We start from the raw sequence: 286,769 nt of genomic DNA, 5'->3' as shown, positions 1-286,769 counted from the left end.
ATTATACACTAACATTACTTTATCATTTCCATCAAGGGACACAATCATTCTTTAAAGCCATATTTTGAGGATAATTCCAGAATTGCTGAAACCTTTTTTTCATACATTAGATCTAAACCACAGTTTGGTCTCATGACATTTCCTAAATTATAGCTCCTTGGATTTGCTTGATATAAGCATCAACTTAGTTCTTGTTTGTTTGTTTTGTTTTTAATCTGCTTGGAGGAAAGACAGTTTAGCTTAATTCATGCCTGTATAATTAATTTTTTTACACAGTAACACCTTCATTCTCTGACGTGTTTGAGGTCAGTTATTCTCAAATATAGTGTGCATCAGAATCACCTGGAGGGCTTGTTAAAACACAGATTGCTGCACCCCACCACAGAGGTTTCTGATTCAGTTGGCCTAAGGTGGTGCTATATGATCTGAATGTTTGTGTCCCCAAAATTCATATGTTGAAATCCTAATCCCCAAGGAGATGATATTAGGAGGTGGGACACTTGGGGGTGATTAGGTCATGAGGATGGAGCTCTCATGAATAAGATTAGTGCCCTTATAAAAGAGGCCCAAGAAAACTCCCTTTCCTCCTCCACCATGTGAGATCACAGCTACAAGGTGCAATCTGTAAGCTAGGAAGTGGCCTCCCACCAGATGCTGAATCAGCTGGCACCTTGATCTTAGACTTCCACCCTCCAGAACTGTAAGAAATAAATTTGTTCTTAATAAGGTACCCAGTTTGTGGTATTTTGTTATAGTAGCCCCAAAGTAGTAAGTCAGGTAGGGCCCCCGAATTTGCATTCTAACCAGTTCTCAGATAATGCTGATGATGTTCCTGCAGGGACTGTACTTGAGAAAAGTGGCTCTAATGGATGGGAAGAGACTATCTGGAATCCTGGCCTCTAGAGGGTGCTCCATTCCTGACAGCACTTATCCCACCAGGACAGGCTAGAGGGTCCCTATATTGGGAACTGAATTTTACGGAGTCCTTTCTTTGTCTCTTAGGGAGCGTGCTTCAACGGAACTTGCAAGGAACAAAGAATAGATAAGGTGATTTTTAACCAAGAACAGATAAGGTAATTTTTAACCAGACACTAATACAGCTCACTTGCATTGTGTTTTCTGAATAGGTGGTATGGGTCATTTAAGTATTTTGAACTTGTACACTAGACTGGGCTTAGACCTGTTTCTTTTCAGTTCAGAGATGGAAAAAGAGTGAAATCATTTGAGATCAAATTGACTTTTGTAAAATTACTTTGCCTAAAAGAAAATAGATATATTCAGTGATGTGTGTGGTTTTTAAAACTTCATTTTCCACTTTATTACTTTTGTTTGGCTCCAAAAATCCTTAGTCTTCTCCCTCTATTAGGGAGCAGTTAAGGATCAGCTCTGGTTCACAGATCACCTATTTCTCTCTTCTGCCTTCCCTTTCTCCTTCCCCCAACTAGACCTTTCTAATTTAAATCAGTAAAATTGTTGCCTGTGCAGAAAAAGAGGAAGTGCTTTTGAACTTCATTACATTCTTTTTTTTTTTTTTATAAATTTATTTATTTATTTATTTATTTATTTATTTTTGGCTGTGTTGGGTCTTCGTTTCTGTGCGAGGGCTTTCTCTAGTTGCGGCAAGCGGGGGCCACTCTTCATTGCGGTGCGCGGGCCTCTCACTATCGCGGCCTCTCTTGTTGCGGAGCCCAGGCTCCAGACACGCAGGCTCAGTAGTTGTGGCTCACGGGCCCAGTTGCTCCGCGGCATGTGGGATCTTCCCAGACCAGGGCTCGAACCCGTGTTCCCTGCATTGGCAGGCAGATTCTCAACCACTGTGCCACCAGGGAAGCCCCAAACTTCATTACATTCTTGAATTGATCTTTATTTCACAGTACTGTATCAGTACAAATACATTTTTACATTCAAAGTTAAAAAGGACATTAAGATATAGAAAAGTCTTGAAAACTCTTTCCTTTTACCTTTCCTCCCATGAGAGAGATTTTAAAATTCCGAATGAATGTGAGAGTTAAAGACTTTTTCTCTTAAGATTTTGAGTCATTGTAGTGTAATTAAAGGGTAGTTTTTTTTTTTTGCAAAGAGATTAAGATAGTATTGATATTGGCTCTGCTTTCAAAGCAATGCTTTCTGTACTTTTAAATCTAACCCAAAATTCTAATTAAGTAATGAGTTGTCAAAATGACTTTCAAATAAATGGTAGCACTATCGAGTATTCTGTTTATGCAGCATGTGCATTTAAATTCAGCATAATATAATTTCATTGATTTTTTAAAAGTAGCTGGACTTTTTTTCCCTGTATGCAGATTTAATACCTTGAAAGAAAGTTGAATGTAGCAGAATTATGCTCATTCAGTTGTTATGCTGATTGCTTTTAAAGCTTTAGTACTTACCCATTTCTAAAAACATAGAAAGAAGTGAAAATAAAAAATGACCATTTCTGAGAAGATTTGGCATCAGGCCATGAAAACTGATTTTTTAAAAATGGTGCCTGAAGGCCAGCTCTTTAGCTCAGCTTTATGGACACAGCTAACATCTCTGGTTCTGCCCCCCTGGGTGATGATGCCCCCTCTGGTCTTCACTCTTGGTATCTGCTTATTAACCAGAGTCCAGATTCAGAGGCCTCCCTCTTGCCCTAGAACATCCTCTTCCTAGGAAGTGCAATTTGGTTATTCACTCCAAATCTATCATGAATTTGGCTTTTTCTAACAAAGACTGTTTATGGCAGTCGTCCTCAAACTTGTCTGTACATCGTAAATAATTTGCGAAGCTTTGAAAATACTGAAGCCTTTCCCTCACCTCCACAGATTGAGATTTAATCAGTCTGGGGTGTGTCCTAAGATTTGGAACTTTAAAAAAAGGCCCAAGTGATATTTTAGAACCAGACCTCTCTGCCTTACGTCTGTATGTCCACCCTTCCCATGTCTCTGCCCAATCGAATTAGAAACGGTAAGCAAGTTTCTCTCACACAGTCTCCTTTATTAATAATGATTGACTCTTTCTACTTTATGAATAATGGAATGTAGTGTTGAGTAGACTCTCTAAGGAAAGAATTCTGTGTTTGGTTAGAGATGAGTGCCATGGTGGCTGTGGGCGGCAGGAGAGTGGCAGCATAGGTATGTATATATATAAACCCTGATTTGAGTGCCAGTGAGAAATGGGGATATAGCAGCCAACAAACAAAAAACAAAAAGGAATAAAAAGAGACTAATTTAAAAATCACTTTGACATTTTAATATTAGTTGTGGAGAATCAGGTTTTTTTCTTTTTCGTGGAATATGCTTTCTTGATCAGTTTTCATTTCAAGATACAACTCAACTCAAGTGTTACCTCCTCTGTGAAGCCTTCCCTGACTGCCTATCCTTTGGCTGAGTGAACTGCCCCTACTGTCCACAATCCTATAACCCCTAAATTCCACACATTTAACATGACTTTTTCTACTGCATTGTGTCCTGTCAGACGGGACCTATGTCTTATTCCATTCCGAATCCACAGTGCCTCCTAGCACCATGCCTAGCAAGTGGTAACACTTAATGATTTTTTAAATAAACCATACTTTATTCAACAATGCAGTCAATTCCATTGTAGATGGCACTAAAATTTATTTTTTTAAACTAAAAGAAATGGAAGATTATGTATTCCAACTGTGGAGATGAAATAATAGGGAAACGCAGTATCTCCAGATTAGATTAATATCATATATAGGAGAAAAATGTCCTTGATAAACAGCTAAACAAAAATGAACCTCACAACATATCCTAGCTAGCTACCTTGATACATTCAGAAATGGCTGGTAACCAAATAACTACTGGGAAGCAATATGGCAAAGATGGATATGTCTGTGTCCAAAGGAAGGATTCTCTTTGGCCTATTTTGGATTGTGTGGCCCAGGATACTATGATGGGTGGTCCTGGGCACATTCACTGCTGGTCAGGAAGCAGGGAACTCTGATTAGGAATTTAGTTCAAGTCTGGGACGAGGGGATTCCCAAAGGATGGGGAGAGACTCACGTTGTCACTAGATGAGGATGTTAGACAAAACAGATGACAGCAGTCATACAATTAATATTACCATAATTGAGACAACTAAATTAGAATCCTGGATCCATTCTTTACAAACTTTTTAAGGTAAGACATGTTTATTTATTTGAGAATCAGTCTTCTTACTTTTGAAAAGGATATGCCTCCAAGGGTGGTAATTAAAAACAAGAGAAGTAAACAAATTCACAAACACAGCAGGAAATTTTAACATACCTGTCTTAGAAATTGAGGTAATAAACAGGCAAAAAGGTCAGTAAGGATATACATGATTTGAGTAATAAAGTAATCTTGATGTAATGGTCATATATAGAACAACTACACTGAACAAATGAAAAATACACATTCTATTCTAACATGTGGGACGTTTTCAAGAACTGACAAAGCATGAACTCCAGGGAGGCATAAATTTTTTATCTATTTTTTTCACTGATGTAACCTAGAACAGTACCTGGCATATATGTGTGCTCAATATTTGTTGAGTGAAAAAAATTGATGCTACGTGGGGCCAAATAGTGATTCTTAAAAAAAATTAATGATTAAAACCCCTTAATGTGAGAAATCAATAAAAAATTTAAAAAACAGTTTTAAATACTCCATGAATCAAAGAAGAATCTTATGATGAAAATTTGAGGAAAAAAATAGAACAATGATATACTACAAACTACTTGAGGGATATAATTAAAGCAAATCTAGAAATTTGCTTTTTTCCTATTTAGTCTAAAATGCACATATTAAACTAAAAATGAATTCAAATGTCAATGTCAGGAATATAGACAAAGAACAACAGAATACTCCCTCCCCAAACTGAAGGAAATAACGAGCAGAACTTGATGAAATAGAAAACAACGATATCAAAGCCAAAGTTGGTTATTTGAAATAATTCATAATTGAGAGAAAATAAGAAGGCATAAAAATTAGGAATGACAAATTACGGAAGCTGCAGAGAGTAAATGGAGGAGATGTTATGAAAAACTTTGTCAATAAATTTGAACACTTAGATAAATGGTTAAATTCCTAGAAAAATACAACTAATCCAAAAAGAAATCAAAATTAGGAATAATCTTATCCCTAGCAAATAAATTGAATTAATAATATTTTAAGATCGCCCCTCAAAGAAAACAACAAATCCAGAGAGTTTTGCAGACCTCTTCTGCTAAACATTCAAGATACCGATTATATCAATTTTGTACAAACACCCAGAGAATAGTAGATAAGAGAACTCCAGTTTTTTGGCAACTGTAACATTAAACAACAAGAGCAGAGTAGGATTAATGCAGTATAGGAAAATTACAGGTCTATTACATTCATGAACAAAGATGTAAACAAGAACCAAGAATGAATTGAACATAAGTTGTAAAAATACTAGTTTACCTCAAATTGACCTATATTTTAATCAACATACCAATAGGGCTTTTTACAGAGCTTGACAAGCTGAATGTAAAATTTTTATGGATGAATAATCAAGACAAATCTGAAGAAGAACATGAAAGGACATTTTTTCCTACCATCTAGAAAGATTTATCACAACAGCAGTAAAAGTATCAGCACAGGGATATGGAAATTGACTAATAGAATAATAGATAGCTCAAAATAAACATGCATATATTTAATAAATGAAGCTGACAATTGGTTATCTATATGAAAAACAATAAATTGTTTCCCTACCTCACATCATACATAAAAATAAAATTCCAGATAGATGAAGACCTAAGTATGAGAGATAATACTATAAAATCTAGAATACAATATAGGATAATATCTTTATGTCCTCAAGGAGAATTTCCTCAAAGAAGGACTTCCTAAAATCCCAAAACAATAACTTTTTTTAAAAATTTTATTTATTTTTGGTTGCATTGGGTCTTCATTGCCGTGTGCGGGCTTTCTCTAGTTGCGGCGAGCGGGGACTACTCTTCGTTGCGATGCACGGTCTTCTCATTGCGGTGGCTTCTCTTGTTGCAGAGCATGGGCTCTAGGCGTGTGGGCTTCAGTAGTTGCAGCGTGCGGGCTCTAGGGTGCGTGTGCTTCAGTAGTTGTGGAACACGAGCTTAGTTGCTCCACGGCATGTGGGATCTTCCTGGACCAGGGCTTGAACCCATGTCCCCTGCATTGGCAGGTGAATTCTTAACCACTGTGCCAACAGGGAAGTCCAAAACACTGACTTTAAAGGAAAGGAGTGATCAATTCACTATGTTATGGTTAATAAATTCTATTCACTAAAAGACATGAAGAGAGTGAAGCAAGCCATGATATGTAGAAGATATATGCAACTTGTCTACCTGACAAAAGATTAGTATACAGAATAAAGAACTCCTACAGAGAGTAAAAATAATGAAAAGAAAAATTGGCCAAAAACCTGGCATTTCCTGAAAAAGAAATGCAAATGGCGCATAATCTTTAAAAAAATCCAACCTATTCATAATCAGGGAAATGCAAAATGCAACCACAATTACAACATTTATAACTTGCAACATTGGTTAAAATTTTAAAGTACTAGGAAAAGGGTGGGACAACACGAAGTCTTCTTCCTTCCCAGTAGAGGGTAATTATTTTGGAAATACATGGCATTTCCTGATAAATCTGAGATTATACATACTAAGACCCAACTTCTCCATGCCTTAGATTTATACCCCAGAAAAATTCCTACACGTGCATCAGGATACATGCCTAAGAAGTTTACTGCCAAGTGTTCATAACAGCAGAAAATCAGGAAATCACTTGCACATGTGTCTGGAGTAAATAGAATGGATAAAGACATTGAGGTATAGTCATCCAGCAGTGTCCTATTGAATATGTAAAACTAAAACAGCTGTAGGCAACAACATGGATGACTCCTGGGGAAATATTGTTAAGCCAAAAAAAAAAAATTAATTTGCAGAAGAATGCATGTGATGTGAGTTCATTTAGCAAAAGTTCAATAACATGTAAAGTTAAACAACACATTTTTAAGGGATTAAAACATTGTAAAATATGAAGAAAAACAAGTAAATTATAAGTAAAATTAGATTAGTGACTGTCTCTCAGAGAATGGAAGGCACAAAGGGGTCTTCAAAGTTGAAGTGTATGTGTTCTTCTTTGAAATTGGGTAGTGGGTACATGGATGTGATTTTACTATAATTATTTATACTTTATGCATATTTTATAATTATTCTTCAACAAATATTCAATATTGAAAAAACAAATAGACACTCTCAGATACTAATACACATGAAAAGAAGAGCCCATCATAGGTGTGGCAGGTGGTTGAGAGAAAATCCTCAATTTCTCTGGCAATCACAATTTGTAAATAGTATTTCCCTTGGTGCCTGGCACACCATTGGCCCTCAGTTCAATATGAAGGGAACAGAGGGAGGAGGGAAACAGGTGTCTCATTTAAAAGGCCAGCAGCGGGCTTCCCTGGTGGCGCAGTGGTTGGGAGTCTGCCTGCCAATGCAGGGGACACGGGTTCGCGCCCTGGTCTGGGAGGATCCCATATGCCGCGGAGCAACTGGGCCCGTGAGCCACAATTACTGAGCCTGCGCGTCTGGAGCCTGTGCTCCGCAACAAGAGAGGCCGCGACGGTGAAAGGCCTGCGCACCGCGATGAAGAGTGGCCCCACTTGCCGCAACTGGAGAAAGCCCTCGCACAGAAACGAAGACCCAACACAGCCAAAAATAAATAAATAAATAAATAAATAAAATGCTGGCTTAACTCCAAAAAAAAAAAAAAAAAAGTTAAAAGGCCAGCAGCAACCATTTAGGATGATAAAATCTGTTACTGAACTCAGGTCCAGCTGCTCACCACTTAAAAATCAATACCCCAGAGGCAGTTGGTGGTGGAAAGGAAAGTTGCTTTTAATCATAAAGCCAGCGATCTGGGAAGAAGGCAGACCTGTGTCCCCCAAAACCAACTCTGAAGATTCTGCTCGGCCATGAAAGTTTTAAAGGGAAAAGGGGAAGGAATCTCAGTTAATCATTGAGATATGGGGTCAGAGGAGTCGCCACCCCACCCCCACCCGTTGTGTGCAGGCTCCTCGACTTGTGATCTTCCTCTAGATGTTATCTTGTTCAAACAGTTTGTTCACACAGTTTGTTCGCAATATTACTGAAGGTGAAGCTAGGGAAGAGATCTGGTCATCTGTTAATTACTTATTCTTCATTTCTACTTCTTTGATCTATGGAAAGAACCAACAGGCTAGGCAACGTATTGTGTGATCAGAAGATTTGAAAAGTGTGCTAGGGCCGGAGATGAGCAGAGCACAGGAGTGCCTGAAACCAAGTTTAGTTACAATATAGCTTTGCTAAAGGGACAAGGCAGACAGTAACACAATCATAGTAGGGGACTTTAACACCCCACATTCACCTATAGACAGATCATCCAAAATGAAAATAAATAAACACAAGCTTTAAATGACACATTAAACAAGGTGGACTTAATTGATATTTATAGGACATTCCATCCAAAAACAACAGGATACATTTTCTTCTCAAGTGCTCATGAACATTCTCCAGGGTAGATCAATCTTGGGTCACAAATCAAGCCTTGGTAAATTTAAGAAAATTGAAATCATATCAAGTATCTTTTCTGACCACAATGCTATGAGATTAGATATCAATTACAGGAAAAAACTGTAAAAAATACAAACACATGGAGGCTAAACAATACGCTGCTAAATAACCAAGAGAGCACTGAAGACATCAGAGGAAATCAAAAAATGCCTATAAACAAATGACAATGAAAACACGATGACCCAAAACCTATGGGATGCAGCAAAAGCAGTTCTAAGAGGGAAGTTTATACCAATACAATCCTACCTCAAGAAACAAGAAACATCTCAAATAAACAACCTAACCTTACACCTAAAGCAATTAGAAAAAAAAGAACAAAAAAAACCCCCAAAGTTAGCAGAAGGAAAGAAATAATAAAGATCAGATCAGAAATAAATGAAAAAGAAATGAAGGAAACAGTAGCAAAGATCAATAAAGCTAAAAGCTGGTTCTTTGAGAAGCTAAACAAAATTGATAAACCACTAGCCAGACTCATCAAGAAAAAAAGGGAGAAGACTCAAGTCACCAGAATTAGAAATGAAAAAGGAGAAGTAACAACTGACCCTGCAGAAATACAAAGAATCATGAAGGATTACTACAAGCAACTATATGCCAAATGGACAAATTCTTAGAAAAGCACAACCTTCTGAGACTAAACCAGGAAGAAATAGAACATATAAACAGACCAATCATAAGCACTGAAATTGAAACTGTGATTAGAAATCTTCCAACAAACAAAAGCGCAGGACAGATGGATTCACAGGTGAATTCTATCAAACATTTAGAGGAGAGCTAACGCCGATCCTTCTCAAACTCTTCCAAAATATAGCAGAGGGAGGAACACTCCCAAACTCGTTCTACGAGGCCACCATCACCCTGATACCAAAACCAGAAAAAGATGTCACAAAAAAAACTATAGACCAATATCACTGATGAACATAGATGCAAAAATCCTCAACAAAATACTAGCAAACAGAATCCAACAGCATATTAAAAGGATCATACTCCATGATCAAGTGGGGTTTATCCCAGGAATGCAAGGATTCTTCAATATACACAAATCAAACAATGTGATACACCACATTAACAAATTGAAGGATAAAAACCATATGATAATTTTAATAGATGCAGAAAAAGCTTTTGACAGAATTCAACACCGATATATGATAAAGGCTCTCCAGAAAGTAGGCATAGAGGGAACTTACCTCAACATGATAAAGGCCATATATGACAAACCCACAGCCAACATCGTTCTCAATGTTGAAAAACTGAAACCATTTCCTCTAAAATCAGGAACAAGACAAGGATGCCCACTCTCACCAGTTATTCAACATAGTTTTGGAAGTTTTAGCCACAGCAATCAGAGAAGAAAAAGAAATAGAAGGAATCCAAATCGGAAAAGAAGAAGTAAAGCTGTCACTGTTTGGAGATGACATGATACTGTACATAGAGAATCCTAAAGATGCCATCAGAAAACTACTAGAGCTAATCAATGAACTTGGTAAAGTAGCAGGATACAAAATTAATGCACAGAAATCTCTTGCATTCCTATACACTAATGATGAAAAATCTGAAAGAGAAATGAAGGAAACACCCCCATTTACCACTGCAACAGAAAGAATAAAATACCTAGGAATAAACCTACCTAAGGAGACAAAAGACCTGTATGCAGAAAACTGTAAGACCCTGATGAAAGAAATTAAAGATGATACAAATAGATGGAGAGATATACCATGTTCTTGGATTGAAAGAATCAATATTGTGAAAATGACTATACTACCCAAAGCAATCTACAGATTCAGTGCAATCCCTATCAAACTACCAATGGCATTTTTCACAGAACTAGAACAAAAAATTTTACAATTTGTATGGAAACACAAAAGACCCTGAATAGCCAAAGTAATTTTGAGAAAGAAAAACGGAGCTGGAGTAATCAGGCTCCCTGACTTCAGACTATACGACAAAGCTACAGTAATCAAGACAGTATGGTACTGGCACAAAAACAGAAATATAGATCAATGGAACAGGATAGAAAGCCCAGAGATAAACCCACACACATCTGGTCACCTTATCTTTGATAAAGGAGGCAGGAATATACAATGGAGAAAAGACAGCCTCTTCAATAAGTGGTGCTGGGAAAACTGGACAGCTACATGTAAAAGAATGAAATTAGAACACTTCCTAGCACCCACCATACACAAAAATAAGTTTAAAATGGATTACAGACTTAAATGTAAGGCCAGACACTATAAAACTCTTAGAGGTAAACATAGGAAGAACACTCTTTGACATAAATTACAGCAAGATCCTTTTTGACCCACCTCCTAGAGAAATGGAAATAAAAAGAAAAATAAACAAATGGAACCTAATGAAACTTAAAAGCTTTTGCACAGCAAAGGAAACAGATGAAACAGACAACCCTCAGAATGGGAGAAAATATTTGCAAACGAAGCTAATGACAAAGGATTAATCTCCAAAATTTACAAGCAGCTCATGCAGCTCAATATCAAAAATACAAACACCCCAATCCAAAAATGGGCAGAAGATCTAAATAGACATTTCTCCAAAGAAGATATACAGATTGCCAACAAACACATGAAAGGATGCTCAACATCACTAATCATTAGAGAAATGCAAATCAAAATTACAATGAGGTATCACCTCACACCGGTCAGAATGGCCATTATCAAAAAATCTACAAACAATAAATGCTGGAGAGGGTGTGGAGAAAAGGGACCCCTCTTGCACTGTTGGTGGGAATGTAAATTGATACAGCCACTATGGAGGACAGCATGGAGGTTCCTTAAAAACCTAAAAGTAGAACTACCATATATACATATAGCTGATTCACTTTGTTATAAAGCAGAAACTAACACAACATTGTAAAGCAGTTATACTCCAATAAGGATGTTAAAAAAAAAGTGACAAAGCAAAAGGGGTTTCCTGCTGAGGGTGGTTACAGTATCTGTAAAACAACTGCATCAGACAGTGGGTCTGTGACTCTACTGTCCTAATCCTTAACTGCTTAAGCCTACTTTTTTTTGACTCAGGGAGGCGTGGGAGATTTCAGCTTATCTACAAACAAGAGACAGGAGACATGGAGTGGTCTTTGTATTATACTTGAGGTGGCTGGGGGCGCAGGGTTCTGCTGGGTTCCAAAACCACAGGCTGTTAGAAGAAAGTGTTTGCTTGCAAGGTTGAAGTCAACATCTTTTTATAAATGGAGAAGCTGAGGCTGTGAGAGGGAAAGTGACCTGCCCAAGTTCGGGCTAGTACTCAGTAGTAAAGCTGAAATTAGAAAGTTGCTCCCCGGGGCCTAGCCCAAGGCACCCCATTCATCTTGGTGTGGTAGGAAGAACACGGCCTTGGCCTTGGGAACACAGTTAATGGGGCTGGAATCCAGACTCTGACACTCAGCTCTACAAGTACCGAGTCAGTTACATCTGGAAAGCCCAATTTCCCCCTGGGTAAAATGAGGATAAGAAATAATGCCAGTCTCACATGGCTGTTATGTAGATTACATGAGGTATCGTATGTAAAAGTTTTGTAGTCAGAGTGTAATAAATGCCAGTTCCCTCCTTTACCTCCTACCCATGATGGCAGTGGATGAGGAGGCTGAAATGATGTGGCCTCCTCAGCCCCCCACACCCAGGCAGGAAGGCACCACACTGGAGAGTGAAAGAGACTCCTGTGTGCACTGGCACACACAAGGGCACATCGGGGTTTCTAGTTAAGTGTGTCTTGGTGCCCCTTGCTTCGTGTTTTTGATACTCATACAGAATTTATTTCTGGTTCCAGGTGACTAAACATTCACTTTGCATTTGTGCAAATGATTATTGTGGTTCCCTGTTTACTCCAGACACAAAGACCTTCTGTTATCACCAAAAGATCCCTATGGTAACCGAAGAATCATGCTGAGCAAAGATTTCTGCCAAGAATCAATTTCCTGAAGTCAGGAGGCCTTATCATTCATAGTCTGTGTGCAAAGCTTTTTTTCTAAATGAATGATAGCCTCCTTTATTGATTTCTCTCTTCACCCAGCCTCCCATCGCTTGCTGTTTCCCCCTGACTTTTGGAATCTTACCCTGGGTGGTAAAGAATTGGCGAGACATTCCCTACCCAAGGAGGTGCTGTGCAAAGCCAACTCACCCCAGCACTGGGACCTTTTAGCTTGGCTGGGAGCAGAGGTGTGGCAGGCTGGGGGGCTTTGTGGTGCCCCCAAAGGGCCACTGGGAGGTTGGCTGAAGGTCCTCAGTAAATGTTTACTTGAGGCAGGTCTGGGTCACATTTTAGCTATGTGATCTCAGGCAAACTAATTAACTTCTGAGTATCTGGAGAATATTCTACATGACAGAAATTGTAGGATTTAGTTTCATTCTTTGTTGCAGTTTAACGTACATATATTCAGTACCTGCGGTATGCCAGGCACTGGGAAATCATCATAGAATAAATAAGTCACGCTCCCTGCTATCAAGCAGAGCCAGAATTAAGTTCAGGGACGTGCAAGTTTTATCCCAAGCACACTGGTTAGGAGCACACGTGCTGCTGAGTGTCAGAGCAGGGCATGCAGCCTGGCTTTGCCATTCTCTGGAAAAGGCTGAGGGATCTTAGGGAACACATTAACCTTTGTAAATTTCTGTTTTCAGGTCCGTAAAATAGGAATAATGATTCTTCATAGCCTGGGTGTGAGGTTTAAATGAGATCTAATTTTTGTGACCAAGTTACTGCCAGCTCTCTGTGCTCAATCTTCCATTTCGCATAAGAATAAATTGATCTAGGGATCTCGCCCCACCTGCTGTTGTTTTACCTCGCTGGCCTGTCAATCACACCAGCATCTTCTTTCATCTTCTTTCCTATCGCTGTTCTCTCCTCCTCACCCTGAACTCAGCAGGCAGCTCTTTTCCTTTAAGCCCCCTGGACACGGCTGGCCAGACACCAGAGCCACCACGTCACACACTTCCCCTGAGGTCTGGGGTGAAAGGAGGGCCTGGGTGGTGGTGCTGCCATTGTGCTCCCATTAAGACCTCGGGAAATGTTTCACTGGCTAGGCTTCCTCCCTTGGCCCTGCCCTCTGCCGGGCTGCTGGACGCTGTCCTTGCTCTGTTTCACTCTCCTTCCTCCTCTGGTCAACAGCCCCCCACTTCCAGCCACTAGTGAGCCCCCTCTGGTCAAGTCCTAAGTTCCCCTTCATTACACAGAGCAATTTATCTCCTCATTGCCTAACCCTTTTTTAAAAAAATTGCGGTAAGAACACTTAACATGAGATCTGCCTTCCTAACAAATTTTAAGAGTACAATAGAGTATTGTTAACAGTAGGCACAATGTTGTACAGCAGATCTCTAGAACTTTTTCATCTTGCTTAAGTGAAACTTTATACCTGTTGGTTAGTAATTCCCTATCTCCCCCTCCCACAAGCCCGTGGCAACCACCATTCTATTCTTTGCTTCTAAGAGTTTGACTATTTTAGATACCTGATATAAGTGGAATCATGCAATATTGGGCCTGTGACTGATTTATTTCACTTAGCATAATGTCTTCAAGGTCCATCCATGTTGTCACATATAGCAGGATTTCCTCCTATTTAAAAAGGCCGAATAATATTCCGTGGAATGTATATACCACATTTTCTAAATCCATTCATTTGTCGATAGACATTTAGGTTGTTTCCACAAGTTGGTTATTATGAATGCAGTGAACATGGCAGTGCTAATATCTCTTTGAGATCCTGATTTCAATTCTTTTCTCTAACCTTCTTATCTAGGTTATCTATTCCCAGGGGGCTTCTCATTCATAACCAAACATTTCTGTTAGGTTATTTTTCCCAACCAGAGGATCAGGAATCTCTTTGAAAAGAATTCCCTATCAAGCTTAAATAGCAGACACCTTAAAAACATTCTCCCTCTGGGACTTCCTTGGTGGCGCAGTGGTTAAGAATCCGCCTGCCAGTGCGGGGACACGGGTTCGATCCCTGGTCCGGGAAGATCCCACATGCCGCAGAACAACTAAGCCCGTGCACCACAACTACTGAGCCCACGTGCCACAACTACTGAAGCCTACATGCCCTAGAGCCCATGCTCTGAAACGAGAGAAGCCACCACAATGAGAAGCCCGCACAGTGCAACGAAGAGTAGCCCCCGCTCGCCGCAACTAGAGAAAGCCCATGAGCAGCAACAAAGACCCGACGCAGCCAAAAATAAATAAATAAAATAAAATAAATAAATTTATTAAAAAAAAATTATCCCTCCATTTCCCTTCCCTTAATCATAGTGCCGAGCATAGATGAGCAAATCAGGGTGGAACTGATCACTAACCATTCTTAATACTGAAAACCTCTGAGGTTTTCTTTTTGTGCTTTTCCTCCCAGATATCTCCCCGACCCCTCCAGAATAATTTTTTGCTGTTCCTCTTTGCTGTTCATTGAGAGTAGGAATAATTCATCCAAACGTAAGGAGAGGGAAAAAAAGCTTTGGTGGGGGAAGGGAGGAGAAAATCAATCTCTTGTCAAAATAGTCTGGCTCTCACATCTGCCCCTTTCACTCAGCCTTTGCTTAAAGTGGGCCCGGCTGGTTGAGATGGGATGGGCCAGGAGCTCTGCTCAGCACAGCATCTGTCACTCCCTGCAGAGCTAGGAATGCCTTCTGAGCTGAACAGGAAAATGACTAAGTGATGACAGAGAAATGGCTGCCAATTCCAAGTAGAATTGCCACCTCCGAGAACGCACAGCATTGTCTTTTCACATGGTGTTTTCACAATGACCTTGCACTCCCTGCAGAGGCTTATGATCTGAAGATTTGATTCCTGTCCAAATGCCCAGGCATCCACTGACTCCTAGAGTTGTAGAGTTTTATGCTGGGAAAAATCCTTTTGAGTGAAAGGCAAAGTTATAAGCTGTGAAATTGGTTTTGGAAGTGTTACCGAACCAAACCTGGGTCCACTTGCTGGCATAATACAGCCAATCTACTGACACTGGGTTGTGGTGAAAGAAAGTGCAGCATTTATCATAAGGTGCCAGATGAGAAGTCCAGGACAACTCATGCTCAAAAGACCCGAACTCCTCGAGGGGTTTCAGGGAGGTATTTTTAAAGGCAAAGTGAGGGAGGGGAGTTGCAGGGTATGTGATCAGCTTGTGCACAGTTTTCTAATTGGTTGGTGGTGAGGTAACAGGGTGGTGTCACAGGGGTTAGGTTCTCAGTACTCAGGTAGCAGTAGGCCTGGGGGCTATGTGCTCCATGATTTTCAAGTGGTTTACTTCTTCCATTTGGCAGAGGTTTTAGCATCTGTAAAACAACTCAGGAAATGCGCATCAGATACTGTTATCTAGGTACTTCAGAGAGGAACTAAAGCAGAGGATATGGGGGAGGGGTCTGTCCCAGGAAGGCCCCATAGGATCCTGCTTCGTTATAGTAGAAGGATAGGAAATTCCTTAGGAAAGTTTCAAGAATTCCAAGGTTTCTGAGTGAATGCTGAGGAAAGAACACTGGACTTATTCTGGAAGACTTAAGTGTTAGTTCCACTTTGACACTAACATTTTGTGTGTTATTGGGCAAATTACTTCTCTGAACTTCTTCTCACCTATAAAATGAGGATGTTGAATGGGAACAATAATTTTCAAATTGGGTTCCTAGGGTCCTATGTGTCAATAAGTTGGGGAAATGCTGGAATAAATGACTTAGAATACTTTAGTAATGACCTTCTCAGAACCTTAAATATGCCAATATGCACCATGACTTTCCAGGACAAGGATAACCTGCAAGTTCTCATAAGCAATTAAAAGCCATTTAGTGGAGGAGGTGGCAGTCAAGCCACTTATGACTTTATTGATACTAAATGAAACTTGTTCTGGACATTTAGCTACACAGTTCAAGAAGGTGGAGAGAAGCTAGAGGAGTGTAAAGAAGAGCAGCACAAGTCCTGAAGGTAAAGAAAGTGAGTCCCATGAGAGTAAAAATCAATAGAAATGAGGATGTGAAGTTAGAAGGAGAGATGGATAAAAGGCAATTTGACTGATATTCACTTATATGAAGGGCTTTAATGAAGAGTTGGTGGTCATGGAGGGCTAATTAAAGGTAGAATGACTTGAAATTTAAATAATAAGAAAAAAATCTTACATGTTTGCTCAGTTCCATGTTTGCTCTTCATGCCTTTGTGTAGCTCATGATTTCCACCTGGTATCATTTTCCTTCTACAGGAAGGACTTCCTTCACATTTCCTGTGGTGCAGGTCTGCTAGTGATGTATTCTTTCAGCTTTTGTATGACCGAAATGGTCTTTATTTTGCCTTTGTTTTGAAATATAGTTTTACAGAGTGAAGAATTCTAGGTAGACAGTTTTTTCTTTCAGTACTTTAAAGATGTTGATCCACCGTCTTCCTGCTTTCACCATCTCCAAGAAGAAATCTGCTGTAATTCTTATTTTTGTTCCTCCATATGTAATATGTCAGTATTCTCTGGATGCTTTTAAAATTTGCCCTTTCTCACTTGCTTCTTAGCAATTTGATTGGGATGGGTCTTGGTATAGTTTTCTTCATGTTTCTTGACCTTGGGCTTCATTGAGCTTTCTTTGATCCATGGGTTTATAGTAGTCATCAAATTTGGAAAATTTTAAGCCATTAGTTCTTCAAATAAATTTTCTGTCCATACCCCTTTCTCTGTTGTCTCTTTTGGAGACTCCAGCTACTTACATTTTAGGCTGCCTGTAATTGTCCTGCAGCTTACTGATTTTTTTTGGGGGGTGTGGGGCAGGAGGGAGGGATTCTTTTTACTCTCTGTGTTTCATTTCGGGTGGTTTCTATTGCTGTGCCTTTAAGTTCACTAATCTTCCCCCCCCCTGAAATGTCTAATCTACTGTGAATACCATTCAGTGTACTTTACATCTTAGACATTATAGTTTTCATGCCCTGAATTTCTATGTGGATCTTTAAAAAATATTTCCATGTCTCTCCAGAACTTTTGAGCATATTGGGTAAAATACATTTTAATAAATGATTTAATGTCCTTCTCTGCTTGTTCTACTATCTATGTTAGTTTGGGGTCAGTTTCTATCGATAGATCAATCTTCTCATGATTTCTTGCTTCTTTGCATATCTGAAAATCTTTGATTATGCCAAACATTGTGAATTTTATCCTGTTTGGTGCTGATTATTTTTATATTCCTATAAATATCCTTGAACTTTGTTCTGTGATACAATTAAGTTACTTTGAAACAGATCTTATATGTCTTGCTTTTATGGTTTTTTTAGGTGGGTTCAGAGCTGTGCTCAGTCTAGGACCATTTATTCTCCACTACACGATTTTCCTGGGTACTCTACCCAATGTGTATGAATTATGTGTTTTTCTCTCTGGCTCATAGAAACAGTCACTATTCACAGTCCTGTGTGAGCACTGGGCGCTGTTCTCTAATCCTTCAAGATGGTTTGCCCCCAGCACTGGGTACTTTCCTTAAGTGCATGTGCTGATCAGTACTGTGCTGAATACCCAGGGAACCTCTGCAGATCACCCTCTGGGCAATTCTCTCCTTTTTGGTACTCTGTCTTGCAAACTCAAGCCCCCTTCACCTCCCCAGACTCTCAATTCAGGGAGTCCATGATCCTCTTTCTGGCTTCCCCCTTCATAGGCTGCAGACTGTAAACTCTCTCAAGGCTGTAATCTGAGGCAATTCTAGGGCTCACCTCATTAGTTAGCTATCTCTGGGATCACTGTCCTTCGTTGCCTAATATCCAGTGACTTAAAAATCTTTTTTTCATATATTTTGTCTTTGTTGTTATTTCAGTAGGAGGGTAAATCCAGTTCCTTTTACTCTATCTCAGGTAGAAGCAAAAGTCTTTAACTTAAAATTGTAGCAGAAAATTGTAGCAGAACATAAGCAAGTGTTTTTTTCTATCACTATTAGGGAAAAAATCATAGAGATAGGAGACTCAGGGATATTTTGGAGTCCTCGTCTTGGAGGCCTTAATAAAGGGGACAGAATGTGAGGGCAATCTGACTGTGACATCTGTCACCCCATTGATCACGAGGGTTGATTTGGCTGATCTGTCTGGCTAGGCAGGTGTCCCCTTCCTCACTCAGTGCTCCACAGGCATCCCTCCCAAAGCTGCACACTTAGTTGAAGAGGACAACCTTCACTTATAGAGGAGAACCAGCCTTTAGTCAAGGCTACATGAGTAGCTGCACTCCCCTGCTAGAACCTCCAATCAAGCTCTCCAGGTCCATTTGCAGGAAAACGTAGGGTAGTCAAACTTCCAAGATTGCAGACACATCCAAATGTGGTGCTGCATGTGGCAGTCTGCCTTTCTTTAAAAAATAAAATAAAAAAGTGGACAAATGGCATTAGTAATGGGTGGTTATTTATTAAGATTTCTCTCTGATGTATGTGACAGAAAATAAATTCCAACCTTCAGCAAAAAGAGTCATTTATTGGCTTAATACTTTTCCGGGAAGTCCAAGGAGTTGGGCCAAGCACATCTGTCATTCAAGATATGAATGGCCATTCTAGATCCACATCTTTCCTTAACTCGAGGGCCAACACAGAGAGAATAATGCTCTCCCCAGCAGAAGTAATCTGAATGGCCATTTAAGTCATGTGAACACTGCCAGATTAATTATTGTTTCTAGAGAAATGATTTAAATTACTCTCTGGTTGTTTAGTTTAGATCTTGTTTCTCAGCATCTCCACACTCCCCTCCAACCCTACCCATCCCCATGATTGACAGTTTTATTAGAATTACATGCAGTGGGGGAGGGAGGGAGTGGGTAGTCAAAATTTTACCCATGAAACATGAGAGAGCTATATGAGATGATCTTACAAGATTTCCACTTACTCTAAAAATTCATGGTTGTAAGGATCAAAATGAGTATAGAAAGGATTTGAAAAATATCAATTATAGGGCTTCAGACAACACACGGTAAATTGATTCCCTTCTTAGGAAGCATTTCTTAAGGTTTTATTTTTCTGAATTTTTTTAATTGACGTGTAGTTGATTTACAATGTTGTGTTGATTTCTGCTGTACAGCAAAGTGACTCAGTTATACATATATATACCTTCTTTTTTATATTCTTTTCCACTGTGGTTTATCACAGGATATTGAATATAGTTCCCTGTGCCATACAGTAGGACCTTGTTGTTTATCCTGTTTTTCTGATTTTTTTAAGTAATGCGTGCTTATAACTGAAAATTTGCAAAATTGAGAAAATCTCACTGCCCAAAGAAGACCCCTGATAACATTTCAGCGTATATCCAAATTGTTAAAGAACTTGATCGATTTGAATTAAAAGAAGGCATACCTGAATAAAGTCTGTTGCTAAGTCTCTGGATATTTCATGCTTACAGAACAAGTTGAATACCAAATCTTGGCATTTATGCTCTTAGTAACAGTGAGCAGATTTTTTCAATTAATTATGGCATGTATGCACTTTTGAAAGTCTTATTCCTTTAATCACTTACTAGTTGCTGCTCTACATTGTGCGGATATTCAATAAAAATGCACATCATTAATGTCCAGTCACTGCTGCTCTATCCTGCATTACACAACTTCACTGTAATACACAGCTTATCTTGACGTATTTGTGAAAGGTCTTTATATAAATAGGAGTGGTGAGGTATGGGTTGAATGGAACCCAGGGTTAATTTTGTGCTCCTTCTACTCATTCATTCCTGCATTCATCATTCATTTACTCATTTATTCAACAACTTTTTATTGAATTCCTACTATATTCCAGGCGCTTACAGGGTAGTAGAGAAATAAATGTGAACAAAACACACATGGTTCCTTTCCTCTCACAGTTGGAAGTTTAATGGGAGATACAGAAAAAAATAAACAAGTCAATGAAATAATTACAAACTGTGATAAGCGCTATAGAGGAAGCAAACAGTGTTGAGATTTATAAAATTTAGACCAGACAAGGTTCTTCTCTCTTCAAACCATCCATAGCTCTGCATTGCTTTTATAATGCAGCCCAACTCCTCAACATGACATTCCAGGTTCTTTATAATATGGCCCCTACCTGATATTCCCAGCTTCCATTGCCCCCAACACGCAGACACATGTAAATATTCAGCACTCCCTGGACATGTATGTAATGCCAAGGAGCTCAGATTTTGACTTGCTAATACTGATAAAGAACCTTCGAGTAGTTCCAAGTGAGGCAGTGACACAAGCTCATACAATGTATACTTTGGATGGTAACTTTGCAGAGTGGAGTGTGCAGGAGGACCTGGTCAGGTGGATGCGTGGGGATCTGTTAGGAAACATCAGCAGGGCTTCAGCAACAGGATGGCATAACCTGAAGTGTCAGTGGGAGTGACAGATCTACAAGATACTGAAGTGGTCCATTCTCCAGGACCTGGCTGTGAGGGCCAGGAGAAGGAGATAGCAAATGACTCCCAGCCTCCTGGCCTTGAAGAGGTTGACGAGCTGCCAGCTGAGGCAGTAAAAGTAGCAGTAAAATGGTGTTAAGGTAGTAATACTACTTTAACCAATATGTAGATTCTTCCAGAGAAACTCAGAAATAATTTCTTCCTCTGGGGCTCATCAGAGTCTTACAAAAAAAGTACCCAGACTTCTTGCTGGTGGTGTTCTGACATCAAGAGACATGGCAAGAAACGTTATTTCATAAGCCTCTAACCTGGGGTCTCACGAGGGTGGTCTATAGGCGGAATCTGTCTTACAGACCAATGAGCTGTCTTTTTAAAACATAGGAAGTTCCCCCCTGAAATTTCTGATTTCCAGCTTCTCTTAATGCAAAATGAGATCTGCTAAAATGTTCATGACACCAATTGGCTGGAACTGAGGGGTGACTCTCCTTCCAAAGACGTCTGCCCCTCAAGTTCACCAGGGGCCCCACCACTACCTAATGTCCATCTGGACAGCAGATTGAGAAGTCCTCCGTGACTGTTCTGTATAAGGGCTCTTGTGCAGTGCTTGCAGGGACACGTGTGAGACCATGGGGCACACAGGTGAGGTCATAAACACAGTCAGCCTTCTCTGGTTCAGAAGGCTTGGATCTTCCCCCACACCGCTCCTCCAGGTGCCTGGCCCTGGAGTGCCCCGCGCCGTGGCTGCTCTCCCCACTCCTGAGTCTCTCCCCCAGCAGCGCGTGCCTTGGTGGGGTCAAACCCAACACTCTGCCCTGTAGCAAGGAATCCTGCAGGTGAACTGCAGCCTATCTGTTATTTAAGCACTGTTGGTAATAACACTTTCAGTGATATTAATAGGAACAATTATAAAGCACTTAGTCTAGATATACGACTCCTTCAACGCACCTCAGGGTAGACATTATTATTCCCAGGCTACAGGTGTGGAAACAGAGGTACAGAGAAGTACCTCGCACAGGGTTACACCATGGGTGATTAGGGAGAGAGGAGAATCTAGGTTAAATCCTTAGCACCTACCCTTGAAAAATTTCTTGAAAGATTATATATTTTTAAATAAAAATTATTCCTCTTACATCTATTTTTTTAAACCTTAGTATTATGCATGTTTGGAATTATCTTTAAACAGCCACATCTATCTGGAATTGCTGATTAACTCGAGATAGTGGGCCATATGCTTTCCTGTCCTGCCTCTTTGTGCACGTGTCTCTCCTGCTTGGGTTGTGGTCCCCTCCTCCTCCTCTTCTTCGCCCATGTGAATCTCTACTCTGGAAGCTTCCAGTAGCAATTTGCATATGCCTCTTTTAAAAATTTTTTAAATTAATTTTATTTTTTTACTGAAGTATAGTTGATTCACAATGTTGTGTTCTTTCAGGTGTACAGCAAAGTGATTCAGATATATATATACATATATGATCTCTCTTTCTCTCTCTCTCTCTCTCTCTCTATGTATATATGTATATGTTCTTTTTCAGATTCTTTTCCCTTGTAGGTTATTACAAAATATTGGGTATAGTTCCCTGTGCTGTATAGTAGGTCCTTATTGGTTCTCTATTTTATATGCAGTAGTGTGTATATGTTAATCCCAACCTCATAATTTATCCCTCCCTCCCCCCACCACCTTTCCCCTTTGGTAACCATGAGTTTGTTTTCTATGTCTGTGGGTCTATTTCTGTTTTGCATATAAGTTAATTTGTATCATTTTTTTAGATTCCACATATAAGCAGTATCATATGATATTTGTCTTTCTCTGTCTGACTTACTTCACTTAGTATGATAATCTCCAGGTCCATCCATGTTGCTGCATATGCCTCTTATAGGTGGCATGAACACATTTTCTGAGGCAGTCTTGATTTCAAATATTTGGTCCTATTGTTATACTTTCTCACAGCTTGTGTCCAGACCATGGATTCTAGATTCAAAATATATGACCATGGTGTGTGTACAGTCCTTTTAATCTCTACTGAGAGTTTGGTTTTTTTTAACTGCACATGAGTCTCCCTTATGAGACAATGAGGTCCTAAGAGCAGAAATCACATCTTACTCATGTTCATGCTGCAGGCCAGCTTAAATGATAAAGAGCATTGCATGGAGTGGGCAGAGTTTGTCTTGCATCCATTTAGATATCAGTTCTCTTTACTTAATAGCATGTTCAGATTCCTTTTTCTCTCTCACCATCAAACCAGCTTGGTTGAAATGATAGAAACTCACTCTGAGGCATCAGAGACTAATGCCGATTTTGTGTGGTACTTAATTTTCAATTGGCATCAAAGACCTCATCCAGAAGCATCCACATAGAAAAGGTCAGTGACTAGAATCCCATGTGTGTGAGGGCAAGTGCATATTAAAATGGACAACCATGGTGAGTTCAGAGCAGAGGTACTGAACCAGGGGTGATTTTCCCCCTTTCTTTCCCCGCAAAGCAATGTCTGAAGACATTCTTGGTTGTTGTAACTTGGGGAGGGACCTTCTACTGACATCTAGTGGGTAGAGGTGAGGGATCCTACAAAATATCCCACAGTTCACAAGACAGCCCCACAACAAAGAATTTTCCAGCCCAAAATATCAATAGTTCTGAACTTGAGAAACTCAGGTTGAGAGGGTTTCCTATTGCTACTGTAACAAATTTCCACAAACACAGCGGCTTAAAACAACACACATCTATTATATTATAGTTCTGGAGGTCAGAAATCTGAATGGGTCTCACTGGGCTAAAATCAAGGTGTCAGCAGGGCTACGTTCCTTCTGGAGGTTCTAAGGGAGAAAACATGTCCTTGCTTTTTGCAGCTTCTATAGGCCACTCACAATTCTTGTCTTGTTCCTCCTGCTCTCTTTCTTCAGCAATGTCAGGCCAAGTTCTCAGGTGCCATGCCTCGGGTTCTCCCTCTGCTGCCTCCCTCTTTCACTTAAGGACCCCTGTGATTATGATGGGTCTATCCAGATAAACCGCGATAATCTCCCTATTTTCAGGTCATCTGATTAGCAACCTTAATTCCACCTGCAACCTTAATTCCTCTTTGCCCTGGAGCCTTCCATACTCATAGGTTTGGAAATTAGGATGTGGGTATCTTTGGGGGCCATTATTCTGCCTACCACAGAGGTCTGTCCATGTCCTACAAGTATTGGCCACAACACAATCCTAAATCAAATGCATTTACTGGCTTTATCAAGACCCATTTTCAAGTCATTTAAGTAATGCCCAAATACCACGATATGATTTTAAAATAATTATGTGTGGACGGCTCAATATATATAATTGATTTCATTCCCCTTCAATTATAGTTACTTACTGATCAAGGCCTACCATATGACCTCCTATGGCATTATTTCCTGAGCTGTAGGACTTGTTAAGGGCTCTGGGCTCAACTACACTGGCCTCCCAGTGTCAATACCTGGTAAGAGGTTTACACACAAGGATCAATAGCCAAACGGAAATCAAGGTGCCTTTTCATTAAGTGCCAGATGCCACAACTCTCAGTGTAAAGATAGGAATCCAAGAGAGGCTTCACTCCCCTTCCCTGAAAATGTAAGACCTCAGCCTAAATTTCCTACCCAGTTACAGGCAGAGTGGAGGTGGAAGAGAAAGAACCCTGGCTGGGCCTGCCGAGAGACTGAGGCCCCGCCCAGGTCTGCCTGCCAAAGGACCCATCATTGTCTGCTCCCTTAGATCAACTTAGAAAATTAGGTTTAAAAAAAAGCTAACATGAGCTTAGGTGGATATTGGAGAGTTAGATTACCCTTAGGAGGCATGTTGGAATTTGGGGGCCTTCAGCAAAAGGATTGAGGTTACCAGTGGCGGTACAGAATGGGCGGTGGAGAGAGTACTGGTATTGGAATCAGAAGGTTCTGTGTTCTGGTGCTGGCTCACCTCCGCCTGGGAAGCCTGCCTTATATAGCTTTCCAGGATCTAAGCCACTGTCCTGCCCCCTGCTGTCCTACAGCGTGGTGTTCCAGCCCCCTTCAAGCAGGGCAGGTGCATGAAAATTACTATTCCCTACAGAAAACGCACCTGCGGATCGGTGGTCATTATTTTAGGAACACAGTAGGAGCATTGCTCTGACTCCAGGCACTCTCCAGCTTTTGATAGTAAGGCCTGAGTACCTGGCATGTCACAGAGGCTGTGGTGCTGTTGTTTCCTGGGTTCCCATGTGAGCCCAGAGAAATATTCTCCTTTGGAGCCAGCAGTATGATTTATTTGAAAGAAAGTCTATAATGAACATGTGCTTCAAATGAAAGAATCAGGATGGTACTGCCAGAGTTCAGCCTGTTACTCTAATGCTCTGCAGGGTGGTAGCTTGAAATTGCTTTTATTAAGGGAATGGAACACAGAGTGGAGAAATGGAGCCTGCTGGCAGCCAGAGGTCTCCTGTCTCTTCACTTTCGATTTGCAAGCATCTGGGATGCCAGCTGCGGTTGGCAGGGTGGTTTGCTGGTGCTGGCCTGGCAGGCTGACTGGGCCTGGAGAAGTGCCTTCCTTGCATCCCACGGTCTGCCCGAACTTGCTTTCCCCAGCTCTCTTTCCTCTCTCTGGATTAGAGTCAGGAAAGAAGAACAGACCCTATTGTCCCCACAGTGCCAGGGTGAGGCAGGTCACGCTTTAGTTAAGAGACCTGGTGACAGGTGGAATGGCTGTGTCCCACTGGCGCTAACATACACAATGCCGTCAACCTGGAGGATTCCAACAGGCTCTGGGTGGACACTGGCCTCACCACCTAGGTGGATGACCTTGTTGGCAACATAAAAAGCATTTTACCAAGTGAGTGAGTGACCCAGAGATGGTCTGGGGACCTCAGAAGGTGCGGATATTGCCATTTGCAGCATATCTTGGCCCATGAAGTCCCAAGCCCCCATGTGCTCCCATCAACCCTCCCTGCACTATATGGAAGTGTGTTCATCTCCTACAGCTACTGCAACAAATTAAATCAAATTTAGTGGCTTAAAACAACACACATCTATTATTTTACAGTTCTGAAAGTCAGAAAGCTAAAACCAAGATCTTAACAGGGCTGTGTTCCTTCTGGAGGCTTCAGAGGAGAACCTATTACCTTCTCTTTTTCAAAATCTAGAAGCCACCTGTACTCCAGTCCACTCCAGCTTCTTGCTTCTGTCATCACATCTCCTGCTACAGACTCTGAGCCTCCTGCATCTCTCTTGTCAGGACCCTTGTGATTACATTGGGCATAATCTCCCCATCCAGAGATCCTTAACTTAATCATATCTGCAAAGTTCCCTATACTGCAAGGTAAAAGGTTCCAGGACTGAGAGCTGAACATCTTTGGAGGGCTATTTCTCAACCTACTGCAGGGGGACCACAGCTGGTGGTGGTGTGGGATGGGGAGACCACATCAAACCTTGCCCCATCCAGCCCAGCAATGCCTCCTTCAGTGTGGCGGCGCCAGACACCATGTCAAAGGGCAGCTCTGGACCCCACTTGCTAGGATAGGCCTCCCCTAGCCCCTTTCCATGACCTCTCTCCTGAACCTGATGCTGCTCATCTTCACTCTGCTGGCAAGTGACCTTGCAGCTCCTTCTCTCCTTTCGGACTTTTTCTTCATCACTAGAGTGATCAGGTTGTGCCATTTCCTTTGTTCTATCCTTGGATTCTCTTATCCACGTCCCACTTATCCTCCTTGTGACCCTACTCAATTGAACATTTTCCCCAGAAAGCTTACCATGGCCCAAGAAGTTCTGTGAAGTTTGAGAACATTAACGTTACAACAGAAATGCAGAAATATACCATCTCTTGAAGCCAAAGATAAAATCTGAGGGTAGCATGTGGGAACAGGGATGAGGTCTCAGTGCTTCGGGCATGATGACCAAGGGCAGAGAAGAAGTAGAACCAGGGGGACAACTTGGGGGCAGGAAGCAGAGATTTGTCATAGGTGAGGGTGCCTCAAGGTGAGACCTGCTTAAGAAAGATCTGAAAATGAATGAGAAACCCCCAGGGGATGCTGATGAGACCTCTGCTCAGGAAGTGTTGTCTCTGGGACAGAGGAGACAGTCACTGCTTAGGGCAGCTGGCGGGGGTAGGGGTGGGGTCCCAGGAGGACAGACTATGAACCCAAGACAAGACCTGGACCAACCAGAGAAGATCAGGAACGTGGGAGGGTGAGTTTTCTCACTTATTAGTGGAATCCATCTTTTACCACGTGTGTTAGTTTCCTGAGGCTGCTGTAACAAATTCCCCAAAACTTAGTGGCTTAAAAGAACAGAAATTTATTCTCTCACAGTTCTGGAGACCAGAAATCTGAAATCAGTATCAGTGGGCTGATATCAAGGCATAGGACTGTGCTCTCTCTGGGCGCTTTGGGGAGAATCTGTTCCTTGACTCTTCCAGCTTCTGGTGGCAGCCGGCTTTCCTTGACTTGTGGCTACTTCAATCTCTGTCTCTGTTTGAGTTGTGGCTACTTCAATCTCTGCCTCTGACTTGTAGCTACGTCAGTCTCTGCCTCTGTGGTCACATTGCCTCTCCTTTGCGTGTGATCTCTCACTGTGCTCTTTTATAAGGGCACTTGTAATCACATTTAGAGCCCATCCTGATAATCCAGGATAATCTTCCTATGTCAAAATCCTTACTTTAGTCATACCTACAATGATTCTTTTTCCTTATAACATTTACAAGTTTCAGTAGTTAGAACCTGATATATTTGGGTGACCATTTTTCAACACATGACACCACCTTTACACCAGCCTTGTCAATGGCCATCAGCAAGGAAGGAAGATAAGTGACTGCATTTCCAGCCTCTCATCATAGCTGTGACCTTTGTAAAATCAATCACGAGGTGAGTGCCAATGATGATGACCCTGACATTCTTAGAGAAAAATGCACAGAACTTTCCCAGGCAAAGAAGACAGAGGATGTGTCTATGGACCTATGGCCTGGGCTCCTTGTTAAGTGCACCATGAAACCCTCAGTGTACCAACTTCTTGACAGATGATGGAAGACAGATGACCTGTTCTAAGAATTCCTTTTCTTTGGTTCTTTTCTCTTCTGGTCACTGTTTTCAGAGATAGTATCATGGGAGGAAAAACTGTGGAAGCAACTGAAGACCCAGTGCCATAGGCAAATCTTCTGTTGTAAACACAGGGTCCTCAGATCCAGATGCTACCAACTCCCAAGGCTTTTTTCCTCTCTCTTTCTCTTACTCTTTCCCCCTCTCCCTGCACATGGCTGAGTGGTAAGATTTTTAATAAGAATTTGTAATTGAAATACATTAATTCAAAGTCTCAGTATCAAAATTTGTTGCCCTTTTCCCCTCTATTTGACATTGGGAGAATCACTACCCCTTTCTAGACCTCAATTTGCTCCCTTGTAATTTGAAGGGAATGAACAGAGAGGGCAGAGGCAGGAAGGGATGTCTAATGTGAAAAAGACTGTATAAGGTAGTGGAGAAGCTCAAGCTTGAGAACCAGGCAGCCCTGAGTTTGAAACCTGCCTCTGACACTCTGCTACTCAGGTGCTCTTGAGCAAGTTGCTTTCCCTTTCTGAGTCCCTGGCTCCTCATCTGTAAAATGGGAACGACAATTGGTGTGAGGATTGCTTATGGGTTGAATTGTACCACACAAAAAGAGATACTAAGTCCTAATCCCCGGTACCTGTGAAGGTGACCTTATTTGGGAATGGGGTTGGTGCTGCTGTAAGGTGTTAAGACGAAGTCATACTGGAGTAGGGGGGCCCCTAATCCAACATGACTGGTGTCCTTATAAGAAGAGGAGAAGACACACAGGGAGAAGATAGTCATGTGACGACGGGGGCAGAGATTGGGGTGGAGCACCTACAACCCAAGGAATGCCTGGGACTACCAGAAGCTGGAAGAGGTAAGGGAGGATCCTCCCCTGGAGGCTTCAGAGGGAACATGGCCCTGCCAACACCTTGATTTCAGACCTCTGGACTCCAAAACTGTAAGAGAATAAACCTCTGCTGTGTTAAGCCACTCATTTTGTGGTGGTTTGTTATAGCAGGCCTAGGAAACTAATACAGTTGTCATGTCTACTCAGGCTCCTCTTGGCTGTGACAGTTTCTCAGACGTTCCTTGTTTTTGATAAACTTGGATTTTGTAGAGTGTCCTTCTAGTGGAATTCGTCTGATGACTTTCTCATGATTGCGCTGGGGTTATGTATTTTGGGGAGGAAGACCAGAGGTAAAGTGACGTTCTAATCACATCATATCAAGGGTGCATACTATCAATATGATTTATGACTACTGGTGCTGACCTTCATCACCTGGCTGAGGTAGTGTTTGTCAGCTTTCTCTACCACAGAGAAAAAAGCTTATTCTCCCTTTTCCTACTGTGCTCTTTGGAAGGAAGTCACTATCTGCAGCCCACGCTTGAAGAGATGGGATGTTATAATCCACATCCTTGAGGGTGAAATATCTACCAACCTTATTTAGAATTTTTCTGTATGGAAGATTTGTCTCTTCTTCTCTATTTATTAATTTATTTAATTATTTTATTATGAATATGGACTCATGGATATTTATTCTACACTGTGGATTATGATCCAACATTACTTTATTTTGTTGTTCAAGTTGTTCCAGCTTGGCCATGGGGGCTCTTTCAGTTGGCTCCTGAGTCCTTTTGAGATACCCCCATCACTGTGGGGTTTTTTCCTTCGCAAGAACTCCCTTATTTCTGGCACTACAAGATGCTCCAGGCTCATCTTGTATATTTCCTGCCCCAGCCGTAGAATCAGCTCTGGATAAACCCTGGCTTTTTGAATTAGAGAATGGTATTAGAAATCACTGTGTGCTCATTGCTACTGGAGTGTCACAGCTTTTAGTTCCTCTTAGCTGACAGAGCAAGAAAATATATGTGTGTTTACTAACCAGCGTTTTTCTAAGTTGCTGTTGACCTTAGATTTGGTACTTCTTGGATTCCTCCTCTTTATATTCCTAATAGGAATAGAAATTGTTGGGTCCAGACAAAAGGGTCCATCAGCAGGACAAGTCTATTAAAATGCACATAATGAATGAGTCTGAATGGGCTTTCTTTCTTTATCCTAATTATCCATGTTTGTCAAGTCTGTACCCTTATAGCCTCCCTGGTGTACCTCATAAGGTCCTACCTTGGGACTTAGACTTAACGTTGTTCGTTTTACCTGCCATGCCTGGCTGGCCCTTTACCTTCTACTTATCCAAATTTTCCCCATTTTTCTAGGTCCAACCTGGGTGGTTGCATGGGTGTGTTCTCATTATCATGATTCATCAAACTGTACATCTAGGATTTGCACAAATTTTAAAATGTTGGCTATACGTCAATAAAATGTTTACTTAAAAAGATACCTTTGATCTAGGTAGAAGGCATCAATGACTTTGCTCCCATGAGGTTGTAAGTAAACTTCATGATACTAAAAATAAAACTTATTCTTATGCATCAGTTAAAATATATTTGTCTTTAAGAAACCCCATCTCAAGCTGGTTTAAACAAGGACTTTATTATCTCAGGTTACAGGAAGTTCTGAGGTAGGTGGACTTAAGGCACAGCTAATTTGGTGGCCCAGTGATGGCATTGAGGACCTAGGTCTGACTGTCTGCTCAGGCCCCCTGGGCGCTGACTGTGTCCTCAGTGCCAGCAGCCACATTGAAGCATCACTCCCAGACCTTTCAATACTCAGAGTGTCTCTTCCTGTGGCTCCCCCTAAAGAGCAAGGGAACCTTCTCAGCAGCTTCCCCCTCTCAAAAAAGTCTTCCCTTCACACCCCCTGAGTCAGAATTGAAAAAGGGAAGGGAAGAATCTTGGTATCTTTGTGTCAGTAACAAATGCTGTCACTCCTCCTAAGGAAGGAAAACTCTTTCGGGCAGGTGAACATATGAGGCTCACATTCCAGGGATTTTCCTCCTAACCGCCCTCAACAATTTATTTGTTGGATCTTCTCTGCCATGTCTTCTGATATTGCTGGAATCTGGTTTGAGTGGCCATCATCTTCTGGACCTGCCGGAGGAGGTGGGCAGTGAAGGGTCAAGCAGTACCTGTTATGAAGGAGGTTGCACGCCCCTGGTGCCCTGGTGGTTATTATGGACCAGGAAACAGCTTCAGCGCCCTGACTAGGGCTGCATTGTTGGTAAAATAGACCCTAGACCTGGGCTCCTGGCCCAGGATTTTAGAGGTGGGCTCCGGGCCACAGAAGTGTTCCTTCAAAGTATTTAGCACAGTTCTAATTTTATATTTTTTGATGATTAATTGATTAATATCTTCCCCCCTACTATTCTGTAAATTCCCCAAGACTAAGGAACATGCCATCTATTTTGCTCAGCTTTGTACATCCAGCATCCAGAATAGCATCTGGAACACACGGGGGTTCACCAGTATTGCTTGAATCAGTGAATATAGTGGAAAGGGTATAGGTTTTGAGATCAAACCAATATGGGTTCAGTGCCTAACCCAGGAGGACCTTTCAGTTTCCCGCTTTGACCAGGGCCATTTAACTTCTCTGAGCCTCCAAATCTCCATCTGTAAAATGAGGAGAACATTACCTACCCTTTAGGAGAGCTATGTGTTAAGCTCTCACACATGTTAGTGTGTCCCTTATTTTTCAATCCCCTGACCCCAAACACCCCACCAGACTGTTTCTTTATAAATCAAATGGGGACCAAAGGCTTATCTCATAGAATGGTTATGGAAATTAAATAAAATAAAATTTGTGAAAGAAGGTGCTATGTAAAAGTTGGTGCTAAAATTACGAGGGCCATCATTTAAAGAGGCAGGTAGAAGAGTCCTGAAGTCTGTGTCTACCTCACAAGATTTTCCAAAATACACAAACCTTCTTACCCTGCAATTGATTTTGCTCTGTGTCATTTAAAGACCTCAGTGGCATTTTTGAGGGTAGATTATGCAAAGCTGCATTGACTATTTAAAAAAAATTTTTTTATTAGTTATCTATTTTATACATATTAGTGTATACATGTCAATCCCAATCTCCCAATTCATCACACCACCACCACCCCCGCCCCCCTGCTTTCCCCCCTTGGTGTCCATATGTTTGTTCTCTACATCTGTGTCTCTATTTCTGCCTTGCAAACTGGTTCATCTGTACCATTTTTCTAGATTCCACATATATGCGTTAACATACAATATTTGTTTTTCTCTTTCTGACTTACTTCACTCTGTATGACAGTCTCTAGGTTCGTCCACATCTCTACAAGTGACCCAATTTCGTTCCTTTTTATGGCTGAGTAATATACCACTGTATATATGTACCACATCTTCTTTATCCATTCGTCTGTTGATGGGCATTTAGGTTGCTTCCATGACCTGGCTATTGTAAATAGTGCTGCAATGAACATTGGGGTGCATGTGTCTTTTTGAATTATGGTTTTCTCAGGGTGTATGCCCAGTAGTGGGATTGCTGGGTCATATGGTAGTTCTATTTTTAGTTTTTTAAGGAACCTCCATACTGTTCTCCATAGAGGCTGTATCAGTTTACATTCTCACCAACAGTGCAAGAGGGTTCCCTTTTCTCCACACCCTCTCCAGCATTTGTTGTTTGTAGATTTTTTGATGATGCCCATTTTAACTGGTGTGAGGAGATACCTCATTGTAGTTTTGAAATTAGTGATGTTGAGCAGCTTTTCATGTGCCTCTTGGCCATCCGTATGTCTTCTTTAGAGAAATGTCTATTTAGGTCTTTTGCCCATTTTTTGATTGGGTTGTTTGTTTTTGTATTGACTATATTTAAAAAAATTTTTGTATCCTTAATACTCTGGCATTTGGTGCCTTGATCTTGGAGAGACTGCCCCTCCCAGGGCCAGCTAATTCCTAAAAATAGCAAATGATTTCCCCAAGAGTGCACCTGTCATATACAAACCAACCAACCCAGAGCCCACACGTACGTCATCTCCTTTACCAAACTTGCACACAACAAGTCAGTATTCCTCCTGCCCTTAATCACCCTAGAGCCAGGTGCCAGACACCTAGAGACCACCCACACAGCTCAGAGCCTGCTGAAATTCTTCAAACTTTCCCATCCTAAGTTTACTCATTGTACCTACCCTGCCTGGCCCATCCTCTCTGGGGAAAGCCCTAATAAACGCTCTGGGCCATGTTCTCTTCTCTTGCCTCTTCTGCCTTCTAACCTACCCTGGTGCTTCTCATGTGGCCCTGCATGGCATGGCATGGTGTACTTCTTGTTTCTAGGGATCTGTGAGTATGAATTTCTTCTTCTGTGACAGTCTTGTCTGTGTCATACCTGACTGAAGCAAACCTGGGTACATTTTAACACAGAAACGGACCCCAGGACCGAAAGCTCTGGGTGGGGGAGGGTGGGAGGGTGTGCGTATGTTGGAGGGAGGATAACAACGAACCCCCTTCTCATCTTCTGAGAGGACATTCAGTGGCAGAGGCTACGTGGACAGTGGCCTCAGACCCTGGGAAGGGTTCATGAATTTCATGCCGATGCACAGAAGACCATCTGTACTGCTCAGAAATAAGTGGAAAAAATATTATTTAATACCCTGGAGACTTAACTGGAATCAAATTTGCAGGAATTTCCAGTAAAAGGGTCAGAAAAGAAAACATTCCGTTGAGTATCTACATTGTGCTTGTGTCAGGGACACAACAGCCTCCCAAAGAAGGTACTATTTAGCCTCTTGTTACAAATGGTGAAACTGGGGCATGGAAGTCCGTTGCCCAGCTTGTAAGTGGTGAGGCTGGGACTGGGGCACATGTGTGTTGTTCCAAGGGCTCCCTGACCCCATCCGCCTGTTGTCTCTAGACCAGAGTGACGTCATCAGACATGCACACAGGGACAAGGGAGCCTGAGGTCACCCCCGTCCTTTGGGCAGTGGGGGTGGAGAACAGAAGTAAAGAAGAGAAAGGACTAAAGAAGAGAAAACCCTATAATCCTATCATCCTACCACCCAGATATCTATGCATCTATATATCTAATGTGTGTGTATTTGTAAAATTGGAAGTATACTGTTTATTATATACTACAAAACATATACATGCACACACACACAAAAACAATTGGAGTTACACTATAATATTGGCATTTAACTACCTTTTGTTAACAGCATTTTGCACAGTTGGATGGTAGTATTATTTTGCATAAATCAATACTTTTCAAGTTTGGCCGTGCTTCATAACAGCCTGAGGAGCTTAAACCTCTTTGTAAATTCCTGGGCTCTTTCCCACATGCTACTGTGTCAGAATTTCTAGGTTTGAACGCTGCAATTTCACAAGCCTCCTGGGGGTTCTGACATAGCCCAGACTGCTGTGACCCATTTGCAGAACCACTGGTGTCCGTGTGCCGTCGTGAGCAGTAGGAAGTAGCAGAGGGCCCAGGACCGCCGGCAGCACGTGGTGAGAGCAGAGGAGCCAGGAAGGCCCCGCTGGCTGAGCTTCTGCCTTCCTCCTTGAGGGCATCACGCAGTCAGCCTCCTGGAGCTGACGTGGAAGAGAGGACTCGGGGAAAGAGGAAAGGCTTATCGAAATGAATAAGTGCCGGGGTCTTCCTCTGTGTGACCTCATTTTGATAACGCCCCACAGGACATATAGTCCACCCCCCACCCTGTTTCTCACCTTCCAACTAATGCCACCACAGGTGTCCTTCCCCCCACCCCTTTTTATTCTTTGAGCATCTCTGATCATTTCTTTCATCCTCTTCAACTCTTTCCCAAGGGCTGGACCCTGCTGCTGTGTCTGGATCTGCTGAGGGGACAATGGCATCATGGCCGACTCCAGCTGAGTGGCTTCCTCACAGCCTCACAGATACCCCTCAGGTGTCAGCTCTAATCCTGTCCCTGGAGACTGAGCAAATCTCTAAGCCCTTGTGAGTAAACACATAGTCCCAGACCAGCAACAGTAATCTCACCTGGAAGTTTGTTAGAAATGCAGAATCTCAGGCTGAAACCAAACCCGCATTTTCACAAGATCACAAGGGATTCCTATACACACTGAAGCTCTGTTCTAAGGGGTAACATCTTCTAAAGAGCATAGCTGCTTCCGGTGCCCTACACTCAAGGGCCTGATTTGAGGGGTGAGATCAGAGGCTGCAAGTTCAGGCAAGCCACTGAGAGGCCCAGTAAGGGCACCGGGACGTGCAGCTCCATCACTGGATTGGCCTGGAGATCCCTAAGTTTAAGGTGAGGAATCAAGCCATTCTCCAAGAGGGTGTCAAGCCCCAGCACTTCCTGGAGGCCTCCAGCTGTGCTGGCTCATGCTCTTGGTGACACCTGGCTGCTATTGTTAGGGGAGAATAAGGACCAGCAGGGACAGTGGCACTGCAGATACTGACTAAAGAGGTGAGGGTCCTATCTGTATTTGGAATGACAGGCCAGATTCTGTTTCGGAAAGAAACAATGGCTCTTTTTTCGCTGGATGTTACAGGATTTCAATGGCAGGAACCAGCCAGAGAGGCAAGGGGATGATTAAGAGACAAAATGCAAGGCATTGTGTGCACACCACACTTAGTCCAGCCCTGAAAGCATTATTGTAACAGCCTTTGTTCACATAACCCCTGCCTGGGCCCTACCACCTTCCTCAGAGATACTGTAGGGCTTGGACATGCCGAGGTCTATTCAGCTCTTCTCTAGAAAATGGGGGTGAAGCTACAGCAAACTCTGATGGAGTCTTGGGAGGGGGAGTGGGGAGGGGGAGATGAAAGGGCAAAGGACATGTGGACAGAAGAAGGTGACAGTGAGGGTTGGTTAGGTCATAGACCACAGCAGATCAAGGAAGAGATGTTGGGAGCCAGATCGGTAAATGTTGTACTGGGGCTTTGAGGAGAAGAGAGAAAGAAGAGGGCAGATGAGGGCAGGGAAATGTCACCACTGGTTCACACCATGAGACAGGATATCAGAAAACCCGAGTTCAAACCCCACACCCCTTAGGGCTATGTGGCTTGGACATTTTGCGTGCCCTTTTTGAGTCTCATTTTCCTCATGTCTAAAGTGCAGATACTGACATGTGCCTCTTGAGGGGATGTGACAATGAAATTAAATGAAATGGAGCATGAGAAAGTAGCATACTTGGCACAAAAATCATGAGTTCTAGTTCAGAAAGATGTCGCTTTCTGTTGCCTGTCGACTAATACACACCACCACCCCCAGCCCTGCCAGTTTCACCCTCTAAGAAAGGTTCAAGATGTGATTCCCAAAAGCAGTGTGTGGGGAGGGCACCAGGCAAGTCTGGTGGTAGTTAGAAGACTATGGCAATTATCCTAGTGGTAGTTAATTATGGTCTGAGCTAAGGCGGGGCGTGTTGGAATGGAGAAAAGGCAGCGATTTTAAACAGGATCTGATGTCACCAAATTTGCATTTTAGAATAATCACTTTCAAGCACTCTGAATGACTGGGCCTGTGTTTTCTCCCCTTGAATTGTTTTATTGTTTCACTTGAATTGTTTTACTGTCCAATCCCTGTTTCACTGATTCTTGCCCTCACCTGGTAATGAAGGACAATTCCTTCCTCGCAGTTTCCAGACAGTGTTGTTCAGGAACAGTTCTGTCCGCTCTCATACTGGGTCCTGGGTCAGCCCTGTCTTGGAGGGTGGCAAGGTGGACAGTCTTCTTTCCGTGGTCATTATGGGACTCGCTTCCTCAGACCCCTGGCCCGAAATGCGACGCAGAGTGAGCTTTCCTGTGAGGTCTTCCCAGTTCCTCACGAGAGGTTCGTCTCAGCTCCACCTGGAGCCACTGCTTCCTTCCAACAGGCTTGGTGTTGCAGCCGGGGCCCCTCGTCGTCTGGCCGTCCCCACCCAGGCCTTTGGCAATGTGAGGACTGGCGGTACCTCTTTCCCCATCTGTATTCTATTTTGACGGGGGTGGCGGACAAAGCAGCCCTGATGGGTTTAAACTGGAGTTGCTAAGGTGGCAAACACAGTGACGGATACCACAGGACTCCCAAGTTGCTCTCCTCTGAAGAACCAGGCCTGTGTTACCAGGCCGTGCTGGGCACCCAGCTCTTCCCTTTAGTGGGAGTTCACTCTCTCTCATGCCAAGAGCAGGCTCACCGCCACCCACCTCCTAGACAAGTGCAGATGCTGCTGTGTCCCAGAGGTGGGCCATGCTAGGGTTGACGCTGGGTGTCTAGTGCAGCTGTATGTTCAGATCTCATCCCTTCCTTTGACTTGGGGGATTAGTCTCTGCTGAGGGACCTTCAACTCTCATTGGTCAGGGATGCTGAAATTCCCAGTCTCAGTGTTCTCCGCAGCTAGGTCAGAGCTACTCAGAGATGGATGAGCCAGGCAGGCATAAGGGAGTGCGGGGAGGTGCTGGCTGGGGGATGCTGAGGGGAGGTGCCGAGGGGTACTGCCGCCTCATCTCTCCCTAGCTTTCTAGTGGAGGATGATGAGGGGTTCCAGACTCCAGCTCGCTTTTACTTCTGGCATACCCCCTGAAACCTGCCTTTCTGCTGCCGACTTCTTGCTCTTTAATAAAGGAAATTCACCAGAGGTTTATCTAATAGTATTCTAATGTACACCAGATTATTTGGCTACTTGGTTAGTTTGAACTGTCAGTCAAATTCATCTCATTTGATGGCCTCACTAACTTCTTTATTTTGGGGGCAGAAGATTGAGATAATTCAATATATTATAGCTTCCCATATTATAAATTTTAAAGATTGGGAATTTTTTTTTTTTTTTTGGCTGCACCGCACGGCATGAGGGATCTTAGTTCCCTGGCCAGGGATCGAATCAGCGCCCCCTGCAATGGAATCGCAGAGTATTAACCACTGGACCACCAGGGAAGTCCCAAGATTGGAAACTTTTAATAAAACTGACGGGCTTTCTCCATCTGGGGTAGACGTGCCTCATTAGTTTATTCATTCCACAGATTTCAAAGTGCCTCCTTTTCATATCTGAACTCCCTTATTGAATGTGAGACTATGCACACGCACAATGTCCAGCACCACGGTGTCCTTGAAGAAACCTCCTTTGTTTCCCCATGTGGCCTGGAGAATTCTTCTTGCTGTGATGTCTTCTCCTTTACCCTAAACCCTGAGCCTCATAATAACCTAAAGAATAAAGCAAAGATTCACCTACTTATTCTTCTTTCTTCCCAAAGTGCCGATCTTGCCAAACTCTCTATTATTTATTCACAACTTCTTCCCAAAGCTAGTTGCTCAAGCCACCTGACAGGTAGGTAGGAAGAAGCTCTCATGTTCATGGTCTTCTAGGGGATCACTCATCACAGTCTGATAACATTTATGGAAATGAATTGTTCTAGTCAGACAAGGCACAGTGATGCACTCAAGTTAAGTCAAGGAAAAAGAGGGTTATTATAAGGACAGATGTAGAAGGAACTGAACAACTGTCGGATCCAAGATACCGCCGTGGATGGGTTCCTCCAAACTGTGTCCTCTCCCTCTCTTTCTTTCTCTCGGGCCTCCCTGCCCCCTCCTCTCTCCATTTGCATTTCTCTGTACAACTACCCCATTGTCCTTTCTCTATCAGTCAACTTCCTCTGCTTACTCATGGGTCCTGCTATCTTATGGACTTGAAAGTGTCCATTGTGACCTCTCCCATTTGAATCATATGAAATTTAGGTTTCAATTCCCACTAAATGACTCAGTCTCTTGTCCATAGTATGCTGACCAGTCTGTGGATGAGCCCCCATGGATTGGGGGTCTACCTTGGTCTAATCCGCTTTGACCAGGAGGTGCTAGGCCACATGAGACCAAACGTTGGCCTGAGTATTTAAGGCTGTGCAGGACAGTGTCCTTCAGAAAAGACTGTGGGTGTGGTAGGCACACTAAAGGGAGCCCAGGCCGGCATTATTCCTGCTATGGTGAGGATCTGAGCTTTTCTCTCTCCATTTCAAGCAAAGGAAGGTGGTCTCCAGGGCAGGTGGACTCTGAGGAGGGAGTTGCTGAGGGCACAAACTTCCCTCAGAAAAAGCCTGGTGATTTGTAAGTAAATGCCACTATTCTTTAAAAAGAAAACATTAAAAGAATGTGCTAAGGATCTCCTGTTATTGTCTACTAAGAATGACCCTTTGTGGACTCTGAAATTGGGAGCAGGTAGAGAGGCAGGTCAAGAAGGGTTGTTTCTCCTTTAACTTTCACCCAACTTTGTCCAACGAGGACTATTTGGCTGGCTTTCCATGGGCTAGTCACAAGAGAGAAGCAAATGTAGTTCTCCTAAGGAAGTTAGGAGGGGATGTGTCTTGAGAAAGAGCTAATTGAATCTGGATGGGAAGCAAAGGAAAGATTGTTGGAGGTCAAAACAGGGGGTGCACAAAAAGAAAACACTCTTTTGGTGGGGAGATAGATCCTTCCCTGGGAAGGTGTGATCATCTTAGTCTCTGGAAAGAGGATCCTTCTGTCCTACCTGGTGGGGCTTAATCTGATTGGTTTGAATGTGGGAAGATGATACTGAGCATGCTCAGCTCAGCTCCACTCTCTTCCTCCTGGGCTTGGGCTGTCCACAGGGTACAGAAGTTTTCTTCTGCTCCTTTATGTCTCCCCTGCGCAGCTAACTCCCTGCTGTAGGAAAACCTGTCCTGGGTCAGTGCTTCCAGGAACCTGGTGGGTATATCAGGCAGGGTAACCTAAGTGCTGCAAGAAACAACTTCTGGAAATTTCTTAGCTTCACCCTTTTCTAAGTTCTCAGAGTTCTTTCCATTCAGCTTGCAGATGGAGTTGGGGAGAGCATGAGAAATACTCATGGGAAGTTTTTATGGATCATGCTAAAAGGGAGCACATAAGGGTGTTGTTTTAATTTCCCTTCTGTCATCCTTTGTTTTATTTTATAATCTGTTCAAAGCTCTCATGGGAAGAGAGAGGCTATTTTTGGACCCCTCAACTCCAACATTTGGTGCAGGTCCTTGGAACATTGAGGAATAAAACATAGGAGTTGAATAACAAATTGGGAGGGAATTGGACTCTAATTTTCCTCGAACCTTAAATCACAAGGGGAAGAGAATATGATTTGGGACCTTAAACCCTTTGGACTTTAATATCTTTGGACTTTAACTTAATCATTGACTTTAATCATTGAAATTTAATTTCTTCCCAGAAAATTCATGGTGAGAAGGGGTTGATACTCAAACTTGGAACATCTTGTAATTGGTATTTTATTGCTGGAGTATATTACCGTCATTTAATTTCTTTGTAGAACATATAATGATCTATATTTAGAGTGACAATATAATTTATCACCCAAACTAGGATAGTTTTGAGAGAGAAAGGAGGCTCTATTAATAATTATGCTGGGACAACAGGCATAAACCTATACTGTTTGGATCGAACTGGGCTGTACAGTCACTCTAGCTATATTGGACAACGTGGAGAGACATCATTAGGAAAGAGAAATGGAATAGGGAATTAATTTCCAGCAATGTAAAGATTTAATTAATGGAGATTTTCTGACTCATGTAGGAACCCTCTGGGGATCAATTCTAACTTGTCCACCAGTGGTCCCAGGAGGATCCACAAAGGAGCTGTACCAGTCAGGGGCCATCCAAGGGAAAGAGCAGCTACCATCCCTCAGACTGGGGGAACAAAAGGAAAGTCGTGGAGTTACCCTACGAGTTCAGAGGAGGGCCCCCAGGGCAGATGCTGGGATTCTTGGAGCAAGCTCTATGCACCCGAGGAGAAGTGTGGTCTGAATCCTGCTAGTAACTCTGAGGAGATGATGAAGCTGATGATTGGAATACAAGAAAGAAGCCCCTCATACTCCCCAAAATGTGTTCTTTTTTTACAATATCCTGCCCATCTCCCTTTGGCGGACCCTACCTAACAAGAAACAACTGTCAAAGGAATTGGGAAATGTGGTTTGCAGAGTCCCCGCCCCAGCTTCAGCATCAAAAGTGGAGTGGAGGGTGGGCTTGGAGCTGAGAAACAGTAGGGACATAAAGGGCCCAGATGCTGTGGATGGCATTGGGGGAGTGTCTAATGAAAGAGGAGTAGAAAGGTCTTGACAGAACTTCAGGTCTCCTCATCTGAGGATCACCACACCCTTGGTTGACCATAGGCTAAATAGTTAAAGCACAAAGGGGTTGAGAACAAACAATTGGGGAAAGTCGATGGTGGGTGATGCTTCTTCATTTCTGATGTTTCCTTTCATTTGGAGATGCCACATTTTCAACTTTTATTTGCTCTTCAATCGCCCAAAGGGGAAGGAATGGCCTAATCTGTGTCAGGAATTTGGAGAGAATAAACTGGGCATGCTCAGCTCAGCCCTCCTCCTCTCTTGGGTGCAGGCTGCTTGCAGGATGCTGATGTTCTTCTCTGCCCCTTCTTCTGTAAATCTTACTAGTTCACTAATATTTATTGACACCTACTCTATCCCAGGCACTGTTCTGGTCCTGAGGATATAGCAGTGAACAAAATAGACAAAGATACTTTTCTCATGGGAGATGCAGGCAATAAGCAATAAACATAATCAATAAGTACATTATATAGTGTATTGGGAGGTGATAAATGCTGGTGCAAAGAAAAACACAGAACGGTGTGAGAGATCTGGATTGCGGGTTTGGCAGCTGCAGTATTAAAGAATGTGGTCTGGGTAGGCTCACCTAGCAAGTGCATTGAGCAAATGAGGAGAGCCATTTGTCTGCCCACACTCAGAACCCTGTAAACACCACAGCTTTTGAGGTGAATACTGGCCAGTCTGTTTCTCAGTCCAAGCACCACTTGTCCCCAGTCCTGGACATGCCCTGAGTATCTTGTTTGAGTAGGACTATGGGCTGTGGCTCCCAGCAGAGACAGGTTTAATCACTAGGTTTACCTGTTGAGGTGTCGTCCTGGAGCAAAGCCTCAATCATAATTGCCTATAATTAGTGCTTTACCCAGCTTTGCAAACAGAGGCATGTGGTCCATTAGCCTACCCACCTCACCCTGCCTCAGTTTTGCAGCCAAGACAGCAGTATTAAAGCAATAGCTATTGCTATTGGCAAACAAATGTGCACACTGTTTTTCTTTAAGGCAGCAGTCTTCAAAGTGTGGTCCAGATCCTGGTGGGTGGAGAGAACCTTTCAGGGAGGGTCTGTGAGATCAAAACTATTTTCATAGTAGCACTAGAATGTTTTTTGCCTTTTTCATTTTCATTCTCTCATGTGTACAGTGGAATTTTCCAGAGGTTACATGGCATGGAATAGCACAACAGATTGAGTGCAGAAGCAGATTAAAATACTTCTTTTTTCCCTAACTACATATTTGTGTGAAGCCTGATTTTCTTGATATATTTCTATCAAAACAACATATTGCCACAGATTGAATGCAGATCTGAAAATCCAGCTGTCTTCTATCAAGCCAAACTTAAAGAGATTTGCAAAAAGTTAAAACAAGTCACTCTTCTCGCTAAATTTTTTTTGAAGGGGGAAATATAGTTACTTTCCGTATAGGAGATATTTATGTTAATATGTAATGAGTTTATTATTGTTATTTATAAATGAATTCATAAGTAAATATTAAACATTTTCTCACTTTTAATTTTTAATGCAGTAAATATCTGTGGGTATAATCCACATAAACAAGCATAAAGGGGTCCTGAGATCAAAAAGTTAAGAAAGGCTGCTGTCAAGGGCTTCAATGTGATACCCCATTTGCATGTTGTTACGGCCCCCAAAACATCCCTTCAGAGGCATCCTTCCTTGTTCCCAGACATCACATAAACTTGTGGCCATACTTCCCCACTTGACTTTCTTTTGGGTATCTACCTGCATGCAGAACTACTTTATACTAAGGTCTGTCTTCTTGGGTTGGGGGGGAACAGCATTTAGTTCAGAGTGGAGGGAAGAAATTAGAGTTGTCCTGGGTTTACCTAACAGATATCTGGAGAGTTGCAAGGTGATCAAGTTGGACTCTTAGAAGAACATTGGTCCTCAGGTTGGACCCAGGGCAACTGGACAGAGGTAAGGAAAGGTGGCCCACACATTTCGTGGCCATGAGGAACTTGGGCTGTAATGACCCGGCATGCTTTTGAGTGCTGGCTCCTCAGTACTGGCCCATTGAAGAGCTGCACCAGAACCCCCTGCACCAGAATCATCTGAGTTGCTTGCTGTACATACGGATTTCCAGGCTCTACCCAGAAACCAGTGAATCAGAATGGGGTTGGGGATCTCAAAATCTGTACTTATTTTCTAACCCCTTGGGTGATTCTGTGATGCAGCCAGATTTGGGACCATTTGATCAGCCTTCTTAAACCCTGTCAAATCGTTATAGAGATGAATTACATGATTTTGGCCCCAAATATTTCTTCTAGCCCCCTCCTGCAGGCCCAAAGTACCTACTTTTTAGCAATTAGTTCTTTGGGGATAGGTAACACCACCTCAAATGTTCCCTATTTACATGAAATCCTATCTGGAGGAATGCTGATTCAGCTGTGATCTGGGAGTAACATAGCAGGTGTATTATCTCTCTTCTATACATGAGGGATGAGAAAGGGCAGAAGGGATGGAGACAAGGAGGAGGAGACTCTTTGTAAGTACATGGGAGGCTAGGAGTAAAAACTTCAGGACTCAAGGACCCCTCAATAGGCAACAAGAGAACAGAAGGTAGTTATTGATTTCTGCTGAACTGACACCCAAGGCTCTGCAGAGGAGCCAAGATATATTTCTGCAGATTTTGAAAAATGTTGGCATCAAATATTCCTATTACTGGATGCTAATGATATATGCTGGCTCGGATGCAGAGAAGGAACCCAGAAGGATCTTTCAGCCATCTCATCTCTGCTGTTTCTTGTATGTAACTGAGACCCAATTGATCACCTCTCTGTTTCCAGTCTGGCTCCCTTCTCTGCACAGCTTCCAGAATACTGGTCCTAAAAGGCTTTTAAAAAATACAGTCTTAGAAACTCTTTTTATTGTGCAATGTAACACACATTCATAAAAGTGCACAAAACGTAAACATATCGCTTAATGAGTAATTAGAAAGTGAACACCCAGAGCAAGAAGTAGAACCCTGCCAGCCTCTTCTCTGCAGGCTCCCTCCTAAGCACAGCTCTTCCCTCCCCACAAAGGTGCCCCAATCTTGGCTTTTATAAAAAGTAGTTTCCTTGCTTCGCTTTAGAATTTTATCGTCCGTGGGTGCATTCCCAAATACAATAGTGTAATTTGGCTGTTTTTGAATTTTACATAAATGAAATCATATAGTATCTTTTGGTATCTATCTTCTTTACTTTTATATTATGTTTTTAAAGAATTTTTCATGTTGTGGCAGGCAGCTAACGTGGGAGTTTTGGTCATTTTTGCTGCTGCAAAGTAGTCTATTGTATGAAATATACCACAATCTATTTATCTGTTGTACTGGTGGGCATTTGTTTTCCTCCAGTTGGGGTTCTTATAATCAATGCTATTATGAGTATTCTTTCACAGTTATCAAGGTACACATAATTACACTCTTCTGTAGTATCTGTACTCAGGAATGGAATTTCAAGGCTACAGGGTACATGCATCCTTAATTTTTATTAGTTAAAGGCTAGAATGGTTGTACTAATTATTTACCCACAAGCACAGAACGAGAATTTCTGATACTTCACATCCTCACCAACACTTGATATTGTCAAAGTTTTTTAATTTTTGTCAATCTGGTGGGTGCATTTAGTATTTCATTGTGATTTAATTTACTTTTCCCTGACTTTTAATGAGATTTAACACCTTTTCATGTGTTTATTGGCCATTTGGAAAATCTCTTTTCTGAAGTCAAGCCTTGCCCATTTTTCTTTCTGCCTTCTATTGTCTTTTCTTAGTGATTTGTATGAGTTTTTATATATTCTAAACACTACATCTTGGTCATTTGCAAATATCATTTCTCATTCTATAGCTTGCCTTTTCACCCTTTTTTTGATGTCTTTTGGTGAACAGAGTTTCTAATTTTAGGTAGTCAAATTTATCAATCTTTTCCTTTTAGAGCAGCAGTTTTTGTGTTTTGTTTAAAGAGCTCTTTCCCTATTCAGAGATCTTAAAGATATTCTTCTACATTGTTTCTTCAAGGTATTTTGTCTCATGCAGTTAGATCCAGAATCCACCTGGAACCACTCTTGCATATAATCCACCAGGCTTTCATTTTCAATTTTTCCCACGTAAATGCACAATTGTCCTCACATCATGTATTGAAAGGAACACCCTTTTCCCATTCCTCTGCAATGCTATCTGTGAAATAAATCAAGTTTTCCTATATTTGGTCATCTTTTTCTGGACTCTTTTTTCTGTTGCGTTTGTTAATTTGTCTACTCTGACACAATACCACAACTTTTATTATTATGGCTTTGTGATAAGTTTTGGTATGTGGTCAATCAAACATTCCCATTTTTTTCTTCTTAATCAAGAGTATCTCGGCTAATTTTGGCCCTCTGCTTTTCTATATAAATTTTTAGAGGCACCTTGTACAGTTCTATAAAATTCCTGCTGGAGCTTTGTCATTGTATTAATTTTATGGATTGATTGGAGAAAAATGGATGATTTTATGATATTCAGTCCTCCAAATAATAATCGTGATATATTTATTTCTACATTTAGTTCTTCTTTAATACCTCTTAATAGTATTATGATTTCTCCATAGAGATTTATACACCATTTATGAACTTCATCTTTTAAGGATTGTAAATAATAATTAAAAAAATAAATTTCTATTTGTTGCTGTCATGTGGAGATGATGTAGGTTTTTGTATATTGATTTTGTATTCTGCAACCTTACTAAACCTCATGATTACTTCTAATAATTTATCTCATTTAGAATTATAATAGAATTAATAATTCTAATAATTGTATATTATTTTTGATATTCCACTATACATTTATATCAGTAATACTGATTTTTATTATTCATTACCAGTTCTTACACCTTTCTTCTTCTTTTTTTGCTTGCTCCACTGTATTGGCTAGGATCTCAATATGATATTGAATAAAAGTGATGATGCTGGCATTCTTTACTCATTCATTCTTTATTTCAAAGGGACCACCTCAAAGTTTTATCATTAGGTTTTTTGGTACATAGCCTTTAGAGTTAGGAATTTCTTTTTATCTCAAGTTTTTGAAAATCTTTTATCATGCCTGAATGCCCAATAATTTTATCAAACATTTTCCTGTATCTATTACACTGATTTTTTTTTAATCTTGTAATCTATCAGTGTAATGAGTTATTTGAGTGATTTTCTAATATGAAGCCAGCTTTGCATTCCTGGAATGAATACAACTTGGTCACATGCTTTAGTCCTTTTATATTTTGCTGGATTTGGTTTGCTAACATTTTATTTGGAACTTTTTATTTTCATGACAGAAGTTCACTTGTAATTTTCCTTTTGGTAATATCTTTGTAGGGTTTTGGCATTAAGTCTTTTTTAGTCTCATAAATATTTTAAAAATCACTCTTTTTGTAGTCTCCTGAAGACTGTATAAAATTGGAGCTTCTTTGTACTTCATTGGTGTTAGAACTCACCAATGAAGGCATATTCTTTCTTTAGTAGTTATGATACTTACTACTCATATTTTCTGTTTCTTCTTCTGTCATAGTAAGTTGTCCTGTTCATTTATATTTTCAGTTTGTTTTAGTATAAGCTTGATCATAATATCTTTTTATTATCTCTTTATTGACTTTAGGACCTACAGTGATATCCTTAAAATAAATGATACTGCTTATTTGTGCCTTCCCTCTTTTTTTCTCCTTTGCCAGTCTCACAGGAGGTTTATAATTTTATTATTTTTTCAAAAAACAGAATTTTATCTTTTGAGATTTTAAAATTATATGTTTGTTTTCTTTTTTCTTTTTTTTTTTTTTTTGCCATGCTATGCACAGCTTGCCGGATCTTAGTTCCCAGACCAGGGATTGAACCCGCACCCTTGGCAGTGAAAGCTCGGAGTCCTAACCACTGGACCACCAGGGAATTCCCATATGTTTGTTTTCTATTTCATTAATTTTACTCCTACTCTTATTATTTTCTTCCTTATATTTCCTCTGGGTCTACTTTGGTGAATTTTCCTAAGTTCATAAAATAGATGATTTATTCATTGACTTAAAGGAAAAGAAGAAAAATTCTTCTTTTTAGTGTTAGTTTGTCTGTATCCCGCACATTTGATATAATTTCATTATCATTCAGTACAATTATTTTCTACTTTCCATGTATTTTCTTCTTTGACCATAAGTTATTAAGAAATATATTTCCTAATTTCCAAACATATGGTAATTTTCTAGTTACACTTTTGCTCTTGAGTTCTAGCATAATTGCATTGTGATCAGAGAAAGCAGACTATATGAGCTCAATCTTTTGAAAGCTTTTTATTTTTTAATTAAAAAAAATTTTTTTTTGGCTGTGTTGGTTTTTTGTTGCTGCACGTGGGCTTTCTCTAATTGTGGCGAGCGGGGGCTACTCTTCGTTGCGGTGCGCGGGCTTCTCATTGCGGTGGCTTCTCCTGTTGTGGAGCACGGGCTCTAGAGCGCAGGCTAAGTAGTTGTGGCGCATGGGCTTAGTTGCCCCGCGGCATGTGGGATCTTCCCAGACCAGGGCTTGAACCTGCGTCCCCTACACTGGCAGGCGGATTCTTAACCTCTGTGCCACCAGGGAAGCCTCCTCAATCTTTTGACAGTTTTGAAGCCTGTTTTATGGCCTGGCGTATGGTCAACTTTTATAACTGCTTCACATGTGCTTGAAAAGACTGTTTACTCTGGGGTGGCAGGATAAAGTGACCTACCTGTGTTACTCATGTTGTTCCAGTTATGCAGATCATTTCTTACTTTTGCCTGCTTCAATTACTGGAATTAAGAGTGATAAAATTCCCCACTACGGCTGTGGATTTGTCTATTTGTTTTGTAGTTCTGGCAACTTTTTGGAATACATACGTTGAGGCCATATTGTAAATGCATAGAAATTTAGAATTATTATATCATCTTACTGAACTAAAACATTTATCACTTGAAATGTCCCTGTTTAACTCTACTAGTGCTTTTTGCCTTAAAGTTTATTTAGTCTTTATTAATATAGTCTCACCAGCTTTCTTTTAGTACTGTTTCCATGGAATGCCTTTGTCCACTCTTTTACTTCCAAACTTTCTGTGTTGTTGTGTTTTAGGCATGTCTTTTGCAAACAAAAGTCTAGTCTGACGATCTTTGATTATTAACTGGAGCATTTAATCTGCTTACATTATTACAGTTACTGATATATTTGGACAAAAAAAAATCCACCATTTTCCTATGTGCTTTCTATTTGTCCCAGCTGTTCATGTTCCTATATCTCTTTTTTCTTGCTTTCTTTTGGACTGCTAGAGTGATTTTATCATTTGTTTTTCTTCTCTTTTCCTTTCAAAGTTATATACTTTACTTCTATTATTTTAGTGATTACAACATGGATTCTTGAAATTAAAACATGCATTCTTGGTGTATCAATGTCTAATGGTAATCTATATTCTACCCTCATTCCAGGTAATTGAAGGATTTTAAGCAATTTAACTATCTTTAGTTTCTTCTAGACTTACACATATACTATTGTTGTGTGTATGAATATGAATACTGAGTCACCTCTTTGGGACTTCTCAGGGGGTCCCTGAGCAGACTGAAAACCATGAGACTACATGACCTCTGTCCACCTTAACATTCTATATGCATGGAATTGCACTTTAAAAATGTTAACCAAACCAGCCCTGTTGAGGATAATGCATTCTTAAAATGCAACTGCAGAGAAATGAAGCATGTGTTTTTCAGGTTTCCAAAAGCGAGGAGGTTGGCCCCTAAACAGGACCATCTCCTTTCAATCAAATACAATTGAAAAGCTGCAGAAAACACTGGTAGATCTGCATATAAAATGAGGTATATTCAGATGATGATAAAAGAACTGTAGTTGCCAGTAGCCCTGTAGTTCACCTAAGATGATCCTAGAAGAGCAGAACTGCTTTATTTCCTGCCAAAAATATTTTTGTTTTCCTGTTTCCCCAGCAGACCCAGGCTTGTGGTCCCTTTTGACACTGTGGATGCAGAAGGAAGAGTCAAAGTCCTTTCTGTATATGGATGTACAGATTTGTCCAAATGAAATGAGGAAGCAAATTTAAGCTGCATGTTTGTTTGGTTGAGAAGGAATACTTTTTTTCTCATCATTAATCACAAATTAAAGCCATTAAAAAGGTATTACCAGTTTCTGGGGGGAAAAAGTGGGAGATGTTGCTTGGCAAAATTAAACTTCCATTAAATTATGCTCAACACAAGCCCTGAAAGTAGAGAAGTTTTTACCATTTATATTTTAGTTCAGTAAAGCGGAGACACATTTTCTCTAGCATGGCTAAATATATTAAACACATTTATTCTCGTTATCCTAAATTTTCACCTGTGCCTAAAGCTATGCGATAATGCAACCATAGGTTTCTTTGACATCTTGGTGTGGGAAGTAAGCACCTTTATTTTATACAGCACCCTGCTGGCTTCTCTGCCCCAACTTGGGCATCCAAGGCTACAAACGGTGACATCACAACACTAAGCTGCTCACTTTCTCCAAGAGCTCAAACTGTATTTCCCAATTAGGAAATGATGTTTCTCTCACTTCATGGTGATAGAGGGGGAAGTTACAGCTTCTAAAGAGCAAATAACTCAGCTTTGAGTCATACAGTCATTGGTCCCCTGGGGAAGAAATTCCAGAAGCTCTGACTCTCTGGATGTAATTTAAGTCTTTACAATCTCAGAACCTGTATCTCTAAAGAACCCACAAGACCCTCTGCTCCAGACTTATTTTGTTCCCATCCTACAGATGAGATAGTTGATGCTCAGAGACATTAAATAATTTGTCCAAGGTCATAAGACTATGGAACAATTACCAGTGTTCCTCAATGTTTAAATCATGTTTCCTCAAGCTCAGAAAATACATGAGAATGGAGATTCTAGAATCCACACCAATATGAAGCAAGTTTCATTTTAATGGCAGCTTACCCTGCAGCAGCCTGTACCATCATCTTACTGATCTCCAGTCTTCACTGGGAATGGGAGACACAGCACCACAACAACTACAAAATCACATTCACAGTTTTTAAGGAGCACAAAGCCCCTCACTCAACTCTCTCCTTAACTTTCAGGGCCTATTGATAGGTGAGGTAGGCTTGTAATGTCTTTTGCAGACCAGAGCTTGACAGAGATTGAAAGCATCTGTCAAAAGAACCCAGGCCTCCCATTTTGCCATTTAGGACAGCCACCAGATTTTGCTCTGTTAATAGGCTCCCATGCAGGCAGTTATTTTAGCAGTGATTCTGTGGGTCTTCTGTGGCACATCTTGATTTAAAGTGAAATGTCAAAAAGCACTTCTCAACCACTCAAAGCTTCCAGGGTTTCTCACTTTTAACTGATTGGACAGAAAGGAAGGCAGCCTTCAAAACTGTTCTGTAGACATACAACTAGATTATTCAGTCTCTTCAAATTCAGAAAATAATTCGGAGAGACGGTGACTGAGGAATCTGATTTCTGCCTAAGAAATACTTTCCCTAAGGTCAGATGGAATTGGAAAGAGAGTTTACGGGAAAAATGCCACTGTGACCTTAAATGTGAAATCTTTGGGTTGACACCATAATGAGGAATAGAGTGCTATTAAAATATATTGTGGATTTTAATAACCCCACTAGCAATAGACCAAAAAAAAAAGGCTTAAGCTCAGAACAATTCTGGGAAGGAGGGTTTTGCCAAGGAGATTTTAATGTCAAGAATGTATGTGAGGCTAAAAATAAGGAGCTCACGCGCATCCCAGAGCCGTGGGTGTGGATGTATATATAATCAAATTAAATTATTCTACTTCCACTTATGGAAAAATCTGATGATAAAAGTTGACTAGAAAACATTTAGTCATATTTCACTTGGATTATGCTTATATATACCAAACTCTGGACTTGTCAAAATAAGCCTCACCAGCGCTTCCCAGCCAAGGTGTTAGATAGACAATGGGTGCAACATGCAAAAATGATAAAGATCTTACAGCAACATCATGCCGGAAAAGCCACAGGAATTCAGCTCCCAACTAAAGAGAGAGAAGTGTCCCTGAGGTATGAGGAATGGAGCCCAGAGTGGCCTAAATGTAGAATGCAAAGGGAGGAGCTTTCAGAGAGCCGAAAAGCCATGTGTTGAGACCCAGGTCCCAACTCTCAGAGCCTGGAAGTCAGGAACCCATGACTTTTTGCACTATTTCTTTTCCTACCAGAGAAAGTACCCCTCAATTTCAACCTTGCTCTGGAGGGCCAGCATTTGTGTTCTTTCTACAAATCATTTGTTGATACAATGAGACTGTGAGGTTGGCTGCTGCCAACACATCCATCTGCCAACCAAGGCCATCTGCAGAGGAGACGCAAAGCTTCAATGCCTGGAAGTGAATTTGTTGGCATTTCAAGACAAACATCTCTTTGGCTACAACTACTGAAACTTAAATCCAAAAATGGGAGGAAAATCTAGGCCCAGGTAAGACTTTTATTTACTTCTTAAACTGTAATTATAAGACACATGTACCATGCTTCTTTAGTTCCCTCTGCTTGCCCAAGCCTAGGCCCTGGGCCAGTGAAGTCTCTGTCCATTGATTCTGGTGCTGACCAGTGGGACGGACAGCTGGGAGTGGTGGGGAAAGAAGGGGCATATTTCCTGGCTGGTGTGAATAGTATGTGACTTCATATTGGCTAAAACTTGCCAATGCAGGTGACACACACTCATTAGGATGTTTTCCTTGTGCATCCCCCAAGTGATGAAAAGTGCAGGGTGGAGAAGTTGGCTCAGGCTTCGTGCACATGCCCAGGATGCTGATGGGGACCCAGGAGAGCTGATGGGGCTCAGCCTAGCAATACCACTGCCTCAGGGTCTACATGAATTCTGGCTTGGACAGAATCTGCATCTCATGCCTCTCAGTTCTCTCCCGACATGTCATTCTGGAATCCCGTGATCTTTGCTCCCTAGAGAAAGAACAGAGCAGAGAGGAAAAATAATTTGACCTGATGAAAAGGGAAGTAGGGATGTTAAGAGCTAACAGTTATGGAGAATGTATTAAGAATCAGACATTATGCTAAGCACTTTATATGTAATACCCCTCACCTTCCTTCCCCACCACTCACAGCCCTCCTTCCTACTGGTCAGCACCAGAGCCCAATGGACAGAGACATCACTGGCCAAGAGGTAGGCACTGCTATTAGCCCCTTTTTACAGGTGAGGAAACAGAGGTTTATGGAAGTTAAATAACTTTCCCTAGGTCACGTGTAGCTATGAATCAGCAATGACAACATCAAACCCAAGCCTGAAACCATTCTATGATTCTATCACGGAGACAAGAGGAAAGGGGAGGGGAGGGGAGGGGAGTGCGGCAACGAGCGAGAGGCCAGAGGCAAGGGGGGGCAGGGGATGGTAGCCATTCTAGTACTTATCAGTGATTTTTAGGATCATTGAGAAATGCTACCATCCATAATTCTAGAAGGACTTGAAAGATCTTGTCAATTGATGGAGGAGAGATCCAGTGGAGGGCATCAAACCCAAACCTGAAACCATTCTGCGATTCTATATCCTATGGATTTTTCCACCTACTCCCTGTAGCTGTGCAGTAAAACAGCTGAAAAACAGCAGACTGAGTAGATGTGGGAGGGATCTAATTTCAGCTCTGCAACTAATTATTCATATAATCTCAAATGTCATGTAACCTTGTGAGCCTGAATTTATCTGTAAAATGATAATAATGCTTCATGTTCTGCTATCACCAAGGCATTTTATTGTGACAACTCATGTAGAGAAGCTTTGAACTGAAAAAAAAAAAGGTCTTCTATATGTGACCTGATTAGGATGGTTGCTATAGGAGGTGATGTGATATAGGAGAAAGCATGAGCCATGGATGAGGCTGGATTTGAATTTGTCATACTAGCAGAACATTTTTGACCCTCCAGTGTCTCATCTATAATCTGCCAGGGAGCTCTGGCGTGAGGAAGACACAGGTTGGAGGTGACTGCAGTGGGCATCCCCATGTCTGACCCAGGCAGGAATGCCCCTTACCCACAGGGGAAGCAGATGGAGCTGCTGAAAACACAGTAGATGAGGGGGTTGATGGCGCTATTCAAGGCCGGCAGGTTCTGAATGATCACAGAGGCATAGAAACGCTCCTTAGTGTTTGGAAGGAGGCTGAAATTGTCCAAGATATCGAAGAGGAAGTACGGACTCCAACAGCAGATGAAGGCTGGGGAGAAAAGAGCCGTTAGCACCATAGCAGCCCACAGCCCAGGGGGCCCTCTGTGTTGGCCCTGATTGCAGCTTCAACTAGGAGCTTCCTTAGCACCTGGAATCTCTCAGAAATATTTAGAACAGTTGTGTGTGTGTTAACATTAATGTCATATTTACTTAAACACACACATCTACACATACATACATTACATCCCACAGATGCATTTCTAAAATTGAGTAAATTTGCTGGAGCTTCTCTATTCGTAAAGGGAGGCTCCAATTTGACCACTGTAGGGATTACTGAAAGGCTGGGAACTGTTCAGCACGGCCTTAGCCTCTCATTCTACACAGTGTGAAAGAAAACCCAGCAAAGCCCTTTGGAGACTCTATGGGAAAAGACAGAAAAGGGAGCACTTTGCCCAGATAGTGACTCCTGATTTGGGGTAGACGAGGGGAAGGATGGTACCTAATGTTTCGAAACACAGCCTGGCTAAGTCACAAGATTCTCAATTTTCTTTTCCATTTCTAAGTCAGCCACTCCAGAAAACACCCACCCTATACCTCTTACAAATCAGGTGGTGTGGGTAAGACTCTGTCCGATTTCTGTTTGGATCCAAATCCTCAGAGGAAGGGGATGAGAAATGGAGATCCAGAGTGTAATGGCCAGTTTTATGTGTCACTTTGACTGGGTCCTGGGGTGCCCAGATATTTGGTTAAACGTTATGTCTGGTTGTTTCTGTGAGACTGTTTCTGGATGAGATTAACATTTGAATTTGTAGACTAAGAAAAGCAGATTGTCTTCTCCACTACGAGTGGGCATTATTCTATCCACTGAAGTCTTGAATACAATAAAAAGGCTGAGTGGGACTTCCCTGGTGGCTAGTGGTTAAGAATCCACCTGCCAATGCAGGGGACATGAGTTTGAGCCCTGGTCCAGGAAGATCCCCCATGCCACGGACAACTAAGCCTGCGTGCCGCAACTACTGAGCCTGTGCTCTAGAGCCCACGAGACGCAACTACTGAACCTGCACTCTAGAGCCCACGAGACACAACTACTGAGCCCACGTGCCACAACTACTGAAGCCCGCACACCTAGAGCCCATGCTCCACAACAAGAGAAGCCACTGCAATGAGAAGTCTGCACACCACAACGAAGAGTAGCCCCCGCTCGCTGCAACTAGAGAAAGCCCGGGCTCAGCAATGGAGACCCAACACAGCCAAAAATAAATTAATTAATTAATTAATTTTTTTTAAAAAAGAAAATATCTTCCTAACACTGGGTTAGGGGAAAAAATTTAAATAAATAAATAAATAAATAATGCTGAGTGAGAGACGAGTCACTCTGTCTGCTTGACTGTCTTCTAGCTAAGACTTTGATCTTCTTTTGCCTTCTCACTTTGACTCAGACTGAAACTATACCTTTAGCTCTCCTGGGTCTATAGATCTGGGGACTTCTCAGCCTCACAATCATGTGAGCCAATTGCTTATAATAATCTCTTTACATATATATCTATCTTTTATTTCTCTGGAGAACCCAGATTATTACCACAGAGATAAACCTTCTTGGGGTTGACTGGACACACACATGTGCTCTCCTACTTTCTTGCAACATCCTCTCCACCCTTTTTCTCCCCCTTTCTCACGCATAGGATTTTTCCGCAGAGAAGTCAGGCTTCCTTTGCCATCTGGCTGCAGGAACCAACTTTCCTCCGTAACGCTTTGACTGACACATTTTTTACCCCAGACCTTGGCAATCTATTAAAATGGAGCAATTCAAACACAAAGACCACCAAACATTCTGGGCTCAGGTGGTGAAGCCTGGCATTGGCCCAGAATAGTGGTTCTGGGGCATGGAGGGGCAAAGCTTCCATTTGGGGGAATTTTTTAAATGCATGTTTATGTATTTGTGTGTGTTAGGGGAGGGTTCCGGTTTTCCTAGGGATACCGGTCCTCCTGCACGATGCGAGCAGTCCCACCCATGTCCCATACATCCTTCAAATGTTATGTAGCAGAGAACCCTGTTTATAATGACCCCAATCTAGAAACCTAACTCTGTTTTATATATGAACACAATATTTTAAATAAATACTGAGTCTTCCGGAAGTGTAATTCCCTTGTAAATAGAGGAAAGATTACTTTGTTTAATTTGGAACTTTAGCAGGATTTGCTCACCTGCTGGGAAAATAAAGTCACTGGGAGCAATACTGCTTTATTTTTCACGTCTCCATGAAAACACACCTGCATTGGTTTTCATTTGGAGCTATTACTACTTCATTGGGCTGTGCCCAAGTATTTCTATATTGAAATCTATGTTATTTTATTATAAATTATTTTCTTTCTATTCCTCCTTTATATTATTGTATATTGATCCTTTAAGAATTACGTTAACTAGATAGTTTTATGTATACGTTTCATTTCAGGGTGTAAAGGGGCATTACAAAATATTTGTTATAGGAAGGAGCGTTTTGGTCTGATTGGGCTGTTGACACTGGCTGACCTCCTTGTGGGCAGCACTGCTCTCTGACTAAAGGGAACCCAGTGCCTGGGAATATAGTCCCTGATTACGAAAGGCTATATTGGCTCTGAAACACATGTATAAGATATGTTTCCTAACTCAACATCCAGGGAATGTGTATCTGTGCTTCTGATTATCTGGGAAGGCAAGATAATCTTTGATCTACTTCAGAAGCTTCTGGGAAAGGATTTTGAGCCCTGGTGGGTGGTATATGCTCTATTCCCAGGTCTGCCTGCAGTGTTGTTTTGTGACTATGTTCTGCTCGCTGAGTCACACTGTTTGTGGTCTGTTTGGCATTTTGCAGTTGCATTTTAGAAAGGTGAGACGGACGGTTCTGGTGATTTGATACACTAGAAGAGCTAACATGAGAGCTATGCTCCCAGAGCTCCCAAGAGCTGCAAGAAGGGTAGGGAGGGGTAGTATTTGAGCTAAATAAAAAGGAAATGGTACACATCCCTTTCCTTCTTGCATAACCTCATTCATTCATTCAACTAAAATTAATTAAGCACCTAGTGTGCGTGGACCCCCTAAGGCCTTGGTGATAATAATGTAAGGAACACAAAAGCAAACCTCATTGCTCTCATGGATTTCTTATGCCAGCAGGAGAGACAGACAATAGGCAGATCAATATATATCCTATACTGTCAGGTAGAAGTAGAAATATGAAGAAAAATAAGGTAGGGTAAAGATTACAGGAGAGCTATTTAAGACTTATCAAGGAGGTCTTTCTGAAGAGGTGGTATTGTTGGAAAACAAGATGATGTGAGGGATAAGCCATGCCACCATCTGAAGGCAGAACATTTCAGGTGGGGGAAACAGTGCAAGGTATGAACAAGTTGACATTTTGAAGAAATAGCAAGAAAACCAGTGTGACTGTTATAGAATAGGAAAGGGGGAGAGCAGGGGAATGGGGCTGGAGACTTAGCTGGGGGATAGACCACAGAGGCCATGTAAGACATGGGAAAAAGTAGGACTTCATTCCAATGTAATGGGAAGCTATATGTGGGTTTGCAGGGTAGTGATAGTGTCTGATTTACATTTTTAAAAAGATCACATTGGCTGCTTTGCAGGGAAGGAATAAGAGAAGATCAGTTGCAGTGTTCCAGGGAGAAGTTGGTGGAAGCTTAGACCAAGGAAATAATTGTATAGATGCTGAGAAATGGTTGGATTCGAGATCTCTTTTGTAGGTAAAGCCTCTAGGCCTTACTGATGGACTAGATATGTGAGGTGGGAGAGAAATAGAATCATGACAGACAGATGACTCTTAGGTTTTTGGTGTGGACACTGGGTGAAAGATGCGGTCATTTACTGAACTGGGGACAACGGGAGGAAGAGTTATCTTGCAGGAGGTAGGAGAGCATGCTGAGACTTCTGGGTTTTCATGTCGACTCTGATAAGCTTATTAGAAATTATACACAGAGATTTCAAGTAGAAATCATAGCTATAATTTCCAAGCAAAGGAAGCGTTCCAAAGAAGGACGAATCAAATGTTGCTTAGAAGTCAAGTAAGGTAAAGATTGAGAATTGATATTTGGCATTTTGTTGGTTGTGGTGGCCTTGATAAGGATGCCTTTACTAGAGTAATAGGAAAGAAAGCTAAGAGAAATAGACTCCAGAGAATGAGAGGTGAAAAGTGGAGGAGTTCTGCTAGAAAAGAGAGTGTGAAAGAGGATCTGTTATGGGAGAGTTTATCGAGGGAGCTATTACAGTATGCTTGTGTGCATACGATCCAGGCAAGGGGGACATCTGTGGGGGAGAGGAGATGATTGGAGAAGCAAATCTTGAGTTGGCAGGAAGGAATGGGATACAGGGCTCAAGTGAGCATTTTGGATTTAGAAAGAAGCAGAGACAGTTTATCCATAGTAATAGGAGAAAAGACAGATAGAGATGCAGGTAGGTCCATGGATGTGAAGGCAGGAGAATGAGGAAGTTCTATTCTGATACAGTATTTTCTCAGTGAAATAAGAATCAGGGTCATTAACTGAGAGGGTGGAAGGGAGAGAAAATTTTGAAGGTTTGAGAATAACAAAGAATGTACACCAATCTGACATATATTAGGTACTCTAGAAATACCTTTTTTTTTTTTTTTCTGAGATGAGGTGACTTTATGGGTGTTAAGAGTAGAGAGAAAGGAAAAGGAAAGGGAAGACGACAGTAGGGCGGACAGAAGATAAGGCATCCATTAGGGAAGGATTTATAGTGACCTTGACATTAAACATCCAGAAGAAATGGAATGCCACTTTTGTCTTCCTCTGGTTGATGGACTTCAGCCCTGGGGAGAGTACGCCTTCAGGAAAGCAACTGGGTCAACTGGATGATGGTGAGCATCAGCTTCAGCCAGTTATGTCCTAATTAGATTTTCTCCACATTATCCACCCCAGGGCTGTGGTGGACAACAATATTCATAAAGAGAGTGATTAGAAACCAAATGTCAGCCCTTGAAGGAGGCCTAGATGGACTGATTAGCTCCACATATTCTTATCTAATCAGACAAAGGTAGAAGTGCCTGTAGACAAATTTTTTAATTGTATGGGCTCTCCAGCTACCAGGTTCTAGGTACAAATTTGCTTTTGGAATGTCCACACAGTTCTGCAACAAAAGGAGGGACGTTGCTTACCAAGAATGATGACAATGCTATACTTGATGGCCTTGATTTTTGCCTTTGAGATGAGGCCTCGGTTGGAAATGGTGCACCGCTTTCCATCTGCAGGCACAAAAGGAGAATGGTAAAATAAATGCTGCTTCTGCCAATAGGAGCATCATAGGTTAGACCCACAGTTGTCATGGGACCACTTCCATCTTCCTCACCTATGCCCAGGAAGACCCCCCTTGGACATTTTCCTAAAGATGGCTCTGGGCTGGGTGCTGGAAACTGCTCAGTTTGCAGCTTAATATAAAATGCAAATGCATTGGGACATCCAGACTCTCTCAAGAGGCTTGGCTGGATGCCCTGAATCAACTGAAGCTGGAATTAGCCATGTGACCACAGGGGGCGATGCTGAGACACCCGTCTTGTCCCTTCAGCAACCTAGGGCAAAGCGGTTTGCCTAGAATTGTTACCCCAGACTAGTGTGCTCATTTAACTCAGAAACCCTACTCTCAACAAAAGCTCAAGCCAGGGCTATAATAAAAAGCTGTCCCAAATAGGAGCCTGGTTATAACTTTAAGCCTATGTGGGTTGTTTGATAGTAAAACGTGTGAGGGTTAAATATAAGAATCCACTAGAATGTAAGCTTAATGGAGACAGAGACTTTGTGTTGTTTCTGCATCCTCTAAACTTAGTGAATGATTAACAAATATTTGTTGAACGAGTTAATATAAACCTCTCTGTAGTCAAGAAGTAGTGGTAAAACAAATATTGATTAGGATGGGCAGAATTCAGTGCAATAGTTCTTAGTAGAAGGAGTAGTTAGATGACAGATTTGGGGATGGAGATGTTGTACACAGGGTGCCTTGATGTTGTGGGAGAGTTTTTACTGTCAGGGCTTCTACCAGCCCGTATGGTGCCTTTGTGAAAATTGTGTAAAGGTGCCCTCCCTCCGGATATATGCAGACCTGCCCCAGGGCATACCCTCAATGAGGGAGTCATGGATAGAATGCTAGCCCCACACACCCTCAGCTGGGTGCCATTGATTAAGGTTCAAGGGGCACAACTCTAGTGGTGGCCCAAGTCAGAGGCCCACCCAGGGCGCCTAAGTCATATGGGGCAGGGCGGTTATACCCTAGAGGCCAACTACTGTGCTCGCTGGTCCTCACTACATCGTTCAGATTTCACGTTTGAAGCGTATTTAAATCCTCATGGAAACTGGTGTGATATTTACCTTTGCACTATTTATTCTACCCCCTCTCCAATCCAGTCCAGTCCAACCCACCAAGCATAGCACATCTGCTAAGAGATAAGGACCGAACAAAATAGGCTAAAATAGAGTTCCTCTTCTCTAGGAACTTTCAATCCAGCAGGAAAGATCACACACTCCGCACACGGCTGGGTGAGATGAGAGCGAGGAAAACCAAAAACCGACTATGAACGAAGAAGGAAGCCATCCCCCTACCATTAGGCAGAGGAGGCCGTGTGGCAGAGGCAGAGATTCCCAAGGCAGAGCTGGGGGTAGGGGCGTGGGATTGGGAAAGACGTGTGAAGCAGAGGGAACGTCCTCAGCCAAGACACGGAAACAAGAAAATGTAGGAAGCGTTTGGACCTCGGTGAGTCATCTCGCTTGGCTGGAGCCTGAAAGGACGCTGGCTTTGAGAGTGGGGAGAAGAACTGAGGCCAAAGTGGGAAGACCTTAAATGTCTCCCTGAGGAGTTTGGGCTGAATTTCTGAGGCAGCTGCAAGCCATCGAAGCTTCTGAGTGTTCTCACAGCGGGAACACTTACTCACTGGAGGGGACAAACGGTTAGCAGGAATCATAGGAATAAGGGGCTTTTTATGTGCAATGAACTGAAATGCTAATTAGAATTGATTTTTATTTCTTAATGTCTCCCCTGGAAGGCCACTCTTAGGCACTATTAGGGCCTTCAAATCATTCTGTGCATTTCACAGCACCACAAAACTTCAGTGGTGTAAGGAAGCAAATGCTTCAGAAGCATTTACAGCCGTGGTTCTCAAGTGAGGGCAATATTGCCCCCTGGGTTATATTTGGAAATGTCTGGACACATTTTTGATTGTCACAAATGGTTGGGGGTGGGTGCTACTGGCATCTAGTGGGCAGAGGCCAGGATGCTGCTAAACATCCTTCAGTACACAGAACAGCCCCTCGCAAAAAAGAATTATCTGGTTCAAAACACTGATAGTACCAAGGCTGAAAAGCCTTGATTTTCAAGGTGATATCTTGGGAAGGATAGAGACTTTAGGGTCAAACCTGAATACACCCTCCAGCTCCACAACTTACTAGCGGTGTCACCTCATGCAAATTGCCTACTGTTTCTAGCCTCAGTTTCCCACTTTCAAAAATGAAGCATAGGGCTTCCCTGGTGGCGCAGTGGTTAAGAATCCGCCTGCCAATGCAGGGGACATGGGGTCAATCCTTGGTCCAGGAAGATCCCACATGCCGCGGAGCAACTAAGCCCGTGCGCTACAACTACTGAGCCTGCGCTCTAGAGCCCGTGAGCCACAACTACTGAGCCCTCGTGCCACAACTACTGAAGCCCACGTGCGTAGAACCTGTGCTCCGCAACAAGAGAAGCCACCGCAATGAGAAGCCCGCGCACCACAACAGAGCAGCCCCCGCTCGCCGCAACTAGAGAAAGCCCAAGCACAGCAACAAAGACCCAATGCAGCCAAAAATAAATAAATAAAATAAAATAAATTATAAAAAAAAAAAATGAAGCATAAAACACCAAACTCACAGAGTTATTTTGATAATTAACATAAAATAATGTATTCAAGATGCCAAGCCCCACACTGAGAATGTCAATTCCCTTATTAGTTGGGATGAATGGGTTTTAACGGTATTTCAGGAGGTATGAGCTGCCTTTATGGAAGTGAACAGAAGGTATTACCATATACATTTAGATAGGCTATTATACAGTGTTATCTGTATATAGGAATTGTATACATCAACTAATTATCAGGGTGGGATTATAGCCAGGGGAGGCAAGTAAAAGACAGCAGATCAAATTGTATCTTTTTGGGTTTCCCTGGTGGCGCATTGGTTAAGAATCCACCTGCCAATGCAGGGGACACAGGTTCGAGCCCTGGTCTGGGAAGATCCCACATGCCGCGGAGCAACTAAGCCCGTGCACTACAACTACTGAGCCTGTGCTCTAGAGCCCATGAGCCACAACTACTGAGCCCGAGTGCCACAACTACTGAAGCCCGCACGCCTAGAGCCTGTGCTCCGCAACAAGAGAAGCCACCTGATGAGAAGCCCGCGCACCGCAACGAAGAGTAGCCCCCGCTCGCCACAACTAGAGAAAGCCCATGTGCAGCAACAAAGACCCAATGCAGCCAAAAATTAAAAAATTAATAAAATTAATAACTTTATTTTTAAAAAATTGTATCTTTTCGAAGTATCTCCATTTGCTGGACTAACAGCTGGCTCCTAAACAGTATGGCTCTGAAGACTTAGTTGGTTTTTCAGAAAACTTCTCGAGAATGACATTTGTGCTCTGAAATCTGCTTAAAATGGAAACTTGCAGTACTTTCCACAGAGCAAATGGGTGACAATATAATCAACTCCTGCCCTTTGATCTCCCAATGAAATCAGTGATAAGCATATTTAATCTAACCACTCTAGGAAATGCAAAGCCTCCAGCTCCTAAAGATGGCTCTTCAAAGTGAGCTGAGCTACAAAATCCCAGTATTCTCCTTTATTGGGAGATAAAAGGATTATTTCTACTCAGGCCTTGGGGCTGAGCTGGAGCCAGAAAAGCAGTGAAATTCAGCTGTCACTGTGCATTAATAGGGGGCAGCCTAGAGGCGGTGGGTCAATTAGATTCAGGACTGGAAGCAGCATGCTGCCTTAGGCTGTCTTAGTTCAAGGATGCGTCCCTAGTGGCGGCCCACGCTGGAGGTTTAGTCTCCAAGTGGCCAGTTCCTGCTCCTTACCTTCCCCATGCTTCATGCCCCTTGCAGAGTCACTGGGAACCTATTTTTCTTGTGCGCTGAGCCCATGAAGGGGGAGCAGTTGGTATCTAGGGATTTTAAGTGAACCAGAATTTATTCCTGGTGGGTGGAGGGGCCATCGGTGGACCTACAATGAGTCCAGGTGATTTGTTCGTTAACAAGGAAGCCTACCTGGTTAATATTTTAAAATATATATTTTTTCATATGTTGGGAACTTTATGTACTTCAGGTTTATTTTAAAAATTAAACATTTTAACAGTTATGCCTGATTGCCTGATTTCTAAAATTTTTAAACTTAAAATTCACTTTCAATTTCTGATCATTGATGACCTCTTTATCTACGAATAGAACCTGAATGTTAACTATTTTTAGCATGTTATGTCTCATCTGCTTAGCTGCAGGACTTTGGCCACTTCCTTTTGTTTTTTATAAGAGGTCATAGCTAGATATGAGGAGGTATGACCTAACTTACCTAACTCACAGCCTTTTCTGTTCCTCAGCTCCTCAGCTCAGGCAGAACCAGGAACCCTGACAGACCTAAAATAATTGTGGCAGAGACAGGTTAGCTATCCACCAAATCCTTTCTTTGCCCCCAGGGCACACAGAGAGACTACACTTCCCAGTCTCCCTTTCAGCAGGGGGTAGTCATGTGACTAAGTTCTGCATCTAGGAACATGGGAAGAATCCATATGTACCATTCCCAGGCCTGGCTCAGATAAACCCCATGAGTAATCCTTCACTCTCTCTTCCCCCCTCCCCAGACTGCTGAATGCTGATGCTAAGCAATACCTTAGCAGCCATCTGTTAAGAGTGGCAGAATCTCCCATCTGCTTGAGTTTCTGAATGACTGTATCCATCCCTTTGACCTTTACTGTTAACTGGACTTTAATTGAACAAGAAACAAACTTCTATTTTAAGGCTGCTGTATTTGGGGGTTTCTCTGGTATAGCTGCTAGAGTTTCCTTAACTAAAGCAGAGGTTGGTGCTTCATATGCAGCGCTATCATAACACAAACCTAAAACATGTGGCATTGGCCTAGTGAGCAGGCAGCAGGTAATAAGGAAACTGATAGCGAAAGCTGGGACACTAGAGATGCATTGGATAGAACCGTTATATATGATGCTTGGGAAGGCAGATTGTGTGCCTACTGAGACTGGACCCCCAGGGAGGGTACAAGGGTGGTGTGGAGTTAGGACTCTCCAGAGAAACAGAACCAATAGGATATATATATGTGGAAATTTGTAATAGAAATTGACTCATGCAGTTATGGAGGCTGAGAATTCCCATAATCTGCTGTCTGCAAGCTGGAGAACCAGGAAAGCTGGTGGTATAATTCAGCCCAAATCCAAAGGCATTTTCATGGGAGAAACACCAGGGGAGATGATGGTATAAGTCTAAGTCCAAATGCTGGAGAAACAGGCAACCAATGGTGTAAATCTCTAAATCCTAGTCTGAAGTCCCAAGAACCAGAAATGCTGATGCGCGAGAGCACGACAAGATGGATGTCCCAGCTCGAGCAAATTTACGCTTCCTTTGCCTCTTTATTCTGTTCAAGCCTTCAGTGGATTGGATGATTCTCACTGGCATTGGTAAGGACGATCTTCTTTACTTAGTCTACAGATTCAAATGCTTCCAGGAATGCACTCCAGACACACCTAGAAATAATGTTTGGCCAGCTATCTGTCTAGGGCAATCAAGTTGACACAGAAAATTAACTACCACAGTTGACAAACAGAATGTTAATAGTGTGTGTTGATTGCCACCAGCTGTGTTTAGCAAAGTATTAGAAAAAAGAGATGAACTCAGACAAGAGTTGGTTGGTTTATGAACAAAAATGAAAGGAAGTTAAAAGAATGTCCTAAAATGTGGGATCTTGTAGAGTTGCAAGGGTCAGTTGCTCCTAGCCCCTCGTAGCACCAGCTATATACTTTGCGTGGCCAGGTACAGAATGAAAATGCGAATGTGTATACCTTCTGAGTGTGCAGGTCTTGTGCCGATGAAGCCTGAACCCAAATTCAGTTATTACAGTGAGGTGTTTAAACCAGCAATGAGGGGAAGATCAGACTAAGGATATGGCCTCCCACCTATGGTTTCAGGTGGCCTCAAGCTAGCTTCTATTCAGTTAGGGGAAAGGGATTGGATGAGGAAGCAAAGAAACAAGTCAGACCTGAGAATTATTTTCAGAAAGACTTTTTGAATATGATTGCTGGCATGTGAAACTGACTGGAAGCAAATAAATCAGAAGTCTACTAAGTGTTTTAGGAATGATATTGCCAGATGAACCATGAGGTTTTTATCTTTGTCAATACTTAGAAATAACAGACTTCAAAATTTTTACCAGTCCTGTGAGTGGAAAATTGTATCTAATTGAAGTTTAAATGGGCACTTTCCTGATTTATCAATGAGATTGAGAATCTTATTTTTGGCTATTTCTCTTTTCCCTCCTGTGAAATGTCTGTTTGTGCCTTGCTCATTTTTCTTCTATTTATCTTTTTAAAAAATATATTTGATTGATTTTTAGGAGTTCTTCATACATTCTTCATACATTTTCCCAGATTATGTGTTGCAAATAGCTTCTCCCACTTTTTGGCTTGACGTTTAAATATAAATAGAGTCAAATTTATCCATCAGTTTTTTGGTTTAATGTACCTTGTATCTTGTATCTCGTTTAAGAATTCCTTTATTCTAATGTCATAAAAATAACACCCTACATTTTCTTTAATAATTTTTTAAAGTCTTACATTTCACATTTAAGTCTATAATTTCCTGGAATGTAATTTTGCCTAAGAATTGAGGTGAAGTTCCAATTTCATTTCTTTCCCTGTGATCTTCTGACATGTATCAAGTTCTCATATATGTGTAGGTCTATTTGGGGGCTGTTTTATTTTCCATTTTTCTATTGAATTGTGTCAATACCACACTCTATTAATCATTCTAACTTTATGATAAATCAATATTTGGTACAGTAAACCTCTACTACCTTGTTCTACTTCTCCAGAACCGTCTTCGTGGCTTTTTCTTGGCTCTTGAAATTTCCATGTATGTTTTTAAATTGGCTTGTCAAGCTCAATAAAATGTCCCGTTTCAATTTTGATTGGAACTGCATTAATCTGTAGATCATTTGAGGAGAATTGACATCTTTATGGTACTGAATCTTACTATCCACGAACATGCTATAAGTGTCATTTATTTATATATGTATATATATATTTTTTTTTTTTTAAACTTTGGGTTTATTTATTTATTTATGTTTGGCTGTGTTGGGTCTTCGTTTCTGTGCGAGGGCTTTCTCTAGTTGCGGCAAGCGGCGGCCACTCTTCATCGCGGTGCGCGGGCCTCTCACTGTCGCGGCCTCTCTTGTTGCGGAGCACAGGCTCCAGACACGCAGGCTCAGTAGTTGTGGCTCACGGGCCTAGTTGCTCCGCGGCATGTGGGATCTTCCCAGACCAGGGCTCGAGCCCGTGTCCCCTGCATTGGCAGGCAGATTCTCAACCACTGCGCCACCAGGGAAGCCCTGTATATATTTTTCATAAAGTTCTTTATGTCTTTTGCTGAAGGTGTTGTTTGCAGAGAAGCCATTATACTCTCATGTACTGATGAAGAAAGGTACTTAATGGGCTTATTTCAAGTTCGTTTAGTTAGAGGTGAACAGGACTCTAACCCAGTTCCTAATCCGAAGATTTTTCTTCACCTCGTTCTGCCCCATTTAATTGGAAACATGTACTTTGGATATACCTATACTTTGGACAGACTCAGTTATATCAGATATGTTATACTTCATCTATTTCATGGGTGCACCTCCCCCATCTCCTGCCCCCATGCGATAAATGTTCTGTTTTAAAGGAGTAAACACCCCTGGGCATCAAGAGCAAGCTCATTTATGAAAGATAACCTACGGGATTGGAAACCTCATATTCTCTACCTCTCACCTTCCACGCACTTGTTTTTGGGAAAGTCTGTAGATCATTTATTAAATAGTTCTTTCTTTTCCTTTCTGTCAGCCTTTGAGGGGGAGAAATAGACATAATTGCCAGAAAGAAGAGTGATTCTTAAACTTGAATTTTGCAGCCCCTGTTTACAAAGTGAGCTTCTGTTCACACTAATCATTGCTTATGTCCCCTCGTTGAGGAGCAGTAACCCTGGGGTACTAACACCACTGGAGATCCTACTTACCAGCCAACTCCAGAGCTACTTGGCTGTAATGACAGATAGAAAACCAAGTGGGTTCTGCTTATGAATAAGATATAGAGAGTATACCGGCTTTTGAAACCACCATCTGCCTGCTCCTCATTCCAGAAAGGGGTCAGTGATGCTGATATAAAGATATAGACAACTAAAAAATAGGTGTGATGGACATATAAACTTGTATTAAAGAATAAAAACTGACTGTAGCCATTTCCACCTTCGGGGAGGAGTAATGGCGTACTGTGTATCAGTGGGAAAATGGATCTCTCTGTGGCTTTGTAATATCTCAGGGACTAGAGGATGGGGGAAACCCAAGAGTGCAGGGACTGGAAAATCGAGTAGCAGGGAGATACGGGGCACTCTGGGGAGAGACAGGGGCCCAACCACAGTGGTGAGAGGTCTGCTGAGAAAAAAGGGGTGGGAGACACCCTGGGTGGTGGGGTAGCTGACAGAATGTGGAAACTTTTCATCACCTCAAACCTAAGGAAAATAAGGTGAATTCCATGGTTCATTGGACCAGGAGCAGAGGGGACAGAAGAGCTGTTGGAGGTGAGACAGTGGGGTAAGAACCCAGAGGGACAGGGAGAGAGGACACAGCAGTCTCCTGGAACTGGCAGAAACCACAGGACAAGGGTTTAAAGCAATCTGATTTAAATCTGAAAGTACAGGAAGACCTCAGCCTACTTAAACAAAATTAGGTCACCTTTTAGATTTTTAAATATATCAAAACAAAACACTTCGGGAGATGACTGGAATACTGCTCTGAAGGCCAAGCACAGCAGGGAGGCTGGTGAAAGACAGCCATGCCAACAATCCTGTTTGGGTTTTTTAATTAAAAAAATGGTTGGTTTGTTTTTTTTTAGTTTGAGCTCTTTTTTCAGTCATTCATCACCTTCCTTTCTGTCATGTCCTTCTTTCTGAGAGGGAGCTTGATGTAGAGGAGAAAACATAGGCTTTCTAGCCAATCATATGTGCATTTGAATCCTGTTGTGTCATGCGCTACCTATGAAAACAAGCAAATTGCTTTACCCTCAAGCCTGTCTTCCATGTGCAAAAGATAGACGATAATATCACCTTTCAGGGTTCCGTAAGGATTCAGGGAGGTAAAATATGGAAAGGACCCAAAAGTGGCTGACAGTAAGTGCTCTGTCTGTCCCTCTGTCTTGTCAGTCTGTGTTGACAGACGGAACAAACAAATGGATGGTGGCCAGATCATATTTAAGATGGAACTCTGACTCACACTCTGCAGCAACCAGCCCAGGAAACCAACCCATTATCTACAGTAACCAGATCAGGAAGCCAACCTGCTATGTGCAACTCAGACTTGGAGGAAGTCAGACCACTGTCTCTATCTCACAGTCCATAAGCCAAATAAGAATACCTGTAACAGTCTACCCCAAATAGCCAAGACTTGATAAATGACTGACAGCTTCTTTAATATTTGCCCCTATTTTTTACTTAAAGCCATCCTGAGAAAGCCAAATATACACCCGTAACCCATCACACAGGATGCCATGCTTCTAGTCAGCACACTTACAGCTGCCACATGCCAACAGCCACCAATCAGGACGTACTGGAGGCTTTCTCACTCCACTGCCTGCTTTTGTATTTCTGCCAAGAGACAAGTGATGGTGGCTGAGTCCCTTGCTATAGCAAGCTTTGAAAAAATAGCCTTTGTCTATTCTCATTTGGTTGGTCTTTGTTTATTTCCACCATCTCTTTTTTTTTTCCCTGACTCTTCCCCTGTTATGGACTGAATGTTTGTGTCCCCACAAAATTCATAGGTTGAAGCCCTAACCCCCAATGTGATGGTATTTGGAGATGGGGCCTTTGGGAAATAGAGTTAGATGAGATCACGAGAGCAGGAACCCTATGATGGGATTAGTGCCCTTATAAGAAAAGACATTAGAAAGATTTCTCTGTCTCTCTCCTCTCTGCCATGTGAGGAGATAGCAAGAAGGCAGCAGCGGACATCTGCAATCCAAGAAGAGAGCTCTTACCAGGAACAGAACTGACTGGTACCTTGATCTTGGGTTTCGAGTCTCTAGAACTGTGATAAAATAAATTTGTTGTTTAAGCCACTCACTGTGGTATATTGCTGTGGCGCCTGAGCATACTAAAACATCCTCCTTTTCCCTTTGCATCCTTCCAACCCAAAGCTCTGGACCTTCCAAAGCCCTCTGGTCGCACTACACTTGATCTGTTCACCATCACACTAGGGTCATGCACTCTGTTAAGTGACAACTCACTTGAAAAGCTCCCCAAGCAATGCAATGATATATCTATATATCTTTACAGATATGTATAATTTAAAAATTAATATGATTTCCATTTGTAAAAGATAGATGATAATTTTTACAAAATGAATATATGTATACAGTCTCAGCGTTAGACCTCTCAGTGTCCAAGCACAAAAAAAAAAAAAAAAAGAGGAGGAAAATAAAAATCAACTAAGATTCTACCACTCAGAGATAATCACTATAACATTTAGTATTTGTCCTCCCTGACATTTTCTATCTGTCTATCCATCCAGCTATCATCTATCTGTACATGCACTTATATATTCTATTGTATATTATATATTCACACATTTATAAAGGCAACACCATACAGCTTTCTCCTTCTTAATCTAATACACCGTAAACATCTTTCTAAGGCAATAAGTATACTATACAATAATCTTTAGAGCTGTAGTATTTCATTGTATGGCTGTATAATTAATGTACTTAATCCCTCATTGTAGGATGTTCATACCTTTTTCAATTTTTCCTGATTATAAACAATAATTCATATATTTTCTTTTCTTTCCCTTAATCAGTAGTTTATTTCCTTATAGCATATAAGGTAGCAATCATGTGTATTTATTTTTTTATTTATTTACCTACCCATCTATTTCCAAATAGTTGGTTAGTTTTCTCAACAACACTAATTTTCAAACAATCTCTATTTCCCTATCAGTCTGAACTACTTCATCATACCCTAAATACCTTAGGTTTCCTTTAGAGTTTCTGTCCTGTTCTATTCCCCCTTTCATGTAATTCTATGATTGTTCAACAACTATTTGGTGTATTTCTTTGATATCTGATATAGGAAGGATGCCTTCATCCATCTTTTTTTTTCAGACAAATATTCTGATCTTTGACCATCGCCAGCCACCCACAAAGAATAAAATGAATGTATCCCCTCTGATTACTCTTGTTCTTCTAGAAGAACCAGAGTGCAAAGACTAGACCAGCATGAGGGAGGCACAAGGATCTGTGCTGAGCCACAAGCAAATGATAGATTCTTCATGGGTGGAAAATTTCCCAGCAGCCTGTGAACACCTCTGGGTTATATTCGTCACTCAGAGTGGAAGTCAGCTGCCTGTGACAGTGTCTCCTACTAGACCAGAGGCTGTCAAACATGGATCCACATTAAGATCATCCAAAGAGCTTTTCCAAAGTAATGATGCCCAGACCCCACCCCAGATGAAGTAAATCAGAATCTCTTAGGCAGCAGTTTCTGGGTACTGGTGCATTTGAAAAGCTCCCTGGGAAACACTCTTGTGCAGCTAGGGCTGGGCTGAGACTCAGTGCACGAGACTGTAGGCTTCCTATAGTCAAGATCCATGCTATTTACTCCTTAGCATTCTTGGTCCTTTGGACCACTCCTGACACGTGTTGGAACACAGCAGAATTGAACTGAATTCAGATGAAGACACCAAGACTTACACATCTCTACTAATTCTCCTAGGGAAAGGGATACAGATTATTAGTGCCCAGTAATGAATCCTCTTAACTTTCTCTCAGTTACACTAAAAGAAGTAGCTTTGATGTGGAGGAAAACGAGCTCTGTCTTGGTCCAATAAAGGTAACAGCTGAAAGTCTGAAAAGAGGAAGACTTAGAGAGAATCTAATCTGTCCCCTCATTTTAACCCCTTGGAGTCCAGAGAGGTTAAATGACTTTGCAAGGTGGCACAGCTCTTAGTGGCACATCTGGAACAGAAACGAGCTCTTCTTACTCCAGGGATCGGTGTTATACCTTGCTGCCCTTGTGTGAGCCTATGTGGGTGAGTATGTATATGTGTGTGCATATGGGCGTGTAAGTGTGTGTGTGTGTATGTGAGACTGGGTGTTTCAATGTGTGCATTTGTGTGTGTACATGGAATGGGAGGAGGTGTGGAAGCTCCATGGGAGCAGAGCTGGTCCCCTCCTTCAGAACTAGTCGCATTAAAGTAACTAGACACCCAGGAACACTTTCTCTTTTCTTTCGGGCACGTTGGTTTGCTGTGTTCTCTCCAGGTTGTCCTCAGAGGCCCAGCAATGTCTGCCTGGGAAGCAGGGTAGGGTTCCAAGTCTCAGCACCTATTGTGTAGGCGGTGCTCTGCATTAAGGTTTTCTGAAGCGGGATTTGGGGACGGGTTGTAGCTGGCAGCCTCAGGCTCATTCTGGTGTGTGGTGGTGTGCTGGGACAGTGGGGAAGGCGTGAACCATGCCTTGACTGTCCTAGGGTCCAAGACTGTTCTGTGGATAGATGGCAGTTTTCTTGTGAATGTAAGCCAAGTAGAAATGTTTGTCCTCATGTTTTGATGAATGTGCGGCCTCCTCCCTGCACTGTCCTCTCTTTTCATCCCAGAGTCCTCCAGGGGCCCTCTCTCCCAGACCTGCCAGACTAGGGTGACCCTCAGATCCTGGCTCAAAGGCTGCTTCGAAGGACTCTGCTGGCACAACTTGGCCAGGCCCAAAGTCCTCCTTCCTCACTTTTTAGGGAAGCCACATGGAGAAAGCAGAGCCTGCCCGGGACAGCCTTTGGGGGTCTGACCTGCCAGCTGGGCCCTGATATAACAGAGCAGGCTTATTATAACCAGAAAACCTAAGCTCATATTTGCTAGAGGAAAACCTGTACAGAAGCAAAATTAGCTAAGAGTTGGGTAATGCAGATGAGAGACTTACCTGAGCAGCTGGAAATCACCGTCTCATGGGCTTTACTTTTGACCCAAATAGTTCTGATCACAATGGCATAGATGACACTGCGGAAAGGACCAAAGATACTATTAAAATGTCTGGTGGGTCCATACTGTGAAGACCGCTCCCGGTTCCCTGAGTGTGAGGTGTGGAGTCAGAGGTCTCTCAACCACGGTCTGCCCACCTCTGTAGAATCACAGTAGATGGCAGCTACTTCTTTTTTTTTAAGCCAGGAGGCTTGGACCTGGTGAAGTTAACTGATTTCTCCAAGATAACTCATGTGGTCAGAGGTATAGCTGAGGTTGGAATCCAAACACAGGGTTTGGGGTCAGATTTAGATTTGTAACCAGCTCTACTACTTGCTGGTTATATGACCTTGATTTTAGACAGGCTTTCATGTGCCTCCATGATTCCCGCCTCGAGTGTTCACATCACTGTGTCATCCTCTCCCCTTGAGTGTGGCTGGACCTGTGACTTGCTTCTAATCAATGCATTGGGGTGAAAGTGATGGGATGTCTGTGATTACACAAGTGTGTAGCACCTGTCTTGCTAGTGTCTCTCTGTATTCCTAGCTTTGAAAAAGCAGGTTGCTGTGAGTCCTACAGCCCCAGGAAATCAATTCTGCCAGGAGCCCAGGGGAGCTTGGAGGAAGATCCTTCCTCACTTGAGCCTCTGATGACACCCCAGCCTTGGCAGACACCTTGATGGCTGCCTTGCCTAAGCAGAGGACCCAGTTAACCCATGTCCAGACTCCTGACCCACAGAAACTGTGAGATAATAAGTGTATGTTTTAAGTCACTAGGTTCATGATAATATGTTACCCAACAATACATAACTAATACACTGAGCGAAATAGGAGGAATGTTTGTGTCCCTCTCCTCCCCCAATTTACATGTTGAAATCCTAATGCCCAATGTGATGGTATAAGGAGGTGAGGCCTTTGGGAGGTGCTTAGATCATAAGGAGGATGAAGTCCTCATGAATGGGATTAGTGCCTTTATAAGAGGAGACCCCACAGAACTTTCTTGACCCTTCTGCCATGTGAGGCTACAAGGAGAAGTCTGCAACCTGGAGGACAGCCCTCACCCGAATGTACTGGCAACCTGATCTCAGACTTCCAGCCTCCAGAACTGTGAGAAATACAGTTGTGTTGTTTAGAAGTCACCTACTCTGTGATATTTTGTTATAGCAGCCCGAACCCACTAAGACACTGGGCCTCAGTTGAGACTGTCAAATCGAGGTAGTAATACAAACCTCTTAAGAGGTTTATAGGGATCAAATGTGACAACATTTAAAGTGCTATGCACAGGGCTTGAAAATTAGCAGAGGCTCAATAAATGCCATTTTCTTTCCTCTCTTTCTTCCCCAATTTTCACATAATATCACACCTACTTTTACATGATATAATCTGTACCTAAAAGGAAAAAAAGTGTTAATGACTCAAAAGCATTAGCAAATTTTGTATCCTTTGTTCCCTTTGATACATATAAACATGCATGCCTTTCTTTAATTAGTTATTTGACATTTCTAATTTATTAAGAACCTTGACTAAAAACTTTGAGACAAAGCACTTCTTCATTTTAAAACTGTACTAACTTCCCTCTTGAGAATCACTTGGTTGGAAAAAAAATCAGAGTTCTAGTTTACAGTAGCTGACAAAGCACTAATTGCTTTTAATGATCTTTAGAATATACCTTAATTAATGGCTGTGGAAAAACCCTCCTTATTGATTTTCCCCTGCTCAGAGGAGCGCTCTGAGTGTTCCAGGAAAGCTCGGGGCCTTTTTGGAGCATCCTCACTCCTTCTCATATACCTGCCCAGGGACTTTTCTGGAAATTGTTTGTCTGCATTAAAGAAAAAATGAGAAAGAAAACTGCTAATGAGTCTATTCTTTACCCTAAGTTGAATATTTGTTAGAGCAGGGAAACTTTTTCCCAGGTAAATGAAATACAAGGAAAGGTTACAACCACCATCAAGCATTAATTGTGTACTACAATTGCAACCCCAGGGCTTAATTGATCAATAATTCAAATATTTGTTGACCATCAACCATATGTACAATGGAAAATTAAGAAAGATTTTATGTGTTAGGGGTTTGGGCTTTAGTCACCCCCACCTCGTCTCCTTAGGATCAATCAGGCAGGTGGAAAGCCAGTACCAGCTTTACTGTTAGCCAGGAAAACTAATAAGTAAGATGCCTGTTTAGTTTATTCCCCAAATCCAGCCACTTCTCAGGGTGTAACAGTCATGCGTCAGAGAGGACTCTGAATACATTGATTTCCTTCTTCTTGCTGATTTCTTTCATCTAATTAATCAACAAGTTCTGTGGACTGTCCTTCAAAATGCCTCCATCACCTGCACCTTCCTCTCCATTCCTGATCTTCACTATCACTTCGGACCCTTATGATCTGTTTTTGTTTAATATTGATATTTCGATGATTTTTTTATTGTGGTAAAATAAACATAACATAAAATTTACCATTTTATCCATTTTTAAGTGTATAGTTCGGTGGCATTAAGTACACTGACATTGCTATGCAACTATCACCATCATCCATCTCCAGAACTTTCTCATCTTCCGCAACTGAAACTCTGTACCCATTAAACACAGAAGTATGCATTACTTCACAAATTAATGCGTCATCCTTATGCAGGGGCCATACTAATCTTCTCTGTATCATTCTAATTTTAGTATACATGCTGCCAAAGCAAGCACCCCTTATAATCTCTTGCCTGATTATTTGCCATAGTCTTCTAAACACCTCCATTCAGCTAGCATCTTGAATGCCCACACCTCCCGCCGTCAGAACTGGAGCTCTGGGACAGAGCAGCATTCCCTGGCTTAAAAATCCTCCAGTGCCTCCACTTTCCTACAAGATGATATCCAGTCTCTCAAGCAGGGCATCCAAAGCCTCCCACAATCTGTCTCTGCTTTCTTCATCTCTATCATTATCATCCTGCCTCCCTCCCTGCCCACTGTCTCTCAACACATTTTTTCTGTGTGGGCAACAGGAGAAACCAATTAAACTAACCCCGATTCCATGCTTAGTATGTGGTTGACTTTGGGTGAATGTGAGATCCAAGGTCTTCCATTTCTCTGTGTCTGCTTTCGTTTCTTCCTGAAAATATTTTTTTTAGCCCATTCTCCGTATATCACTTTGCTGTGGAACCTTTCTGAGCTGCCTCTGTTCCTCAGTGACAGTTAGCTCCCCCTTCCTTGGGGCTTCCATGCTGGTGTAACACTAGGCACGCTGACTTTTGTCTATGGCAGTTGTATCTTAAAGATCAAGCAGACCTAGAAATAGCCCATTCTCAGAAACAGAGCTGAGGAATAGCACCTCCATTCTTTTGGGTCAACTTCTTCCATGTCTTTTCTTTATCTCCACTCCCTCAGCAGGTGTAGCTTTTCTTCAAGTTTCTTAAAAATCTGAAAACCTAAGGGTCACTAAGATTGAGTAAAATACCTCTTCCCTGCAACTGGCTGGTTTATTTCTTGATTTTATGGAAGACAGTCCAGACACAGACCCGTTTTCCTTCATTACCTTCATGAAAGCAGCTCCTGGCGGTGGGAGAGTGGGGGAGTCCAAGCCAGAGGAAGACCTTTCAAGTGGCATTAAGTACTTAAGACGATGCCTGAGGCCAGTTCCTGAGTCTTGCTTCTGGATTGTGTATGAGGAGTGTCAGGAAACAGAACAAAAATTCTCTCTGTCCTCAAGACACATGGAGAGCATTCCACTCAGACCAAAAGTGCCCCTTTCACAAACGCTGCAGGACTCAGCACAGGCCTGGGGACTTGAAGGATGCCCATCACAGTCTTGGAGCCACAGGCTCCATCTCTGCCTCCACCTTTGCCTCATTTTGGGGCCTGAGGATGATGTCCAGTTGTGCTCTGAAGTTCTCATTAGAGGCCAAGCATAGGGAGGGGGAGTAGGGGGAGCTGATGCTTCACTTAGCACGGTCCTTTTTACTCTTCTCCTAGCAGGGGCTGAAGGATGCTCCCTGACCAAAAGTGTTTCTCCCCTTTATTAGTTAATTTCACTAATACTAATGCTATGAAGATAAAATATAGGGAGATACAAGAGTATATAATAGAAGGCTTGGCTTGTTCTGGGGGTCATGGAAGCCTTCCCAGAGGAGGTGAAATTTCAGCTAAGATCTGAAGGATATAATTGATTTTTTAAATGCAAAAGAGGATGATCATTCAGGCAGAGGGAACAGCATGTGCAAAGTCGCTGAAACAGGATGGATCATGCGCATTTGAAGAACTTAGAGAAGGCCAGCATGGCTGAAGCATGGTGAGTAAGGTAGCTTGTGTGCCTTAAGATAAGGATGGAGAGTGAGGCAAGAACCACATCACACATGGCCTTTAGTGCAGGGTTAGAGGTCTTGGACTTTATCCTGAAACAATGGAAATCCACTGAATGGCTCTAAACAGGAAAGTAAAATGATTGATTAACATGTTTTTTCAAAGATCAGACATTGTTCAGTGTGTATAATTTGTTTCTATACATGTGTATATGCTGGTATATGAATTGAACAGTCCTGGAAGGGTATATAGCAGGGGTCCCCAACCCCTGGGCCGCGGACCGGTAGTAGTGCATGGCCTGTTAGGAGCCAGGCCGCACAGTAGGAGGTGAGCGGCCGGTGAGGGAGTGAAGCTTCATCTGTCACTCCCCATCGCTCGCAATTCCGCCCAAACCAGCCCCTCCCTCCCCATCCCCCCATCCCCCCCACCCCCGCCTGTGGAAAAATTGCCTTCCACGAAACTGGTGCCTGGTGCCAAAAAGATTGGGGACCACTGGTACATAAGAAATTCTTAATAGTGCTACTTCTGAGGAGGGGGACAGGGCAGAAGTGGAAGGAAGATTTTTATTTTTCATTTCATACTCTTTTGTTGCTTAGAATGGGGAAATCTTTCTAAAAGCTCTTCAGAGAGCTCACATTTCATTGGCTAGAACTGGATGACGTGGCCGTTCCTGAACCATTCACATGCCGAGGGGAGGGGTTGCCATGAGTGGCTTAGAGTGGAATGGATATGGGAAATTCAAACGCAAGCATCCACCATAACCTGGCAGGCTAGTGATAATGGCTTTTTCAAAAGACCTAACTCTTGCCACCCCTCAGGTAAAAATATATAGGATGTCACTTCCTTCACTGATGCCATGGGTCATCTGACCTTGGCCTTGGACTTCATGTCATGGACAGTGCTGGCTAGGATCTTGGGCCCTTTTCCCCACCATGGCCTTGTAGGCCATAGAACTGTACTGACCTCAGCCTGGGGCTTTCCCACAGTCTGTTCCCCTTTCCCCAAGCAAAATAAGATGGATTTTTCTTTTCGTGTAACATAAATCAGTGGTCCATGACAAACGTCCTTTCTTCCACTTATTCCTTTGCAATTGTCGGCTCTGGATCTTTTAAGCCTCTACCTTTGTCTCACAGAGTAAAAATGATAGGAGAATGAGAAATCAATTAGGTAGCAAGAAAATAACCATAGCTAAAGTAAAGCAATGACACCAGGGCTAAAAACCTTTCCCAGCAACAGTTAGACAGTTGTGTCAAATAAATTTTGAAACAACAGGAGTTGTGTTGACCCAGAAAAACAGTGTATTGCCTTTATTGTCAGTCACTGTGGTTTCAAGTCTTGGGAGCCTGATTTAATTAATGACAGAACAGCTAAATCTTTATCCATACACAGCTCTCATGACAGTTTGCCACTGACAATACAACTCCTTCCTTACTCTCTTTCCCTCCCTCTCTGCCTTTCTTCCTTCCTTCTTTCCTTTCACATATATTTATGGAGTATCTACCATATGCCAGAAACTGATCTAGGCACTAAATAACCAGAAATTTCCATACTAGGGGTGTGTGTGTCTCTGTGTGTGAGAGAGAGAGAGAGAGACAGAGATGGAGTGACATGACACTTCTGTCTGATTGATGAAGTTCATCAGTCAGGTCTGCATTGTTTATTTAATCAAACATTTATGAAGTGTGCATTATGTGCTGGGTTTGGAGTCTAGAGATTAAGAGACAAGAGTCCATGTACTCAAGAAATGTAGCCACACTAGCAGGCAATGACTCTCCCATGAAGCCTTAATGGCAACATGGACAAGCTGAGGCGGGATGCGGCCTAGGATTGGCAGGGGCAGCTCCGTGTGGGGTTGGTATTTGAAATGAGACAGAAAGAATGTGAATCATTTTGCCAGAAGCAAGGCAGGGTGAGTCTGGAGGAGGAGTGCTCGGGCATAAGGAGTGATGTGCACAAAAGCCCAGGGGTGAGAGGAGTGTGGGGTGTTACGGAAACAAGAGCTGGCTTGTTCTGGCTGCAGAAGTGGGTGCAAGGAGAGTGCGTGAGCAGCTTCTCCAGGAATAGCCACGCAATCTGAAAAGGACCAGCGATCTGTCTTACCAGATATTAAATGTATATAAAGCTACAGTAATGAAAACAATGTGGTGTTAGAGGCAGAAAAACCACTAATTTAGTTATTTGTGTGTTTTCTCCTTTTCTTAATTATGTCAATCACTACTAACTGGAAACAAAATGAAACCATATTCAAAGTGAAGAAAAATGACAAACTAGGGAAATTTTTGCAACATATTAAAAAAGAAAAAGGTTATTGCACAAAGAATTCTCTAAAGATAGAGAATAGAGAAAATAAAAACAGAATAAAGTGAAGGGAATAGAAAGCTCAGAAACAATAAGAGCATTTATAATATAAATATGCATATGATAAAATTACCATTTCATACCATAGAGAAAAGATAAACCATTCAGTAAGTGATATTGGGACAAATGACCCAGCCTTAAAAAAAAACCAAACAAATTTAACTTAGATCTCTAATTCATATTACATAAAAATCAAATTAAACATCAAAATCAAATAAAAAATATTTTAAGGTGATATTTTTAACATGCTCTCAACACTGAAATTATTTTCAAATAATTAAAATTATAAATCATTAAAAAGTTAAAGTATAGATAAGTTTGTGAAAGGGACAATTTCCTAAGAAAGAAAAGAAATGAAAAAATGTAAAGAAAATTGTGTGTAGATGTGAATACATTAAAATATAAAATGCTTATATATTACAGAAAAGCCATATACATTTCATTCATATTTTCACATGCATTTATATAAAGTTTTACAAAGTGCTTTCCTATGATTCTTTTTTTAAATTGAGTCATTTGACTTTCTAATTTAGGTATTCATGATTTCTCTCCTTGATTATGTCAGTCTTATTAACTGAAAGCAAAATAAAATCACACTCAAAATGAAAAGGCAAACTAGGGACAAACTAGGGAAATATCCTAATCATATAAAAATAGGAAAAGTTTTTATATAAAAAATATCTCTAAAGAGAGAGAATAGAGAAAATAAAATAAAATGGAGAAAAACGGGTAAAAGAATACGAATAGGTAATTTACTTAAAAAACAAAAATAATAACGAACATATAAAATGTGTTCAACCTCATCTGTGATGAAAGAAATGCGAATTAAAACAACAATAGTATATATGTATTTTTGCCTATGAATTTGGTAAGAATATACATATATATATGTACATATATATCTGTATATAAATGTATCACGCATGAGCAACAATAAAGCATGAGGCATGGTTAATAAAGGGCATGAACACCTTATTTGTGTTGTTTCTTTTGTCTACTCAATCTTGGAATTAAGAATTTAACCTTATCTGAAAGAGTCACTAGCAACAGAATCAAGCTCAGGGTACCAAAGTGTGATTAAGAAAAACAACAACAACAAAAAGAGTTGAGCTTTAGCTCTGAGATGAAATTATAGCAACTTATCCCTCAACTAGCTGGCAAACAAATCCTTCACAAAACTCCATCTGGGCCTGGTCTTGGTTCAAGAAGCGGGGGGGTTGCTATGCTGCATCCCCCAGAGAGAAGCTTTCTCTCCCGCAGAAGCCTGGCCATGGAAGAGGAAGAGGGAAGGTGATGACTGAGTAGGTAGGAAATGCTTCAGGGAAGCTCAAGGACGGACAGAGCAAGGTCACTGAATTTTCATGGTTCTACCCCAGCTGGAAGCAAGGAGCAAGGAGCAGGATTTACTGAGGCCTTTGTCTGACAAGGGCTGAGTGATTTTGAAATCATCCCCTTTAATCATTAAATTAGACTTTGCGTTTTCCAAGGACACTACAAAAATGCACAAGTTGGGCCGTAGGCAAGTTGGAGGAGAAGAAGAGGCAGCTCGAATTAATGGGGGAAATTTCAGACAGTGAAAGCCCCGCATGAGGGATCTGGCCAGGCAGCACGTTGTGAGCCTGTGGTTCACGGCTGCATCCGCCCTGCTGAGCAGGGGTTTTGACTGATTTCAGGAGCTGATGGGAAATTAATCAGGAGAGAAGCAGGGACATTTGCTGCCACCGAAATCGTTATGTCAGTTGCCTTTGACGGCCTGAGTCACTTCCTTGCAAATACTGTCTTACCGCTGCAACTGGCCTCTTTCCTCTTCCATGGGCTTCTTTTAATGTGCCTGTTACTTACCTTTGATTGATTGTCTAAATAACCTTCATCTTCCCTTCAGGTTTCCCCCCAGATTCAGCTTGGTGGAGAGGAGAGCAGTAAGTTGAAATACAATATAGATGTTAACTTGTAGATTCAGCAGAGATGACTGGACAATATCTAATCTCAGTAAGGCTGAGGGCCTAACTGTGGGAATCACTCTGCTGTCCAGCTCGACCTCTGATGCTGATGGAGAGCAAGTCATTTTGCGTCTTTTAGCCCTAAGTCTACTCGTGAAAAGTTTAGGGGCTGGACTATGTGGTGGATAACATTTTTCCAGCTTTAGTATCTTAAGGGACTAAAGACGAACAAAGAGCAAGAACAAGAGATTCCTATAATGTCAGAAAACACTTGAAAAATACCCAACCACTTAATCTAAGAAATGCATATTGAAACAATGAGATACTTTTTTAAACCTCTGTGGTCAGCAAAGACTTAATAAAGAAGTGATACCACCTTCCTCTGGATCAGGGGAGGAAAAATGAGAGCTCTTGTTTGCTGTTGGCAGGAATACACATTTTTTAATAGGGCAGTTTATGCGTATGGTCAAAAGTCTTAAAATGAGCATCATCTGTGATCTAGCAATTCCATTAGAATGAGTTCTGAGGAAATAATCAGAGACTCATGAATAATTTTAAGTACAAAGATTTTTATCACAGCATTATTTATACTATTGAAACCCAAAGGCTGATCTTCCTTTGCCCAGGACGAATTACGTGACACTCGATGGCAGGCTTGGGGACACTGAGAAGGTGCAGGATGAGCAAGGCCCATGTACATACTCAACATGCCAGGTATCTCCCTGCAATTCCTGATCCCATCCACCCGTGCAGAGCCACTCTTTCAGAGATGATCCTGCCATGTGACCAAGGGAGACCCTGCCTTGTCCCGGTGGTTGTGGTCTTCTCTGTTGAAAGACCATCTTTGGCCCACCATTGGCTGCAGGGCAAAGGGAACATACTATGGCTTGGTTCCTAAGGCCCTTCACAATTGAGTCTCACCCCATCCAGAAAGAGCTTATTGCCAACTTCTCTTCCATTGACACTGCCTGCCTGTCCTTTCCTGTCACAATACGCACTCTGACCCCTGGTTACCAGGGAAACTACTTTCTCTCCACCGTCCCCTTCTCCTGTCTGAAGCCTTCCTTCCTTCAAAGGATGCCTCCAAGAAGTGTTCCCTGCCATTATTTGACCTCATCGCATACATTGTCTAGCATATTTTTGTGTGTTCTTCATTTTTTTTGCTCAGTTTTGTTTCAAGTTTGTCTTTTCGATTATAAGATCTCTGAAACTGGTACTACTACGTCTTATATTTGAAAGGTTGCATGATATAGGAGAAAGAACAGGGTATGGAATCAGACAAACCTGGGGTTAAATCCTGTGTCATGTTGGGTAAGTTACTTAACCTCTGTGAGTTTGAGTTTGATCACTTATAAGATGGGGATAATAGTTATTTCATAGAGTTGTAGTGTGGTTGATGAGATCAATGTTAACCACTTGGTACAATGCCTGCTCCACAGCACATACTCAGAAAATGTCAGTTCCCTCCTCTTTATCCCACTTTGGAGGAGTTGAGCTTAGCACAGAGCAGCTTTAGATAAAATCTTGTCACCTAGCCCGTTCCCCAAAGGACACTAGGAGCAGTGAGTGACCTGTAAGGGAGGAGAGCGGCAGTTGGTGAACCGGGAAAGGCCCTGTATGGGTCTGGCCTGCTGGCCTCTTACCTGATGATTGTCAGGGGGATGAAGTACACCAGGAAGGCCACGATGGTCATGTATGGGGTCCAGTAGGAGTCGTCGGGCCACAGGGCCCAGCACTGCACTTCACCATTGGAGAGTTTCCTTTTCCCAAATATGATAAGGGTGGGAATGGAGAACAGGAAAGAGAGGCTCCAGGCAATCACGCTGAGGACCTTGGCCTGCTTTTCTGCTCAGAGAAAAGAGAGGGATGCTTGGGCATCTGGAAACATCCTTTGGGAGCACACTTGGTGTCTAGTGTGGAAAAAGATCATGGTGGAAGAGGGATTCTGGAACTCTCAGAGCCTCAGTTTCCTCGTGCATAAAATGGGGATAATAGGACCAGCATCTAAGGCTGATGCAGGGATTAAAAAGAGTATGCTTACAAAGAAGCTAGAACACTGCCTGGCATAAGGTCAGTGTTCCCCAGTTTCTCCTCTTTTTCTTCCCCGATTTACCTGCTTGACTTGAGATGCTGATGCATCCATTCCTAAGGTACTACGGAGCTCAGTTTGTACCGCATACATTTGATAGGTTGCTGTGCGAATGCTTGTCTCTTGTACCTTGCCCATCCTCAAAGGCAGGGATGGGACCTTTGGTCTGTCTGTCATCCTTCTCTCGTACCTAGCACTGTGAAGCACTGTGACAGTGTTTGAAAGCTGTTTGCCAAACGTTAAGTAGCCTTCTTTCATTTGAAGGAACAAGGGAGGAATTGTAAGGCAGAGAAAGAACACTGGACTTGGTTCTGGAGAGCAGGGTTCATTCAAACCGAGCCCCGAAGCCTGGTAGATATGACCCTACACACTGGATTTGGGCTCTTTCGGATGTGATATTTTGACCTTGGGCAAATCACTCAGTCTCAGCCTGAGTTCTTCTCTTAAGTGGGATTAAAAAAAAATACACACTCTGCTCACCTAACCAAGTCATGATGGGGCTAGAGAGAGACAATTAGTATATATGAGAGTGCTTTTTGAAAACAGTTGTTTTGATGTGATGCTTTCTGTTAAGCTGTTGTTGAAGGTCTTCATCTTCATCCCCATGGTAGCTGTGCTGTCTGTGCTGACTGGTCCTGGCGGCCCTTCTTCATCCAGGGACAGGAGACCTCCCTCCACCTTCCAACTTTCAAATTGGAAAGCAGGTGCATGTTTCTGGGTGGGGAGGGAAATGTAGAGTCTGGTGGTATCGTAGAGAGGTGTGTAGGGTGTGGTCAAGGAGCTATAAGAAGTGAGAACAATTCTAGAAGAAACTAGGGACTCTAGTAGAATCTTGAATCTCAAATACTTGGGAGAATAATATCTGGGGTTCTGTTCTTGCTGAATTGTCACTCTGAAAAGAGTTATTAGAAAGATTTAGAAAACAGATATAACTGGCACACTGAACAAGCAGGAACCTTGGGGTGGAATTATAATACAGTCTTTTTAGGTCTTTCTATCGTCCCCATACGTGGATCCAGTGATCCAGTGGAGTGGGAGCTCTTCTGCTTCTGTTTGAAAACTCAGCCCCTTGGTGTCAGTGATAATTAGGCAGTTAAAAAGCCCCTGTAGTCACCTTAAGTGGTAAACAGTGCTTCAATGTAGTAATGAACTTAAAAATTAATAAGTAGAATCCCAGATAATAATAAAGATTCAAACTTCCTAAGATGACTTCAAGTTAAGTCTTCTCTCCTCAGATGGGCCTGCATCAGGCATGAACCTGGAGTCTGGGAAGGGGGCCGAGCCCTCTGCTTGCTTTTCTCATCTGCTGTTCCTACTCCTCCTCCAGGTTGCCAACAAGTTTGGGGCCTCTCTAAGCTGGGGTGCAGGGGGCAAGGAGGGGAGAGGGGACAGGCGAGTTCTTACTTGACTAGTAGTGTCACAAGATGGCTCATGCTTTTTGTGCCTGGCTCCTGTTTAAGGCTGATGCTTCATCTCCTGAGGAACTTTCCCGTGTTCTTTGGAAACTCCTCTCCAGTTTCCATTTGCCTTACTTGGTTGGCCTCTTTCCACTGGCTGGCTGCTCCCATTCCTCCCTGGTAACCTCCAGCCTCTTTCCTTTTCATGTTCTGGTAGCTCAGGCTGAGGCTGGGTGACAGCCAGGATCTTCCAGACCTGTCCTGGAGCAGGTCCACAAAATAAACCCTCCAAGGGCCAGTGTGTGAAGTGCAAGTTAAAAAACACGGACAAAATAACATTTTTCCATGGTTAAACTAAACTCCAATTTTTCAAAGTATTAAGTATTTAAATTGTTTCCAATTATTTTGTATTATAAACAATTCATATGCATCTCTTTGCACTGCTCTGGTTATTTCCTTAGGATGAACTCTTAGAAACTGAAGATTTGGGCATATATAGCTAAGTTTCCCCCAAAGTGTCTATAATTTATGGCTCCCACTGGAAGTGTACAGAAGTGTCCTTTTCCTTATAGTCGCCCAACACTGAGGATTCTTCCTCTTAGTCTAGTTATCTTGTTGGTAAGATTTCCTATCCAAATGTTTAATCTTGCAGTTCTTCAATTAGCAGAAACAATAAGGGAAATAAAAATAGTTTTTACTAAATAAAAATTTTAAAATTATTTATAAATAGTAAACATTGTAAACATACTTAAAAAGCAAAATGACAAATAGGAAATATTTGTATATGACAAGCAAAGGGCTAATATCCTTCTTATAAAGAACACTGGCAAAGAAATAAGATCACACCAATTGAAAAAGTGGGCAAAGGACATGAAAAAATTATGAGAAAATTTTAAGAAACAAAGCGACAAATAAATGAACGATATATAGAAATGATCTTTTTGACTACTAAAGAACTGCAAGATTTCTTTCCTAGAAAGATATTTTCCTCACCAAAATGATGAAAGTTTTACCCATACCCATACCCTCTCATGTTTAAAATTTTTGCTTTTTCAATCCAATTGGAATTTACTTTGTAATTAACTGTGACATGTAGTGATCTATTTTTTTTAAATGGCTAGACAGCTATTCTAACACCATATACTGGCAAATTCATTCTTTTCTAACTGATTTGGTATTCTGTATGCTTTAGATAGGTTCCAGTATCATATTGTTATAATTATCAAAGTTTTATATTATATTTTCATACCTGGCACAATATATCTCTCTTCATTATGGGTTGATGTTTTTCTAATTATTCTCACAGTTATTTTTACTGAAGAGCTTTAAAACTGACAACTCCTCTGGAGTTGCTGGCTAAGGAAATTACCACTTTAGTAAAAAGCAATAAAACATCAGTAAAAATGTGCCCCCCCCATTTCTGCTCTCCTTCCCTTGGTTTTGTTACCATTGCCATGTGCTTGCTCCCCCACGGGAGGGTTCCTTCTGGCTTCCACTGGCTCCATTTTCTTTGCTGCTCTGTGGGGAATCTCTTTCTCCCGCCTTCTCTCAGCTCCGTCACATAAACCCCCAACCCTGCCCCTCACAGCTGCCCTTACATTCCAACGTGCTGGAGCACCAAGGTGACTCTAGCCCAGGGTTCCCTGGACCTTCTTACACCCTGTTCCACCAGCTACCACATGCTATAACCGTGCAGATCTTTTCAACTTCCTGCAAGACCATGCAACTTTCCTAGGGGGCTTGGCATCCTTGTTAATATTTAATCTGCTCCCTGTGTGCTGGGAATTCCTTGAGGTTTCTGGTCTTTGGATGGCGTCTTTCCTTGGCTCCCATCCCAGCTGCAGGTCTCCTCCTATTTGTATGCTTCTTCCATGACTTCAGTTGGGATTGGGCAGAGGAAGGGAAAATGGCTAATTTCTGTTTCCAAGCTTGCATCTTTCCCTGAAGCTATTAGAGATGATTATTTTCCAAGTGCCCTAAATGAAGCATCTATTAATTTTATAGTGAGGAAGTAAATTGCTTTACATCTTTTAAAGAACATTATAATATTAATTCCTGCCTTTCCTGTAATTTAGGACATGATTTATAATATTGCGCAGTATCTCCCAGAACCAGTCATATTTCCCATAAGCTAAACAGTTGATTACTTTTTATCTAATGAATACGGTGGTGAGACATGTAACTGACCATGTTTCCCTCTTGACTGTGGATCCCAAAGCCTCAACCTCCAGCAAGTGTCCTGGGACACCTCTCACATGTTTTCTTATACTTATGTTCACTTTACTCCTATTTCTTCGCCTTGAAATACTCTGGTGTGGGTGTCTTTTTGTACACCAAATGCAATCCTTCCCAGAGCCTGCAGGACGTAAATAAGTGGTTGGCTGAGTAAGAGTATCACACTTTTGCATACATATATCATAAAATGTCTCTCCCATTTACCCTCGTCCCCTCCCCTGCATCCTTCTCTGCCGGGGAAGATGCTAGAGCATGGCACTGTCTGGAAAGCTTGGTGCGAATTGCACACCTTCCTACACTCACACAACCTACAAAAAGCCTGAGAAACAGGTATAAATTCGATCTGAAAATTACTTTCAATTGCACACAACACACTGATATGTTTCTGGTATAAAAATTCCCTAAATGCGTGTAAGTCCCTGTGTTCTCTATGGAGAGTCCAGCTCCCATCCCCAGAGGTGAGGACTAGTTGGTGTGCATTTTTGCGGGCAGTTGTTTATTATTCTGAGACCTCACTTTTTCTTGCATTCTCTCACACTCCTCTCTCTCTGTCTGTACACAATATCTAGCATTGTTTTGAGTTTTTCTTTACAATAATGTTATCATACAGTATGCATACTGCATGTATGTTGTTTTTATTACTCAATATATGATGTAGATATTTTCACGTCAATGCATATTACTCTCCATGGCTCTACCACCTCCTCACTGAGAGACAGTAATCAAGGACACCTAAACTGAACCCAGACCATCTGGGTTCAAATCCTGCCTCTGCACCTACTAGCTGTGTGACCTTGGGCAAACTACTTTAACTCTTTGAATTGTAATTGCCCAGATTAAGATGCAAATAATAATAGAATTTACATCACAGAGCTGTTGTGAGGATTAAAGTATTTAACATATGTAAAGAATTTAGAACCATGAATAGCACATAGTATGCAATTAATGAACCTAAGCTACTGAAACTTCTACATAGGATGATAGCCTTTCCTCCATTGAGGGACACCAAGGTTAGCATTGAATTCCTGCTATTCTAAGCAATGCTGCAACACACAACACATGCGTGTGCATGCACAGATGTGAGTGTTTGTCCAGAGAAGATACCAGGAAGTAGAATTTCTATGTCAAAAGGCTGCGCATTTTGTATTTTATTAGATATTATTAAGTTGCCATTCAAAGTATCTGTGTCAGTACTGCCTGATGTATTTAGTAGTATCTGATGACATTAATTCTACTTATTCTAAACTTATGCTTGCTCTATTAATTTTGCTTCCTTAGCTGTAAATTCTGCAGAATGGTATTTTAAACGTATTTTCTATTTTCCACAGTTTGGCTTTTGTCACATTTTTTGTGATATTTGATTGCGTCTCATTTTTATAGGCAAGGTTTCCTATTAGGTTCTTCATTTTATCAGTTTCACAGCCTGCTTGGGAAAGTGTAGTATGTTGGCTTCTTATTTGCTTTTGGGGGTCAAAGAGGTAAGTGGGCTCTGCCTGTGGGCGGAGTAATGGACAATTAGTCCTGTGACTAGGTACCCACCATCCCTCTAAGCTGTCATTGCTTCCCAGGGCCCCACCCTGTTTCTCCAAATCCAATATCTCCACGACTTGGAAGCAGAGACCTCCATCCCTCCTGCACGCCTGGGAAGGGGAAGAGCAGTGGGAAGGGAGATGTGCTGTGATTAAATGTCCTCATTGTACTCCAGGAATCATCCTGCCAGTTTCCTTGAATCCTTCTTGCTCTGGACATTTACACGATCTATTTAGGAAGACCTCTGCCATATTGCTGCATCATCATCTGTGTGTATTGTGGGTTGTGTGGTTTCAGCCTTCCCTCTGACCCATCTGCTTCCTTCTTTCAGGGATTCTTTGCTATCTCTGGATCAAAGAGGGTTTTCCTTGTTTCTATTATAATTATAAATTAAAGCATCTTTCCAATTATTTCCATGGTTTTAGAGTACGGAGGGCAAGCTGCTTGTTTCTGGAAAATAAGCAAGTAGAAGTGGGATTGTTCATTAGTTTGGATAGGTAGGCGTGTTGACACTGCTCTTAAAAAAAAAAACAAAAAACCTGGCAGCGTCAGCGTCAAGGTAAATGGTCACAAAGTAGGCCCAGCAAAGCACCTTTCCTAGTGGCTCTTGGCCATCCATAGAAGCCATCAGCATTTTCCCAGGCACCCAAACTTTCTTTTCTACATCTTTTTGGACAATCAGACTCATGAAGTGGGGGAGGAAGTGGAGGAGGAAAAGACCATTACTAAGAGGATAATATTAGTGAAAACCCTCACCCAAGGATAGTACTTGTTTGAGCCAGCTCACCTCCTTGCAGGAACTTCATGGGGTAGACGATGGCATGGTACCTGTCTATACTGAGGGACACCAGGACATAGGTAGAGGCATAGAGCAGCACAACCTGAAGACAGAAATGAGAGGAGGTGAGTGGCCTCACAGAGGTGAGGAAATGCACATGATGGAGAGAAGAGCATTTTGTGCTATTTAGAAACCTTGGCACTGAAGCAAGGCATGGATGACGTTTGGAGTATGGACAGGAATGACTGACTCCCATGTCAGGAAGCAGATTGCTGTTCTTCGTGCTGGGATTTGCACTGCTGGCTGTGACAGGTGAGAGTGCTTCCAGCTCTTGCTTGCTCACTCATTCACTTGGCTTTTCGGAGAGGCCGCATTTCTCCAAGGATTAGTCCCTCTTGACATTTGCGTGGTACATTTGTTTGTAATTGACTTTTAAAGCTAAACTAATTTTCTCTGCCACAATTGACATTCCAGAATAATTAGAAACAAACGTTCATTTGCCTTTTATCAGTGTGAGCTGTTGAGAGATGATAGAAGGGATCTGGCTTCAGGGAGCCCATGTGCTGTTTTGAATCATTTATCACCATCTGTGCTGACACTCTCAGAGCTCCCCTTCCTCATCCACTTCTGCAGCAGAGCTGTTCACCAGGGTCAGCCCTTGGGTCCCCTCTTCTGCCTTCCCACCCTCTCTTTTATTAAGCTTACCCATGCCCTTTAGTGATATTTGCATACTTTGCAGAGAAGGAAATTGGGATATAAGAGGTTAATATCTCTTCTGTGAAGAGCATACTCAAAATGTAATTAAATGAAATACCCCTGAAAGGATGATCAGGGTGGAAAATTTTCAAATAACTTTGAGCCTCATTTCTACCAGGAGTCTAGCCATATCACCGCTTTGTAACCTTTGGGTCAAATTCAGAGTGGTAGAAAAGTAACTCGAAGAGTGAAATCTAAGGGTGAGTGTCTGAATTTCTTCTAAGATGAAATAGAAATAACATGACTTTGGTAGTAACCTTTGTCTGAATTTGTATCTTTTTGTTCATTCCCTGGCTCAGACAAACAATGATCAACTACATCGTTGTTCTTTATTATTTTTATCTCTGTAACACTACCACAAATGCATCCCAGCATCAGTGTTGTAGAAGGTGCCATAGGGAGGGCATTCTGAAGACTGATCAGAGATTGAAGGCTCCCCTGAGGGATATAAGAAGAAATTCTCGTCTTGCCAAAAAGGTGATGAACGGTCAGAGAGATAAATGATGGCCAAATTTTACAACAACAAAAATAGGATGACTGTCTCCTTAGAGAAAACTGGGATTTTTATATGGGATCCATGAATTCAGAATTGTTAAGGCTGGCCACACTCAGTTGAGGAGATGGCATCAGAGAAGGATGGGAAAGGGAGCTCCCAAGGGCAGAACCCCATCGGGTAGAATGTTGTGATGAGACAGTCATAAGAATGGCGGCATCCGCGGCTGTGTTGAGTGAGATGGCTCACACAAGTTCAGAATCTGAAGCAGGAGGAAAGGTCACAGTAGAGTGCCCAGAGGAGCAGGCAAAGTCGATAAAAAGAGATCTACTTTGAGACACAGTCAAAAAGAATATTTAACTTCAGGAGTCTTCAAACATCTAGGCAGGGTGGGAGGGAGACGCAAGAGGGAGGGGATATGGGGATATATATATATGTATAGCTGATTCACTTTGTTATACAGCAGCAACTAACACAACAATGTAAAGCAATTATACCTCAATAAAGATGTTAAAAAAAAAAATAGAGTGATGGCCAAAGGTATACTGAGCAACTGAAAACTAAAAGAAGGCATTCATTACAGTACTACTGTTAGACAAATTAAATTCAAAGCAAATAGCACTACATGGAATAAAGGGATTATTTATATTGATAATAGATACAAGACACAATGGCAATAGAATATTAATAAACCTAAATGTAACAAGTAACATAACACTAAATATACAGCTAAGATGTTCAAAGTTCTACAGAGGAAAAAAACACAATAATACATAGGTAGAAATAATTAAACAAACTCTAAGAATAATACACATTATTGTAAAATATCTAGGCAGTATTTCAAAAATTAGTCATAAACTAAACTACCAAGAAGAAAAACCCTCAATAGATTCCAAAAAGTGGAATTTATACAATTCACATATCTAAAACAACAAGCAATAAAAGCTGAAATTAGTATCTTCTTTTTTTAAAAATACCACTTGGAAATTTAAACACCCTTATAATTAACTTGAGTCAAGAAGGAAATTAAAGTATAATTATAGTCAATTCATAAATGTCAACAATGAAAATTCTACACGTCAACAACATATGGGATACCATTTGTAGAACAGATGGCAGCTTGAGGACATATGTCTAAATTCTCACTACCCCACCCTCAGTTCTGACAAAAATGACCTAGGAAATATGAAACCAAAAAAAAAAAAAAAATCCTTGTAGAAAAGTGAGACTTAAATGCAGAAAACTTAAAAATTTTTATTTAGAAAAATGCCAGATTGGATTCATTTAAAGTAGAATCTCTGGACTGACTTTAAAAAAAAGTCAATATACTTTATTTTTTAGAACAATTTTACTTTTACAGAAAAAATTGAGCAGATAAGACAGAGAGTTTCCATATTAGCCCCCCTTCCCCACACTTTCTCCTCTTATTAACATCTTACATTAGTGTGGTCAATTTTTTAAAATTGATGATCCAATATTGATACATTATTATTAACTAAAGTCCAAGGTTTATATTGAGATTCGCTCTTTGTGTTGTACAGTTCCATGGGTTTTGACAAATGCATAATGTCATTTATCCATTATTACAGTATCATGCAGAAGAGTTTCACTGTCCTAAAAATCCCTTGTGCTTTATCTATTCAATCCCTCCAAATCCCTGGCAACCACTGATCTTTTTACTGTCTCCATGGTTTTTCCTTTTCCAATGTCATGTAGTTATAATCATACAAAAGTAGCCTTTTTAGACTGGCTTCTTTCACCTAGCAATGTGCATTTAAGATTCCTCCATGACTTTTCATGTCTTGATAGCTCATTTTGGTTTATTTATCCATTCAGCTTTTGAGGGGTATCTTACTTTTAGTTTCTGGCAATTGTGAATAAAACTGCTATAAACATTCTTGTGCAGGCTTTCATGGGGATATAAGTTGTCAACTCAATTAGGTAAATACCTAGGAGCACAATTGCTAGATCGTATGGTAAGAGTATATTCAATTTTATAAGAAACTACGAAACTGTCTTCTAAAGTGTACCATTTTGCATTCCCACAAGAAATGAATGAGACCTCCTGTAGCTACACATTCTCAGTACCATTTCATATCGTCAATTAAAAAAAATTTTTTAGCCATTCTAATAGGTGTGTAGTGGTATCTCATTGTTGTTTTTCTTTGTAATTCCCTAATGCCATGTAATGTTGAACTTCTTTCCATATGCTTGTTTGTTATCTGTGTATCTTCTTTGGTGAAGTGTCTGTTCAGTTCTTTTGCCCATTTTGAAGAGGGTTGTTTGTATTCTTATTGTTGAGTTTTAGGATTTTGTTATATATTTTGGATATAAATTCTTTATCAAATATATGTTTTGCATATTTTTTCCCATTCTGTGCCTTGTTTTTCCAGTCTCTTGACAGTGTCTTTTGCAGAGAATAAATTTTAAATTTTCATAAAACCCCAACATTCAATTTTTTCTTTTATGGATTGTGCTTTTGATGTTGTATCTAAAAAAATCATTGAAAGACCCAAAGTCCCCTAGATTTTCTCCTATGTTATCTTCTAGTAGTTTTATAGTACGGCATATTTCATTCCAGTCTGTGATCCTTATTTAGTTAGTTTTTGTGAAAGGTGTAAAGTTGGTTGGATTCTTATTTATTTATTTTTGCAAGTGGATGTCCAATGACTCCAGCAGCATTTCTTAAACAGGCTATCCTTTCTCCATTGAATTGTCTTTGCTCCTTTGTCAAAGATCAGTTAGACTTTTTGTGTGTATCTGTTTCTGGGCTCTCTATTCTGTTCTATTGATCTGTTTGTTGATTCTTTTCCAATATCATGCTGTCTTGATTTCTGTAGCCTTATAGTAATTCTTGAAATCAGATAGTGTCAATCTTCCAACCATGTTCTTCTTTTTCAATATTGTATCTGCTATTCTGTGTCTTTTGCCTTAAACTTCAGCGTTTGTCCATATCTATAAAATAACTTGGTAGGATTTGATTGGGATTGCATTGAATTTATAACTCACATTGGGAAGAATTAACATCTTAACAATAGTGAGCCTTCCTATCTATGAACATGGAATATCTATACATTTTAAGATATTGTTTGATTTTTTTAAACAGAGTTTTTCCAGTTTTCTTCATATTGATCTTGGATATATTTTGTTAGATTTATACCTAAATATTTCATATATCTGGTGCTAACATAAATGGTACTGTGTTTTTAACTTTAACTTCAAATTGTTTATTGCTGGTATATGAAAAAACAACTGGCTTCTGTATATTAACCTTGTACTCTGCAACCTTGCTAGTTTTCACTTAATTGTCTACATAGACAAACTTGTCATCTGTGAACAAAGATGTTTTTATTTCATCTTTCTCAATCTGTGTACCTTTTATTTCTTTTTCTAGTTCTTTTGAATTAGTTGGAACTTCCAGTATGATGCTGGATAGGAGTGTTGAGAGGAGACATCCTTGCCTTGTTTCCAATCTTAAGAGGAAACCTTCTAGTTTCTCACCATTAAGTATGAGATTAATTGTAGGTTTTTTGTAAATGTTTGTTAGCAAGTTGACGAAGCTTTTCTCTATGCATAGTTTTCTGAGAGTTTTTATCATGAGTGGGTATTGGATTTTGTCAAATGCTTTTTCTGTATCTATTGATATGATCATATAATCTTTTCTTACCTTTTGTTGTTATGAATTACATCAATTGAATTTTGAATGTTGAACTGGCCTTGCATACCTGGAATAAACCCCAATTGGTCATGGTGTATGAGGAAATAATGAGAAATCTGCAGTCTGGAAGGCGGCCCTCACCTGACCATGCTGGCACACTGATCTTGGATTTCCAGCTGCCAGAACTGTGAGAAATAAATGTTTATATTTTATAAGCCACCTACTCTGTGGTATTTTTGTTATAGCAGCCTGAATGGACTAAGACAGCCAGAATACGTCAAAAGGAATAGTAACCCAGAAATTTTACCTAATGCTTGAAATATGAATGTTTATGTTCTTATTGTTTCTTATTTGTATTTTCTTTATATAGGTATTATTTTTAACTACCAAAAAAAAAAAAAAAACATGAAAAAAATCTTAGAAATTTTGCTTCTCGTTTCAACTAGGAAGAAGTGAGCAGTTTGTTGCATCAGAGTGCAGGGTTTTATATTATCTTCCTTATGAAGAGTCCAAGAGCTAATTTTGGTGTCAGTTTGTCTCATCACATTTGGAAGGTGCTACATACCTGCAAATAGCGGACTACTCGGCAAACCAGATCAGGTGCCATGAAGTCTCCAGTGAATCTCCAAATGATATCTGTCAAGATGTTAACCAGTCCTGTGAAAGAGTCTAACAAAAACACACAAGTGGTTGATTTCAGTCTCTTTCAAATTTGCAGCTATGCTACAGTAGAAATGAATTCCTGGGGAGATTTTTTTTTTTTCTGATTTGTTAGGTGGCCATTGAGGGAATGTAAGACAAGGCAGGAGTCACTTGACTTTATTACTAGAGCCTGTCACCACTCAGATGTAGCTACTTAGGAAGGAGTTTTGCAATGACTGAAGAGGAATTATATTAATCACAGAGTTGACCTTATAAGTCAGAGAAGAGGAGTTGTAAAGGTGTTTAGACCTGTACTAAAACAAGGACTGTGTGAGGATCAATAAAGGGCAAAATTGAGAAAGGGAAAATATTTATTCTCATGAAGCCCCTCAAAATTTCCCTTTCTGCACCCATCATTTTACAACTTGGACCTCTCGTTACCTCCCTATATCCAGGTATGGCCCCCTTCCCCAGGTTCCTCTGCTTTCTTCTTCTTTCCCCTTTCAAATCCACCTTTGGAAAAAGTCAAGTGCATGATTTATCAATTTCATTGACTTAGTTGGTTAAACTACAGAGGAATTGAGGCCAAGATATGAGACCAAGGTTAGAGATTTTGTGCTCATTTCTATAGTTACAGACTATATAAGTTGTACGGATGTCTCCAGAAGCTATGGTAAAATATGCTATACGTCTAGAAGTTCCTTCTCCCCCCACCCCCATGACAAATAACTTTAATTGATTATGTGATCCAGAATCTTTCTCAAAACAGTGCTTCAGGGATTCTCTGCTGATTGATGAATAGGACTGGAATTTAAGACTGATTCACTGACTTAAGGTCACTTTCTTGGGAGATGAGTTATAACACTTTGTCAAGGACCTGAGAGGCAGGAGGGTAAATCTTCCCTTTCTGGATCTTCACCATTAATAGGGTAAAGTCTGAGCCCCTAGTTTAGCATCAAAGCCTTCCACGATCTGGTGTTGCCTGCCTCTTGCCAAGTCCCCAGCTGGCATTTTATATTGAACACCAGTGTTCTGCCTGTCTCTTCCTTTTTGTTTCTCTATAAGTAACAACAATTAGAAGCATTGGCAAGCACACGGAAACTACCAGAAAATTGTCAGAAAAATTGGAGGAGAGAAATCTCATGGCAGTTCTGGGTAGTCAGAGAAGTTCTAACTGAGAAGGTCAGATGAGAGCAGGGTCTTCAGAGTTGTGGGCTTGTGATTTGATCAAATAGGAATTTTACGGAGCTTTTCATGGCAGATGTGGACTCATTGAAGGAGTGGAATGGACATTGGAGTTACTTGGATATGCTCTTTTGGTTTACTTATTCCTTAATTTAAAAATAATGAGGAAAAATACCCCAAGCTTATGTTTCTCTAGATCTAAGTGGCTCTATGAACAATTATAATGTACTCCAGTAAAAAAACTTTCCCCCTGGAGCTCAAGCTTAAATAAGCCCATCTCCGGGAGGAGACTATCAATAGACTGTGCCACTGCATTTGTTATTTGTTATTAAGCAAATGCTGCTCAATCTGATTGGTAAAAGCTATTTAGTTGCCTAAGTAATTGAGGACATTGCAAATAAGCCTTTCCTAAATGGTAATTAACAGGACCTTAGGAACAAAGGGTACACTTTAAAGGCTTAATCACTTCCATGTATTACTCTTGCTTTTTAAAATTTCTTCTGTGAACGATTCTAGGAAACTGTTACACTCAGAAAAGCCAAAACCAGCTCCTGGCAGGCTTCAGTGTTCCTTTGACAGGTTCTTGTGGGTTCCCAGTCCGAGCCTGAATATGGGTGGTGTGGGGAGAAATCAAAATGAGATGACACCTGAGCTGAACCCTGAAGGGTCAGTAAGGATAGGTCAGGGGAAAAGGGAGGGAAGGACATTGATTCTGGCATAGATGACAGCATGAACAAAGTTAGGGGGGTGAGACAAAGTGAGATGAGAAATTAAATGGCTTGTGCATATGAAACAACAACAATTTGTTGAAGCATAAAATAGGTGCTTGAAAGTGGCAAGAAATGGGCGTTGAGAGACAAGAATCCAGGGATTTTAGGGTCTTATGTGCCAATTAAAGGAGCTTTTGTTTTTTTCATATACTGAGGGAACAATTAAATGTTTATGTACTCAGATATGTTTTAAATAGATTTCTTTAGTTACTGTAGTGGTTGTGGCGGGGAGGGAGGGGGAGATCAGTTTGGTAGGTCCAGTACTGGAATTACCATTTAGATTTGTTAGGGAACTGTGCAGAAGTTCAAGAAAGAGATCATAACAATGAAAACACGATGACCCAAAACCTATGGGATGCAGCAAAAACAGTTCTAAGAGGGAAGTTTATACCAATACAATCCTACCTTAAGAAACAAGAAACATCTCAAATAAACAACCTAACCTTACACTAAAGCAATTAGAGAAAGAAGAACAAACAAACTCCAAAGTTAGCAGAAGGAAAGAAATCATAAAGATCAGATGAGAAATAAATGAAAAAGAAATGAAGGAAACTATAGCAAAGATCAATAAAACTAAAAGCTGGTTCTTTGAGAAGATAAACAAAATTGATAAACCATTAGCCAGACTCATGAAGAAAAAAAGGGAGAAGACGCAGATCAATAGAATTAGAAATGGAAAATGAGAAGTAACAACTGACACTGCAGAAATACAAAGGATCATGAGAGATTACTACAAGCAACTCTATGCCAATAAAATGGACAACCTGGAAGAAATGGACAAATTCTTAGAAATGCACAAGCTTCCGAGACTGAACCAGGAAGAAATAGAAAATATGAACAGACCAATCACAAGCACTGAAATTGAAACTGTGATTAAAAATCTTCCAGCAAACAAAAGCCCAGGACCAGATGGCTTCACAGGCGAATTCTATCAAACATTTAGAGAAGCGCTAACACCCATCCTTCTCAAACTCTTCCAAAATATAGCAGAGGGAGGACACACCCAAGCTCATTCTATGAGGCCACCATCACCCTGATAGCAAAACCAGACAAAAATGTCACAAAGAAAGAAAACTACAGGCCAATATCACTGATGAACATAGATGCAAAAATCCTCAACAAAATACTGGCAAACAGAATCCAACAGCATATTAAAAGGATCATACACCATTATCAAGTGGGGTTTATCCCAGGAATGCAAGGATTCTTCAATATATGCAAATCAATCAATGTGATGCACCATATTAACAAATTGAAGGAGAAAAACCATATGATCATCTCAACAGATGCAGAGAAAGCTTTCGACAAAATTCAACACCCATTTATGATAAAAACCCTCCAGAAAGTAAGCATAGAGGGAACTTACCTCAACATGATAAAGGCCATATATGACAAACCCACAGCCAACATCGTCCTCAATGGTGAAAAACTGAAACCATTTCCTCTAAAATCTGGAACAAGACAAGGTTGCCCACTCTCACCACTATTATTCAACATAGTTTTGGAAGTTTTAGCCACGGCAATCAGAGAAGAAAAAGAAATAAAAGGAATCCAAATCGGAAAAGAGGAAGTAAAGCTGTCACTGTTTGCAGATGACATGATACTATACATAGAGAATCCTAAAGATGCTACCAGAAAACTACTAGAGCTAATCAATGAATTTGGTAAAGTAGAAAGATACAAAATTAATACACAGAAATCTCTTGCATTCCTATACACTAATGGTGAAAAATCTGAAAGTGAAATTAAGAAAACACTCCCATTTACCACTGCAACAAAAAGAATAAAATATCTAGGAACAAACCTACCTAAGGAGACAAAAGACCTGTATGCAGAAAATTATGACACTGATGAAAGAAATTAAAGATGATAGAAATAGATGGAGAGATATACCATGTTCTTGGATTGGAAGAATCAACATTGTGAAAATGACTCTACTACCCAAAGCAATCTACAGATTCAATGCAATCCCTATCAAACTACCAATGGCATTTTTCACAGAACTAGAACAAAAAATCTCACAATTTGTATGGAAACACAAAAGACCCCGAATAGCCAAAGCAATCTTGAGAAAGAAAGACGGAGCTGGATGAATCAGGCTCCCTGACTTCAGACTATACGACAAAGCTACAGTAATCAAGACAGTATGGTACTGGCACAAAAACAGAAATATAGATCAATGGAACAGGATAGAAAGCCCAGAGATAAACCCATGCACATATGGTCACCTTATCTTTGATAAAGGAGGCAAGAATATACAGTGGAGAAAAGACAGCCTCTTCAATAAGTGGTGCTGGGAAAACTGGACAGCTACATGTAAAAGAATGAAATTAGAACACTCCCTAACACCATACGCAAAAATAAACTCAAAATGGATTAAAGACCTAAATGTAAGTCCAGACACTATAAAACTCTTAGAGGAAAACATAGGCAGAACACTCCATGACATAAATCACAGCAAAATCCTTTTTGACCCACCTCCTAGAGAAATGGAAATAAAAAGAAAAATAAACAAATGGGACCTAATGAAACTTAAAAGTTTTTGCACAGCAAGGGAAACCATAAACAAGACGAAAAGACAACCCTCAGAATGGGAGAAAATATTTGCAAATGAAGCAACTGACAAAGGATTAATCTCCAAAATTTACAAGCAGCTCATGCAGCTCAATATCAAAAAAACAAACAACCCAGTCCAAAAATGGGCAGAAGACCTAAATAGACATTTCTCCAAAGAAGATGCACAGATTGCCAACAAACACGTGAAAGAATGCTCAACATCATTAATCATTAGAGAAATGCAAACCAAAACTACAATGAGGTATCACCTCACGCCAGTCAGAATGGCCATCATCAAAAAATCTACAAACAATAAATGCTGGAGAGGGTGTGGAGAAAAGGGACCCCTCTTGCACTGTTGGTGGGAATGTAAATTGATACAACCACTATGGAGAACATTATGGAGGTTCCTTACAAAACTAAAAATAGAACTACCATACGACCCAGCAATCCCACTACTGGGCATATACCCTGAGAAAACCATAATTCAAAAAGAGTCATGTACCACAATGTTCATTGCAGCTCTATTTACAATAGCTAGGACATGGAAGCAACCTAAGTGTCCGTCGACAGATGAATGGATAAAGAAGATGTGGCACGTATACACAATGGAATATTACTCAGCCATAAAAAGAATGAAATTGAGTTTTTTGTAGTGAGGTGGATGGACCTAGAGTCTGTCATACTGAGTGAAGTAAGTCAGAAAGAGAAAAACAGATACCATATGCTAACATATATATATGGAATCTAAGAAAAAAAAAAAGGTCATGAAGAACCTAGGGGCAAGACGGGAATAAAGATGCAGACCTACTAGAGAATGGCCTTGAGGATATGGGGAGGGGGAAGGGTAAGCTGGGACAAAGTGAGAGAGTGGCATGGACATATATACATTACCAAATGTAAAATAGATAGCTAGTGGGAAGCAGCTGCAGAGCACAGGGAGATCAGCTCTGTGCTTTGTGACCACCTAGAGAGTTGGGATAGGGAGGGTGAGAGGGAGGGAGACCCAAGAGGGAAGAGATATGGGGATATATATATATATATGTATAACTGATTCACTTTGTTATAAAGCAGAAACTGACACACCATTGTAAAGCAATTATACTCCAATAAAGATGTTAAAAAAAAAAAAAGGAAAGATCACTGGTACCTAGTATATGTCAAATTGGAGTAAAAATATAGAGAAAGATGCAAAATTGACATATGTTTTATAAGGTAAAATAAGAAGGATTTGGTGACTATTAGATGTTTTAAAGGTGAGGTAGAGGGAGAAGTTGACAACGTATTGAGTTGGCCAAAAATTTCGTTCAGGTTTTATGTGACATCTTACGGAAAAACCCAATCGAACTTGCAGGCCAACCCAATGTTAAGGTGCTGGCTTGTGCGGCCCTGGTAGATGGTGGCGCCTCCTGCAAATACAGGAGGATAAGCTCTCTGTTTGGATTGCTTCCAGGCTTCCTAAGATTTTGTGTGAACATAAGTTTTCATGTCCTCAGGGTAAAAGCTCAGGAGTAGACTGTTGGGCCATAGGGCAAGTATGGCCTTTCATAAGAAACTGCTCAACAGTTTTCCGGAGTTGCTGCACCACAGTGATGCTCACCGAAAAAGTATGATTCAGTGCTTCTGCATCCTTATCAGCACTTGGTATTGTCTGTATGTTTTCTTTCAGTCATTTGACAGTGTATGTAATGGCCTCTCATTATGGCTTCAATGTGCATTTCCCTAATGGTTAATGACGTTGTTGCTGTGGTCGTCCTCACCCTGTACAGGCTTCAAATTCCTCTTTGGATGCTCTGTTATGGTGGGAGCTGGGGTGCTGGAGGGTTTTAATGCTGCACTCCTGGCTTTCAGATGCATCTGTATTCCTGTAGCACTGTTACTATTTACCACGCAATGCTTGCTAAACTGGTGGTTGTAATGCTCTGTTTTGTCCTGGCTCAGCCTCAGTCTCACATAGACCTGTGCACCTGGGCCTTGGGGCTGGGACATTTTCAGTGTTCCAATTCCTCCCTCCCATGGCAATCAAACTCCTGCCTTGTATCTGTGGTGGGTCGTGTGTGGGAGAGAGTTTCAATCTCTTCCCCTAGTGGTAGGAGACTTCTAATGGCATTGGTATAGTATCCTGGACCAGCTGCTTTATACCTCCATCCCAAAGACTGAGGGTTTTTTAATGTTTCTGTGCCCTTCGCTGTGCTGTGGGGGCAATAGAATTTGGTCCCACAGTGGCCTAGGGTTTTTATTGAGAGAAGTGACTGGCAGGAGGGCAGCATTTCATGCCTTTCCTGCAGGCATGGCCTAAACCTGCCTGTATACCTGCACACCGTCTCTGTAACAACTCCTCAATTCTGCCATTGTAGAGTGGAAGCAGCCATGGGCACTCCTCTAACTGAATGGGCATGGCTGTGTCCCAATAAAACTATTTATAAAAATGGGCTTTGGGCTGAAATTGGCCTGTGGGCTGTAGTTTGCCAATTCCTGGTCTACAGAATAAACTCCAAATGCCCTGTTGTGACTTTTGGATCCTTCCTGCCTTTCTCTTCAGTGTGATCTTTTCTCATCCTATCCTAAATTCATACTTCAAGAGAAACCCTTTCAACCAGCACATTAATAGTGACATCCAGTTAGTTGGTCAAAACATTGGTTAAAGAAAGGGAGCACACCCACAAACTCATCTTAAAATATGTTAAAGTAAAACATTCACGGACATTTATTTGTCTTTTCTTTAACACAGGGCCAAGACTTTTATTTGATTTTATGCCTCATCTTTTTTTGTGTGCATAAAATACCTCCATAATGCATTTTTTATGATTTCCAGTTCTGGTTTCTTTAGATTAGAATGAGAACTTGAGATATCAGCAAAGCAATTTGAAACAGAATCTCACTGTAGGGATTTTTTATAATCCTCCTTCATTCTTTTATATTTCCATTCTCTGGGCTTAATTCTATTGCAACTTCTTTTACTGACTCAGTAAAAATAAAAAAGTCAAGTCTTTTCAAAGTATCCAACTTAATTTTCACAGAAACAACAACTTTTCAATGTTGTTTATGTTAATTATATAATTTCAGTATTGAGTACAACTGGCATAAACTGACTGGGAACAAACATCTGTGACTCAAATAACCCAAGAGGTGGAAGCAGAAATGGACAGGCTCATTAGGGTCCATCTATCTTGTCATGGATGCTAGTTAGTCAGGGTGTTTTCTGCTAGTTTGCAGAAAGAGTGGAAGTGTTCGTTAATCCAGTGAGGCACTTAAGATGTAGCTGGGAGAGCTTCTACTGGGAAGCCCTTACTCCCTTGACCATCCCCAGCTGTTCCCTCTGCCAGCCCCTTTCTTTATGTTGGTCCCTTGACTTAGGAGGTTCTTTATGCACCTCTACCTGAAGGATATCTCCTGACTTTTTTTAGGTTTAGTTCAATGTTACCTCCTTTGTGATGTCTTTTCTTTTCTTCTTCCTAAAGACTACTGAGATGGGCTGATTCCCTCTTCTGGGCTCCTCCCTACCCTACTATCGAAGTACCTATAACACATTAACATTTTAAAAATTTCTTTCTAATTCCACTATACTATGGGAGGATAGAGATTTTTTAATTCACCTTCACGTCTCCGGACCCTAACATTGTCTTATTTAGTGGTAAGAGCTTGGTAACTTTCCACTCAGTGAATGACTACATTATTACTGCTGTTGCTTGATTGGCTGGCTGCAGCAGAGGTGGTGCCACAGAGCAGACTGAGCCACATTAACGATCTCCTTCAATGTAGATTAAGATAATGATTACAGAATCCAGATGCTGGAAGGAAGAACATGATTGGAAATTTTGATCCCTCAGCAGATTTCTAAAAGAGCTCTCTCGATTCTAAGATCTCTGCTAGGTTGCAAGACCACAGTGGCTGTGCCTTACTCATGTTTATAGTCTCATCCCTTTTTATAGTGTCTTGCAAGATACTCAGTGCTTGCTAGATAAAGAAGGAAATGTTGGCTTATAAAACAGATTTGCAAACGTCTTGAAAATGCAAGGCCACCAGTGTAGGATTCACTCTGCATAGAGAGCAAGTTGAAGCTTCATTTCTTAGATTTCTACTTGCTCTGAGTTGATGTTTGAACTTTCCCATGCAAAGCAGAACTATTGGAACAATGAACACCTAGCAAGCTGAGTAACTCTTTTTCTTGGTAGGTGAGTAGTACATGAACATTTGTTGCACTGGATAAGGGGCTATTGAATACAAACACAATTTTTATAACATCAACATTTCTGATAATGTAAGATCCTTTTAGCTCCAACTATGGGTTACGGATGAGAGGTGCTCTGGTTTTACTGTAGGGACACTCTGGGTAACAATTTCAACTGTGAATCTCCAGGGTTTATGATGCTTCTAGCTCAATTCAATGTCTTTAGTGTTGTTTGTTTTGTTTTTAAAGCAGGGGAGGTGATAATAGTTTATTTGCTTGCAGTTGCACAAGAAACTATTTTTGATATTACTAAGGATCCCACTTTCTCCCACTTTTCTTTTTTAGCAACCATATGCTTGAGAGCACTCTAAATGAAACAAGATTTCAAGACATTATGTGAAAGATTTTTAATGATAGAACTTGCATTGCCCAAACTGATGTCAGGTGCTTAACTGCCAATTAAAATTATTTCTCAAAAAAGTAAGTTCTTGTGTCTCTAAGTTTTGGGCTCATTTTACAATACTAATATGATTCTGGCACTGTGCCCTTCGCCAAGGTTAAGCACTAGCTGAGCTTAATGGCCTAAACTGTCAACTCCCCAGCTCTTTATTAATCCCGGGAAAGTGGCCTGCACCTCAGTCATTACTGCTCAATTAGGTAAATAATCATCACATCCATTCTCATTAGAGCACTCTTCACAGAAAGCTTTGTTCCTGAGATTTTTCAATTAGTCTTAACAAGTCATAAAATGCCACTAATGTCTTCCTTTCTCCATTGGTCCACCAAACAAATAAAAATCATGTGTCTAATTAAAGAAACCCAAGTCCTCCTAAAACCTATTCCCTTTGCTTCTGTTGTGCTCAAAAGCCAAGAATCTCATTGAATGAGGCCAACTGGCCAGCCTCGGTCACTGATCATTGCTGAGTGGTGAAGAAGTCTTACACTGGTACGTGCAAACATCAGGTTCAGCAAGAGAAAATGTTTGCTTGAGATGAGGGAAGATAAGGCACTGAGTCACTGCTATTTCTCCTCTTCACTTTAAGGGGAAATTTCTTGAGGCAGGGTCGTACTCAGTCATCATTGCACAACACAGGACTCAAATTGACTCAGTATAAATATAAGAAATGGACAACTTGTTTCCTCTTTTAATGAGATTGTGTTTTCCTAGTAAGAAGAATTGACATCAATGACCTGGGATGGTTAGAAATCTAAGTGTAGGGGTGGGGAGTTCCATTTGCAGTTATCCAAGAGACAGTTCTTTGAATGTCTTTTTTTTTTCCCCTTTGCACTCTTGCCCAAGGACAGCTGAGTTGTAGCAGGTTGGGACGGAAGTGGTCAATAATAACAAGAAATATTTGGTTCTCATCTCATCCTGCTGAAACCAGGTATAAATTTGTACATAGGGACATGAGGCAGACATGGTGATACACTGCTCAGATCCCTCTTCAGGAAAGAAATTGCTGTCGAGCTGCAAGGAGTGTGGTTCACTGGCATCCTCCAGCTGTTAGATTCTCAAGGTTTGCCTCAGCTTGAGATCATGTTATTCTTAATCCAAGCTCTGCCAGTGCCTGAGGTGCAGGTAGAACGGTCTAGTCCTTTAATGAATCCTTTAATGAGCTGGCAGAATCTTGTAGGTTGCCATCATGCTCTGATGGGTCCTCCTGACCATTCCTATTTCTTTCCTTTTCTTTTCATAGGTGTTACTTCCCCCAAAACCTTTGCATGCCTAATTCTATTCTAACATCTGTTTCCCAAAGAATCCAACTTGCAACAGGAAGTAAGGCAGGAAGGGACACAAGATCATTCATTGTCTTGGGATGGTCTTTATGGCTGCCCTTTTGCATAATCTAAGATCTTAGCAAATATCCTATTTCACTGACCCTACCCAGGACTGTACTGTGCACTTCTCTGTCATCAAGGGCTTTGTAGTTAATATATATTGTTTAATAATCATAGAGGACCAGGTAGCCTCTATGCTCTGTTCATCCCCAAACAATGAAAACCTTCGCTGATATATTCCTGACGCCCATGAGACTAGTTACCCATCCATAAATCTTAAGTTAGGAATGCATGTCCTGTTGCCAAGCACCTACCCCCATACCCTAGATTAACTATAAAATTGTCTCAGTGGCCCCTCATCAGTGTGGACTACAGCTGTGAATGTTTCTGGATCGTTGTCTGCCTGAACCTGATCCCATCCTGTGAGTAAGTTACCCTATAATTAACTGATCCATTGAGTATATGGAGCTTCCTGCCTCATTTTTTTGGTCTCAAGATGCCTTCTCAGTTCAATGGGCACTTTTCATTCCCTCTGTCCTCCAACAGGCTTCATGCTTTCAGATCCTATTGAAGGTCTGTGAGAATCACTGATTCACTTACTGTAAAGATGTTGTTGAGAACATTCTACTGAAGTTTTATCCAAGTCCTGTATATGAGGCTCCACAGAATCAGTGTTCATGCTCAGGAAACATCTTATGGTGCATTTCCCTCAAGGCTGGAAGGAATCATATCTGAGGACTTTTTACCCTTAGTTTTGGCTACTAGGAAGCACAGAATGAAATATGCTCAGTCGCAGTAACTTCGTAGAACCTCAAAGCTTAAATTTGTTTTTGATTTTGTTGTCTCCGTAGTTATAGTTTAATATTTTCCATGACTCTCGTGTTTTATTTTGTATTTTTCATTTTATTGGGTACGTCTTACATGTCATAGGCAGTGGATGCAGCGTGGATCCTGGAGCCTGACTGTAGGGATTTGAATGCTGGTTCTGCCACATAATAGCTGTGCCATCTCAGGCATGTCACTAACCATGCTGAACATCAGGTTCTTTGTAAAAATATGATAATAAGAGTACGTGATTTATAGGGCTATTGTGAAGGTTAAATGAGATAATGCATGTAAACTGCTTGGTAAAATGCTTGGTGTAAACCCTGAGTACCTCTGATGGGGGGTGATGCGATGAACAGGGCTGAATGACTAGACGGAGTGCTGCATGGTCTGGAAATGAAAGGGGCTTCATTGTAAGGTAAGTTCTGAGCTCATAACCAATTTCTGGAAGATAGTTTTCTGAAAAGAATTGATAAATAAGTGGTTGAGGCTCTGATTAAACTAGATCAACAGTAAAGACTGGCTGTTTTATCTGCTATAAGGCGTGGTAGTTAATTTAATACATTTGGCATCCACTAAGAAGAGGGTGGTGATTAAGTTAACTGAGTGCCTGACAAGGCGAATAGAACCAAGCCAATACTTGAGGGAACAGAACTCAAGATAGACGAGCTGTGATGAGTGGCTCAGGGATTGGATAGATATTTGTTAGCATGGTTGCTGTTTGAGGGGCCGTGCTTTGTTACGCTAGACTGCTCTGTGCATTACAGGAAATTTCGCATCCCTGGACTCTGTGATAACTCCAAATGCCCCACCATTTCTAAATGCCCAAGGACTGCTTCTAGTTGAGAATCACTGAAGTATGAAAGGATATTTGGGCTTAGATTGAGAATATAAGCTGATGTCCCTAGAACATTCACAGTTCCTGTAGCCCTTTCACTCAAATGTATCCTAGTCTACGTGGCTCCTTGGAGTTGGTTGATTTCAGGCCTGGGGCTGGGAAGAGTACAAGATGAGCCTGGAAGTAAAGAAGTGCCTTGGCCTCATCTTTCCAGGTGATGCCTTTCCCAAGAAATAGCCCTCTGAGTCTGATCCTTGTCTTTAAGCACGATGAGGACAAATATTGGCAGACTATCCTTGTGCCAGGCATTGTGCTAGGCAATTCACAGACATTCTCTTATTTAATGCCGTATTTTGTATGAACGTATCTGAGCCAAACTCTACTTTGCACATAAATAGAATTAGTGACCACTCAGAGTGTGCATTCAACTTTGGTTCAGTGAAATTTGGAGTATAAATTGGACTTTTATGTACTTCTAATTGAATAGAATAATTCTAACCAGATGAAACAAGACAAGACTTTAGATTCACTCTAAAGTGCAGTACAACTACAGATACTCAAAAAAAAAAAAAAAAAATCACAGAATCTTAGAAGAAGCAGGAACACTATCATTGAACCAACATAGAGACTTCTGCATATGATGAGGATGAACCTCAAAAAACAATGAAGGCCAAGGTAGACAAAATTATGTACATAATCTCTTTCTAACAAACACCATAACTGTCCAAAGAAAGGCAGTAATATAATTTCTGCTTCTTGTGGTCATTATGAGGATTAAATTAAGTAAAGCACATGTCTCAGTGCTAACCACAGAGGAGGACCTGAATGCATGGTACCTGCTCTGCTCATTTCCCCAGAGAGAAAGGAAGCTAGGAGAATTTAAGTAATGTTTTGAAAGCCACAGAAAAAATAAATGGTAGAGCCAGGCTTCAAACCCAGATCTCTAGACTCTGCCACCTGTTTTTGTACAGTTGTCAGACTAAGAATCTTTTTTTTTCCCAAGAATTTTGAAAACATTTTTTTTCTACTCAGTAATTTCATATCAAGGATTCTCTAATAAAAAAAGATAAAATATAAAAACTTACATCTATCTCAGATGAAGAATCTTTAAAAATGTTTTAATTTTTGAAAAAATCAAGAGAAGAAAAATTTTCTGTGGCACATGAAAATTATATGAATTTCAAATTTCAGTATCCACAGGTAAAGTTCTATTGGAACACAGCCATGCCCATTCAGTCACATATTGTCCGTGACTGCTTTCGTGCTACAAAGGCAGAGGTGGTTGGTTGAGACAGAGACCATATGACCCCCAAAGCCTAAAATGTTTAATATCTGGCCCTTAACAGAAAAAGCTGGCTGACCTCTGCTCTAGAACTTAAGACTCTGCTCTTTTCATTATGCCCAAGTGCTGGTGGATCCAGATTGCTTGTGACTTTACCAAATCTGCTGGCATTCTTGGGGAATTATTAAATTGCCATGCAGGTTGCACTGAAGTGCTTCCTGCTGGTTTACATTGGAGAGGTTTGAAGGTATCAGATGGGACAGATTCCTTTCTTTCACCTTAGTAAAAATCCAATCTCACTCTCTTTCATGTTCAAAACGATCTGATTAACTAGGACATGAAGGGGGAAAAGAACAATCCATGCTGTTGGGCTGGGCTGAGCGGGCGTTTGGAGCTGCTGTATTTCAGCTCCTCCTCCTCACTTCTGACCGGCTCCCTGGACGCCCAGCCCTGTCTAATGGAGACTGCGCACCAGAGGTTAAAGTACAAGAGTCAAGGGACTCTGTGTTTGAACTCCGCTTGCTAACTATGACTCTGGGCAAGTTATTGAAACTCCCTCAGTCTCAGTTTCCATAGGTCAAAAATGAGAGTAATAAGAGTATCTATAACTCAGATAATTTGGAGAATTAAATGAGAAAATAAAAAGGTTTTTTGTTGTTTTGCAAAGAGTTGGTTCAGTAAGCATTCAGTAAATATTAGCTATTGTTATTAATTTTTCTGCTTACTTGTCAGCAGGGAAGGAGTGAAGTCTCTGATCCAAGTTAAAATGCCCTAGAAGGTGTTTTTAAAACATGTTTTCTGTGTTTTTTAAAAAAAGTAATGCAAACACACAATACAAAATTCAAACAGTACAAATAATAAAAATAAATGTCTCACCAAACAATGAGTCTGAGATGTTCAAGGCAGTAATAGTCATAATAGCTCTAAACTGGAAATTACCCAAATGCCCATCACTAGTAGAACAGAGAAATCGACTGTGGTATATTTATACAATGGAATGCTGTTCAACAGAGTGAATGGTCTATAACTACAGGCAACAATGATGACGAATCTCTAGAACAAATGCTGAGCAAAAGAAGCCAGACAGCAAAGCACACACCTAGATTCCATCTAGATAAGGTACAGAATCAGGAGAAATCTCACCTTTGCCTCAGGGATTACCCTGGGTGCGGGTGAGGGGTGATGATGGGAAGCTGATGGGAGGAGGCTTGGGGGGGCAGCTAGTAATGCTCTGTTTCTTGATTTGGGTGCTGGTTACACAGGTGTGTTCAGTTTGTGAAAATTCATCAGCTGATTCTTGTAAATGTTTGCACAGGATTAGACTTCATATTTTGACAAAATAATAAAACCTAAAAATAAAAAGGCACCCTCCTCCTGCTCTTGACTCCTAGTCACTAAGTCCCCTCTTCAGAAGCAGCCACTGTTACCATCAAACAGAATATCCAGAGACAGTCATTGAGCGTATAAGAACGTGTCCGCCTGTATGTAATATGTGCATTATTATTGTTATTCTTCTTCTTCTTTCTTGGGGGCAAATTTTTGTTTTATTTTATAAGGACTTTATTTTTTAGAGCGGTTTTAGGGTCACAGCAAAATCGAGTGGAAGTACAGAGCGTCCTCATATACGAGGGTTCACTCCTGGTGGTGTACATCCTAGAGGTTTGCACCAAAGTATAGTAACAAGTATCCATCATTATAGTATCCTTCACTGCCCTGAAAATCCTCTGTCTGAGAGCAAGTTTTGATGTACCTAGTCTTATGTCCAGTCAACCACCAGCTGCAAAGGGGATAGTAGATCTCAGGAGAAGGTCAGGTAGAGCAGAGGAGATGAGAAGGGGTCCTGATGCTGGGTGACCCTCTTGTACCTGGCAAGGTTTCCACAAATGTTTGTTGAACTGTCAAAGGGAATTTAAGTGCTTCAGGATGGCTGGGCCTTCTTCCTAGTGTTGGGCTGGGCCCCAGATAAAGTCATCCTATGCTTTCTTCGTGTTTAAAACTCTAGGTATCCCATTGGGCAGTCCTGCTCCCCAGGCCTTCTGTTCATGATGAGCATTCAGCTCGGGCTGTGATTCAGAATAACACCCTCTTCTCTGTGCAACAATGTTCCTCATTCTGAAGCTGGCAATGTCTGACAATAGGGTGAGATACTTGAAACCAGGACCACCATGAAACGTCTGGGAAGACATTCGTGTATATTTCTGGTCTTTTATTCTGTCTTACCCTTGTAGCTGGTAACTTTCTCCTATACTTTTGGCAGCATCAACAACCCCAAATGTTATTCATCCTCTAAGACCCAATGCAAGCTCCACCCCCTCCATGAAGTTTCCATCAGGTTTCCCTGGAGGTCTCTGATTTGCATCACTTTATTTAGCACTTATTTACATAATCATCAGTCTATAATTATTGATTTCTGTCTACTAGGCTTCAAATACCATGCCATATGCTGGGAATTCAAGAAAGAAAACTCTATTTCTGTCCTCAAGTAGCTCACATTCCAGTGTCAAAGGGAGGCGTGTAAAATATCAAAGAGTATTACATGATATCGGTATAAAAGATGCAGTAATTGATTAAATCTGCTACAGTAGGAACCAAGAGTACAAGGCAAGCTTCACAGAGGTACCTCTTGAGCTCTGCACCTTGAAGAATGAGCCGGGCTTTGTTAGACAGACCAGAGTGAGAGAAGGGCACTCAGGTAGTAAGAGCAGCACATGTGAAGGTATGGAAGTATAAAGCACATATTGTCACTCACCATCTAATATATCTATGTCATTAAATTTACTAGTCTTTCCAACCAGATTGTGAGAGACTCATGGATAAGACTCATAACTTAGGCTTCTTTATCCCCCATTTCCCCAAAAACCTAGTAAAATCCTGGTTATTAAATTAGATAGACAAAAGAGTAAGGGCAAACACAGGAAGAGTCTCTTAAAAGATATAACCAAAGACCTGAATTTTAAATATTCTAACAGATTTGCATTTTTAGAATGTGAACTTCTCATCAGATTTGGAATATAAAGGAAACCTTCTAAAGAGATAAAATTGAACTTTAATTGGAGCAGTTGTTATAATCAGGGCCAAACTGAGATGAGCAGCTGGTGTCCTCCTCCCTTTCTGCCCTATTCAACGCCCCACCCTTGAGTCCCCGGGACTTGGCTCTCAGGTTCTCAGGAGAATAGGAATTATTATTATTATTATTTTTTTAACATCTTTATTGGAGTATAATTGCTTTACAATGGTGTGTTAGTTTCTGCTGTATAACAAAGTGAATCAGTTATACATATACATATGTTCCCATATCTCTTCCCTCTTGCATCTCCCTCCCTCCCACCCTCCCTATCCCACCCCTCTAGGTGATGTTCATTGCAGCTCTATTTACAATAGCCACGACATGGAAGCAACCTAAGTGTCCATCATCGAATGAATGGATAAAGAAGATGTGGCACTTATATACAATGGAATATTACTCAGCCATAAAAAGAAACGAAATGGAGTTATTTGTAGTGAGGTGGATGGAGTTAGAGTCTGTCATATAGAGTGAAGTAAGTCAGAAAGAGAAAAACAAATACAGTATGCTAACACATATATATGGAATCTAAGGGAAAAAAAAAAACCATAGGAATTATTTTGATTGTAATTGGGCCTGGCCTGTGACACAGTCACTATCTGAATCCATTGTTGGCCACTGAATTGCTCTGTGACCTTGGGCAGCTTACTTAGACATCTTGGGTCTCAGTGGCTACCTTATAAAACTGAAGTAAGTATACTTACTTCATCAAGATTAAATGGTATAAGTGTTTGAAACATAATAGACTCTCAATAATGTAAGCTTCCCTTCCTTCCTTCTCCTCACTTCCTTTTCTACCCTCTTCCCTTTTTCCTTGGAATGTTCAGGAGGAAATTTGGGGGAAGAGGGAGGCTAGAAGACAGTGAATGAAGAGATTCTGAGCAGCTTATGGAGACCCTGGGAGAGGTAAATGGATGGACCCAGAGGCAGTTTAAGACATTTTGCCGTGTTTCGTGCAATTTACTGCCGCAGGTAAATGCCGTTGCCTCTGAGAGGTTTCCTTGAGACCGAAGGTGGAGGTTTCTTTGGAAGAAACATCAGGCCGGGACCAGCCACAAAGGGGGCTCGGAGTTGTTAGGGCTGCAGGGAAGGGATAGGGCATGATTTATCCGGAAGAAGGGGAGATTCAAGGTCACACTCTTGACTTCAGCGTGTGCCTGTCATGCCTTCCCTTCAAGGCTGTCACCTGGGAGGGGCATTAGACTTCAGGCTAATATAGGGCTAGGCTCAGGGTCTTCTCTCTGCATTATCTTGGCGCTCCCAAGTTGCTTGCCTTAGGAGGAGGTGATTAACCCCGGATCCTCAGCCCACTTGTCAAGAATTCAGGCACTGCGGGGAGAGTGATGCACCTGCGTCTATGGTTCTATAATGACTCACTAGGATCCTTCCCTGTGTCACCCATCCCACTCCCAGGCAGGAGATTCCCAACGCTCCACTTAGCCTTCTCCCACCTGCTCCCACCCCCATGCCAGCCCACCAAAGCCAAAGAGCTCTCAGCTGTAAACAAATCAAACTGACAAACTAATTCTCAGGAGCTAATGGCTAAAGGCATTTAATTCTCTCAACAGCATTTTCGTTTTAATGGGGGCATCAAACCTTGCCTGGCCCAGGAGGGACTCTCTAACGGAGGGATTCCAGGTGGTGTGGAATGCAGAGAGGAACAGAATGTGCTGGCAGCTTGCCCAAGGTCACACAGCGAGGTGGTGGCAGAGCTGTGAGTAAAACCCAGCCACCTCGACTTCCAATCTCACACTGATGGAGGCTGCCTCTTGTTTGGTCACACTGGGACTCCCTGCCCCAGTCTTGAGCTGCGTCAGTGACTGTGGCCCAGCTTGAGTGTGCAGAGGCTGTGATGTGAGCCTAAACCATCCACCTGCACTGCCAGAACCTCTCAGGAAGAACAGTAGCATTGAGGAGGCTTGATCAATAAATATGATGCAAATGCCTAGAGCGATAACATTCCCTGCCATTACCAAGCTAACAGTTCTCGTCGAGAGCCTGCCTGCTTTCTGACGGTTTTATTTTTCCTGGTTTGTCAGCCTGAAATCAGGGTCTGACTGATGCCCGTATGAAACATAAAAGGTACACATGACTGGCAGAGGCCCAGTTCCTTTTTCTCTGAATTAGAGGCCCTTGCTCCATGAGCTGGCAAGAGGCCCGGCTTTGTGCACATCAGTTATGTTCTCTGACTGAGAGCCTTGCTGAGCAGAGCCAGACGGTAAACATTCCTGGAGCCATGATGAGCCTCATTTGTGATGCGGTCTCCATAGAAAGAAAGCAGCGAGGCAGCAGTACCCAGATCCCGTCCCTCCATCCCCTCTTCATCTCTTCCCACCTGTCACCCAGCTAAGGGATCCTGGAATCCGAGCATTCGTTACACTTCTGTTTGTAGTTGTACAAGAAAAATAACATTCTTCATCTTCTAAAACTGAAATTAATTGCTACTATGAACTCTTACTCTGCTGGATGTCAAAACTTAATTGCAGTCAATTAAGTGTTTACCCTTCTCTTGTCTCTGTAGTCCTCTTAAAGTTCTAGAAAGCTTATTCAGTATCAAGTCCTGTGTGTGTGGGGGGGGTGTCTGGTCACTGGCGTCATTCCTTACCCTCATTGACATCTACTGAGGATGTCCCCAACTCCATCTTGCATTTGGCTGTCAGTAGATCAAAGTGGTGCCTCCCTTTTTTCTAACTGCAGGACCCCTTTAAGGCACCAGCTCTCTCTGCTCTTGGTTGCTCAGAATCCATTCTCTGTCCCCACAACAGAATGCAGGGTCCAGAGATCATATGTGGCTGTTTCAGGCTCTCTGCCTAGATACCCACATACACATTTCTTCTCACTTTCAGCGCTACATGGAGGGGGAACCCAGTGCCTCACTCATTCCCTGGACTGTCTCTTGAGAAAGTGGGTAGAGTGAGTCACAGATCTTCTTCCTCTTGAATTTCTCCAGCTTGTATCTCCCCTCCCATATCCTCTGCAATGTTTGTCCTGTGGTGGCTCAGGGCTCAAGGTCTCCTTCCCAGCAATGTCCTGATGTTCAAGCTCCTGTCTCCTGCACATGCTCTCCGCATCCCTTCCCATTCTTAGATCCACATAGCCTGGCTTTTCATTTTTTCTTCCAAATCATTTGAAACTCAAAAGTCAAGAAGTAAACTATTTTGTTTTCATGTTCCTTTAATAAACCTTCATTGTAGCAGCAAAAACCTCATGATATAGCTGTCTAAGTGGAGGATTATGTAGTGATAGAAATTCTAAAGAGGAGAAGGGGAAAACACATTGGTTAAGAATCAAAAATATTATGTAGCTATATGATGTATTTTTTAATTGCTTGCAGTCTATCTCAACCAGAGTTCCAGAGAAAATGATTGGAGCTTTCATTTTCTCAATGTTCCCAGCGTTGGCATCTTCCTAAAAGTGCCAAGGGCAACTCCCAAGGGTAATTCTCGATGCATAGGAGAGAAAGAATTCATTTAAATCAATGGATGCTTTAGGGAGGTGATTCTCAGTGTGATCTGAGGATCCCTAAGGGTCCCTGAGACCCTCAGTCTATCAGGTCAAAATTATTTTCATAATAATACTAAGACTTTATTTGCCTTTTTTACTTTCATCTCTCATGAATGTACTATGACCTTTGAAAAACTCCACTGTGCAAACATGAACATCTGTGTACACACAGAAATCAAGGGTTCAGAGATTTCATATATTGGAAATATCAGAAAAACAATATTATATAGCATTTAAAAATACATTAAAAGAAATAAAGCAGGGGATTATAAATTTGATGATATTAAAAAGTGACTCTCGGGGCTTCCCTGGTGGCGCAGTGGTTGAGAATCTGCCTGACAATGCAGGGGACACGGGTTTGAGCCCTGGTCTGGGAAGATCCCACATGCCGTGGAGCAACTGGGCCCGTGAGCCACAACTACTGAGCCAGCGGGTCTGGAGCCTGTGATCCGCAACAAGAGAGGCCGCGATAGTGAGAGGCCCACGCACCGCGATGAAGACTGGCCCCCACTTGCCGCAACTAGAGAAAGCCCTCGCACAGAAACGAAGACCCAACACAGCCATAAATAAATAAATAAATAAATAAATAAATAAATAAATAGATAGATAGATAGATAGATAGATAGATAGATAGATAGATAGTGACTCTTTAATTGACCAGGTATATTAAAACAAGAACAAAGTAAAACTTTTAGAAATGATAAAAAATTACATAATAATTAAAATTAGTATCTCAATAAACATGATAAAGAGAAGACTGGAAACAGATGAAAAGAGAATCAGTAAGCTTGAAGAGAGATCTGAAAAAATCAAATTGAAGGCAATAGAGAGAGACAAAGAGGTAGATCAAAGAGAACTTAAGAGACATAGTGAACAGAATGAGAAAGTCTAATAAAAATCTCATTGGAGTTCCAGGAGGAGATGATAAAGAGAATGGAAAAGAGGCATTATGCAAAAAGATAGTGCCTAGGAATTTCATACAATCAATGTAGGATGTCAGTCTCGGGTACAGGAAACCTGAAAAAGTCCCCGTTTAAAATATCTCATACTATTTTCAGACAACGTCACAGCTTTTGGAAGAGGAAATGGTTTCACAGAGATAATGGATGTTGTTTTGAATCACAAACCAAATGGAGTGTTTATCGTGAACAGAACACTTGGGGATCAGGGCTTCTTCATTGGACACCTAGAGTTTCAAACACAAAGAGGTCATGGGGAAACTTTATCTGAGTCCAAGGCCAACACTGGAGAGAAGGCCTGGTCATTTAATTCACTTTGATGCCAGATGAAGGATCAGGGCTTCTTCGCATCTCCTCTGCTCTCCCTGTTCCTCTTATCCTGAGGTCTACACCCCACCCCTTGGGAGCAGGTGGTCAAACCGGACACAGGGCTAGACACATGAGTACTTGTTCTCAGGAAAGCAGAAAAAGGAAGCACCTAAAACATAAAAGCTAAAAATATTAAAATAAAAATGACATATGAGGCAAATATTAAGTAAAAGAAAGACACTGTAGCTACACCAATATAAGATAAAGTCCTTAAAGTTAAAAGCATTACTAGAGACAAAGAGAGTTACTGAATAGTGACTGAAAGTTCAATTCACCAGGAAGATGTATCGATTCTAAACCTGTTAGAATAAATAAAGTAAAAACTTAATAAAACTGCAGGGATGGGCTTCCCTGGTGGTGCAGTGGTTAAGAATCTGCCTGCCAATGCAGGGGACACGGGTTCAAGCCCTGGTCTAGGAAGATCCCCCACGCAACGGAGCAAACTAAGCCCCTGCGCCACAACTACTGTCTGTGGTCTAGAGCCAGCGAACCACAACTATTGAGCCTGCGTGCTGCAACTACTGAAGCCCGTGCACCTGGAGCCCGTGCTCCGCAACAAGAGAAGCCACTGCAATGAGAAGCCCACGCACTGCAACAAAGAGTAGCCCCCGCTCGCCACAACTAGAGGAAGCCCATGCGCAGCAACGAAGACCCAACGCAGCCAAAAATAAATAAATCAATAAAATAAATAAATTAAAAATCTGCAGGGAGAAATTGACAAATCCACCACCATAACTGCAGATTTTAGCAACCTCTTTTAGTTATTTATAGATCAAGTAGATAATAAATCACTAAGGATAGAGGAAATTTGAATCATGCAGGAAACAACCTTGATCTGATGTAAATAATTAATAATACTTTGCAAATCTGGAGCACACATATTTTCAAAGGCACATGGCACATTATAAAAGTGTTATGCATTACACCGTATGTCAAGTTTCATCTAATTTCATAAAACCTAAAACATAGAAGAAGTTAATAATAACAAAGAGAATAATAACAAAGACAAGCCTGGTACTTTTGAAAATTAAAGTTCTAAATAAAAATTTGTCAAAATTGTCAAGAAAGAAATCAAAATAGAAATTATAGATTAATTAATCATAATGAGATAGAATGAAATAATAACTATCAGGACTTGTGAGATGAGATTAAAGCATTTTTGACAAATACTTATGGTGCCTAAATGCCTATAATAGAAAAGAGGAAAGTGTGAAGCCAAATTATCCAAGTATCTAACTTAAGAACATAGAAAGGTGAGGATGTTGCTGAACATGACAGAGTAGGGAACTCCAGTGCTCCATCATTCCAGCAGCTAATGCGCTAGTGAAAACTGTCAGGATCAACTTCCACAGAACTCTGGAATATGTTGGGCTGGCCAAAAAGTTCGTTCGGGTTTTTCCATACCATCTTACGGAAAAACTCAAACGAACTTTTTGGCCAACCCAATAGTAAATAACTTACAACAACCAGGAGAAAGCTTAGTGAAGAAAGAAGTTGGTGCACTGTAGTAAGAGAGCACTACAAAATTTTAAATTGCCCACTTGCCATCCTCCACTCCCCAGGTCAACAGTGGCCACAAAGACACTGCGCACCTGGTGCAGGTTGCTAGTGCCACAGGGAGCAATACAAATGTTATTCTCAAAGAGCTGTGGTTGTTTGTTTTGACCTGTCTGTCTACTTTTAGGGGACACCTCTGCATGATGGAGAAGAATCTAGGAACCATATTTTCTAGATTCTCTTTCCCCATGTGGTACCAGGTTAGAGTTTTTCAATGTGAAATTTGAAAAGGAAAAGTGAGGAGAAGCCATTATTGTCAGTAGCCATAGAAGGCAGATGTATGAGCAACTGCAAGGTGTATAGCTTCACAGGCTTCTGGAAGAGCCTGCTTTGCTTCTGCAGTTGAGACAGTTGACAGGAGCTTTGGCATAGACCTTGAGAAAAGCTGCAGTTCCCCAAAGAACATTTAAGAGCCACAAGCTTTGGAGGTATTTCTTTGATCTTCTGGCTTCAGTCTTCTTGATCTTCACTCTTGTAACTCTGCTCACACTTAGGAAAGCACCAATTTATCTACTCAATCCCTTGATTCCTATAATGATTAGAGTAACTCTGATTTCCAGACCAAATCTTGACTGGTACAGATGAGAAAGAACCCAAATGGAATAGGTTTGGGGAGGGAAGATCAGGAATTAGTTTGGGACATGAATTGTTTGAGATATCTTTTTGCAGCCATGTATACTAGGGTTGCATATTCAAGTCTAGAGTTCAGGAGCAAGGACTAGTATGGAGATATAAGTGGGAGGCTTGTTGGCATATAGATGGTATGTAAAGTCATGCTGCTGTGTGAGGCCATTAAGGAAGTGTGGATAGATAAGAGTAAAGATCTGTGGACCAAGTTCTGGGACACCCAACACTAAGAGATAAGGGAGAAGATGAGGAGCAAGGAAAGGAGATGGAAGGAGGGACCAATGGGTGAGTGAAAAACCAGCAGGGTATGGTGTTCTAGAAGGCAAGTTTGGAAAGCTTTTTGGGGAGGAGGGAGTAATCAACTGTGTCAAGTTCTGCTGACAGCTCAATCAAGATGATTGAGAACTGAACATCGGTTATGCTTACCAAAAATATGGAAACTAAAGAAAAGTAGAAATTTGAAAGAGAAGGATCATACGTTGTATCATCACCAAAAACAACAGTTATTTGAGTTCATTTTTCCATGTAAGTCTTTACTTTTTTATATAGCTGGAGTTCACTGTGCATATATAATTTTCTATCTTGCTTTTCACTTATTTAGGAGAGTTTTTCTATATTATTATAAATTTATTACTAAAATTATTTTTAATGGTAAACTATATTCTTTGAGTGGATGTAGCATATGTTATTTAACTGTTCTTTCAAAGTTGGACATTTAATTTGTTTACAATTTTCTACTTTATAAATAGCTTTGCAAAATTTCTTTGCAAAAAGCTTTATCAGCAGTTTTATATGACTTCCTCAGGGTAGATTATCAAAACCTTAACCACTATTTAAAAGAAATGAACATTTTTAAAGCTCTGTTTTAGGCTTTTGGAAATTAACTCATTAAGCATTACTTTTCACAAGCCCCATTCTTTTTTCTCTGGGTCTGGAGTTGAGACCTCTCACTTTTCCAGCTCTTTTATTCCAATAATCACTCAGTTCATCTTTTGGAAGAAAGAAGGAAGGCTGGCATGGGGTTTGTAGGAACCATATGTGTGGCACCCAAATATACATTCATTTATTCATTCATTCAGTTATCAAAGTCAGCAAAAAAGAGGAGAGGAACAGGGCTCTGGGATAAGAAACAAGAGGTATGGGCTGCCATGAATGGCACAACAAGTTGGCCTTCATTTTAGCTTTAACCTCCAGGGTAGTCTTTTCTCCGAAACTTCCAGGGCCTTCCCATGAAGCACGACCATCTCTGCCTCCACACATGGGTATGCATGGAGACTGGGGAGGGAACACAGTAAACCATGGATTATTCCTGTGAATCACCCAGCCATGGTGAGGCTCAGGGAAATGGAAAATCAGAGACTCACTGAGGTTTTACTGGTCATCTGTTGGTTTTGCTTACCCTACATATATTTCTTCTCCTGATGACAGTATCTCAATTACCTTTCCCAGAGAAGGCCTTAATCCAGGTGATTTAGGTGGTGTTGACTCCATGCCCCCCACCTAGTGTGGACTCATGACCCAATCAGAGTTGTCTACTCCATTGTCATAGTTATTGTTTATTAGCATTAAGGATAATGTAAGCCTAATGCTGCTGGGGTTCCTTGTGGAGAGATCCTGCCTGAGAGAAATACCTTCGCAGGGAAAAATACAACCATTAAATGAGAGAACAAGCAAGAGAAAAACAGGTAAGACCAGTAGGAGTTGACAGAGAACACATTTGCAGGTGGACGTGGGTTTTCAAGAAGACTGAAATCTAAGAATTGCTATGAAACTTCATAGCCATATAGACCAGTTTGCTGAGAAGTAGTGTCCTCTGATGAGATACTCCAACTCAGTCTTAAAGAAAAGGAATGATAAATCTAATCTCACATAGGAGCAAAATCTTCACAATGAGATGTTGCTATTTCAATATCCAGATCTCCACTGAGAACAGGCATCTATAATCAAGCCATATTTTTCTTGTAACTTTTGAAAGAATATAATTTTCCTGACATTAGCAAAGAATTATTTTTCAAATTATATAAGCTTTCTTTGCTGATTGCCACTCCAAGTTTGTAGATTTGTAGGGCAGGTTAGGTTTTGAAGAGACTACACGTGTATTCAAAGCTTGAAATATATTCAAGAAGTTCTCCATATTTTCCATCTTAATAAGTGCCACCCGATCCTCCAAGCTGTCCAAGACCTACACCATGAAGTTAGACACTTCCTTTTCCTCCATTTCCATCAGTCAGCCATCATGAAGGTCTATCTCCTAAATGTTTTTGAATATATCCACATCTATTGCCATCGTGTAGTTCAGAGCAGCATTCTCACTTCTCATCTTGCACCAGAATCATCTGGGGAACTTAAAAAAATAGTGATGTCCCAGAGATTCTGATTTGTTTGATCTGGAATGGTATTCAGGAATCCATAGTTTCCAAAGCTCCCCAGCTGACTCTATGATCCAACCAGGGTTGAGGACCACTGGATTTGAGATCCTTATCATCTTTTTAGGACAATGAAAATAGTCTCCTAAGCTGTTACCTTGACTCCTCCAGTCTGGTTTCTTACCAGTCTGTCTTCCACCAATCTGTCTGTCCATTTCCAGGGGAATCTTTCAGTGAAATTGGTTTCCAGGAGAACCAATCTGATTCCATCACTCTTGTGGTTGTGAGCCTTCCGACTTAATCCCTACGCATGGCTTGAAACTCAACTCATGGTCGGCTTCCCGTCTCCCATCTCCTCAGTATCATCTCCCGTGACTTCCCCCTCCCAGTTTGTTCTATAACGGTACCAACGTAGTCTTTGATATTCTAAGACGGAAATATCTCAAGACAGTTGTGAAACTCCGTTTTCTTGAATGTCACATAATTTCTTTCTATAACTGAAAAATTTGTGACTTCCATGACTCTATAAATGCAGGACTAAGGTGATTTAAATAGCAATCACAGTATATTTGTCATGAAAATAATCTCCACACAATATTACATTATATCTCTACAGTAACACTAACCAAGAATCATGAATGATGTTAACTATTCTTATAGAATCCACATTTGTACAGAGGTGTGTGATTAAGGTACCTCACTTCACAAAGGCCTATTATCCACATTCTGCAAGGAAAAAATATATTTTTAAAATTTCCAACCAACTTTTATTTTTCAACATATACTATTTAAAGCCTTTATGGCACTTTTGCTGGGCCGGGGTTCCTGTACAGTCAAACACCTACTAACACTCTAAGTTAATCACCATTTTATCATTATTTTATCTCTAACTGGATGAGCAGTTTTTGAATTAGTGAGGCAATCATTAAAACAGTTTCATGGATCCCCTTTACCTCTTTCTAAATGTTGCCCTTGTTATCACTCAAACTTTAACCGATAACATGGGTTAATATTTCTCTTCTTTGTCATTTACCTAGAGCTTCTCTTTTCTGTTCAAGAACTGTTAACCCTTCTCTCTCTGTCACCTAGCATTGGCAGTTAGTACAAAAAAGTAGTTTTGTGGCTACTTTTCACAAAAGAACAGCCTTGTATCATAAGCGTGTATGTGTATGTGCTGACAAATACACAAAAAGACGTCTAATAGAGACGTGACTGCTGGGCATGTAGTTAACCTCAGGCACTAGTTTTGTGATGTATTCTGCACACTACCCTTAAAGCATGGATGAGTCAAATCCAGCCTCATTGAAATTAAAATCAATGAAATATATGGACACCAGAATAGTCCAAAAGTGACCCTAAGATTCTGTTACGGATAAATAGAATAGTCCAAAAGCAACTTGGGAATTCTCACCGAGTGGCCTAGGTGATGAGCCAGTGGGGACAGTGGGTTTTCCCCAGGTCAAGAGGTGGGACTGCACCTGAACTCAACTCCCATGGGTCTCAAGCTGGCAGCTGGCTTTCCTAAACAACTGCGGTAAACAACTGACCTCTACACCAGACTGCCTAGTGGTCAAGAGGCCCTTTTTCTGCCACCACCACACCCTTCCCCCCATTGATAAACTTGTTCTATCCCTTGATAAATAAGAAAGGTGAGCAACTGGGGAAGCTGGGTCCCTCCCCTGGAAGGTACACTCTGGCCAGTCCCAGCACTCCCCGGGGTAAGACATTAGGGAAATGTGCTCTTTTTATTAACCCTCGCTTTGCAAATTTCATTAAAAAATCTGTCTTTTACCTATAACCAGTGAGGTGAACTCCAACCTGAGCCCTATTACCTGATAGACATTCAGTGTCAAGTGTGAATTCTGGAAACTGAGAATTCAAGTTATTACTGCGCCCCATGCCGTCCTGTGCCCATCTCCTTCTTGCACATTCTATTCTGCCTACAATCCATTTCTCCTTTGGGCACCTGGAAAACCTCTGCTGAGACGTCAAGATCCATCTGTGCAGAATTAACTCTTGTCCCCTGGCCTTCATCTAAAGCAGAGAAAATCATCACCCTCTCCTCTGTGCTACCAAAATTGCAACAGACCTAGGCTGTTCTCAGTATTGGGACATTGTTTTCCATGATTGGCCCACCCTAGGAGCCACGGATTTACCCTAACTATCCATTTTTAAAGTACAATTACTTTTTTATTGCATAAGTAATATATAATGATGAAAAATTAAGAAGTATCGAAAAGCAAAACATGACCCATAGATAAACACTTTCTAATGCTTTGTTGATACCTTTTCAGATTGTATTTAATAGAAATGGCCTGATGCAGTACCAGTTTCCTGAAACCTACTTTCTTTTCTTAGTAGGCAGACATGGCATCTCATTGTTATTGTTTTTTGCATTTATTTAGTTCATGACATTAAACATTTAAAATAGTGATGAATTGCATTTCCTTTTTGTGTTTTCCTATTCACATATTTGTGTTTGTTTTTCTATTAGGTATTTTTCTTTTTATTATTGATTTGTAGGAAGTCCTTATTTGGTGAGTATATCAGCTCTCTATCAGCTATGCAAATACTACTTATACTGTAAATATTTAAATTAGTTTATAATTTTATTTTTAAAAATTTTAACTTCATAATTTAAATTTTACGTTTTATATTTTTGAATTCAAATCTGTTAGTCTTCCTTAATAATTTCTACCTTCATGTCCCACTTAGAAAAATTCTTCCCCACCCTAATTATTGAAATATTTTTCCTAAAAACAATTTCATGTTTACATTGGAATTTTAACTCTATTTTGATGCTTATCTTAGTATGGCTTCCTCCTTTCTTCCTTTCCTTTCTTCATTCCTCCAGCAAATGTTTTTTAAGTACCCATTCTGTTCAGACACTAAATTTTTTGGCACTGAGGAAACATCGATGTATAAGGATGACACAGTTCTATCTTCATAGAGTTAACATTGTAATGAGAAAAACAGATAAAAACACAAAAACCAAATAATATAGATTATAATGGCACAGAGAGATAAGTGCTATAACAAAATATCAAGCGGGGTATTGACATTGAATCGGGTGGAAGTGTGTTATATAAATAAGCCAAAGATGGTCTTTGTATATTAGCTCCTAGGTTGCTTGTTTCTTCATTGCAGACTGAGATCCATTAGCTCAAAGGCCCACTGGCACCAACTCAAGTTTTTACATCTAATTATTTTATATATAGCCCATATAAGCAGATTTTTAGCCACTGACAGCCTTCCTGTTTTGTATACCCTGAAAAACTGTGCCCAACATCTGTTAGCTTTATAGCCATAGCTATAGCCATAGACTATAAAGACCTCAAGCAGATGCTGTCAACTTTGGAACTCCCTGACCTAGACCCCCTGCTGTGCTGCTGAGTGACATCACCTAGACACATAAACCCCTCTCTGATCTCACTCCCACCTTACCTTCCTTCCCTTCTGAACGGTGACCCCTGCACCGTAGCCACTTGACGGTCTGGCTGTGAGGGACTTCCTCACACGCAAACTTGTCAAAGTGGCACCTAAATAAAGCGTGTGTGTGTTACTGGTACCTTGTGGTCACATCTTTTTCATTGATCAACCCCCAAATCCCTTAAACCCTCTACAGGGTGCTGTTTTAGTTAGGAAGACCAAGGAAGACCTCGCTGTGGAGGGACCACTGAGCAGAGACCAGGAATAGCTTTGGGGGAAGACTTCAAGTCAGAGGGCCAAGCCAGCACAGAGGGCTGCAGGCAGCACAGAGTCAAGTATGTGCAGGGAAGCAGGAGGGCTAATCTGCTGGAGCACACATCCTGCTCTGAGTACTCAACCACCTTTCTTTCCCCTTGTTCATTTCCAAAGCCTTTTTCTTATTTCCTGAAGTCCTATGTATATTTGATTTTTCCCGGCTTTTCATTCTGTTCCTTCATTTTTGAGTCTTAAGCCAACATAGCCTTGTTTCAAGATGAGCAGTTACATTTTACTTATTGTTTCCCTTGTTATAAATTTCTTGGGAAAATATCAAGAATATGTGTTTCCAGATGTGCTTTAAAATAGTATCTGCTAGTTTTAAAATTAAAAATCCAATTGGAGTCTTCATCTGAATTGCATGGAACCACAATTTTAATTGCAGTCTTTACAATGTGGACTTTTCTGACCAGAAACATTGAATGGATTTTCAATTATTAAATTTAAAAAATGTCACTAAGTTAACTTCTATTGATATAATTTTCTTCATATAAGTCACTACATTTATTTTAAAGTGTATTCATATGCATTTTGTGTTGTTGAAAATGCAGTCTTTAGTTTTTTATTATGTTTTCTAATAGGTTATTGCTAGTATATAGAAAAGCTAATTGCTTTTTATATTTGTTGGTTTTATAATCAGCTACTTTAATTAAATCTCTTATTAGGACCAATGGGATTTCCAAACAAGCTTGTGTTTCCTTCTAAAATAGTCACATCATTTGCAAACTAATAATTTCACTCATTTTTTTTCACTTACACCATTTATTCTGTTGTCTTCTTATTGGGTTGTATTAGCTAAATTCCTTAGAGAGTTTCCTTTTGAACTAAAGAAACTTTGTATGTGTTCATTGATTTTTCTATCAGAGGTTGTTCTATTTTTTCAAGATGTTTAAATCTTGTAAAGTTTAGGGATATAGCTCTTCACTGGGATTGAACATACTTTGATTCTTTTATTCACAAGGAGATGGAAATTTTAGGACACAGAGAGGCAAGTAGAGATCAGTCAATGGGCTTTGCTCCTCCTCTATTCCCTCTCAAGTGGAAGTCTCCAGAGATAACCGCACTGCTACAACTCCAGGGCAGGTAGGATGCTTGCATAGACTGGATCCTGGGGCTGACAAGGCTCCTTGGGAGAGGATGATGTGCTCAGGAGTGTTTTACTCAGAACTGAACCTCCGACGGGGGAAATAGGTGATGGTTCTTGCAAAGGGTAGGTGAGAGGGGTTAAGACACCCTGATTAATATCCTTAGGTCAGAAACTGTGGGCACACTCTGAAATCGAATCTAACTTTCAGTTTTCTCTTGGGAGGCAGAGGAGCAAGTTTCTCTACTCTCCTTAAAAAAGCAAGCAAAAATGCGTTCTAAACAAAGAGCTGTAATGAGAAATTTTACGTTCTCTCTCTGCTCCTATTTGCAGCTTATCTGAGAAGTGACCCACAGAAAGCGTGGTTAAGTGCCACAGTCTTCAGGCCGATGGGCTTCCTGTGAGAAGAAAAACAGTGGATATAGTTGTCAGGGATCTCAAGCCCAGCAGAGGGGTTTTTCCTGAGGGTCTTTCATAACATCAAATTTGGAGCTGAGAGTATTTCTTCAGAGATGCTGTTCAGATACTTATGTTCAAATACTTGGACGGTTTCTGAAAAACCTTAGATGAGCAGACAAGAGTTGAGGGAGAATTTTGGCCAGATCAAAGTCCAGTTATTTTTGGAGACTAAGGCCAGAGCACTAGCTCCACCTAGAGCTTTTGAACTTTGTCAGGGGCTGAGACACTGCCCCATCTCTTGGTTTTCTGAGTTCTGGGATGGAGAATGGATTCTTGACGGGTATCCCTTCCACTTACTACAAAGGAGGTTTTTGTTTTTCTTCCCACAAGCTGCTCTGAATCTGGTAAGAAAGTCTCAATTTTTTCTTTTTTCTTTTTGCCACATTGATAGCACTCTTTCCTATCATCAAGGATACATATATATATGTACACATTTCCCCCTATATTTATGTTATATTATTTCAATAACAATGCTTTGGGGGAGGGCAACTAAACCCATGTAGGCTCAATTAGCCAAGTTGAAATGGCTCTTAATAGTGTGGTGGTGTGCTTCCAATCCATGCATTCATAAACAACTCTCAGATCAAGACTTTATAAAAATAAAAATGATTTGTGAGATTGACTGACCCTATATTCAAATAAAATCTATGTGCCATTTATTTATGTCATGCATTCAGTCATCCACTCAGCCACTTGCTTATTTGTTCATTCAATGAGTCTTTAATAGTATCTTTATTATCTTAGTCGGCACTTGAACAAGATATTGTGGTGGTGGTTATACGAATCTACATATGTGGCAAAATGGCACAGAGCTATACCCACACATTTTACCTATGTCAGTTTCCTGATTTTGATATTGTATCAGAGTTATGCAAAATGTTGTACAAACATCATTGGGGAAACTAGATAAAAGGTATGAGGACCTCACCCTACTGTTTTTGTAACTTCCTTTGAATTTATTATTATTTCAAAATAAATTTTTATAAAGCTAACAAGATGAACATGAGTCTTTCCGCACTTGGAGATCATTGTTTATAAATGAATTATAAAAAGCTGCACGTGTTGAAGATTAGCATCCACTTCTTTTTTTAAAAAAAATAGATTTAACTTTTTAGAGCAGTTTTAGGTTCACAATAAAATGGAGAGGAAGGTACAGAGTTCCCATATACCCCCCAACCCCGACATGCACAACCTCTCCCCCTATCAACATCCCCCGCCAGAGTGGTGCATTTGTTACAATCAATGAACCTCCAAAGTCCATGGTTTACATTAGGGTTCACGCTTGATGTTGTACATTCTATGGGTTTTGATAAATGTATATAATGACATGTATCTACCATTGTAGTATCACACAGAATAGTTTCACTGCCCTAAAAACCCTCTGCACTCTGCCTATTCATCCCTCCCTCTCTTCTAACCCCTGGCAACCACTGATCGTTTTACTCTTTCCAGTTTAATTTTAGAATAGAATGGTTTTAGAATAGTTTTATCTTTTCCAAAGTGTCATATAGTTGAATTCATACAATATGTAACCTTTTCAGATTGGCTTCTTTCACTTAGTAATATGCATTTAAGTTTTCTTCCGTGTCTTTTTATGGCTTGATAGCTCATTTCTTTTTAGCGCTGAATAAAATGCTATTGTATAGATGTTCCACAGTTTATTTATCCATTCATCTACTGAGGGACATCTTGGTTGCTTTCAAGTTTTGGCAATTATGAATAAAGCTGTTATAAAAATCCATGTGCAGGTTTTTGTGCGGATATAAATTTTCAGCTCTTTGGGTAAATACCAAGGAGTGTGATTGCTGGATTGTGTGGTAAGAGTATGTTTAGTTTTGTAAGAAACTACCACACTGTCATCAAAAGTGGCTGTACCATTTTGCATTCCCACCAGCAATGAATGAGAGTTGCTGTTATTCCACATCCTCACTAGCATTTGATATTTTCTGTGTTCTGGATTTTGGCCATCCTAATAGGTGTGTAGCAGTATCTTGTTTTAATTTGCAATTCCATAATGACATATGTGGAGTGTTTTTTCATATGCTTATTTGCCATCTGTATATCTTCCTTGGTGAGGTGGCTATTCAGGTCTTTTGCCCATTTTTTAAATTGGGTTTTTTTTTTTTTCTAACTATTGAGTTTTAAGAGTTCATTGTGTGTTTTGGTTAACAGTCTTTTATCAGATGTGTCTTTTGCAAATATTTTTTCCTAGTCTGTGGCTTGTCTTCTCATTATCTTGACCCACTTCCTTTTCATTAACAAGCTGGTGACAACAATTAGCTTGCATAGTGCACTAAACAGCCTCTCCACTGGGTTTTGCCCACATTCTGGGGACACTACTGTTCTCTTGACTACATGAGCAGTTCTGTGTGCGGGTTCTGATTAGGAGCACAGGCTTTGGGATGTGTTATCCTGGATTTAATCTGGTTCTACTGTCCATGAGGTGTGCATAAACACTGACTTAATCTCTCTGTCCTCAGTACCCTCAGTCGCAAATGGAGATCAAACCAACACTCATCCTAGGGTGACTGTCAGAATGAGCTAATTCCAGTAGGGGATTTGGCATGGCACAGTTGATGGGACATAGTCAATTCTCTAAAAGTGTTATTATGGGTGTTATGATATGTATTGTGATGTCTTTTTTTGGCTGAGTGTCTTAATTACTAAGTTTTACTCTAAGAAATATGTTCTCTTTTTGGAATATGAGTGATTTCAGGAATGGTTATGAAAGCTGTATCTACAGTCACCTTGGTGACAGTCAGCAGTCTACTGTTCTGAGAGCTTGTGCTGAGAAGGGGTTTAGAGGTCCCCTCCCTTTTTTGTTCCTGTTTAAAGTGGAATTTAATTGGATTATTAATTTGGGTAGCTTGATAACACGTATTGTGTGTTACCATTAGACATTTCTCTCATCTAACTCCATGGGCAACAGACATATGGGGATTTGTGCTTAGTTAGTTCTGTCCAAGAAAATGAGGGCTTCACTGCATACTATATTACTATCTAACTTTTCATATAATATAATGATAATAATAATTACTTCCATTTATTGATTACCTACTGTAATCCTGACGCTGGGCTAAGCACTTTGCATATATACATTAGCTCATTAATTTACATATATTATTATCACACCCACTTGATAAATGGGAAAACTGAGACTTAGTTAATTGGCTTGCCACCTTCACCTAGTTGGTGACACAAAGAGCTGGGATTTGACTCTGGACCCTGTGATGCCATGTTCCTAACCACTATGTGCATACCACCACCAAATACCTGACTTGAGATTCTCAAAACATTGTTCCAAAACCACCTGGGTAAGGAAAACTTTGAGGGGGTTGTTTAAAGAAATCCAGCTTCCTGGGGTCCCCCGCCCCCCAACACCTATTGAATCAGGCTGTCTGCTTTCTGTCCCTTTCTGAACACATCTTATCCCCACAAATGTTTTACACTTATCAGAAGAAAGAAAACTTCCAGATCATGGGAGGAGAGAACAGATGTCAGGAAGTAAAGTTGTGTGGGCTTATTGGTAGAACTAAATGAGTTTATAGCCAACTATGAACAAAGGCTGCCAAACTCTAAGGGAAAACTTACATAATATGTTTCCTTTCTCTAGCATTCTCAGGTTTGTTTTTCTGAATCTGTTTCTGTGGCAATATGGCTATACTATTTTAGAGGTTTTCCTTTATACTAGTTATGCTGAAGGTGGTGAAAAGAAACATCAACATTAATTACACTTTTCGAGAAACCAGCCGGTAACTCAGGTTTGGATGACTTTGAGGGCAAAGGTCAAAGCAAATGTTTAATAGGTCTTTCTTGATAACAGCATATTCTTTAAAATAAAAGCCTAACTCCTCAGTGTGGGAGGTAGATGGGTTTTGGTTCAATCAAATGGACAAATTTTCTCCCTGACATCTGTAGAAATTGTTACCTTCTTCATGTTGATTGTTATAAAGATAAAATGAGATAGGTTTGTAATAGGGTCTGGCAAACTAAGAAATATTATTTCATTATGATTATCATTATTATTGTTAGAAATTATATCTGGTAAGAAATGTTGAATAGGTCAAATGAAAAACAGTCTTTTTTTGATAAAGAACTTCAGTGAAGATTTGGAATGGAAATCCCATTGACCTGTCCTATTGACTTAAAAAGTCTGCTAAAAATAGATAATTACAGGCTACTGTATGGTGTGCCATTTAGAAATTTGTGCCTCCTTCATCCTGCATATAAAAGGATGCTTTGTTCAAATCCTCTGGCACTTGGGGTCTTCAGGGAGAACCTGTCAGTGTGATGGATCTTCATGTTCTGACAGGAGCTCCCATCTGCTGGATGGTATTTTGGATCAGGTCCTTGTGGGAAAGGACCCTTCATTCCCAGTGAAGGTCACAGTGATTATTACTGGGTAATGGGACATTGTTCTGTTATTGTAAGTCATTGGGGTCAAATGAAAATTTTCTGGAAATAGTAACTGTGCTGTGCTTGGCTGGTCCAGGATTCCCAGGAGTTCTCCATTCAGGTGTAAATGAGGTGCTCAGCACAGAATAAGCCTTTTCTGCAAAGCAGCCTTGGGCAGCCTGTCTGGAAACTGCTATAGCCAGGATGGATGGATTCACTTTGACATAATGTGCTCAGAGTTTCCAGAGGGAAGTATGCTTTCCTCTCCCTTTGAAAATGTTAATTCAACTTTGGTGGGTGTGTTTGCAATTTGGCTGGGAAAGGCCACTGTAAGACAGGTCAAATAATGGGACACACACTTCTGGCTGACATGGCCTTCCCTCCCTCTCCATCTGGCTGACTCGTCCTTATTTTAAACTCCAAGGAAGCATGATTTCTTACTGCACTGTAGGTATCTGCAGCCTCACTCCCATAAGTAACCAATCTTCAAGCTCATCAGTTCTTGTCTTTGGAATCACTCAAGTCTGCCCACTTTTGCCCATTCCCACTGCCACTTCCTGGCTTCTGGCTGCCATCATCTCTCATCTGATTTGCTTCAATTACTTTGTCTCTTATATTGGCCCTGCAATCCTGTTTCTACCCTTGAAAATCTAATTATGTCACAGCCTTATTTAAATCGCTTACATGCAACTTGCAGAAAAACTGGAAAATCCAGATGAGCCAAACAAACTAGGATAAAATAGAAAATAACACGCATGCAAAATCTTGCCATCTAGATATAACAACTATTAACATTCAACTGCAGAAATTTTTAGAATTTATTTTCTATTTACATGCATATATTTTTTTCTAAAGTAGAATTATACTGTAAATATTGGGGTTTAAGTTGCTTTTTTCTTTTTAACATGACAACATATTGTAAACAAACAGGACAGGGGATCCCTGGAGAAAGAGAACCAGGCATGGCTTTCTTGACCTAAGAGAAGCCATTTTTGGCCTAAACCATTTTGTGATCTAAGCCTGGCCACAATGCTTGCCCTTGAACACATCTCAGTAATTAATGATCTTAAAGGAACAAAAGGACAAACAGCTATTATCAGGCAAAAGAAGAAGCAATAGCAAAGATTATATATCAGTTGTTAAAGACTCCCAGTTTTGTTTCCATGGTAAAGATTATCCTAAAGCGTTCAACCACCAGATCAACTGGAACCCAACGGATGATGATGTCGATGTTTTCTGACCCTTGTGACTTCTATCAACTAAAGCTTAGACTCAGTGGACCACTCAAGCCCCTTCATGAATATGCATGAACGCTTAGCTTAAAACTTCCCCAGTTTTGCTGTTGGGGAGACACTACTTTGGGAAAGAGTCTCTGTGTTCTCCTTATTTGCTGCAAGTAAAAGAAATCCTTCCTTCTCCCAATCTTTGACTTGGTTATGTCTTTTGGCTTGACACCTACCAAGAAGTGAACCCATATTTTGGGTAACAATATCACAGCTTATTACCCTATAAATGGACATTATCTACATTGTTCTATTTTATTTCATCGTAGATATAAATTATTGTTTATATAACTAAGGCCACTACTGTTTTATTCTTATTCTATTTTTTTTTTCATTTTGTAACTAACATTGTAAATTATATCCTTGTTTAGAAACCATTATACCATCCTTAAATAATGGCTTGGGGGAAATTTTTCTACTCATAGAATTGTTGCGCTAAGGGTATGTACATTTATATACATCCTTTTTCTAGTATAATATTTGATACATGTTTTCAGTTTACAACCACATGTACCAATTATTTATGATTATCTGTGTTTTAATAATTTTAGGACTTCTGTACATGAATGACTTCTTCAGTTTTAGGCCTTTAATTCTGCTCCAATTCTCCACTAGTTGTGGAAAACATTTACATATATTTTTAAATATACAATACTAATGCCATGTTTTTTACACCACTGTGAAACCAAGCAGGAACCTATGGGGCCATCCCGGGTACAAAAGCCCCTCATGTCCCCCATTTCTTGTTTGTAGAAAAAAGGCTTTAGTCTCCCAGCCCTTCCCTGAGTTCCAAAGACCAGACTCAACCAGTTACTAATTAGGGAAGTGAGGGAATGCAGAAACAAAGGAAAAGCAGTCAAGATCAACAGTTCAGCAATAGTTCCTCCTCAAGGGATATATATATATAACAATCTGACATGTGTCTTTAAGTTGTTCTGCAGGAACAAAGACCGCCCCCCACCACTGCCCAGGTGGAGGATGGTGGTATACCCCAGACTGGTTGGAACCAGAAGGTTGATGTTTAAGATTCCTGAAACACCACCCTGTTACCTCACCATGAACCAGTCAGAAGAAGGTCCATGAGATGGCCATGCTCCTATGATCCCCTCCCCTAACACTGTCTTTAAAAACCCTTGCCTGAAAGCCATGGGGTGTTTGGGTCTTTTGAGCATGAGCTGCTCATTCTCCTTGCTTGGCCCCTGAAATAAATGCTGTAGTTTCCTCCACCACAACCTGGTGTAAGTAGATTGGCTTGGCTGTGAGGCAGGCAAGTGGATCCAAGTTTGGTTTGGTAACAACTGTATACCTGCATTTGTCATTTTGTTATGTTCATACAGGAAAGGTAGCTTGGAAGCCTAAGAAATCCCTGAGCCCCCAAACTATCCCTTAAGATGATAGATGTCTTCTTCTAATGATCTGATATTTGGTTTATGGTGGGTATTGTAAGTAAACGATTTTGTTCTGCCTAAATCTTTGAGGACTTTTCCTTCGATCATTATAATTGCAGTGCCTGGCACATAAAATAAGTATTTGTTGAGTGAATGAATAAAAATGCTTTGCTAAGACATGACTAGATGATGGTGGAGGTGGGGATACCCCAGGTATATTTTCAGTTACTGTGCCTAAGTATGGTAAGCTTTTGGAATCTGCTTCCACAAGCCTCTTTCTCCCCTTTTTTGCAAGCTCAGGAAAGATTTCTTATGTTATAGGTTTGATTCTGCTCTTCTCTATTTTTGTTTCTCTTCCAGGAACACTCTTTGCTGACTTTATTCCTATCTCGTCTTACTTTGTTTTGACTTCCTTATCCTTTCACTTGGCATTCTGGAAAGGCTTCTCAAACCTGCCCTTCCAGTAATTGATGGGATTTTCTGTACCGCAAATTGACCTTTTTTGGTTGTCATTGCCTCAAGCATTGTTTTAGTGGCTCCTTTCCCCACAATGGCACCTTTCGTGCCATCCTCTTCCTTTCCTCTCCCTGCCTTTTTGCTTACAACACTGTTCCTGCTTATGCCTTCTTACATCTCTGCATGACACTAAAACATTTCCTTGAAATATCTTTTTTTCTAGTCATTGAGGTATATTTTTTTAGAGATGTCTTTTTCTTCTGAGCCTTCCAGATGTTATTTCTTTTTTCTTGGTATAAATTATGCTTCTATAGTTACAGATTATTTGATGGATTTCTTCTTTTTCTCAAAAAATAACCAGATTTCTTTTCAGATTTGATGCTTAGAAGCAGATAGGGTAAATGAATGACTCTTATTCCCACTCTCTGTTCAGCATATGGTGAACCAATAATAACCACCCTTTATTGCATTCGGAGGCCAGGTCAACGTGCACAAACAGCTCCAGGCCAACTCCAAGTTTCTGATGGGTCTTTATCCAAGGGAACTCATCCCTCTCTTTCAATTGCCTTATTCTTTAGGAGTCTTAATTATAGTAGTTAGGTATATACACACACACCCCACACATACCACATCCACATACATATATACACCAAACACATACCACACACACACACACATACAAGTATCACATACACACACTGCATACTCACACATACATATTCACTCAGTACATCATACACACACACACCACACAATACAATGCAACACATACCACACATTACACATGCTACATGCACACACAGGCATACACACATATACTACATGCCCCACGTGCCACACCCACACACGTACCACACCACACAAAACCACACAACTCCCAGTGTGGCCCGTTACCAGGGGACTTCTCTCTGCTCATACACCCGGCTCCTCACTTGTGGGACTACACATCACATTATATCCTGAGTCTGCTCCTACATCCTGACCATTTTTCCCCTGGGACTTGTATTCTTTCTAGAAAGTAGTTAATGAGGTAGAGTCCATCCTCTGCTTGCCTCAGAGCCTGGCAGCATCTAAGGATGAGCTTCTCCTCGATGGGTGGGTCAGATCAGGCTGCAGACGATGCCTCTGTCTCACATCTGTTGACAGTCTGTGTTTTGCATGGCGCAGAGGGCTCCTTGGCTTAGTGTTTCTCAGTGCGGCTCCATCTGCTTTATAAGTAGTGTCTATTCCTCTCTGATTCAGACGTTAGATGGTCTGTCAATGATGGTTTTCAACAGTAATGAGAGTTTTCATTTTTTCCCATATTTTTAAAGTGAGATAATGGGACAGGTTGTATTGAGGGCTGTTAGCCAGGCACAGTCGTGAGCTGGAAGTCTATCTAGATTTTTTGCATAAGAAAAGGAAAACAATCTGTCTGGCAGAAGTATGGGAATGCATTTGGAATCCTAGTTAAAGAATCAGGTATGAAATATACATTTATTTAGTCAGGTGCCAGCTGTATGAAAAATCCCTTTCTTGTTTCCCATAATATTTCTGAAACTTCTTAACAGTGCATAGAGGCAAAATATCATCATTATGCAGGGACAGCGTGTTATCGCTTTTTTCTTAGGGCAGATCTTTTCTAGGTCACCTGCTACTTCAACATAGCTCTGAACAGTCTAGCGTGCTAACCATCTGACTCCATTCTCCTAAGTCGTGAGAGAGAAAACGGCTTTGCAGCAAATTATGCCAGGCATCAGCATTTAAATGAAAGGAGGGACAGGCTTCCCTCCCACCCTTCCCTTGAGAGGTGCAGGGATGGGAGGGTGTTTGCATACCCAGCACACGTGCTCTGAGGGCCTTTCTCCTCACTCTAGCCCTCTGACAACCAGTGAGGTTACCATTTCATTTCCCACTCATTGTATATACCCCTCCAGTGCCGTTATTAGGTACTGAGTATTCATTCACTCCTGGCATAGTCACCATACGCCATGAGCTCTGGATAAACTTACAGAACAAACCCCATCTTCCACCATTCTCTGCTCCGTGCTGTCTCTGGACACAAACTCCAAGGACTCCTTGGAGTCTTCATCTTAAATCTTAATTATGAAAAAGTGATTTTTAACCTTTTTTGGACCTTTGAGACTTGTATGATGTATTCTGGAGCTAAGGAATGGATAGTTTCAGAACGGTCCAATCACAGAAAACAATCCTCTAACACAGAGGTCTTCAGGGGGGGTCTAGGGACTCCTGGGGTCCCTTGAGACCCTTTCTGGGGAGGGGGTGGTGGTCTGCAAAGTCAAAACTATTTTTACAACAATGCTAAGATGTTACTGCTTTTTCTCTCATTCTTTCATATGGTGTTTTCCAGAGGCTACATGATATGCCTCTTTTTCTCTGACACCAACTGGGTATTCAACGGTCCAACTCAATCCTGACACTGACTGTCAGAGTTGGTATGGACTTCATGGGTTAAGAGTTCAGTCCCACAAGAATGCCCACTTCAGACACCTGCCACAAATGGGGAGCCCAGGGGACCCACACTTCTGCCTGGCTGACTGCAGATTTGGGAGTTCCCACAACCTTCCCTGCCCCTGTTTGATAATTCATTAGAACAACTCACAAATCTCAAGAAAACCCTTTACTTATGTTCACCAGTTTATTATAGACGATACAACTCAGGAAACAGAAGAGAAGCAAGCACAGGGCAACGTGTAGGGGTGCGCACATGGCTTCCATACCCTCTACAGGAGCACCGCCCTTCACCACTTTGATGTGTTCACCAACCAGGAAGGTTCTCAAACCCTGTTTAGGGGATTTTATGGAGGTTTCATTACATTCATTACGTTACATTAAATCATTGGTCATTGTTGATTGAACTCAATCTCCAGTCCCTCCAGAAGGGGTGGAGCTGAAATTTCCAACCCTCTAATCACAGGGTTGGTTCCTCTGTGTACCAGCTCTCACCCTGAAACTATCTGGGGGCCCTCCAAGAGTCACCTCATTAGTATAAAGGCAGGTACAGTTGAAAAGGGCTTCTTAGGAATAACAAAAAGTGCTTCTCTCACCCCCATCGCTCAGGAAATTCCAGGGATTTTAGGAGCTCTGAGCCAAGGATGGGACAAAGATTAAATATAGGTATTTCCTACTATATCACACATATAATATCATAGCTGACTGATGAAGAAACAAAGCAATCTTTTTTTTTTGGGAAAAAAGTTACTTTTCATAATGTATGTTATTTCTGTTAATATTTTATTACTGTTATTTAAAATAAATTAATAAAAAATATTTTTAATTTCTCAATTTTACTTTCCAAAATGGTAAATAATTCTAGAGATAAGTTAATCCACATAAACAAGAGTTCTTTGGGAGCCTCAATATTATTTTACAGTGTGTAAACTAAAAAATTTAAAACTTCTGCTCTAAAATATGATGCCCAAATAAATCCCAGCTAGATTTGCTCATCCATTGTGTTTATTCCTATGTTTATACTCCCCCAAAGGGCCACAGTGGCACATTTAGAGGTCCAGGGGATCTCAAATCCTTTAACTGAGTGGGCAGGGTGGGCATTTGACATATTTATTGGCCCTCAAAATCCCCCACGCAGGACGTGTCCTAATAAAAATGCCTTTGGTTCCAAAGCCCACACTTGCTGGATGTGCACTCTGATTACTTCCTGTTCGCGGATGAATAGCTCCTCAGATTACTGTTCTACACTCTGCAATCCCAGGATTTGAAAGCAGCCTCCTCCTCGGGTGAGACCCTGAGAACCCTATGGGGCCTCTGGGGGTACGACTCATTTGGGGACATGGCCCATTCAGAGCAGCCTTTCTCCAAATGGTACCTCCACAGTGACCATCTCTGGAGTTCCCAGGGTTCTCATTTGGATCCTTTTCCTTCTCAGCTGCTTCTCAAATCCTCAGGCTTTTCATCCTCTCTTATATCTCCCCCTCGTCTAACCTGCTTTCAGAAAAGAAATCTGAGAAATTCATTTGTACTGAGGTAAATGTGACCGATAACTCTTGCTATATATCTTCTCCCTGGAATTTTTATATTTTAGCTAAACAAATGTGCCCTGCCTTACAGAATTTTAGACATTAGAATGTGAATGGTGGTAAAATGTTATTGGTAGTGGGAATTTTCTGGTATCCAGTAAAGCGCACCAAGAAGGGAATTGTCTGACTTCTCTCCCTCTAAGAGAAGCCCTCGTTCACAAAGCAGCAGCTGCAGGGCTCCGTGTAATCTGCTCCTGAACACCCCGGTCTAGGCGTGAAGCAGACAAGAATAGTGGCAAGTTAGAGACAGAAGGGAATTAGGATCCTCAAGCTGTGATGCCCTCATCCCAGAGCGAGACCCCACAGTGCAGTTCTGTGCTCCCAGGAACTGTGTGGCAGGTGTGGAGAGGGGAGAAGTGACCTGTCTTAGGCATTTAGATGGGAAAAGGGGAGGAAAGGGAGTGGGTAGGGATACCTGTTCAGTACTTTAAAGGATCCTGGTTAAATCATGATATCTAGCATTATTTAGGACTCATGTATCAGACACGGTACTTAGCACTTTTCTTCCTGATCCAGTATAATTCTCGTAATGACCTCATGAAAAAAGAAATACTTTCATCTCCATTTGACAGATGAGGAAATTGAAGCAGAAAGAAGTCAAATAACCACCTTGCAAGATCTCCCAATAGAAAGTGGGAGAGCAAGGATTTGAAGCAGAAACACTGTCTCTGCAACCTGCTGCCTGTATGTATGCTCTCCACTCTTCTCAGGTCAGGGTTAATGTAGGAAGACAGCGTTTTTGTGACAATGCTCAACTTTTCCAAGGTACCAGCTAAAGTGCCCAGAGGGGTGTGATGTTTGCCATCATTTTATACGTTGGTAAATACCATACATGGGCTCATTTCCTCTGTGGTGGATGGATGACGATGCCTTTGTTATAATCATCTCACGCTTCAAGTAACAAGACTCTCCATTGATAGAATTTAGAGCACAACCTTCATCTGAAGTACGTTCTCTGCTGAATGGGCACTGAAGCATGTCTTACCTGTTTGTAAGCTGAGACCTGAACAGCTCAATCCCGAGCACAATTTATACCATGTCCTGGCACCTCAACTCTGGGGGCCACCATGTCATCACTCCTTCTCCAGGTTTTCTATGCTTCCTTCTTTGAGTTTAACCAATACTATTTCCCTCATTCTGACTGTGGCTTCACTCAACTTTCTTCTCTTGGAGGCACATCCTAGGATTGCTTCCGCTAACACCTCTCCAAGCTGAACAACAAGCTTTCCCACCCCTGTGCTGCCCCCACCAATAGCTCTCCCGTGAGAGGGCTCCAGCATCAGGGCACCCCTAGGGCTACAAAATGAGCCCACCAGGTCTCCAGAGTAACAGCGTAGATGAGGCTTATGCTGCCTGCAGTAGCAGACGACCTCCAAATGCAGAGTGAGTCAGGCTGCTTTGCTCTAAAGACCCTGATGTGTCAACACAGCCTCCATACTCATTACTGCAAGTGGAGAGACAGACAAGGTATTTTTTTTTTTTAAACATCTTTATTGGAGTATAATTGCTTTACAATGGTGTGTTAGTTTCTGCTTTATAACAGTGAATCAGCTATACATATACATATATCCCCATATCTCCTCCCTCTTGTGTCTCCCTCCCACCCTCCTTATCCCACCCCTCTAGGTGGTCACAAAGCACCGAGCTGATCTCCCTGTGCTATGTGGCTGCTTCCCACTAGCTATCTATTTTACATTTGGTAGTGTATATATGTCCATGCCACTCACTCATTTCGTCCCAGCTTACCCTTCCCCCTCCCCATGTCCTCAAGTCCATTCTGTATGTCTGTGTCTTTATTCCCGTCCTGCCCCTAGGTTCTTCAGAACCAGTTTTTTCTTTTTATTTTAGATTCCATATATATGTGTTAGCATACGATATTTGTTTTTGTCTTTCTGACTTACTTCACTCTGTATGACAGACTCTAGGTCCATCCACCTCACTACAAGTAACTCAATTTCGTTTCTTTTTATGGCTGAGTAATATTCCGTTGTATATATGTGCCACATCTTCTTTACCCATTCATCTGTCTATGGACCCTTAGGTTGCTTCCATGTCCTGGCTATTGTAAATAGAGCTGCAATGAACATTGTGGTACATGACTCTTCTTGAATTATGGTTTTCTCAGGGTATATGCCCAGTAGTGGGATTGCTGGGTCGTATGGTAGTTCTAATTTTAGTTTTTCAAGGAACCTCCATACTGTTCTCCATAGTGGCTGTATCAATTTACATTCCCACCAACAGTGCAAGAGGGTTCCCTTTTCTCCACACCTTCTCCAGCATTTATTGTTTGTAGCTTTTTGATGATGGCCATTCCAGACACGGTCATCTTAAAGGGACTTTTTCATGCCTTCAGCCTGGAGGTGACACAATCACTTCTGCTCACATTTCATTGGCTTGAACAAATTATATGACCCAATCCAGAAGGGAAAAAATATTTCTGCCAAGCATTTAAGGTAAGGTCACACAGAATATTCTGTACGGCTGACTGACAGTTCCTTGGTAGAGGCTCCAATGATATGATTTTCTGAAGCATTTCTAAATGTTTCATTGCATGAGCTACTTTATAATCCACTTGTGCTGGATTGGCTGTCAAAAAGGGGATTTCCTTGGGAGAAGGACTTTCTGAATTCACATTCCCATGTGCTTATTCCAACAGGAATGCTGGCTTGGGATAGCATTGCCTTTACATGCTTGAGCTTCTTGATTTATTAAATTAGGTATTCTTTCTTTGTTGCCTTTCAAGCAGTCCGAATTGTGAGGCAGTCATAGATCTCCACTCTATTCTGAAGCATCAGCAGGGCAGAAGGGAACCTGCCACAACCTTGACAGCTATGCCCCTCTCACTGTCTTCCCCACATAGGCTGTCCTCAGTTAATCTTCTTCCAGACAGAGGAAACACAGTAGGACTTGTCATTTGTGCTAATCTGAGCACACATCTCCACTGTGAATTGTGCTACCCTGGGGCTTCTGTTCAGAGATCAATGCTGGGCTGACTTGGGAGGTTTGTGATCCTAGTAAAATTTCTTATAAACGTGCATGTCGTCTTAGGTCCTTCAAAATAATGGCACATCTTCATTCATTTGACTCCTGGTCTCTGTGGCACTCCTTGATGCATAGTTAAAGTCACTTGGTAGCCCATCTACCCATCTAGCCCCGACCCCAGCTCTGCTTTACTCCTGAGGGTAATCAGGAACTGGGTCTGGGTCTTCGATGGGGAACAACCCTGCGGACCCCCACTTAGTCAGCCTTGGAGCTCACATCCCAGCTAAATGGCACCTACCTTCTACCTGACTTCATCTTCCAGGGGACCTTTGGGAATTCCGAGGCAGTTCTGCAGGTGCTCTAATGAGAAGAGGTCCTTCTATGGGAGGAGTTTTATGATCATTTCTGAAGGGCGCCATTGGATTGTCTTATTCTGAATCCATGTTTCTATTTGGCTTTTACACGGGAATTCCCACAACTGCAGCCAAGGACTGACACATTGCCTGATTCCAGTAGCGTGGTCACTAGTCTCTAAAAATCCACTCCCGGCCTGCCTCCCACGGCAAGAACCATGTTTCCTGTTATTCACACCCTTGTGTGGTCTCGTCTTGAATCCTGGCTGGTGGGTGGCTCATGCCTGGTCAATGAAATGTGGCAGAAGTGACACGTCATGACTTCTAAGCCTGGTCCATAGGTATCCTTTCAGCTTCTACTCCGTGCTCTTGGAACCCAGCTGCCACCCTCCAAGGAAGCTCTGGAGACACCCATGTGAAGAGGAGCTGAGGAAGCTGTCTTCTAGTCCTTGCTAAGCTCCCGTGGTCAGTCAGCGTCACCATGCCAGCCACGCCATTCAAGCTATTCCTAGACACGCCCCAGACATCATGGACCTTGCTGTGTCCTGCTTGATTTCCTGACCCTCAGAAACATGAGGGGCAGTAAACTGATATTTTAAGCCACTATCTTTTGGGATTATTTGTCACATAGCAATCAATGACCAGAACAGGTGATCCTTGTTTATGTGAAAGATGTCCTCCAGAGGTGTCCAGTGGACTTGGTGCCTGGTGTGTGGTGCACAGTGGGTTTGAGATCCTATTTCCTGAGGCTCTCATATCTGCAGGGACCTGAAACAAGACCTAGGACAAATGGTTGGCTTCCCAGTCAGTGGGGAGGTTTTCCATTTCTCAGTCACAGATGATGCAGTTTCCCCAATTCCAGGCTTCATTCAGGCAGTCCAGTTCTGTGCTCGAGTCCTGAAGCCTTGACCATCTCAGAGATGTGACAACACGGCACTTAAAATATCACATCTTTATTCCCACTATATTATGCAGGGCTTCACCTCCCATAGCCTTCCAGCCGAAGGATTTGCTCTTTGTTTCTGGCACGTGAAGATTTCGCCTTCTGCCTTTAAGATAAGTTATTAAGTTTTAAAAATATATGTTTTTTCTTCTAGAAGTTTTAATTTGGGGTGGGGGTGAAGGTGGGCTGCAAAGGAGGAGTTCCAGAGGCTGCTCCATCTGATATTTTAACCTCATTACCTTATCTTCTTTCTAGAATATTTTTGGGTATTTGCCCCCTACATCACAAGACTCTGCTAGCAAAGCCATGAATGTGCTAACTCTTTTAAAAGATGCAAATTCTTTCAGAAAAATGAAACTATGTCGTTGGTTTCTAGATGATTAAATTCATAGTTGTAGTCTGTTGTTCCAGGATGGCTCTGACAATTGAAATGCTATTAGCTGTGGGGACCAGCAATGGCAGTTACAGATCAGGGAGGCACCATCTCTGCCCAGTCTGGTCTTCTTTTTAACAAAGAGCTGTGTCCTTAAGATCATGACCGCTCGTAATCCATATCCACTGTAGACAGCAGCTAATGGAGCCAGGCTGCTCACATGGATCTCCTAGATAATGTAGAGGGTTTTTCCCCCATTTATATTTAAATAAAACTAGCAGATGGGAATTCATCTGTAACATTCAGCAAGAGAATTAATATACTGAAATGTGGCCCTTTGACAGTTGCTCAAATGAGTATAAGGCTATCAGGGCAAGTGAATGGAGGAAAAAATAATTATAGAAGGAAGGAAACTGGAAACAGAACTGAGATGATTATGTAAGTCCTTTGAGAAATGAATAAAGGACCCTCTCAGAAGTAATTAAATCTCTCTCTTATATCCACATGCTGCATTCTGGCTTATACACTTAAACACGTCTCCGGTTCCACTGCATCTCTGCTCAAAGACATCAGTGATGACCCAGTGCCCGCATTTATTACACTCCAACTCCTAGAGTTGGTCTTGGGTCTCGGATGCTTCTGCAATCTGGCCTCAATCTACCCCTAGAATAGTGATTCTTAACCTTGGGTGCATTTTTGAATCACTGGGGACATTTGTAAATTGTGGGTGCCTTCTCACATACACAAAAATAGACCAAATATTATAACTCACATGCATGCTAATTATATCATTGTCTATATAGTATCATACCCACCAACAGACTTCAATGATAGAGTTGAATTTTGAAAAGATCATTTTGGCTACAGTGTGAAAAAAGACATTATAAAACAACAACAGAAGAAAGTACAGCTGGGAATGTAAGTGAAAAAGTAGATTGGAGAAGTGGGAGAGCTTCAGATGGGTATCTGCAGCATTAGACAATTAATTAAATTAATATTACTTAAATATATACAAAATGTTAGAACTGTGGTGGGTTCTGAGTGTAAGGGGAAAGAGAATGTATAAAAACAATATGAAACAAAACATCCACCTTGACATCAGGTGGTTCACAGTACAGTGAGAGAGATAATATAAACAAGCAGCTGTAACTGAAGTGGCATAAAGAACTACAAATAAATTATAATGGGGGAATAGAGATCAGATCATGTGGCGATGTTTGTGGAATAATTAATAATAATACTGATGCGTGGGTCCCACCCCAGTGGCGCTGATTTAATTGGTCAGGATAGGACCAGGCATCAGTACTTTTGCAAAGTCTCCATTGACTGGAATGTTCAGTCAGTGCCAAGGAGTGTGTTGTATGGCCTTATCCACGCTTCCGGGCTGCTGTGGGGAAATGGAAGGGACACTCCTCCAAGAAGCCTGGGCTCAAGTCTCAGATTTCCCAACAATGATAGCAGAGGACAAGAGCTAACATTTCTTGAGCAGGATCTGTGCTGAGCATTTCATGGACATCTTCTTAGTGTTTCTCAACCCTGGCTGCATATTAAAATAATCTGAGAACTTTGAAAAACTACTAATGTCTTGGTTTGGCCCCAGATCAATTAAATCAAATCTTTGGTATGAGTCTGGACATATTTTTTTTTTTTTGTAACTGCTCTTGCAGTTGATAATCTGCAGGATGTTGAGAACCACCAGCTTTGGGGTCCACTAGGTGATCATATTTTTATAAACCTACTCACTCCTTTATGGAGTCCCTGTTCCCTAGCCAAGCAAGCCTGTTTGCCATATCCTGAAAACATCACTAAGAAGACCCACAGGCCAAGGAGAGCTTCTCAATTATCCAATATTAGGCCAGGTAAAAAGGTCTTTCTCTTATTGGCTAAAGGACTTCTTTTCAAGCTTCTGATTAGTCTGTGAGGCTCCAGTATAGGAAGTACAAAGAGCACATTAGTCACTAACAGTGGAATCTAGAAATAGGTAATTTACGTTTCCTCCCTCTGTTTTCTCTCCTCTACCTGAAGGGAGGCCATTGTATATTTAGTTTAAGGATCTTGGGGAGAGGGCCAAAATAACTGGGGATAGTCCTTCCCATACAAACTTACTGAAGTTTGGTCAGAAAGTAGCCTTTCTATGTATTCCAAGTAGGAAAGGTTTTAGATACAGGTAATGAGACTTAAGAGGGCTTAGGGAAGCTTTGGCTTGAGTTCATAAAATCAGAAAGCACCTGAGTGGCTACAAAGCACCTGCAGATGACCTTAGTTTGCCCATGGCACAAAAGCAGGTGGTTTACAGGAGCTCACCAGGAGCCTGCAAACTTCAAGAATCTTTGGAAGCACCAGGAAATCAGGTAACTTCCAAGAACTTGCTGCTGATAATCGCATGTTTGCCATCTGCTCGTGTTCTGGCAGAACTGCCACTGGAGAAAGTGGTTTCTCCTTCTCAGCTATCTTCCAGATCTCATGTCTGTACCCCTCAGTGGCAGAATGTGACCTGGAAGTAAATGGGAAAAACAATTCTGGGAAATGCAGCCTTCTCACCTGTGATGCAAAGCAAAACCTGGAGAGAGGCAGTGATGACATGGAATTAAGAACAGACCATCTGGCAAAATGAACTCAAGGTAAGTCAAGACAAGCTTATTTGGGGGAAGACTTAGAGGCAGAAAAAAAGAAGAGGTGAGAAAAAATGTAAATGGGAAAAAGAAAGAAAGCTCAAGAAAAAATTTCTCTTGAAAGCAGAGTATGTAGCCAGCAGGAAGGTGCCTCTGTGTACTTGTCCCCATGAGGCTCACAGAGTGACTTTCCTGTGGTGATTTGAAATCTATGGTTTAGTCCTCAGCACGGCATCTCCAGAAATTAGGTGTTCAATCTGTAGCCACCTCCCCCAAACCTCACAGTTTCCTGATAACAATCTATACGAGAGACTTAAGTAGTCATCAGAAGGTGGTTTCATGATCGTATAATCAGAGAAAGAATTGGCGGCTGGTCTTGGAGACCCCTTCAAACTGTCCTAGACCAGTGTGTGCTTAATATCTGCACCCACACGAGACTTCTGTTCCTCAGGGCTTGGCACACTGTCTGTTTTGCTCACCACTCAGTCCCTGGCACTTAGCATAAGCCTGGTGCATGGTAGATGCTCCATGAGCTTTGATTAATTGAATGGATACATAATCATCGTGAGGCCTGATGACATATCCTTGATTCAAAGGACAAAACACTACACTAGTGACCTGATTTAGTACTTCTCTCTCTTGGTCAGTAGTAGATACTTAGTTCCATAGTTTCTCTCCTTTTATTAAAAAATTTCATATTGTCAGTCTTTTTGAATCTATAGATCTATATGGATATATATGATATGTGATATATAGACATATAGGTATAATATATATCTGTATATATAATATATGATATAATGTATCTGCATGTATTATAAACTGTATCTCTGTATATTATATATAATATATTTCTCTAGGTATTATATATACAGTTACAGAAAGTTATAGATATATATTACATAATGTATATGTCTAATGTATATACATGTATTATTACATATTATGTTATCATATTACTATTTAGAGGATTGCATATTACTGAATAATCTATAGCAAAGTAACTATTTCAGTGGATCTAGAAGACTCTGCCTTTTCCCATCATGGATCGGTTTAATAAATTTAACTATTAAATGGAAACCTTCTTTCCCTTTCTTTTACGTCCAGGGCTTGGAGCTTTGTGAATGTCCATCAGGATTTCCTACATGCAGGTGCCAAGATGCTCTACTAAAGGGATACCCCTCACCTGTGCTCTTCCAGCACTACCTGGCCAGGTGTCTTCCAGAGGGCTCCATGTTCCCTTCTATAGCCTGTTTTCTCTGCACTGACTCTCTAGGTGGATTAGACCAAGCTCCTCAATGTCCCATTGATTAATTGATTGATTGATGATTGATGGAGGAAGATCAAAACTTCAACACTAGATTGTTAAGCTAGGGCTGACTAATAATTTGCTGAGCAACAGGTGTGGTAAAGGTTGTTCTTCCGCGCTTCCCTGGCTTTGCTTATGCTGTGCCCTTCATATGCAACACTGTGAGTTCCTCCTGCCACCCACTGTTTAATTCAGTTTAATTCTCTCTACTTTTCTGGGAGTGGTTCATGGTGTTCCAAGGAGCCTTCCCAAACAACTCTGTCCTACTTTGTTCTCTTTTATTCTAATCTACTCTGTACATTTGGCTATACTAGTCATTTTAGTGCTAATTATATTCCATTATACTTTTCCTAAATTCCTTCAACTTTGTGTGTGATAATAAATTCTTGAGATAAAGGAACATGTCACATATTGGGGAGTGTGTGTGTGTGTGTGTGTGTGTGTGTGTGTGTACTCCCCCATAGTGCTTAGCAGAATGTTAGGACCTGTAAATATTTTATATTCATTTTTCATTTATTCATTTGTTCATTCATTCTCTCAACAAATATTTATTGAATGACTACTATGTGTCCAGGCCCTTTTCTAAGTGGTTATAGAACAAAAATTCCTCCCCTATATTTTAGGGAGTGTAGGCAAACAATAAACAATAAACTCAATGCATAAGTAAATTATAGTATAGTAGAATGCAACAACTGCTGTGAAAAAAAAGGGAAAAACAGAACAGTGTGAAGGAAGTCTCAGGAATTCTGGGGTCTAGGGCTGGTGGGTTGTATTAATTAGAAACCCATAAGAAACTGATATTTGAGCAAAGATTTGAAGAACACGAGAGAGTGAGCCATGCAGACATCTGGGGAAAGAGCTCTCTAAGCTGAAGATATAACATGTGCAAAGGTTCTGAGGTAGGATTGTGCCTGGCATGTTGGAAGAACAGCAAGGGGTCCTTTGGGCTGGAGCAGAGTGAATGAGGGAGATAGCAGTAGAAGAAATCAGAGAGGTAATGGAAAAGCCAGATCATGTAACCTTAAAAGGTCTTTGTAAAGCTTTTTGGATTTTACTCATGGTAAACTGGGGAGTCATAGGAGGGATGTAAGCAGTGGCATCACCTGATCTGATTTTTATTTCAAAAGGACCTTTCAGATTGCCAAGTTGAGAGTATTCCAGAGACCTAAAGAGAAGAAAACCTTCTCTTTAAAGGGTCAGATAGTAAATATTTTAGGCTTTGTGGGCCATATGATCTCTGTCAAATCTGTTCATTTTTGTGCCATTTTAGCACATAAATAGCCATGGACAATATGTAGACAAATGGGCCTGTCTGTGTTGTAATAAAACTTTATTTACAAAAACAGGCAGTTGACAGAGTTTGACTTATGGACTATAGTTTGCCACCCTTGGCATAGACTATAAAGAGGCAACTATAGAAACAGGAAGACCTATCAGGAGGCTATTGAAGTAATCCATGCAGGAGATGTTGAAAGCTCAGAACTGAGTGGAAGCAATAGAGATGGCAAGAAGTGGTTGAATTTTTTTTTAAGGCAGATGATTTTCTGATGAATTGCATGTGTGGTGTGAGAGAAAGAGATGAGTCTAGGATGACTTCTTGCTTGTTCTAAGCAATGACAAAGATGTGCTGGCAGCAACTGAGGTGTGGAAAGCTGTGCATGAAGAAGGGCATTTTTAGACGTGTCAAGTAAGCGGTTGGCAACACAAGTCAGAGCATCGTGAATTGGATTAGCCTAAAAAGTGTGCTACAAGGACACGTTTTAAACTCAAGTGTTGATTGCTCAAATTTTGAGACAATGACCCAATTGTACAAAAAGCTGGGGAATTCAGAAGCATGCAATGATACTACCATGGAGGAAGAAGTTGGTCATAGATCATGTCCAGCCTCTGTTTGTATAATAGTGATCACACTGTTACTGCCCAAGAAACAGTAAGCCAAAGAAAACTGAGTTAAAAGTCACTGAGAGTTGTAAAACTTCCATTAATTATTAAAATTAGAAACAGGCAACAATTCTTAATGTTAAAATTTTTGGCAGAGTTCATCTAGAATTGAGCCAATAATTTCTGAGCCAAGGACAGAGTTGCACAGAACAGAGTTGTGGTGCCTGTTTGTATACTAAGTTGCTCTACTCTGAGAATCCTCAAGGTGTGACCACAAGGACCCCTTGAACAGGTGCTGGTGGCTCTCAAACCCCTTTAGGGGAAAAGGACCACCTGCAACTCCAGGTTCCTCCTTCTTGCGTCCTCATGCTGCAGAGGGGCTATGCGGCAGGGCAAAAGGCACTCGAAGACTTTTGCCAGGCCACTTACCCTCTCTGAGCCTTGTTATCCTCATCTGGAAAACGGGAATATTTATCTCACAAGGCTGGTGTAAAGTTGAAAGTGATGATATTTGTAAACATCCTGAAGGTTTGTGCTCACCAATCACCCTTCTATCTGAATATCAGGGAGAAAAACACAATTGCAATTCATTTGATCTGTGTGAGTTCCCGAGTTGAATCGAATAGGCTAACTTTATAACTTCATAAATTTTACTTTTCTCAGGCAGAGTTTTAATGTTTTTAATCTTCAAAGATATTTGGAAGGCTCCCAACTCTTGGGTAGAGATATATTCTGCCCTGCTCTGGATTCCAGGCATTAACTGCCCAGCTGCCCCAGTCCTGAAGCCCTGGGAAAAATTTCCCCCCTACCCCTCCCCTGAATAGAAGCTCCTGAGGATTAAGCACTCTGTCTTTTCCCCCCTACCATTTGTAATGAGGTTATCTCTCCAACATCTACTTCTTCTTTTAGTAAGAACCCAACTTTTAGTTCAAATATCTCATCCCAGCCAGTGTGCTCTGGGGAAAGCTAGATCCCTAGGAGTGGGGCGTTTGACTTCAATCTGAGCTCATCAGTAATTGCGTATCTTGTTCACACTGATTAGTTCACATATGAGCATATAGCTCAAGTTAGGTTGGTGAGGTGCATGTACGTGTTTGCTAAGCACTGCCGGGAAGGGTGGCTTCCTACATTTCTAAGAAAATTTCTAAAAGTCACAGTCTTTCTCTGTGCATGTGGACAAGAGTTCCCCAGGAGTCATTAGTAAGCATCCTTTATGGGTTCACTTGTGTCCCCCTACACCCCCGACAAAATGTTGTTCAAGTCCTAATTCCCAGTACTTCAGAATGTGAAAGTATTTGGAGATAGGGCCTTTACAAAGGTAATTAAGGTAAAATGAGGTCATATGGGTTGGACTTAATCCACCTGACTAATGTCTTTATAAGAAGAGGAGACTAGGACACAGACATTCACACACTCGAAGAAAGACCATGTGAAGTGTAAAAATTGATAAACAGAAACCTCAATTAAAATAGAGTCAGGAAGCCAGAAGGGGGAGCTCTCCTGTCCTATGAAGACAGCAGAGCCCAACAGGAAGAAGAAAGACTTTCTCTTCTTGCCTGTCAAGAGCTCAGCCAATGAGAAAACGTCAGCACAACTCAGCCAATGAAAAGCCATTATCGTTTGAACTCTCAAGTCCTCCAGTGGACCCTTTGTTTCCTATAGCCCTCCCAGCTTCCCTTTCCCCTCTTTAAAAGAGTTCTCCTCTCCTTCCTGTGAGAGGACTTGCACATGGCTTGCCATACTTGCACACCCTGAATGGCGATTCTTTACTGATCCTGAATAAAACCTTTTTTTTCTGGAGAAATAATTGGCAGTCTATTTGTTATAGGTCAACAGAAGACAAAAGAAGAAGATGGCCACCAATTCAAGGAGAGAGGCCTCAGAAGAAACCAAACTTGCCAACATCATCATCCTGGACCTCTAGCCTCCAGATCTGTGAGAAAAAATTTCTGTTGTTTAAGCCACCCAGTCTGTGGTAATTGTTATGGCAGCCCTAGCAAATGAATACAGCATCCTACAACCAGGATGAGGAACAAGGCTGAGGGGGATGCCTTCTACCATGTCAGAGACAGGGTCCTTGGTGGCATCCCTGAATTGCTAAGCAAATCAAGCCCGAAGCTTATTCTGTCACTGAACTTTGCCTGACAAAAGCAAAATTGTCCCCCTTTTTGCTTTATTGTTTCAACTGTAACTAATAACCAAGTACACCACTGTGTCCTTAGTACCGAGAACCAAGCCTCATCGTGGTAAGTGCTTAATAGTATTTGTTGAATGACTAGAGGAAGGAATGAAAGAATAAGCCACAAAAAGAATTGTAGTGTGTTGATCTGGGAAGCCCAGTGAGGTAGCAAGCAACAGAGGAGTGAGTCAATCTTATTATTATTACTATTATTACTACATTCCATTGGACACGTTCTATGTGGACCAGGAGACAGATATTACCATTATTAAGCAACAGAGCTAATTCATAAAGGTGACCTGTACTCATTATAACAAAAGTTGTTTAATTGGCAGACATCTGAAAATGTAAAAATACCCCTCAATTTCTACAACTGGAAATTTCTAATTAGAAGCACAGGACTACTAGAGCCAGATCACTTCTGGTCTCTTAAGATCATCCATATAACTCCTTCATTTTAGAGATGAGAAAACGAAGGCTTAGTGAGGTTAACTGCCCTTTCCAGGTCACACAGTGTGCTAATGGTGGAGCAAAGGGAGGGAACAAAAAAGAAACCCAATTTCTCTAAAGAAGAAAAAGTTTTCCTGGGATAAGAGTTCATTCCTTTTAGTTAAATTATTCCCATAGTGATAGGACAATACCTTCTTTTTCTGCTCAAGAGAAACTGATTTTTTTTACAAACATAGACCATCTCTTCTCAGAGTGGGAAACAATGATGGTATTGTATAGCCACTGTATGAGTAATCTAAATGAAAAGCATGCACATTTATTCAGATGTTAGCCAATCAAGCAACTTTTAGTGGAATGAGTGAGTCATATGGTAGAGAAATTTTGTAATATTAAGTAGAAAAGAATACACAAATGTCAGAAAAAAAAATCCTTTAAAAAAACCCTTTTAGTTCAGGAAACATACTTAAATCTTAAGCAGTGTGTTTTGTGTTCTTTTTACACTTTAGAAAAACTTTGACATTGTGGCATAAAAGGTGAAAAATGAGATAATAAGACATTAGGTAAGTTGTAAAAAGAGAAATACTGAGAATTTGACAGCAATAAAAAGGTACTGGATAATATAAGGAATGAATGTTTTGAAACTGCTCAAAGGAAAAGCAACTCTTAAGATACTTTAGAAACAATAAAAAGTAGAGTTAACACTGCTAATCAAAATCAAATCAATAATTAGAAAAAATTTTAATAGTTAGAAGAATAAGACCAAGATATCTAAATGGTGAGAGAGAAGGACCATAGTTACTGACGTATGAATAGTTAGTGCTCCTGAACATAAGATAAGAACAAATGGAAGATAATCAATATTCAGACATAAATAAAATGAGCTAAGAAATCACTTTAATCTGCAGATCCAAAGAGCTTACTTGGCAAAAAGCAGAACTGATATAGTGGATCAATAAATAGATATAACCAGGTAAAAGTATGAATCCTCAAAAAAAAAAAAAAAAACTAGGGGACTTCCCTGGAGGTCCAGTGGTTAAGACTCTGAGCTCCCATTGCAGGGGGTGCGGGTTTGTTCCCTGGTAAGGGAACTAAGATCCCGTACCCAGCTCAGCGCAGCAAAAAAAAGGAAAAGAAAATCTGGAAATAAAAGAAAAAATCTGGTAAGCTATAAAGGAAGAAATTCCAGGCTGACTTTAGACTTCTCTGTAACGTGGGGTGCCAGAAGTCAGTGAAGCAACATCTATGGTGATCTGAGCTGTGAATTCAAGATTTCCTCATCTATACTGCCATTGTTGTGGAGGCAAGAGAAAGTCTTTTTCATTGATGCCCGTTGCTTGAGAATCCTATCCAGGCTGAAAGAGGAAAAATATTAGCACTCAGAGTACTCCAGAAAATTGGAAGCTCTATCAAAATAAAGGAACCAAGAATGGGGAAGCCAACTATTGGTGAGCACTGAAACATTCAAATATAGAAATACTTACTGATAATTATTGCAAGCATAGTCACAAAGCAGAAGACAAATGCGATAAATATATTTTTTAAATGAGATTTTATTAAAATGCTTAGTCCCATGCTTGGAAAACAAATGCAATAAAAATTAAATAGATGCATTTAATATTAATATCACATAAATAAAATTTAAGCAAGCTAATAAATGAAACTAGAAGGATTGTGTGTGTGTGTGTGTGTGTGTGTGTTTGTTAGTAACATTAAGCACTCAGACCTATATTAAAGATATATTAGTCAGGAGCCTTTAGGAGCCAAATAACAAAATGTTAAAATTTATAAAATAAATATTGATAAAAAATACTGGGAGAAAATGAGACAAAGTATGAAACTTTTTAACTGCACTTTTAGTCACTCATGATATGTCAAACAGGCAAGAAGTACATGTATGGAAATAGAGAAAATCTGAAGACTGTAAATAAGGGCAAATTCAGAAAGATAAGCACAAAGAATACATTGAGAGACAGAATATACATATGGACAATGACCAGACTGTATATAAAAATGGAACTCTGAACCACAACCTGAAGTAACCAGCTCAGGAAGCCAACCTACTATCTGTAGCAACCAGTCCAGAGAGCCAAACAATAACTGCTGTAGTGATCTGCCCCAAATAGGCAGCACTTGATTAATAACTGACAGCTTCCCTTATTAATAACTGACTCTGCTTCCAACTTAGGACCAAACAGAGAAAGACAAATATGCAATGCTAACCAATCACATAGGATGCTGTACTTCTGGATAGTCTGCCTACTGCTTCCCATGCCAACAGTTTCCAATCAGGGCACACCTGCAGTCTTTTCTTTCTTTTTTTTTTTTTTTTTGCATTACAAAACTTTCCCACTCCTCTGCCTACCTTTGAGTCCTGCCAACACAAATGATACTGACTGACTTCCTTGCTGTAGTAGGCTCTAAATAAACAACCATTGCTTTTTTTCATTTAGGTGATTTTTTTTTTAATTTCCACAATTTTAATTATTATGTCCTAATTTTTAGTAAATGTTAAATATTTTTCAAAATAAATAATTACTTGTTATACCTCAAAGGTACTTTTAGTAAATTCCAAAGAGCAGGAATCCTTCTAAAAATATTCTCTGACTGCAAGGCAATAAAATTAAAAGTGAATTACAAAATGTTAAAGAAAAATAAAGTCACCTGGAAATTAAAGATAAAAATAACCAAAAACTACTAAATAGTTATTTAGTAGTGAAAGAGGAAATTAAAAATTCAACACTAAAATATTTGGAAAATAAAAACAATAAGAATTATCTCATAAAATTTATGAATTCAGAAAAAAATCCATAGTCTTAAGCATTTTCATTATGAAAGGGAAGAATTACAAGTAATGTCATCAAGATGGCAACATAGATCATTCCTGACTTCAGTCCCCCTCACAAGAAGACCGACTAGCAAGTGTCCATAGACAAAACATGATTGTGAAAATGCTAGAACACAGGGGTGAGGTGAAACAACCCCCTGGACCATAGAGACCAAGAAGGACCACGTTAGAAGGGTAATTTGAAGAACTACACTCTGACAGCATCATCCTTCCCCCAGGCAGGCACAAGGCCACACTGAGAGGGCCCTACTGGGCCTACAGTTTCTCCAGTGGGGAAAAAATATCCCAAAGTGAGCATCCACTTCCCCCAGTGTTGCAGGATGCTTCCCAGGATGCCCTCTCTGGTCTCAACTCACAAGAATCACTGGGGAAATCTGCAGGGCTTGACCACTGTGGATCAGAAACAAGCAGAGAAGAAGGGTGGAGCTTATAGCAACCAGTGCTCAGATCTTGGCAGATGACATTTCTCTTCACACATGCACCAGAGCAAAGATCACAGATGGTGACCCCATTTGGCTAGGGAGCTTAGTTGGTATTTTTGCCTGATTTGGGTTGCAGGATATAAAATCAACATACAAAAGTCAGCTGCATTTCTATGCACTAACAATTACCTGAAAAAGAAATAAAGGAAATGATCCCATTTTCAATAGCATCCAAAACAATAAAATACTTATTAATAAATTTAATGAAGGAGGTGAAAGATCTGCACACAGAAAGTTGTAAGATAATGATTAAAGAAATTGAAGAAGACACAAATAAATGGAAAGATACCCCCTGTTCATGGATTGGAAGATTTAATATGTCCATAATACCCAAAACAATCTATAGATTCAATGCAATCCCTGTCAAGATTTCAATGGCATTTTTCCACAGAAATAGAAAAAAATTCCTAAAATTCATATCAAACCACAAAAGACCTCAAATACCCAAAGAAATTCTGAGAAAGAAGAACAAAACTGGAAGCATTACACGTTCTGATTTCAAAATATACTACAAAGCTGTAATAGTCAAAACAGTATGGTACTGGCATAAATATAGACACATAGACCAATGAAACAGAATTGAGAGACCAGAAATAAACCCATGCATATACAGTCAACTAATAGTTGACTGTAGGGAGCCAAGAATACTCAATGGATAAAAGATAATTTCTTCAATAAGTGTGCTGGGAAAACTGCATATTCACATGCAAAAGAATGAAACTGGACCCCCTATCTTACACTGCTCACAAAGATTAATTTGAAGTGGATTAAAGAAAAATGTAAGACCTTGAAACCATCAAACTCCTAGAAGAATACATAGGGGAAAACTCTTCGATATTGTTCTTCGCAATGATTTTATGGATATGACACCCAAAGCATAGGTAACAAAAGCAAAATAACCAGGCAGGAATATGTCAAACTAAAATGCTTATGCATAAAAAAAGAAATGATCAACAAAATGGAAAGGCAACATATGGAATGGGAGAAAATATTTGCAAACAATATATCTGATAAGGGGTTAATATCCAAAATATATAAGAAACTCATACAACTCAATAGCCAAAATAGAAATAATCCATTTAAATTATGGGCATAGAACATAAATAGACATTTTTCCAAAGAAAATATTCAAATGGCCAACAGGTACAAGAAAAGATACTCAACATCACTAATCCTCAGGGAAATGCAAATCAAAACCACAAAGAGTTATCACCACAAATGTTAGAATGGCTATTATCAGAAAGACAAGAGGTAGGTGTTGGTGAGGATGTGGAGAAAAGGGGACTTTTGTACATTTTTGGTGGGAATGTAAATTGGTGTAGCCACTATGGAAAACAGTATGGAGTTTCCTTAAGAAATTAAAAACTCACATATGATCCAGCAATTTCACTCCTGTGTATATATATCCGAAGGAAATAAAATCTCTATCTTCAAAGTATCTGCACCTCCATGTTTACGGCAGCATTATATACAGTAACCAAAACATGGAAACAACCTAAGTTTTCATCAGTGGATGAATGGATAAAGAATACATGGTATAGGGCTTCTCTGGTGGCGCAGTGGTTAAGAATCTGTCTGCCAATGCAGGGGACACGGGTTCAAGCCCTGGTCTAGGAAGATCCCCCACGCCACGGAGCAACTAAACCCGAGCGTCACAGCTACTGAAGCCCGCGCGCCTAGAGCCCATGCTCCGCAACAAGAGAAGCCACCTCAGTGAGAATCCTGCGCACTGCAACAAAAGGTAGCCCCCGCTCGCCGCAACTAGAGAAAGCCCACACGCAGCAACAAAGACCCAATGCAGGCAAAAATAAATAAATTTATTAAAAAAAAGAATACATAGTACACATACACAATGGAATATTATTCAACCATGAAGAGATCCTCCCATTTGTGACAACATAAATGAATCTTAAGGGCATTATAAAATGTCAGAGAAAGACAAATGCTATATGTGGAATCTAAAAAAAAAAAAATGAACTCATAGAAACAGAGGACAGATTGGTGGTTGCCAGAGGTGGGGATTGGGGGAAATGGGTGAAGATGATCGAAGGGAACAAATTTCTCGTTATAAGAAGAATAAGTTCTGGGGAAGTAATGTACAACATGGTGACTGTCATTAACAATACTGTATTGTATATTTGAAAGTTGCTTAGAGAGTAGATTTTAAAAGTTCTTAACATACTCCTCTCCCCCGCCAAACACAAATTGTAACTATGTGAGGTGATGGATGCTAACTGAACTTATTGCAATAGGTACATACAGCATATCATTACTTTGTACATATTAAGCTTATACATAGTCTATGTCAACTTTATCTCAATAAAGCTGAAAAAATATTTTAAAAATGAATGAGCAGAATTAAAATAAATAAATGAACTGAGTATGCAACTCAAAACCCCAGGGAAAAAGTGAGTGAAATTAGCATTGGAAGTGGTAGTGAACTCCATGGATGGCCTTGAATACCTCAGTCTTCCTGGTCTCACCTCCCTTGCTGAACCTCTCAATTTTCTCTGCTGTCAGATAATTAACAGGAAGGCTTTGAGGGTGGCACATACTTTCGTTTATTAGTAAATTGCTCTCCAGAAAGTGCTTTGAGGCACAGCTAATTTCCACCAATGTGAGAAGATTTGGTCCTATCAGAAGAAGGACGTTATTTGAATATGTGCCAAAAAAATATATTTTCTGTCTTTCCTTGGTTGAACACTCAATGGGAGTTACTCTCACTAGCTCCCCTTCTTTATGGCATTTGAAAAAAACAGACAAGTCAGTCTTGAAGATGATAAATGACTAATAAATTTTAATTTGCACTTTAGCTCATAAAATATAAACAGTCATTAAATTCATCCAGTAGATTGTTAAAATGGAAGTGCTAAAAATGGCAGAATATGCCAAAATAGCAGCTTTAAGAACTTCTGGTTTCCTTCCGTTCTCAAGGCTAATCCTACAGTCAAAATTCCTATGGAAGATATAGAGAAGAATTAGGGATCAGAAATGTGGAGAAGAGGGAAGTGAATTAAAATATACAGATGCAAAATAAAAACAATTCTTCAAATGTCTGGTAAATGATGTGTTCTTTGTTTTCACAAATACTAGTGCTGCTATAGTTACTGTGGGGGAAAGAAAGGCCAAATTAGGTGTGGCTTCTTCTCTGATACACTAGCTAGGGTGGAAGAAAATGCTCCTTTTTAAAATAAGCAAATTAGACTTGAGTAGGTACAGATAGAACATTTACAGGTGAACAAAGAGAATCCGTGTCCTCAAGGAACTGGTCATGATTCTATAACTATTGCAAGCCAATAGGGCTTTTGTTTTCAGGGTCCTTTTTAAACAAGACTCAGTGTGGATCTGTGTTGGTAGCTTGTAGAGCATTTGTCCCATGACATTTTTTATCATCTTTTAATCCTGGGTGAGCTAACAGGACATTGGCCAGTTTGAAGCTCACAAAAGTGTCTTCTTTTGATGCAGTAAGTTCATGTCTATAAATTTTCTTAAATAAATAATAAAGAATGCTCACAAGATTTAATTGTGAGAATATTCATTGCAGAATTGCTAATAATAGCCAAAAACTGGGTGGGGGGGAGGTTATGTGAATAGTCAACAATAGGAGTTTATCTACTTAATGGGGCAGTCATCCAATGGGTCACTGCAGTGTTTGGACAATATGCGAAGTGCTGGCCTTCCAAGACATGAGGTCTGAAGAAGAAAGCATGGCACTCTGGAGGAAGCACCTTCAAAGCAGTCAAATGGGTAGTCAAACAGAGATTCATTGTCTAAACTTCTCAGTTCTCAATGGAAACTGAAATACGGAAAAGAAGCTTGATTTTATTCTGGCCAATGGGTTAAAAATGAACAAACAAAAACATTTACCAGCTTTTCTTCAGTTAGAGATAACAAATGAGATGCAAGCAAAAATTAATGGGTGGGAGTTCTAGGAATGCCAGTTAAGAGGACACATAGCTGGCATGAGTCCCTCTTGTCCTTCCTCCTGTCGTCCTTTCTGTTAGACTAGAATCTGGGGATGATGGTAGGAGTTCTAGCAGCCATCTTGAACCAAGAGCCATCCATACCATGAGGTGACCTTGAGTATGAAAGTCCTTTAATGGAGTAAAAATATACAGGAGGCTGAGACCCCAGTGATAAGAAAATAAAATATGAGCCCTGGACCATCTACCTCCAGAATTCTTTACATAGATGAAAATAAATCCTTGTAAACTTAAGCCACCATTATCTGGATTTTATAGATGTGCAGCTGAATCTAACTCCAATGGATTCACCTACTAAATGGAAATCAAAATGTTCCTTAAAGAATCACTCAAGGATACCGGCCTGTAAGTAGGAAGCTGCTCTTAGGAGGTGAGTCATGATGGAAAATATTATTTAATGAAGGGCATTAATATTGCCTTACCCAGTAATAACTGTTAACGCTTATTTTTCTCTATCAGAAGAGCCGAGAATAATGTCTCTGAATTTAATTTTCCAAATATGTGTGTCACTGATGATGTCAGTTGAATCTGATGATTCAAGAATATGTTTATGTGAAAATATTTGGTCATCCTATAAAACAACATTGGAGAGTCAAAGACGCAACTGGTTGTAGCTGAAAGTTTTAAAAATATATAATATTCAATTTTAATATATTTGCTTTGCTATAATGCAATCTCCCTCTGTTGCCAGAAACATTTGACAAAGTCTTTTAAACATAGAAAGTTATGTTTCTGTGGATGATTTTAAAGAATATAAAAGAAAGGGGAGCTGAGTGCCCTGTTAGGGTCAGTATGGCTTAAAAAAAAAAAAGACTAGGGAAGGTGAGATGCCTGTAAAAGAGAGCAAAGGTTCAGCAGAGTTAGCAAGTAAGAACCAGAAGTGATGACCAAAAATATAAAGTCCAGAAAATTTGAAGAAATCTTGGGGAGGCCATTAGCATAGGATAGGGGGCTCAAATCAAATTTATGTAAATCTGAAAGAATAGGATCCTTCAGCTGATACCAGAGTAACCTTTTTATACATACTGAAGACTCAGATATGTATTCTCAAATCCCTTACTACAGGATCTGAGATCATGGTGAAATGTGTATGAAGGAAATTTTAACACCTTAAATAAGAAGTTAGCCTAATCTCAGACTCTAGGCAAACCTTCTCTCTCCAAGAATTCTTTAGTTGAAATGCTCCTGATCTGACCCCTTGAGTTTTTCCAGAGGGAATTAACAAATTAATTTATCTAGACTATCTAGACTATCCAGAACATTCATGAGAAATTAAGCCCAGGTTAACACAGCAGACTATGGATTTGACTAGAACACGCAACTCTTCTTTTTGACAATAGATGGTGAAATTTCAGTTGTTCATTTATTATTATTCTTGACAGTGCTTTAAATTCTAAGCTGATATTCTTACCACCTCTAAATTCTTACACTCTAGAAGAACACATAGTTTTGTAGAATGTGGGTTACAACACTGTAATTGAAAAAATATGGTGAAAGAAAGTTATTATACCCTCATCCAAGAATTTTGCATTTACTCGATAATCCTAATTACCCTTTACTCTATTTTCTGGGATATATTCTTTAAGCTCATAAGACAGTATGATATGGTAATATCACCTTAGTGAACCATGGAGGCTGCTGTGTATAGGGAAAGTAGAACCCTTTAGAACGCTTTGGTAGCACTGATAATGATATTTTCAAGTTTGTTGTATAAGGAGTTATTTTTATAATGGAATCTTATAAATATTTAAATATGTTAAATTTGCTGGAAGAAAAATTCAAATTTGAGTTTTATATCCCTATAGACATTTCTCCCAAATTTGCGGTTGCATTTTGGACTGATAATACACCAATTCTATTGGTAAAATAATTGAAAGTAAGGAGCCATTGGAATTCTGCACACACTGCAGTTATGTACCTGTGATGGCCAGCTGAGTCACAAAGAAGGTCATTCTCGACTTCCTCTTCCTTCTCCGTGTAGAGAACAGCACGATGGCATTTCCAACAATGGTGAAAACAAAGAGGACCCACAGAGTTATCAACTGCTCAGTCTGTGAGAAACAAAGCAACACAAAACTGGTGTATCAGTGAGGACCAGGGTACTTTACAGAATGCAAGGCTCAGGCTTTGGTGTTGAAATGTCTTCCTCTTGGTCTCCTATCCCCACCTGTCAAAGCTCTACTCTCAAGAGAACAAAGACACAGTGGTCCTTATTTATACTGGCAGCAGTGTAAATTGATGCAACCTTTAAAAAGATCCATTTGGAAATATATGTCAAGAGACAAAAATGTATACACAGTATTCTTGCCAAGCAATTTTAAGCCTATGTGAAAGAATTCTAAGTTTGAAAAAGAACACTACAATCACAAAGATGTGCATATTTATTGTAAGAAGAAATTGGAAATTGTTGAAAGATAATAGGATAGTTAAGTAAATAAAACACTTCAATTCAGTGAACTATTATGTAGCTATTAACAATGACAGGCATGAAGATTATGTGGCAACATTAAAAATGCTTATAATATAATGGTAAATTGAAAAACATAATAAAATTGTATGTTGGGTGTGATTACAACTCTGCAAAATTGTACATGTAGGGAAAAGACTGAAGTATACTAAAATGTTAAGAGTGGTTATTTTAGGGTAGTGTGATTATGGGTTATCTTACTATTTCTCCTTTGACAGAATTGTATAATATAGTAATATTAAAGTTCCACTGAATAATGTATAATTAGTAAAGATGAAAAAAGCAGGAATGCTACTCATTTAAAACGTCAAGTTCTTCATAAAAAGTTTTCCACTCTTCCTTCAAATGGAACTTTCCATCTACCTAAAGTCCATAGCCCAGAATAAGCAGAACCCCGGGGCAACGGGATGGGTTGGACATAAGGACGGGGTGGGCTGAGCTGTGGGTGAGGAACAGGGAGCCAAGGGGATCCAGAGGCAAGTCGGAGATCAGAAGCCAAGAGACTTCAGCCCAAAAGGTCTGGGCAGAGTCCTGGTAAGAATGCACACGTCTAAGACTGGGATGAGAAGTGCTTCTCCTGTTTGGAGAAGATGGTAAGAAGAGCCTGAAGAAACCCCTTGTGATGGTAAAATTGTATGTGTCAACCTGGCCAGGCTAGAGGACCCAGCTGTTTGGTCAAACCCTAGTGTAAGGTGGTTGTTGTGAAGGTATTTTATAGATGTGATCGACATCTACAATCACTCGACTTTAAATAAAGCAGATTACCCTCCCTAATATGGGTGAACTTCAACCAATGAGTTGAAAGCCTTGAGAGCAAAAGCCAAGGTTTCCCAGAGAAGACGGAATGCTTCCTCAAGAATTCCTTGTGGAACATAGAAATCAAGCCTAAGTTTCCAGCCTGCTGTATCCTTTAAGAATTTCAGACTTGCCAGTCCCCACAATCACGTGTACAAATTCCTTAAAATAAGTCTCTCTCTCTCTCTCTCAATAAAATATATTATCTATCTATCTATCATCTATCTATCTATCTATCTATCTATCTATCTATCTATCTATCTATCTATCTATCTATCTATCATCTATCTTCCTATTGGTCCTGTTTTCTGTGGAGAACCCTGCCTGACACACTCCCTGAGAATCTGAGGCATCACGGCAGCACTTCTTATATACTATATAAATTTTAAATTATACAATAACAGCCAAATAAATTCTTCTATAATAATTCAGATAAAGCTCAAATCCCCTTTGCCCACCACTTTCCATCTTGATCAACTCCCATCTCGCAGAAGGTAAATATCCCTTTGATTACATTGTATATCCTTTCTATCCTTTGAAAAATACTTCATAAGCATGCACACACACACACATCCATAGCAAATAAATATCAAGCTGATATTAAAGTTCTCCATCTCACATTTACAGATGGGTCCTGAGGCCCTGGTGGAGGTCAGGGCCTTGGAGCCACAGAATGGTGGAAGTTAGGGAGGGTGGGCCTTGTGGTGGTGCCGGGGGACGGGTGGGTGCACAGCTGGAGTGGGAGGACCGCAGGGTGGATGACCTCTGCTGCTTTGAAGGGCACAGGTGGCGGATACTTCACCTCCAGCACGCTTACATCATCTCCCATTTGGAGAGCAGAGTCTTTGCTCAGTGCCAGGCCTCCTGCCTTTTCTCTGGTCCTTTTCTAACCAGAAGGGTCACATTTTTCTGGATGATTCAATTCTCTAGCAGCCTACATATGGGTGGCACTGAGAAAGCATCAGGAATGGAAACTAATTATTTTGAAAAGGGTTATTCTGAGTGGAGTGAGGGAAAGAGTTTTTGTAGGAGAATTCTATTCTTTGAGATCGATGGACGACTGTGCTGTCAGGAGAAAATACAGCAGGGGAAGCCTTGATGTACCAGACTGATGTTCTCCATTCAGGATCTTGTGTGTAGGTGGTGGGACATAAATAAGTGGTTTGAACTTGGAGGACCTAGTTTATAAAACTGTAGAGCAACTTGGGGACCAATGCAAGAAAATAGGTGGCTTGGAAATCTCTCTCAGCAGAAGGTCTCACGGACACTATGATACTGATAGATGATACAGGGGATACATAAGGCATCTATGTCCCCAATATGGTCGTACTGTAGTGTGCTGCCAGGGAAGATGATGGCACCCTGGGGGTGTTCATGGTTCAGAAAAGATCAAGGAGCCCTTGGAGCAGGTGATGTGACAGGTAGGGGCCTGTGAAGTCCTTTCCAGCCCTGCTGAGAATGCAAATGAGGGATTTTCCACGAATTTCACCTATTTCTCTTAGGAAACCTTTTTCATCTGGAGAAGCGTTTTGATGCCTTAAAGTAATTTCTTGTTTTGAATTACAAAGCACTGTATCACATTCAGCAAATTTTCTCTGCTTGGGTAGTAGTATTTTTCTCTGCTTGGAGGGTAGTTTATTTCCACAGTTGTCCAGTACTACGTCGATCTCTGTTGAACTCCTTCAGCCTCAGATGAAGAAGGAAGGGAAAAGTTAGAATGCTTGTGATGTCTCTTTGTCAGATCAGAAATCCAGGTCTCCATGGTGAATAGGGAGAGAGCAGTGTTGGGAAGCAGACAAAGGAGGAGGCCTGGCACTCTGCAGGGGATGGTAGAGTGTCGGGAAGGCAGTGAATACAGACTGTTTTCCTCACTGAGTCGCTTGTCTTCACCAACACCATCCCCAGGCCTGCCCAGCTCCCGCATCCCTTTAGCTGGGAGAAAGCAGCTGGCGTGTGCGGCATTCAGTGAACTTCCCACAGAAATCTGCCCCAGACTCAGCCTCTGATATGAGCCTTCCTGTGGTGGGATTCCCTGGGGGCCGGCCCCCCCTCCCTGATTCTCCAGGGTGACTCTTACTGCACGGGAGAGAGAGAGAGAGTGAATGAGTCTGCTGCCCTGTGCTCGGGCGTCTTACCTCCTCTACACCTTATAGAGATAACCTCCAATTTTCCAGCAGGTGGGCATCAACCTTCCCTATTTTCTACTTCTGACGCTGAATTTTTTCCAACTAAATTTTTTCCAACTAATTTTTTCCAACTAATTTTTTCCAATTTTTTGGCTGAGAATTAGAAAGAGTAGGAGAGTTAATCAAGTGAAGCCAGGGTAATTGTGAACTAGAAGTCAATGCCTTTTCTAGACTACACCTCTCTTCATGCACCCCTTTCCTGACATAACTAGTGCCTTTGGTAAGCACAGTTAGGCCACAGTTCCAGAGACGCAACACTGAACTGTGTAAATGATTTGCTTTTCACAAAGTGTGTTGGTGATTATGCTGCTGGCACCAAGAGTCAGATTTCCAGAAATCAAGTTTCTCTAATGGAGGAGCCCCCTGGCCTCCCAGTGGGCATGGAACGGCTGCTTTCTTCATCTTTGGACTGCATGATCCCGACCCAGGCATCCAATCTCTTCAAAGTAGGCTTGGGGATCAGAACCGCTCTGCTGGGAGCACAGAGTGACAAACACTGCAAACCAAATTATCCCGCTTAGATGTATCAGTGAATTGGAGGTCAAGTCTCAGGAGGGCTGGAGCAGTCAGTGCTGGCTCGGCTGAGCCTTTTCTTAGGAGCTTGCAGTAACTGTGCTTTGGGCTGGCCGTCCCAGGCTGCTCTGTGAACAGGTCAGGGTCTGTTCTCCTTGGGATTAGATGATGTGTATGGAGCAGGTTGAACAAATCCTGTGAAATCACGTCCACTCCTTCTGCTTTGGAGTTTTCTATTGAAAGACAATCTCAACCTTAATTCACTGGCTCCAGGAAATTTCCAGGTGAAAGAAGTTCCCTACTGTTGCTTTCCAAGAGCCATGTTTATTTATTTGTTAATTCATTCAGTATCAGTGAATTGTCTCTAGTATAAAGTGTTGGCACTACAAAGGGGACTAAAACATGTAGATTGTATAAATTACACCCAGCCAAGATTAAATCCTGTTTCATCAAGTTGTACAAAGGTCATTAAGTATGAAAACAATTACATAGTTGTAGGATCATTTATTCATAGTATACTTAAACCCATGCTTGCACATATACTTAAACACACATGCATCCCAGGGTAATACGAGGATTTGGAGAATTATGACAATAGGAATTGGGGAAACAAGTTTAGAGGCATTTAAGCAACACAGTCAAGTGAGCCATTTAGTACAAATGTGAGTAGGCATTCAAACCAGCCTGATTTGGAATCAGGTTCTTTACTACTTGCTAGATGTGTGACACATCAGTAAGTGATAACATCTCTGAGCCTGTTTTCTCATTTATAAAATGAAGACAAAAATAAAATCTGTCTCAGGATACTTGTGATGGATAGATATGATTGCAAAAATGGAGATTTCTAGCTCAGTGACTGATGCATAGTATATACAAAATAAAAATTGGTTTATCTCCTTTCTTAGTTTCATGGACTACATTTAGGTTTGAGCAGTGATTTATAAATAACTCACTACTTTTTAAGAATGATGCTTGCATTTACCCTCTTCGTCCTATTTTCAGTTCCAGTCTGCTGAAATTTCACTTGAGCCTAACAGGCCTTCCACCTGCGCCTCTTCCCCACAGGTACGGATGGTATACCAACACCATTCTCAGAACCAGTATTTAAGAATATAGTTGGGGATTAAATGCCCCCTAGTGGTCATGAGAGGCAAAAATTCAAGCCAGATGCTCAATAGTGAGTAGAGGGAATAGGTGAATTTGGAATTTTTCAGTGACTAGAGACTGTTTTAAACTCAGTTAAATAGTTGTGGGATTATGACTAATTGGTTTTTAACCTCAAGTTACTGAGGTCACGCAGTGACGCCAGCTTCCTGCAGATCAGAAAATTACAACCTTGGTTTGAGAGGGATGAATTGCAGTGTTCTCTTGACGATGCTGGTGCTGCCATGGGGCTGATACCTGGGATTTGACTCCATGGGATATGCTTCCGGAGCCAAAAAGATTTCCATGAGGCCAGGCATTAAGTCTGAGTCACCATTTTGGACTGGCATTTTATCTTCCCCATAGAAAGTGATTAATAAATATCTGATGGATGAATATATGGTTGAGGACAAGGACAAGGGTACTTATAAGTATCATAAGAGGTTACTTGAAATGAAAATTATCTCAGGAAATACAGGACATTTAGCTGTATGACTTGTTGAAACTAGATATGTCAGATTTGTCTGGAGAGGAAGACATGATTTACTCAAATCCAAGGAATGATAATCCTCTCTTCCTTTGCAGTCCCGGAAACTGAAAACAAACAAAACAAAACAAAAAAGAAACAAAAAAACTCTAAGGTATCTTTAACAATCACAGAGTGAATAGGAACTAACTTTATCTGAGCGAATCACATTTTAATCTAGCACCTGACTGACTTAGTTTGTAATGCATAATAGGTACTCAGTAAATAGGTACTCATTGGTCAGGCTGCTAATCGTCACAGCCTGACTGATGAGATGACACTATCCTCAATCTTATGGGTAAGGACGTAGGGCCCAGAGAAGTTGCCATCTAGGATACCTTGCTTCTAAGCGATGCAGCTGGAGTTTGAACATGGCTTTGCTTGCCTGAAAGTCCATGCCTTGCTTACTGTAGTGGCTTTCTGCTTGAATTTTAGGCCAGAGACGGTTAAGCTGCCTCATTTCTTTTCAATTTTCAAGTGGGAAACAGATCTTCATTTTCCTTCTGACCCAAACTTGTCTGAAGCTGGGTTTCTGGAGCTGAGTCGGTTTCGTGACTGTCTTCCCCAGGACTGAGAGTAAGGTCAATGCTTAGTTTGTGTTTGGATGGATGGACTCTGGAGTAATGTGTGGCTTCCACACAACAGAAGTCATAAATATCACACAAGATGCAGCTGCATCGTCTGCCCCAGGGTTCACAGGGCTTTCTCTACCCTTTACATTTTCATGTTTCATTTTATGGTTCTTGTTATTTCTGTGCTGTTGAAGATGAATATCTCAAACACAGGAAGGAGAGAATATATCATACTTCCCAAGAGAGGAAATGAAGTCTCAAAAGGTTATGATGCAGCCTCAGTTCTCAGCCAGCAGGCCAAGAAGCTCTGCTGTCCTGTCACTGAGACCAGTGTACCACCTGTCATTCACAGCATCAGGCTCTGAGGTCTGCTCCAAGCCTCAGTAATTGGCTTAGGTGGGTTGGAAATATCAAAAGCAGAGCTCTGAAATCATCTAATTCCATTGAGGCTGAATCACTGTGTAACACAGGGAGCACACAATTTAAAGTGAGATAGGCAGGAGCAGACTGCAAAGCTTTGGATTCCCAAAGCTGCTTCATTAGACTTGGGGAATGAGATGCATTAAGAGGATCTGTAGACCCTTGGGCAGTGACCATTTCTGAACCATTGGAAACCTGTCATTCAGGAGTTTGTCCCAATTTTTCCCTGTGTCTCGCCCTATCTGCTGCTTCAGAAGCATTGCCAGGTGGTCAACAATCACTAAGGAGGTCAAGCAGGAGGCATGGGGGGTAGGACCAGGCTTGCTCATGAGTGCCTGCCTTGGCTACTTCCCCACGACCCCCTCCTCCTGCCGATGCCCCTTTGGAAAATCTGCATTTTCACCACCCTCCCAGTAACCCAGCTTGGAGACATCCTTGCAAATACCGTGGAATTATTGTCATCACAACCACCTATCTGCACTCACATTTTCTAGCTGTTTTACCTGGACCTCTGGGAATTCCATCTTGGATTACTTCCAGGATAGCCTTCATTGCTAATACTCAATTATGAAAAAATATGTAACGAGACTTTTTAATTAGTTACTATTACAAAAAAATTAGAGAATTACATAAAGCTACATGTAAGTGTGGATGTTAATTCCAGTCTTATATTTTTGTAAGGCTCTTAATATCATTTTAACAGGGGTCTTGAACAGAAATGTAGGTTGCACCCTCTGACTAGGGGCTGGTAGGACCAGATGGCAGGAGGCCTCCTGCATGTAGAAGAGAGAACATGAATGGAATGGGAGGTATTATCGCAGCCTGGGTCTGTTGAGGTTGACTGTAGGGCTGTGGACCAAGATGGTCCCAAATATCAATAGTTGGGCACTAAGTGTCATCCTGTGATCTCTCAGATCACAGATCTGAGTGTACCAGAGGGGGAAGGCATTTACGCTGAGGGGAGAGCCTTGGCATATACCTATATGTTGGTGTAGAAATGATACTCAGGCCCGAAGTAGGAAGCTGTCCTTGAAGTCATGTTGCTGTGACAATGATTATACTGGTTTGCAGTCTGTATAATCAAGCTCAACAAACATTTATTGAGAATCTAGCAGCACAGTTCAACATACATTGGGAACTTTACCATAGTTCCACAGAAGTTCCATAGTACCATAGAAGGAAGGCTAGGACAGGGAGCTCCTAGTCTGGTGATAGAGGCATATATGTAAACAAATATTTTCAGTGTGAGCTACTGTAATGGGGATGCTGTAGGATCCCCAATAAGGGACATGTAGTAGAACTTGAGGAGAGACTGGTCATGGTTGGTCAAAAGGTATATTCTGGAGAAATTAATATGTGAGTTGAGTCTGAGAAATGAGTAGAAGTAGCCAAACAAACAAGTAGGTTGCTTGGCAAGAGTATGCATGAAGGCAGACTGAAAACTTTCAGGTTAGTGATGACAGACAAGGACCATCCATGAACATTAAGTGTGGTCACAGATCAGAGAAAGGCTTATAATGAGAGACTGGACTTCTGTCCTAAAAACTATTTCAAAAGTGGAGAAAGGTCCACCCTGAGTCTTTGTCCTTAGTTAAAAGAACTTGCTACCAAGAGAAAATATTCCTCCCCATCCGGAATCTTCCCCAATTGTCTTCATTACAGGTACTACCTTTGCCCTACTTCTCAACACCATCATCATAGGTGACAGAATACAACTTTAGCTCCCTCAAACTGGGACTGAACAAGAAAGCAATTCACTGTCTAACATTTATTTCTTAGTTTAGCCTCCAGGACATATTGAATAACTGTATTATTCAATACAGCTCTTTCTACTCTGACCAGAAAGGGTTAGTTACTAGTCTGGAGTATTTGATCATTACTGCCATGGGTCATATTTAGAGTTTAATTAGCAGTGTTAACTTCCCACTGCCTAATTGTTCTCATTCATATCAGGCTTTGGTGCAAATCAGGGACTGCCTTTGCATGACTGGCTGATTCAGCTTTCTGGTTACTAGTGAATCCTTGAATTTCACCAGAAACAGAAATGCACATGTCCCACATTCATTTTAATGTGAGTCCCTTCTTGTGATTCGTTCTTGAATCACAAAATGACCTCCAGATTAATCACAAATAGGGTATATTGGAAGCTTTGAGGCAAATAAATTCTGGGATTCCATCTGAATTCCCATAGTATATCAGACCACAGATGCTAGAAATCATCTTAAAACCCACTGGGCTCCAGTCTAGGTAGAAATTAATATTTGTTGAACAAATGAATGAAGTGTCTGCTGTGTACCAAGAACTGAGATTAACATTTAAATTGCTATTTGAGCTCTAGATCCTTGAAATATAGAACACTAACATTTGGATAAATTAGGACCAAATCTCTACAATGTAGTAGAAACCAAAGTAATTCTATGTAATAAAAATACCAAGAAACTATTCTTCCTCATGATCCACATAATTAAAAAAATAACACTGTGGGAATTTGTTTTCTGTTTTGGAGGTGCTACTAAACAGGGAAAGTGTCCAAGGAAACTTCCCCCTGAGGGCTTATCTCAGCTCAGACCATGATACAATCAATCTGTCATTTCCAGTCCGTCCAGGAGGCTCAAAGTCAGGTAGCTATAGGAGAAATCTGGGGGAGCGAGCAAATGCAAGAGCAGAAGCAGATGCGAGGCCAGGGCATGGAGCCGAACATCCTGGTAGATGAGAACGGGTGGGGGAAAGGGGCGTGAGAAGGGCTCCGTATGAGGATTCCAGGGAGATGCTTCTAGTCCTATATTGCTACTCTTGGCGGCTTCATTTTCTGCGCATCTAAGTTGGGTGGCTGGTCAACAGAGTTTAAAAAGCTAATGAGTTAGTGTACATCCAATGACCGCTGGTCATCTGCCTTGGTTTCCACCGTCCTCTCATTCTCTTGCCTGCGTTTCTAGTCCCCTACATGCTATCTGATCCCCTACATGCAAGCCTCCCCAGCCCAGGGTTGAACACTAATCCTTCCACCTCTCATTAGTCCCTTCATAGGCTCCCTGGGAGCCTATCCAAAGTCGACACATGCAGGCACCTGCCTGACTCCAAGCATCACTCCCACTCCACCCGAGCCTCTTGGATGTCGATGGAGTTAGCCACATCACCTTGGGCCACATCACCTGGTTCCTAGCAGAGGCCAGTGCCCTGGGCCAGGTTGATCCTCTAAGCCTGATGCCTGCCTCTGTCTAATCCACCTGCCTACTATTCTCAACTTAACATGGAAGCCCGAGTGCACTTTATGGTTCAGCCCATCCCAATGATAATAGAAAAATGACACAATTGGAAAACGGAGTTTTAAAGGAATAGGTAATTCACAGGTTGCATGCTTAATCCAGAAATCACTATTAAGATACTAATTGGGGGTCAGAGTGGGGAAAAAATTCTAAGAGGAGCAATATGAGAGAGGGGAGAAAGAAATGAATTAGGAGAATCACTGCATTCATCACTAAATTCCTGAATTCTGCTTTGGCTCTGAAAGTGTGTAATCTTCATTATTTAAAGACTGCATCCCTCTCGCACCCACACAGTTCATTACTAGGGAGACGCTGGCAGGTCTTCAGACCCTTCGATGTGTGATTCTTGGGGGCCAGTGCATTATCTGGAACCCTTTCTTCTTCCATTTGGCCTGCTTTACCATCACAAAGGTGTCTGCTTTCAGATGGCTCTTAGAGCCTCCCTTATGATTTGTCTGCAGAGGAAATAGATCCTTTCATTTGCTCTCATGGAACTGCAACTTGCAAAATATTTTTGAGACATTGCATAGTGTATTTTACATGATTATTTTCTTGATTCTGATAATAAAAGTAATAGGTGCTCACTGTCAAAAATTTAGTAAAATATTTTAAAAGTACAAGGACAAAACCCCATCTGCCAGAGAGAATTTCTCACTTTTCCATTTTTGGTATATTCCTTTTTATATTTTCTGGCTACATATCTATATATCTGGATATGAGTAGGTATTTATATATCTGTAAAACTTGGAATATATTATATATGCAGTTTATTTTGCTTTTAAAAAAGTTTAACATTCAATAAGGAACAATGATTATTATAGGTGCATAATATTTCTTAATATTCCATCCTGTGGCTGTGTCACAATTTTACTTTTCTACTGTCAGATATGTACTCAATGAAATAATCTAACACAAATGAGTATGTCTAAAGTTTCCTTGAATATTTCTTTACTATTCTTAAGTTTTAATCCTGCAAGTAGACCTACTAAGTCCAAGTGTAAATGTATTGTCCATGCTTGCTGTATATTACCAAATTGCTCTCTAGGAAAGTTGGGTTAGTTGTCCCGATTTACTTTCCCACCAACAGTCTACAAGACTGTCACATGCTTTTGTAACATTTGTCTTTAATCCTTACTAATTTGATATGTCTCATATTATGCTTCATGGTTAAGTTTGAATTGTTCAGACCACTAGCAAATAACATTTTTTTATACATTAAGTCAGCATTTAAACTAAAATTGTTTTTATTTCCTTTGCCTGTTTTTTCTGTTAGAAATATCTTTTTTCTTCTAAGAGCTTTTATATATTAAGGACTTTAGTCATGTTATATTTATAGTACAACTATTTCATATTATAATATGTAATATTATATTTATGTACATATAAATATTATATATTTATTTTTATTGAAAATACTTTTCTTAGTTTTTTTGTTTCTCCTTACATTTTTATTGTTAGGCTTAGAAAGTTCTTGCTCATCCCAAAATTACTCTGCTAATTATGCTTTTTGCTGTCTATTTTGTAAAAACTTAGTTATGAAATCCAACAGAAATTGATCTTACAACTTTACATGAGGTGAGAATCATCACTCATCCACTCACTACTCTTATTGCCAAAATATTCATTTCTTCTTACTAATTTTTGTAGTGTCTTTGTAGTAGTAAGTTCATATATGTACTAGGATTTTATTTTCAGAGCAAACTATTTGTTATTATTAATCTGTCAATTACTGTGCTAATTCTAAAATGTTTTGCTTAATGCAGGTTTATATTTATTAATAACTGATAGAGAAAAATCCCTCTTCCTCATTAGCATTTGTATTCAAATCTCTTAGCTTTTCTTACCTTTTTTAAAAGAGCTTTTAAGTTATTTTGTCAAATTAAAACAATCACATTGAAGATTTGATTAAATTTTCTAACATTATTAAGAAATTTGCAGAGAATTGACATCTTCACAAAATTTAGTCTTCCTATCCTGGAGCACCACATACCTTTTCATTTATTCAAATATTTTATATACTTCAGTAATGCTTAGCATTTTGAGTTATTGCTCTCTTAAATTTGACTAGTGCTTTCTAGTTTATAAAGTACCCTCCTATTTTCATGATCCTCTCAACAAGCCGACCAGGAGTTCTGACTTTTATCTAGAGACTACGGTTCTTGTCCTGACTACCATTTAATTGCTGTGTGACCTTGGTAAGATCACTTTACCTCTCTGGGCCTCTCAACACGATGTTGCAGAGCCTTTTCTGCAGTATGTTCCAGGGGACATTGTCTTCATGGTGCGCATAATTAGAGGTAACACTGTAATATTATGTGGTCAAATAAATTTAGGAAATTCAGGTTAAGCAGAATTAAACAGGTTTCTTTACTGTAAGCCTTCTCAGAAACTTAAATAGGCTAATACATCTTCTAAGTATATGATGATACATAATATGTGTTATTTCCCAAACTTTTTTGGCTATAGTCCCTTTTTACCTGCTTAGCAGCTCACATAATTAGGCTTCTGTGGAGCATCCTTTGAAGAATTCGGACATGGTAGAAAATGCACATGCTTGGGAACCATATCTGGGTTCGAAGTTTTGGACTATGAACTATTGTGTGGACTTATCTTCTCTGAGCCTCATTTTTTTCCCCTGTAAATCGAGGATAATAAAGCCCAGCTCAGAGTTTTAGTAGTTGCAGACTGTTCTGATCACTGTAGGGGAGCAAAATTTGCCACCCCCAAATGTATCTCTTTGGCATGAGGATTAATGCAGGTTGATTATTTTTAAGAAACAGAAGATGGGGGGGGGTGGAGTCAAGATGGCAGTGTGGGAAGATGCAGAGTTCATGTCTCCCCACAACTAGGGCACCTGCCGGCTGCAGGTGGGGGACCCCGATGCCCAAGGAGATGGGAAGAACCCCCAAGTGAACTGGTAGGATGTGGGGGGAGGACAAGTGGAGGCCGGACAGGACTGGCTCCCCTGAGGCGTGGCTGAGCGGGGGGAGGGGTTCTCATGCTTGGAAGGACCCTCGGGGGCTTGGATCAGGGGGGAGGGGGCCTGGCGTTTCCCCTACCCAATTGGCCGGGGAAGTCTGCCTGGCTCTTGGCCAGGTCCTACGCCCTCAGAGGTCCCCCCTGGGCAGGGTTAGTCCTGGGGGGGTAGGATGGAGGCCGGGAGAGAACAGAAGAGGCAGGTGAGAGGGGACCTTCAGGACCAGAGGAGTGGAAAAGGCCAGAGGGAGTTTGCCCCACCCACTTGAGCCCAGAAAGCCTGCTGGGCTCCCAGGTGGGGTCCCCCACCCTCTGAGACCAGAGGCGGGAGGCATGCCTGGGCCCCTTCTGTTCTGTTGAGCCTAACCGCCCCCCACCCGCCCACCCCCCAGCCTTTTCCATCCCTGTGGGTCCTAAACAAAGGCCCTGCACACCGCCCAAACCTCACCCCTGCTTAGGCCCTGGCCTCCACAGCCAAGACTTTTTCCATCTTTTTTTTTTTTCTCCTCCTGTTTTTTACTATTGTGGTTCTGTTCACCTTCTGGTTGTTGTTTCATCTATATTTTTATTTTTATATTTTTTCTAACATAGCTGTTAATTTCCTGGTCTAATTTTAGTTTTTACTTTGTTATTCTCCTTTTTTTTTTTGCCACCCCGTGCGGCTTGCGGGATCTTGGTTCACGAGCTGGGGATTGGGCCGAAGTTCCTGTTGTGGGAGCTCCGAGTCTGAAACACTGGACTAACAGAGAAACTCAGACCCCAGGGAATATTCATTGGAGTGAGGTCTCCTGGAGGTCCTCATCTCAGCACCAAGACCCAGCTCTACCCAACAGCCTACAAACTCCAGTGTTGGAAGCCTCAGGCCAAACAACCAGTAAGACAGGAGCACAGTCCCACTCATAAAAAAAAAAAAAAAATGAGATGGCAAAAAATATTTCACAGATGAAGGAGCAAGGTAAAAACCTACAAGACCAAATAAATGAAGAGGAAATGGGCAATCTACCTGAAAAAGAATTCAGAGTAATGACAGTAAAGATGTTCCAGAATCTCGGAAATAGAAGGGAGGTACAGATTGAGAAAATACAAGAAATGTTTAACAAAGATCTAGAAGAACTAAAGAACAAACAGAGATGAACAACACAATAACTGAAATGAAAAGTACACTGGAAGGAATCAATAACAGAATAACTGAGGCAGAAGAATGAATAAGTGAGCTGGAAGACAAAATGGTGGAAATAACTGCCAAGGAGTAGAATAAAGAAAAAAGAATGAAAAGAATTGAAGAGAATCTCAGAGACCTCTGGGACAACACTAAATGCACCAACATTCAAATTATAGGAGTCCCAGAAGAAGAAGAGAAAAAGAAAGGGTCTGAGAAAATATTTGAAGAGATTATAGTGGAAACCTTCCCTAACATGGGAAAGGAAATAGTCACCCAAGTCCAGGAAGCACAGAGAGTCCCATACAGGATAAACCCTAGGAGAAACACACCAAGACACATATTAATCAAACTAACAAAAATTAAATTCAAAGAAAATATATTAAAAGCAGCAAGGGAAAAACAAAAAATAACATACAAAGGAATCCCCATAAGCTTATCAGCTGATTTTTCAGCAGAAACTCTGCAGGCCAGAAGGGAGTGGCAGGATATACTTAAAGTGATGAAAGAGAAAAACCTACAACCAAGATTACTCTACCCAGCAAGGATCTCATTCAGAATCGATGGAGAAATCAAAAGCTTTTCAGACAAGAAAAAGCTAAGAGAATTCACCACCACCAAACCAGCTTTACAACAAATGCTAAAGAAACTTCTCTAGGTGGGAAACACAAGAGAAGAAAAAGACCCACAAAAAAAACCCCAGAACAATTAAGAAAATGGTAATAGGAACATACATATCAATAATAACCTTGAATGTAAATGGATTAAATGCCCCAACCAAAAGACACAGACTGGCTGAATGGATACAAAAACAAGACCCATATATATGCTGTCTATAAGAGACCCACTTCAGACCTAGGGACACATACAGACTGAAAGTGAAGGGATGGAAAAAGATATACCATGCAAATGGAAATCAAAAGAAATCTGGAGTAGCAATACTCATATCAGATAAAATAGACTTTAAAATAAAGACTGTTACAAGAGATAAGGAAGGACACTACATAATGATCAATGAATCAATCCAAGAAAAAGATATAACAATTATAAATGTTTATGCACCCAACATAAGAACACCTCAATACATAAGGAAAATGCTAACAACCATGAAAGGGGAAATAGACAGTAACACAATAATAGTAGGGGACTTTAACACCCCACTTACACCAATGGACAGATCATCCAAACAGAAAATAAATAAGGAAACACAATCTTTAAATGACACAATAGATCAGATAGATTTAATTGATATTTATAGAACATTCCACCTGAAAGTGGCAGAATACACTTTCTTCTCAAGTGCGCACGGAATATTCTCCAGGATAGATCACATATTGGGTCACAAATCAAGTCTTGGAAAATTTAAGAAAATTGAAATTGTATCAAGCATCTTTTCTGATCACAATGCTATGAGACTGGAAATCAATTACAGGGAAAAACACTGTAAAAACCACAAATACATGGAGGTTAAACAGTGTGCTACTAAATAACCAAGAGATCACTGAAGAATTCAAAGAAGAAACTTAAAAAATACATAAAAACAAATGACAATGAAAACATAAAGACCCAAAACCTATGGGATGCAGCAAAAGCAATTTTAAGAGGGAAGTTTATGGCAATTCAATCTCACCTCGAGAAACGAGAAAAATCTCAAATAAACAATCTAACCCTACACCTAAAGCAACTAGTGAAAGAAGAACAAAGAAAACCCAAAGTCAGTAGAAGGAAAGAAATCATAAAGATCAGAGCAGAAATAAATGAAATAGAATCGAAGAAAACAATAACAAAGATCAATAAAACTAAAATCTTGTTCTTTGAGAAGATAAACAAAATTGATAAACCCTTAGCCAGACTCATCAAGAAAAAAAGGGAGAGGACACAAATCAATAAAATTAGAAATGAAAAAGGAGAAGTAAAAACGGACACCACAGAAATACAAAAGATTATAAGAGACTACTACAAACAACTATATGCCAATAAAATGGATAACCACGAAGAAATGGACAAATTCTTGGAAAGGTACAATTTTCCAAGACTGAACCAGGAAGAATTAGAAAATATAAACAGACCTATCACAAGTAATGAAACTGAAACTGTAATTAAAAATCTTCTAACAAACAAAAGTCCAGGACCAGATGGCTTCACAGGCGAATTCTATCAAACATTTAGAGAAGAGCTAACACGCATCTTTCTCAAACTCTTCCAAAAAATTGCAGAGGGAGGAACACTCCCAAATTCATTCTACGAAGCCACCATCACCCTGATACCAAAACCAGAAAAAGATATCACACAAAAAAAGAAAATTATAGACCAATATCACTGATGAACATAGATCCAAAAAAAAAAGGTACTGATGAACCTATTGGCAGGGCAGGAATAAAGATGTAGACATAGAGAATGGACTTGAGGACATGGGACAGGAGAGGGAAGCTGGGGTGAAGTGAGCAACATCGACATATATACACTACTGAATGTAAAATAGTTAGCTAGTGGGAAGCAGCAGCATAGCACAGGGAGATCAGCTTGGTGCTTTGCGATGACCTAGAGGGGTGGGATAGGGAGGATTGGAGGGAGGCTCAAGAGGGAGGGGATATGGGGATATATGTATGCATATAGCTGATTCACTTTGTGGTCCAACAGAAGCCAACACAGTATTGTGAAGCAATTATACTCCAAGAAAGATCTAATAAAAAAAAAAAAAGAAAAAAAAAGATCAGGAAGTCTTTCTTTTTACCTCCCCCATAGCTGCCTAGAGATCAGTGTTCACTCTGTTTCCCATTGTCTCTGTGTGGCCCAGCAAACCTTTATTTATCAAACATTTGCTTTTCCATCTCCTTGTGAATTGCCTTCCCCCACTTTGAGGTCCCAAACCACTACCCCCAACATTCTCTTTCATCTTTAGCTGAAGATGGTATTTAAGGTGAGAGTTTCGACCACTTTGGTGAGTTACTCAGTTTTCCTGAGTCTCTCCCACGGATACATGTTATTAAACCTTTGTTTTGATTTTCTACTGTTAATCTGTCTCATGTTAATCTAATTCTTAGAACAGCCAGAAGAACCCAGAATGGTAGAGGAAAATTTCTTCCTCTCCAAAGTCACCAATACCCCCTGCCTTTCCCAGAGGGAGGATTGTATTTCTCTACTCCATCTACTCTACATCAGATCTGACCATGAACTTACTCCAGAGCAGAAGTGATATGTGCCTTTTCTGGGCAGAAGCTGCAAGAGCCAGTGCAGGGTTCCCTATTCTTTCTGTCTCTCTGTCCATCTGTCTGTCTTCTGACTCTGGTATTATGCAAGCCTGTGTTGTGTTCAACAATAATCAGTATCGAGGGTGCAAAGAACAAAAGAACTTTATTTGGGGGTCTTAAGAATTGCAATTTGGGAGACACAGATTGGGATAAAACCAAAAGATTCTTCCAGGGAAGAGAAAGAGTCAGGGGCTTTTAAAGACAAAAAGCCACAAGGTTGTTAAAGTTGCCTAGCGACAATTGTGATTGACTCTGATGCAAGTCAGGAAATGTTTGCCCTTGAAGAATTACAAGTTGTTTTAGAATACGGATAGGGGTCTGATAAGTAGATTGGCTGTCATGAGTTATTTTAGGGTAAGGGTTTCATAATTATCTTGAGTTTCTGGCAGATGTTCTGATGCCTTTGTTAGGACAGTAAGTGGTCAAAATGTCAGAGTCCATCAAAGATGACACAGGCATAAGTCACACTTTCTCCATGGCCTCCTGGCTCCAATTTAGAGAACTCTCTTAGCCATACCTGCTCCATTTTGGTTTTCCTTCCATGGCTGAGATGGAGCTTCCATCAGTCTGGGTCCCTAAGTGACTACAATAAGCAGAGGCCCCTTGCTAACCTGTAATAAACATGTGGCACGAATAGAAACTAAACATTATGGTTTTAACTCTCTGATAATACCTGGTTATTAGTTACCATAGCATAGCCTAGTTTAACCTGAGTTAATGAAAGAGTAAATAAGCTAATCAATGGAAAAGACTAAGTGCTTGGCAGAGTTAGCTTTCAATCAATTAGTTTAAGTTTTCTTTTGGGTTAATAGTTTCTTTATTCTTGAATACCTTTTGCATTTTTATCCCAACCTAGAAAAAAAAATTCTCAAAAGGGACTAAATACATTGGAAAGATAATCAAATTTATTCTTAACCAAAAAAAAAAGCTTCTATTGGCATGGATTGCTGTGTGTTGCCAAGGGCAATGGTCCACAATACTAGATGAAAGAAAGGAAACTTGTACTTGGGCACTAACAATATTCCCTTTCATTTTTATTAAATTAGGAGTTGTGAATAATCGTTCTTGAGCAAACACTTGTGTTCAATACCTGTATGTGAATGGAATTCTCAGTGCTGTGGGGAAATCGCTTGTCCAGTGCAGAGCCTGGAACACTGCAGGCCAGGGTGAATCACAGCTCCAGCCCAGCAGAGGAGCAAGGCAAGGAGACTTCAAGAGCTGGAAGAAGAATAAATAAGGGGTACCTTCTTCCCTGTTGCTGCTGCTTTTTCAAGAAACTCCAACAATCCTCTAGATCCCATATAACCTTCACTATCTCATGCGCAGGGAGCTCAGGAGAGTAGGGGTTTATTTACATGAAGCAAAGTTCTTTTAGAAATGCCTTGGAAGATTAAGAAGGCTGTGGGAGAGACACCTGAGGGAAGGAATTTGTTTACTCAGAATGGCTTTTATGCAAATACTTGGAATCAGTTTATTGAGGAAAAAAATTGGGGGATGACAGGAGGACTAGACAAAAGAAGGGGAAAAAGAATTTTTTTAAGCAGAACATGCAAGGTCCAAGCTGAATGCCCTGGTAAGGATGAAGGCAGGCAGAGGAGGCTGGGCAAGGAGAAATATGGTTTGTGAGAGGGTGGGAAATATTAATCTGGATTCCTGTGTATCACGTCAAGGTTATGCTTGCTTCTTATTTCTCTCCAACCACCTACTTCTATCTGTAGGAGAACTATCAATGGAACTAAAAAGAGGAGGAGTTGGGGGACGTTTCTGCTCTATATACCTTTAAGAACGGGTAATAGTCTGGATGGGTGGAGAGTGTGGGAGGATGAAGAGTCTGTGAGGCTGGTCTTTGAGGAGAAGGGCATTAGCCCACCCTCACCCCTAACCCCTTCTGGGTTGGGGGGACCCTCCCAAGAGACTAGGGAGGAGAACTTCTCCATGATCATCCTCCTTCTCTCCCTGCAAACTTCACCTTTCACATGAGATGTGGCTCCTTCCGTTCTTCACCATCCTGCAGGGACATCATTATTGTTTTGCTCCCAGAGCTGAGCTGCCTGGGTCCGGAGAAACTGTGTGGTGTGGTCAGGGTAGCACGATATAGGATTGGTTTAGGGTCCAAAGCCCATTTCTCACACTTTTCTTGGTTGTTTTAAACTGTCAGGAAGGGTTGTGATTCCTTGTGCTTCAGGGAGGAGAATAAAAATCCTCTTATTGAGCCATCATGAAAAAATGAGCCGTTGTTTTGGGTAGTTTTTTGAACTAGTGTTTTTAAAAGTACTTTTAGTATTTTTTTTTTCATAGCATTACCTAAGTGAATCACACGGTCATTATCTGAAATGTGAAGAATAATTCTGAAAAATGTAGGGCTCTTTTCTTTGGGAAGGGGGAGAAACTTTCTGTTTCTTGGTTACTCGGAAACATACAATCCATTCTGAATCACTGTTAATAAAACTCTGTTCAATCCCTTTGTAATCTAGATAATAGCAGGATGAGAAACATGAGAAGAGCCGGCCCCTGCACCACCCAAAGGTAGAATATATGAAATGTCTATTTGACTCTCACTTTCAACGGCTTGGCTTCAGTACTCTAAATGTGTAGTTCTGCACTTGGTATTTGTATCACTTGGGAAAGTGTTCAGCTCAAAAATAAAAGTAAGCCCACTTAACCATGGCTTAAACAAATAAAATTATTTTTTTCACATAATAAGAAATCTGAAGATAGGTAGCTGCTATCCTAACTCATTGAAATTGCCTTAGCTTTTCTTTTGTGTTTGCAAATGGCTGCTGCAGCTCCATGCATTGTGTCTGAATTCAAGGGAGGAAGTAAAATTCCAGCCATGTCTTTCTCTTTTTATCAAAAAACAAACAAAAAAAAAGAGAGAAACCTTTATCAGAAATCTCATAGACTTCCAATTAGTTTCTCAAACTGTGCTACCTTTTACTACAAGGGAGTATTCAGCTGGGAAAGTGAGAAGGAGGTTGAGATTAACTATGGGGTCAACCAAACAGCATTGCTATCTACAGGAGTCTATTCAGGACCTGTTCCTGAACACACTTTCCCCTTCTCCAGGCTCATGTAGTTCCTCCTTTCACCAATGCTGTTGATGTTTTCCAAAATTTGGTAGCATCATCAATATTCCTCACTAGTACTAAATATTATATAGTAAAGATTCATGCTAAATGGCTAATGGTTGATGGCTACTTGTAAAGAATGTTGGAAAACATTCATAGAGCTATATCCTGAATTCTTTGTCAATATTTATGCTTAGCACAGTGCTAAGTCTATGATAGGGTTCATTGACTCTTCAAGACTCTCTGAGGGTCTTATCAAGGCTGGGCATGACTGGTGGCAGTGGAGGCAAGTGATAAAACAAGATACAGCTCCTGTCCTCATGGAGCATAGTTTGTAGACACCATGAGATAGATAACAAATGCATAGACATATAATGTCATTAAGTCAAAGACTCTTGCGGAGGTGACGTTTAAGCAAAACCTATGTGAAGTGAGAATTTCATTATTCTGTCTATTTTGATCCATACTTTGTGCTTTTGGAGGTTCCTCCATCTTGAATTCCGTACTAATCTTCTAAATCTGTGTCCCGTTTCAGGTCCTCTGGGGGTTTTAGCATTACCTCCACTATGCTGTCACTTGGGGGTTTATAACTTTTAAATGAAACATGCTTTGAGGAAACATACATCGCTACAGAATAATTATTAAGTAATACTTTATACAGAAGAAAATTCATCCTTTGAATGCTTAGTTTTGTGAATTTTGACAAACTTAACCATCATTGCAATCAAGATGTAGAATAGTTCGATAATCCAAAGACAGTCGCCTGTGCCCTTTTGTAGTCAACCTCTTCACAACAACCACTGATTTGTTTTCTGTTCTTAGAGTTTTGTTTTCTCAGCAACATCATGTAAATGAAATCATTATAGCATTTTGAGTCTGGCTCCTTTCACTTAGCATAATGCATTTGAAATTCATCCACGTTGTTTTGTGTATCTGTAAGTTTATTCTTTTTATTGCCAAGTAATATTCCATTGTATAGATGTACTACAGTTTATCCATTCTCTAACTGCTGGACATTTGAGTTGTTTCCAGTTTCTGGCAATTTCAAATGAAGCCAGTGTAAGTATTGACATATAGGCTTTTATGTAGATATAAGTTTTATTTTTCTTGGGCAAATACCCAGCAGTAGGATTTTGGGGTTGTATAATAAATGTATGTTTAACTTTATAAGAAAATGGCAAAAAGTTTCCAAACTGTCTTTACCATTTTGCTTTGCCATCAGTAATGTATGATGGTTCTAGTTGCTTCATGCCCTTGCCAGTTCTTGATATCATCAGTATATTTTTATTTCAGCCATTCTAATAAGTGTGTGGTGGTATTTCATTGAAGTTTTATTTTGCATTTCACCAGTGATCAAGGATGTTAAGCATTTTTTCATGTGCTTAGTCACCATTTGGTGATATATCTGTTTGAAAGTTTCCTATTGTTTTAAGTTGGGATTTTTGTTTCTTTGTACTGAGCTTTAAGAATTATTTATGTCTTCTGGATAAAAATTATTTATTAGATTTGTGATTTATAGATATTTCCTCCTAGTATGTGGTTAGCTTTTTTATTCTCTTAATAGCATCTTTTAAACTATAGAAGTTCTTAATTTTAACAAAGTCCAATTTAATAAAGTTTTCCTTTATGGATTGTGCCATTAGTGTTGTATGTAAGAAATTTTTGCCTAATCCAAGGTCACAAAGTTTATCTCCTATATTGTCTTTTTATTTTATTTTAGGTTTGTTTTATTTTAGGGTTTACACTTAGGTATGTGATCCATTTGGGGTTAATTTTTATGAGGTGTAAGGTTTGGGCAGGGGTTCCCTTCTTACATATGGCTATCCATTTATTCCAGCAACAATTTTGTTTCTCTCCATTGAATTGCCTTTTTATTTTTGTCAAAAATTAAGTGACCGTATATGATTGAGTCGATTTCTGGACTCCCTATTTGTTCCATTTCTGGTTGTCTATCCTTTCCTCAATACCACACTGTAGCTTTATAGTAAGTCGTAACAAGCTAGTGTGAGTTCCCCAACTTTATTCTTTTTGAGAATTGTTGTGGCTGTTCAATTTCCTTTGCCTTTCCGCATACCTTTTAGAATCATCTTATCAATTTGAGCCCCCATGTCATCTTCCTTCCCTGCTTCTGCCAATCTTCTCTGATTCCCCAAACCTGCATGTGATTGGACAGGAAGTCTCACGGCTTTTTCCTGTCCACTCTCAGGCAGTCCTTGTCTGAGCACTGACACCACTCACTGGGTGACTCTCCTTCCTCAGTGTCGCCTCCCTACATCCCATCCAGCACTCTGCAGCCTGATTAATCTCTCTCAGTCACAGTTTTCACTGCTAACACTTTTGCTAATAAAACTTCAAAGATTTCTTCTTGCCTATAAGGAAAAAAATCCATATTGTTTAGTCTAATGGTCCACTTGGGTCTTTTTATCTCTCTCTTTTATCTAAACTCAAAGCTTCTGTTTACCTGTCTTCAATGAAGATCGATTTGATTTTCTATGTAGAAATCCTCCTTTTTTTTTTGTAATTCCCACTTCATTTTTATTTTTTTTTTAACGTCTTTATTGGAGTATAATTGCTTTACAATGGTGTTAGTTTCTGCTTTATAACAAAGTGAATCAGCTATACATATACATATATCCCCATATCTCCTTCTTCTTGCGTCTCCCTCCCACCCTCCATATCCCACCCTCTAGGTGGACACAAAGCACTGAGCTGATCTCCCTGTGCCATACGGCTGCTTCCCACTAGCTACCTGTTTTACATTTGGTAGTGTATATATATCCATGCCACTCTCTCACTTCAACCCAACTTACCCTTCCCACTCCCTGTGTCCTCAAGTCCATTCTCTACGTCTGCGTCTTTATTCCTTTCCTGCCCCTAAGTTCTTCAGAACCATTTTTTTTTTTTTTTAGATTCCATATACATGTGTTAGCATATGGTATTTGTTTTCCTCTTTCTGACTTACTTCACTCTGTATGACAGACTCTAGGTCCATCTACCTCACTACAAATAACTCAATTTTGTTTCTTTTTATGGCTGAGTAATATTCCATTGTATATATGTGCCACATCTTCTTTATTCATTCATCTGTCGATGGACACTTAGGTTGCTTCCATGTCCTGGCTATTGTAAATAGTGCTGCAATGAACATTGTGGTACATGACTCTTCTTGAATTATGGTTTTCTCAGGGTGTATGCCCAGTAGTGGGATTGCTGGGTCATATGGTAGTTCTACTTTTAGTTTTTTAAGGAACCTCCATACTGTTCTCCATAGTGGCTGTATCAATTTACATTCCCACCAACAGTGCAAGAGAGTTCCCTTTTCTCCACACCCTCTCTAGCGTTTATTGTTTGTAGATTTTTTGATGATGGCCAGTCTGACTGGTGTGAGGTGATACCTCATTGTAGTTTTGATTTGCATTTCTCTAATGATTAATGATGTTGAGCATTCTTTCATGTGTTTGTTGGCAATCTGTATATCTTCTTTGGAGAAATGTCTATTTAGGTCTTCTGCCCATTTTTGGATTGGGTTGTTTGTGTTTTTGATATTGAGCTGCATGAGCTGCTTGTAAATTTTGGAGATTAATCCTTTGTCAGTTGCTTCATTTGCAAATATTTTCTGCCATTCTGAGGGTTGTGTTTTCATCTTGTTTATGTTTTGCTTTGCTGTGCAAAAGCTTTTAAGTTTCATTAGGTCCCATTTGTTTATTTTTGTTTTTATTTCCATTTCTCTAGGAGGTGGGTCAAAAAGGATCTTGCTGTGATTTATGTCATAGAATGTTTTGCCTATGTTCTCCTTTAAGAGTTTAATAGTGTCTGGCCTTACATTTAGGTCTTTAATCCATTTTGAGTTTACTTTTGTGTATGGTGTTAGGGAGTGTTCTAATTTCATTCTTTTACATGTAGCTGTCCAGTTTTCCCAGCACCACTTATTGAAGAGGCTCTCTTTTCTCCATTGTATATTCTTGCCTCCTTTATCAAAAATAAGGTGACCATATGTGTGTGGCTTTATCTCTGGGCTTTCTATCCTATTCCATTGATCTATATTTCTGTTTTTGTGCCAGTACCATACTGTCTTGATTACTGTAGCTTTGTAGTAGTCTGAAGTCAGGGAGTCTGATTCCTCGAGCTCCGTTTTTCTTTCTCAAGATTGCTCTGGCTATTCGGGGTCTTTTGTGTTTCCATACAAATTATGAAATTTTTTGTTCTAGTTCTGTGGAAATCCTCCTTTTTAACTTGCTTATGTCTCGTTCTGTCACTTCCCCCTCACCCCTGTCTTTTCTCCCCTTATCTAAGTGACTGCATTCTCTTCCCTTGTATCATAATTATTGACTATCTCTTTCCCCCATTAGACAGAATTGTCTGAGAATGACATACCTGTTTTGTTCATCTTTGAAACCCCAGTGCCTAAAGTAATAGTCAAGCCCATCTGTGATTCTCAACTGGGTAAGGTAAAGGGGTACATGACATATGGGGAAGAAAAGAATACAGTTTAAAAGATTGTATTCTGCATGTTTATACTTTGACTTATTTTTAGATATGATATTTAATTTATTTTGAAATTTAAATTGAGAGAGAAATATTTATGTTTATCTATAGTGTTAAGAATTTAAAAGGCTGAAATCACCTTAGTAATATTTGTTGAATGAAAGCATTAGTTTCCCAGCCCCTTAGGACAGTGATAAATCCTCTTTGGCTCCCTAGTCCCTAGTATAGGGTCCTACCCAGCGAAAGCAGCTGTAGTCTCACTGTTCACAGCAGAGACACATTTTCTGCTTGAAGTGTCCAGAGGCAGCAGACAGGAACCATGTGTGACTACCTGATTGAGATTCTAGTAGACAAGGCTGACACATTCACCCCACTGGAGCAGATCCTGTTGTCCACAAGTGGTGACCTCTGCCCTCTGCACTTTGCAGAAGATCTCTGTGGCTGAGTTTCTATAATCAGGCATCAGAACACATAAATGGAGAGCAGGGATGTGAATGTTAACACCCTTGTCCAAAACCTGCCCGATGTTTTAGGGCTCAGAAGTGGATGGCTTCCAGGTCTCAGATGTGGAACCAGAGCTGACGACAAGGGAAGGGGAACAGACAGATCTTGGATGTTGTTTCCTTCAGGTCTAATGACCTGTCTACACATCCTCCCCGCCAATAGGGCATGCTGTGGTGTCAGGAATTCCCTAAAATCATGGTACCTTTAAGTTCAAACCCAGTGGCTTGTAGAATAAGGATTAAGACTCCATCCACTCTAATGTGTTCACACAAATTTACTGAGACCTTAGGAATAAACTTGTTATGCAGATTGTTTCTTGATATGCTCTTTCATTCAACAAAATATTTTTTGACGATTTGTCTACCATGTGTCAGGCACTACACTAGGGGTAGTGGGATCTAGAGCTGCCTTAAAATGACTGACATCTAGTGTGTGTGTGTGTGTGTGTGTATCTGTGTATGTGTGTGTTGGTCTATGTTTATGTGCACACATATGTCTGTGTGTGTGTGTAGGCGGACATGCATGTCAAGAGATGAATCTTGTTGCACAGAGATTTGAAGTGCTTTGGAAGCATAAGAATAGTGATGCTGATCTACTAAACAATCTGAATTCTTCACAGATGAGGGGGCAATTGAGCTTAGATGTGATATCAGAAGAAAAAGCTATGAGAAAGGCATTCCTGCCAAAGGTAATATTTCCCTGGAATATGGCATTCAGTGCAGCATGGTACAGGAGGAGAGGAGAGGAGATGGGAGGGGGTGTTCCAGTCAGACTGTGCAGAGCCAGAAGGCCAAGGCTGAAGAGTTTGGGTTTTATCGTGCAGAAGGTGAAGGTCAAACCAAGCTTTACAGCAGTGTACTATGTTCCCCGCACTAGGGGCATTCAGTTAAGCTACATTTCCTATGCCCATCAGCTAATTAATTCTTGCCAATGGAATCGGAGTCAGTCATGTGTCATTTCAGGCCAAAGCAGATAAGAGAAGCTTTGCCATCTCCCTTGGAAACTGCTTGTTCTAGAAGGCAGAGCTACAAGTTGATCTGCTTGTAACTGGGACGTGAGAGAAAAATAAACTTTTGACGTGTTAAACCACTGAGATTCAGGGTTTAGTTTTTCACTGTTGCAGAGACTATCCTATCCTGACTAAAATCGGCAGTAGACCATGTTTATTTTTCCTTTTCTTTTTCTTTGTTTCTTTCTTGCTTCCTTTCATTTTATTTTTTAGAAAGTACACACCTCTAACTCCTATCAGACTTCATGTTCACATCTGGTTACAAAAAGGAATGCTATTTTAAACCCTCCTAGAGCTGATAGGGAGTCAAGTGAAATCATGTGATGTCAAGTTGTTAACTGTACGATGCTGCAAAGGGTAAGAGACCCGTCATTTTCAGGCAGCTGTCAATACTGTCTAAGTGAAAAAAAAAATTAGTCCGCAATGACTTCATCATGACCTTGGGTGGTTTTGCCATCCTGTGGCCCAGAAAATCTTTCTGCCAGTGTAGAAGCTCCTCTCTTCTGGATGGGATATAATTTCCCATCTCTGTAAAAAGCCCTTCTTGTAGTGGGCCATTAAGCTTGCATAGATAAAAATTAGATATTGTATAAGGACAATAAAGTAAGAAGTGGAATCGTCTCTAAATATCCTGTTCTACATTTTTCATGGTCTAGTTGAAAGAAAAGAAACAGCTCAATTCAACACCACTGTTTGAGGGCCTAATGCATATTAAAAAGCTGTCCTGAAGATTCTCAACTGCAGGGGTCTCTCTCAGAATCTTCAGAAGCTTCTTCCGTGTAAATAATGGGGGCTCCTCATCTCACAGTCAGTAGCTCTAGAAAGGAGTGAAACAACTAATCCTTGGGGCTATAACAGCTAACATTTATCAGACACTGTACTCTAGGCCATCACTGTTCTTAACGGCCTCACAAGCATTTAATCACTTAACTCGTCACAACAGCCCTCTGAAGGACACTTAATTCTCAGCATCATTTGTCAGGTAAGTAAACCAAGGCACAGGTAGAAGCAAACTGCCCCAAGTTCACAGCTCGATGGTGGCGGCACTGGGACCTGACCCCAGCAGTCCGACTTTACAGCCTGTGCCTCACTACAGTGATGGGGAAGATTCGAGAGCCTGAGTTTACCTGGGGATGACTAGGCTACTTCTTCTGCCATCAGCTGGACTGAGAGGTCCAGAGAGAAGCTAAGTTCAGTTACAGAAAATAAAGTTACATTTCTTGTCCACTTGAGTACATAGCTCGAAACATTCTTACCCACTATATCAACAGGAAATTATTTCAAGGATGACGGGGTGACATTTGTTTTTGAAGCACTCATGGATATGCTCCTTTCTACTTCCTTGAGAAAACCTCCCAGAGTCCAGGCAGCCAGAGAGCTCTGCCCCATCTGCCCTCAGGGTAGTCTTTACTCCAGCAATGCAGACAAAGAGAAACAAGTCAGCTCGGGGCTTTCAAAAATACCTCATGGAGGATATCATAAATAGCTTGAAGAGAAGCGTCTTTTTCCTTTGCAAGAGGTTGTGTCATTTGAGCATTCAGAGCAGAGAGTCTGGAATAATAAATTTGTCAGAAAACAGTCAAGTCAGTTTCCCCACCAGAGGGAAAGCAGGCAGCGGGAGACAGGCGTGTCAGACGGTACAATAGTGGTACAGAGTGTGAGAGGATATTGTATTGGCCCCTTCTAAGGCTACCACAAAGAGAGAGGAAGAGACCAAGGCTGGGAGCACAGGATTAAAGGGTGCTGAGCTCCACTTACTGTATAGGAACCAGGGGATGGCAGCCCCTGGGGATTTACCCAGATTTTATGGTGTGGGAGTTGAATAGATACGATGGCCACGTGGGGAGAGAGAGGAGCAGCCCAAATTTGGGAGGGAAGCAGTCAGACTTTTTATTCCCAGGAAGGATCCAGAAATTCAGCCAAAGTTGAGAGAGGGAAAGAGGGAGATGGGGGGGCACCCGTGTACCTGAAGGAAACGAGACAAAGGTACGCTGTAGCAGAAAGCAGTGCAGTCTGACCCGGGCCAGATGGGGATCCAGACAAGGGTCTGGAACTAGCATGACCACTTATGAGGGCCAGACAGTCCTCTTCATCTTAGCTGACGCCAACTTGCCCAGATTCCTCCCAAGGTCAGCCTCCCTCCCTCACTCTGACCGCACACATGTGAACACACACGCTGTAGAAGCATCATTCCTAGAGCTTCGATGCCTTTCCTGAGTCAGAAAGTGGGAAAACCCTTCACAGCCTGGAAAACTCTGCAATTCTGAGTTTACTCTGAATGAACTGAGATTGTTTCCTGCCATCAGATATATTAGTGACCCAAAGAGAAAGTTAGTTAAGGAAGTTTCCCTTTTTCACACACTAGAGTACATAGCTTGGGAACTGCACAATAGCCTTGTGTAGCCAACAGATGACACGCGTGCCTTTCTCAAGGACATGGAGTGAAGGTGAACATGGTAGAGCTGGCCCAGGGCAAGGGATTGGAAAGCGGTGTGCAGAAAAAGGCAATGATAGCAGCCCTTTAATAATTATCTAACTGGGCAAAATTAGTAATTTCCCTATGAACAGCCACATTATTCAACTCTCGAAACTCAAAATGAACATACTGAATGAAACTGATTAGAGGAGGACAAAAAAATGTAAATGCAAGACCCTTGTTATAACAGGAGATACATTGGGAGGTCCAGGACTGAGGGCTCCTGGATTCCAGGAAGGGCATCCCTGACATTGTCCTGGGGTCCAAGCAGGAAGTGAGACAGGAAAGTCCTGCAGAGCTGTGATGGGACAAGAGGAGGGTTCAGGGAAGCAGGCAAGTGGGCAGAGAGGAGCTGAAGTGACAGTCACTGAAGGTGAAAATGCTGGTACACAGTAGATAGAGAGAGTTCTTAGAAATGACTTGTCAGCCTAAATATAATAAAAACAAGCACAGTATACTTAAGCTTCTTAAATTAAGCTTTTCCTAAAGCCTAGTGTGAGATAATTGGGACATGGGTTGAACTGGAATTTGCTTTTGTTATATTAATGAGGAAGGGTGTGTTAACAAAATTAATAGTAAGACTACAGGCAAAGGGTGCAAAACAAAGGCAACAAACTGTCCAATCACCCTCAAGCACTTAGAAGCAACCATTTACATATAAACAATAGTTAGACTAATTGCATATCATTTGTAACGACCCACTGAAGGAGATTCAATAAAAGATCTTCTTCAGGTAATATTTTCAGTCTTGGTTCATATTTCTCCCCTCACTTGAGAGTAATAAAACTGAGTTCATTTGCATTATTTTATAATTTCGGCAATTTACTAATTCAGGCAGGTTTCCCTCCCAGTTACTTTGAATTAATTTTCTCATCATTAAGAATCAGGGATTCAGGAAACATTGCTAACGAATTCACAGTCGAAATTAAAGGCTATTAAGAGGAGAGTTTCATCTTTGTCTTCCACTTGGACAGGCTTATATTCAGGTCTTCCATTCACTTTCTGATGAGCCAGGTCTCATCCTCCTTGAAAGTGTCTGGTAGATTCTTGAAGCCCATATAATTGCTTAATGCTGGGGGCTAGGAATGGAGGAGGTGAACTGGATGAAACCTTGAATGTATGAGAAACTGGAAACTGTGAAGGAAACTGGGGCCTGAGCTGAGAACCTTGAACCCAGGACCACAGAGCGTTAGTCATGTGAAGCCCACGATAGAGGAAGGGGGAGGTGAACTCACCTCTGCCTTCCCCGCTGATATCCAAGGACACACTTTGGTTGACAGAGTAGGTTAGAACAGTGGGGAGCAGGTGTAAGAATTTGGAGATGGAGATGGGGAAGAAAGAAAAGGCTCTGAGCTTGTGAAGAAAGGGCTAGTAAGATCTAGACAGGGATGTCTTGCCTCCTGCCAAGAGAGCTTTGGGTTCAGAGAAGTAGAGGGCTACGTAGGTAACTAGATTAGAAGTCCAAGCATGAAGACTCAGTAAGGCAGCTGAGGCTAGGTAAGGCGGCAACGGGGTGGGTATGGGTTCTCCAGGGCTTAACCAGGTACGAGGTATGATGGCACAGCTACTTCTGTACCCACCCACTGGCAACTATAACTTAGCTTCATCACATTGGTTTAGAAATGGAATAAGGATGAGCTGAATGCACCTGCAGAGGACCTCGGTGAGTACAGCTGATAGAGACCCAGCAGGGCAGGGGCTGATGTGTGGAGTAGTAGTTAACAAGACCCCCACCTCTGTCACTAAGAAAGCAAACTTCCTGTTGCCCAGTCTGACAACATGTAGACAGTAGACAGAAACAGAACACCACACTTCATTTATGCAGTAAATGTTTATTGAATAAGCCTAGCATGGTGCTGGTTTCCTGAGAAAACATGAAACAAACATCAGGCATTCCTTTCACTCAAGGAGCTTAATAGCTGTTACACATTTACCTGATGCTTATTGCAATAGCAGCTAAGGAGTGTTGGATTAAGTGGCAAGGAGAGGGGTACACTCCAGGACACTACCGGAACTCAGAGGAGGGGTGGGTCGGGGAGCTTCGGGGAGGAAGCAACCCAAGAGGAGCCTTAAAGAGTGGGTAGAATTTAGATAAACACAGGTGAAGATGGACGGCAATTCCAGATGGGAAGATACAACATGGGTTGAGAATTAAATGAGATACTTCGCAAAAGTCATTTAGAAAAATTCCTGTCACCAAGAAAGCCCACAGCCAATGAAAGGTGTGACTATTGCTCTTGCTATTAGTTCTGGTAAGGCTGTTACCATTTCAATTTTGATGACATTTTTACTGCTTTTGGAAAAGGCAATGGAGATGAAAAGGACATGTTTGGGAGACAGTAAAGAAGCACATTTCTGACTTCCTTCTTGAGAAGGTTGTGGGATAAAAGGGTCACAGTTTTCATCAGAACAAGAGGAACAAGAGTTTGCATCCGAGCTGTTTCTGTATCAACAGTGCATCAAACCTGCTTGTGCTCAAACGGGACCATGGAAAAAGTTACACTAAGACACTTAAGCTAGTTCCCACCAACACCACTACTGACTTCTGTGTAACTAAAAATCACTGTTTTAATGAATGATTATATCTCTCAAAAAATGAAACAACATTCTAAGCTCCTGGCCAGACATAATTTCTCTCTTTCTGCTCCTCTCCTTGTCTAATGGTCCAATTGCTTGAGAGCAAACTTATTAATAGAAATGAGATGAAAACAATATGATTTTCCTTAGTGCCTGGAGATGATGTTGCTAGGACAGTACAAACACTAGAAGAGAGTGAGAAGGGATTTGTTTGTCCAGATACTCAGAACATCCCCTTAGGAGCTGTATACAAAAAATGGCAAATGAGATTTCAGCTGAGAATGATTACTGCCCGAATCTCAGAACAACTGCCTTATTGCTGATTATTATCCCTCTTGCAGTGGCCCGTCTCTCTCCATTCTGTTTGCTGTCATGTTCTATCAATATCAAAGAGGCTGCAGAGGCAGCATCGCTGAGAGGAGTGGTGTGTTTCCTGGGTGCAAAAAGCCTGCTTCTCTAAGATAGAATCTCTGGACCTGCAGGCTGATTTCATAGAGGGGATTATTCAGTCAACAGTAAATGGCCCCAAACTCCAATTTCAGCTTCTATTTTCTGTCGTGGAGCCGGGCAGCTGGGCTGTGTGTGAGCAAGCATGCGTTAGGAGGTGGTGCTTAGGGATGGGTCCCGTGCAGTCAGCTGAAGTGACTTGTTCGGCTCTGCTTTGCTATATTGTCTCTTGGTCTCTCCAGCACCAGTGAGGCTGGCTCCCGGGACAGCTCCCTGCTGAAAGTTTTATTCTGAGTGTTGGCAAAGAAGCAAAGCTCCAAGGTGGATATTACAGCAATTCTACTTTGTCAGTAAAAATCAAATCATTTCAAGGACACCCAGAGGATTAAAAAAAAAAAAAAAACTGCTAGAATTTTTCCTGAAGTATTTTCCTTTTTGGTATAAAAGACCAGTTTGAGCCCTGGGAATTAGTGTAACGCCTGAAAGCACTATCAGGCAGCGTGTGAAGTAACCTGACGTCCCAGCATTCCCATGCAAGAAGCAGGACACTGTTTTCCAGATGCCCGGTTTGTTCCTGACCACAGTCTTGTTCAGAAGAGGAAACAGTATTAGCTTAATGAGGACATTTTTCTCAATGTGGCCCTTGGATACTTTGAAGGTGAAACTCACCGAACTCTGATTTCCTCAACTGTTTTAGGAGGGCAACTTGTTGCAAACAGCGACACCACCAACTACAGTCAAAGACCCTATTTCTCACTGATGTTCAATGCAAAGGCTCAACAAAGAAAGTGTGATCCTTCCTTCCTTCCTCAGCGTTGTCTCTCACTGCATCAGGTACTGTCCTGGGCAATGTGGGCTTTCCACCCCTCTGATGTTCCTAGCAAAAAACTCACAACAGTAACCCTTACAAGAAACAGACATTTCAAGCACTACTACAGGATCAATTAAAAGTGCTTTCACCTAAGGAAAAGGGGAAAATTAAAAAGTTATCCACTCATGAATGTTACTCATGATTCACACATTTGCAGCAGCAGCAGAAAAACAAACAAACAACAAACCCCACCAGTATTCTTAAGAAATTACAATATAGGTCCTTGCACAGTATGAAAAACTCATTGCTTTAGATCATCAGGTTTTTTTTTTAAACTCTTTTCAGTAAAGAATATAAACTACACTCATTCACAATATTGGCTACGCTCTTTTAACTCAGTCTAACATTCTACTTTGTCTTACGACTTAAAATCAGTGTTCAGAGTGGAAGGCAGGAAACTCACCTTAAAGGAGTAGTAGAAGGAGCCCCACTCCTCTCCTTCCACCACGGCAGTGAAAGTCACCGTTTCCGTGCAGAGGATGGGAGAATCCAGTGTCTGCCCAGTCCCGTTGGACTTGGGGCTGCCCTCCGTGAGGTTGGCCGGCATGGCTCAGGTGGGGCTGAGCCCAGCTGTCCCTGCGCCTGCAGCCGGGGACAGAGTCCTGCCCTGTCGTGAGAGCGGGGCAGCAGCTGCAGCTCTACACCTCCCCTGCCTCCCCAAGCTTCTGCTGGAGCTCAGCTGAGCAGAGACACAGAGCCCTGTGCAGCCCACCTCACTAGAGAGCCCTGCCTGCTTCCTGAAGCCACGTGCTGCTCAACACCCCACGTTCCCGCCCAGCACAGGGGGCCTGGTCCCCAGGGCAGGCAGGAGCCCCTCACGGCGATCCACGTGGCTCCCCGGACAGGCCTCCCTGCTCAGTTGTACTTTTCCTCACTTCCAGGACAGACCGCCACACATCTGCTCCAGCTTCAACAATATAGGAATTTGGACTCAACAGACAGTCGATTCATTCAGGTCATGTTTGCATTTCTGAAATCAAATCATAATGATGCATTTGTTCCAGCTGAGGGTGCCTTCTGACTTAAAATCCTCACCCAGCCATTTACTTAGTAGCCTGCACGTTATTTCAGTAAATGTGGGCAAAGGGCACATTTGTATTTCACACCTGTGATTCTCCTCTAGGTTTTCAGAGGGCAGTGCTCAGAAAAGCCTGGGGTCTGTGTTTGTCAGTCAGCCACGACCCCTCGTGATGCGACTGGGATTGGTGCCTGGTAGATACTCTTATCACCTTGATGTTCTTTTATTTGATCTTCAAAACAACTCTGCGAGGTAAGCAGGGAACATATCTTTATGTTCTCATTTTACACTAGAAGAGACTGCTTCTCACCGTGAAATGACTTGCTCAAGATCCCACAGCTGGTGATGGAAATGAGATGACAACTCATTTCTTCAGAAATTCCTAGACAGAGGTGCTTTTACTGTAACATACACTGATTTGCATCAAATCTCAGGGGTCTATTGAGGTATGAAGTTAACATGAGTAAGGGGAGCAGGCCAGGTGTAAAGCAAAAGGACTAAGCTGCTTGTACTACAACCAAGCATGATACCTGATAACTTACACTGAAAATGCTCTGTGAGCCAAGTATGCACAGCCACTGGTTAATGACACCTAGTATAAGAGGTAGTGATAGTCATAAAAGAATATAGCCCCCATGATATTTCCTGGGAAAGTTGTAGCATAATCCATCCCGCCTAGGAAGAGTGCAGTGTGATAGAGATGACAAGATGTTAAGTCTATACTGAAGGGATAGCAAATAGGAGGGAGCTGTTCAGGAAACAGGATGAGTTGTGGACTCGGGAAAGGGTCAAAACAGGACGACAACCCAATAGCAAAATGAGCAAAGAGTATTCTGCCTGGCAAACACGAAAAAAGTGCTTAACCATTAAACTAAAGAAAAACAACTTAAAACAAGACAGAATTTTTATTCATTGGCATAGTGAAAACTAGGGTCTGACTACCCCAAGTGTCGACGAAGATGAGAAGAAATGGGTTTACATTTTTACTTCTGGTGTGAGAGTTAGCTGATATGGTCACCTTGAAGAGCAATTGGTCAGTATCCAGTAAAGCTGAAATTACACGGTCTATAATTTCCATCTCTTTATCTGGGTTCCTTACGTGTATTTAATTTAGGGAAATTCACTGCACTACACACATAAAATGCATGCACTTTTTTGTGGGTCTGTTTTACCTCAATAAAAATTTATAAAATGAAATCTGTGAGAAACTTCTGGGAAAGGACAGAAGTCAGTTAAGTCATAGTATGGTCAGGATGAAGAGAGAGAAAATGGTAGATGCCATGGACAGGGAATAGATGGAGAGAGAACCTCGGGTTGCGCTGTTTTCTTTCCACTCATGGTCCAGTTGGATCAGTTTTTGACCTGTGGCGACCCAAGAGAAATGTTTATGTATGTGTACAGGAAACATGCACAAACATGCCTTTGCAATATTGCTTGGAAACAAACCAGAAGTAACCTAAATATTTATGGTGACAAAATCAATTGAGAAGGTTGGAACCAGAAACTACCCACATACCCATCAACAGTAGACTGGATAAATAAATTTCTATGTAATCATATAATGAAATACTATACATCAATGAGAATGAATAAGCTATAGCAAATGTAACATTTCTCAGGGCAAAAGAATGGTGTAAGATCTTAAATTGAAAGGCTACAGCAAGTGTGAAACAGGAGCATAAAAGTCTAAACAAATAGTAGTAAATTTAAGAATACTGAAGACAAGAAAATTCTAAAAATTTCTAAAGAGAAAAAGCAGAACTCTTACAAAGAAACAAACATCGCATACGTATCTGATTGTTAATAATAATATCAGATGCAAGTACCTAGAATTTTATATCTAGAAAAGTTATAATTTATGTGTGAGTATAAATAATGATTTTTTTCTGACATTTGTGGCTCCAAAGTGATCTGGTTTGGAGGGTGATACGATTGGCAGATGATCTTGACGTGAATAACAGACTATTTTTAAAAAGAAAGAAAAATAAATGTATAATTTGAGACATTTACTGACACCATTCTTCAGAGCAGCATATTTTATACATGATGATATGACTTTTTTTTTTTTTAAGCATCTTTATTGAAGTATAATTGCTTTACAATGGTGTGTTAGCTTCTGCTTTATAACAAAGTGAATCAGTTATACATATACATATGTTCCCATATCTCTTCCCTCTTGCATCTCCCTCCCTCCCACCCTCCCTATCCCACCCCTCTAGGTGGTCACAAAGCACCGAGCTGATCTCCCTGTGCTATGCGGCTGCTTCCCACTAGCTATCTATTTTACATTTGGTAGTGTATATATGTCCATGACACTCTCTCACTCTGTCACATCTCACCCCTCCCCCTCCCCATATCCTCAAGTCCATTCTCTAGTAGGTCTGTGTCTTTATTCCCATCTTGCCACTAGGTTCTTCATGACCTTTTTTTTTTTCCCTTAGATTCCATATATATGTGTTAGCATACTGTATTTCTTTTTCTCTTTCTGACTTACTTCACTCTGTATGACAGACTCTAACTCCATCCACCTCATTACAAACACCTCCATTTCATTTCTTTTTATGGCTGAGTAATATTCCATTGTATATATGTGCCACATCTTCTTTATCCATTCATCCAATGATGGACACCTAGGTTGCTTCCATGTCCTGGCTATTGTAAACAGAGCTGCAATGAATATTTTGGTACATGACTCTTTCTGAATTATGGTTTTCTCAGGGTATATGCCCAGTAGTGGGATTGCTGGGTCGTATGGTAGTTCTATTTTTAGTTTTTTAAGGAACCTCCATACTGTTCTCCATAGTGGCTGTATCAATTTACATTCCCACCAACAGTGCAAGAGTGTTCCCTTTTCTCCACACCCTCTCCAGCATTTATTGTTTCTAGATTTTTTGATGATGGCCATTCTGACTGGTGTGAGATGATACCTCATTGTAGTTTTGATTTGCATTTCTCTAATGATTAATGATGTTGAGCATTCTTTCATGTGTCTGTTGGCAATCTGTATATCTTCTTTGGAGAAATGTCTATTTAGGTCTTCTGCCCATTTTTGGATTGGGTTGTTTGTTTTTTTGTTATTGAGCTGCATGAGCTGCTTGTAAATCTTGGAGATTAATCCTTTGTCAGTTGCTTCATTTGCAAATATTTTCTCCCATTCTGAGGGTTGTCTTTTGGTCTTGTTTATGGTTTCCTTTGCTGTGCAAAAGCTTTGAAGTTTCATTAGGTCCCATTTGTTTATTTGTGTTTTTATTTCCATTTCTCTAGGAGGTGGGTCAAAAAGGATCTTGCTGTGATTTATGTCATAGAGTGTTCTGCCTATGTTTTCCTCTAAGAGTTTGATAGTGCCTGGCCTTACACTTAGGTCTTTAATCCATTTTGAGTTTATTTTTGTGTATGGTGTCAGGGAGTGTTCTAATTTAATTTCATACTTTTACATGTACCTGTCCAATTTTCCCAGCACCACTTATTGAAGAGGCTGTCTTTTCTCCACTGTATATGCTTGCCTCCTTTATCAAAGATAAGGTGACCATATGTGCGTGGGCTTATCTCTGGGCTTTCTATCCTGTTCCATTGATCTATATTTCTGTTTTTGTGCCAGTACCAAACTGTCTTGATTACTGTAGCTTTGTAATATAGTCTGAAGTCAGGGAGCCTGATTCCTCCAGCTCCATTTTTCGTTCTCAAGATTGCTTTGGCTATTCGGGGTCTTTTGTGTTTCCATACAAATTGTGAAATTTTTTGTTCTAGTTCTGTGAAAAATGCCAGTGGTAGTTTGATAGGGATTGCATTGAATCTGTAGATTGCTTTGGGTAGCAGAGTCATTTTCACAATGTTGATTCTTCCAATCCAAGAACATGGTATATCTCTCCATCTATTTGTATCATCTTTAATTTCTTTCATCAGTGTCCTATAATTTTCTGCATACAGGTCTTTTGTCTCCTTAGGTAGGTTTATTCCTAGATATTTTATTCTTTTTGTTGCAATGGTAAACGGCAGTGTTTTCTTAATTTCACTTTCAGATTTTTCATCATTAGTATACAGGAATGCAAGAGATTTCTGTGCATTAATTTTGTATCCTACTACTTTACCAAATTCATTGATTAGCTCTAGTAGTTTTCTGGTAGCATCTTTTGGATTCTCTATGTATAGTATCATGTCATCTGCAAACAGTGACAGCTTTACTTCTTCTTTTCCGATTTGGATTCCTTTTATTTCTTTTTCTTCTCTGATTGCTGTGGCTAACACTTCCAAAACTATGTTGAATAATAGTGGTGAGAGTGGGCAACCTTGTCTTGTTCCTGATCTTAGTGGAAATGGTTTCAGTTTTTCACCATTGAGGACAATGTTGGCTGTGGGTTTGTCATATACGGCCTTTATTATGTTGAGGAAAGTTCCCTCTATGCCTACTTTCTGCAGGACTTTTATCATAAATGGGTGTTGAATTTTGTCGAAAGCTTTCTCTGCATCTATTGAGATGATCATATGGTTTTTCTCCTTCAATTTGTTAATATGATGTATCACGTTGATTGATTTGCGTATATTGAAGAATCCTTGCATTCCTGGAATAAACCCCACTTGATCATGGTGTATAATCCTTTTAATGTGCTGTTGGATTCTGTTTGCTAGTATTTTGTTGAGGATTTTTGCATCTATGTTCATCAGTGATATTGGCCTGTAGTTTTCTTTCTTTGTGACATCTTTGTCTGGTTTTGGTATCAGGGTGATGGTGGCCTCGTAGAATGAGTTTGGGAGTGTTCCTCCGTCTGCTATATTTTGGAAGAGTTTGAGCAGGATAGGTGTTAGCTCTTCTCTAAATGTTTGATAGAATTCGCCTGTGAAGCCATCTGGTCCTGGGCTTTTGTGTGTTGGAAGATTTTTAATCACAGTTTCAATTTCAGTGCTTGTGATTGGTCTGTTCATATTTTATATTTCTTCCTGGTTCAGTCTTGGCAGGTTGTGCATTTCTAAGAATCTGTCCATTTCTTCCAGGTTGTCCATTTTATTGGCATAGAGTTGCTTGTAGTAATCTCTCATGATCGTTTGTATTTCTGCAGTGTCAGTGGTTACTTCTCCTTTTTCATTTCTAATTCTATTAATTTGAGTCTTCTCCCTTTTTCTCTTGATGAGTCTGGCTAATGGTTTATCAATTTTGTTTATCTTCTCAAAGAACCAGCTTTTAGTTTCATTGATTTTTGCTATTGTTTCCTTCATTTCTTTTTCATTTATTTCTGATCTGATCTTTATGATTTCTTTCCTTCTGCTAGCTTTGGGGTTTTTTTGTTCTTCTTTCTCTAATTGCTTTAGGTGCAAGGTTAGGTTGTTTATTCGAGATGTTTCCTGTTTCTTGATGTAGGCTTGTATTGCTATAAACTTCCCTCTTAGAACTGCTTTTGCTGCATCCCATAGGTTTTGGATCGTCGTGTCTCCATTGTCATTTGTTTCTAGGTATTTTTTGATTTCCCCTTTGATTTCTTCAGTGATCACTTCGTTATTAAGTAGTGTATTGTGTAGCCTCCATGTGTTTGTATTTTTTACAGATCTTTTCCTGTAATTGATATCTAGTCTCATAGCGTTGTGGTCGGAAAAGATACTTGATACGATTTCAATTTTTTTAAATTTACCAAGGCTTGATTTGTGACCCAAGATATGATCTATCCTGGAGAATGTTCCATGAGCACTTGAGAAAAATGTGTATTCTGTTGTTTTTGGGTGGAATGTCCTATAAATACCAATTAAGTCCATCTTGTTTAATGTATCATTTAAAGCTTGTGTTTCCTTATTTATTTTCATTTTGGATGATCTGTCCATTGGTGAAAGTGTGGTGTTAAAGTCCCCTACTATGATTGTGTTACTGTCGATTTCCCCTTTTATGGCTGTTAGTATTTGCCTTATGTATTGAGGTGCTCCTATGTTGGGTGCATAAATATTTACAATTGTTATACCTTCCTCTTGGATCGATCCCTTGATCATTATATAGTGTCCTTCTTTGTCTCTTGTAATAGTCTTTATTTTAAAGTCTATTTTGTCTGATATGAGAATTGCTACTCCAGCTTTCTTTTGATTTCCATTTGCATGGAATATCTTTTTCCATCCCCTCACTTTCAGTCTGTATGTGTCTCTAGGTCTGAAGTGGGTCTCTTGTAGACAGCATATATATGGGTCTTGTTTTTGTATCCATTCAGCCAGTCTGTGTCTTTTGGTGGGAGCATTTAATCCATTTACATTTAAGGTAATTATCGATATGTATGTTCCTATTCCCATTTTCTTAAATGTTTTGGGTTTGTTATTGTAGGTCTTTTCCTTCTCTTGTGTTTCTTGCCTAGAGAAGTTCCTTTAGCATTTGTTGTAAAGCTGGTTTGGTGGTGCTGAACTCTCTCAGCTTTTGCTTGTCTGTAAAGGTTTTAATTTCTCCATCAAATCTGAATGAGATCCTTGCTGGGTAGAGTAACCTTGGTTGTAGGTTTTTCTCCTTCATCACTTTAAGTATATCCTGCCACTCCCTTCTGGCTTGCAGAGTTTCTGCTGAAAGATCAGCTGTTAACCTTATGGGGATGCCCTTGTGTGTTATTTGTTGTTTTTCCCTTGCTGCTTTTAATATGTTTTCTTTATATTTAATTTTTGATAGTTTGATTAATATGTGTCTTGGTGTGTTTCTCCTTGGATTTATCCTGTATGGGACTCTCTGTGCTTCCAGGACTTGATTAACTATTTCCTTTCCCATATTAGGGAAGTTTTCAACTATAATCTCTTCAAATATTTTCTCAGTCCCTTTCTTTTTCTCTTCTTCTTCTGGGACCCCTATAATTCGAATGTTGGTGCGTTTAATGTTGTCCCAGAGGTCTCTGAGACTGTCCTCAGTTCTTTTCATTCTTTTTTCTTTATTCTGCTCTGCAGTAGTTATTTCCACCATTTTATCTTCCAGGTCACTTATCCGTTCTTCTGCCTCAGTTATTCTGCTATTGATCCCATCTAGAGTATTTTTAATTTCATTTATTGTGCTTTTCATCGTTGCTTGGTTCCTCTTTAGTTCTTCTACGTCCTTGTTAAATGTTTCTTGCATTTTGTCTATTCTATTTCCAAGATTTTGGATCATCCTTACTATCATTATTCTGAATTCTTTTTCAGGTAGACTACCTATTTCCTCTTCATTTGTTAGGTCTGATGTGTTTTGACCCTGCTCCTTCATCTGCTGTGTGTTTTTCTGTCTTCTCATTTTGCTTATCTTACTGTGTTTGGGGTCTCCTTTTCACAGGCTGCAGGTTCGTAGTTCCTGTTGTTTTTGGTATCTGTCCCCAGTGGCTAAGGTTGGTTCAGTGGGTTGTGTAGGTTTCCTGGTGGAGGGAACTAGTGCCTGTGTTCTGGTGGATGAGGCTGGATCTTGTCTTTCTGGTGGGCTCGTCCACGTCTGGTGGTGTGTTTTGGGGTGTCTGTGGCCTTATTATGAATTTAGGCAGCCTCTCTGTTAATGGATGGGGCTGTGTTCCTGTCTTGCTAGTTGTTTGGCATAGGGTGTCCAGCACTGTAGCTTGCTGGTCGTTGAGTGAAGCTGGGTCTTGATGTTGAGATGGAGATCTCTGAGAGATTTTTGCCGTTTGGTATTACGTGGAGCTGGGAGGTCTCTTGTGGACCAGTGTCCTGAAGTTGGCTCTCCCACCTCAGAGGCACAGCCCTGATGCCTGGCTGGAGCACCAAGAGCCTTTCATCCACACGGCTCAGAATAAAAGGGAGAAAAAATGGAAAGAAAGAAAGAAAGAGGATAAAATAAAATAAAATAAAGCAATTATAATAAAAAATAAGAAAAAAATTATTAAGAATAAATTTATTAAGAAAAAAAATTTTTAATTTTTAAAAATAGATTTATTAATTTTTTATACTAAAAATAAGAAAAAAATTATTAAGAAAAAAATTTTTTAAAATAAAAAATATGAAAAAACTTATTAAAAAATTTTTTTTAAATTTTTTAAAAATAGAAAATAAGGAAAAAATTATTAAGAAAATATTTATTAGGGAAAAAAAAATTTTTAAGTAAAAAAAACAAACAAAAAAAAAAACGGACGGACCTAACCCTAGGACTAACGGTGAGAGCAAAGCTATACAGACAAAATCTCACCCAGAAGCATACACATATACACTCACAAAAAAAGGAAAAGGGGAAAAGTTAATATATCCTGCTCCCAAAGTCCACCTCCTAAATTTGGGATGATTCGTTGTCTATTCAGGTATTCAACAGATGCAGGCACATCAAGTTGTTTGTGGAGCTTTAATCCACTGCTTCTGAGGCTGCTGGGAGAGATTTCCCTTTCTCTTCTTTGTTCGTACAGCTCCCTGGGTTCAGCTTTGGATTTGGACCCGCCTCTGCGTGTAGGTCGCCTGAGGGCGTCTGTTCCCCGCCCAGACAGAACGGGGTTAAAGGAGCAGCTGATTCGGGGGCTCTGGCTCAGTCAGACCGGGGGGAGGGAGCGGTACGGAGGAGGCGGGGCGAGCCTGCGGCGGCAGAAGCCGGCGTGACGTTGCAGCAGCCTGAGGCGCGCCGTGCGCTCTCCCGGGGAAGTTGTCCCCGGATTACGGGAGCCTGGCCGTGGCGGGCTGCACAGGCTCCCGGGAGGAGCGGTGTGGAGAATGACCTGTGCTCGCCCACAGGCTTTTTGGTGGCGGCAGCAGCAGCCTTAGCGTCTCATGCCTGTCTCTGGGGTCCGCGCTGATAGCCGCGGCTCGCGCCCGTCTCTGGAGTTCGTTTAAGCGGCGCTCTGAATCCCCTCTCCTTGCGCGCCGCGAAACAAAGAGGCAAGAAAAAGTCTCTTGCCTCTTCGGCAGCTGCAGACTTTTTCTCGGGCACCCTCCCGGCTAGTTGTGGTGCGCTAGCCCCTTCAGGCTGTGTTCACGCAGCCAACCCCAGTCCTCTCCCTGGGATCCGACCGAAGCCCGCGCCTCAGCTCCCAGCCCCCGCCCGCCCCGGCGGGTGAGCAGACAAGCCTCTCGGGCTGGTGAGTGCTGCTCGGCGCCGAGCCTCTGTGCGGGAATCTCTCCGTTTTTCCCTCTCATCCCTGTTGCTGTGGGATCCGCGCTGATAGCCGCGGCTCGCGCCCGTCTCTGGAGCTCGTTTAGGCGGCGCTCTGAATCCCCTCTCCTTGCGCGCCGCGAAACAAAGAGGCAAGAAAAAGTCTCTTGCCTCTTCAGCAGCTGCAGTCTTTTTCCCGGACTCCCTCCCGGCTAGCACCGAAGCCCGAGCCCCAGCTCCCAGCCCCCGCCCGCCCCGGTGGCTGAGCAGACAAGCCTCTCGGGCTGGTGAGTGCTGGTCGGCACCGCTCCTCTGTGCAGGAATCTCTCCGCTTTGCCCTCCACACCCCTGTGGCTGCGCTCTCCTCCGTGGCTCTGAAGCTTCCCCCCTCTGCTACCCGCAGTCTCTGCCCACGAAGGGGCTTCCTAGTGTGTGGAAACCTTTCCTCCTTCACAGCTCCCTCCCACTGGTGCAGGTCCTGTCCCTATTCTTTTGTCTCTGTTATTTCTTTTTTCTTTTGCCCTACCCAAGTACGTGGGGATTTTCTTGCCTTTTGGGAGGTCTGACGTCTTCTGCCAGCGTTCAGTGGGTGTTCTGTAGGAGCAGTTCCACGTGTAGATGTATTTCTCATGTATCTGTGGGGAGGAAGGTGATCTCCGCGTCTTACTCTTCCGCCATCTTGCCCCAGGTTCCTATGACTTTTATACATTAAAAAAAAAAACCCTCATCTTTTGCGATTTAGGGCAAGTATTGGGTTGACCAAAAAGTTCGTTTGGATTTTTCCGTAACACATGGAAAAACTGAACGAACTTTTTGGCCAACCCAATACCTTTTATTGGGTCAATAATTGGGAGCACTCCTCAGTCCTAATATAAATTTACCACACAAAGAGTCCAAATAATGGACTATCACATTCACCATATTCAGTAGCCGACACCTGGAAACCTGATTCTGGATGTTCATTTGCAGGGAGTACAAAGCAAAGATGTGGGGTTAGCAGATTCCAAGTCTGCATCTGTCTTCAAAAGCTTCTCTGGATATTGTAGTCAGAGCTAAAGAATGGAACAGGGTCTCAGGTGACTGAATTTAGTTGGGATTTTCATTCAAGGACCAGTGATACTCGCGGTGTGACCTAAGGACTGGGATCATCTGCCTCATTACCTGGGAGCTTGCTAGAAATGCAGATTATGAGGCCCCACCCAATACCCACTGAATCAAAATCTCTAGGGGCGGGGCTAAGGAATTTGTGTTTTAAAAAACCCTCCAGGTGATTCTGAAGCCTGCTAGAGTTTGAGAAGCACTCTCCCAGAGAAGCATGCCAAAATTCATGGTGTCATCAGAAGGGTGAACTGAGTGATGTTGGGTGGAGGAGCATGAGTGGAATTGGTGAGGGATTGAAATGCATCCATTGGCGTTTAGGCATAATATGAATGTGATTACCTTTTGACATATTTCCAGAATCAATTCTGTTGTTCTCTAACATGATGCATATAAAAATGGTATTCACATGCCTAGAACATTCTCTCCTGTGTTTACTGAGATTTTGATGAATTCCCCCAAATCTGTAGGGAAGTAAACTGTGTCACAATATTATGATAGCTAATAATTGTTACAATTCATTTCCTTCAGGGATAGTGACTTTCTATAGCTTTGGGAATAGGCACCTCGTTTGGGGCAATTCCTCATCCTTAGTTGTAACATCATCCCTTGCTCTTTCACTCAACACTTACCAGTCAGGTCTCATGGCAGGAAAGAGCGTCCCTGAACCTCTATCAAGAGCTTGTTGCTTTGTGACCTCTTGGTAGCCTTTACTTTGCCCATCATATTGCTCATCTCAGTTTAATACTTTGTTTAAATATCTCTGCTCTCTGATAGACGATAAGCTCCATGAGGGTAGGGACCACAGCTGTTGGGATGACTGCTTTATCTTTAACATCTAGCACAGTGCTTGGCACACATATGACAGGCATTAAATAGATATTTGTTGAATGAATGAACCCATCAGAGTGCAAGTGTGTGAGTGTGGTGTTGTTACAAGGATAACCTTGAAACTTTTTTAATTTAACAAAAAAACGTAAATCATTGGAAAATGTCAGTACTTTGACTTTATTAATTAGCTATTACCCCAAAACAACAATACCCACAAACCCAGCATGTTGTGATGGTGCAGTAGAGAATCTTTGCCTTGACTATCCAACAGTGCTGGGGGCTGGCTCATGGCAGAGCCTGGCAGGTACGCTCGCAGTGACTCGACTCTGTTTTGAGAGCACTGGTCTCTGCCCAGTATATCGCTAGAGGCAGTGCACCATTCCCCGCCATGCCACCTCCCTAATACAAGCCTTAGTAAATGGTTTGCTGACAGATTGCAATGAAGTGAACCTCAAACCTCTACATTCCCTGTAGAAACTGGGAGCCCCCTCAAAGCCCTGTATTTTACATGCTCACTTCTCACCAGGGTGGGGTTCTCAGTCCTGGTTGCACATTGGAATAACCTGGGCTGCTTTAAAGAATATTAATGGTTGGGTGTTACCTCAAAGTTTCTGATTAGATTGTTCTGGGGTGCAGCCTGGGCATTAGGAGTTTTAAAGTCTCCCCAGGTGATTCTAATCTGCCTCCAGGAGAGGGAAACCTTGTCCTAGGAGGACAACAAGCTGCCTGGCTCCCACTCTGCGATTTTTGCTGCCTGCCGGCGGCATTCATTCTGGGACCGCCATCCTGTCTGGCCCTGCCTGGTCTTCAGCCCCGAGGGCTGTTTCTGGTGCTCCTGGGACCCATAGTGAGCCTGACCTCATTTCTGGGCTCTGCTTTCTCAAGACCCAGTTTGAGCCACTGGACACCTGTAGTCTCAGAGGAACAGAGAGAGGGAGGGAATTTTCCTTTATCTTTGGGCCACCAGATTCGCCTCTTTCTTTCTCAGCACCAGAAGTCATGGAGTCATGGAGAAGTCTCCTCCATTTTGGAGACCCTCAAACACACAATTTGAATCACATTACTAGGACTAAGTATTGCCTTCCTTAAAAAATATCCAACTAGAGCCTGAAAGAGGAATTTTCAGGTAAGGAAGGGAGTATAGGTTGTAAAACTCTAAATCGTCTGTCCCTTAGATTTTCTCTGTTCTTGGGGTGGTTCAGTAATTCATTCTGTCTTTCTGACCTCAGGGTAGTGGGTCTCTCAGTTTAGTTCTTATACCTAAGAATGTAACAGATCCTGGACTGGGGCTTCTCAATAAGATGCCACCAAGGCTTGGAGATAGCCAAAGAGAAATTCGCACGAATTGCTATGAAACCGCTTTACCAGGTGTCATTTATTCTTCCTGCTTCCGGGGCACATTCAGGCTGTGGGGCTTTGGAAAAAATGTGGTGTCTGGGGAGTTTCACCTTTTATTTTTTGTCCAACTTTGTCCCGGGTACGTGCCCCGTTCTTCTCTCCTCAGACTCTCCCACCCCTTCCTAAATCAGTCAAGCATTTAGTTTGGACGAAGGCACCTCACGTGGCCCCAGGCAGGCAGTGAGACCACCCCTTGTCCCTCACTACCTTGGTTACTCTTTAATCTCTGGTAGCTCTTGAGACGTGGGCAGAGTTTCTGCCCTGATGGAGAACCTAAAGGAGTCAGCTGAAGCAAATGCCCTCAGTGGCCAGTGTCAGGGACCACATGGAATCAGGCTGACTGCTCCCAGCTGGCCTCCCATTGCCAGAGTGGCTTGAATATGGGGAGTTTCCCCAAATCTCAGGGCACCGATAAACATTACACCTAATGGACAATCTATGGGGACATGTCTGCCATTGTTGACTATCGGATATTGCTAGATGTCAACAAAAGGACAGCTGAGAGCTGACTTGGCTTCCACAAGGCCCTCTGCTTTTGGCTCACAAATGACCCTCCCTGCAGTGACTCTTTTCCTCCAAAGCACTGACTGGTGTCCAGCTCTTTGGGCTTGACAGGCGGATGCCCTTGGGCTACAAGTATTGAGATTTTACAAGGACTGAAGGAAAGGAATACACACATTTATTTTGAAATAGTATCTTGACATATTTTGATCATTATGAAGAGGCAAGATTTTCTTCGTTTTGTTTCGAGGCCTTTCTGTGTTCTTTGCTCTCTACTCTCAGCCTCTTCCCCCTCTAGATGAAGGTCACCTTTCCCAGGGTACTGGCTCCTTTCTTCACCTCTACTAGAATCCCCTTTGCTCAAAATCAGTCTCATAGCAGACGCATACCCCTTGGAGTTATCCGGTAGCAGCATTTATTTTAAGTCTTAACCTTCCCAGTATGAAAAGCTTTGCCCCGGGAAAGGAATTTCAACTTCAACAAACAAAACAATGGAGAAGTTTGGAAGAGAGATGCTCAGCGTTCCACAAATCCCCCCAGCTTCCTGCTTCATACATTTATCATGGGAACCCTGGCTACAGCATTTATGTCCTTAAACACATACAGTGTTTTCCTGGAATGCTAAAAGAAAAGAGTTCATAAGCTTTGGAATAAAAATTATAGGCAAAGTATTTAAACTTGTTTCTTATATATGTATATTTAATGGTTATTAGGGTCCAACTCAATAGGAATTGCCATTCTGCCTCACTGCAGTCTGAAAGTCCAAAGGTTTCTCATCAGTCCTATGTAAATGAGAGAGAGAGAGTTCTGGAGCTCCCAGGTACCTCCTGACATTCCCAGCACTCATTCGTTATTTGAAATTTTGGCATTTTCATGTATTAACTGTGACCTGGGCTGTCAGCACGATCTGGATCCAAAGCTGGCTCTGATTCTTCCTTTCTGTGGATCCATGGACACCCCCAAGGCTCTCTTTACTTGTCTGTTAACTGGGATGACAATAGTGCCTGCATCTTGAGGGTGCTGGAGAATTAAATGAGATAATGCTTATCCCTTAATGCTAATTGTCTTCCTTCTTTCCTTCTCCTTCTTAATTATGACTATTATTTTTTACGTGTGTAAGTTTTTCTGGGCTCTTCATTTAGTCTCCAAGCTCCCGAAGGGCAGAAGCTGCCCCTTTTCTTTTTGGGTCTTCTGACAACATTGAACTTTACCTGAACTCTGTGATCTTGGAAAACAGAGAAGTTTACCATTTCTCTGTGGTCCAGAAACAGCTTACTGCAGTAACCGTTATTCCCCACATGACTGAGATCAGACTCACAGATGCCTCTGTGTAGGTCATCAACACCGACAACAAAGCTAGACACAGACCCTCCAATTCCCTTTCTTTGTCTCATAAATGGTTAGCTAAGCTGTCTGGTCCCCACTGATCAATCAGAACAAAATACTGGTTAAACAAACTTTGTTAAGCTTCTGTCCTTTCCGCAGGCTGAACTTGGGCCCCCTTAGCCTGAGACAGCTTATAACCCCTGCTTAACTAACAGCCCTTCACTGGAATAGGCCGACGGCTCTGCTGTCAGACCATGCCCATCTGTCCATCCCTCTTCTCCACACCTGCTTCTTTCCAGACTCATAACCCCTTTTTGCCTAACCCTGGACATACCTGCAGATCTCCTGGTGGGAAGATTCTCCTCATCGCAAAGGTCCTCCTTTCCCTATTTGCAAGTGGTCTCTTGCCCCTCTTGCCACAATCCTTTCAAATAAAATCTCTTCTTACCAAAGTCCCAACTTATTCTTTGACAGCTCCAAACTTTTCAAAAATGCATGGGCTACTGAATTGAATTTGTTATTGGTCATAAAAAATCTGTTTAAGCAATTGCTATATGAGGGATTCATTATGCAGGTGATGTGGGGAAGTTCATGTTTCCATTGGAGAGAACAGATATGACACTCCAGGTTAAATCACAGAAGGAGAGTGAAATAACATAAAAGGAGGGGACACAGGCAGCATGTGATTCATCTCCAGGTGAATAGTAAAGAGAATTAATATTTTGACTTTGGAGGAAATAAGATCATAGTTTTGAGGTTTACATTTGGATGTTGGTGTTTTTAATTACTTTGGATGAAGCACACAACTTTTCTTTTCTACCAGTGTGAAGAATGGTTGAATAAGTGTGGGTTTAAGACAAAGGACATTAACTCCTCCGGCAGGATTTTAATTCTCTGATACCAGAATGTGCCACTGCCTTCGGAGACTAAATTTCTCATGGTTAAGGTGCTAATAGACACTCCATCCTCCACGACTTTTCTCTCAAAGGGATGAGCTGACAGTCTAAGGTTGCAGTAGCCATGATGTCACAAACATTATCTAAGTTAGATACATCACAGCTGCTGCACTTGAACCTTTACTCCCTAAGTGCCTGTTTAGAATCTATGTAAATATGCATTGGTTAGAGGAGTTTTAATAATAGTGCTAAGAGTAGAAAAGGATCTGGGGGAAGGAAATAGGGAATTCCACCTAATTACTGTGCTGGGTGCTAGACCTTTATCACAACACTTAATTCCCAGAATATTACTTTAAAGTAATATGTACAAGTTCCCCATTTTAAAGCTGCAGAGAGCTCTTGGTAAAGGAGACCTTTTCAAGTAGAGAAAAAGAATTAGAAACAATCATTGACTCCATGTTGGTTAACTTTCCCTAGTCCCTTTGTTTTTGCATTGCATTCTGATGCGGTAGTAAGGGCTCTGAATCATTAGTATGAAATAATAGTAGCCTCTAAGAGAAAATTGCTTTGAAGGCAGAGATAAATCCTTGGGATACTGGAGAAAAGATAAATGCAGTATTGCATTTGGTAATTGCTTGCTCTAATAAGTACAGAGGTTACTCATGTTACAGTGATTAAGAGGTATATTCCCTTAAAGAAATGGAATGCAATGTTCTACTTTAAAGAGGACACTGGAAGAAATATGATATAGCAGTTCATGCTTTTAGGGTTGTATTTTTCTAGTTACAACAGTAAAACTTTTAAAATAAGTACCTGAACATGCAAAGACACAAGTTGTATTAACTGCTAATGTATTCATCAGTCCCCAGGTGAAAGCATACCATACGGTCTGCTTTGCATTCTACTTTTTAATTTCACATACTGTAGGCTTTTAAATCAATAAATATAATGGTTGTTTTTAGTGTCTCTCTGTAATGCTAATATGTGATGTTCCCGTGATTTGTTTAATCTTCATGATAACTGAGTTTTAGTTGTCTGAATTTTCAGTAATTGTGCACTGAACACAATGAGTCTTTGAGCACTTGTCTGATAAATTTCTCAAAATATTTTCTTGAAGTATGATTGCTGATTTTTCTTTATTCCTTCTTCTGTCTCCATTTTGCTGTTTTCTAATCTGAACCCTTGGATTAAATAATTAACATTTATTTTCATTCCTTCATGTTTAAGGCAATGAATTTTCCACTGAATATGCTTTTAGCTATGTCATGTAGATTCTGATATGTATTATTCTTATTATTTATCATTTCCTACAGTATATGTAATATGTGTTTTGATTTCTTCTTGGAGCAAAGAATTACTTGTGAGTGGCTTCCAAGTGTTGCTATTTTTGTTCAATCCAATGTAATTTCATATTTTATTTATTCTTGAATTACATTTTGAAGACACAATTTATATTTTGAAATGTTTAAAAATTTTTATATAATCAATTTTTGAAAAAAATCCATGGAATTCTATTTATAAGACAATTAGTTTACACACACACAAATACTTTCATATGCATATCTGTCAGGGCATCCTTATTAATTCTATTGTATTCTTTAGAACCTCCATTTCCTTACATATTGGTTTTTGTCTACTCAATTTTTCAAAGACTCAGAGAAGTTTGGTTATGTTTTCTATTATAATTGAAATCCTGTAAATGTCGTCTTTCATTTCCTGTGGGTTTCACCTGTATGTTTTAGTGTTGGATTATTGTCATAGAAAATTTATGACACATACTCATGTTGGACTATATCATTTTACTCTAAGGATCATCTGTAAAATGGGCATAATTATAGTCTGTGCTTCCTAGGGTTGTTGTGATGATCAAACAAGTTGCTGTATGTGAAGGGCTCAGTGCAGTTGCTGATACATTGTTATCTGGTATTTATTATTGTTAATGATAACTTAATTTATATTTAGAACTCTCTTCAACTAAGAGAAAATTTTAAATAATATCTTAGTTTTTAAATGTTTATTCTCTCTTGCACTCCCCAGAACACTGTTATCCTTTTTTTGGTTCTCATTTTATGTCATTCATATCTATCTATCATCTATCTTCTGATCACATTAATCTCTTTCTCCTTTTCCTCTGTATTGTCTGTGATGTCTTCAGTCCCATTCTGATCATGACTAAACTAGTGTTGGGCCTTTATTCTTTTTTTTTGAACACCATTTATAATTATGTGATGGCATTATTAATTCCTTGAATTGTTTCTTTAGCACTACCATTTCCTTTTAATATAATTCTGTCTTTTCATACTATCATCTCATCTTTTATTTCCAGTTAGGCTCACTTTCGGTATATGAAAAAGGGGATATAATATCAACCTTATCATATTGTTTATATGATAAAATGATATAATGCACTTAGAACAGTACCTGGCATATTGTAAATGTTTAATATATAGCTCAAGGGTTTAAAAAAAATTCCTACAGATTAAGTTTTTTTCCTATTCCTTAAAGTAATTTTTCAAGTAATAGTCTTTTTTAAAAAATAAATAAATAAATTTATTTTTATTTATTTTTGGCTGCATTGGGTCTTCATTGCTGTGTGCGGGCTTTCTCTAGTTGCGGCAAGTGGGGGCTACTCTTCGTTGAGGTGCGCAGGCTTCTCATTGCGGTGGTTTCTCTTGTTGTGGAGCACAGGCTCTAGGGCATGCGGGCTTCAGTAGTTGTGGCACATGGGCTCAGTAGTTGTGGCTCACGGGCCCTAGAGCACAGGCTCAGTAGTTGTGGCACACGGGCTTCGTTGCTCCGCAGCATGTGGGATCTTCTCAGACCAGGGCTCAAACCCGTGTCTCCTGCATTCTTAACCACAGGAGGATCCTTAATCACTGTGCCACCAGGGAAGCCCTCAAGTAATAGTCTTTATTTTGGGCTGTTATGTTTATTTTTCCTTAATTTTTCAGAACTTTAAAGCTAATTCCATATTGTGTCTTTCTAAACAGTTTTATTGTGATGTAATTTACATCCCATACAATTTGCCAACTTGAAGTATATAATTCAATTGACTGAATAAATTTATGGAATTGTAGAACCATCATCACCACAATCCAGTTTTAAAATATCTCCATTATCCAAAAAGAACGTCTTAAGTCAATTTGCAGTCGTTCCTTATATTCACCTCAGCCTGAGAAACCACTAATTAACTTTTTATCTCTGTATATTTGCCTTTTCTGCACATTTTATGTAAAGGGATCATAAAATATGTTGACTTTTGGGTCTGGCTTCTTTCACATTGCATAATGCTTCTGAGGTTCATACATATTGTAGTGTGTATCAATATATATATTTTTTAATGCTGAAAGTGTTTCATTGTATGGATATTCCCCATTTTACTTATCCATTCACCAGTTGATTGACTTCTGGGTCATTTCCACTTTTGGTGAATATGAATAATACTGCTATAAACATTCACAAATAAGTCTTGTGTTTGTTTTTATGAACAAATGTTTTCATCTCTCTTGGATAGATTACTGGTTGTGGAATTTTTGAGTTATATGGTAAATATATGTTTAAATTTTTTTGCTTTTTATTTAGTTTAATTTTTGAAACAGGTTAGAGTATTACATATTCCAAAATTAAAATAAAAATAAAAAGCATTAAAATGTCATTTTTTCCCCTTTATTCTGTATTTTAAGACTTTACTTTTTTGGAGTCGTTTTAGGTTCACAGCAAAATTAAGGAACGGCACAGAGATTTCCCATATACCCCCTGCCCCCACATATGCATAAACTCTCCCATTATCAACATCACTCACTAGAGAGGTACATTTGTTAACATTGATGAACCTACATTGACCATCATAATCACCCAAAGTCCATACTCTACATTATGGTTCACTCTTGGTGTTATACATTCTATGGGTTTGGACATATATATAATGACATGTATGCATCATTATAATGTCATACAGAGTATTTTCACTACCTTAAAAATCTTCTGTGTTCTGCCTATTCATCCTTTCTCCCCCTAACCCTGGCAACCACTGATCTTTTTACTGTGTCCAGTTTTAGTTTTAGAATAGAATAGTTTTATCTTTTCCAGAATGTCATATAATTGGAATCATACAGTATGTAACCTTTTCATATTGGCTTCTTTCACTTAGTAATATGCATTTGTTTCCTTAATGTCTTTTCATAGCTTGATAGCTCATTGTTTTAGTGCTGAAAAATATTCCATTGTCTGAATATACCACAATTTATATATCCATTCACCTGCTGAAGGCCATCTTGATTGCTTCCAAGTTTTGGCAATTATGAATAAAGCTGCTATAAACATATGTGCTCAGATTTCTGTGTAGACATAAGTTTTCAACTTCTCTGGGTAAATACCAGAGTGTGATCCCTGGATCATGTGCCAAGAGTATGTTTAGTTTCTTAAGACACCACCAAATTGTCTTCCAAAGTGGCTGTATCATTTTGTATTCCCACTAACAATGAGTGAGAGTTCCTATCATTCCACATCCTGACCAGCATTTGGTGTTGTCAGTGTTCCAGATTTTGGCCACTCTAATAGGTGTGTAGTGGTATCTCATTGTTTTAAGTTGCATTTCCTTGATGACATATGATGTGAAGAATCTTTTCATATGTTTATTTGCCATCTCTATATCTTTTTTGGCGAAGTGTCTGATAAGATCTTAGGCCCATTTTTTTAAGTAAGTTGTTTGTTTTCTTATTGTTAAATTACAAGAGTTCTTTGTATATTTTGGATAACAGTCCTTTATCTGATGTGGTTTTTGCAAATATTTTCTCCCAGTCTGTGACTTGTCTTTTCATTCTCTTGATAATGTATTTTGCAGAGCAGAAGTTTTTAACTTTAATGAAGTCCAGATTATTCATAACTTTTTCCTGGATTATGCCTTTGGTGTTTTATCTAAAAAGTCATCACCATACCTAACATCATCTAGATTTTCTCCTATGTTATCTTCTAAGAGTTTTATAATTTTGTATTTTACATTAGGTCTATGATCCATTTTGAGTTAAGTTTTGGGAAGGGTGTAAGGTCTTTGCCTAGACTGATTATTTATTTATTTATTTGTTTGTTTGTTTGTTTGTTTATTCAGCATGTGGATGTCCAATTGTTCCAGCAGCATTTGTTGAAAAGACTGTCTTTGCTCCATTGTACTGTCTTTGTTCCTTTGTGAAAGATCTTTTGACTACATTTATGTGGGTCTATTTCTGGGTTCTCTATTCAGTTGCATTCATCTATTTGCCTATTTTTTTTTTTTTTTGCCAATGCCATACTGTCTTGATTATTGCAGCTTTATAGTAAGTCTTAAAGTCAGGAAAATCAGTCCTTCAACATTGTCCTTCTCCTTCAATACTGTGTTGGCTATATTGGGTCATTTGCCTCTCCATATAAACTTTACAACCAGTTTGTTGATATCCACAAAATAACTTCTTGGATTTTTGTTTTGATTGCATTATATCTCTAGGTCATGCTGGGAAGAACTGACATCTTGACAATATTGTTTCTATCCATGAACATGAAATGTATGTCCATTTATTCAGTTCTTTTTTTATTTAATTCAACAGAGTTTGGTACTTTTTTCATATATACCTTGTATATATTTTGTTAGATTTGTACCTAAGTAATTGGGGTGGGAGGCTAATGTAAATGGTATTATATTTTAAATTTCAAATTCCACTTGTCATTGCTGGTATACAGGAAAGTAATTGACTTTTGTATAGTAACCTATTAACCTTTTATCATGCAACCTTGCTATAATTGTTTATTTGTTCCAGGAGGGTTTTTCTTTCTTTTTTTTGAGGGGGGGGGAGGGCTATTCTTTCAGATTTTCTGTATACATAGGCAATATATCATCTGTGAACAAAGACAATTTTATTTCTTCCTTCCCAATCTATATAAATTTTCTTTTTTTGTCTTGTCATATCATATTAGCTAGGACTTCCAGAAATATGTTGCAAAGAATTGTGAGAGAAGACATCCTTGCTTTGTTCCTGATCTCAGTCAGAAAGCTTTGAGTTCCTCACCACTTAGTATGATGTCAGCTACAGATTTTTTGTAGATATTATTTACCAAGTTGAGGAATTTCCCCTCTATCTTAGGCTGCTGAAAGTCTTTAATCATGAATGGGCGTTGGATTTTATCAAATGTCTTTTCTGCATCTATTGATATGATCATGTGTTTTTTTTTGTTTGGTTTTCTTTTAGCATGTTGATGTAATGGATCACATTAATTGATTTTAGAATGTTGAACAAGCCTGGCATAGCTGGGATAAATCCCATTTGGTTGTGGTGTGTTTAATTTTTAAGAAACTACCAAACTGTTTTCCAAGATTGATGTACCATTTTATATTCCCACCAGCAATGTATGAGGATTCTAGTTTCTCCACATTATGACCTCCGCTTATTATTATATGTCTTTCTGACTATTGCCATCTAGTTGGTATAAACTGTTATCTTACGTGGTTTGGATTTGCATTTCCCTAATAGCTAATTGTAGTGAGCACCTTTTCACGTTCTTATCAGTCATTTGGATACTTTCTATGGTGCAATGTCTATTCAAATCTTTTGCCCATACAAAAAATTGGGTTATTTGTCTTCTTATTGACTTGAAAGACTTATTCATGTATTATGGTTTCTATATGTGTTGTTGTTGTTTATTGCTTTATCATCTTAGAAAGGGGTGTAGTCTATACAGCCTTTCTATTTCCATATACTGATGTGGTAGATGCTTTCTTCCTGAAAAGAGCAGATTTATATTAACATTGTGTCATTTAGACTGAGGACTGCAAGGAGAGGGCAGGAATCCAGACAATCAGATCTCTGGGACTTTTCTTTCTGCACATTTTCTCATATTTTAAACTACTTAATCTGATACCAAATTATAAGAGTATCTTAATAGAAAAAGTAACCTTAGAGTTACAGATTTTTCTCTTAAGTCAGGATGAATCAGCCTCATTTGTGAGAATTTGTGTTAGAATTCAACCTTGGATAGAATTTCAACCTTGGATAGAATCACATGGGGAGCCTTATACATAACCGTTTCCTGTGATTCGCCTCCAGATTTTGTTATAATAGCCTGGGGTACAGGTTGGGCAATGGGGATTTTAAAAAGTTCTGCAGGTGATTCTAATGTGCAGTCAAAGCTGAGAAGTACTGAGTTAAACAAAGTGGTTGTGCCTGAAGGTTTTCTGTCTGTTGACAATAAATGACCCACCCCTACACATTTAGTTGGCAAGTAAATTGGTTAGCCTGTGTGCATGGCCACATAACTTTCAGATTGGCAATGTATATGTGGGCATGGGGTTTTCACTCAAGTCAGAGGAAGAAGGCACTGCAATTAAGAAACTGTTCAGAAACTGTCTGAGAAAAGCTGAAAAAGGATACTCACTTTGCCTTTAGCTAAACCTCTCCTCAAAATTTTCCTACATGCCATGGGTAGAGAGGCAGGAAATGTTTCCATCCTACCTACTTTCTGCACTTTACTTACTTTCCATAACACTGTATCAGTGATTCTCAAACATTAATGTGTTTCAGAATCACTTGGAGAGTTAATGAAGAATAGAGAGACTCAGACACATTAAGCAGGTAAAGGCCTGGGCCTCTATATTTTAACTATTTATCAGATGATTCTGATACATACCAAATTTGAGAATTGCTGCACTAAGATATTTTCTTGAGAACGTTAATTAGTAAGAGCCTTAAAAAAAGAAGATTTGTGGGCTGTTTTGATGCATATTCTGCTGTGGTTCAAACTTCGATTATACTTAGTAGAAATTTCTTGAGCTGTTATCGTCCTACTTTACTTGACTTTTGTCTTTAGAATGCATTCCATTGGGTTGGCCAAAGAGTACATCAAACACTAAACACAATCAAAAGCATAACAATATGGAACAACACTTTATAAATACCTAAGACTTTAATCACATAGTTTATTCTTGCCTAAAAGTCTGGAGATGTTCTGATTGTATATTGTTGTGTCACAAACCACTGCAAAACTTAGTGGCACAAATCAACAACCATTTTATTGGGCTTACAGATTCTGGGAATCAGGAATTTGGACAGGTCATAGCAGGAATGGTTTGTCATTACTCCGTGATGTCTGGGGCCTCCCTAGGAGAACTTGAAAACTTTGGGTAATTTAAATGACAGAATGTTGGAATATTTTTGAGAACTTTATACTCATACGTTTGGCACTCGAGCTGGGATGTCTCTATGCTGAGCTCAGTTGGGACCGTTGACCAGAGGGCCTACACAGAGTCTTTTCATATGGCTTCCTCAGAGCCTGGCAACCCCAAGGTAACTGAACATCTTGCATGGTGGCTCAGGGATCCCAAAGTGAGCATGCTTACAAATAAGTTACAGCTAAATGGCCTTTTATGACCTAACCTTTGAAATTACATAGCATCACCGCTATCATATCGCCCTCTACTGCTTAAAGCGGTAACAAATCCAATTTGATTCAGAGATGAACATAGACCTCCTCTCTTTATGAAATGTTTTACACTTTAAAACCCCACAAGAGGAGAAGCAGTCTGTCAGGGATAACCTGGATTGACTAAACTTCAGTGTACGATTCTCTTGTTTAACAAGTAACCCATCTTACGGTAAACAACACTAAAGTTTCATGTATGTTATTCGATTCCAACTTATACAGTATGATTAGCATTCTTCAGTTTTTTTTTTTTATGTTTGGTGGTTTCTTTCTTAAATTCTTTTTTTCTCCAATTTTATTGAGATGTAATTGACATACAGCCCTATATGGGTTTAAGGTGTACAGCATAATGAATTTTTTTGGCCACGCAGCACGGCATGTGGGATCTTAGTTCCCCGACCAGGGATCAAACCTGTGCCCCCTGCAGTGGATGTGCCAGAGTCTTAACCAATGGACCACCAGGGAAGCCCCTACAGCATAGTGATTTGACTTGCATACATCACAAGATGATTACCATAATAAGTTTAGTGAACATCCGTCATCTCATATAAGTATAAAAGAAAAGAAAAAGAAAAAATATTTTTCTTTGTGATGAGAACTCTTAGAATTTATTCTCTTAACAACTTTTGTATGTAATATACAACGACGTTAATTATATGAATCATGTTGTACATTATATCCCTAGTACTTATTTAACTTATAACTGGAAGTTTGTATCTTTAACCACCTTCATCCAATTTCCCCTCAGCATTCCTCAGTTAATTTTTACTTTTAAGTATTATCATGGACTCAAGACTTGCTTATAAATTAACCTTATTCTAATGGATCCTAATTATGATTTTTCTGGTTGGTTGAGTGCTCTGTTGTGTAAGCACTCACTCAAGCTTCTACTTACCTGTCTCTATACTATCTCGAGAATGTCTAAATAGATCACTGCTCTGCAACCACAAATTGTCCCAAGCCCATCTTACTCTCCCATCCCAAGGTCTGGCACCCCTACTTTATAGGGAAACTCTAATTACCTTTAGGAAGAAAATATAAAGATTGAATGCAGACTATAGGGGCTGTGGGTTTATATCACAATTCCTGACTTCGGATGGAATGATACCAGGCATATCTAGGTAATTTTAGTTTCAGAGTAAAGGTTTTTCAAAGTCCGCAGTTCATGTCAATGATTTCAATTTCTACTTTTATATCTTTCTCAAGTATAAGAGCTTCTCAGTCAATTATTTTTCCTTATCTGAATTGCCAGCTTTTCTTCTTCTCTCTTCCCTCTTATATGAGAAATTGGTACCAGAATCAAAACGTCACACTCCATATTGTCACACTAAACTCTTTTTTAAATTAGAATACTGTAAAGAATCTTAGAAATAGCAATGCTGAGGTGCATTTGTTGAAAACGAAATTAATAAGCTCAATCTCCTGTCACTCAAATAAGAGAAAATTCATTTCTCTAAACCTAATGTATGCTGATATCAGGTATCCTGCATATGTCAGCTGAAGAGGAGGTTCTGTCTGATTCAGGAGACCACCTAGGCCTCCCTAAGAATGTCCTCTCTTTTCACTGTTGCAGAAAATGCGTCTGCCATTTGATCCATGCAAGAGAGAGATTAACACTCTTAAGGTAGGGTGACAGGGAGATGTACAGTCCCTGGTCTCAGTAAGTCCAACCAGTTACAAAGTTTCTGCACAACTAGTGGAACAGCACCAAAATGTCTCTTGGCAACATATACACTGGATCATAGAAGAAAGGAATCAGATTTCTATCCCAATTCCTTGCAAGCAAGATGGTGAAGTCAGCTCTTGGCTGGATGTGGGATATCTGGGGAAGTTTTGGTTAGCTGTTATGACTGTGTTTATATAAAATCAGAGAGGGAAGATAATAGTGAGTTAGAATTATATCTTGCCAAAGGAATAAGGATTCTAGGATAACAAGATTCCTGTTCTTTATGTGCTGCCATACTTCTGGTTGTCTGGAAACCAGAGCTATTGTCCTAGTTTCAAAGACCCTCTCCCCAAGGCAAATGACATGGTCAGTATACCATCCCAGTGATTCAGAAGGCAAGATACCAGTGCCCATGTGTGTTTGATTGGGGTGGGAGTGACGGAAATGGTCCTTAAGAACTCCTTACTGCCACCTAGCTTACTTGATGTGTTTCTTCAGTGGCCTTTCCTAAGTTGGTCTTAAAACTACATCCTCAGAACTCAAACCTATATCCAATACTCTCATGCTTATTCCTGCTTGGCCTGGCTTCTCCAACTTCCCATTTATTTCCTGACTTTGTTCTAACACAATCTTGGCTTTGGATCTATGAATTAGATTTTGGGAATCTTCCTATACTCTCTTTCTTGGGATACTCTCTGGAGCAGCTACTCTGGGTGAGACCATGATTAATGATGAATTTGCAGTGAAACAGAAGCTAGGGCAACATGAGTGGGGCTATTCAGATTGTCCTTTTCCCTTACTCCCCATCAACTATAATGCAAATATGTTCTACAATGGATTTGGCTTCTCTGTCTGAAACTGGTGACTTTTAGCCATCTGGACAGACTCAGGGCCCCATAGATGGTGTGGGAAAAGCATACCTGGTGATGAGGAGGAGTAAAAAAAGAGGTTGCCCACAACTTGAGTTCGGGCCCATTCAAATACAACAAAGAGACTGTGGATTGTGACTGGGGCTTTAGGGAGGCATCTTTATACTTTTATTTTACCTAGAGCAGAAATTGAGGGCCTATACTGACACTTAACAGCAAATTTCTTTTACTTTTTTGGGGGCATTGATAGGATAGTTTCTTATGTTTACACACACACACATATAAATATCAAAAGAATACGTAATTTTAAGCAATATGGGCTTTAAATGAAAATGTTTGACTCAGTGTAATTTGAAAACAGTAATTTTCAAAAAAAATGCTTTCAGATACTACAATTTCCCTTCCTCTTTAGAGAAATGAAACTAGGGACCCCTAGGCTTTGGAGTACCTTGCTCAAAAGTAAATGACACAAGCTGTTCTTCTCATCCACTTTCTCTATAAGACAAAAATGATTATGTGGAGGTTTCAAGGGGATTTTCTTGAGGCTTCCCAAGACTTCTTCCCAGATGCCCCATCCCTTTGCATTTTCACTACCTTTTTCTTTCCTGATAACCGAATAGGGCTCTTTAAGAAATAAAATAATAAATTAGAGGAGAAGGGAAAAGGAGGCTATGTCTTATTTCCTTAAATATATTATAAATTTTGTAGAAGTCAGGAATGTGGCTTCTTCTCTTTGTATCTCCCGAGTCACCTAGGTAAGTGTCTCCCCCGCCCAGGTCCTCAATTAGGATTAATAGACTGTGTCATGTTGTCATGTTTACCTCCTCTATTCCACCTGCTATTTACATCTGTTCAATGATCAAAGTCTGCCAATGCTCCTCTTTGATGCTTTTTGGAAACTATCTATTTCTCTCCATCTCTACCATGCTAATCTTACTTCAGGCCACCATCATCTCCCACCTGAATTACTGAAACAGTCTGATACAGTCTCCTTGCTTCTAAGTCTTGGTTTTGAGTTTGATATCTTTCATCTTAGTCCTGTATCACCCTGTTTTATCTCTGCCATGTGTTACAGAGCCTGGACTATCCCCTTTTCTATTCTCTGGCCTTGTGGATGAGATTGGCACACGTTTGATACAGAGTGAACATCTGTTGAATGAGTATCAGTGGAGCCATCTCTAGCTATTTAAGTGGATTACAGGTGGGTACCTGAGAGTTTAATGTTTAATGGTCCTTTTATTATCTACAGTGGCTACTGGGTACAGCTAATGCTGAAATTAATTAGATTGACTAAAGGATGAAGTCACCACAGTTGTTAAACCTTAGCATAAACACATTGTGCTTAAACTCAGAATAAGGTAAAATTTAGAGCATGAAATAACAAAAGAAGGGAGAAAAAGAAACTGATATTTGTTACGTTTCTTTTATGAGTCAGTGGAATTGAGCGCTTTATACCTGTTACTTCTTTTAATCTTCAGAAAAACATGCTGAGATAGATTTTAGCCTTCACACTTCACAAATGAGGAAATTGAGGAAAGAGTAATACAAGGAGCAGGTTATGGAACAGGGATTTGACCCAGGTAGTCTGATCCCACATCCATGATCATTCTAATATTCTGCAGTGGCCTAGGTGGTTGCTCTAAACTCTCTTGTGGTATCTGACTTGGGTCTGTAAGTTGAACATTCTCTTTCTGGGTTCTTTAGAATGCTGAATGGCATAAAACGTCATTCACAGTGAACTAAGAAGCCTATGTGTCAACAATGAAATGTCACTCACAACAGGCAGGTCTCCCCAAGAACCTGGTATCAGAGGCAAATCCAGTTGAGTGATGCTTCCTGTGAACAAGGTCCATTCTTGAGCGTGGAAGTGCTCTGTGGTGAGAGTTTCGTGGAAAGGCTGATCAAGCCATCTTCCTCTGGTGGGCTTGTGCCTCCTCTTTGCAGTTGTGAAATAAAATCCATGCTTAAAACTTCTTAGCTTGTAGGATTTCTGCACCTCGGGATCCTCAACTTGGGTCTTTTCCCCTGGGTCAGATGGAAACACAAGTCAATAATCCTGTGGCTCAGACAAATCAGAGTCAGACATCATGGCAATGGGGCTGGTGAATCTTTGGGAAAATTGCTGTTATCTCAGATAGATGAGTCCTAACATATTGTATTCAAGGGATGTCAAATTGTCTGCTAAAACATTAAATTTTATAATACCAACTCAGATGGGAAAACTTTATTACAGAAATCAACTTAGTTCATGAAATACCATTTCTGTTCTATAGTAGAAAAAAAAGCATCATTTTTCCAGTCTTTTAATTTTCAGGTAACTCATTTTAAACTCAATCTCTGAATTGTTCTCTTTCTACTTTTTCTTCCCATGTCTCTGATGTCATCACTTTATGCATCTGCTATGGGCTCATGAATCCCTGACTACACTCCAGCTCTTAATTCTCAGTTGTCTTCTGGGCCCCGTCCGGGGAAAGGTTGGGAAATTTTTGAATCTCTTCCAAGGTCTGAGATGGGTTGGTCTTGCTATGCTATTACTAATCTATAGCAGTCTACCTATGTTGATGCAAGGCACTTTGCATGGCTGTCTTCTCTCTGAATTCCAGGCAAAAAGTGTGGTACAAGCCCTTTCTGTATTCACATTCCCAAGCCTGTTCTATCCAATACCCTCTCAATGGGTCAAACCTGCAGAAAAGGGCATCCAGAAGTCAGACCCCAACATTAGCATCTATTTCCTTATTCTTCATTTCCAATCCTCTATAGGAAATATTCTTCTCTTCCCTGTGTACAGTGAGAAAACAACTGTTAGGTTGAATTCTCCTCCTCCTGCCTTACTGTATAAACTTTAGACTCTGAGTTCATCCGGAATTTTTGGAAGAATCTGAATCTAACAGTGAAAAGTTAAGGCTTCCAAGATTTATGGGCCTTTTGCTTCTACAGCTTTATAAAAGTGTCGCTTAAAGATTCAGTGACATCCTCGTTCTGAGCTGTATCTACGTTGACAAATTGGGCAGAGCATGTAGGAATTTACTGCTCTTGTCCATTTGATGGTGTATCTGCTTTAGGATGCTGTGGACTGCAAGGAGCAGAACACTCAACTCACAGTAGATTAAACCATGGAGACATATTGTTTATACCACAGAAGGCTGGAGCTGAGCAGTATCAGGGAAGGTTTGGTGGTCCAACAAGGCCATAGGGGACCTCTTGACCATTTTTATCATGTTGCCAAAGTCTCTCCTCATGATTACAAGATGGCTGCCATCCCTAGTCATCATATTTTCACAGGTCAGTGTCCAAAACAAAAAGCACGGATGGTAATGGGAAAAAAAGGGTGGGGGTTGGTGGAGGAGGGCATTCTTCTTATCTGTCTCTCTTTTCCTAGAGGAAAATATTTTCATGGTGCTCATGAAGGTACTGGCAGTTATCGCTTTGTATCTTGGTGGCAAGAAGGAGAGCACACAGCAACCCCTAGCGGTAAGCGAGTCTGGAAAATGAGTGCCTGGCTTTTAAAGACTCAGTAGTGGGAGACAGCAAGGAAGAAGAGTGTTAGAGATGACTGAAGAGTAGCTGAGCTGGGAAATGGCTACAAGGAAGCCCGGGGGGAAGAAACCTAACTTTATGTCAACATGTTCTCCTTCTCTACGTCAGCCCTGGATGCACTCCCCACTCTGCATGCCTGCTGCCTTTCCCACACACACTGAGGATGCCACTAATGGACCACGGCACTTAGTCCTGCTGCACCCTAGTATATCCTTGCAGTTATTCTCAAGACAGTACCATGAGAAATTGATCAGGTTGGCTTAAAAGGTAAAATCTAGGTTCTGTTTTGGAAACGTTTGAGAAAAATATTATCTCTGGCTTTAGACCATTTTGATTTGATTCTCCAATTCACTTCTCAGTAACTAGCTACCTTTGGCAAGTTAAATCTCTCAGCTTTGATTTCTTCCTAAGGGAAATGAAGGCAGTGATGTACATACCAGGCTTTTTAAGGATTAAATACAAATGTACATATAGAGCACCTGGAACAACATAGGTGCTCAATCAATGTGAAGATTAACAACAAATGACTGGAGTAGTCAGTGTGCTCCCAGAGTTGAGAGAAAAGGACCCCTTGAAGATAGCGAAAGTGAGGGTAACTCACAGAAATGATGCTGATTGTGTAGACCGTGTGCACCTTGGGAATAGGTAGGGACAAGAGAGAGGCAAGATGACAGTCTGGATATAGGAATAACTAGAGAAAAGTTGTGGAGATAAGAACTTGAAAGTAATATTAGAAGAAGAGTGGAGACTTCAGGCTGTGAGTAGGGGGAGATAAAACAAAAACTAAATGCTGGCAGATTTTGGAGTGTCCTCAGTGACAGGCTAAAGAATCTGAACTTGATTCTGTAAGAAAAAGGAAGGCATTGGAGATTTTTGAGCAAGGAAGAGGTATGATCCCATCCTGATTTACCTGAGGGAAACTTTTCCCTCCTTTATCATAATATTTAAAGACAACATTTTGATTGATAGTTGATGGTTAAAAAAATAGATGTCAATCTGCTGGTTCTCAGGAGCAACTTTATGCCTTATGTCAAGACATTGGTAATGTTGGTTTTTTTAAGTTTAGCTAATTGAGTGATAGAAAGACAGAAACTGATTATTACAGAAGTATAAAACAAAGCAGGGAATCCTCCTATGTAGGCTTGGATTTTTTTTTGCATGTTTTTGGCATATATTTTTGTATATAATTTGGATATAGTATTGATATTGGAACTGACCTATACTTGGAGGATTCTGGAACAAGATTAACTGGTTCAAATCCCAGCTCCTGCACTCTTTGCTGTGTGATCTTGGGAGTTACTTAACCCATCTGTGACTCAGTTTCTTAATAAGTAAAACGAAGATAATAATAGTAATGCATTTTACATGTCATGCATTTTACAATAGACAGTGTGCGGAACATAGTAGGTGCTCGATAAATGTTATTAGTAGTAATTGCTCAACTTAATTTGTGAATATGTTTTACTCTGTCAATCCCCATTTAGTGACAGTCTCACTTGCAATGAACCTTGATGTGATCTGGCTGCAAAGGGAGAAACCTGCATTTATGGAACGTCTGTGTTGCACCAAGTAGTATCCTCTCTATAACTACTTATTAAAAACTTAGGCTGCACTGGGAACTGTGCCAGGTGGTTTATATATGTTATTTATTACCTCCATTTTGCTGATGGGGAAACTGAAGCTCAAGGAGAGTTTTAAAGTTTACCTAAATCACATTCACCTAGCTAGCTATGAGAGAAAATTCCAACTGAGGTATGTGCGATATCAAAACTCAAATTATTTTCGCAAGGACATCACAGAAAACATTGTGTGCTGGGGTTAGGCAGTTTGGGTACTATTCTGAGCACCAGTCCTTAATAACTCCACAATGCAGTGAAATTACTTAATCTCTCTTAAACTATTTATAAAAATGGATATAATATTATTGTCCTGCTTGTTCCAGAATTGATATGAGGATTAAATGAGGTAATAAATGTGAAAGTGGTATAGGAGCACTCTAGTGCTAGACAATTGAATGACGTTTGAGTGAATGAAATAAAGATATCATCATTATCATCATCATCATGGATAAATATAAGGAGTAAAATTAGAAAATTTCAAGAGAAAGAGGAAATCAAGTATGAGCCTTGTACAGGGCATGTCCCATCTCAGCTCCACAGTACCCTTCGGCAAGTTAAAAGATGGAGGAATTAACATATAACATAGATCAGGACATAAAGGGAATTGTGTGGAAAGTAAGGCAAGCAAGACTTTTGAAAGAAATAAACATCATTGACTTAGAAAATAATTTACCCATGATTTGGATGAAATTAATTTCTCTACACAGTTGACATCTGATTATCCACATCAGTTAAACCTTCAGGTGAAAAAAATTAATTGTATTTTGTGAATCAAAAGATGGAATGTATTTTAAGGAGTAACACATGCGTGCTTGCTTCAGCAGCCATATACTGGAAGTAACACATGCCGACAATTCATTTGAGCTGCTTGGAATGTTTTGAAAAATTAAAAATTTGTAAACAGAGAACACACTCATGTGTCTGTTGTAGTTAAAGACCGTATGTTGCCTGGATAAGAATTCATTCTTCTCCTCGTTGTTTTTCGGTTATTTGCTTGTAATGGGACTCTAATCATTAACCATTTGTGACCGTTCTCTAGATCCATATGGCCTCAAGTTGCTCATTACAATGAAAATATCTTTTGGAAGAGAATAAATCAAATAGTACATATATGTATTTGTCATCTATTTAAAAACATTTAGGAATTGAAAGGGTACCTTATGCCCTCATAATTGTATTGGAACCATGGCATCCTCTTTATCTTAAGGTTGTACTGTCTGATCTCTAAGATCTTTTCTGCTTTGGAACAGAAAGAGTTGGCAGGGAGAACATTACCTCTTTCACACATGTGGAAATAGTGCTGATCGTACACGCACTATGCTAACGTATTAATAGAGGATACATATAGGAAGATATATATTTTTTCCAATTCATAACTCCAGCTTTTTGGGATTCTCTCAACTGTGCCAGATGGCGAATGAGGTCTCTAATCAGGTCTAGAATTTAAAGGAGAAAGAGAATGTAACTACATCTTGGAGATAGATTATCTACTTTGCTTCTAAGAAGCTCCTGCCAAGAAAACTTCAACCAAGAAACAATTTATATCATTTAAGATTTAAAGGAAAGAAACAGTTGTAGTTGTGTTTTTCTTTGTCTACGTAAGGCTTTTTGAAGTGGAAACAAACAGTGCCTGATCAAAGTTTTAAATATTTAGCCAGGAATATGACCAGGCCACAGATACTTTAAGTTCTGTTAGAACAATGATTACAATACAGCATCGTAAAGTGTGTTATTATGACTGTCATCAGCCTCCTGGCTGTAGGGCTAAGGGGTCTTTCACATGGAACTCAATGAATCGACAGAGAACTGTTTATTATAGTGACTCACACGAGACCCAAGTAAACAGTGGCGGCTCCTGGATGGAGCCAGCCCAATATTTCCTTTAACTTCCTTCAACCTATTTAGATGCAGTAGTCTGGCACCTTCCTTCAGGGTCTTGGAGCCTGTGTTCCAATCACTTTCCTTTCAGTCCTTTAATTTTTACCTCTGCCAAACAAAGGGAGTGGCAAATAACAATTTTCTTTACACAATTGGAGGCAAAATGTGCTTTTTATTTTCCCTGAGATTTTATGAGCTAGTGGACGGAGAAACAAGATGTCAACTCAATGTATAATTGTGAGAAGACAAAATAGTCATGTTTTTACAATTTTGTGTTTGTAGCATATTTAGAAGACCTAAAAGTTTACAGAAAGAAGGAATAAGCACAGACTCAAGAAGAATCTGGGGTAACATGAGCATGTGAATTAATATGAGAACCATACAAGACATACTTAAATACAAAAATATATATGCTCATATAGTAACCATGAATTCCATGATTAGAGTCAATGCTCCTCCAAGGGAATTACATACACTATTGTATTTTACCTTAATAACAACTCTATGAGGTGGATATTAGAAGGAAACCGATGACCAGGGAGATTAAACAATTGTTTCCAAGATGCAAGGATACATTTTCAGTAGTAAATGGAGAGACAGGTTTCAAACCCAGCTTTGTCTGACATTAAAGTTCCTGTTGTGAATGATGCCTTATGACAACAGAGCATTTGCAGAAATGTTGCTTTCTCCTCTCTGTTTGCTGCCCTTACCTTTCCTTGCTTTTTGTGATCCATTGGACTGTAAGCTTGGTGAGGCCATGGATTGCATCTAACATATTTAAATAATGCCTCCCAACACCAAGAACAGTGCTTACCACAGAGCACATGCTTGGTTGTATTTGTTGAATGAACGAATGAAAGAACCAGTGAATAGCTGAGCTTCCTTGATGACTTTGAATTGAAAAGCAGCTCAGAAGGGTTGAACTCTGAATGTGAAGACAAACTTTTTAACTAATTAATTTCATGTATATTTTCCTTTTCTGTATGTACAAGAGTGATATATGATAAAAATCTGAATAAACTTAAAACAGCTTTTTTAAACAACTTTCTGATTCATTAGAAAGCTTCATGTGTGGTTTAATTAGCAGTGCTTTTTTTTTTTTAATAATTTCTTAGTGGTACATCCAACAATGTTGTCTCTTTTAATTCATTGATTCTTAGAGTCTATGACTTACTATCTACACAGTAGCCAGGAGAATTTTTTTCTTAACTTAAATCAACTATTTTCTCTCTCTTGGTCATCCACTCTAAGTAGTTTCTCATTTCACTTGGAGTGCATTGCAGAGTCCTTACCATGGTTGATACAGCCTTGTGTGACCTGCTCCCTCTCTGGCCTCATCTTGCTGCCTGACTCCAAGCCAGCACCTTTCCAGCATCGCTGGCCTTTTTGCTTTTCTCTGTCAACATGCTAGACACGCTTTTGCTTCAGCATCTTTACACTTTCTCTTCCTTTGACCTGGTATTGCTTTGTTCACAGATGTTCCTGAGATGCATATCATTCTGATCTCTGTTCAACCATTACATTTTCAGAGTCCTTCTTGATCACTCTCTAGATCCCTGCTACTATCTTTTCATACTGCTGTATTATTCTCTGTAGGACTTGTTATCCCCTGACCTTCTGTCACGTATTTGTGCATTATCTGCCTCGCTCCTGCCTTTCCCTCTCAGCGCCCACTGGAATGGCAGTTCCAGCAGAGACTTGATCTGCTTTGCTCACTGTTGTATCTCTAGTGTGTTGAACAATGTCCAACATGGAAAGTTATAAGCAAACACTTGCTGAATTAGTTAGTGAATGGATGAATACATGGATGAATAAGGCTCTCTAAGACCGACACAGGTCTGTGGGAGTGCATGATAAAAGGCCAGGATACGACGCACCACCGTATTGTTGGAGGCAGGGGAGGGCATATCATTTAGAAGGCCTGAGAGTGAATATACCTCCTTGTACCTGAGGGAGGGCTCTTAGGGTCCAAATTCAGAAATTCAAACTTGTTATTTGGTGCAATGGACACTAAGAGCAGGAAATGAGATAAAAATAGCAGGAGCTGCAGAGAGCCGAATAAATAGAATAATAAAGTATGAGGGCCTCTCAGCATCGGGAAGCTCAAAGCCTGTTCCTCTTGAGCACTGGCTGAGCGGGCAGAAGACGGTTCTGTCTTTTGCCATTTTACTAATTAAGGTAAACAACTCCCCCACTTTTTATTCCAAGCCTATTTTACTCTGTTTTGGTCCCCAGTCCTCCTTTTCACTCTCAGAAATAGGCATAGAGTCCTGTTATTTGCAGACACTCCGGACAGGAGCTGTGTGGCATGTACTTTTGCTAATATCTCTCAGCTTCAAAACACTCTTCTGCACTCAGCTTCTAACCAGGTCTCTGCAAACACCATTTGCTTTGTCAGCCTGCTCCCTGCTTTGTCTGCTATGTCTGGGGGAGCTAGAGGGAGGGTTGCCGGCCGGAAGAGCGAGAAGGGACAGCTTCGTCCGTCTGTTTCCTGTTCATCTCAGCAACACTGTATCAATGGCTGTTCACCCTGGCAGTAGCAGCAGTTACCCAGTTTGTTGGTAGAATCAGCCTCATGGTCTCCCCTCAGGGATGGCAGCGCTGGCCGGCCAGGGACCCCTGCTAAGAGGTTTAAGTCCCAGCTCCTCAGGAAGCCTTCTACAAGGCTCTACCAACCAGGCGGTGCCCTCTCCTCAGAGGTCTCCATCCTAGTTCCTCAGGACCCCTCCTCTAAGCATTGACATTTTAATAATCCCAGTTCCTTCCTTTTGTCCTCCCAACCCTAGGGATAGTTGCTAATTCTTGCTGTTACAACTTGTGTAATACCTCAGATTCCCTTATTTGCATTTTCAGTTCTCCAAAACCTAATTAACTGTACTTTGTATTACATTTTTTTGTAAAAATAATTGGTGTGATTGTTACCTTCAGGCTGGATCCTGACTGAGAAAAACCTAGAGGAAGGTTAACTGGTTTTTGGTGGAGAAGTTAAGGGGTTCTTATTTTACTATTTCAGGTTGGCATCAGAATTATCCTCCCAAACAAGAACTACATTCTAATACTATTCAAATAATATGGATGGTGTTTTGAGAGGGAAAAGAAACAAAATTAAAATCTAAGGGAGATGGAATACATGTTATAAAGTAAATGTTACTATGAGAACCATAAAACGGACCTACCTGAATTATAGAGGTTAACATGATAATAAAAGAAACAAATGTGAAAGGAATTCTTCATGGAGATGATTCATAATGTACTGTTGAAAGAGATAAAAAAGGAATCAGGTGTAATATACCTTATTATTTCAGTTATATGTGGGAGTAGAGAAGGGCAAGCAGAGGTCAAAATACGTTGAACATTTTGTCTGATGGTCAAAGTCAGAGAGGCAGTTGTATATTTCATATTGGTAGATGAATTTAAGCTCTTTTTTTCCCCTCTAACATAAAGGCTCTAAACGTGATAAAGATAGCTCATCTTTATGTTCAATATTCAAGGAGCCAACAATCTAATTGCTCTTAAACACAGAAACACAATTATCCTTTTATTTTAAGTCATTAGTGTTAAATATTTATTTTAGAATAACTAGACAATACAGATAAGCCAAAAATACCATCATCCAGATGATGCTAGCATTAATATCTTGGTGTGTGTTCTCTAGACGTTTTCCTATGTGCTTAAGTATTTATGTATGTATTTATATGCCTATTTGGAAATATATAAATGTTTATAACCCGTTTCTTTCCTTAAAATATATCATGAATATGTTTTCCTCACCAGTAAGTATCACAGAATAGTTATGCTGCCTTATTGCCTGTTTCCTCTCAGATTCATTCCCCATCTTTTCCTACACTCTTCTGAATTGCAGGGAATTACATATCCCAGATGCCATCGCCTCACTAATTTGCAGAGAGATTCACCAAAGGGAGGAACTGGTCAAAGATTGGAAAGGAAAAAACCAGGGTATTTCTCCGCCTTTCTCTTTGCATTGAGTGTTACTTTTGACAGCCATGAGTTTCTTCCTTGGTTCCAGCAGGAGTAGGACAGCCCTTTCCTTTATGGTCCCAGACTCGCCTGGAACCTTGCTCTGGGACCATACCTCCCATAAGAAGGTCTCGACTTCTGGTTCCAGTGACAGCACTTCCTCCCCATCATCAATCCAGGTGTGGAGGTGTGAGTGGCTTCCTGCTGTTGTTAAATTCTGCATTACCTCATCATCCCATTTGCCTTCTCAGTTTTTCTGTCACCTGTGTAACCACTTCCCTGATTGCACTGTGACTGACAGTGGCTCTGCTGCTGGAACCTTTTCTGCTGTATGCATATGCTGTGATATGTTTAATATTGCTTCATTATTGAACAGTTGGGATGCTTCAATTTCATACCATTATAAACAAAGCTACAATAAACATCTTGGCCCTTTAGTCTAACTACATCTTTATGGCTTTTTTTAAACCAAATTTTGTCCAATTTCCCTCAGTGCAGGTTAAAACATTTAATATCTACCAAAAGTGAGTAATAATAATGAGTGGGATGATGACAATAATTATTAACATTTTATGAGTACTTACTACGTGCCAGCCTTTCTTTTAGTATAACCATGTGGTTTACTGTTAGTGCATGCTAGTGTAGCATGCATTTTTTTTCTTCCCATTTACTTGAGAAAATAATTTGTTTCTCAAATTAAATTTTAAGGGGCTGTAGGGGGCACCAAAGTTAACTTTTCAAAAACAATTCATTGACATTTTGATTGAAATGATTTTAATTTATAGGTTAATTTGAGAAGAACTGACACTTTTATGACATTGTGTATTTGTTTGTGTAGGTTGCCATAAAAAATTCCACAGGCTGGGTGGCTGAAACAACAGACATTTATTTTCTCATAGTTCTGGAGGCTGGATGTCCATTATTAAGGTGCAGACAAGTTTGATTTTTGTTGAGGGCTCTCTTCCTGGCTTGTAGGTGGGTGTCTTCTTGCTGTATCCTCATATGGCCTTTTGTCAGTACACGTGGAGAGAGAGAGAGAGAGAGAGAGAGAGAGAGAGAGAGGGAGAGTGAGCTCTTTGATGTTTCTTTTGTAAGAACAGTAATGCTATGGGGTTGCAGCTCTACCCTTATGACCTTATGACTTCATTTAACTTCAGTTGCTTCCTTATTCCATTTACAGCCACACGGGGGATTAGAAATAATCTATTGGAAGGAGAACATACACAAATACATGCATTGTAGTACCACTCATTTTAGAAAAAAGAAAAAAAAGGAGGGAGAGACCTAAATATTTATGGTTTAATGAACCATGGTACATAAAGCATAATGGAACATGAAGCTACTATGAATACATTTTTACAAATATGGAAAGTACTTGACATAATATATAGTTAAACTTGACTATAAAATAGCAAGCATGGTAATATGAATAAACACGAGTGCAGAATGATGGATGGTTTATTATCATTATCTCTTTCAAAGGCCCTTTAATATTACTGTGATATTGTCTCTTCTGCTAAAAAATCAATGATCTGGTACTTGATTTAGCTACTTAACTCATTTCCTTCTTTCCGCTTCTTACTCTCCAGAGTGAGTGAGCTTCTCAGACCACCTCGCTCCTTTCTAAGCCCTCTCTATTCTGACTTCTATCCCCACCATATAAGGGGTAACACATTTTCAAATGTCTCCAGTCACCATCACCACCTTTGTGCTAAACCGTGTCTCAGATCTTGGTTATCTTGAACTTTATACAAACTTTAATGGCATAGACTTCAAAGCTATATCCTAAACTCTGTATTTTCCCCTAATGTGTTATGGTAAAACATTTCAACCATAGAGAAAATTTGAAAGGATGGTACAATTACAAGTAGGTTAAAAATTATTTGTATTTTATCACATTTGCTCTCCTTTCTTTCTCATATTTATGTATATTTCTCATATATATATGCATATATGTTGCTTTTGCTGAAGTATTTGAAAGTAAGTTACGGTTATGATATCTCACTCCTAAATACTTCTTCATGCAACTTCCCAAAGTAGGACACTCTTCCATTTAGCTACATTATCACACTTAAGAAAACTAATAGTTCCCTAATATTATCTAATACTCAGTATATTTAAATTTATTTAGTTGTCCCAAAATCTTTTGTTACTGTTTACTTTTAACCAAGCCCCAATCAAAGTTGACATATTGAACTTGACTATAGAGTCTCTTACTTTCTTTAAAACTAAGTCTCCATACTTCATTTTCCCATGATATTTTCATCTTTTGAAAATCCCATATGTATATATGTGTTTAAGTTCATTTGTTTCCACTCACGTTCAGTTTTATCATTTGCTCTTTTTTTCCTTTTTGATTTAGTTTTATGTTTGGACTACATGTAAGATAGTAACATGGTTTGAAGGTCAAAGGTATAAGAAAAGTTATTATCATGATACTCCCAGAGATAACCATTTTCATAAGTTTCTGGTTCATTAGTTCTGTGTTTCACTTTGCAAACATAAGCATATACTTAGTTCTTGTTTCCTAAAAAATTGATATATTAATTCCCCTTTCTTCTCACACAAAAAGCATGCTGTAAATACTGTTTTGTAGAAACCATCTATATCAGTTCATAGAGATCACGTTTCTCTGTAAGAGCTGTGTCATAGTCTGTTGTGTGGATGATCTGTAGTCCTTCATTGAGAGAATTTTGTTATTTAGATAATGTCACAATTAATGACCAAATGCATGCACTTCTTCATATTTTTGGAGGTTTATTTTCAGGGCAGATCCTGAAGTGGGATTCTTGTGTCAAAAGGTGAATGCATGTGTAGATCTGTTAATTGTTTCCAAATTCTCTTCCACAGTCAACACTGACTTCCTGATACGCTCCATTTGGCTACCAGAACACTATATTTTTTTCCTCTCGACTCCTGAGTTTTTTATTGTTTACCAGAAATAATTTTCCCTTCCAGCTATATCCTTCATCCATTTATTCAATAAACATCTGCTGAGTCTAATGCAAGGTACCAATATTTGAGAGATGAACAAGTGACAGTCCCTGATTTCAAGGAGCTCACAGTCTAATGCAGAGAGTAAACTGCAAACTGATATTGAACCATAAGGAGTGATGCGTTGATCAAAGCATAAACGAAGTATTACTGGATTCTGTGGGGAATCCAGCTTGGACTTGTTGAGGAAGTCTTTGAACAGGAGGGATCTTTGAGATGGTTCACATAGGAAGTGAGAAAGGGCAAACAGATGAACAGAACTTAGTGTCAGGACATTGTGATGGAACCTGGTATGTTGAGGGATGGGAGAAGGTCAACGAGGCTGAAGCACCAGGTGAGGCAAGAAATGAGACTGGCCAGGTTGCTGGAGGCCAGCTCCTGAAGGATGTTGTATGCCACATGAGATCTGGATTTTTATCTCACAAAGCAAGAAGAAAATGAGATATAATTAGTTTCAATAGATGTGTGTTGATTATATGCAAGATATCATACTAGGTAGTTACTGAAGATACAAAGTCAAAGATAAAAAGATATGAAGTCAAGAAGCCCATAGGTGTGTTTGAAAGAAATAAACCATTGAGTAGGGCATGCACAGGGTACCATGGAAGCACAAAAACAGGACACTAAATTCTTCACCTGCCCTATACCTGCTCCTCCTCTTGGATTCTCATTTTTCATGAAGTAGTAAAGTGGTTTAAGCCACAAATCTGTGAGTCGTTGTTGCCACCTTCTCTTTCCCAACCCACACATCCAATACATCACCAAGTCCTGCTGATTTCACCTTCAAAATGGATCTCAAGGGGCTTCCCTGTGGTGCAGTGGTTAAGAATCCGCCTGCCAATTCAGGGGACGTGGGTTCGAGCCCTCGTCGAGGAAGATCCCACATGCCGCGGAGCAACTAAGCCCGTGAGCCACAATTGCTGAGCCCGCATGCCACAACTACTGAAGCCCGCAGGCCTAGAGCCCGTGCTCCACAACAAGAGAAGCCACCGCGATGAGAAGCCTGATCACCAAAACAAAGAGTAGCCCCTGCTCGCCGCAACTTGAGAAAGCCCACGTACAGCAACGAAGACCCAATGCAGCCAAAAATAAATAAATTTATTTTAAAAAAAGGATCTCAAAATTTTCCTGTCTTAGTCAGTTCAGGCTGCTATAACAAATTACCATAGACTGGGTAACTTAAACAACACACATTTATTACAGTTCTTAAGGCTGGGAAGTCCAAGATCAAGGTGCTGGCAGGTAGGGTGTCTGCTGAGAGCCCAATTTCTGGTTTGCACATGGCCATCTTCTCATTGTATCTTTACTTGCAGGAGAGTAGAGAGACAAAAACAAGCTCTCTTCTGTCTCTTTTTATAACGTCACTAATCCCATTTGTGCGGGCTCCACTCTCATGACCTAATTAGCACCTGCAGGCACTACCTCCTAACACCATCACACTGGGGTTAGGATTTCAACAAATGAATTTGGGAGCGACACAAATATTCCATCCATAGCATTTTCTTCTCCATTGTCCTTGAACTGATTTTGCCTAGACTGTCAGTCTCCTTGCTTTCACTCTTTCATCAGTCATTCGTAGCAGCTAGAGTGAACATCTTCCACATAAATATGATCCTGCAAATGCTTACATCTTCCCAATGCACGTTGCGTAAAGGTCAAACCCTTAACATGTCCTAGATGCATATATGATCTGGTTCCTCTCCAAACACTCCAGTTCATCTTTAACCATTTTCCCTCTTACTTACCTTCACAGATTTGCTCACAGCTTCTGGAGCATGCAAACCTCTTTCCACCTCAAGGTATTTGCGTATGCTGTTTTCTCTGTCTGGAGCACATTTCCTCTTACATCTCTTCTCATGGCTACCTCATCCCTCAGGACCATGTCACTTGCTCAGGGAGATCTTCCCTTACACCTAATCTGCATTAAGTTCCACTCTGACTTTCTCAAAGCATCATGAGCTTTTCCTATATGTCTACCAGGGAGGAACTGCTTTCCCACACCTAGAGTGTACAAAACCTCACATCTCTCTTATTTTCTAAAGAACATATTCCACAGCTCAAGAGTCCCATTCACCAAGAATAGGAGCTCATTTAGATGGAAAGACCCTGTTTCCTTCATCTGTGTTATCAGCTTGGCTCCTTCTGCTAAGTGATGCTGCTGTTGAGGGTTGTCCACCACCAACTACTGGCCTGGGAATGGACTACAGATATGCTTCCTTATCCCCCGAAAGTTTGGTCACCAGGGTCTTTGCCAGGTTACCAAGGCCTGGGAGCTTAGTGTGTGTGCCCAGGGTTACCACCCACCCATCTCAGCTGAAGGTCTTCCTTCTTCATTAACAATAACGTTGAAGAAGGATCATAGTTTCTGTCACCTGCAAATGCATGACGCTCCTCCTCCTCAATACCACTCTTCATGAACTCAACTCCAAATTTCATTTTGGGACCTTCTCCTCTATCTTGTTTGTGCAAACTTTGCCTATCCCATCTGCACTTTGTACAATGCATCCTATTACCTTTGCTGTGTCTACACCCACTGTGTTCTAATATGGTATCCACCCACTATCTGTGTCTATCAGCACTTGAAATGTGGCTAGTGCAACTGAGATGTGATATGAGTGTAAAATACACTGGATATTGAAAACTCGATGTGAAAAAATAAATCTAAAATATCTTATTAATAACTTTACATTAATTACATGTTGTAATTATATTTTAGATATTGGGTTAAATAAAATATACTGTCAAAATTAATTGCACTCACACTTTTGTGTGTTTTAAGGTGGGTTATTAGAGAATTTAAAACTACCTATGTAACTTATAATATATTTCTGTTACACAGTGTTGTTCTAGACCTTCCAAGACAGAGGTTTGGACCTCTTCCCCATTTGAAAGCCCCATCTCCAGGAGCTGTCAAAGCCTGAATATCTCTCTGTAGGAGGAAAGGGAGAAATTACTTCTGTTTCTTTTCTTAAGTCAGCTACAGCCAAAAAAAAAAGGCACAGGGTAATTTCTTTATTAAATTATTGATACATCATCATCCTGCCACAGCAGTCTAACCGCAACCTGTAATTATATGTGAATTATTTGGTTAATGTTTGATTCATCCACTAGACTATAAGCTCCATGAAGATGAAAATTGTTTCATTTTTGCTCACTTCTAAATCCCTAGCATCTGGGGAATCTTGAGAACTTTCAAGATATGTGTAGAATGAATGAATGGGGGTATGGTGAGGAAAGGGTGTCAAGACGAAATGCCTTGAGTTAAATTCTGAAGAATGAGTAGAAATTAGTTAGATGAGGAAGACAGAATTAACGCTTCAGACAGAAAACAATATGCAGGAAGGATGAAGCCGTGACTCAGCATGCTCCCCAACCCCCAGAGCAGAATCATGATTGGCAGAAGCCACATCACGGAGGTCTTTTTTTTTTTCTTTCCAATAGGTACTGGTGATTTTGTCTCTTATAGAAGAAAACAAGAATATTAAGTGTATGATGCTCTCAGACTGTGGGCCAGGGGTAGGGGTAGGTAGAGAGAGAGCAGGAGACAGCTTTGTCATAAATTACATATCAGGGTGAAGACAGACAATAAACTTTAATGGAGACTTGTGAGCTCTGATATTGAAAACATGTCTGAATGTGTCTGAAATCCCAGATCTCCTTGAGGTTAATTTCTCTATCATCAGGACACTTGTGTTTTATCCCTTAAAGTAGGTATCAAGGAGTGGAGCAAAGTGCTAAATAAGGTATTCACCAAATATGTGCAGGAGCAAGAAATACAAAAAAACCAACCTAATTTGTTTGTTAGTGACACTGTGGGCACATCATACCAATCGTTGCTAATTAACCTTATTATTCTCAGAAGTAACGTGTGCTTCCCTGGCCACTACTGCACAAAATACTGACCTTTGGCTGGGTCCTACCAGCTGGCACGTCCCCTCCCCATTTCTCTATGCTTCATCCCTGGTGTCAGAGGTGTCACAGCTCTGGCTGTAGCCATCGGCACGTGTAAGGGTAGCATCATTGTCTGCGTCCCTCTGCCTCACGGTGACTGACGTTTTCCTATGGCTGCTGCTATTGTGTGCCGCCCCACCCACTCCAGCCTCTGAGAGGCAACCTTTGGTGGTGACTCAAATTCTGCATTTCCTTAGAAGTCACTTTCTGACCCTGACCTGATCCAGGATATAGGTTCTGTTTGAGTTTTCTATTGCTGCTGTGACAAATGACTACAAATTAAGTGGCTTAAAGCAACACCAATGTATTGTCTTAGAGTTGAGTAGGTTGGTAGTTTGCACACACAGAGTGGCTCAGCTGGGCTCTCAACTTTGAGTCTCTCAAGGCTGGAATCAGGGTGTTGGAAAAACTGTGTTCCTGTCCTGAGGCTCTGGGGGTAAATCTGCATCCCAGCTCATTCAGGCCGCTGGATGAAATGCCCTCCTTGTGGTTGTGGGACTGAGGTCCCCATTTCCTTGTTGGCTGTTAGCTGGGGACAGGTCTTTGCTCCCAGAAGCTACCTGAGTTCCTTCTCGTATTTTCCATGTGGCCTCCAGTAATGGCATGTTAAGGCACTCTTGTGCTTCAGATCTCTCCCACTTCCCTTCTGCCATATCTTTCTGACTCCAGCTGGAGAATTCTCTCTGCTTTTTAGGCATCACATAGTTGGTCTGGCCCTCCTGGATAATGCAGGGTAATCTCCCTATTTTATGGTCCATAACTTTAACTACATTAGCAAAATCCCTTTTGCCATGTAATGTAACATAGTCACAGGTCCAGGGATAAGAGTACATACATTTATGGGGGGGGGGGGGCTTTGTGGAATCCCTTACCTATTGCTTGAAGCAGCTGATATGCACCTTGTCGCTGATATGAATTGAAGCCTTCCCTTGGGATGACCCCAGGGATGCTATGAAAACATTACAGGTAAACCAATTTCCTAAATATTTAAGGGGAAATGTAAAAATAATATAAACAAACAAACAAACAAGAAAAAACAACCCCCTCAAGGCAGCTTCTTGAAACTATCAGTGAAAAGGCTCTGTCTCTAGAAGCATAGTTGTCTGCATCAAGTGGAATCATTTCTTCATATTTTCCCTTGCTTCTTAGGAAAAACAGAGCAGGGTCCTTTGACCAAAACGGCAAGCTACTGCCCCTTTGCTGGCATCCCAGGCGGGGTCTCAGAAGAAGCCAGCCATGGTTCCTAAAAAGCAGCAGAAGCCTCCCATCTCCACAGGGTATGAATCTCCCAGAGGTAAAAATAGCAGATGGGAATTTGAATCTTACAATTCCATTTCGGGAGCTTACTTTGAGCCTTCCCAATTAGTCAGAGAGGAAAATTAATTCTCGCCATGTATCTTCCTAATCAGTTAAATGACTCTCATTAGAATTGTTAAACAACATATTTTCAAATGAATTGATAATTAAATGAAGGAAGAGACTCAACTCCCCCCCATCCCCAGGAGGCGTGATGGGAGGCAAAAAGAAGAATTTTATCCGTTGTAACGCATTTTTCTTGTTTTGTGTCATTTTTTTCTGAAGAAGCAGCCTGGTTCAGAGAAACAAGTGCACTGTGGAAGTTCCAGCAGCACGTGGGTGAGCTGAGTGACCTGGGACAAGTCACATGCCAGTCTTAGCCTTGTGTCTTTAGCTGTAAAATCTGGTCCCTCTCTCCCACCCTGGTTAGGCAAGCTTGCAGACGCACACATCAGCTCTATTACTCAAATGGAACTGGCAGAACTTAATATGAGACTCAGTACAGCGCGGGGGTTGATGAGAACAGCTGACATATCAAGCGTGACTAGTCACTAGGAATTGTTCCAAGCCAGTTCCAAACACTTTGTGGCATTCAGAGTGACAATAATTTTTTTTCATGGCACATCTGGGACAAAAGAAATATCCATCATATCCATTTACTAAGTAGTTAGGTCTCAACAACTTATTATTTGTAATATTATATAGTATATATTATAATATTATGACATTATTATAATATTTATGTCCTAACAACTTAAGTAGCCATTTGAAAAAAATGACATACACACATTAAAAGAAAAGACAATACTTTTATTTCATTGTAAAATAACAAAATTACTTGTAATGGATGTGTGCGCCCGTTGGGTGCTGCGCAACGTCTCAGATGTAGGGATCAGACTGGACGTAGCCACACTCAGCCCCGCCCCACATTGATTTTGGGATGGTACTTGCCTTTTTTTCACAGTGCTCATTGAAAACCCAGCTTCGTGAAGATATATCATCATCAAAAGGAAAGCAGTGTAACCTAATGTTGCAACTGTGAACTACTTCGAGCTAGGAGTTTGCTCAATGTCTGACAGATGTCAAGTATCACCACATTTCCCTTGAAAATTTTAAAAGTCCCAGCAACCCTATATGAGTTCCTCGTGGTGCCCTGAGGCACCTTGGCTCACTGGATAGGAATCGCAGATCTAAGAACTTTCAATGTATTAACTCATTTAATCCTCACGACAGCCCTGTGATTTGCTGTCTCTATCACTACCCACATTTTGGAAATGAAGACATTCCAGCGCAGAGATGTTAGGAAACGTGCCCAAGGTCACACAGCTAATGGAGCCAGAATTCGATCCCAAGTGTTTTGGCTCTGAAGTCCTCACACTGCACAAGTGCACAGGCCAGGGATCAGGGAAAGCTGGCTCGACCTCTCAGGATCTGCTTGACAGCTAATCAACTAGGCCTCTAGGCCTCTAGGCCTCTAGGCCTCAGTGTCCTTTTCCGATAAAAGGGGATCATAACAGTTGCTCTAAGGATTAAATGAGACAACAGAGACCTGAGCTTAGTGCCATCACTGAAAACTGGTAAAATTTTGCAAAGGGGTTCATTTGTCCATTGTTCTTTCTTTTTCCCAAAAGAACTTTGTGAGATAGAAGTTGGTTTTAGGAAACCAAAGCCCAGAGATAACTCAGAGGACATTGCATTAAGCCTGTGGTGAACTGCTTCAAACCTAGCCGTCTGGGTACAGGTCTCCCTGAGGGTAATCTTTTTATATCACTCCTTCTCACTCTGGCCTCTGTAAGAGAGAAGAATTGAGCTTTAAGGGGGAGGTATTTCCTATCAACACAGGGTAAGGATTTTGAGGAACTGATAGAAAACATCAAATATTTTGATTAAAAAAGCTTTGTTTTTCTGTTGATATAAAATAAAGGGAGAGTGAAAAAAATGTAGAATCCTACTTATCTGACAAAATAGAAAACAGAACAAAACAAACAAAAAACCCAAAAAACTTCTCCAAATTAAAACATGAAGCACTGTGGGAGAAAAAATTGTCCCCTACCCCCTGACCAATTTCTTTCTGCTCCAAAGTCTAAAATTGTTTTGTTCATGTCCCGCAAATGTGGAAAAACCATTCTGACCTGTTCATGTCATATAGCGCAGGGTAGCCTCCCTCGTGGCAAACACTTCCCTCAGAGACTTGTGCCCGTTTCCAGAGCTTTTCTTACGCGTAAATTACAGTATTCTGTTTTAGTTAGCAATGGTCTTTGGTAGTTGTGGGCTTCTCCTCTGTACTACACAAAATAGTTTAATAGAAAGAGGATGAATGGTGAAATGGAGCAAGCCATGCGTTGAGTCTCACTCCATTCTGCCACTAACAGTTGTATGGACTCTTGAAGTCTCACCTGTACATGTCTGCATTTTCTCATCTGTAATACTGGGATAACATTTCCTTTCATTGTCATTGGGAAGATTACCTTTGATAATAAATGTGAAGATGAGGTACATAATAGACATTGTATTGACCTTTTCTCTAACTGTAAACGTTCTATCCATGTTTTCTCAACTCCAGAACTTCATTTCTGTTTTCCTATCACCTCCACCCTCTTAGCAGAATATAGGAATTCCTGGGCTGTTTTCTTCAAGGATGCTTTTTTCTACCTTAAGCATTTATTTTCCTTATTCATATTTATCTTGTTTTCCATAATGTTAATAAATTGGTTTCTGAATTTATAAAGAATTTGCATGTGCTACGATTTGCGTAGTATGTCTCATTTGGCTCCTTTTCGATGGAAATGAACATCAGAGACCTGCTAGAGTTACAAGGACATTAGAGAGATAACAGAAAGAAAATTAATGAATAAATCCAAAGTATCTTTCAAAACAATTTCCCACAGAGCAGATTTTCTCAAGCCATCTTTTCACTCTTTTGGGAACAGATAATATTTAAGAAGTTTTGTCCCAGAGCATTTTCTCTGTTGCCATTTCCACTAGAAGTAACCTTAAGCCTGAATGAGACTTGCATAATTTAATTCTTAGAAATTGAAGAAATTTTGGGTCTTCATTGCAGAGATTGATAGAAGAGAGGATGGCTGGACTACTTAAAAGCTAGCCTCCCTCTTATTTGATGAGTTAGTACTAGCAAGTTAGTTCACTTTCAACTATTTAAATGGAAAGGGCAGGAACCTGCGTTAGGATATTTAGCCAAATGTGGCAGTGGTGGCTCATGGGTGGCGGTGTGACACACGTTCCAATATTAAAAATTATATTGCTAATAAAATAATAAGAAATGTTTGTTCAATGCATTTAGCATTTTAGGTACTGTGTTTAATACTTCATATGGGATTTTCTCATTTAAACGTTACTCAACCTAAAAAGGGAGGCATGATAATTATATTTTATGGATGAGGATATTGGGCCTTTGAGAAATGAAAAATTTGCTCAAGATCACAGGGCTGGCAAGTTAGAGGGCCAGCATGATTCTCAACCCTGGTGTCACATTAATCTTGGATATATTTGGGAAACAAAACAAAACATCTGTCTATTCTCTTTTTAGATACTTTGATTCAATAAATTGGAGTGGAACCTAAGAATGTGAATTTTAAAAACTCAGTGAGTGATCCACTGCCATAATTTGCCTAAGGAGCAAGGATTAGAATTTCTGGACAACTGCTGATTTATTATATCAACTAAATATTCTACTTACAAGATGGTACTTTAATCTTGATTAAATTATACTACTTCCCTTTAATTTTTATTAAATTATATTATTTATCTGATCTAAGAATTATCAATTTATTCTATACACTAATAAAAAGTTTATGTTCAAAAGAGATTGGTTTGCAAATTCATCTTTTTGTTTATTCCATAAATAATTATTAAGTACCTGCTATGTACTTGGCTATCCTGGGGCTACAGAGATTTTAAAAAACCACTATCTTTGCCCTAAAGGACCTTTCAGGCTGTGGGGCAACCTGAAATAATCTGAGAGTATGATAGACTGATACGTTGAATGGATTACTTTCTTTGGCTTAAATGATTTATTGAATGCATACTTTGTGGCAGCCTCAGGAAAGCTTTGGAGAAACACAGATGAACGGAACAGTCACTACCCTGGAGCTCACATTCTAGCTGGAAAGACACCACATGCTAAACAGTCAAAATGCCACATAATAAATCCTATAATAGTTATGAACAAGAGCCATGCAACCCAGAGGAAGGAATGTCTACCTCCAACTGAGGGAGTCATTGAGTAGGTAACTTTCAAAGCTGGGTCTTGAGTGAGAATGTGCCAGGCGGATGAGCAGAGGACAGGAAAGGCATGCCTTCGAGGAATCTTACATGCAGGGCTCCAGAAGCATGAATTGTTCACGATTGTCCAGAATTTTTAAAGAAGTGGTGAGGAATTCACAGTTATTGGGACTTGGGGGGTGGGGTTGCCATTGCCAGTAGGAGAGCCCAGTAAGATAGCCATTGGCAGGAGGGGCCCAAACAGCCATCTAGAATTAGCCCAAGTAAGCTGCTATCTTTGGTTTCCAAACCAAGCAAAAGTCAGTCTGAGTGCGAAATACCGGTGCTGATCCCTTATACAACTGTGGGAGGGAGGGTAGGAATGAGTCTCTCCTCAACTGGATAGTAACAACTTTATGGCTAATATTATGAGAGGTCTGATTTATAAATATTTTGTGATTACATTATTTACTATTCATAGCAACCCTCTAAAGTAGGTACTATTTTTATCTCCACTTACAGATGTGGAAACTGAGGCATAGAAAATCAAGTAACCTGCTCAATGTCACATGAAGAACTAAAGCCAGGATTTGAACCCAGACAGTTAGACTTCAGAATCCATACGTTTTGCCACCATTATTATCAGTTTTGTTAATAGTTATATATCAGATGGCCTATGGGGATCGCTTATTGCATGTCAGGAACTGTACTTTATATACAGTGTCACTTTTTAAAAATCCAATGATGTAATATTTTTACTCCTATTTAACAGATGAGAAAACTGAGGCCCAAGATTACACAGCTGGTAAACAGCATGGTCATGACATGAACCATGTCAGTCCTATGCCAACGTCTTTGCCTTTGTGCCACTGCACAATTCTGCCTCTACTTGAAAAAATAACCAAGGGACCCAGGTAGGTGCAATTGTTACCAAGAAGAACTCGACTCCACTCACCCAAGGCTCAGCAAAGCCAATCTACTGACTTCCTTGTGGTGAAGGAAAGTACAGTGTTTATTGCAGGGCACCTAGCAAGGAAGTGGGAGACAAGCCTCAGACCCTTCTCAGCTTGGTCTTTGAGTTAGAGGTATTTTTATTTTTATGTTCATAACAATTGCTTTTATTTTTTATTATTTAAAAAAAATTTTATTGGGGTATAGTTGATTTACAATGTTGTGTTAGTTTCAGGTGTACAGCAAAGTAAATCTGGGAGTTAGAGGTATTTTTAATGAGGAAGAACAGAGAGGCTGGGATTAATCATCATCTTGTGATATTTCTGTGCTTAATCATAGTTTCAGGAGTCAAGAGGTCTTTAGTTTATAATTCTCAGGCCAGGTGGTCCACAGCTTGGGGGTCTATTAGCTCATCTTGTTGGGAGAAACAACCTGAGTTTGTACCTTAATGATGGTATCTACAACAGCAATTTTAGTACATTAAAGATGTTATCGACAACAGCAATTTTAGTCATCTGATTCTGGTTGATTGGTGTTCAGTTAGCACAGGATTGAGGTCAGAGGGGAAAAGAAAGGGAATAAAGTTTTGGGTAGAGAGGTTAGTCATAAACTCAGTAAGGGAACTCAGTTTTAGGCGGACTCGGTTTCACAGTTACCCAATTTTCTGGGTTATAGCTTGGGCTAGAATAACCTGGTCCTTCAGTTTCCAGAAAAGCTGACGTTATTAAGTCATGCAGTTATTAAGGCATTTCTCTTCTCCCTGAAATGACAAAATAATACGGAAGAAAGAGAGGGAGAAAGAGAGCTCCCAGCTTTCCTTCTCTGTGCCTGTATCTCTCCCACTGGGTCCCTGTCCACCCCTCTCTTACTTATTCCTGGATTAAGGTCTTGCCCTTGAATGTTCAGGGCCAGTGGGAAATTGGTGAGGAGAAGGAGCCCTAGATGTAAAGGTGTTTCCACAACTATAGAAAACTTTCTTTTAGGGAGTTCTCAGAAGAGCATATCAGGTCCCAGAACCCATTTTCCTCTCTGCTCCTTACATTGTAAATCTCATCCTTTAGCAGGACTGAGAATCCATAGGATGTTTTAGGAACCCTGTATTCCAGTATTGCATGTGTCAGGATATGTACTTGTTCAAATTTTTTTTAAAATTTATTTTATTTATTTATTTTTGACTGCATTGGGTTTTCGTTGCTGAGTGCAGGCTTTCTCTAGTTGCCGTGAGCGGGGGCTACTCTTTGTTGCAGTGCACGGGCTTCTCACTGCTGTGGCTTCTCTTGTTGCAGAGCACGGGCTCTAGGTGCACTGGCTTCAGTAGTTGTGGCGTGCCGGCTCAGTAGTTGTGGCTTGCGGGCACTAGAGTTCAGGCTCAGTAGTTGTGACGCATGGGCTTAGTTGCTCTGTGGCATGTGGGACCTTCCCGGACCAGGGCCCGAACCTGTGTCCCCTGCATTGGCAGGCGGATTCTTAACCACTGAGCCACCAGGGAATCCCTACCTGTTCAATTTGAGTCAGAGTCTCCCATCACTTCCTCCCTCTAAACACTTTTGGGAGAAAATCTTCCTGCAGAGAGCATAAATTCTGTTACTCTCCTCCATGCTTCTCATTTTAAAGGTATCTACTCCTCCAGACTCCTTACTTCCAGGGAATTTCCTATTTGGAAGCCCACTTGACCACAGATATAAGCTCTGTTATCCAGCCCTGCCTTTAGTAACTGTTTCCAGTAATAAGATATTCTGCTTACTCTTTGACTTATTTTTCATGTTGGGTGGATCTCAGCACTTGGATGTTGTTGAGACTACTTACTTGCCCTGTGTAAGGTCATGGATCATGGTACTGTTACAATGAACAGATTTATAATCACCATGTATTTTCATGGCCATTACCTTAGTTATACTCATCCCTTTCAAACTTTCTGGGGGAAGGGAGAGGCAGGGAAATTACTCCAACAGTCTCTCAACTGTGTATGATCATCTGCTGGTTTATAAGCTTTTGAATGAGATATGCGGAAGACATAGGCTGATGATCTGATGTGGCCCCCATCCAGTGGAGTCGTGAGCAGAAGCCAGATGGTACTGACTCAGGAGAAAGGGACTGAGGGCATTGCTTACAAACTCTGCGTACAGCGACATCACCTTGGTAACTTGAAATCAGCATTGATGGGCATATTTACATCAAGGAAAGTGGCCTATGCTACAAATCAGGAATTTTAAATATATATATACATATATATAAATAATAATAATATAATAACATATATAAATATATATATATACATATATATATGTATATATACATATATATATATATAGAGAGAGAGAGATCTGTCTTACCAGCACCCCACTTTCTCCATTTCAAATATCTCCACACTATTTTTCTAATTAAAGGGTTCAAGTAAGTATCCCAAATCAGTACAGAATTTGACAGCTGGGAGTTGTGACTTTATCTGGTTTTCCTTGAACTCCATAGGAAAGCAGAGAGCTGCAGGAGAAGTCAGAGACAAGACCTGCTGCTTAGGTCTTTGGAGAGTGTCCCATGTGGGACATTCCATTTTTCAACCAACCCTCTCCACCTCTACAGTCTTCTGTACTTAATCTCTCTATTCTCTCTCCTTTCTCAGGACATTCCTCTTCTTCAGTAGCCCCATTAACTCTCCCCACATCTAACAAACACTGGCCCTGGTCTACAGCTCTACGCTAATGAAGTTTTTCTCTTCCTGGGCTTCTCTTTGTTCTGAAGAGGGTGGAATGATTCTTTTTTTTGGGGGGGGGGGTAACTGGCTTAAGTTTCATGTCTGCTTTCTCCATCCGTGGGGCTATAGCTTATTTTCTCCTGAATCACCTAAAGAAAAACGCATTAACTACTATGATTATGTATCTCCTTCCAAAGAGAAACTAGAGTTGGCTCACTTGAGGAACTCAAATTTACATATTAGCAATGACATTGACCCTACCTTGGTCTTCTGCTGAAGATGCAGTAGCATCCTTCCTGGACCCATAGATGGAGGCCCCATCAACAAGATGTCCTTTATATGCTTCAGTTCAGTCATTTGTTGTCTTGATGTCTTATTGTGTTTTACTCATGATTTGGGGCTCTCAGACAAGCATGGTAGGGAGAGGCAGTTCTCTTTAATGTTTGCAAAGAAAATAAAGAGACATTGTAGGTTTCAGGGCTCTGACTCAGTTACTTAAGTTTTAAGTCCCCATGAAAGGGATCACCCCAGGATAACAGCCATTGCAACCTTATGTTTACAGCAATAAATGTAGCTTCTGCTCAAACAGCTTCTATAAAGCTGGAGGAAGGCTATTGTAAAGGAACTCTACTATAGCCCCAAACCTACTCATTCATCATTCTGCTAATGCAGAGAGTGCAATTAAAATACAGCTTTGTCTGTAAGACTTACTTCAGTTTATCCCTCCAAATTTTTAGGAGGCACCCACTTGCTGAAGATTAATACTCTGCATGAAGAGGATTCAATACTCACACAATTCCAGCAGTCAAGAGGAGATTAGGGAAATCATTCTACCTTTTGATTGTTGGCTCCCAGCTACCCCTAATACATTGTTTGAGGCTGTTGATTTACTTTTCAATTTCTACAAAGTCAAGAAATGTTTTAAAAATAATATTTTACTTTCAATGCTGCAGCATAGTGTAATAAGTAAGAACAAGAACTTTGGGATCAGTTACCTGGGTTTGAATTTCAACCCTATTACTTACTAGCTGTGTGGTGTTGAGAAAATTACTTAACCTCTGTGTGTCTCTGTTTTTTTCTCTGTAAAATGGGAAAATTTTTGCCTCATAAATTTGAGCATTAAATAAGCTAATGTTTATAGAGCTTTAAAAAATAGTCCCTACATATAATAAGGGCTGTATAAGTGTTCATTAAATAAAATAATTTAAACATGAAATATTAATAATAGCAGTAAAATTATAATCTGCAGCTATTACTTTTAGCAACAAAGTGAATACAAATTCTTCATGACATTTAACAGATGAGGAAACTGAGGCTCCTAAAGATTAATGATTTCCTAGAGCCAGGAGAGTAGTGTAATCCAACAGTGTCTGGATTCTAACTTGTGGTTCCACGACTCGTCCCTTGCATCATAAACCGAGCTGGAAGAGAAAAGTCAGACCTGCTGGGTGACACTGTCTTTGAGGTACACAGGATGGACACCCCGGGACAAGAACCAGGAAATGAACAAGTGGAAAACTTTAGACTTTCAAACTTATTTATTGATACTTGTCATTTTCCAGATATTCTAAACTTTCTTTCCTATATTTACCCTTCCAACTAAGAGAAAGTATGGTTTTGATGTGAGTGAAAATAACATTGATTCAGCCTCTTGGTTTGTTCCATCTGCCAAGTGATGGAGAGGTGTCTTAGGATTTTGTGTGTGTATTTAAATGCTTTTTAAAAAAGCATGACTCATAACAAGTATTTTTCAGTTGTCACATTATTTTCAGAACTACCTACAAACATACACACAAACACATATTTATTTCATACATAAATTAAAAAATATGTATATATATAAAACTTTAATTTTTTTCAAATGCCTGCCATTTTCCACAGATTGCTGACACTTCCTGCTTTCCCACTGTGTAAAATTTTGGCAAAGTTATTATTCTCCACACTGAGTTTATTCTGCTTAGCTGAAGCACCCTGCACTAACTTTAACTTGGTATTTTTACGTAGTTTCTTTCAAAGGAAATTGATACTGTGACTCATCAGTGACTAGACATGAGTGCTCTATCAGGCAGTGTGGTAAAGTCCAATTTCTAGACATTTCTGGTTGGTGATATCCTGGATGGCTAACATTTTTCCACCTGCAGCCCTGCTAACACAGAAAAGTGCAGTGGTTTACAGACTGTGCTGGCAGACCCTTGGAGGCAGCAGTGGTGAACAACCAGTATGCATTTGTGTGGCTGACAATGGTGACAGGTGCATTCCTTTTGATTGTTCTGTGACTTTGCCTTACCATGTGGTTAAATATTCTCATTATAACCTTCCCCAGAGGTCTTATGGCCGTGCCTCAGGGCGGGATCCAGCAGGTGGGGAGGGTTCAGCAGGTGGGTCTCCAGGACCCACTCTTGCTTTGAATTTATCATCTTTTTGTATTGCCTTCCCCATCTTATTTCATCTGGAGAAAGAGTCCAGTGGCTAAAAATATTGTGAACCAGTGGTGTGTGTGTAAAGAGTATAGTGTTGAGTCAGAAGATCAGGATAGATCTTCTGTCAAAACAAGTAGCGACACCTTGAGAAAATTACTTAACTTTCTGAGTGTGGTTTCTCAATTTAAAAAAGGAAGAGGTTTGACTAGGTGACCTTCAAGTTTTTTCTCCCACTCTAACTTTGTGTGATTCACTGGGACTAATTACAAAACACTTATGCCAGCCGCACAAGCTGTTATTAAAATAAAGATGTAGACAGAAATGTGAGAAGAGAAGGTCAGTGGTTGCAGAAGTCAGGAAGGGAGAGAAGGTAAAGGAAGCAAAATATATGAAGCACAATACATTAGCACCACGGGCTCATCTTACAGCCGAGGAAACAAGGTAGTGTGCCCACGTGAGCCCAAAGTAGCCAAATCACCCCATGAAATATTACTAGACTGCATATCAATGTTCCATGTCGACTAGGGTTTCAAGCAGATTAAGAGCTTGAGGCTGTAGATTTGAAACAGAAGCCTGGAACTCAATAAAGTAGGAAGTTTGGTAGGTTCTTATGTTTGGTCTCTGTGGGAAATCATGATAGTTGCTTACCTTGATTTGCTGCAGACTCTCCCGTGGGTGAGACTGCTGAATTCCTGGAATTTTTGTCCTTGGATGATTGGGCAGGCCTGGGAGACTCAAGGGCTTCCTTAATTAAGATCAGAGGAAATAAATGGTGAGATCTAAATGTGTTAGGGTAGGATTTTTAAAAATCTGCTGACACCTGAGTTATCATATTTGTTTCATTTGGGGAAAAGTTTACTTTTTCAGGATTTCCACCTTTCTGTCTGCCTCTATATCTCTTCACTCACTGGGAGGAATGATTGCTGAGTGCCAGAGGCTCTGATGTGAGCTTTTAATCTTTCAAAAGCCTGTTAATATCCAAATCAAGATGGCCCACCACTGTGGAGATAATGCATACATAAATAGTTAAAGGAAAATGACTTAAAATTTCTCTGGTCAAATATGGCAACATCCTGGTCCTTCTGGAAAAGCCCCATAGAACTCATCATGAGAGGTAAACATTGGCCAAATGACAGATTCCTGTGAGTGTAAATCAGGAACTCCGGTTAACCGATTTGTGTAAGAGAAGAGACAGCTCTTTGGAAATTCCATGATTTAGTCCTTTTCTTTGATATGAGTGCTTTGTGGGAGGAAAAAAAAAATCATTTCCTATTCATTGCACAGAACTCATTTACTTCACTTCCATGCAGTGATTTTTCATTTTTATGACTGTAAATTACTGAGGTTCTTTTGTGGCCTGAAGGCTGAGGAGGTGGTCCTCAGAGAGCCAGAAACAGATGGGGGTAAACAAATGGCCAGCCCTATTAATTATTAATGGGCCCTGCCCTATTACTTTGTCTAAAGTTTCTCAGGTGGGCAGTTGCCTCATAATTTTACTTTAGCAGAATGAGAGTTAAGGAACCTTGGTGCAAGCACACTGTTCCCTTCAATCATTTCATCAGAATAGTTTTCATTTCTCAGGGACTTGCATGAGAAAAAGGAGGAAGATTGAACTTCTTAAATTCCTTGAAGGCCATGCACATTTTATAGACACCATATTGTGGAAGAAGGAAAGCTGTCAGGTGAATAATTTTTAATAAAGCCGCTTTGCCCGCTATTTTTTTTTTTTTTTTGCCCGCTATTTTGTTCAGCCTTCTGTCTTGAACAATTTCCTCTTTGCTTTTGAGGACAGGTAAGTAAGGGTGGTGGCGGGGAAGGAGCAGTCGGTTAGGTGTCAAAAAATGTAGGTTTGAACACCTGTCTGAGTCTCTGAATCAAGCTCTCCAGCATGGGGGAGAGTGATCATATTTTCCCTTACTTCACACAAAGGTAGTTGAAACACAAATAAAATAACGTCAGGATGGGGCTGTTGAAAGTTCACGGTTATTACTTGTTTTTCTCAGGGAGAAGCTCAAAGCTTTTTGCTACTTCACTCTACCCTTGAGAAAGAGTTGATGAGGGGAAGAGGTCAAGATTAAGGTCGTTTTATTGCTCAGTGAGAGAGTGTGGCATCTCATCCCCTGATGGACAGGGGAGCTCTTTCTGGAGTTCCACTGGTGGCAAGTGAACTCTAGGGGAGCCAGCTCAGCAGTTTCCACCTCTTTGCAGATTTTTGGGTACCACTTAGACCACAGGCACTGAGGCTGTTTCATATAGAATTTGAGTGCAGTGTTTTTTTCCCTAACTGCTATATTTTTTATGGTCAATGTGGGTTTTTTGGTTGTTGTTGTTATAAATGTCTGTGCTTTCTTAAAGGATCATTATATGCTCAAATAGCAAGGGTATTTGGGGGTTCTAGAGTGTAAAGCTAAAAGGCCAATCTCAACCATTTTCAAGAACAAAAATAAAGTTTCTTTGCAGTACAACGAATGCTGACCAACCCAGAAATGACTGCTTCACACTGACAATATTGGAACCAGAAAACCTTTCCTCTGCAACTGCCTTAAGAAAGTCTGAGAGCTACACACACACACACACACACACACACACACACACACACACACACCTCAGAGAAAGGCTTCCAAGAAGTGTGATGAGTAGAGCATTGACCATGGGCCATTTAACCAGAGATGATTTCTTTCTGTAGCTGTCAGTGACCCACCCACAGACCCTCACCCACCCCGATGTCACTGGAAGAAAGGTCCTGCACTGCCTGGGGTATTTGCTGTCTGTGGGAGAGGGCACTGCACCCACCCATCCCCGCTGCCCAGCAGGTCGGAGTCCCAGCAACACTCTCCACCTAAGAGTAATGAGAACTGTTGTCATCAATGGTAGAATCTAGGTGGTGGTGTATGGGCACACAAGGCCCAATCTTTACACTTTTCTGAATGTTTGAAAATTTTCATAATAACATGTTGGATGGGATGGTATTGTGAAAAACAGACATGGGAAAATATTTACCATATGTTGTTCAGTAAAAGTGAAGTGAAGTTTACAAAGCAGGGTACACTATGATCATACTTTTGTAAATATAAAATGCATATGTATATTTATACATGTTGAGTGTATATACACACGTATAGAGATAGATAGATATGTATATGTCACTTTCAATATCTTTACCTGTATTAAAATATTTCCAGAAGGAAAAACAGCAGAAAGATAGCAATTGTTAGCTGCAAGTAGTAGGCATACAGAGAATTTTTTAATTAATTAATTATTTATTTTTTTAATTAATTTTTTATTGCTTCTCTTGCACTTCCAAGTATTACACTATGTATCCATTCATATAGTCAGATTAAAAAGCATATCATTTACAAATTGTGTTTTGAAGAGTGTTTAATGACTGGGGGAAATAAGGATATACCTAGTTATTGTTTTATGATATGATTACAATTGAAAAACTACATATGTGATTATGAAGGATGTAAGAACTTTTTATTGCTGTTAGCTAAGGGGAAACAAATAAGAGTATATTGGAAGTTAAATCACAAGGGTAATGATGCTTATCTCTGAGATGTGCTTTTATGGGGAATTTGCTTTCTTAAATTCTTAAAGCGTTTTGTATATCCAGACTTTCTACAAGAACGTTTATTATTTTTATGAATAAAAATATCCATTTTATTTTAAAGGGAGAAGACCTAAGTTCTTATTCCAGGTCCAACACTTTTTGTATCTATGCTTATCTCATAGGACTGTCATGAGTTTCAAATGTATGAGAAAACACTTTTTTAAAGGTAAAAATGAAGAAATGATAACATATATTAAGGTAGTTTTCTTACAGCTTTTCAAACTCAAGAGGTGATTTTAAGCATTAAGAATGTAAGACTCTTAGTACAAATAAAATCTTCAGGCTCGGGCTTCCCTGGTGGCGCAGTGGTTGAGAATCCGCCTGCCAATGCAGGGGACACGGGATCGAGCCCTGGTCTGGGAAGATCCCACATGCCGTGGAGCAGCTGGGCCCGTGAGCCACAATTACTGAGCCTGCGCATCTGGAGCCTGTGCTCCGCAACAAGAGAGGCCGCGACAGTGAGAGGCCCGCGCACCGCGATGAAGAGTGGCCCCCGCTTGCCGCAACTAGAGAAAGCCCTCGCACAGAAACAAAGACCCAACACAGACATAAATACATAAATAAATAAAATTAAAAAAAAAAAAAATCAAGTATGGCTGTGCCAGTGCTCCACAGCCCTGACATATGGGCAGGACAGAGCTTCTCAAGGGGGCTTAGCACACTTTGCAAACAGTCCAGGGCCCAAGAATTAAAAAAAAAAAAAAAAAAAAAATCTTCAGGCTCTACTGATTCACATTCCTGAGACTCATTTTTCATTGAATAGCCAGAGCATAACAAGCTTCATATGTCATTCTCTAAGTCGAAGGGCGGTAAGACTCCATAGCAGGGGAGAATTTTATTAATCCTGTGTGTTCCAGGGCTCTCTTTATTCTGCACTCAGAGCCCAGAGTGACATCGCTCATTGGAAACATGTAGAACATGTAGAACATGTAGACGGGCTTGACGTTGGTACACAGAGGCAACTGTGAGGCACCCTCAGTCCGTTAGAGCAGGGGTGCCCCAAACTCCTCCCCAACCCCCGGCCGCACAGCAGGAGTTGATCAACGGGCGGACAAACAAGTGAAGCTTCATCTACCTCTCCCCATCACTCGCATTACCACCTGAGCCATCCCCACCCCCGTCCCGGGAAAATTGTCTTCCACAGAACCGGTCCCTGGTGTCAAAAATGTTGGGGACCGCTGCGTTAGAGTGTGGGAAAGCTTGACTGCCATCAGTTCCTTCCCTTCCTGTACACTCTTGCCAGTTCTTCACGAAGCAGAGAAGGTTATCCCTCCACTTGCTTGATCCTGGACTGGCCTGAATGCTTTCACCAATAAAATATGGTAGAAGTGACATTGTGTCAGCTTTGGGGCTAGGCTTTAGGAGGGCTGGCAGTTTTTGCTTCCTCATGGCTAAGCCCTGAGCTGCATGTAAGAAACCCAGGCTAGTCTTCTGGAAGAGAAGTCACGTGCAGGAGCACTGAGGTGCCCAACGTGTGACCTTCTTCCACTAGAACATTTGATCTCTCTTCCTCTGCCACATGTAAGGCATCTACCTCTGTTAGGGAACCATGAGCTCATCCAGCTTTATTAGTGACCAGGTTGGCAGGTTTAATTTCTGTTTTGAGAGTGGCATTGAGAGGAACAGATGGTCCAGGATGCTCCTTGGGCACCAGCTCTAAGCTGCATTCCCCAATCAGCTTTATCAGTGATAAAGCTCTTGTGTTCTCCATCTGTCTGACTACGTCATCTGATTTCTCAACCTTGAGGTGGGGATTGGGAAGAGGTTTGAGATATTACCATCTGCTCAAACCTCGACACTTGAGAATTTTCCTTTATCTATGTAATTAGAAAAATTGCCAGGATGGACTCTAGCATGGATCCCTTGTCATTGATTTTTGTCTGCATTGCAGGGAGCTATTTCAATTATGTACAGATGTCTCCAGGTCATCAGAGTATTATGATACAATTAACCCCTGCCATACAAGCATAATCAGCTCCAAAGTTTTAGCTAGTGGGCAAAAACACACATACATTTTATTTTTAATATTAATGTGAAAACTATTGTGTTTCTATTAATGGAAAAGAAAGTTCAAGCTTTAAGCTATTAAGATCAATAATGAGTGTTGGTAATTACATACTGTAGATAATTACAATCTCTATCATTATGCAATTAAAATAAAGAAAAAACTCATGAAGTAACAGGGATTTTGGTAATAGTGGTAACATTAGTGTTTGCCATTTTGCCAGTTTATTGTTTTGTTTGTTTTGTTTTTTTTTGTGGTGCAAATGACAAGTGATGGTTGAAATGTATCTGGGGCACAATTTTGTTACAAATTATAATATTATTAAAGATAAAACTCTAGCTCTAAAAATTGACAAGTACATAAGCAAAAATTTATGTCATATGCCTCTGAGCTGACTACAACCAGCTTCAACATTGTAGAAGTGAAAAAAATCCTCTCTTGTACAGCAAAAGTGGGTGGTTTATAAATGTGTGGGTGTACAGTGTGAAAATATAAAGGTAGCAAATGAATGGATGTATGTTTTTGATTATAGCTTCTGTTATTCTTTGATCTTTCATTCTGGAACATCAATTACTCATATCAGTCCTCCGTATTCATCAATTCTCTTGTTTAAATCTCTGTTCATTTTTTGAATATTCTGGGAAGCTATCCCATTTACCTCTCCATCATTACCCGTAATCCCTGCATTTCTGTGCTTATTTCATGAAGATCATAGTTTCTTAAATGCTTTTGACGGATAATAATGATGATGCCAAAAGTATTTTGAAGACTAATAATGTGCTACTCCAAATAGTCATTGTTTTGTGTACATAATCCCATTGCAGATATTAGGAATTGGAGTCTTACGAAGGTCAGGCAAACTGTACAAGATTGTAAAGTTATTAAATAATGAAACTGGAATACAAAACCTTGTTTCTCTGATTTCAAAGCCCATGTCTTCCACCACTAGATTATATGGTCACACAGTTTCTGAAATTTTGCTCTGGGTCCTGCCTAGATCATTTTCATTTGTGTTTCTCCTCTGAATCACCCTTATGTAGGGCCACTTTGCATTCCCTTCAAGGAACAGAAACTCTAATAGGCTTAACAGATGTTTTCTCTTTCCTTTTCTGCTGGTAACGTAAATTTCCTTGTTTCCATTATCCATTAACGTTTAATCAACCAAACAAAAATTACTTCTATTTGTACTGTTCTTCACGGTTCCTGTTTATAATAAAAGAGGTTCCTCAACCTGCCAACAGTTAATTTCTCTATCTACCCTGCATCTCATACCCCTTACAGCTCTTTCATCAGGGACTTGCTCCATTGATTATTCTCTCTCCTCTCTGCATGTTCCTTCCCAATGGCATTTGAAAAAATCCTCTCACATTTACAACAAATTAAAAAAAACACACAAAAAACTCCTTCAACCCATGTTTTCCTCTGACTACTTCCCTACTTCTCCTGCCAACCCTCCTGAGAAAGTTTTCTAAATTTCCTGCCTTCACATCCTCATGCTTTACCGATTTCTCAAGCTCCAATAATGTGGATTAGTGACCCACACCTTGGCCCCATGGTCCCATGGCGTGGTTCTCATTTGTTGAATCAAATGGGCACCTTTTCATGCTTGGCTCAGTTGCCCTTCAGCATTATCTGTCTCTGTGTACAACCCACTCCTAGAAACTCTCTCCCGGGCTCCCTTCCTTGTACAAACCATCCTTGTGTTTTCTTCCTGCTTCTCGAGATGCTTTCTCTGAGTCTCCTTAGCAGGCTCTTGTGTCTCTACCCATCTCTTAAGCATTCACGCGACACATTCTTTAGTGCCCTTTCCCCTGCTCCTTTCTAGATGTGTTTTGAAGACATCTGCTACTTTCTGTACGCACTGACAGGAACCTAGATTCTAGCAACAGTGTTCAACCTAGTTTCCCTGCTTTTGGTCTTGCTCTAAAATACAGATCTAATCTTGCTGCTTCCCTACTTAAAATACTTTAATGGTTTCTTTGTGAACTTAGGTGAGATTCAAACTACTTCCCATGCCTTAAACTTTTAAACTGGACCAAATTAATGTTGATTTACAAATGTATGGATTAGCATTCCAGCAGCATGGCAGGATCCCGTGTTGATGTATGAAAGAATACCATTTGTCACAAATTTAACCTGTGACCCATGTTCTTATTGTTTGAGTTTGAGTAGGCTGGGTTACCTTAACAAATAGACACCAAATACAAAAAAAAATGTGTATTTCTTTACATTATGGTCTGAGGTGAGTCTTTCTGTATGACAGGCAGCTCTCTCCTGTTTAGGATTCAGGGAACTCCTATGGCCTCTGCATTATATGTATCCAGATGACAGAAAGGTAAGGAGAGCATGGGAAGGCATCAGAAACTGAAGCACATAATTTCCACTTTCCTTCTCTTCACAGTAACTATTCACACAGTTATACCTAGAAGAAAAGGGTTAGCTCCAGTATTGATATAAAAGGAAAAAATTAAAAAGAATGATTGAGAGCTTGGTGTGTGTCAGACAGGCAGGTAGATAGTGATTGTGGTTGGTTCGCAAGGCTGCTCTTTTGGAGGTCCAGGCAGGACGCTATGGAAATTTGAGGGGTTGTGGCTGCGGTGATCGTGAAGGATGGGATGTGTGAGCTTATTCTTTATCATTTTCCTTCTCTCAGGAGCGAGACTAGCTGGCCTGTCTTGTCATTCCATATTCAGCATCATATAATATTTTGGCCCCTCCCTCTGCCCCCCCACTTTCTATTAGGCAGTTGGAAGAATGAAACTTTTTTAAAGAGAAACATGTCATTCTCTACAAGAGTCCATTGAGACTAATTGATTGAGCCTGTAGGAGCCAGTAGACTCTGCTCTCTGAGGAACTTCACTGGAACTCTGATTCCAGCCAGAGTGAACTCTCAAACCAGGAAATGAGCCAAAACTCTACTGGGGATTTTCTCTCCTTTGCAGCAAATGCTTCTGCATAAAGAAAAGTCCACAAACTTTTCCTTGGGTATATTTAGCAACAGAGAACTGGCCCTGAAAATGTTTCTCTTGCAATCTTGCATTCTAAGACAACGGAATATTAGCATTTAATAGTTACCGCTGGTAACAGGAAAATGCAAACCTACCTCTTATCACACAATCGAAGATGATCACTAAAATTGTGTCTATCTTGGGCAAACTGTTTTAGCAGACATCCACCCAGGAAACGCAAATCCTTGTGTGATATTGGACACGTTTAACCTGGTTTGCACATATATAGAGTATTGCTAGTTATAGCCATCTCATAAGCTTGTCATGAGGATTAAACAAAATACACTGTAGGAAAGCACTTTGCCCAGAATAGATGCCCGATAAATGTTCATTCCTCACCTTCCTTCCTCCCTCTTTCCCTCCCTCCTCCTTTCCTTCTCTCCTTTCCCTTTTCACAATCCCCTCCCATCTCCTCCCTTCTCTTCTGTGGTAGAGCTGAGATTTACAGGAAAGGACCATGGAAATCTAGATACAGAGGAGACAGACTCTGGGTATCACAAGGGAAGGAGAGAAAAGTCAGAGAACAGGGCAAAGGGCAGGCAGCAGGTGAGAGGGATGGGCTTGCAGAGCCAATAAAGGAAAAGGTTTTGCAGTTAGAAAGTCTCATTTGGCACTGGTGATATCTGAGGCTTGAAGAGGTCAAAGAGGTATAGATCACAAACTTCCTACAATCAGTCCGTATGGCTGAACGCAGGGACTCTCCTGGCTGAGTCGGCCTCACATATTTCAGTGCCTAATGAGAAACAGCAGGGCAGGGTGTCCCCAAAGCCCACTCCAGCCCCTGTCCCCCAACTTCTTCCATATCCTTTATTTGTAAGCACTTATTTGGGAAGTTCTTTATCCTCCACCCCAAATTTGCCTGCCAATCTTCTGCTTATCTTTTGATACTCTGTTTAAATGGCCCTTAGTCAGTGTAATTAATTCTTGCAGGTGTTCCCGAAGCATCTTGACTGCACTTCAGATGTGCATTTATTAGTTCAGTTCAGGACGAAAAGCACTGTGGGGTCTCCCATGTTCCATGCATTAGGCCAGGGGGTGAGTGTGAGAATATATATGACTGAGACAGGGTCTCACTCCCAAGGCCATCCCAGTAGGGACAGTGGTTCCCAAAACCCAGATCTCACTGGACAATTCATTTCAGAATGCATGGGGACCATGTGTTCAAAATGTATATTTCTAGGCCCTACTCCCAGGTACTCAGGTAAAGATAAGCCTTGAGGCTCTATAATTTAAGAAGCTCTCCTAGGTAATTCTGATGTGCAATCAGGTTTGGGAACTTCTGGAAAGGTGAAGGAAAAGAAAGCAATTTAGAATATTCTCTCTGATGGGGTTTGGATTGTTGGTGTTCTATGTCACCAACTATAGCTGGGTCCAAAAACTTCAGAGAACAATTAGGTCAGTTTACATCTTAATGTATTGTCTTAAAGGTTTAAGGTTCTAACATTTGGTTTGGTTAAGGTTTAGCCTGCAGAGAAGGTAGGTGAGCAAGCCCCTGTCATTGGACACATGTGCAAATAGATAGCCCAGGTGAAAAGAACATGAAGACCTTAGGCTTCTCTGGTCTTCTGCTCTGGTGCCTGGATTCTAGCTGGCTTAGCAATGTGACAGGGAGGTTGGTACCAAGGACTGAGCTGTGGACAACAGCCTTCCTCCATGTTGTCTGTGGAGTCCTTTCTGACTACACGTACCTCCTTTCTCTTGCTCTCACTCCCCCCCAACTTGGAGTCCTGGTTTCATAGCCCAGGCCACACCGTCTGATGTTTTGTCCCTTCTTTACCTGGTTTATTACTGTCATTCCCTCACTCCCCTCTTGGCTCTGTGTGCAGCTCCATTCTTGGTGAGAAACCCTGCCTTCCAGCCAGGGACTTAGAGTCCTGCCGGGCAGACTAAGCCCACGCCCCCCACTGTTAGAGGAGGTGGCTTCCTACCCATTTGACCACCTTCATCATGTTCCACAGAAGGCAGTTCTGTCCCTGAGTCACCTGAGACCTCCCTGGGGAGCCAAGAAGATGTGTCTGAGGCCACTTTCATGTCTCTGCAGAGAGAAGTACTCCTTGATGGGTTCCCAGAGGGGCACAGGGCTCTGGCAAACCAGCCAGCAGGAACAATAAGACTTCACGCAGAATGGTCCATGGCGGCATTAAAAGTGGTTACTCGTTCCTTTGGGGAGGTAGATGCCACTTCAGAGAACTGGAGTTGAAACCTCTGCCCCAAGACCGTGAAGCCAAAATCTTTCTTCCTGAGGTGAGTCTAAAGTCAAGCATGGACAACATCCTGAAGGGGATGGGAGGATGTATAAAACAAAACAATGCAAAAACAAAACCCATTTTCCTGAGAGATTTAACAGAAATTGCTTAAAGCATCGTTAAAAAAAAGGAGGCAGGGGGAAATACTGGGATCCCAGAGCATTAAAAAGAGAGAGTCTTTCATATCCAAGCATCTATAAGAGCTAGAGACCACGAAATACACTGGGCAAAAGGGCTTGATAAATCAGGGCTAGGTGGTCTTGGGCTGTGCCCTTGGGACAATGCTGGTGCCCCTATGAAGGGTGGGTGGATTAAGCCAAACCTCTCATTCTAGGGAGCTTTGTTGTCTCTCCCTTTCCATCTTATCACCTGCTGCTTCCAGGTCATTCTGAGAGAGAAAGGATCTGAGAAAGGAAAATAAGTGGAAATGTCAGCAACTGTATTCGTTTCCTAGGGCTTGTAACAAATTACCACAAACTATGTGGCTTAAAACAACAGACGTTTATTTTCTTATAGTTTTGAGTGCTAGAAGTTCAAATCAAGGTATGGGCAGGCTCACGCTCCTTCTGAAGGCTCTACAGGAGAATTCATGCTTTTCTCTTCCAGCTACTGGTGACTCCAGGCCCTCCTTGGCTTGTAACAGCCTGACTCTGACATTTGCTTCCATCATCACATGGCCTTCTCCGTGTGGTCTCCCCTTCTCTTCTGAGGACACTTGTCATTGAATTTAGGGCCCACCCTAATTCAGGATGATCTTATCCTGAGATTCTCAACTGATTACATCTGCAAAGACCCTTTTTTCCAAACAAGGTGATGCTCACAGGTTCTGGAGGACAATCAACACACTATGGCAGACTTAGAGGAAATATCCTCTAGAATAGCACTAAAAATAGAAACTGAGACCAGCCTCTTAAGACGGCTCAGGTCACAAGCTGACTCTGAGTTATACTGCTCATCTCGGTTGTCTTCAGCCATTCATCTGGGGGTCACTGGTCCCCTTCTTCACAGCCATCCAGGCACACTGGCTCTGCATCAGGTCCTTGAATTCACCAAACCCCTTCCCATCTTGGAGTCCTCACACTTTCTGCAAGGAAAGCCCTCTACTTCACCTTTTTTGCATGTCTCAGTCCTTCTCAGTCTATAATTCTCATCTCTAATGATTACCTCTTCCCAGACAGACCTTCTCTGACCACCCTGTTATTATTATTATTTTTAATCACAACTGCTGTTTGTTTCCTTTAAAGCACTGACCACAATTTTCAATTACTCACTTGATTATTTTCTCTTTTCCCCACTAAACTGAAGTGACAAGTAGGCAAGAGGCAGGTCTACCCTGTTTACCCTGTTTACCCTACATACCCAGCACCAGGTACAGTGTCAGAAAAGCTAATAGTTGATAAATAAGGATGGAACACATTGAACAAATAGGCATATGTTTGTGACATATGCATTTCTTTTCCTATTTTTTGGACTTTCTTACATGATTATCTCAAATTTATTCTTGTTGTTATCTAAACCCTGTTGGGATAATAACTGATGGATGGACTTTTGTTTCTGCTCCTCTAAATAGTTTATTGTATCTCTCTGAATTCTATGGGAATTGAGAGCAAAACAACTAAGCAGTTGTTTCTGTTGCACCAAGCACATTGGGTGCCGTGTTTTGTGGTCATGACAATTTCCTCCAAGGAAAGGCATTCAGATCAAGGGGGAGAGGAGGCCACAGCTACAAGGGCAATTGCCAAGCTTGAGGTAGTATAGTAGTAAAGATGGATGAGCAGCCTGTCAGCTCCCATGCTTGTGAAGACTGGCTTTTGAATTTTCCCTGCTAAAATGACAGCACCCCACGTAGACTTAAGCTATAATACATTTCTCACACTTTGGTGAAGATTCCTTTATTAAAGCTTTCTTCTTCCTTGTCTTTATGGAAATGATACATTCTTATTGTAAAAATTCAATCATTATAAAAATGTGTAAGACTGAGAGTTAAAAAAAAGTTACCCAAACTCTGCCACTGAGAAATATAATGAACATCAGATAGGCATGATTCCAGGCAGCTCTATGTGCATATATACATATGGAAGGATGTATGGTTAGATAAATAGTCTGAGAAGTAATTTTCATAACAATGGGATGATACTTTACATTATACAATATTTTTGGTAAGAAGGTATGAAATTTATTTTTATATGAATTAAACAGAAGGAAAAGAAGTTGATTTGAAACTGAAGTATTTGCTGAATTTGTTATTTTTTTTAAACAGAAGAACTATTAGATTCTAGACGATCCTTCTAAAATTAAGGGAAAAATTACTTTAAATACTTCAAGAATTGCCACAGTTGTTTACTGTTCAATCTACATTTAAAGGAATCCATGCTTCCTGCCAGACTGTCTTCATTCTGAGTTTCTTTATTTGGGCATATAGGGGCTATATTCCTTAAAGTTTAAGATTGATTACCTTCTTTTTTTCACACACAATTAACATTTATCACCTCCTTAAGTTGTTCTAAATCGTATGTCTCAAGAATCCACCTCTTTTCCAGACACCTCCCTCTTGGAATACTCTCTCCTCATCCTCCAATCTGTACAAATCAGTCTACATATCCATAAAACTGTGAATTTGGGAGCTTTCTTCTACTATGCTTCTACTTTGGATTCACTGTTTTTTAAGATATCATGTCTTTCTCTTTCTTAATTACGTTCTTATTTTGCTAGAGAATATTTTAATCAACTCCCCAATAATGTATATTGAGAAGAAAAACACTTCTGAGTCACTTCATATCTCAAAGAGCCTTTATTTGTTTGAATGATAGTTTGGCTGGGCTTAGAATCGATTGTTATGGGTTCGCAGGGTTCATTTCATCTAAAACACAATCTGAAGACTCATTTCCACTGGGAATATTCCTTTGTCTTATTGTTATCTGGAGATTAACTCACTGGTTTTTCTTCTTTATTTCAACTGAGGTTTAATTTACATACAGTTTGGTGAGTTTTAACAATTGTATACATTCATGCAACACTACCTCAAACAAGATATAGAATATGTATGTCCATCACCCCCAAATGTCTGGGGTCAACTCCTGCCCCACACTCAATAGAAGTAGCCACTTTTTAATTTCTAGTACCATAAATGAGTTTTGCCTTTTCTAGCACCTCATTTATATGAAACCTAACAGTATATCCTTTTATGTATAGCTTCTTTTGCTCAGCATGTTTTTGAGATTCATTCATGTTATTGCATATTTCAGTAGCATATTCCTGTTTATTGTTGAGTAATATTTCATTGTATGAATATATCGCAATTTGTTTATTCGATCTCCTGAAGATAGACATTTGGGCTGTTTCTCGTTTTAGAGTATGGTGAATAAAACTGCTATGAGTGGAATATTATTCAGCCATAAAGAAGAAAATCTAGCCATCTGCAGCAACATGGATGGACTTTGAAGGCATTATGCTAAGTGAAATAAGTCAGACAGAGAAAGACAAATACTGTATCATCTCATATATACATGGAATCTAAAAAACAAAACAAAACAAATTCATACATATGAAGAACAGATTTGTGGTTGCCAGAATTAGGGGTGAGGTGGTTGGGGAGTGGGAGTGGGTGAAATGGGTGAAGGTGGTCAAAAGGTACAAACTTCCAGTTATGAAATAAATATCATGGGGATATAATGTATAGCATTGTAACCATAGCTAATAATATTGTATAGTATATTTGAAAGTTGCTAAGAGAATAAGTCTTTAAAGTTCTCATCACAAGAAAAAGAATTATAACTATGTGTGGTGATGGATACTAACTAGACTTACTGTGGTGATTGTTTTGCTCTATATACAAATATCAAATCATTATATTGTACACCTGAAACTAATAATGTTAAATGTCAGTTCTATTTCAATTACAAAAAAGAAAAAATGAAGAAGGAAATTTCAGAATTTTCTCAAATATATCAGCCATGCATATATGTTCATATTAAGATCAGTTAATTTTTAATATAAAACACCCAAAAAAATCCCTGCTATGAACATTCTTGTAAAAAAAGACTTTCTGTGCACAAATGTTTTTATCTCTTTTAAGCAAATTCCTATGGGTGAATATCCCAGTCATAAAGATGACATGGCAAAAGGAGCCAGTGTGTGTGCATGAGCGCACCCGCACGCAGGCTTTATGGAGCGAGGTTAGAGGGAGCCTATTCCCCCACCCACATACAGGGAAGAGGTCTTCTCAACCCACGTGCTTGTCACAGATTCCCATTCTAGAGTCTAGATTCACATATGAAGGTTATCAGAACACTGCAAAGTGGCTTTCATCTTACACCAAACACGGACCTCAAGTGGCAGTGATCTGTGGTTCTGGGTTAGGAGGTCTGACTGACAGGTTAACTCAGGCCCAGATCTTTGACTACAACCAAATACCAAACTTTCTCAAAAGTACAGTGCCAGGTCATGCTGGTCGATTGGTATTTGGGATTTTGAATGGCAGAGCCTGTGTGATGATGCAGGGCAGGTTCCACATGTCTGAAGTCTACCTGCTCTGGAAGGTGACACTCCCAGTGAGGGTTTTCCGGCTTCTGGGTGTGGACACCCTAGTGGTCAGCAATGCAGCTGGAGGGCTCAACTCCAAGTCTGAGGTTGGAGATATCAGGCTGATCCTTGATCACATCAACCTATCTTTTTTCCGCAGTGAGAACCCTCTCAGAGGGCCCAGTGGTGAGAGGTTTGGAGTTAGTTTCCCTGCCATGTCTGACTCTTATGACCAGGATATGAAGCAGAAGGCTCATAGTACCTGGAAACAAATGGGGGAACAGAGAGTTACAGGAAGGCACCTACGTGATGGTAGCGGGCCCCAGTTTTGAGACTGTGGCAGAGTGTCATCTGTTGCAGAAGCTGGGGGTGGATGCTGTTGGCATGAGCACAGTACCAGATGTTATAGTTGCAAGGCACTGTGGACTTCGAGTCTTTGGCCTCTCCCTCATCAATAACAAGGTCATCTTGGATTATGAAAGCCAGGAGGAGGCCAATCATGAGAAAGTACTAGAGGCTGGGAAGCAAGCTGCTCAGAAATTGGAACAGTTTGTCTTCATTCTTCTGGCTAGCATTCCACTGCCTTATGATGCCAGTTAACCAGCCCTGGAGTGGTCTGGTCTCTCCCGTATGGGATCCAAGGAGCTGCCACCTACTTTGGCCTCTTGCTGGAATCACATGCCTCTGCCCTTAGGTAGTGGCAGAAAGGAGTGCTGCCTTCCCTACTTGTCCCACCAGACCCTTCTGGTGCTGAGTCCTCTTCTGCTCAGTTGTCATCTCAAAATGATTTCCACTCCTATTCCTCTTCAAGAACCAGAGCCCAAGCCCTACCATACATCCGAGGATATGCCCAGGATTTGACTTGCGGCCGTCAAACTCAGCACAGTAGCTGCTAGCTTCCTGAGATGATCCTCTTACATTCCTGGGGGCTCAGTTCTGCCTCCTCAAAGCACTGGAGACCACACAAGGAACAGCCTATTCCTTTTGGACTTTTATAATATCATATTTTGAGAATAAAGAGAAAGATGAAAAAAAAAGACATAAAGTTAATTTTATTAGAAATTTCCAAACACTTCTGAAAAATTATTTCCATTTTACACTTCCACCAGCAATGTGTGAGATTTCTAGTACCCCCATATTTTTGCTAACATTGGACTGTCTGTGTTCTTACTGTAGTCATTGTACTGGGTATGTAGTCATATGTATTGTGGTTTTAATTGGCATTTCCAAGATGATGGAAACGTTCAGCATCTTTTCATACACTTAGCATTGGCCATTTATATATCTTCTTTTGTGAAATATCTATTTAAAATTTTGCCCATTTAAAGGATGTTTTTAATTTTTTTTTTTTTTAGATATAGAAGATTTTTAAACTAAGTATATTCTGGTTACAATTTCTTTGTCAGATATACACATTTGAAATATTTTCTACCTGTGTTTCATTGCCTATTCAGTTCTTAATAGTGTTTTTAATACATATGGACACCAAGGGGGGAAAACTGCGGTGGGGTGGGGATGGTGGTGTGCTGAATTGGGCGATTGGGATTGACATGTATACACTGATTTGTATAAAATTGATGACTAATAAGAACCTGCAGTATAAAAAAACAAACAAACAAAACAACTAATACTAAACTTTCATTGGGTTATCTGTATGGAAATATGTTAATATAAATGTTTCAGACATTACGTGAAATTTCTAAAAATCTTATAAGTTCTGGTATAATGTTATAAGTCATAATTCTAGTTATTACTTTAAAATGTATATCTCAGAAAAAACTAAATTTCCTTGTCAATTGCACTATTATGAACTTTCATCAAATCTTTAACCATGGTCATTTTTAAGTCTTTTGTCAGTTACAGACAGTTCTGGGCATACTCTGATGTTTTTGCAAATATGTTCCTATAAAAGGGTTTCATCTTCAAGGAATTCATAGAAAAGACTCTGACAAGTACAGGTTTCTGGTAACTGTACTGCTGAACTGAGTGAATAAGCATTTTCAGAACTCTAATGAAAAACTGATGAACTCATAAAAGTGCTAACAAAAGATCAAGATGAAAAAAAAAATTAATTACATGGGACTGAGTGAACTGATGAGGATGATTATAATTTTTGTGACTTTCTGTTTGAATTAAAAATAAAAAATCCCACAAGGACTCAGAGGCAAAGAATATAGAAATCAATTTTCACTGCAAAGTAAAGGAGCTGTTACAGTGGAGGATTACTGGACTGAATGTCAATATTATGACATAGTATGAGTGTGGTTCGTGTTTGGTAATTGCAATCATTGTTGCTTTTGTTGTGGTCATCCATTTACAATGCTTGGTGTCAGTCTATTTATCTCCTGTAAAGATAAAATACAGTGTGTGTGTGTGTGAAAAGAAAAAAAAGAAAAAAAAATATCAATAACAAGTAATTTTAAAAAGCATTATAAATAAGAGAAAATAGTTTATGGAAATAAGGAATCCATTGATAAGAAGTTTGGGGCAGTCAGATCTGTCTCATAACCTGCGCTTTACTGGTGGGAGTGAATCTTAAGAGTTACATAAGGCAATTTATAGTACCTCTGATGGTTGATGTAAGGTGTAGTATGAAGGCAGAGGAAGAGTCTGGATTACTTCTAGGTTTGAGGTTTATGTTTCCTAACTCTTAAATTACAAATGGGACAGAGGGGGTAATGTGACCTAGTTTAGATATCTGGATTTGGAGATTCTAAGCTTGGGTCTCTAAGGACTAGCTCTGCCACCTTGGGGAAGTCATTTCCCTTCTGTAGGGCTCAGTTTCTTGTGTGAAAAAAATATACTAATCCTTTAATCTAGCTTTCTTATCCTACATCTTTTGAGTGACCTGTATTCAGATTGGCTGAACTGTCTGAACTAAAAATTCAGAAAACCTATTTGTAAATGCTTCAGTGTTTCTAATTGAATGCATACTTTTGTAAGTGAATAATAAAGGTTCAAAAGTTAAAAAAAAATAATAGTGTTTTTAGCAAATTGATTGCAGTATAATTGTGACACAATAAACTACACATGTTTAAAATGTACACTTTGATAAGTTTTGACATATATATTCACCCATTAAACCATCACTACAGTACAGATAATATACTTATCACTCCAAAAGTTTCTTTGTCTTCCCTTGGAATCCATCCATCCTGGCCATACCGAGGCAACACCATTCTTCAGGAAAACAATGACCTAATTTCTGTCATTGTAGATTAGTTTGATTTTCCTAGAATATTATATAAGTAGAATCATAAAGTCTGAAAATTTTTTGTCTGTTTTATTTCACTGAGGTTAATTATTTTAGGATTCATCTACATTGTTGTATGTATCAGTAGTTCATTCTATTTTATTTCTAAGTAGTATTCCATTATATGGATATACCACATTTTGTGTACTGTTCACTTGTAATGAACACTTGGGTTGTTTTCAGTTTAAGCTATTACAAATGAAACTGTTGTGTATATTCAGAATAGCCTTTGTATGGATATATACTTTCACTTCTCTTACTAAAGCACCTAGGAGTGGAATATGAGTTCCAGTTCCTTCAAGTTCTTACCAATGCTTGATAAAGTCAGTTTTTTAAATTTTAGGCATTGTAGTAAATATGTAGTGGTACATCATTATGATTTCAATTTACATTTCCCTAATTAACAATGAATGTTAAGCATCTTTTCTTTGCTTTTTGCTTGCTTCCCTGCCTCCCTCTTCCTCTTTTTCTCTCCATTTTTCTTTCTTACTCCCTTCCTTCCTTCTTTCCTTTCTTTCTCCTTCTTTCCTTCTTTCCTTCTCTTTCTTTCTTTCTCCCTCTTTCCTTCTTTCCTTCTCTTTCCTTCTTTCTTTCTTTCTTTCTCTCTCTCTCTCTCCTTCCTTCCTTCCTTCCTTTGCTCTCCCTCTCCTGAATTCTCTTTCTCTCTCTCTTTTTCCATATGGTTCTTCAATTGTTCCAGTTCTATTTGTTGAAGAAGCAAATTACTCTTTCAATTTTGTCAAAATTTTCTGAAACTCTTCTCCTCCCTTGATTGATTTATCTATCATGACTCTATACCAGACTGTATTCATTGCTCTAGCATAATAAAAAGTCTTAACATCAGATAATGTGTGTTCTCCAGTTCTTTTAAAAAATGAACTGTGTTATTTGCATTTCCAAATGAATTATATATTCAGTTTTGTAAATTTCTACAAAATTCCTATTGGAATTTTGAGTGGGATTGCAGTAAATATATAGATCAACTTGAAGAGATGACATCTTAAAAATATTGGGTGTTCTGATCCATGAACATGGTATATGTCTCCATGTGTTTAGATCTTTAATTTCTCAGCAATATTTTGTAGTTTGTTTGTAAGCATATCTTTCACAATTTTTGTCATGTATATCCATAAGAATTTCATGTGTTGATGTTATTGTTAAATGACATTACTTTAATTCAACTTTCTGATGGTTCATTGCAAGTATATAAAAATACAACTGGTTTTTGATATGTAGCCTACTATTATCTTATATTCTGCAACCTTGCTAAAATTGTTTATTAATTCTAGTGGTTTTTATTGTAGATTCCATAGGATTTTCTTTGTAGATCATCATGTCTTTTACAAATAAAGCAGTTTTATTTCTTCCTTTTCAGTCTGGATACCTTTTACTTCATTTTCTTGCCCTCTTGAATGGCTAGAAACTCTAGTGCAATGTTAAATAGAAGTACTGACTGTTGAATCCTTTCTCTGCTCATAATCTCCAGAGGAAAATATTTAGTTTTTCACCATTAAGTGTGGTATTTGTTAAGGTTTTCATAGATGCTCTTAATAAGGTTGAAGAAATTCTCTTCTACTTCTACTTTGCTAGTTTAAATCAGGAATGAATGTTGAATTTGTCTAATGTGTTTTCTGTATCTATCGAGATGATCATATGTTTCCCCCCCTTTTTATTCTTTCAGCATAGTGCATTACATTAATAAATTTTCAAATGTTAAACCAATCTTGGATTCCTCAGACAAACTGACTAGGTTATGATGTGTTAGCATATTCATGTATTCTTGGATTCAATTTGCTAAGTTTTAAATGACATTTTTTCATGATAGATGTTGGCCTGTAATTATTTTTATGTATTTCGTTTTAGTATTAAAGTAAAGCTGGTCTTACAGAATGAGATGTCTTTTTCAATTTTTTGGAAGAGTTTGTATAGAGTTGTTACTTTTTTTTTTTTTTTCACACACACACACTGTATTTTATTTTTACAAGAGATAAATAGACTGACACCAAGCATTGTACATGGATGACCACAAGAGTTGTTACTTTTTATTAAGTGTTTGTAGGAGTTTGTCAGTAAAGACTTTGGTGTCTAGAGATTTTATTGTGGAAAATTTTACTGTAATTGAGAAAGTTTTATTCTATTATTAGTTTGTTGAAGTCTATCATGAAGGATGTTAAATTTTGAAAAAAGGGAGCAGCGTAAAGTTAGATATTTATTGTCTCAGCTCCCTCAGTGTACTACTGTTAAGCTGGCCATGTCCTTCAACTGAGTTCACAACTCTTCTCAAGTTGGTACTCTCTGTATAAGTATCCCTTTCCATGCAAGTAACTACTTCCTCCCCTTATTTCTTCAGGCTTAGGAGTAGTAAGAACATCTCACTATTACTAACCCCAGGGCACTACATCATCCTTCATCATTTCTCTACATATTTGCAATGCTTTTGTAATTTGTGCCTTTTAAAAACTCTGCTGGAATTATCCTATTTTAGACATGCCATCTGTTTTTTGCAGTGAACTTAACTGATACATGTCAGATGGTCTCTAGTATTCCTACTATTATCTAATGTTTTATAATTTTATGAAAGAGTCTTTTACCAGGCTTGGCTCTTTATCATTGCAGAAACCATTTCAACAAGAGTTGAAATACTCCTGACAAGATATACAGAATACCTTTTCTGCAAGCCCCTACACAACCTGCAAATACATCAGTAGCCATACATTTTCTCCATTTGCTTGACTTTTTAAAAGAACCTAGAATTGGCTTTTTCTGTGTTGCTCCAACTGAAGTTTATTTTCCGACAAAGAGAACATTCACATAATAGGCAAAGGTAAAATTGATTGTCTTTGTGCCCATAATTGTCAAAGATAATGCCCTGTAAGTAGTAGTGTGATTGAAAAAAGTGGTGTGAACCATCTGTTCTTTCTTTGATATCGGTATACAAAAGGAAGCTTTGGTTGCTTTGACATTGCAAGTGCTATTTGCAGTGCATTTCAGTTCATGATTCTGCCTTCTGAACATGCGTTCTTCTCAAAATCTTTGTTAAGAAAGACTGGTCATTTACACAAATACGCTAAAATCAAGTGGAAATTCTTGGAACCTTTAATTTTAGGGTTCTCCTTGTGTTAGAATTATATTTTATTGATAATTATTTGAAATGCTAGTCATATGTTAGAGCACAGAAATATTTTTTTGGTAGATATACAGTTGAATAGTAATAAAATTTGGCCAAAAAATAAGAAACACATAGGAAAGAATAACAAAGCAGTGTTCTCTGTCTTTGAGGCATCTGGCAATCTGCCTCTGTGTCAAGGTACTGCTTGTTCTCACTGAGATCAAATTCCTAAGAGAGCAGGTGCTTTCATGTAATGGTTTATATAGCATGGAAACTTCGATTTGTTTCCAAAAACATTAATAAAATAATAATTGGAGTTAAAATTTTTAGAAGATGTGTTCCAGGCTGTGAAAGATCAAAGATTGAATATTAGGCAAGATTGTAAAGGAAATTTATAATTGTAAGGTTTCATTTAGTATATACTTATATCAGAGATCTGATCTTATAAGCAGAGAATGAATCCTGTTAATTATGTTGTAGGCCAAAAAAGAAAACTCTAATAATTTATTCAGAGTAAAAAGTATAAAGGTCTCATTTGACCGCAATGCAAGTAAATTGGCATTAGCAAGGTAGCCTAGGATTGTAAAATGGCTCCTGCCAGGGTCTCAGTTTCCAGGGGGCATCCCAGTTGGTTCCTGCTTCTCTAGCAGATGCTTAAAGATTAGTTAGTGGGTCTCCTTCACCTATGGTCCATGCACCTTTCACTCTGGTGGTTTTGCATTGGTTTAGGGGTTGAGTGAGTCTGCGTATGAGCTCTTTAAGAGTGTTTTCCATTCCTTCCTGTTCTATATTTTGTTCCTGGACATAATCCTTGTTGGTTTTCAAAGCCAGATGTTTTGGAGGCTTGTCTCCTCTGTGCAGGATCTAGGAGTGGCAATGCTTGATGTGGAGCTGGAGTCCCTGGCTACTCAGGAAAAAGATTCCTACCTTTGTGAATCCTCTTGATTGTTTACTGCTGTGGCTGCGGTGTGGGTTTTTTCTTTGGTGAGGCCGAATCTCTGCTTCTCCTATCCGTCTTGATGCTGTCCTTTTCTCTTTGTTGTGGAGGCTCTGTTCATCTAGCTTTCAGGTTCTTTTTTGAGGGAATTTTTCCACATGTAGTTATAGATTTGTTGTGTCTGTGGGAGGGGGTAAGTCCAGGATCTTCCTACACCACTATCTTGAACCCTCTTAGATATATATTTTGTGCATATATTAGCCCTTTATGACACTGATTTTAATCTATTTGTTAAATTTTTTGAATAGATACAACTTTCACATAGATTAAAAATTTTAAATGCATGTATAAGTAAACAATAAAAATAAACTATTTCATCTACACATTTTCTCCACCTTTACATGTATTCGCAATGGTTCTAATTATTGATATTTTTTCAGAATTTCATTATGCTTATACAGGTTATTACAAAGGGAGATTCTTTTTCTTTCCTTCCATTTTTTTACACATATTATGTACATCGTACTTTACTGCCTTTCTTCACCAAATTTATCTTGGAGATCTTTCTATATAGTGCATAAAGAGTGTCCTTATTCTATTTATTTATTTATTTATTTATGGCTGCGTTTGGTCTTCTCTGCTGCACACGGGCTTTCTCTAGCTGCCGTGAAGCGGGGCTACTCTTCGTTGTGGTGCATGGGCTTCTCATTGCAGTGGCTTCTCTTGTTGCGGAGCACGGGCTCTAGGAGCATGGGCTTCAGTAGTTGTGCCTCGTGGGCTCAGTAGTTGTGGCTTGCAGGCTCTAGAGGGCAGGATCTGTAGTTGTGGCGCATGGGCTTAGTTGCTCCACGGCATGTGGGATCTTCCCGGAGCAGGGATTGAACCTGTGTCCCCTACATTGGCAGGTGGATTCTTAACCACTGCGCCACCAGGGAAGTCCCAAGAGTGTCCTTATTCTTTTATAAAGCTGAATAGTATGCTAATGTTTGAAGACACAGCAATTTAAAGAGTAGTATCCAATATAGGAACATATGGGTTGTTTCCATTCATTTGTTAGTTCAAATAATACTGCAAAGCATAAACTTACACACATAAACACACACACATCATTTTACACACGTACAAGTATATCTGAGACTCACTTCCAGTGGTGAAATTGTGGGGTCAAACGATATCTGCATTTTAAGTTTAATGGATATTGTAAAATTGCACTCCATAGGAATTTTTATCAACTTATACTTCTAATGACAATATATGAGAGTGTCTATTTCCCACAGTGAAGAGTGTGGCCCAGAGAGCAGCAAGCTGGCTGGACACAGGAAAGAGATATTGGAGTGAAAGATTTTAAGCTGACTGAAGTTTTTAGTACAGCGTACAGGAAAGAAGGTGACAGCAAAGAGAGGACCTTCAGAAATCTGCAGAGATCCTTTTAAGTCTTTGGCCAACTCTGAAGGAAGTTCTTGAGGCTGATAGGAAATGACATGACATGGAAACTGTGATCCACATTTAAAAAAATCAAGAGCAAAAAATGCTAAATAAGTAAATAAATATGACTGTTTCCTCATTAACTATTTCTTGAAAGACAATTGTTTCTTTGACTCAAAAATAATAGCAATTAATTTTGGGGTTTATCACATACATAGACATAAGATGTATGAAAATTATAAACCAATGGAAGAGAGAAGGCCAAAGAAAACGTTGTTTTAAGGGTTTATATTATATATGAAGTGGTATTTGAGATAGACTGTGGTAGGTTGAAATGCTTATTGTAATGTATAGGGCAGTCACTTAAAAAAACTGTCAAAAAAAACCAGAGGAGATCAAACGGAATACTCAGAAATACTCAGTTAATCTTTTAAAAAGCAGAGGATAAGGAAAAATAGGCAAAAAAAAAGGAGTTAAATAGAAAAAAATAGTACAATGGTAGACTTCAACCCAATCTTATTAATAATTACATTAGATGTAAATAGAGTAAATAATCAATTAAAATGCAAAGGTTGCCAGATTGGATAAAAAAAGAGAGATCCATAAATGCGACCTACAATAGACACAAGTTAAAAATAAAGATACAGAGAGGTTAAAGATACAGAGTGGAACAAGATAATGTGCATGCAAATACTCGTCAGAAGTAAACTGGAGGGCTTCCCTGGTGGCGCAGTGGTTGAGAATCTGCCTGCCAATGCAGGGGACACGGGTTCGAGCCCTGGTCTGGGAAGATCCCACATGCCGCGGAGCAACTAGGCCCGTGAGCCACAATTACTGAGCCTGCGCGTCTGGAGCCTGTGCTCCGCAAGAAGAGAGGCCGCGATAATGAGAGGCCCGCGCACCGCGATGAAGAGTGGCCCCCACTTGCCGCAACTAGAGAAAGCCCTCGCACAGAAACGAAGACCCAACACAGCCATAAATAAATAACTAAATGACTAAATAAATAAACCCCCAAAATAAAAAGTTTAAAAAAAAAAAAAAAGTAAACTGGAGGCATTATACATTAATATCAGACAGAATAGACTTTAAGAAAAGGAGTGTGTTAAAGAGGAATGTTTCATAGGGATAAAAAGGTCCGCTAATCAAGAAGACATAACAACCCTGAATGTTATGTACCTAATCACAGAGCTTCAAAATACATAACTAAAGGAGAAGGAGACAAATCCACAATTATATTTGGAGATTTTAACACTCTTCTCAAAGTTTTAGGAGAAATATAGACAATAGAAGGGTAGACAACACGAGTGTTCAAACTAGTATTCCTGTTCTGGTGTCAGAAACATTTCCTTCCCGAAGCAGAAGATGCACACATCCCCCTATATCTCTGTGGTTGACTGAGGTATCAGTTATCAGGATAATCACATGTCACCTGATCAAGTAAATCTGGACTTGGCATGCATACTTTTAGATATAGGTAAACATATCTACTCTGTGCACTCTGTTTTTCCTCCCACATGGAAGAATCAAACTGGTATCCCTAGAGACCTGACAACTCCATCCTTACCTCAGACCCTCTTCTTTAGAAAATGGGAATATATCCAGAAGTGTGGCTGGGAGAATTGGGAGGTATACATTTAAGGGTACAACATCTACAGATTTTCCATAGAAGAAGTATAAAAATATGGCAGATTTAAGGAAGAAATGTCTGTTTTAAACCACACTACATGTGACAGCCAAAGAAATAGTCGTGTGTCCAATGAGCTAGAAATAAACTTCAATAGAAATATTTTGAAGAAATGCTAAAGTCAGTTCTGCTTCCTGTAAAATGCCATCATTATGAGCTTAGGGAATGGGCAGAGGGAATACAAGCAGCCTGGGCTAGGAATACAAGCAGCCCAAAGGCAACTTTGTGACCGAAGACATAGCTGGCATGTGTTCACCACTAAAAGCCATCTCTGGAGAATTTCCAGTGATTCATTCAAATCTCCAACAAAGAGGAAAATAGTCAGTCCTGGAACAATGGACAGTTTGAGCTGGAAAACTGAGCTCTCAAACAAAGATCTGGCCAGATTCCTACCACGTATTTTATTGTTAAGGAGTGAAGTTTTGGGAAGGGAGCAGAAATGGAAAGGATTATTAAGTGAATATACATTTGGTAATAAAATGGATGCTTTTGCAAATGTCTAAAAAGACTTTTGTTTCAGTTTTGATTATAATACGATACATATAAAACTGTAAGATGTCAAATAGAGAATTATAAAATTGAAAGTTCAGACAGCTCTACTTGTAAACATATTACCAATAAAGCTACTCAATTTCTCTAAGCTTCATTTCTCTCATATGTAAAGATGCTAGTAAGAGCTCGCTCATAAGACTGACTTGCATGTTAAAAAAGACAATCCATGGAGAGTGCTCAGTAAGTGTTGGTTATTATGTTATATTGATATTAGATATATTATTATATATGTAGGATTATTTATACGTTCTGTTTTGTAACTTCCGTTTTCACTCATCAATATTCAGATAAATTTCTAAACTAAGAATCACTATGTGTTCACTAGACAAATGAGGAAAGGAAGATGCAAGTGGAAATTTTCTATTTAGTTTCAGTCTTTATTTCTTAACACTCTTCTATCACAAAGTCCTCTTATTCTTGCCAATTACAAAAAGTCATTCATTCAAAAATTATTAAAAGCTAGCTTAGGGACTTCCCTGGTGGCGCAGTGGTTAAGAATCCGCCTGCCAATGCCGGGGACATGGGTTTGAGCCCTGGTCCAGGGAGATCCCACATGCTGTGGAGCAACTAAGCCCGTGTGCCAAAACTACTGAGCCCGCGTGCCACAACTACTGAAGCCTGCGTGCCTAAAGCCTGTGTTCCGCAACAAAGAGAAGCCACCACAATGAAGAGTAGCCGCAACTAGAGAAAGCCCTGGTGAAGCAAAGAAGACCCAACGCGGCCAAAAATAAATAAATAATTAATTTAAAAAAAAACACCAAGCTTAATTGAATTTTCAGCCCAGGGATACTTTGGAAAAGTTGTAACTGAAACAAGGGATGGAAAATTTGGACTGGAAGATCCCAACTAGCTTGTGTGTTCCCGAAGCAGTGTGTTGAGGAAAGTCACTTCTCTGTTCTTAATTTAATACTTGGATTTGTACTTTCCTTTGATAACATTGAACTTTAGGTTTATTTGACTGAAAAATAGATCTTGAAATTTCTCCTCAGATGAAATTTTTAACTGGGATATTTCCAACTTATTCATTTTATTTTAGGAATGGGAGTAGAATCAAATGTATACTAATTCTGTCATTGCTTGTTTAGTAGAGAATTAGTAGATATTATTCATAGAAATAGAAATTTAAGTAATAATATAACATCTAAATAAAGCTGGTACAAACTTCTCAAATAATCAGAAAGAAACACACATAAGAAAACTGAAAGACCTCATTTACTGAAAGATAAAATAATAAAAGATAATGAAAGCAAAAAAATTGATATAGGACACATATTAAAGTAAGAAGACTCTCAGATTGAATCACAAAACAACACATGAAAGTGTACTGTATGTAAGAGACACAGTGAATGAAATGACTGTGAAAGGATAAAAATTAAAAGAATAGGCAAAAGCATAAAAGGCAAATGCAGATTTAAAAAAAGAGAGAAAAGGTCCAAATCTTAGTATCTCATATGTTAAATTCAAACCAAAGGCATTAAGTGAGAAAAATAAGAGCACTTTATAATGGTAAAAGTTATAATTCATAACAATAATCTAATATTTCTGAATATCCACGTACCAGAAACAAAGTATCAACCTTCATAAAGCAAAATATATAAGAAATACAAGCAGCAATGGGCAGAAACACATCATTAGATTGAGACTTTAATTCACCTCTCAGTCCACAGCAGTTCAAGTAAGTTAAACATATGTAAGGGTATAAAAATCTACATTACTTAAACAATATACGTTGATCTCTGAGACAGAAAATGGAGTCCAGGAAATAGTCATAAAAACTGACAATGTATTAGACACAGATAAAACATCAATTAAGTTCCCAAAGTAGAATGGTACAGATAATATTCTCTGACTGCAATTCAACAAAACTAGAAATTAAGAACTGAAATAAAGAAAAAGTCAAAACAAGAGTCTTTGGAAATAACACCTGGAAATTAAAATAATATACCTGGAAATTAAAAATAATTTTATCAAAGAACTTTTTGTTAAAAGAAGCACTCAATTAAAAAATCAGAACTTTAAAGAAATGTTAGTAAAAACACCCCACGTGAGAAGTTATGGATACAGGTAAAACGATGTTCAGAGAAAAATCAGGGGTACTAAATACTTGCACCAATAATTAAGAAAGAATGAAAATACATGAATTTAGCCAGAAGAAGTTAAATAGAAAAATGTAAGGAAAGATAAGTACTGGATTTAATAAAGTATAAAAAAGAAGTAATACATTAGAAAACAGAAAAAGATAGAACAAATGCATAAATCTTAGAGCTAGTTATGAAAAAAATTTAAAATAACAAAATAAAGAAGTAAAAATATGTAAAATATGAGACAGGATAATAAATATCTAAAGATATAGAGGAAATTAAAATAATGGTAAGAAACTACTTTGCCTAAGTTTATGCAATAAATTTGAGAACCTAGCTAGAAATGATTCATTTTTAGGAAAATATAAATTAGTAAAATTGACTGGAAGATATAAAAATAATTCTAAACAGACTAATTGCCACAGAAGAAATTTAAAAAGCTGTCACTGAGCTACACTAAATGAAAAGCACTAGGTTAAAATAGTTTCACAAGGGAATTCTACCAAACCATTGAGGAACTGATTATTTAAAGCCATATAAAATATTTTAATCCAGATATAAAAAATAAAAGTTTCTACATTCTTAAGCACACATGAATACTGCTTCAAAAATCCTACAAAGATAAAAATTACAAGTTAATTGTAATTTTATGTGTCATTGTAAACATCATTGGGTAAATTATTAGCAAAGAAAATGCAGTAGCACTCTAAAGGATTAATAGAGCAAGACCAAATAACTACAATTCCAGAAATGCAAGAATTTATTAATATTAAATACCTTTTAATAATCAAAATGGAAAAATCATAATATTACCCCTATTAATTCTGAAGATATATTTCATAAAATTCAACATCTTCTCTGGAATAATAACAATGACAATAATAACAATAATATAAATTACCCATCCGTTCCTCAATATGGTGCCTATGCCATAACATTCTGAAATCTATCCCTTAACTAACTACTTTTTGCCGTTTCCAATGCTAACACTCTACCTCTGTATCCTCAGTTCCTTGGTCCACTGCTATAACCTCTTTCCTGGTTTTTTGTATATTTCTTGCCCCTGGAATTCATTATTATGTATCAGAGTAATTTTGTGAATATAAATAAGAAAATTTTACTTCCCAGTGTAAAATTCTTTAACAACTTTCCTTTATGCTCAGCATAAAATTCATGCCCCTTAGCGTGGCCTGCAAGCACTAAATGATCTTGTTGCTGCCTGATTCCCAGACCTCATCTTGAACCACTTCCCCATCACTCCCTGTGCTCCCAGCCATCATGACTGTCTTAATTTTCCTGGAACAGTTCAGGCTCATTTCTGCTTTGGGTTTTTACATTTACAAGGAGTTTTCCCTGAAAATTTTCTCCTTGAAATATTTTTTCTCATTCAAGTTTCTACCCGAATATTGCTTTCTCATAAAATTGCCTGACTACCCTCTCATACAGCTTCCTTCTCTTGCCTGGAGTCCCCATTTTTATCCCATTATACTGTTTTATTTTATTCATAGAACTTCAGTCTCTCTGAAATTATCCAGATTATTTGTTACTGTCTTTTTCCTCCTAGAACGAAAGCTCAATGTAATCAGTGTCATTCTTTTGTTGCACTCAAGCCAGAACAATGACACCCTACTAATGTCATGGCCAGAGTATGGGACCTTACAGGTATTTGGGCTGGTTTGAGGCATGCTTCGGACCCTTTCAGGAAGTGACTGCCTTTGCAGAAGATGCAGCTCGGCCAGCGCAAGTCACGGAGAAATGTAAATAACAAAATTGTCGAACAATAGTCCCGATTTCAAATAGCACAGTAATTATAATCCAGAACGTCTTTATTGGAGTATAATTGCTTTACATTGTTGTGTTAGTTGCTGCTGTATAACAAACTGCATCAGCTATACGTATACATATATCCCCATAGCCCCGCCCTCTTACGTCTCCCTCCCACCCTCCCTATCCCACCCCTCTACCACTCACAAAGCACCGAGCTGATCTCCCTGTGCTATGCAGCTGCTTCCCACTAGCTAGCTATTTTACATTTGGTACTGTATATATGTCAATGCCACTCTCTCACTTCGTCCCAGCTTACCCTTCCCCCTCCCCATGTCCTCAAGTCCATTCCCTACGTCTGTGTCTTTATTCCGGTCCTGTCCCTAGGTTCTTCAGAACCATTTTTTTTCAGATTCTATATATATGTGTTAGCATACAGTATGTGTTTTACTCTTTCTGACTTACTTCACTCTGTATGACAGACTCTAGGTCCACCCACCTCACTACAAATAACTCAATTTTGTTTCTTTTTATGGCTGAGTAATATTCCATTGTATATGTGTGCCACATCTTCTTTATCCATTCATCTGTCAATGGACACTTAGGTTACTTCCATGTCCTGGCTATTGTAAATAGAGCTGCAATGAACATTGTGGTACATGACTCTTTTTGAATTATGGTTTTCTCAGGGTATATGCCCAGTAGTGGGATTGCTGGGTCATATGGTAGTTCTATTTTTAGTTTTTTAAGGAACCTCCATACTGTTCTCCAGAGTGGCTGTATCAATTTACATTCCCACCAACAGTGCAAGAGGGTTCCCTTTTCTCCACACCCTCTCCAGCATTTATTGTTTGTAGATTTTTTGATGATGGCCATTCTGACTGGTGTGAGGTGATACCTCATTATAGTTTTCATTTGCCTTTCTCTAATGATTAGTGATATTGAGCATTCTTTCATGTGTTTGTTGGCAATCTGTATATCTTCTTTGGAAGAATTCTAGTTAGGTCTTCTGCCCATTTTTGTAGTGGGTTGTTTGTTTTTTTTTATATTGAGCTGCATGAGCTGCTTGTATATTTTGAAGTTTAATCCTTTGTCAGTTGCTTCATTTGCAAATATCTTCTCCCATTCTGAGGGTTGTCTTTTCCTCTTGTTTATGGTTTCCTTTACTGTGCAAAAGTTTTAAGTTTCATTAGGTCCCATTTGTTTATTTTTGTTTTTATTTCCATTTCTCTAGGAGGTGGGTACAAAAGGATCTTGCTGTGATTTATGTCATAGTGTTCTGCCTATGTTTTCCTCTAAGAGTTTTATAGTGTCTGGACTTACATTCAGGTCTTTAATCCATTCTGAGTTTATTTTTGTGTATGGTGTTAGGTAGTGTTCTAATTTCATTCTTTTACATGTAGCTGTCCAGTTTTCCCAGCACCACTTATTGAAGAGGCTGTCTTTTCTCCATTGTATATTCTCGCCTCCTTTATCAAAGATAAGGTGACCATATGGGTGTGGGTTTTGTTCTAATTCTGTGAAAAATGCCATTGGCAGTTTGATAGGGAGTGCATTGAAACTGTGGATTGCTTTGGCTATTCGGCGCCTTTTGTGTTTCCATACAAATTGTGAAATTTTTGTTCTAGTTCTGTGAAAAATGCCATTGGCAGTTGGATAGGGAGTGCATTGAATCCGTGGATTGCTTTGGGTAGTAGAGTCATTTTCACAATGTTGATTCTTCCAATCCAAGAACATGGTATATCTCTCCATCTGTTTGTACCACTTTTAATTTCTTTCATCAGTGTCTTATAGTTTTCTGCATACAGGTCTTTTGTCTTCTTAGGTAGGTTTATTCCTAGGTATTTTATTCTTTTTGTTGCAGTGGTAAATGGGAGTGTTTCCTTCATTTCTCTTTCAGATTTTTCACCATTAGTGTATAGGAATGGAAGAGATTTCTGTGCATTAATTTTGTATCCTGCTACTTTACCAGATTCATTGATCAGCTCTAGTAGTTTTCTGGTAGCATCTTTAGGATTCTCTATGTGTAGTATCATGTCATCTGCAAACAGTGACTGCTTTACTTCTTCTTTTGCAATTTGTATTCCTTTTATTTCTTTTTCTTCTCTGATTGCTGGGGCTAAAACTTCCAAAACTATGTTGAATAATAGTGGTGAGAGTGGGCACCCTTGTCTTGTTCCTGATCTTAGTGGAAATGGTTTCAGTTTTTCACCATTGAGAACGATGTTGGCTGTGGGTTTGTCATATATGGACTTTATTATGTTGAGGTAAGTTCCCTCTAAGCCTACTTTCTGTAGAGTTTTTATCATAAATGGGTGTTGAATTTTGTCAAAAGCTTTTTCTGCATCTATTGAGGTTATCATATGGTTTTTCTCCTTCAATTTGTTAATATGCTCTATCACATTGATTGATTTGCATATATTGAAGAATCCTTGCATTCCTGAGATAAACCCCACTTGATCATGGTGTATGATCCTTTTAATGTGCTGTTGGATTCTGTTTGCTAGTATTCTGTTGAGGATGTTTGCTTCTATGTTCATCAGTGATATTGGTCTGTAGCTTTCTTTTTTTGTGACATCTTTGTCTGGTTTTGGTATCAGGGTGATGGTGGCCTCGTAAAATGAGTTTGGGAGTGTTCCTCCCTCTGCTATATTTTGGAAGAGTTTGAGAAGGATAGGTGTTAGTTCTTCTCTAAATGTTTGATAGAATTCGCCTGTGAAGCCATCTGGTCCTGGGCTTTTGTCTGTTGGAAGATTTTTAATCACAGTTTCAATTTCAGTGCTTGTGATTGGTCTGTTCATATTTTCTATTTCTTCCTGGTTCAGTCTCGGAAGGTTGTGCTTTTCTAAGAATTTGTCTATTTCTTCCAGGTTGTCCATTTTATTGGCATATAGTTGCTTGTAGTAATCTCTCATGATCCTTTGTATTTCTGCAGTGTCAGTTGCTACTTCTCCTTTTTCATTTCTAATTCTGTTGATTTGAGTCTTCTCCCTTTTTTTCTTGATGAGTCTGGTTAATGGTTTATCAATCTTGTTTATCTTCTCAAAGAACCAGCTTTTAGTTTCATTGATCTTTGCTATTGTTTCCTTCATTTCTTTATCATTTATTTCTGATCTGATCTTTATGATTTCTTTCCTTCTGCTAACTTTGGGATTTTTTTGTTCTTCTTTCTCTAATTGCTTTAGGTGTAAGGTTAGGTTGTTTAATTGAGATGTTGCTTGTTTCTTGAGGTAGGATTGTATTGCTATAAACTTCCCTCTTAAAACTGCTTTTGCTGAGTCCCATAGGTTTTGGGCCATTGTGATTTCATTGTCATTTGTTTCTAAGTATTTTTTGACTGCCTCTTTGATTCCTTCAGTGATCTCTTGGTTATTTAGTAGCATATTGTTTAGTCCCCATGTGTTTGCATTTTTTAGAGTTTTTTTCCTGTAATTGATATCTAGTCTCATAGTGTTGTGGTCAGAAAAGACACGTGATATGATTTCAATTTTCTTAAAATTACCAAGGCTTGATTTGTGACCCAATATATGATCTATCCTGGATAATGTTCCATGAGCACTTGAGATGAAAATGTATTCTGTTGTTTTTGGATGGAATGTCCTATAAATATCAATTAAGTCCATCTTGTTTAATGTATCATTTAAAGCTTGTGTTTCCTTATTTATTTTCATTTTGGATGATATGTCCTTTGGTGAAAGTGGGGTGTTAAAATCCCCTACTATGATTGTGTTACTGTCATTTTCCCCTTTTATGGCTGTTAGCATTTGTCTTATGCATTGGGGTGCTCCTATGTTGGGTGCATAAATATTTACAATTGTTATATCTTCTTCTTGGCTTGATCCCTTGATCATTATGTAGTGTCCTTCCTTGTCTCTTGTAACATTCTTTATTTTAAAGTCTATTTTATCTGGTATGAGTATTGCTACTCCAGCTTTCTTTTGATTTCCATTTGCATGGAATATCTTTTTCCATCCCCTCACTTTCAGTCTGTATGTGTCCCTAGGTCTGAAGTGGGTCTCTTGTAGACAGTATATATACGGGTCTTGTATTTGTATCCATTCAGCCAGTCTATGTCTTTTGGTTGGAGCATTTAATCCATTTACATTTAAGGTAATTATCGATATGTATGTTCCTATTACCGTTTTCTTAATTGTTTTGGGTTTGTTATTGTAGGTCTTTTCCTTCTCTTGTGTTTCTTGCCTAGAGAAGTTCCTTTAGCATTTGTTGTAAAGCTGGTTTGGTGGTGTTGAATTCTCTTAGCTTTTACTTGTCTGTAGGTTTTAATTTCTCCATTGAATCTGAATGAGATCCTTGCTGGGCAGAGTTATTTTGGTTGTACATTTTTCCCTTTCATCACTTTAAATATGTCCTGCCACTCCCTACTGGCTTGCAAAGTTTCTGCTGAAAGATCAGCTGTTAACCTTATGGGGATTCCCTTGTATGTTATTTGTTGCTTTTCCCTTGCTGCTTTTAATATTTTTTCTTTGTATTTAATTTTTGATAGTTTAATTAATATGTGTCTTGGCGTGTTTCTCCTTGGATTTATCCTGTATGGGACTCTCTGTGCTTCCTGGACTTGATTGACTTTCCTTTCCCATATTAAGGAAGTTTTCAACTATAATCTCTTCAAATATTTTCTCAGTCTCTTTGTCTTTCTCTTTTTCTTCTAACTCCTATAATTTGAATGTTGGTGCATTTAATGTTGTACCAGAGGTCTCTGATACTGTCCTCGTTTCTTTTCATTCTTTTTCTTTATTCTGCTCTGTGGTAGTTATCTCCACTGTTTTATCTTCCAGGTCACTTATCCATTCTTCCACATCAGTTATTCTGCTATTGATTCCTTCTAGAGAATTTTTTATTTCATTTATTGTGTTGTTCATCATTGTTAGTTTGCTCTTTAGTTCTTCTATGTCCTTGTTAAACGTTTCTTGTATTTTCTCCATCCTATTTCTAAGATTTTGGATCATCTTTACTATCATTATTCTGAATTCTTTTTCAGGTAGACTGCCTATTTCCTCTTCATTTGTTTGGTCTGGTGGGTTTTTACCTTGCTCCCTCATCTGCTGTGTATTTCTCTGTCTTCTCATTTTGCTTAACTTACTGTGTTTGGGGTCTCCTTTTTGCAGACTGCTGGTTCATAGTTCCCATTGTTTTTGGTGTCTGTCCTCAGTGGGTAAGGTTGGTTCAGTGGGTTGTGTAGGCTTCCTGGTGGTGGGGACTGGTAACTGTGTTCTGGTGGATGAGGCTGGATCTTGTCTTTCTGGTGGGCAGGTCCACGTCTGGTGGTGTGTTTTGGGGTGTCTGTGGCCTTATTATGATTTTAGGCAGCCTCTCTGCTAATGGGTGGGGTTGTGTTCCTGTCTTGCTAGTTGTTTGGCATAGGGTGTCCAGCACTGGAGCTTGCTGGTCACTGAGTGGAGCTGGGTCTTAACGTTGAGATGGAGATCTCTGGGAGAGCTCTCACCTATTGATATTATGTGGGGCCGGGAGGTCTCTGTTGGCCCAATGTCCTGAACTTGGCTCTCCCACCTCAGAGGCTCAGGCCTGACACTCGGCTGGAGCACCAAGACCCGGTCAGCCCCATGGCTCAGAAGAAAAAAGAAAAGAAGGAAAAAAAAGAAAGAAGGAAAAAAATAAATAAATTAACATAAAAAATTTAAAAAATATTATTAAAATTAAAATAATAATAATAATTAAAAAAAGAAGAGAGAAACAAAACCAATAAACAAATCCACCAATGATAACAAGCACTAAAAACTAAACTAAGATAAACATATAAATCAGAAACTAGTCAGTCTCCTACGACAAACCCCAAGTCTACAGTGGCTCCCAAATTCTACCACCTCAATTTTGGGATGTTTGTTGTCTATTCAGGTATTCCACAGATGCAGGGTACATCAAGTTGATTGTGGAGATTTAATTCGCTGCTCCTGAGGCTGCTGGGAGAGATTTCCCTTTCTCTTCTTTGTTCGCACAGCTCCCAGGATTCAGCTTTGGATCTGGACCCGCCTCTGCATGTAGGTCACCTGAGGGCGTCTGTTCTTCGCTCAGACAGGACAGGGTTAAAGGAGCAGCTGCTTCAGGGGTCTGGCTCACTCAGGCAGGGGAGGAGGGAGGGGTATGGAATGCAGGGCAAGCCTGAGGCAGCAGAGGCCGGTGTGACGTTGCAACAGCCTGAGACGTGCCATGTGTTCTCCCCGGGAAGTTGTCCCTGGATCACGGGACCCTGGCAGTGGCGGGCTGCACAGGCTCCCGTGAGGGGAAGTGTGGATAGTGACCTGTGCTTGCACACAGGCTTCTTGGTGGCTGCAGCAGCAGCCTTAGCATCTCACGCCCGTCTCTGGTGTCCGTGTTGATAGCCGCGGCTCGCGCCCGTCTCTGGAGCTCATTTAGGCGGTGCTCTGAATCCCCTCTCCTCGCGCACCCCGAAACAATGGTCTCTTCACTCTTAGGCAGGTCCAGACTTTTTCCCAGACTCTCTCCCAGCTAGTTGTGGTGCACTAGCCCCCTTCAAGCTGTGTTCACACAGCCAACCCCAGTTCTCTCCCTGGGATCTGATCTCTGAAGCCTGAGCCTCAGCTCCCAGCCCCCTCCTGCCCCCGTGGGTGAGCAGACAAGCCTTTCAGGCTGGTGAGTGCTGGTCGGCACCGATCCTCTGTGCGGGAATCTCTCCACTTTGCCCTCTGCACCCCTGTTGCTGTGCTCTCCTTCGTGGCTCCGAAGCTTCCCCCCGCCACCCCCCGTCTCCACCAGTGAAGGGGCTTCCTAGTGTTTGGAAACTTCTCCTCCTTCACAGCTCCCTCCCAGAGGTGCAGGTCCCATCCCTTTTCTTTTGTCTCTGTTTTTTCTTTTTCCCTACCCAGGTACCTGGGGGAGTTTCTTGCCTTTGGGGAAGTCTGAGGTCTTCTGCCAGTGTTCAGTAGGTGTTCTGTAGGAGTTGTTCCACATGTAGATGTATTTTTGATGTATTTGTGGGGAGGAAGGTGATCTCCACATTTTACTCCTCCGCCACCTTGAAGGTCCTCCCTAAAATCCAGGTTTTAAAAAATATTAAAAATAAATTCTGGAGCAAGATAATTAGAAAATATTTTTAAAGTTTTAAAAAATTCCAAAACCTCAACACAAAAGGTTTCCATAGCAGCAAAAGGTTTAATGAGGAGAAAAACAGTCCCTTTTTGTAAGTAACAATGTTTTATACCTGCACATCATTTTTCCCTTCTCATACGAACCACACTTTTATTATTTATGAACAAATTTCATAACATGTTTTTTCCTTCCTTATTTTTTTTCTATTTTCTCATTTATTTATTTTCTTTCTTTATGTAAACTGATGAATAGATTAACATCTCAGGAAGATAGAACTAAAGTGCTTGGGTTTTCACTCTGAACCATTAACTATTCCATCAGATTTGATATATGATGACTTTTTTTGTGGGAAGGCATTGCCATAAATGAACTGGGTTTTTAATGAGCCAGCTACAGGACAGGGGTGTGTGCATGTATATATGTGTGTGATAGGTACAAAAAAATCATTGACTCTTCCCTTCTCTTTCAAATTTCCCTACTACTACCCATAAAATTCTTTTGGGATGTATTAAGTAATGACAAAAATCACAATAATGACTCTTTATTGAACTTGTCTGTCAGGATATCATTACCTCTTTTATCATTACAACAATCCCATGAAGGAGAGAAGAAACAAGTTTAAAATGATGTGCTCAAGGTTATATATCTGATGTTAATAAACTGATAAACTAAAATAACTCATGTTGACCCCATAGCCATGGTGTCTGTACTCTGAGTTGAGAAGCGCTAGCAAGGTAGCTGCCAGTGACATAAATGCAGAGGCTCCTGGAAATATCTCCTGCTCTTCAAAACACTTCTGATCACTTGCTGATGCTTGATATTTTTAAAAATAGACTAATTTTTTGGAGCCGTTTTAGAGTCACATTAAAACTGAGTGGAAAATGCAGAGAGTTCCCATACACCTCTTATCCTCACATGCTCAGCCTCTCCCACTATCAACATTCCCCCACCAGAGTGGTACATTTGTTACAATTGATGAACACACACTGACACATTATAGTTACCGAAAGTCCATAGTTTAATTCAGATTCACTCTTGGTGTTGTATATTCTATGGGCTTGGACAAAGGTACAGTGGCACACGTATCCACCATTATAGTATCATACGGAGTAGTTTCACTGCCCTAAAAGTCCTCCGTGTTCTGTCTATTCATCCCTCTCTTCCCCCTAACCCCTGACAACCACTGTTGTGTTTTCTTTTTACTGCTGAATAATATTCCCTTGTCCGGATGTACCATAGCTTAATCATCCATTAACCTACTGAAGGACATCTTGGTTGCTTCCAAGTTTTTGTAATTATGAAAAAAGCTGCTATAAACCCAAATGTGAAGAATTTTGTGTGGACATAAGTTTTCAAATCAGGAAATATCTCCTGCTCTTCAAAATACTTTTGTTACTCACTTTGCTGATGCTTAGAATTTTTCTCAGGAGTTCCAAGAGCTTCAGTTTTGCAGTAACCAATGAGACTTAACAGTGCAAAGGTCTCTGGCAGAGGTGATGTTCTGGACTCACAATAGTGCATACAAAACTACATCTGAAACTTCTTGAAAATAAGCACTGGGGACAGCTCTGCATCTAAAACAAGGTTACAAAAGAAGTTGCCAGAAATTGCAAAAATATGAAAAATGTAAGAAATGTGCATCAACTTGAATTACAAAGTTTTGCTCCTATTTGTTATTTGATTTGTTGCTGTGACCAATTATGTTTTTATCCCTCTCTTGGTCTCTAGGAGTCTTCCTTAGCAACTAGGCAATGCGTAAACTTAG

General features: G+C 40.2%; 2 protein-coding genes, 1 long non-coding RNA gene and 1 other non-coding gene across 7 annotated transcripts; 2 read left to right on the top strand and 2 right to left on the bottom strand.

Moving 5' to 3' along the window:
• Positions 1 to 51,609: 51,609 nt before the first annotated feature.
• Positions 51,610 to 191,687, bottom strand: NPSR1 (neuropeptide S receptor 1). Of its 3 annotated transcripts, XM_061197907.1 has the most exons (10): positions 191,544 to 191,687; positions 158,348 to 158,480; positions 93,263 to 93,366; positions 87,800 to 87,893; positions 81,405 to 81,606; positions 71,146 to 71,222; positions 58,079 to 58,165; positions 52,784 to 52,962; positions 51,840 to 51,941; positions 51,653 to 51,700 (listed from the first exon to the last, which is right to left on the bottom strand). In XM_061197907.1, the coding sequence occupies exons 1-10, from the start codon at positions 191,685 to 191,687 to the stop codon at positions 51,653 to 51,655; spliced, it is 1,170 nt and encodes a 389-aa protein (XP_061053890.1). The 3 variants fall into 3 exon arrangements, with proteins under 3 accessions (XP_061053891.1, XP_061053892.1, XP_061053890.1); XM_061197908.1 differs by lacking the exon at positions 51,840 to 51,941 and having other exon boundaries at positions 51,610 to 51,700; positions 52,782 to 52,962; XM_061197909.1 differs by lacking the exons at positions 51,840 to 51,941; positions 87,800 to 87,893; positions 93,263 to 93,366 and having other exon boundaries at positions 51,610 to 51,700; positions 52,782 to 52,962.
• Positions 73,767 to 73,873, bottom strand: LOC133097118 (U6 spliceosomal RNA). Its single transcript, XR_009701991.1, has one exon. It is a non-coding gene; the product is annotated as a U6 spliceosomal RNA (small nuclear RNA).
• LOC133096345 (uncharacterized) lies at positions 143,034 to 158,668 on the top strand. 2 transcript variants are annotated; one of them, XR_009701767.1, is made up of 5 exons: positions 143,034 to 143,309; positions 144,408 to 144,514; positions 148,319 to 148,425; positions 156,688 to 156,799; positions 158,411 to 158,668. It is a non-coding gene; the product is annotated as an uncharacterized LOC133096345 (long non-coding RNA). The 2 variants fall into 2 exon arrangements; XR_009701768.1 differs by lacking the exon at positions 158,411 to 158,668 and adding an exon at positions 158,235 to 158,313.
• A 71,014-nt stretch (positions 191,688 to 262,701) lies between the features above and the next one.
• On the top strand, positions 262,702 to 263,713 carry LOC133096622 (purine nucleoside phosphorylase-like). The gene is given in 2 exon segments (XM_061198247.1): positions 262,702 to 263,393; positions 263,395 to 263,713. Coding segments are annotated over 2 exon segments (1,011 nt in total).
• The last annotated feature ends 23,056 nt before the right edge of the window (positions 263,714 to 286,769 follow it).

Source organism: Eubalaena glacialis, chromosome 8, assembly GCF_028564815.1.
Source record: "Eubalaena glacialis isolate mEubGla1 chromosome 8, mEubGla1.1.hap2.+ XY, whole genome shotgun sequence".
Classification (NCBI taxonomy): domain Eukaryota; kingdom Metazoa; phylum Chordata; class Mammalia; order Artiodactyla; family Balaenidae; genus Eubalaena; species Eubalaena glacialis.
Note: the sequence above shows the minus strand (reverse complement) of the source record. Positions and strands in the feature narration are given on the sequence as shown.

What these genes read in the sequence shown, in the direction of transcription:
- NPSR1 (XM_061197907.1), bottom strand. Translation starts at nt 191,687, where the DNA reads ATGCCGGCCAACCTCACGGAGGGCAGCCCCAAGTCCAACGGGACTGGG. An exon ending in CCTTCTACTACTCCTTTAAG is followed by an intron (nt 158,481 to 191,543) that starts GTGAGTTTCCTG and finishes TGTTTCTCACAG; the next exon opens with ACTGAGCAGTTGATAACTCT. An exon ending in GCTCCATCTGCTTCCCCTGT is followed by an intron (nt 51,942 to 52,783) that starts GGGTAAGGGGCA and finishes CACCTGTAAAAA; the next exon opens with GGGGCTAATAGCAGTGCCTA.